This window comes from Heptranchias perlo, chromosome 1 (assembly GCF_035084215.1).
Source record: "Heptranchias perlo isolate sHepPer1 chromosome 1, sHepPer1.hap1, whole genome shotgun sequence".
Lineage (NCBI taxonomy): Eukaryota > Metazoa > Chordata > Chondrichthyes > Hexanchiformes > Hexanchidae > Heptranchias > Heptranchias perlo.
Window position 1 is genome coordinate 38,472,032 of NC_090325.1, and position 288,358 is coordinate 38,760,389.

The 288,358-nt window shown below is 43.3% G+C and overlaps 2 protein-coding genes across 4 annotated transcripts; both read right to left on the reverse strand.

Annotated features, from left to right (window-relative positions):
* Window positions 1–429: 429 nt before the first annotated feature.
* On the reverse strand, window positions 430–54,489 carry nars1 (asparaginyl-tRNA synthetase 1). Its single transcript, XM_067983865.1, has 15 exons — window positions 54,349–54,489; window positions 42,723–42,805; window positions 42,557–42,622; window positions 39,850–39,942; window positions 26,827–26,916; window positions 25,905–25,983; window positions 23,674–23,744; window positions 23,270–23,356; window positions 16,265–16,486; window positions 15,164–15,363; window positions 13,554–13,689; window positions 13,182–13,295; window positions 8,961–9,092; window positions 6,892–7,023; window positions 430–852 (listed from the first exon to the last, which is right to left on the reverse strand). The coding sequence occupies exons 1-15, from the start codon at window positions 54,392–54,394 to the stop codon at window positions 721–723; spliced, it is 1,683 nt and encodes a 560-aa protein (XP_067839966.1). The 5' UTR covers window positions 54,395–54,489; the 3' UTR covers window positions 430–720.
* A 15,189-nt stretch (window positions 54,490–69,678) lies between these two features.
* Window positions 69,679–232,215, reverse strand: atp8b1 (ATPase phospholipid transporting 8B1). 3 transcript variants are annotated; one of them, XM_067983878.1, is made up of 28 exons: window positions 232,098–232,215; window positions 136,525–136,716; window positions 132,620–132,711; window positions 132,293–132,406; window positions 131,145–131,243; window positions 127,567–127,628; window positions 126,630–126,702; window positions 126,480–126,550; window positions 123,878–123,960; window positions 123,183–123,341; window positions 120,327–120,415; window positions 120,028–120,224; window positions 119,376–119,584; window positions 114,378–114,421; window positions 109,722–109,878; window positions 106,263–106,451; window positions 104,050–104,162; window positions 102,324–102,488; window positions 100,372–100,483; window positions 97,030–97,105; window positions 87,112–87,235; window positions 85,933–86,215; window positions 83,534–83,757; window positions 81,985–82,068; window positions 81,435–81,680; window positions 78,819–78,957; window positions 73,786–73,916; window positions 69,679–70,658 (listed from the first exon to the last, which is right to left on the reverse strand). In XM_067983878.1, the coding sequence occupies exons 2-28, from the start codon at window positions 136,700–136,702 to the stop codon at window positions 70,431–70,433; spliced, it is 3,741 nt and encodes a 1,246-aa protein (XP_067839979.1). In that variant the 5' UTR covers window positions 136,703–136,716; window positions 232,098–232,215; the 3' UTR covers window positions 69,679–70,430. The 3 variants fall into 3 exon arrangements, with proteins under 3 accessions (XP_067839979.1, XP_067839973.1, XP_067839985.1); XM_067983872.1 differs by lacking the exon at window positions 232,098–232,215 and adding an exon at window positions 170,010–170,270; XM_067983884.1 differs by lacking the exon at window positions 232,098–232,215 and adding an exon at window positions 160,517–160,588.
* Window positions 232,216–288,358: the final 56,143 nt, after the last annotated feature.

The window sequence follows — 288,358 nt, forward strand, 5'->3', positions numbered from 1 at the left end:
CAGGGGTCACTGGATAGCAATCAGGAAGGGGGATGCTGGCTGAATTTTCTCCCAACTCAGAAATCAGATTAGCTTAACTTGAACTGACCAGGAAGTGAACTTCGGTCCTTTTGGTCTGTATGGTTTAGTGTTACGCGAAGTGCACAAAGGCAGTGCCTTTACTTACTAGTTAATTTATCGGGGAAGCTGCACCAGATTTTTCCTGATTGACTCAGAAGAAACAGAAATATATATATATATAAAAAAAAAATGTTCTGAAGAGGGAGACAATTTTCATAGTGCTGTAAACAAATCAGTTTTAGGATGCTGAAGCATAAGCAGCCTGAAATGCATCCTTTATCTGTTAGAAAACATGTCAGTTAACAGTGTATGCTTTGCAGAGAAAACAGTAGAAGAGAATTCACAGAAAAATAAAACCCAGGGTCAGAATATTGTTCAGGATCATTTATTGTTGGTGTAAAATATGAATACAGGCATTCTGAAAATTACAATTACAAGGAGGCTCATTGGTGACTATGGTATGTTGCTTTCCAGTTTTTAAGCAATCTTTAAAGTACAGATAAGCAAAAGCAAAGGTGCAGGTGACAGAGTTTCTACCTGAAATCATAGCCTGTCTTTTCAGATGCTGATGGACCTGCTGTGCATTTTCAGCAGTTTTGTTTATTTATGGAAGAAGTACATTCAATTTATTTTATTTTGCAGTATTATACCAAGCAGACATTATGGTTTGCAACGTTGAATGAAGCGTGGGTACAAACATACATCCCGAATATGGTGTCTGTTGAGAAGCCATGTTAAGAAACGTTCCAGACCTAAGCCATAACCACCATGAGGACAACTGCCATATTTACGCTAGGAGGAATAAGAATACCAATAATATGTACCAGAAAGTACAAAGATCAAAGTCAGCCAAACAGGTATCTATTCAACAAGATATTAATTCTTCGTGTAGCCACAAGCTTCTACTGGGAAGAATTTTGAAGTACATGCATCGAAGAGCAGTGCTCTAACCCTTTCTAGTCCAGATTTAATTAATATAAATCAGTAAATTACTTTCATGATCATAGTTCGCCAAATTTCTTAAAAAGCTTTAGCTTGGATCTTCCCAAGTCAGAAGGTGGTGGGTTCAAACCCCACTAGAAGGTTCAAACACGTAACCTAGGCCGACACTATAGTACAGTGGTGCATTGTCAGAGGTACCATCTTTCAGATGAGACATTACAGCAAGGCACAGTCAGCCTATTCAATGGGATGCAAAAGATCCCATGGTACTGTTCAAGGAAAAGCAGGGAGCTTTCCCAGACTCCTGGACAATATTTATACCTTATTTACCACCACCAAAAATTTAGAAAGAGATTAACTGGGTCCTTTATTTCATCGAAGTTTGTGGCTACAAACAACAATAACCTGCATTTATATAGTGCCTTATGGCTGCAATGCTTGCTGCAAATACAGTTCCAGAGTAATACATTTGCTGTGAAATGTTTTGGGATGGTGCAAGAATGTGAAAGATGCAAAACAAGTGCAAGTTTGTATAAGAGACAACAAGAGAGGAATCACTACTGGATCTAGTAATGGGAAATGAACCAGAGCAGATAAGAGAAGTAAGTGTAGGGGAATATCTAGGCAATAGCGATCACAACATGGTAAGATTTAAAATAATGATTGAAAAAGACGCAAGACACAGACCAATGTAACAGATTGGAATAAAGCTAATTTTGAGGAGATGAGAATGGAACTAGGGAAGATAAACTGGAAAAGAATGACAAAGAGATAGAACAGCAGTGGGAAATATTTAAAATGGTGATCAAGAGTTCAGGAGAAATATATTCCTCTTAAAAAAATCAAGAACAAACTAGCCAAAAATGCAACACCATGGATGAATAAAGAGATAAGGGTAAAAATGAAACTAAAGAAAAAAAGCATACTCTAAGTTCACAGACAATAAAGGAAAGCTTGACAAAAGGGAATACGAAGAGGTTAGGAAAGAAGTCAAAAAAACAATTATGAGAACAAAGAGAATCTACGAAATTTAATTATCGCGGAATATAAAAAGGAATAGTAAAGTATTCTACAGACACATAAATATCAAAAGGAAAATCAGGATACAGATAGGGCCACTAAGGGAAACACAAGATAAACTCACAGGTAATGACAACGAATTGGCAGAAATATTGAATAGTTACTTTGCCTCAGTATTTACTAGGGAGACTAACATTGTAGGTATGGCATTAGAAGAAAAGATAGAAAGGGGGGAGATAATTGATAAACTAATCAAACTTAGAGAGTCTGGATGGAATACTTCCACACACATTAAAAGTTAGAGCAGAGATAGCAGAGGCACTATTACACATGAAAATTCATTAGAATAGGGAATAGTGCCAGAGGACAGGCAGACAGCTAACGTGACTCCTATATTTAAAAAGGGAGATAGAACAAGTCCAGCGAACTATAGACCAGTTAGCTTAACTTCAGTAGTAGGAAAGATAATGGTATCTTTACTCAAAGATGTAATAGAAAACCATCTAGAAAACAAAAATATAATAAAGACTAGTCAGCAGAGATTTCAAAAGGGGAAGTCATGCTTGACCAACCTTATTAAACTCTTTGAAGAAGTAACAGAAACAATGGACAAGGGTAATGAAATAGATGTAATATATTTGGATTTTCAAAAAGGTCTTCGATAAGATACCACATAGTAGAGTCATGACTAATGTCAGAGCATATGGAGTCAGGGGACAGATAGCAGAATGGATAGCAAGCTGGTTACAAAACAGAAAACAGAGAGTAGGGGTTAAGGGTAGCTATGCAGACTGGTGAAATTGGGAAGTGATATTCCACAGGGATCGGTGTTGGGACCACTGTTGTTCCCAATTTACATTAATGATTTGGACTAGGGAATTGGAAGTACAATTTCAAAATTTGTGGAAGACACCAAATTGGGAGGTGTAGTTAATACAAAGGAAGAAAGCGACAAAATACAGGAAGACATTAATGAACTTGCAGAATGGGTGTGTGAACGGCAAATGAATTTCAATATAGATAAGTGTGAGGTGGTGCATTTTGGTAGGAAGAATAAGGAGGCCACATACTGCTTGGATAATCAGAGCCTAAATGGAGTAGAGGAGCAAATGGATCTCAGGGTACAGATACACAAATCACTAAAAGTAATGACACAGGTTAATAAGGCCATAAAAAAAGCAAACCAAGCACTGGGGTTCATTTCTGGAGGGATAGAATTGAAAAGTACAGAAGTTATGTTACCTTGTATAGAACCTTGGTTAGACCACACTTGAGTACTGTGCACAGTCCTGGTCGTCATATTATAAAAACGATATTGAGGCATTGGAGGCAGTGCAAAAATGATTCACAAGGATGATACCAGAACTGAGAGGATGTACTTATCAGGAAAGGCTGAACAGGCTGGGGCTCTTTCCTCTAGAAAATAGAAGGCTGAGGGGTGACCTGATAGATCTTTAAGATAATGAAAGGATTTGATAGGGTAGACATACAGAAAATGTTTCCACTTGTCGGGATGTCCAAAACTAGAGGTCATAAATAGTCACTAATAAATCCAATAGGGAATTTCAAGACAAACTTCTTTACCAAAGACTGTAAGAATGTGGAACGAGCTACCACAGGGAACAGTTAAGGCAAATAGCACAGATGCATTTAATGGGATGCTACATAAGCACATGAGGGAGAAAGAAATAGAAGGATATGTTGATAGGGTTAGATGAAGAGGGGTAAAAGGATGCTCGTGTGGAGCATAAACGGCAGCATAGACAATTGGCCTGTTTCTGTGCTGTAGACTTTATGTTCATTTCATTTTTTTAAAAATTCACTAAGACTGAGAAGGTCACAGATTCAATCCCCACTCTTTGCTGAGTTAGAAAGGGTGTCGGAGGTGTGCTACATTTGACTTTTACCCTCAGTGCTCTTTGATTACGGGAGGGGGAAGAATGTCCAGGGTTCCTGCTTTTGTTTGTTGTCCAGTGACCGGTTCTGGAAGTGCACAGGTATGAGCGTCAATTGATGACAGGATAGTGTCTCCTCAACCAGCAACATCACTGTGCAAAAAAGGGCTTAACTTGTGTAGCACATTATCACATCTCAAAGTGCTTCACAACAATGAATTACTTTGAAGGGATTGTTGGATCTATTAGTGTACAAATTGGTTGCCAGATTTTCCTTTATAACAATAAACAGCAATGAGACAAATAATCAATTTATTTTTGGTGGTGGAGTGTTGTCCAGGACATTGAGTGAGCTCCTTGCTTTTTTAAAAAAAATTGAAGACAGCACCACGGGCGCTAAATTGGGCCATGTAGCGCCCATTGTTTTGGCGCTACGCAACCTCTTCGACATCCAAGATGGTGTCTTGGATGCGCACGCACGTTTCCAGCGTGATGTGCACCAGACGCCATCTTGGTATAGGAGTTAGCGCAGGCGCAGATAACGAACGCTGGAATCATGTAAAGTAGGGAGAAAATGGCTTCAGTGTGCAACACTGATTTAAAGTGACAGATACCATTTTGGGACTTAACGCTCAACTCAACGCACAGTCTTAACCCCGACTATGTCTTAGAGTGCCCGGAAGTCCCCCCACCAGCGCTATTTAAAGAGACCATGCAGGATTTACAGGTTAGTGGCTGGATTATTGCTTCTGGCTGCCGAGACATTTGTAACTGTCTGTGGACGACTCTAGACTTCAATACTAGGACGCGGGAACATAGCCTAACATTTAGAGCCAGGACGTGCAGGAGTGAAGTTAGGAAATGCTTCTACATGCAAAGGGTGGGAGACGTTTGGAACACTCTTCTGCAGACGGCAATTGATGCTACCTCACTCATGAAAGTTAAATCTGAGACTGATAGATTTCTGTGAACCAAGAGTATTAAGGGATATGGAGTTAGGTCACAGGTCCACCATGATCTCATTAAATGGTGGAACAGGCTCGAGGGACTAAATGCCACTGCCACTTGCTGCCTCCGGATAAGTGCCGCCTTCTCCTGCTAGAAAGTGGGACGTGTGTCTGGGTGATGTGCCTGTCATGGTTGAATAGCTAGTGTGTGTGGCCTGTGAGTTGTGGGTGGGTGGCTTGAAACAGTGGTAATGTGTAAGGGTGAGAGGAAGCATCTGGTTGGAAGAGTTGAGTACTGATGGAAAGAGTTTATTGGTATGTGGGGGATGGGGGGGTGTAGTGCGTGGTGCAGTTGGTCTGAGACGCCACTTGACAGTTGATTTCACTCACCTTGCCCACTCATGTCAAAGCATTGAACCTCTTCCTGCACCACATCCATGTTCATGATGCTGTGCGCCTGGCAATGACTTCGTCCCCCGCTGCCTTTTGGATATATGTCTGGAGGGCCTCTTGGCCCGCCCGCCCGTACTCCCCCGCCCCCCACTGCGGATATAGGATGTCCCTCCTTCTGTCCACCTCTTGCACCAAGGTCTCTAGTGCATCAGCAGAGAACCTTGGTGCACGCGCTCTCGCAGGCCTGGTAACAACTCAGATCGGCAGATTGGTGAGGTCTGGCGTGCAGATTGGAGGATGTGCGCGCAGTGCGCAACCTTTATTCAATGTTTTAACATAACTCATCAGTGTGTAAACATAGGGATGGGACCTGCACCCGTGTTTTACGGGTGCGATGTCAGATCTCCGTTCAGATTCTGTGTCGACAGTAGACTGTTATCTTCAGCAAATAACAGGTACCAGCTACCTCTAAGAGATTTCTAAGAAACATCCTCCATTTAAGAGATTGAGCTCCCCTGGTGGTGGAAAGTGCAAATTGCATTGTTCCATATGCAAAGCCTGGAATGGAATGCTGATTGCAGGTGAGTCCTCGGACAGGCCGAAACTTGTGTCCTGCCTGCGCAGGGGGTCATTGGACGCAGGGTAATAGCACATCACGCTACCAGCACCCAAAAACGGCCCCATTCAATTTTTTCCCCCCACGTACCTGGATTACTAGAACATGCAGATGGGACTCATCTAACAGTGCAGCACTACCTCAGTACTACAGTGAAGGTTTTAGACTGAATTACATGCTCAAGTCCTGGAGTCGAGCTTGAACTTGCAACCTCCTGAGTTAGAGACAAGAGTGTGGTGAACTGAACCAAATTAACATTGTGTGTACCTCACACATGAAGAATGGCCACTTTAGTAAAGTAACAAAAAATGACCATTGCTCCTGAAACTGTGTCCTAGTAAGGAATCCACATCTTCAGGAGAGAGTAAGGGAAAATTGTCGAGAGAGGAAAGGAAAACTGGCAAGAGAAAGAATTCTGGGAAAAAAACAAACCCACATAAAATTAGGGAGATCAAATTAATAGTACACTTTTAGGGTGAAAATTTAATGTTACAAAAATTTCAGAAAAATCGAGAAACTGAAAATTAGAATCTAAATAATCCATGTGTATGAAATCAGGACTAGAACATTATGATTACACACATTTATCTAAATTAGTAGCAAACAATTACACAGTTTACCTATTTAAACCGTTCAATCTCAAATCAGTAAGAGAAGTCATGTAGCAAGTTACTTGAATATATTTTATTCAATTTGGGAGTGAAAAACGCACCTTTGTTTCTCCTATGATGGCTGAGGTTGGTAAATGCACCTTATGGTACAATAATAACCCAAGCAGGCTAAGGAGTTCCCAGGTTCGCTTATTGGCTCTATACCAAGCAACATAGACATTGGGAAGTCACACAAGAACCACTCGCACATATATCCAGAAAATGGATGCCTTTAGGCACTCACAAAAGGGTAAAGTATGCAACAAAAACAAGAAATGTAAAGGACAGGCCCCTAGACCTCCCTGTGAAGAGGAAAGCCTGTGGACTTCATTCAATAAGCAAGTCTGATAAATATTGTTCCAACTTACCTGGTCAGTGTACCAGTAGTATGGAGTAGGGTCAATGCCTTCACGTTTGTAACCATCCAACAGTTCCTTGCTGTCCCAGATACGCATCGACCCTCCCACAATCTCACCAACATTTGGCATCAGCACGTCAACCTCGCAAGTTAAAGAAAAAGTATTTGATATTAGTATAACATTCTCAAACTGAAAAATTCCAGTATTTACATTTTACCTTACAAGCAGAAGAATTTACTGCAATGCCACTAGCATCTTTTAACAAGATGCAATTGTTTTCAAACAGAGCTTTTTACCCCTCCCCTGAAGGCTGGGGAACTGTTTCGCAGACACCATCAACGATCCAGTACATCATTTAACTGGTCATTCTTCATACATGAACCTCAAAAGCATGTCAATAAGCTATTCTGGGTGGGAAGAACTCACAATGGAGGCCAATTCTGTCCTCATTCAGCATCTACATATGAACGCTTTCCAGCTGGGGTCACTCAGCAGTGTTCATCAATGTGAAGCCTGATATATTTCCTCTCTTGGGATGTCAAGACGAATGGTAGCACCCTTACTGCCAATCTGATTGCGGCCAACTAGCAAAATAGACTGGGAATCAAACCTGGCTCCTTTGTAGTCTGTATGATTCAGTGTCACACCAGATGTATATTTATCCTTGAAGCCACGACAATTTACTTCAAAATTCACTGACTGCAGTTGAAGCAAGTCAGAGGTCTGTGGTGAGTAATTACAAAGAAAAAAAAAGACCTTGCTCTCCTGGGCAAAACAGTTTTGTCAGAAAATGCACAAACAAGTTTCCCCGTTGGTTCAGGGGTAAATGCACTGCACAGTGCATTACTGAGCCATACAGAGCAGAAAGGTCACAAGTTCGAACTCGGTTACATACCAGGTCAGGTGAATTCAACCAGAGGGGCAGCTAGAGCATTACAACTGGCCTCTGCTAGGGAAGGAACATAAAAATTAGTCAGAGTTCCTGCTTCTGTTGGTATATAGTGACACTTGCTGGAAAGTGCTCATGTATGGATAGTGAGTGGGGACAGGATCAGCCTCAGCTGTCATGTCCTAACTGCCTAGTTTCAAACATGAAGAATTGCCACTTAACAGAGCGGAGCTGACACCATGTAGACAAATGCCTTCACAAGAGAGGAGAAAATGGAAACAAAAAGAAAATGTGAAAATGAAAACCATTCCAAAAAAATTAAGCTGAATACCTTATAAAAATGTTGCCATTGCATTCAAACGACAGATTCCATATCCTCTCTCTCTCTGAGACTGCCGACTTCTACCTTTGTAACGTCATCCATATTTACCCCTATCAGAGTCCATCTGCCACTGAAACCCCCATTCATGCCTTTGTCACTTCTAGACTCAACTATTCCAGTGCTCTCCCAGCCGGACTCCCATCCTCCACCCTCCATAAACCAGCTCATTCAAGACTCTGCTGCCCATATCCTATTCCACACCTAGTCACGCTCACCCATCATGCCCATACTTGCTGACCTATATAGGTTCCTAGTCCCTCATTGCCTTAAGTTTAAGATTTTCATCCTTGTGCTCAAATCCCACTATGACCTTCCTTCTCCCCATCTCTGTAACCTCCTCCAGCCCTACAACCCTTCCCAAACTCTCCATCTTCTTACTCTGGCCTATCTGTTCATTCTACTCTCCCTTTGTCCCACCATTTGGTGACTGTGCTTTCACCTACCTAGGTCTACAGTCTGGAACTCCCACCCCAAATTCCTCAGCCTCTCTGCGTCCCTGTCCTCCTTCAAGACCGTCCTTAAAACCCCCTCTTTGATCAACTCCCCCTCTCCTAATTTCTTCTTCTTTGGTTTGGCTTTTGGCTCTTCATACACTTTTGTGAAGCACTTTGAGCTATTTTTCCATGTTGAAGGCACTATATAAATATGTTATTGTTGGTTGACACACGATGGCAATGAAGTCAAACATCTCAGATATAATTTCTCCTTTACGTACACATTTGACCACAGTAATTTTAGGCTTGGCTTCAAATACTCATCCATAGTCACTTCATAACCCATCTCAAGTAAAATCTAAATCACCCTCACAGATTCAGTAAGTCGGCGATCCTCTGGGCAGCGCTGCATGTAGAAGGATTTGATCTCCGCAGGAAAACGACACAGGAGTATTGGCTCATTGATTGCATCAGTCATCAGTCTCTCTGGAGCCTCTGGGATATCCTATAACAGAAAGCCACAAGTGTTCAGTTTGTGCAAAGTATCACATATGAAATAAAAGAGGCCATTCAGTTTAATCGAACCCCATCTGTTTACAGTCCATGAACTTTTATTATTTGTTCTCAAGATGTGTATAGGAACATAGGAACAGGAGTAGGCCATTTAGCCCCTCGTGCCTGCTCTGCCATTTGATAAGATCATGGCTGATATGTGATCTAATTCCATATACCTGCCTTTGGCCCATATCCCTTGATACCTTTGGTTGCCAAAAAGCTATCTATCTCACATTTAAATTTAGCAATTGAGCTAGTATCAATTGCCGTTTGCGGAAGAGAGTTCCAAACTTCTACCACCCTTTGTGTGTAGAAACGTTTTCTAATCTCGCTCCTGAAAGGTCTGGCTCTAATTTTTAGACTGTACCCCCTACTCCTAGAATTCCCAACCAGCGGAAATAGTTTCTTTCTATCCACCCTATCTATTCCCCTTAATATCTTATAAACTTCGATCAGATCACCCCTTAACCTTCGAAACTCCAGAGAATACAACCCCAATTTGTGTAATCTCTCCTCGTAACTTAACCCTTGAAGTCCAGGTATCATTCTAGTAAACCTACGCTGCACTCCCTCCAAGGTCAGTATGTCCTTCCGAAGATGTGGTGCCCAGAACTGCTCACAGTGCTCCAGGTGCGGTCTAACCAGGGTTTTGTATAGCTGCAGCATATCTTCTGCCCCCTTGTACTCCAGTCCTCTAGATATAAAGGCTAGCATTCCATTAGCCTTATTGATTATTTTCTGCACTTGTTCATGACACTTCAATGATCCCTGAGTCACTTTGGACATCCACTGTTTTTAACTTTTTACCATTTAGAAAGTACCCTGTTCTATCCTTTTTTGATCCAAAGTGGATGACCTCACATTTGTCCACATTGAATTCCATTTGCCACAGTTTTGCCCATTCACCTAATCTATTAATATCACTTTGTAATTTTATGTTTTCATCTACACTGCTTACAATGCCACCAATCTTTGTAAACAATTTTACAACACCAAGTTATAGTCCAGCAATTTTATTTTAAATTCACAAGCTTTCGGAGATTTTCTCCTTCCTCAGGCAAATGTTTTCTGCTTCCTCAGGCAAATGATTTTCTCCTTCCTCAGGCAAAACATTTGCCTGAGGAAGGAGAAAATCTCCGAAAGCTTGTGAATTTAAAATAAAATTGCTGGACTATAACTTGGTGTTGTAAAATTGTTTACAATTGTCAACCCCAGTCCATCACCGGCATCTCCACATCACCAATCTTTGTGTCATCGGCAAACTTAGATATGAGACTTTCTATGCCTTCATCTAAGTCATTAATAAATATTGTGAATAATTGAGGCCCCGAGACACATCCCGCCAATGTGAGTACCTTCCCATTATCCCTACTCTCTGTCGCCTTTCGCTCAGCCAACTTCCTAACCAAGTCCGTACTTTTCCCTCAATTCCATGGGCTTCTATCTTAGCTAACAGTCTCTTACATGGGACCTTATGAAATGCCTTCTGGAAGTCCATATAAATAAATTCCATTGACAGTCCCCTGTCCACTATTTTAGTCACCTCTTCAAAAAATTCAATCAGGTTTGTCAGGCACAACCTACTTTTCACAAATCGATGCTGGCTCTCTCTGATTAACTGAAAATTCGAGGTGTTCAGTCACCCTATCCTTAATTATAGACTCCAGCATTTTCCCCACAACAGATGTTAGGCTAACTGGTCTATAATTCCCTGGTTTCCCTCTCTCTCTCCTTTCTTAAAAAGCAGAGTGACATGTGCAATTTTCCAATCCAGAGGGACAGTTCCTGAATCTAGAGAACTTTGAAAGATTATAGTTAGGGCATCCGCAATGTGTTCACCTACTTCCTTTATAACCCTGGGATGGAAACCATCTGGTGCTGGGGATTTGTCACTCTTTAGTGCTATTATTTTCTTCATTACTGTTGCTTTACTTATGTTAATTTTATCGAGTCCCTGACCCCGATTCAATATTAGTTTTCTTGGGATTACCGGTATGCTATCCACTTTTTCTACTGTAAATACTGACGCAAAGTAATTGTTCAACATGTCCGCCATTTCCCCATTGTCAATGACAATATCCCCACTTTCAGTTTTTAAGGGGCCAACACTGATCCTGACCACCCTCTTTTTCCTAATATAACTATAAAAGTTCTTTGTATTGGTTTTGATATCCCTTGCAACTTTCTTTTCATACTCTCTTTTTGTAGCTCTTACTATCTGTTTTGTGACCCTTTGTTGATCTTTGTATCTTTCCCATTCGCCAGGATCTGTGCCATTTTTTGCCTTTTTGTATGCCCTTTCCTTATGTCTTATACTGTCCCTTACCTCTTTAGTTGTCCATGGCTGTTTTTTTTGGCAAATAGAGTTCTTGCCCCTCAGGGGTATAAACCGATTCTGTATCATGTTAAATGTTTCTTTAAACATTTCCCACTGATCATCAGTCGTTTTACCCATTAACAGATTTGCCCAGTTTACTGTGGACAGTCTCTGTCTCATCCCATTGAAGTCGGCCTTACCCAAGTCTAGAATCTTAGCAGCTGATTCACTTTTTTCCCTTTCAAACACTACATTGAACTCGATCATGTTATGATCGCTATTGGATAGATGTTCCCGCACAGTTAAGCTGTTAACTAAATCTGGTTCATTACTCATTACTAAATCTAGTATGGCTTGCCCCCTTGTTGCCTCTAGGACATACTGCTGCAGAAAACTATCCCAGACACACTCAAGAAATTCACTACCTTTCTGACAGTTGCTAGTCTGCTTTTCCCAATCTATGTGAAGATTAAAGTCCCCCATTAAGACCAGCACCAGGGAGGTAACATACCATCCTGGAGTCACGTTTGCGGCCGCAGAAACACCTATCTGTTCCCCTTACAATTGAATCCCCTATCACTATAGCCCTGCCACTCTTCTTCCTCCCCCTCTGTGCAGCAGAGCCACCTGTGGTGCCACGAACTTGGCACTGACAAGGCAGTATTTATTGCTTATTTGCCCGGTGGTCTTTAAGAGCCAACCACGTACTCTGGGACTGGAGGCCAGAGTGAGGTGGCAGGTTTCCTCACACACATCCAATTGGGTTTTAACAATAATCTGGTGGCTTTTATGGTCATTTGCTGGTGCTAGCCCACAGACTACTAAATTTATTGAATTCAATTTCACAATTTACTATGGTGGGTTTTGAACTCTCAGCCTCTGGGTAGCTGGTCCACCACCGGAACCATTCAGCTACTGTATTCCTCTAGAGAGGAGTGGGGGGGTGGAAATCAGCCAGGGTTTCACTCCAATACCATCCAATAACCCTTACAGGAAAATGCACATACGAGGATAAATTTGAGCTCAGCTGTGATCTCCTCAAAAGTCTACTGACACTCTGTATAAGCGCATTACATAAAGAATGGTGACTTGGGCAAGGGGCTGGAGGCTGCCAGTACCCTTTGAACTGTACCTCAGCAAGAGATATCACTTTCAGGATGGAATGAAATTGTAACAAAAAAAAATACTTCAAGGGTCTGAAGGTTAATGGGCTCAAAAGGCTCCAATATTCTGCTCTTGAATTCCTGTTTGTTCCTTTTGTGGTTGATTACAATCTGATAAGTCACATTTGGAAAGACTGAAATGCTTGTATAGGAACCTGAACATTAAATTAGCAAAAGGATTGTGTTTACAGCAATAATGTAGAGGAATGTATTGAATTCAACGCCTGGATGAGAAAATTCAACCTGCAGGTAACCATGTTTGTGAGCCATTCAGCAAAGCTACAAAACTAAAGTTTTAAACACAAATTTTCTACATTAATGTCTCCTTAGGAAAAATAGTGAGAAAACAAAAAACTGCAATTTCAAGCAGAAGCCACCAAATTCACTCTACAGTGGGAAAGTCCCTGAAAGGGAACCACAGTTTCAGCAATGGTTCTAGAACAAGGACCCAACATGTACAGCAGTGCTTTAATCAGTTATTATGTAAACACCTCCAACCAGTGCAATCATCCCCGTCCCTACAATAGCAAAATGGTCAAACTCCAGAAAAAAAAATTACTTCTCCAAATTCGTAGAAAGTTCCATCATCTTTCTTAACATCATGCTCTTTGAGCCACGTGATGGCCTCTGTGTAGTTCATTCTTTTGAAAGGACGTCGGGGAAGCTGGAAATCCTAATTTTTAAAAATTAGCAACATTAATAAAGGAATTAATCGAACAGAATCTTCAAAAATGAGGGGTGCAAAATTTCAGTTAGTCTAAATCTGTTTTTGCAACACATTAAACTTTAATGCAAATCAGTCAATTTTGAAAAATTGAGAGTTAATATGGACCTTTTTTTTCACATCTTATTTTATCCAGTTGTCACTATAAAACTCCCTATAATATACAGGTATGTGTAACACTGAATATAACATACATGGTCGACTTACCGGGTGCAATTCACGCACAAGGACCCCATAGGGTGACTTCAGGATGCGGTCAACCACATCACAAACAAGGTCCTCCAAACGGTTGAGAAGCTCCTCGAAAGTAATGAATGGACATTCTGCCTCAACGTGAGAGTATCTGGAAATTTTGACAACATGAGACTTTAAACCCATTTTGATTTAATTCTCCTAGATTTATAGTTCTACCAACAGCTTAAATTGTTTATCCAGTGAGCCACAAACAGTATGAAAGTCCCATTTTTATCCCCAGACTACACTCAGTTAGCTGGGCAATATTAGGGGCATTTTGAGCTGACCTGGGGGCAGGCGCAGCCTGGGTTCCTGCTCTTGATAGCTAGCTAGCAGCTCCTCGTACTTTTGTGAAAATGGCTTTTTTTCCAAATGTAAACCCAGCCTCAGGCGGCTCTTTGACTGAGATACCACAGCTCAAAGATAGTTGGGCCTAGGACACTGGCCCTAAGGAACTCCTGCAGCGATGTCCTGGTGCTGAGTTGATTGGCCTCCAACAACCACAAACATCTTCCTTTGTGCCAAGTATGACTCCAGCCACTGCAGAGTGCCCCCCCACCTCCCCCACCCCAACAAGTTTTACTAGGGCTCCTTGGTGCCACACTCGGTCAAATGCTGCCTTGAGGTCAAGGGCAGTCACTCTGACCTCACCTCTGGAATTCAGCTCTTGTGTCCATGTTTGGACTAAGGCTGTAATGACAGATCAGAAAATAGTGCTCACTCTTGGCTTTAGAAGAACTAAACAAGCAAGTGAGATTTTGGCATGTTTTCAGACTGAATGCACTGCCCCAAAAGACTCAGACATTAATCAGGCTCAGCATTTGACAGATCTCCAATGTTAATGTTACTTCTTCAAAACACTAGGTAATTGTATTTGGTGAAATAGTCTAGAATAGAATAAATGGATGGCCTCTTTTTTGACATTGTACTACATCAAACAATTCTAATAACATTTCAATTCAGTTATATATATATATATTATTGTTGGATATGATCCATTTTATTCTCAGACATAAAAAAGACATTCTTTTTTGTCCCTGAATGTTAGAATACATTAACTTAAGTATATGGTTCAAAAGCTATATCGGCAAACAATTCAAAGTGGTCCACTTATTACAGCAGGCACCTCAGATGCTGCAAGAGATACAAACTGCCTCCATTTGGTGCAGCACTCCACTGGACTGTTAGCGCATTGTATTTAATTCAACAAATAGACTTTAAAAACTAATCACACTGATAGCAACTTTCTATGGTCTGATTAAAGGATTCAAAGTCAATCTCTTACAGAACTAGCAGTTTGCTACATAGAAAATGTTGTTTTGTGGCAACAAAATTTTCACTTTGGGATAAGACAATATTGGTAAGAGTGCACAACAGTGGTAGAAAGATTTATATATTTATTTTGCCATTTACCTATGTAACACCAGCCAGAAATTCCTTAAGTTTTAGTTTCTAGCTCCAACTTAACATAAATTGTACTCATATAACTCTCTACTAGGTTTTACATCCCACAATCTCTAGTTTAGAATCAATGCTCGTTCTGATTAGTTTGCTAACGTACAAAGAGAAGAAACAGTACTGACTCTGCAAGGTGTCTGCGTGTCCGAGACTGTTCGGCGCGGTAGGACTGAGCGATGCAGAAAACATCTCCTAGGGAAGGGATGCAGGTCTCCAAGTACAGTTGAGAAGATTGTGTCAGGAAGGCCTCTTCACCAAAATAGTTCAGTTTGAATAGTGTAGAACCTCCCTCAACCTGTGTCTGGACCAGTGTAGGTGGAGTGATCTGCAATAGAGAAACGTGTGGTTCACCAATATCTTCAGTATGTAGGGGGAAGAAAAAAAAGTCTCGATCTCTCACATTTTATTTCACCGCCACTGCTTACATTGGTCATAGGTGACAAACTCGGATCATAAAACAGAGAAGTGCACGTTACAAAACGGCTTGAAATGTGCGTTGAAACATTCTGTTCTTTTAAATTTATTCAATTCTGCCTGATATGCAATGTCACCTAAAGCCAGAGATTGCTTGTAGCCCTGTAATATTTTCAGATGAACAGAGCACCACTGGTTCAAGGACATACTGATCCGGAGTGATGGGATGCAGATCTTTCACACACAATTACCCATGGAGTAGATCCACAATCAGTTATCCATACAAAAGCTTAACAGCTGTGAAGCATTTCCCACAAATGTAGCTGGTTTAAGACCAGTATCTATCTGCCTCAATCATAGTGGAAAGAGGAGAAAACAAAATGAGACAAAAAAAACCAATACCTAAGTTTTCAAGTCAATCTATTTTCTCAAATTAACATCCGAGACACTTTCTATTCTTTGGATTGTCAGTTAAATAATGTGATCACATTATAATAATTCCGAGCTTTTTGTCTGTATTAAAGCAACAAAAAAAATAAGCTTCCAAACTATTGTATTTTTAGAGTACATGCCACTCATTACCATGCCCTGCTTTCAGTAGTCATTTTTCATGGAGTTCTTCACAGTAAAATTTCAGCTATTTAGGGTAAAATATAGTTTTCCAACCCCATAAAATAGTAACACCACAGAGGAGTGATAAGATATTTCAGTGTCTTGATACAATATGATTAATTTCAATTTTAGACCCTTGCAACTGGTTTATGGGATCACCCTCTACGACAAATAAAGCATTGAAGAAGTAAAGAACGTACTTCAAAATAGCCATTGTCAAAGAAGTGGTTCCTAAAGCACTGCACCAGAGCGGAGCGCACTTTGAAGATCTTGGACATATTCTCTCCACGGAGCATCATGTGACGGTTGTTGAGCTGCACATCTACATCAGATTCTTCATTGAGCAAGTTATCTGCACCTCCAGCTGGAGCCAAACCAATCAGTTCCCAGTAATCACAGATCAATTCATGCCCTCCCGGAGCCTGGAAAAGACAAATGAAGTCAAGCACATCAAATGGGGTAAAAGTACAGAAGTAATAAATACCAACCTTCTAAAATGATCCATTTCTCAGCCAAGCTACTAGCTTCAATTTGCACTGAGGTTAAGGAGATAGGAAGGATGGAGCATTTATACATCAGGCCATCCCAAAGCACTTTGCAACCACTGGATTACTTTTGAAGTGTAGTCAGTCAAGTCAGCAAAAGTAATTTAATATCCAAAATGTTCTGTTCAGAACTGGATGCAATCCATGGTTACAGGCAAAAGCTAAATACTTTTTAAAAAGATATTAAATAGCAACCTTTCTTTCTCCGCCCTTCTCGTGGCACGGGCTGAAGCTGGGTACATTTCCACAAGTTCGACCCACCCTTTGGTACCTCATCCAAATGGTCAATCTTTATGTGCAAGCACAGATGGTGAGCATTGGCAAGATATTCAATCTAGGGGGTAGGTCATCATTGACTGGAACAATCCTTTCTTAACTTGAAGTCCACCAGGAGTCACTAGACAGTGATCCGATATGGGAATTCTGGTTCACCCATCGCCACACTGCTTGCTGACCTACATTGGCTCCCGATCCAGCAACGCCTCAACTTCAAAATTCTCATCCTGGTTTTCAAATCCCTCCATGGCCTCGCCCCATCCTTATCTCTGTAACCCCCTTCAAAGAAGAAGGAGGCATATGACATGCATAGGCAGCTGGGATCAAGTGGATCCCTTGAAGAGTATTGAGATTGCCGGAGTAGAGTTAAGAGAGAAATCAGGAGGGCAAAAAGGGGACATGAGATTGCTTTGGCAGATAAGGCAAAGGAGAATCCAAAGAGCTTCTACAAATACATAAAGGGCAAAAGAGTAACTAGGGAGAGAGTCGGGCCTCTTAAGGATCAACAAGGTCATCTATGTGCGGAACCACAAGAGATGGGTGAGATCCTGAATGAATATTTCACATCGGTATTTACGGTTGAGAAAGGCATAGATGTTAGGGAACTTGGGGAAATAAATAGTGATGTCTTGAGGAGTGTACATATTACAGAGAGGGAGGTGCTGGAAGTCTTAACGCGCATCAAGGTAGATAAATCTCCGGGACCTGATGAAATGTATCCCAGGACGTTATGGGAGGTTAGGGAGGAAATTGCGGGTCCCCTAGCAGAGATATATGAATCATCCACCGCTACAGGTGAGGTGCCTGAAGATTGGAGGGTAGCAAATGTTGTGCCTTTGTTTAAGAAGGGCGGCAGGGAAAAGCCTGGGAACTACAGACCGGTGAGCCTGACATCTGTAGTGGGTAAGTTGTTAGAGGGTATTCTGAGAGACAGGATCTACGGGCATTTGGAGAGGCAGGGACTGATTAGGAACAGTCAGCATGGTTTTGTGAGAGGAAAATCATGTCTCACGAATTTGATTGAGTTTTTTGAAGGGGTAACCAAGAAGATAGATGAGGGCTGTGCAGTAGACGTGGTCTACATGGACTTCAGCAAAGCCTTTGACAAGGTACCGCATGGTAGGTTGTTACATAAGGTTAAATCTCATGGGATCCAAGGTGAGGTAGCCAATTGGATACAAAATTGGCTTGACGACAGAAGACAGAGGGTGGTTGTGGAGGGTTGTTTTTCAAACTGGATGCCTGTGTCCAGCGGTGTGCCTCAGGGATCGGTGCTGGGTCCGCTGTTATTTGTTATTTATATTAATGATTTGGATGAGAATTTAGGAGGCGTGGTTAGTAAGTTTGCAGATGACACCAAGATTGGTGGCATTGTGGACAGTGAAGAAGGTTATCTAGGATTGCAACGGGATCTTGATAAATTGGGCCAGTGGGCCGATGAATGGCAGATGGAGTTTAATTTAGATAAATGTGAGGTGATGCATTTTGGTAGATCGAATCGGGCCAGGACCTACTCCGTTAATGGTAGGGCGTTGGGGAGAGTTTTAGAACAAAGGGATCTAGGAGTACAGGTTCATAGCTCCTTGAAAGTGGAGTCACAGGTGGATAGGGTGGTGAAGAAGGCATTCAGCATGCTTGGTTTCATTGGTCAGAACATTGAATACAGGAGTTGGGATGTCTTGTTGAAGTTGTACAAGACATTAGTGAGGCCACACTTGGAGTACTGTGTACAGTTCTGGTCACCCTATTATAGAAAGGATATTATTAAACTAGAAAGAGTGCAGAAAAGATTTACTAGGATGCTACCGGGACTTGATGGTTTGACTTATAGGGAGAGGTTAGACAGACTGGGACTTTTTTCCCTGGAGAGTAGGAGGTTAAGGGGTGATCTTATAGAAGTCTATAAAATAATGAGGGGCATAGATAAGGTCGATAGTCAAAATCTTTTCCCAAAGGTAGGGGAGTCTATAACGAGGGGGCATAGATTTAAGGTGAGAGGGGAGAGATACAAAAGGGTCCAGAGGGGCAATTTTTTCACTCAAAGGGTGGTGAGTGTCTGGAACGAGCTGCCAGAGGCAGTAGTAGAGGCGGGTACAATTTTGTCTTTTAAAAAGCATTTGGACAGTTACATGGGTAAGATGGGTATAGAGGGATATGGGCCAAGTGCAGGAAATTGGGACTAGCTTAGTGGTATAAACTGGGCGACATGGACATGTTGGGCCGAAGGGCCTGTTTCCATGTTGTAACTTCTATGATTCTATAACCCGACAACCCTCTGGAATCTCTGTGCTCCTCCAATTCTGGCCTCTTGCACATCCCCGAATTATCACTCCCCCATTGGCGGCCGTGCTTTCAGCTGCCAAGGCCCCAAGCTCTGGAATTCCCTCCCTAAACTTCTCCCCTTCTCTCTCCTCCTTTAAGATGCTCCTTAAAACCTACCTCTTTGACCAAGCTTTTGGTCCCCTGTCCTAGTATCTCCTTATGTGGCTTGATGTCAAATTTTGTTTGATAAATCGCTCCATTGAAGTGCTTTGGGGTGTTTTACTACGTTAAAAGCGCTATATAAATGCAAGTTGTTGTTGATATAGACAGATAGAATTCTGACAGCACAAAAGGAGGCCATTTGGCCCATTGCACTTGTGCCACTTTCTGAAAGAACAATCCACTTAGTTCTATTCTCCAACCCAGATCTAATATACTTCAAAATTTTTGATTTTTAAAAATATTTATCCACTTCCCTTTTTAAAACCTATTTTGAATTCTGCTTCCACTGTTTCTGGTTGGGCATTCCAGGTCCAAACAAACCTCTGCATGAAAAAAAATCTCCTAACCTCTCCTTTTGTTTTCTTTGTGACAGTCTTAAACTTATGCTCTTCAGTCATTGGCTCACCAATCAGGAGAAATACCTTTTTCCTAATTTACCTTATCAAAACTCTTCATAATTTTGAACACCTGCATCAAATCTCCACTTAACTTTCTTTGCTCTACTGAGAAAAGAACCTTAGTTTTTCTAGCCTTTATTCATTACTAAAGCTTCCAACTTTTGTATCATCTCAGGTGAATCTCTTCTGCACCAGCTCCATGGCCTTGAAATACTTAAAACCTAGGATCCCATATGCACTTTATTTTTTTTTAAAAAAAGCTTTTTCAATTTGTCTTCCCACTTTTCAGGATTTATGTATCTGAACCCCAAAGTCTCCCTGCACCTCTAAACTTAAGTTTTACCATTAAATCTGCACTGGCTGCCCTTAATTAACCCACGTCTTTCGAAGTGAGTATTTTATCCGATATTATGGCCTCAATAATCTTACCCATGGACTACAGTTACCTGATTTATCCCTTTTTGAAAAGAACTGTTACAATGGCAACCTTCCATATCAAAAAGATGTTTGAAAGACTGTGGTCAGAGCCTCCGCTGTTTCCTCTCAGACTTCCCAGGATGCACGCCATTAGGGCCTGGTACCTTTTCCACTCTTGAGTTCCACCAATTTTTGTGGTAACATTTCCTCTATAGTTATCCTATCCTATCTTCTGTACTCCAATTGATTTTCTTTTCAATCATTGGTTTCTTATGTGCCTCTTTTTAAAGTGGCATTTTAATTTGAATGTCTCTACTGTTCGAAAGATCTCCAGCTTTTACAACACGCCTTTTACTTCTGTAGAAATGTTTGTACCCCCAGCATCTCCAATTTGAACATTTCCCATTATTTGTCTACTGTCTTTGCTAGCAATTTTTCTTTCCAGTTATCTGGGCTAGTTCCCTTATTACCACAATGAAACTGTCCTTTTTCTAGTACAGTATCTTTACCGTTGAATCTTCCTCCTTTTTAATTTTGAATCTAATTATTTTATGGTCTTTGCTTTCTAGATGTTTCCTTAGCCTTATATTATCTATTTTCTCCACTTTATTTCTAGAACTGGGTTCATCTGATATTTTGCCCTTTTTAGCCCAGGAGTGTTGAGGCCAATTCAACAAGCTCATCATCCCTATTTCCCCAGCTAAGACTACTAATTCAGCACAGACCAGGGATCAAAATCTGGGATCTTCTTGGCATGTCTGGTTTACAACTAAACTAGACAGGTATTTTTTTTTGTAAACTCTTATTTTTTTCCGTTTCTTATTTATGCTGGCCTTGCCAGCGACACCCACAACCCATGAATAAATAAGAAAAAAATTTAGTTGCCCCAAAGGTTTGCGATATCCCTCATCATAGGCAACCCCATACCTGTCAAATAATTTTTCTATTACACAGATATGAAAAATAAAGATGACTTGCATTAATATAGTGACTTATCACAGTTCTCTAAAACATCTCTAAGTACTTCACATACAATGAATTACTCTGAAGTGCAGTAATTGCTGTTATTAAGCAAATATGTCAGCCAATTTTCACATAAGATCCTACATATAGCAATGACCGTTTCATATGTTTATGTGATGGCCGAGTCGTTGTTCTTCTCATATTATCATGGAATCTTTAACATTCACTGGAATCACCAGGACAGGCAGATAAGCCTTTGGTTTAACTCGCTCAGTACCGTGCTGAGTATCAATGCAGATTAAATGTTTAAGGTCTTGAGTACTCAATCCATAACCTTCTGACTCAAAAGCATTACCAATTGAGCTAAGCAAAACACTTGGTTCCCAGGCTAGGGAGGGAAAGTGTCAGCCAGAGTGCCAAATCATTATCCAATGACTTTTGCTGGAATATGCCCATGTCTGGTCATTGGGTGAGGACAGGATCAGTGTCCTTGTAACGCAACCTGTACTTAAATATCCTAACACAAAAGCTACCCATTAAAAATATATATTTTTCCATTATAGTTATGTAAATAGAATCATGGAATGAAACAGCACAGAAGGAGGCCATTTGGCCCATCGTACCTATGTTGGCTCTTTGAAAGAGCCATCCAATTAGTCCCACTCTCCTGTCTTTTCCCCACAGCCCTGTAAATTTTTCCTTTTCAAGTATTTATCCAATTCCCTTTTGAAAGTTACTATTGAATCTGCTTCCACCACCTTTTCAGGCAGCACATTCCAGATGATAACAACTGTAAAAAAAATTCTCCTCATCTTCCCTCTGGTTCTTTTGCCAATTATCTTAAATCTGTGTCCTCTGGTTACCAACATTCCTGCCAGTGGAAAGTTTCTCCCTATGTACTCCATCAAAACCCCTCAATATTTTGAACACCTCTATTAAATCTCCCCTTAACTTTCTCTGCTCTAAGGAGAACAATCACAGCTTCTCTAGTTTCTCCACATAACTGAAGTCCCTTATCCCTTTCTTGTAAATGATTCCATTCCAGATATCATTCTTGTATATCTCCTCTGCACCCTCTCCAAGGCCTAGTATCCTTCCTGAAGTGTGGTGCACAGTTGGACACAATACTCCAGCTGCGGCCTAACCAGTGACTATTAATAACGATTTAGCATAACTTCCTTGCTTTTGTATTCTATGCCCCTATTTATAAAGCCAAAGATCCAGAGTGTTTTTTTTTTAAAAACAGCCTTATCCGCTTGTCCTGCCACCTTCAAAGATTTGTGTAAGTAAATCCTCCGGTCTCTCTGTTCCTGCACCCCCTTTAAAATTGTACCATTTAGTTTATATTACCTCACCTCATTTTTCCTTCCAAAATGCATCACTTATTACTTCTCTGCATTAAATATCATCTGCCATGTGTCTGCCCATTTCGCCAGTCTGTCTATGTCCTCCTGAAGTCTGCTACTATTCTCCTCAATGTTTACTACATTTCCGAGTTTTGTGCCATCTGCAAACTTTGAAATTATGCCCTCTATATTCAAGTCCAGGTCATTAATATATATCAAAAATATTCAAAAGCTTTTGTCATTTCAGGAAGGTACTATGTGACTGTTGCTCTTTATCTGGTTCATTTCATTTACAGAAATGATACAATTGCAAACAGCAAATTTGTAGCTTCATTTACATAAACTGCACATTCCTTAATAGAATCATTATGAATTTTTTTTAAAAGTTGGGCACCAGGAAAATTATTTTTGGGGTAAATGTGAAACACTGTATAAAGTCCACACTGGTAAAACATATTGAGTGCAATATTTCTCCAGACTGCAGATAAGACAATGCACCCATAAATGTTTCCAGGTCCATTATTTCTCTAATGCACTTTGTTCATGCTACTTTTTATTGGAATTTTCCTTTGCCGTAATTTATTCTAGCAATTTTAGATGGATACTAAATTCAGGTGAGGTTAATCCTATGAACCACATAAATGAAGCATGTCATTGTACACAGGGAACCTGAAACAAAAATACTTCGGAGGTAAGCTCTGGTCGAGCAAGATAGAGTAAATAGTCTTCTTATGTTCCCACATTTTTTTGTTCCTATTTATTGAAAAGGTATTTACCATCTTGCCTTCTGGCACAGTCTGCAAGGTTCCATAAACTGCAATGGAGCTCTCTGTAGATAGGACTAGTCCACTGTAGCACTGACACTAAAGGGAAAAAGAAAATATTACATTAGAGTATATATTACATTAAATCACAAGAATTTAAGATTGCTCACATTGAAGTTCTTGGAGCAGAGAAAGCTAGATGGGAATTGCTTCACATTTGTAGCGAATCTTTAAGTTAATTCAACCTTCACACAACATAATTTTGCATTATGCAAACAATGCTATCAGTGCTAATCATTCAAATTAGAAGTAGTAATAATCTGGACTAGCAGTGGGATTCCCACACTTTAAAAAAACAATGGTTGACCATTTAATGAATTGCACTTGAAAGTTTTTGAAAATAAAATATTTATTACCAGCTCATCACTGAAGATACATTGCAGAAATCCTGTGCCATCACGCAGAACAACAAACATCAAGTTCTTTCCTGTCAAGAAAAGATAAATATTTATTCACATTTTCAATGAAGAGCCTTTGTTGATGAACGTTGTCAACGGTTATTTTGTTCTGCCCAGTTTAAAAGGAAACTACATTGAAATAAAATTGAGCTTCTCTGACATTGGCAAAAGAAAATAGATTATTTTACACACAGGAAGCACCAGTGCCAATGGTATAAAAAAAATTTCTATATTACAGGCCCATTAGGCTAAAATGTAAGACTACAGAAAAACTCTGAGAAAACATGGCATAAAGTGTGCAAGAGTAAAAATACTGCTGATTTCATTTTCAAAATGTAACTTTTCTTCATAGTTAATTGTAGATTTGTATAAAATGACAGAATTTTTTAAAAAAACAGAAATGGGAAAAATCTGTGTTCTCTTTACCATTAAACACTGGTTAGACCTCAGTTGGCGTATTGTGTTCAATTCTGGACACCACACTTTAGAAAGGATGTCAAGGGTGCAGAAGAGATTTTCTAGAATGGTACCAGGGATGAGGAACTTCAGTTATGTGGAGAGATTGGAGAAGCTGGGGTTGTTCTCCTTAGAACAGAGGTTAAGAAAATTTGATAGAGGTGTTCAAAATCATGAAGGGATTTGATAAAGTAAATAAGGAGAAACTGTTCCCATTGGCGGAAGGGTCGGTAACCAGAGGACACTGATTTAAGATGATTGGCAAAAGAGCCAGAGACAACATGAGGTAACATTTTTTTTTACGCAGAGAGTTGTTATGATCTGGAATGCACTACCCAAAAGGGTGGTGGAAGCAGATTCAACAATAACTTTCAAAAAGGGAATTGGATAAATACTTGAAGGGAAAACGTTTGCTGAGCTATGGGGAAAGAGCAACGGAGTGGGACTAATTGGAGAGCTCTTTCAAAGAGCCAGCACAGGCACAATGGACCGAATGGTCTCCTTCTGTGTTGTAACATGCTATGATAAGTTACAGCATGCTCACAGTAACAAACATCAAACCTCTTGAAAATACATCTTTACTTTTGATGTTGCATTGGCACAGCACATTGGAGTAGTTTCAACATACTGCACCATGGAGTAACTCCCCATGTCTTAAGTTCCCAATCTTAGATATGCTACCACTGGGAGCTGAGCAAAAAGCCAGAAGCTTCTGACAAAAAAGGGGAAAAAATGAGAAACTGTCAGTTATTTTTCCAGACATCTTAGCCACTAATTTCAAAACAAAAATTTGGCAGAAGCTTGGAATCAGGGAACTCTCCTGGCTGCAAGGGATGTGTGGACATGAGAACCAACAGAAAGTGGAAAGGGACAAAATATCTTCAAGCGACTCTTGCCATAAGCTGAAAATATTTTTTTTAATTTTGGGGCCTACTGTAAACTTGGTTCATACAATTCTCTCGTCGGTAAGCTCTGATCTAAGCCATTCTATCAAGGAGATTTTTAAAAAATTTGTTCTTGGGATATGAGTGACATTGGCACAAAACATTTATTCCTTATGCCTAATCACTCCAAGATGACGGTGGACCTTCGCCCTGAACCACTGCAGTCAATGTGGCTCCTGTAATAGTGTTAATAGGAAATTCTAGGAATTGACCCATCACTGCACAAAGGCCAAACCCATACCCACCCGATGGGAGGATAAATCCAAGAGTCATCCGACACTACTCATAGCTTCTTAGAGGGCAGATCAAAACCAGCAATACCAGTTTGTCTAACCACCATATAGTCTACAAATAAATGAGACATAACATGGGGAAGGGAAGTAACATAATTATAGCTTAAATTAAGTTTCAGAAAAGTACTAAAAGTTTGATGCTACTTTTTTGGATCCGAAGGATAGGAGATCCCTATACAATAGACAAGATTTAGCCCTCTTCAATCACTGCATACACAATCAATGGTAGTAAGTTTCAAATCTGCAGTTAAATGAAGAAAGCTTTAAAGCCTTAGTGGAACTGGTTGGAGCCCAGTTACAAGCTTTAAGCTTTCCAGATGGAACCTTCAATGAAATCAGATGCCTTTTAGCCCGAGACATCTAAATCTGTTCGGTGAGTACAGAATCTGTCCCCACTGTACAGTAAGTGCGTTTGTGAAAGCAACAATCGTTATGCTGCTAAACTTCTCTTTCCTAGGACTAATACGTAAATTATTCCAAAAGGCAGAACACACACCTTGTCTACGTAACCTGTGGACCCAGCCAAAGAGCTTCACTCGTTGTCCTCTATGTGCTTCTGTAGTTCGAATTTTTATCTATGAATGCAGCAACAAAAAAAAATTATCAATTCAAAGAAAACATATCCAATATTGACTCAAAATCCATAATCTCAATAAAAAATTACAAATAATATGGACTTACAGTATTACTTACTGCAGGAAAAAAATACAGCCAAGAAAAGCTCAGCCTTGGAAGTGAGGGAAAAAAAACATGCCTTTCAAAAATGGATACTAAAAATTATTGTTCTGATTTCACTGCATGTTATTGTCAGGGTTTTTAGTTTTAGGGCAGAGCACTGTTATTGGCATCCAGGGAAAATGGGCCTGAATTGTTAGCGCTGTTATTTGCTCTGCTCCTGGGAAAGTTGTCAGAATGACTATGCATGGTGAAATGGGGCTTCTCGCCCAAAGATAGCAACTTATACTGGGATATAGTTCCATGATTATTATTCCTTCAGTTGTTGTTCCCAGACGTTCTGTAATATCATGATCATTCCTACTTACTAATGCTAGTCTTCATGCAAAGCTTGAACGTAAATCGCGACAGTTTAGCACTTTAGTTTATTTAAGTACTGTATTAGATCCTAAATTGTTCTGCTGATTAAACCTTTAAGTTTTCTAATTGTAAACATTGTTTTGCTGTTGATCTAAAAAGCATTGGAGTTCACCATTTTTATAAAAAAGTTGAAATCAGGGAATCCCCTCCCCACCCCCAACAAAAATCAGATAGTTTTCCTACAATGCTTCAGCATGCTACGACATGGAATAGCATGACATTGCCCAAAGGATACTGTCTAGTTCAAATATTGTATGCAATGTTAACTTATTGTACATTATAGCTGATGTATTGTCAATTTCTAATTATGCATTGTCAGTTACCTGATGTGGCTCTCCAAGACTAAGGTCCAGTTTAATAACTATCTTTTTGGCGTCTTCCAGATTCTTCTCCCGACGCAATGCATCTTCTAGCTGTTAAAAAGAAAACAGATTGTGAAATATGGTCTTGAACAATTGCACAAACTGTTACAAGAAAAAAGTAAAATGTATATGTAAGAATATGGTTTAAAACAAGAAGAGTCAGATAGGCCAAGGCCTTTCCAGAACCTTATTCTATGTTTTGCTTTAAAAATAGGCTAGCTGATGCTTACCTTTTACTCATACAAAGTATTCCCCTGACTTAATAGATTCAAGAAAATAACATGTTTTTCAATGATGGAACTCTTTACCTGAAAGCAGATTCCAGAGCAAGCACAGCTGCTAATTCCACATTATTCTACAAACTGAAACTTTGAAGTGCAACTTGACACACTACAGAAATATGCTTTGTTAAGACTAGACAACTGAACTCTTGGCATTGCACTGCATTTCTGGGACCTGCGCTTTTCCAATTTTTCTTACTCCAATCCCAGAAGTGCAGTATAAATGTTAGATCGAAACTACAGCAAAGAAACAGGCCATTCGGCCAAACTGGTCTGTGCCGGCATTTATGCTCCACACGAGCCTCCTTTCCCCCTACTTCATCTAACCTTATCATGATACCCTTCTATTTCTTTCTCCTTCATGTGCTTATCTAGCTTCCCCTTAAATGCACCTATGCTATTTCCCTCAACTACTCCTTGTGGTAGCACGTTCCACATTTTTACCACTCTTTGGGTAAAGAAGTTTCTCCTGAATTCCCTAATGGATTTATTAGTTACTATTTTATATTTATGACCTCTAGTTTTGGATTCCCCAGCAAGTGGAAACATTTTCTCTACGTCTACCCCATCAAACCCTTTCATTGTCTTAAAGACCTCTAGCAGGTCGCCCCTCAGCCTTCTCTTTTCTAGAGAAAAAAGCCCCAGCCTGTTCAGCCTACCCTGATAAGTATATCTTCTCAGTTTTGGTATCATCCTTGTGAATCTTTTTTTGCACCCTCCCAATGCCTCTATATCCTTTTTATAATATGGAGACCAGAACTGTGCACAGTACTCCAAATGTGATCTAACCAAGGTTGTATACAAGTTTAACATAACTTCTCTGCTTTTCAATTCTATTCCTCTAGAAATTAACCCTAGTGCTTGATTTACCTTTTTTTATGGCCTCATCACTTTTAGTGAATTGTGTATCTGTACCCCTAGATCCCTTTGCTCCTCTATCCCATTTCGATTCTTATTATCCAAGCAGCACATGGCCTCCTTATTCTTCCAACCAAAATGCACCACCTCACACTTATCTATACTGAAATTCATGTCAATTACATGCCCATTTTGTAAGTTTATTAATGTTCTCTTGCATTTTGACGCATTCTTCCTTTGTATTAACAAAACCCCCAATTTGGTGTCGTCTGCAAATTTTGAAATGGTATTTCCAATTCCCGAATCCAAATCATTAAGGTAAATTGTGAACAACAGTAGTCCTATCACCATCCCTGTGGAACACCGCTTCCAACCTTTTCCCAGTCTGAGTAGCTACCCTTACCCCCTACTCTGTTTTGTAGCCAACAAGCTATCCATTCTGCTCCCTGTCCCTTGACTCCCCATGCTCTGACCTTAGCCATGAGTCTACAATGTGGTACCTTAATGAAGGCCCATTAAAATCCAAATATATTACATCTGCTGCATTACCCTTGTCTACTCTTTCTGGTGCTTCTTCAAAGAGTTTAATAATGTTGGTCAAGCATGACTTTCCCTTCTGAAATCCGTGCTGACTATTCTTTATTACATTTTCATTCTCTAGACTTCTTTCTATAACATCTTTCCCACCACCGGCATTAAGCTAACTGGTCTACAGTACCCTGGACTTGTTCTATCTCCCTTTGTAAATACAGAAAAACATTAGCTTGCAGTGAACTGGGGTGGGGGGGGGGGGCACAGAGGGGAGGTGAACGGGGGGGGGGGGGGGGGCTGAGGAAGATGGGCGGTTTGAACCAGGGGGGCCGAAGTGGGGGGGGGGGGGAAGTTTGAACCGGGGGGGCCGAAGGGGAGGGGGGGGGGGCACCAAAGGAAGGGGGGGGGGGGGGCGAAGAACCAGGGGGGTGGGGCAGTTGAACCAGGGGGGGGGGGGGGGGGGGAATAGTGGGGGAGGTGGAACCGGGGGGGGGGGGGGGGGGGGGGGGGAGAAGTGGGGGAGGTTGAACCCGGGGGGGGGGGGGGGGGGGGGGGGAGAAGTGGGGGAGGTTGAACGGGGGGGGGGGGGGAGTGGGGGAGGTTGAACCGGGGGGGGGGGGGGGGGGGGGGAGTGGGGGAGGTTGAACCAGGGGGGGGGGGGAGTGGGGGAGGTTGAACCGGGGGGGGGGGGAGGTTGAACCGGGGGGGGGGGGGGGAGTGGGGGAGGTTGAACCGGGGTGGGGGGGGGGAGTGGGGGAGGTTGAACCGGGGGGGGGAGTGGGGGAGGTTGAACCGGGGGGGGGGGGGGGGGGGGGGAGTGGGGGAGGGTGAACCGGGGGGGGGGGGGGGGGGGGGGAGTGGGGGAGGGTGAATGGGGGGGGGGGGGGGGTTTAACGGGCCTCTTTCACTCACACAGGCAGAAATTTGAAAGAGTGACGTCACAGGACAGCAAGTAGGTGATTGGTTGATGAATATTACTGTTTTCTTTCTCTCTCCAAGTTAGGGCAGTGGGTTAAACAAAGATCTTAAATCAATAACTTGAAGTAGATAAACTAATTAGTTAATAAAACTAAGAATAGCGAGTGAATAAAAACTCTAATAAAGTAAATTAATAAAACAAGGTTAGATAGGGATGTTAGGGCAGGTTATGTAACTGCAGCATGTGGGAGTTTGTGAAGATCAGCGTGAATCCGAGCAACCACATCTGCAGTAAGTGTCTGAAGCTCGAGGATCTTCGGCTCAGAGTTACTGAGCTGGAGTCCGAGCTGCAGACAAATGCGAATGCATCCGGGAGGGGGAGAGTTATCTGGACACTTTGATCCAGGAGGCAGCCACACTAACTTAGTGTCCTGGCGAGTCCAATTACTAGGGCTGTAGATAGGGCTTTAAATTAAAAAAAGGGGGGGGGGGCCAAAAAAAAAGGGGAAATTTAGAAATCTGAAGAGAAAAGTCAAGGCAACAGAGCAGCGTAGTGATTTGAGTAAAGATAAGCAGAGTGCAGCAGGAAGGGACAGCGAGTTCAACGGTAACAGTGCATCAGCGAATAAGGTCAAAGCAGGGAAAAATGCTAAAAAGTTAAAATTAGAAGCGCTTTATCTGAACGCACAAAGCATTCCTAACAAGATAGCTGAATTAGAGGCACAAATAGAGATAAATGGGTTTGACCTAATAGCCATTACAGAAACATGATTGCAAGGTGACCATGGTTAGGAACTAAATATTCCAAGGTACTTGACGTTTTGAAAAGACAGGCAGAATGGAAAAGGAGGTGGCGGGGGGGTGGTAGCCCTGATAATAAAGAATCAGTATGGGTGAAAGTAAGAAATAACAAGGTGCAGAAAACACTGGTGAGAGTAATTTATAGGCCCCCTTACAGTAGCTATACCATTGGACAGAGTATTAATCAAGAAATAATAGGAGCTTGTAACAAAGGTAATGTAATAATTGTGGGGGACTTTAATCTTCATATAGACTGGGCAAAACAAATTGGCAAAGGCAGACTGGAAGACGAGTGCATTCGAGACAGTTTCCAAAAACAATACGTCATGGAACCAACCAGGGAACAGGCTACTTTAGATCTTGTATTGTGTAATGAAACTGGGTTAATTACTAATCTCACAGTAAGAGATCTTATGGGGAAGAGTGATCATAATATGATGGAATTTCACATTGAGTTTGAGAGTGACGTATTTAAGTCCGAAACCGACATGGGTATGAGGGGCGAGTTGGCTAAGGTAGATTAGGAAATTAGATTAAAAGGTATGACGGTAGATAAGCAATGGCAAACATTTAAAGAAATATTTCAATATTCTCAACAAATATATATTCCATTGAGAAATAGAAACTCCACGGGAAAAGTGACTCATCCATGGCTAACTGAAGAAGTTAAGGATCGTATTAGACTAAAAGAGGCTTATAATGTTGCAAAGAAGAGTAGCAAGCCTGAGGATTGGGGGAGTTTTAGAAACCAGCAAAGGATGACCAAAAAATTGATAAAAAGGGAGAAAATAGAATATGAAAGTAAACTACTAAAGAAATTTAGAAACGGATTGTAAGATCTTCTACAAGTATGTAAAAAGGAAGAGTAGCAAAAGTAAACATTGGTCCCTTAGAGGCTGAGACAGGAGAAATTATAATGGGGAATAAGGAAATGGCAGAGATGTTAACAAATATTTTGTATCTGTCTTCACCGTAGAAGACATAAAAACCATACTAGAAATAGTGGGGAACCAAGGGGCTAATGAGAGGGAGGAACATAAAGTAATTAGTATCAGTAGAAAAAAAGTACTGGAGAAACTAATGGGACGAAAAGCTGATAAATCCCCTGGACCTGATGGCCTACAACCTAGGGTTCTAAAAGAGGTGGCCTTATATCTAGAGGACTAGAGTACAAGGGGGCAGAAGTTATGCTGCAGCTATACAAAACCCTGGATAGACCGCACCTGAGTACTGTGAGCAGTTCTGGGCACCGCACCTTCGGAAGGACATACGGGCCTTGGAGGGAGTGCAGCGTAGGTTTACTAGAATGATACCCGGACTTCAAGGGTTAAGTTACGAGGAGAGATTACACAATTGGGGTTGTATTCTCTAAAGTTTCGAAGGTTAAGGGGTGATCTGATCGAGGTTTATAAGATATTAAGGGGAACGGATAGGGTGGATAGAGAGAAACTATTCCGCTGGTTGGGGATTCTAGGAGTAGGGGGCACAGTCTAAAAATTAGAGCCAGACCTTTCAGGAGCGAGATTAGAAAACATTTCTACACACAAAGGGTGGTAGAAGTTTGGAACTCTCTTCCGCAAATGGCATTGATACTAGCTCAATTGCTAAATTTAAATGTGAGATAGATAGCTTTTGGCAACCAAAGGTATTAAGGGATATGGGCCAAAGGCAGATATATGGAGCTAGATCACAGATCAGCCATGATCTTATCAAAGGATGGAGCAGGCACGAGGGGTTGAATGGCCTACTCCTGTTTCTATGTTCCTAGATAGTGGATGCATTGTTACGATCTTCTAAAATTCCTTAGATTCAAGAGCGGTCCCAGCGGAATAGAAGGTAGCAAATGTAACACCGCTATTCAAGGAGGGAGAGAGAAAACAGGGAACCACAGGCCAGTTAGCCTGACATCAACTTCAGGAAAATGCTGGAATCCATTATTAAGGAAGTGGTAACAGGGCACTTAGAAAATCATAAGACAAAGCAGAGTCAATAATACGATTTCCCCTTCATGAAACCATGTTTGACAAATTTTTAAGTTTTTTGAGGATGTATCTACCTTGCTAGTTAAAGAGGATGATGTGGAGATGCCGGTGATGGACTGGGGTGGACAAATGTAAGGAATCTTACAACACCAGGTTATAGTCCAACAATTTTATTTTAAAATCACAAGCTTTCGGAGATTATCCCCTTCGTCAGGTGAATGAGTGAAAGGTTCTCAAATCGCATATCTTATATTAGGCTGGGACAGCATCACACCAATCAAAAAGTGTCGTTGTTGTTCAAACAGGCCAGTCACGGAGAACAGCACGTCCCAGTACACTGGATATACATTGTGTCAATTACACAGACAGAAAGAAAGAGACCCAAATGGCAGAGAGATAGAGAGAGAAAAAATATTAAAACACATAACTTTTTTTTCCCTTTTTGCTGGTGGGGTTACGTGTAGCATGACATGAACCCAAGATCCCGGTTGAGGCCGTCCTCATGGGTGCGGAACTTGGCTATCAACTTCTGCTCAACGATTTTGCGTTGTCGTGTGTCTCGAAGGCTGCCTTGGAGAACGCTGACCCGAAGATCGGTGGCTGAATGTCCTTGACTGCTAAAGTGTTCCCCGACTGGGACAAGATCCCGACAAGTTCCCAGACAAGATCCCGAAAGGACTACAGATCAAGAACCCACTCAAGTCGACATACAACTCAGATTACGCTGAGAGACTCTGCCGTCATACTTCTCGCACACTCTGCAACCACCTCGTACACCAACTCTACAGCAGACGCCGCAACCTCGAAACCAAGATAGAGTCCATACTCTCAACTTCAGGACACAGCAGACCAGCTACGAGACACCGCCAAACAGACGAGGCAACGGAACTACACTGCCTACATGAAAACCAACAGCAGGAAGCTTGAGAAACTCGGCATCACCACCAGCATCAACCAAGCCTCCCCCGGTACCACGGTTACAACCACAGGGAAGTCTATCGTCAATTTGTCCGACCACACCCTTCAACCAGACAAAATCGAGGTTCTCAGCCGAGGGCTCAATTTCTGCCCCACCACCAAAATGGACCCCATCGGTCTCGCGGCAGACACAGAGGAATTCATCAGGAGAATGAGACTCCGGGAATTCTTCCACGAATCCAAAGATTTCAGCAGCGAGCCAAATGAGACAATCAACGATCCGGAACAGCAGACAGAGGGATCCGCGGTACAGCAACCGAAGAAGAAAGAGTCAAACTGGACTCCTCCGGAGGGTCGCTGCCCTAAGCTTGACATGTATGCTCAAGCTGTCAGGAGATGCATCAATGCCAGATTCATCAGCCGCACTCACAAGACAGTCCAGAATGTCACCCGAGCACAACGCAACGCCATCAACTCTCTCAAGACCAACCGCAACATCGTCATCAAATCAGCGGACAAAGGAGGAGCCATTGTCATACAGAACAGAACGGACTATTGCAAAGAAGCATACCGACAACTGGACAACCAGGAACACTACAGACAGTTACCCGCAGATCCGACCAAAGAACACACCCACCAGCTCAACAAACTGATCAAGACCTTCGATCCAGACCTTCAAAGCATCCTACGTGCTCTCATCCCACGTACTCCCCGCATGGGAGACTTCGACTGCCTCCCAAAGATACACAAAGCCAACACACCCGGACATCCTATCGTATCAGGCAACGGAACCCTGTGTGAGAACCTCTCTGGATACATCGAGGGCATCCTGAAACCCATCGTACAGGGAACCCCCAGCTTCTGTCGCGACACTACAGACTTCCTACAAAAACTCAGCACCCACGGACCAGTTGAACCAGGAACACTTCTCACCACGATGGACGTCTCGGTACTCCACACCAGTATCCCCCACGATGACGGCATCGCTGCAACAGCCTCAGTACTCAACACCGACAACAGCCAATCTCCAGACGCCATCCTACAACTCATCCGCTTCATCCTGGATCACAATGTCTTCACCTTCGATAACCAGTTCTTTACCCAAACACACGGAACAGCCATGGGGACCAAATTCGCACCCCAATACGCCAACATTTTCATGCACAAGTTCGAGCACGACTTCTTCACTGCACAGGATCTCCAACCAACGCTATACACGAGATACATCGACGACATTTTCTTCCTATGGACCCACGGCGAAGAATCACTGAAGAGACTACACGATAACATCAACAAGTTCCATCCCACCATCAAACTCACCATGGACGACTCCTCAGAATCGGTTTCTTTCTTGGACACACAAATCTCCATCAAAGACGGGCACCTCAGCACCTCACTCTACCACAAGCCCACGGACAACCTCACGATGCTCCACTTTTCCAGCTTCCACCCCAACCACGTCAAAGAGGCCATCCCCTATGGACAGGCCCTACGAATACACAGGATCTGCTCAGACGAGGAGGAACACGATGGACACCTACAGACGCTGAAAGACGCCCTCGTAAGAACGGGATATGACACTCGACTTGTCGATCGACAGTTCCGACGGGCCACAGCGAAGAATCGCATAGACCTCCTCAGAAGACAAACATGGGACGCAACCAACAGAGTACCCTTCGTCGTCCAGTACTTCCCCGGAGCGGAGAAACTACACCATTTTCTCCGCAACCTTCAACATGTCATCGATGACGACGAACACCTCGCTAAGGCCATCCCCACGCCTCCACTACTCTCCTTCAAACAGCCACCCAACCTCAAACAGACCATCGTTCACAGCAAATTACCCAGCTTTCAGGAGAACAGCGTCCACGACACCACACAACCCCGCCACGGCAACCTCTGCAAGACATGCCAGATCATCGACACGGGTACCACCATCACACGAGAGGACACCACCCACCAGGTACATGGTTCATACTCCTGTGACTCGGCCAACGTTGTCTACCTCATACGTTGCAGGAAAGGATGCCCCGGAGCATGGTACATTGGCGAGACCATGCAGACACTGCGACAACGGATGAACGGACACCGCGCAACAATCGCCAGACAGGAGGGTTCCCCCCCAGTCGGCGAACACTTCAGCAGTCAAGGACATTCAGCCACCGATCTTCGGGTCAGCATTCTCGAAGGCGGCCTTCGAGACACACGACAACGCAAAATCGTCGAGCAGAAGTTGATAGCCAAGTTCCGCACCCATGAGGACGGCCTCAACCGGGATCTTGGGTTCATGTCACGCTACACGTAACCCCACCAGCAAAAAGGGAAAAAAAAGTTATGTGTTTTAATATTCTCTCTCTCTTTCTGCCATTTGGATCTCTTTCTTTCTGTCTGTGTAATTGACACAATGTATATCCAGTGTACTGGGACATGCTGTTCTCTGTGACTGGCCTGTTTGAACAACAACGACACCTTTTGATTGGTGTGATGCTGTCCCAGCCTAATATAAGATATGCGATTTGAGAACCTTTCACTCATTCACCTGACGAAGGGGATAATCTCCGAAAGCTTGTGATTTTAATAAAATTGTTGGACTATAACCTGGTGTTGTAAGATTCCTTACAGTTAAAGAGGAACCAGTGGATGTAGTATATTTGGATTTTCAAAAGGTGCCTATAAAAGGTTGTTGTGCAAGATAAGGGCTCATGGGGTTGGGAGTAATATATTAGCATGGATTGAGGATTGGTTAACAGACAGAAAACAGAAAGTAGGGATAAACAGCTCATTCTCAGGTTGGCAGGCTGTAACTAGTGGGGTGCCGTAAGGATCACTGCTTGAGCCTCAGCTATTTACAATCTTTATTAATGACTTGGATGAAGGGACCGTGTGTAACGTATCCCAGTTTGCTGATGATACAAAGCTAGGCAGGAAAGTAAGCTATAAGGAGGACACAAAGGGCACGATTTTAACAGTGAAAAACGGGTGGGCATTCAAAATCACAACCATTTCAGACCTGTTCCCAACCCGTCCATTTCCAGTTCTCACTGGTGGAACGAAAGGCGAGTGACCAACCCGCTCCCAGGAGGCGGGTTGGTCACTAAAACCTTTCAAGGAGACTGCGGGCATCCATTTTTGCAGATTTTGCAATTTCAACCCCTGGGGGCCGGGATTCCCGGGCTTTCTCCTTCACGCCTCATGAGAGACGGCGAAAAGGCCCAAAATTGCAGTTAAGTGTCTTTCTGGCACAACTTGTGCGCCCGGAGCAGAAGTGCCTCCAAGTGCCCAACAAGCCTACCAGCAACGACCACCCCAACGAGCGCAGACCCATCCCCACAAACGATCTCTCCCCCCACTCCCCAAAATTGATCATGGACCCCTGAAATGGCCCCCAATCCCACCTCCCAACGATCAAGGACCCTCGATTGCCCCCCCCCACCTCAACGACCGCAGACCCCCGATCCCACCCACAACGATCGCAGACCCCCGATACCCCCCCCAACAATCGCAGACCCCCGCGATGACCTCTGATCCCGATCCCCCCCATAATTGACTTCCCCGACCCCCATGCCCGCTGGTGCCCATCAGTGCCCCATGCCCACCCGTATTCCCCCACAAATCCATACAATCAACGACTCACCTGAACACATCCTCTCCCTGGCTGCTCTCCCGTCCGACTGAGACCAGCCTGTCAATCAAGTTGGCCAGTCGGACAGCAAACCGACAAAAAAAATAAAAGACGTCCTTTCGTCAAAATCGTAAGGACGTCCAGGAAACCTGTACTTCCGGGTTTCCCATCCGTAATTTGACCCCCCAGCCCCCTTCCCGGCTCCGGGTCAAAATCATGCCCAAGGAGTCTGCAAATGGATATAGACAGGTTAACTGAGTGGGCAAGAAGGTGGCAGATGGAGTGTAATGTGGGGAAATGTGAGGTTATTCGCTTTGGTTGAATGGAAAAACAGAATATTTTTTAAATGGTGAGAAACTATTAAATGTTGGTGTTCAGAGAGATTTGGGTGTCCTCGTACAAGAAACACAAAAAGTTAACGTTCAGCTACAGCAAGCAATTAGGAAGGCAAATGGCATATTGGTCTTTATTGCAAGGGCGCTGGAATACAAGAGTAAGGAAGTCTTGCTGCAGTTGTGCAGGACTTTAGTGAGACCTCACCTGGAGACCGTGTACAGTTTTGGTCTCCTTATCTAAGGAAGGATATACTTGCCTTAGAGGCGATGCAACAAAGGTTCACTAGACTGATTCCAGGGATGAGAGGGTTGTCCTATGAGGAGAAATTGAGTAGAATGGGCCCATGCTCTCTAGAGTTTAGAAGAATGAGAGGAGATCTCATTGAAACATATAAGATTCTGATGGGGCTTGATAGGGTAGATGCTGAGAGGTTGTTTCCCGATTACCACCCGTGAGGTCCTGCTTTTTAAATTTAATTCCTAACTTGTGATATTCTTTTAGCAGAACCTCCTCCCTTTTCTTCCCTACGTCCTTGGTCACAACACGGACCACGACAACTGGTTCTTCCCCCTCCCTTTCCAAGTCTCTCCAGTTGCTCCGAGATATCCGTTACCCTTGCACCAGGTAGGCAACACACCCTCCTGGATTCTCGGTCACTACTGCAGAGGACCCTAATTGTCAAATCCCCTATGACTACAACCTTTCTATTCTGCTCCTCCCCATCTTGGACTGCCTCCTGCTCCATGGTGCCATGGTTAGCATTCTGGCTGTCCTCCCCACAGCCTACATCCTTATCCTCACAGGTAGAAAGTACATTGTACCTGTAGGTTAGGACCAGTGTCTGCGGGACCTCCATCTCTACCTCCCCTTGGTCCCCCTTACCCAGCCGAGCTATGTGTCGGGGCGACCCTAACAAGCACTCCATCTCTAAGACTCTGAACTGCAGTGTTTCAAGCCAGAGAGAATTAGTGCAAATGTGGCAATCTGGGATCGTCTTACTGTCCATAAACTCCCACATATCACAATACCGATGCACAACCTGCACGGCCATTTCTAGTTTTTATTTCTTTATTTGTTAATATTAATTTAATTCTAAAACTAACAGAAACACTCAAGGTCTTGGTTACATTTAGTAGATGGGTTGAAACTAACTCAAACCCCAACCTTGGAAAGAAAAACTCCAAGAGGTCAAATGATTCATAATAGGTTTTATTATTGTAAACAATTTTACAACACCAAGTTATAGTCCAGCAATTTTATTTTAAATTCACAAGCTTTCGGAGATTTTCTCCTTCCTCAGGCAAATGTTTCAAATCTTGAAACATTTGCCTGAGGAAGGAGAAAATCTCCGAAAGCTTGTGAATTTAAAATAAAATTGCTGGACTATAACTTGGTGTTGTAAAATTGTTTACAATTGTCAACCCCAGTCCATCACCGGCATCTCCACATCAGGTTTTATTATGTGATGGTTGCAGCAAAACCCTTTGACTTATTAAAAAAAAAAATTTCTTTTGCACAGCCATCTCAAGTGTAGAGAAACCCAACTTCAGAAAATCAACATTAATTCAATTTTCCTATATTATCCATCCTTGTGTACTGCTAATTAGTACTTATTTACAAGAGTTTTACAGTATGGACATGTGGCCATTAGGAAATCTCAGATTATCCAAATTAATTTCACTTAAAACCCACACAGCAATTAATGAGAGCAATGACTTTCACCCCATCAGTATGAGTTGGATTCAAACCAACCCATCCACTGATAGAATATTGTTGAATTGAGAACTATTTAGTCTAAATTAAAAGCATTAGCCTTGGCTCAGTGGTAGCACTCTCACCTCAGTCAGGTCTTAGGATAAGGCCCCACTCCAGAGACTTGAGCCCAATATCTAGCCTGACACTTCAGTGCAATACTGAGCAAGATCACATGGCACTACTTGATGAGCAGGGAAGTTCTCCCAGTGTCCTGGCCAATATTTGACCCTCAACTAACATAATTAAAAATGGATTATCTGGGCATGTATCTCATTGCTGTTTGTGGGAAATTGCTGTGTGCAAATTAGTTGCCACTTTTACCTACATTACAACAGAGACCGCACCTCAAAAAATTATTTCATTGGCTGTGAAAGGCTTTGGGATGTCCTGCGGTCGTGTAAGGCACTATACAAATGCAAGTTTTTTTTTAAACTAGGTTAAAGTCTTAACAAGCTATTGTGGCCACAAATTCCATCCTCAACCAATATCAGCAATAAAAAGATTTGGAATATTTTGGGATAAGTTATTTGAGACATGACACATGGTTAAGTATAGCATGCTTGGGAGGAACAGGTGACTTTGGACCTATGATTCCCAAAGCTTTCAACCACTGGGGGTTTTGTTCGCCTCATGCCTGGGTCTGTTGTAAACTAACTGATAAAGATTGATTGCCACGATAAGTCAACAACTCCATTATTGTTACATCATGCGACTACCAGCATGGTAGAAAGTGAACCAGGTGGCCCATGGTCTTTTTTCATCTAGCAATTCTTATGTCCTATGTTATTGCTGAATATTACTGGTACTGAAGAGCTGATATATTGCCTATACAACAATCACTGCACTTCAAAAGCACTTGGAAGTACCTTTACATGGTAAGGCACTATACAAAGGCAAGCACTGAACTGATTCAAGTTCTGGACATCCAGTGTGCGAAAGGTGTAAATGAGAAGAGTACAAAATGAATAAAGTTTTTTTTTACCTCCTTTTTTTCTTTTGCTTCATTCTTCATTTGATCCCGACACCAGAGCTTTTTAATGCTTTTCATCTGTGATTTTGATATAACTTCCCAGCGCTTAAAAAAATTAAAATGTCAAATGCAGTCTTGTGATTATGTACCATTGTGGTAGTACAGTGATATCACCAACAGTAAAAGGATAAATTTCTAGCAGTGCAACTATTGCTTATTCTCACCTCAACTTACAAACTCTAGTGGCTTGATACCAATCCACTTTCATTCTTGGCAATTTTTCCCTCTTCACAACCAAAAACCAATAAACGAACACGTCCAATATCAAGAGAGTCTCAGTCATCTTTGTTTCCTACCTGTTCTCAATTATCTCCCTTCTTCCCTATAAGCCACCACAAAAACCAGGAGCCCTCCAGTGCTTTGCCCATGTATCCATTCTTCATATGTAAGTCTGGGCAGCAAATGCTGGCAGGCTATTTATAACAATAAAAGAAAAGGCCATTCAGCCCATCAAATCCGCTCCTTCCACAAACCCACACCAACACCTGTCGATCCCCTACTTCAAGGAAAACAAAGTTCTTTCCCTTGCATCCTCAGAAAAAGGTCAGGCAGTGCTATTATTAATATTGCTACAACCTTCAATCACTCTTCTCAACAGATATCAATCCATCTCCATTGTAAAGTTGTCAGTTGATCTCAAACAGCTACCTTCTCAGAGTCTATTCCACATATCCATTATCCCGAGGTACAAAAGTTTTTCCAATCTCTAACTTTCATCCAAATTAAAAAGCATGGTTACTTTAACCTTGAAATATTTCATGATTTTGAAGACTTCAATCATGCATCCCTTCAGTCTTTTCTCCAGCAAAAGTAAGTTTAGGCCTTTGAGCCTCTCTTCATAACTTGGTCGCTTAATGGTCAGAATCATCCTGGTCACTGTTCTCTGAATCCTTTCTAATCTATATCCATTTTTGAGTTAGATGATCAAAAGTGCAAGCCATATTCAGAATTGGACTCAACAATAATCTGTACAATGTCAGCATGACTTATTCTGACTGGTAGTTCAATGACCTCCAGATGCACGCCAGTACCCAGTTTGCTATATAACTGCCTCACACAGACTAGTTGATTTCAGGAGTATGATCAATTATCATTCTCACTCATTTTTAGACCTTTCATCTCCAGTGGGAACTACATGGAATTTTTGCTTTGATTTCTGCAGAGTTCATCCTTTTGACATAAATTTTATTTTAGTTGATTTTGTTGTAAAAATCACTTTGGTGGGGTCAACCTCTCCCTGTAAATTTTAATGGCGTCACCTCTTTAAAGGAAGGCAATTGATTGTGTCCAAGTGGGACTAGGCTTGACTGGCCCTACATTTCAAATGAACTATCACAAAATAGGACCCTCTCATTATATCCCCTCCTTAGAAATACTGGATGTATTGTCCCTTAAAGGGGAGGCACTTGTCCGTGCCCTGTGGTGTGTATAAATTCAACTAAATCAAAATGTTTTTTTTAAAAGGTTTTAAGATGTGGGTTAGAAGGCTCAAGAAGTTCATGAATCTAGTTATGTTTAAGAAAGGTTAAGCTATTTTAGATCCAAGTAGTTGAATATAATAAGTACATACCAATAGTTCATTCAAAAGCCCAAGTTTTTAAGCACAGAAAGTACAGTATAACAGCCAACAAAAAACAAAACTATGCAGAAGGTTAGATAAAGCTGGGAAGATGATGACTAAAGAAAGGCAACAAATAGCCACAGACATACCTCTAAGGTGAAACAAGAGCATCACTGAGGAAGGAAGAACTGCCCAAAGCCACATCCAGTTTGCTACCCAAGGAAAGAGGTTGTATAATTTTATACATGCATCGTCCAAGGAATAATCTAAACACTGGAAGCTGACCAGTGATGTGTTGCATATAGACCGCGAACTTAACCATACTGCAATCTTTGACACTGAAAGTTCATTTGTTATATTGTAATTAAGCAAAGCCCATCTATTGCCGAGATATTCTGATACACATAATTAAAGTTTACCATTGTGGTTACGATGATTTAGATTCTATTGACATTAAGTATTAGTTCTTTGTAAATCCAATCACGTTTAGTGAACCTTGTGATGGTCCAAATCGTATTATTGTAATTTTAGTCAAATAAAGTAGTGTTAGTAATGCATCTCTGACTCAGACTTTATTGTCCCTGGCAAGAAAGAATTAAGTTGCACTTCATTCAGCATTGGGAATCATTTGGTCCCGCTACTAATAGATCTTGCTTGGCCAATTGCAATGCTTTTCCAGACTGGGTTTTTTATGATGGCTTGAAACGAACTAATTTAGGAATCATGTGAGAGACCCTAAACAGAAATGGTTAATCTCAATCTAATTTTTGATACATATATAGTGGTGAATGGGGCAGGGGTGCGATGCCCTTCAACTAATTTGTTACATTGGACTTTTTCAGTACACTATTTCCTACATATCGTGAGAATTGTGTAGAATTTATTCACATTTCCTACAGATCAATTGTGGCCTCCAACTCCTGCCACAAACAAGATCACAGGCCAGGAATCAAACCTTGAACTTTAAGGTGTTTGTTTCCAGAACAGAATGCTATCATTTGATCCAGCCTCAAGACCTTGCATATTCCAATAGATTATTTTGAATTTAAATATTAAAGGCAGAAGAAACCACATTTTTAAAAAAAGGCTTGCATTTACCTCATTTTTCTTTTGTGAATCCACATAAATAGTTGGGAATGGTTCCTTTCCTGCCGCTTGCAAGGCCTACAAAAATGTGCAGAAACAGAATCAATTCACAGGCTAATACACTTTCATTAAAACAAGTAAGGTTTCTTTTAACAGCTATCACCGACTGAAAGTTTACCCGAAGGGCAGTTTTGAATGGTTTGTCTTTTGTTCCTGTTCCAGTTGCATCATCTCCTTCACGATCAGAGACATATAATTCACCTGTAAAATATTGAAGTTCAAAATCTTACTTATGCAAATAAAACAGTGCTTTTGTACCAGAGGCCTGTTCCCATTTTGGGAACTTGGACCTGAAAAAAAGACTTGCATTTCTACAGTGCCTTATCACGTCCTCAGAAACACTTCAAAGTGCTTCACCTCCTATGAATCACTTTGAACTGCAATAACTGTTTTTATGTCAGGAAATGTGTCAACCCTAGATCACACAAACAGCAATGAGATGAATGCCCAATTAATCAATTCCTGGTGATGTCGATTGAGAGATAAATGTTGGCCAGGACATTGGAGAACTACCAGGTCGTCTTCTAGTAGTACCATGAGATCCTTACCATCCAATTGAAATACCAAATTGGTTTAAATGTCTTACCTGTAGGAAGCCAAATGAGTGAAACCAATTGATGGTAAGTATTTGTGCTTCCGGGTTTTCCATGCACCAGGCAGCCAGATCGACAGGTTGGCTGCCTGTCGGAAGTGAAAGGGGAGGGTTCAGCCTCGGGGGTTTGGCGTTTGTGGGGGGGGGGGGGGGGGGGGGGAGGGGGGGTGGTTGTTGGGGGCCTGGATGAAGCACTCCTGCTCCTCTGGGAATAAAGGCACTCACCTCATGGATCCAGCCCTTCCCATCTGCTTACACCTGACGTGAATCAGAAGCGATGGGAAACCCGAACAGGCAAGGTTAAATTTGTTTGACATTTCTAATGCACAAAAAATTAAGTGCCTCAACTATCGCAATGAGTTACATTGCCCCTTTAAGTGTCGGCCCGCAGGCTTTAAGTAGAGACAGGAATTCCGGGTTTCTTTTGCGCACGCGGTTAAATCCGGAAGTGGGCGGTGCATTGGAGCCATGATGCGGCCCCACTCCAAAAATCAACTATTTTTACTATTCACCCGTCCCCATCCCACACGTACTTGGGGTTAAAATTACCCCAGGATCTTGTCTTCAATTTTAAGTTGCTGGTGAACGACAATTATCACATCAGTTTGAACTGAAGTGTTAATTATCCAAATTACAGGCTTGGTGGGTTAAAGAGTCTCCTCCTCTCCTCTACCAGAGGCACTTGCAGTCCTTTGGTACTTTGCCCAAATGGCCATTTCTCATCTGTAAACCAAGACAACTACAGTGCTGTACTGCAACCCTTGCTGATACCAACTAATCCAAATAGATTGAGGATTGAATCTGAGAACTTCTGATCTGTATGGCTCAGTTAGTTCAAGGGAACTCTACGTAACACTCCTAAACCCCTGTGAAATTTATTTGAGAGTCTCCCAGATAACAGCTAAATCCACTGTATCAATCTAACATTACATATATTCTACATAAAAAGCAAAGAGTTGCAAGCCTGAGGATTGGGAGGGTTTTAGAAATCAGCAAAGGATAACCAAGAAAATGATAAAGAGGGAGAAAATTGAATAGGAGAGTAAACTAGCAAGAAATATAAAAACAGATTGTAAGAGCTTCTACAAGTACATAAAAAGGAAGCGATTAATGTGGTAAATTTGGGTCCCCTAGAGGCAGAGACAGGAGAAGTTATAATGGGGAATAAGGAAATGGCAGAGACGTTAAACAAATGTTTTATATCTGTATTCACAGTAGAAGACACAAAAAACATACCGGAAATAGTGGGGAACCAAGGGTTTAATGAGAGGGAGGAACTTAAAGTAATTAAGATTAGTAAGGAAAAAGTTTTAGAAAAATTAATGGGACTAAAAGCCGACAAATCCCCTGGACCTGACGGCCTACATCACAGGGTTTTAAAAGAGGTGCTGCAGAGATAGTAGATGCATTGATTTTGATCTTCCAGAATTCCCTAGACTCTAGAACAGTCCCTGTGGATTAGAAGGTAGCAAATGTAAGCTCACTATTCAAGAAAGGAGGGAGGGAGAAAACAGGCCTGACATCAGTAGTAGAGAAAATGCTAGAATCTATTATTAAGGACATGGTAACAGGGCACTTAGAAAATCCTAATATGATTAGGCAGAGGCAACATGGTTTTATGAAAGGGAAATTGTGTTTGACACATCAATTAGAGTTTTTTGAGGGTGTAACTAGCAGGGTAGATAAATGGATGTCATATATTTGGATTTTCAAAATGCATTCTATAAGGTGCCACATAAGAGGGTGTTACACAAGATTAGGGTTCATGGGATTGGGGGCAATATATTAGCATGGATTAAGGATTGGTTAATGGACAGAAAACAGAGTAGGAATATATCACAGAATCATAGAAGTTCACAACATGGAAACAGGCCCTTCGGCCCAACATGTCCATGTCGCCCAGTTTATACCACTAAGATAGTCCCAGTTGCCTGCACTTGGCCCATATCCCTCTATACCCATCTTACCCATGTAACTGTCCAAATGCTCTTTAAAAGACAAAATTGTACCCGCCTCTACTACTGCCTCTGGCAGCTCGTTCCAGACACTCACCACCCTTTGAGTGAAAAAATTGCCCCTCTGGACCCTTTTGTATCTCTCCCCTCTCACCTTAAATCTATGCCCCCTCGTTATAGACTCCCCTACCTTTGGGAAAAGATTTTGACTATCGACCTTATCTATGCCCCTCATTATTTTATAGACTTCTATAAGATCACCCCTAAACCTCCTACTCTCCAGGGAAAAAAGTCTCAGTCTATCCAACCTCTCCCTATAAGTCAAACCATCAAGTCCCGGTAGCATCCTAGTAAATCTTTTCTGCACTCTTTCTAGTTTAATAATATCCTTTCTATAATAGGGTGACCAGAACTGTACACAGTATTCCAAGTGTGGCCTTACTAATGTCTTGTACAACTTCAACAAGACATCCCAACTCCTGTATTCAATGTTCTGACCAATGAAACCAAGCATGCTGAATGGCTTCTTCACCACCCTATCCACCTGTGACTCCACTTTCAAGGACCTATGAACCTGTACTCCTGGATCTCTTTGTTCTATAACTCTCCCCAACGCCCTACCATTAACGGAGTAGGTCCTGGCCCGATTCGATCTACCAAAATGCATCACCTCACATTTATCTAAATTAAACTTTATCTGCCATTCATCGGCCCACTGGCCCAATTTATCAAGATCCCGTTGCAATCCTAGATAACCTTCTTCATTGTCCACAATGCCACCAATCTTGGTGTCATCTGCAAACTTACTAACCATGCCTCCTAAATTCTCATCCAAATCATTAATATAAATAACAAATAACAGCAGACCCAGCACCAATCCCTGAGGCACACCGCTGGTCACACGCCTCCAATTTGAAAAACAACCCTCTACAACCACCCTCTGTCTTCTGTCGTCAATCCAATTTTGTATCCTATGGATCATTTTCGGGTTGGCAGGTTATAACTAGTGGGGTACTGCAAGGATCGGTGCTTGGGCCTCAGCTACTTACAATCTATATTAATTACTTAGATGAAGGGACCAAGTGTAATGTATCCAAGTTTGCTGACGATACAAAGCTAAGTGAGAAAGTAAGCTGTGAGGAGGACGCAAAGTGTCTGCAAAGGGATATGGACACGTTAAGTGAATGGGCAAGAAGGTGGCAGATGGAGTATAATGTGGGGAAATGTGAGGTTATTCACTTTGGTAGGAAGAATAGAAAAACAGAATATTTTTTTAAATGGTAAGAAACTATTAAATGTTGGTGTTCAGAGGGATTTGGGTGTCCTTGTACACGAAACACAGAAAGTTAACATGCAGGTACAGCAAGCAATTAGGAAGGCAAATGTTATGTTGGCCTTTATTGCAAGGGGGTTGGAGTACAAGAGCTAGGAAGTCTTTCTGCAATTGAGGTAGGTCGGCTATGATATTAATGAATGGCAGAGCAGGCTCAAGGGGCCGATGGCCTACTCCTGCTCCTATTTCTTATGTTCTTATATTATTATTCTGCCGACTGGGTGCGCTGTACAGATGAAATTCCCAGTCTTAACAATGGAGGGGACATGTTTCATTCATCTCTTCTATACCTTTCAATTCCATGCTTTATCAGCTAGTTATCCAGCTCTTATTTTTAAAAAAGGGGACAGCTGAAATAGCACTATTTCTGGCAGTAACTCATTCAATATAGCTGCTGCTTTCTCATACAATAAAATTAACTCTTCAGTTCAGTTGAGGTTTGTTAATTTTACACTGGTGTCCTCTACTTCTTTGATAACTTAATAGATAATCCACTTCCATCCACAGTATCCATGCTTCTTCACCCCATTTCAAAGACTAGATTGTGGCCTTGCTGTGTATTTCCCTCTGGGGAATAACATTATAATTTTATCAGCCTCTTTGAAGTTTATAGCCCAGTATCATTCTGATCATGCTTTTCTGAAAGCGCTCTACAACATAAATGTCCTCTGAAGTAAGGGCAAGCAAAACTGCAGCCGTATCAAGTTGTTTTACAGGGCAATAATAACCTGTTTTAATTTATAATCAAATGCCCTTGAGAGGCTTGTCCACATTTCATTGGCTGAGTTGATAACTGAATCACACTAAATAATTTCAGTAGTTATTAGTTTTAAAAAGTGAACACAATTTCTTAAGATTTAGGCAATTTATCCATTTCCAATTTTGGGGCAAAAAGGAACACACTGAAACTAGTCAGTTTAAAAAATACCACTAATAGCCATTGATCGGCTCCAAAAAATGTAGCAATTCAGAAATGAACCAACACCAAGACATAGCAGTTTAAGAAAGATACCTGAAATGAGCTCTTGTAGATCAGGATACGTTTTGAACAAAAAGTAACGAAAAAAATTTGGGAAATACTTTAATTAGTTGGAGCTGAATGAATAAATGCAGAGATTAGACAAGCATGTAGCAAGGGCAGAGTGGTTTTAATGGGAGATTTTAACTTTCATTTTGACTGGGATAAATAGACGAGCTCATGCCAGAAAGGTAGCGAATTTCTTCAGTGCGTTCAGTACAGCTTTCTGCAACATGTCTTTGAACCAACAAGGAGGCAGGCCATATTAGGTTTAATAATGAGTAATGAGCCAGATTTAGTTAACAGCCTAACAGCGTGTGAACATTTATCTAATAGCGATCATAATATGATCGAGTTCAATGTTGTGTTTGAAAGGGAGAAACCCGTATCACATACTAAGATTCTAAATTTATGTAAGGCGAACTTCAACTGGATGGGACAGTGACTGTCCACAGTAAACTGGACAAATCTGTTAATGGGTAAAAATGACACAAGATCGGTGGGAGGCGTTTAAAAAAGAATTCAACGTGATCCAGAACCAGTTTATACCCCTAAGGGGTAAGAGCTCTACTTGCCAAAAAAGCCATGGTGGAAAAAAGAGGTAAGGGACAACATAAAACTAAAAGAAAAAGCATACAAAATTGCAAAAAAATAGCACAGATCATGGCGACAGAGAGATACAAAGAACAGCAACTGATGACAAAACAGATAGTAAAAGCTACAAAAAGGGAGTGTGAAAAAAAATTGATATCAAAATCAACACAAAAATTTTTACAATTATATTATGAAAAAGAGGGTGGTCAAGAGCAATGTGGGCCCCTTAAAAACTGATAATGGTGATGCTGTAAATGAAAATAAGAAAATGGTGGCCATGTTAAATAATTACTTTGCATCAGTATTTACAGCAGAGGAAGAGGATAGTGTGCCGGACACCTCAAGAAAACTAATTTTGAATCAGGGATGGGGACTCACCATAATTGACGTAAGCAAATTAACAGTTATGAAGAAAATAATGGCACTGAAGAGTGACAAATCCCCAGGACCAGATTTCCATTCCAGAGTTTTAAAGGAACTAGGTGAGAAGATTGCAGAAGTCCTAACTATAATCTTCCAAAGTTCTCTCAATTCAGGAACCGTTCCTTTAGATTGGAAAATTGCACGTCACTCCGCTACTTAAGAAAGGTGAGAGAGGGAAATCAGGGAATTATAGACCAGTTGGCCTAACATCTGTTGTCAGAAAATTACTAGAGTCAATAATTAAGGATAGTGACTGAACACCTTGAGAATTTTCAGCTGATCAGAGAGAGCCAGCATAGATTTGTAAAGGGTAGGTCATGCCTGACGGACTTGATTGAATTTTTTGAAGAGGTGACTAAAGTAGCGGACTGGGAAATGTCTATGGATGTTGTTTATATGAACTTCCAGAAGGCATTCGATAAAGTCTGTCATAAGAAACTGTTAGCTGAACTTGAAGCTCATGGATTTGAGGGCAAATTATTGACCTGGTTCGGAAATTGGCTGAGCAGCAGGAGACAGAGAGTAGGGATAATGGGCAGGTACTCAAATTGGCAGGATGTGGCTACTGGTGTACCACAGGGATCTGTGTTGTTGCGTCAACTATTCACTGTATTTATTAATGACTTAGATGACGGGATAGAGAGCCACATATCCAAGTTTACTGATGACACAAACATAGGCAGCACTGTAAGCAGTGTTTTTTTAAATTCATTCATGGGATGTGGGCGTCGATGGCGAGGCCGGCATTTATTGCCCATCCCTAATTGCCCTCAAGAAGGTGGTGGTGAGCCGCCTTCTTGAACCGCTGCAGTCCGTGTGGTGAAGGTTCTCCCACAGTGCTATTAGGAAGGGAGTTCCATGATTTTGACCCAGCGACGATGAAGGAACGGCAATATATTTCCAAGTCGGGATTGTCTGTGACTTGGAGGGGAACGTGCAGGTGGTGTTGTTCCCATGTGCCTGCTGCCTCCTGCTGCTCCAGAAGGCATTTGATAAGGTCCCACATAACAGACTGTTAGCTAAAATAGAAGTCCATGGAATCGAGGGACTTGGTTAGGAAGTTGGCTGAGCGAAAGGCGACAGAGAGTAGGGATAATGGGTAAGTACTCACATTGGCAGGATGTGACTAGTGGAGTCCCACAGGTCTTGGAGCCTCAATTATTCACAATATTTATTAACGACTTAGATGAAGGCATAGAAAGTCTCATAGCTAAATTTGCCGATGACACAATGATTGGTCATGATGTGGAGATGCCGGTGATGGACTGGGGTTGACAATTGTAAACAATTTTACAACACCAAGTTATAGTCCAACAAATTTATTTTTAATTCCACAAGCTTTCGGAGGCTTCCTCCTTCGTCAGATGAACGGTATGGAAATGACATTTTCAAATCCTTCGCATTTTAAAATGCGAAGGATTCGAAAATGTCATTTCCATACCGTTCACCTGACGAAGGAGGAAGCCTCCGAAAGCTTGTGGAATTAAAAATAAATTTGTTGGACTATAACTTGGTGTTGTAAAATTGTTTACAAAGATTGGTGGCATTGTAAGCAGTGTAGATGAAAACATAAAATTACAAAGCGATATTGATAGATTAGGTGAATGGGCAAAACTGTGGCAAATGGAATTCAATGTAGACAAATGTGAGGTCATCCACTTTGGATCAAAAAAGGATAGAACAGTGTACTTTCTAAATGGTAAAAAGTTAAAAACAGTGGATGTCCAAAGGGACTTAGGGGTTCAGGTACATAGATCATTGAAGTGTCATGAACAAGTGCAGAAAATAATCAAGAAGGCAAATGGAATGTTGGCCTTTATATCTAGAGGACTAGAGTACAAGGGGGCAGAAGTTATGCTGCAGCTATACAAAGCCCTGGTTAGACCGCACCTGGGGCAGGTCTGGGCACCGCACCTTCGGAAGGACATAGTGGCCTTGGAGGGAGTGCAGCGTAGGTTTACTAGAATGATACCCGGACTTCATGGGTTAAGTTACGAGGAGAGATTACACAAATTGGGGTTGTATTCTCTGGAGTTTCGAAGGTTAAGGGGTGATCTGATCGAAGTTTATAAGATATTAAGGGGAACAGATAGGGTGGATAGAGAGAAACTATTTCCGCTGGTTGGGGATTTTAGGAGTAGGGGGCAGTCTAAAAATTAGAGCCAAACCTTTCAGGAGCGAGATTAGAAAACATTTCTACACACAAAGGGTTGTAGAAGTTTGGAACTCTCTTCCGCAAACGGCAATTGATACCAGCTCAATTGCTAAATTTAAATGTGAGATAGATAGCTTTTTGGCAACCAAAGGTATTAAGGGATATGGGCCAAAGGCAGGTATATGGAGTTAGATCACAGATCAGCCATGATCTTATCAAATGGCAGAGCAGGTACGAGGGGCTGAATGGCCTACTCCTGTTCCTATGTTCCTATGCTCTTGTCCTTCTAGGTGGTAGAGGTCGCGGGTTTGGAAGGTGCTGTCGAAGAAGCCTTGGCGAGTTGCTGCAGTGCATCCTGTGGATGGTACACACTGCAGCCACTGTGCGTCGGTGATGAAGGGAGTGACTGTTTAGGGTGGTCAATGGGGTGCCAATCAAGCGGGCTGCTTTGTCCTGGATGGTGTCGAGCTTCATGAGTGTTGTTGGAGCTGCACTCATCCAGGCAATTGGAGAGTATTCCATCACACTCCTGACTTGTGCCTTGTAGATGGTGGAAAGGCTTTGGGGAGTCAGGTGGTGAGTCACTCTCTGCAGAATACCCAGCCTCTGACCTGCTCTTGTAGCCACAGTATTTATATGGCTGGTCCAGTTAAGTTTCTGGTCAATGGTGACCCCCAGGATGTTGATGGTGGGGGATTTGGCGATGGTAATGCCATTGAATGTCAAGGGGAGGTAGTTAGACTCTCTCTTGTTGGAAATGGTCATTGCCTGGAGTTTGTCTGGCACAAATGTTACTTGCCACTTAGCAGCCCAAGCCTGGATGTTGTCCAGGTTTTGCTGCACGCAGGCTCGGACTGCTTCGTTATTTGAGGGGTTGCGAATGGAACTGAACAATCATCAACGAACATCCCCATTTCTGACCTTATGATGGAGGGAAGGTCATTGATGAAGCAGCTGAAGATGCCCTGAGGAACTCCTGCAGCAATGTCCTGGGGCTGAGATGATTGACCTCCAACAACCACTACCATCTTCCTTTGTGCTAGGTATGACTCTGGCCACTGGAGAATTTTCCCTCTGATTCCCTTCAAATTGACTTCAATTTTACTAAGGCTCCTTGGTGCCACACTCGGTCAAATGCTGCCTTGATGTCAAGGGCAGTCACTCTCATGTCACCTCTGGAACTCAGCTATTTTGTCCATGTTCGGACCAAGGCTGTAAAGAGGTCTGGAGCAGAGTGGTCCTGGTGGAACCCAAACTGAGCATCGGTGAGCAGGTTATTGGTGAGTAAGTGGTGCTTGATAGCACTGTCGACGACACCTTCCATCACTTTGCTGATGATTGAGAGTAGACTGATGGGACGGTAATTGGCCGGATTGGATTTGTCCTGCTTTTTGTGGACAGGACATAGATGTAGGTGGAAGCATAACATTAGAGAAATAATAAATTAAGTAAATGGGAAAAACTGTGGCAAATGGATTTCAATGTAGGCAAGTGTGAGGTCATCCACTTTGGACCGAAAAAGGACAGATGAGAGTACTTTCTAAAAGGTGAAAAGCTCAAAACAGTGGACCTCCAAAGAGACTTAGGGGTCCATGTACATAGATCATTAAAATGTCATGGACAGGTACAGAAAGGCTAATAGAATGCTGGCCTTTATATCTAGAGGACTAGAATACAAGGGGACAGAAGTTATGCTACAGCTATATAAAGCCCTGGTTAGACCACACCTGCAGTACTGTGTTCTGTTCTGGGCACCACACCTTAGGAAGGATATACTGGTCTTGGATGGAGTGCAGCGTAGATTTACTAGGATTATACCTGGACTTCAAAGGCTAAATTACAAGGAGAGATTACACAAACTGGGGTTATATTCCTTGGAATTTGGAAGATTAAGGGGTGATTTGATCAAAGTCTTCAAGATATTAAGGGGAACTGATAAGGTAGATAGAGAGAAACTATTTCCGCTGGTTGGGGAGTCTAGGACTAGGGGACATAGCCTAAAAATTAGAGCCAGGACTTTCAGGAGTGAAGTTAGGAAACACTTCTACAAGCAAAGGGTGGTAGAAGTTTGAAACTCTCTTCTGCAAACAGCAGTTGATGCTAGCTCAATTGTTAATTTTAAATCTGAGATTGATAGATTTTTGTTAACCAAAGGTATTAAGGGATATGGGGCTAAGACAGGTATATGGAGTTAGGTCACAGCTCAGTCATGAACTCACTGAATGGTGGAACAGGCTCAAGGGGCTAAATGACCTACTCCTGTCACTATATCCTACCCAGCGGTTGAAGAAGAGTCCAGGCAGTTTAGATTGAATCTATCCACATTTATTTTAATCACTGGCTTGCACAGAGTTAGCCAATCTCAATAGGGTGACAGTTGGATTTAGCCCCTCTGGGCTGCAGAGAGGAAAATTAGACATAGCTCCTACTCCTGGGGCAAGATTTAACATGAAAAATGGGTGGGTTGGGGGCATTCAAAATTTCAACCATTTTAGACCCGCCTATTTCCAGTTTTCACCAGGACGGGTGACCAACCTGCTCCCAGGAGGCGGGACGGGCCTTAAAACGTTTCAACGAGGCTTCGGGCTTCCATTTTCCCCACAGTTTCCGATTTCAACCCTGGGGGGCCAGGATTCCAGGACCTCCTCTTTGATGCCTCGTGAAAGGAGGTGGGAAGGCCCGAGACTAACAGGTAGGTGCCTTTCTGGTACAGCTTGTGGGCCAGGAGGAGCAGGAGTGCTTCCCCCAGGCCCAACAAGCCTAACTGCAGTGACCACACCGCCCCCCACCCCCCCATGATTGCAGATCCCCGACCCTGACACTGCCCCCCCGGGACTGATCCCCATGGTTGACAACCCATGTGCCCACCTAAGCCTGTGCCCCTATACACATCCATGCCCCCCCCCCCCCCATAAACAAAGACTTACATCAAAATCGTATGGAAGTCCAGGAAATCCCCTCCTCTCCCCGGGTCAAAATCATGCCCCTGATGGCTGTCTAATAGCTCCTGCTGGAAAGAGCACCTTGGGCATCAGCTGTGATGCGCCCTCACCCCACGAGTCAGACAGGTTACCAACACTCACTGGGCTCACACATTAAGAAATGCCACTTGGTGCCACTGGGCTACCAACGCCGGCTGAACTGTGCCCCAGTCCCCAAACCTGATGAGCACCACTGACTGGAAACCACCATCGTTAGTTTTGGTTTCCAGATACCAATAAACTGTGGGACCCGATGATATGACAAGGCTACAGCCCGAGCCAGCACAAGAGGGCCTAAAGGGGAATGAATGGACACGGGACCTGGACTAAACCGTCCTCGAAGCCCCGTCAGGTAACACGACCGTGGACAGCGCAGGGACCAGGCTTACTCACCACCAACAGGGCCAATAACACGGGGCCGGAGCCTCAGCTCGGAGCGGGGCCGGAGCCTCAGCTCGGAGCGGGGCCGGAGCCTCAGCTCGGAGCGGGGCCGGAGCCTCAGCTCGGAGCGGGGCCGGAGCCTCAGCTCGGAGCGGGGCCGGATCCTTCTGCCACCGAGTGATCAGACACCCCCTCCCCTCCCCTCTCCTCCCCTCTCTCTCTCCTCCCTCCCCCGCCTCTCCGGGTCCAGCTGGAGTCCCCACACCACCACAAGACCCTTTGTGGCCGAGATCAGACCGGGCCGCTCCTTACCCAGCGACAGCTCCGCCGTCTCCTGGCTGACGTCCCCGAAAGACATTTTAAAGCTTCAGGCCCGCTCGAACCTGTGGAGTGATCGAGTCGCGGTCGGTCCGGTGACGGTGACGATCCTCCGCCGGGCTCGGGAACACTTTGAATGAGGGGGCGGGGCAAACGGCTTCGCCACGCCCCCTCTCCCACCTTCCTAGTCTCTGATTGGGCAGCAAAGACCCAAAGGTTGGCGCGGCCATGTCAATCAGACCCCGCGCCTGCGCAGTATTGAGCCGCTGGCCGCCGATTGCATCAGGCCGGGTTTGGCGTATGAGCAACAGCAGCAGCAGCAGCCGGGCGGTGGGCGGTGTTGCATCAGGCATGACAGGCTCTCGTACCAAGGTGCACGTTTAATTGTGGGTCGGGAGAATTACATCGAAATTACAACACGGAAATAGGGTGTTTGGCCCGAATAGACTGTGCTGGTATTTACCCTCCACATGAATAGCAGTGTTCGACCCCCCCCCCCCCCCACCCCCATGTCCCCAGTCTGGATGGCTCTTCACTGCAGTACACTTCTCACTGTGTTTTGAATAACACCAATGTTCTTGCTTGTATAATGATGCCAAATACTTTACACTTTTTGGAGCATCACCATTTTGTGACACAGAGTCACATCCAAGTCACACACCATCCCGACTTGGAAATATTTCGCCGTTCCTTCATCATCGCTGGGTCAAAATCCTGGAACTCCCTAACAGCACTGTGGGAGAACCGTCACCGCACGGACTGCAGCGGTTCAAGAAGGCGGCTCACCACCACCTTCTCAAGGGCAATTAGGGATGGGCAATAAATGCCGGCCTCGCTAGCGACGCCCACATCCCATGAACGAATTTTTAAAAATCTGCAGCTAAATTTTTCAAACACTAGTTGGAGCCACACAAGCTACAGATCCCCATACTTATACTTACATAAGAAATAGGAACAGGAGCCGGCCATATGGCCCCTCGAGCCTGCTGGGTCATTCAATAAGATCATGGCTGATCTTCGACCTCAACTCCACTTTCCCGCCTTATCCCCATATCCTTACTGTCACTGGTGCTGTCAAAAAAAATTTACATTGTCCTGACTCCGTGGACAAAGCCACAGGAACTCCACTGCTGTATTCTCAATGTGCTTTTCACTGATTTCCATTATGTTCTTAGGCTCTACTTTTTTGAAGTAGTTTGATAATCTGCATTTAAACATAGGAACAGGAGTAGGCCATTCAACCTCTGGAGCCTGGTCTGCTGTTATATTTGATCATGGCTGATCTGCATCTTAACTCTAACTACCCGCCTTGGTTCTAGCACCCTCAACACCTTTGCCTAACAAAAATCTATCAATCTTAGTTTTGAAATTTTCAATTGACCTAGCATCAACAGCTTTTTGGGGGAAGAGAGTTTCAGATTTCCAGTACCCTTTGTGTGAAGAAGTACTTTCTGACATCACTTCTAAACGGCCTAGCTCTAATTTTAATATTATGCCCCCTTGCTCTGGACTCTCCCACCTGAGAAAATAGTTTCTCTTTATCTACCCTATCAAATCCTTTAATCATCTTAAACACTTCAATTAGATCACCCCTTAATCTTCTATATTCAAGGGAATGCAAGCCTAGTCTATGTAACCTACATTTGCACTGTAAGTCTATATAAGGTATGAATCTGGTTTCCATATAGTCTGGAGGGGATTTTTAACTGATTACATTGCAAGTACATATTTATTGTGCAGTCCTGTTCAAAAGTTATTTCCACTTTTATTTTGCTTTCAGTTTCATTCAAACAATGCCTCAAGTGTAATTTATTTGTTCAGTTCAAATTGTGATCTCACCTCACAGTAAAGATTCTTTATTGTGTTAACTCAAATAAGTCTGATTACTGGAAATGATGAGGTTCAGTTTCGTTTCCAAAGTGAGAACTAGCTATCAACCTATAGCTAAGTTTCTACTAGGTAGGGAAAGGCTGCTGAAAGCAGTGTGCATAGCTTGTCAATAGTAACTGCAGGTCCAGCAGAATCATCACCACACGTCACTGCAGGATAAGAATATTCTCCCTTTCTGACTTTTATTAACTTTTTCTCTCCTTCTTGCTGCTCTTTCTTATTGGGTTAAAAGGTCATGGGTTTGAGCACATCATCGAGGGTGACACTTCAGTGCAGAAGAGTTGGAGCTTCAGATAGGATGTTACACGAGACCCTGCCTGCCTGTTGAGGTGGATGTAAAAAGGTCCACTATTTCAAGAAGAGCATTGGAGTCCTCCAGGTGTCTTGGCCAATATTCATCACTGAAACAGATTATTTGGTCATTTATCTCATTGCTGATGGTGAGACCTTGCTGTATGCAGATTGCCTGCCATGTTTGCCTACATAACAAAAGTGACACTGCAGCCAAAGGTGGGGCAAAGAGAGGAAGGAATGCACAAGAGCCCGGAGTCAGAGGAACAGAGAATTTGGGAGGATGTTACGAAGATAGCAGAACCACTTAAAGACTAGGACAAGAATGTTACATTTGAGGTATTCCATACCTGGAGCCATTGTAGGTCAGCAGTGAAGGATAATGGACAAGAATGACATGGTGCAGGATAGGATATGAGCAGCTGAGTTTTGTCTAACTGGAATGTATGGAGTTGGTGAATGGGAGGCCAACAAAGAATTCAATGGAATAAATTGAGGTCGGAGGTGACAAGTGAATATTTGAGAGTTTCAGTGGTGGATGAACTGAGGTAGGGGCAAAAGGGGGCAATGTTACAGAGGTGGAATTAGGTGATCTTTGTGATGGAAAGGATATGGATCAGAGCTCAGCTCAGGTTCAATCGGGTGCTGAGGTTGCAAACAGTCTAATTCATCCTGAGATAGTGGCTGGAGAGATGGATGGAGCTAGTGGTGAGGGAGCAGTTTGTGGCAGCAGGTAAAGACGTTGGCTTTGGTCTTTCCATTGTTGAGCTTGGGGAAGTTAGGACTCATCCAAAACCGGATGCCAGACAAATGAAACATTTTCTCAGCAAGCAAAGTCACATATTATAATAGAAAAATCTACATCATTTCATCTTTAATACATCAACTAAAACACCCAAACTAGCTTACGGCTCCCTGTTTTAACTATCAGGTTTTCTAAGCACGGATCTAAACATCCATATTGTCTTACAACTCCAATGTTTCCTTTATGGTTAAAATATATGTTTTGATTTCAAAAAATGCAAATTACAGTTCCTTTCAAAAACAGCTCCTGAATTAAAGATTAAACTAAATTATATCTTCACAAAATATTTCTGACACAGGACTTAACATTACTTTTTTTTTGCTTAAATAAGCATGCTGAAGTGCAGGACATTTATTCAGAACCTCCATCCAAACTTGAATAATAGTATAGTCCTTTCAGAATTTGCCACTCTGCGGTATTTGCTAAATATGCAACTGCTTGAATATAGTCACTTGCATTCACTTGCTGTGAAAGTTATCTTTGATAAAAGTTCTGAAGTCAATTTACAAAACAAAACTTAAATGGTCTTAACTGCTTCTAACAATAGCTTCTCGGGGGCGGGATTAATCTTCAGCAACGTGTTCATTGATGGACAACAAGGGAGGAGGGAGCAGGGATTACAATCAGGAAGTCCTAACGTGTTCTGCGAATGGGAAGTCTTAATGTCAGGCACAATAGGTACAGGTGCATGCTGGGAGTAGGAGTCTGGTGCCTTGCTGAGTCTTCAGCTGAGAAATCGAGAGTGATAGCTCTAAGATGTTTGATGAACTCAAGTTCCAGGCTTCTCTCAGAGACATTGGTCACTGATGGAAAACATTGCTAGAAACATTTTAAACACACAAAATGCTGCTATAAAGGCAAGTTTGTTTTCTTCTATTGAGTTGTAAACATTAGTTACAGTACTAAATTTCTCAGATTACTGAATGTCTACGTTAATGGCTAAATTAATCTTGTCCTGCAACACACATTTATGCAGTGGGGGGTAAAAATAATGTAACACAAGCACTCAGGAAAGGCAAGGGGTACAAGAAACATGGTTGCTTTGCTTTATATGTAAGAGATCTTGAGAGATTAAGGTAATGAGTCAGCCTTACAGAAAAAGCCATGGTTTGAACTTCTCAGGCTAAGTGTGGTCAACTGTAAAAGGGCCAGGAGATATTTGAAGTTTGCTACAGAGTACCAATCCAAAATAAGATATCAGACTTGTCATTTTAGGACAGTGTAAGAAAGGTGAGCAAGCAAACCAACATAAACTGGAAATGCCTAAATAGAAAAGACTGAGTTCATCAGTGTAGCGCATGAATGCTTCGATGTGCAAGGGAGACAACGAGAATCATAGAATGGTTACAGCGCAGAAGCAGGCCATTCAGCCCGTCGAGCCCGTGCCAGCTCTCTGCAAGAGCAATCCTGTTAGTCCCACTCCCCTGCCCTTTCCCTGTAGCCCTGCAGATTTTTTTCCCTTCAAGTACTTATCCAATTCCCTTTTGAAAGCCATGATTGAATCTGTCTCCACCACCCTTTCAGGCAGTGCATTTCAGATCATAATCACTTGCTGTGTAAAAAAGTTTTTCCTCATGTTGCCTTTGGTTCTTTTGCCAATCACCTTAAATCAGTGTCCTTTGGTTCTTTACCCTTCTGCCAATGGGAAGAGTTTCTATCTATCTACTCTGTCTAGACCCCTCAGGATTTTGTACAACTCAATCAAATCTCCTGTCAACCTTCTCTGCTGTAAGGAGAACAAGCCCAGCTTCTCCAGTCTATCCACATAACTGAAGTCCCTCATCCCTGGAACCATTTTCGTAAATCTTTTCTGTACCCTCTCTAAGGCCTTCGCATCCTTCCAAAAGTGCACTGCCCAGAATTGGACACAATACTCCAGTTGTGGCCGAATCAGTGTTTTATAAAGGTTCATCATAACTTCCATGCCTCTATTTACAAAGCCTAGGATCCCATATACTTTTTTAACCACTTTCTCAACCTGCCCTGCCACCTTCAAAGACCTGTGCACATATACCCCCAGGTTTCTCTGTTCCTGCACCCCCTTTAGAATTGTACCATTTTGTTTATATTGCCTCTCCTCGTTCTTCCTACCAAAATGTATCACTTCGCACTTCTCTGCCTTAAATTTCATCTGCCGCGTGACCGCCCATTCCACCAGCCTGTCTATATCCTCTTGAAGTCTATCACTATCCTTCTCACTGTTCACTACACTTCCAAGATTTGTGTCATCTGCAAATTTTGAAATTGTGCCTAGTACACCCTAGTCCAAGTCATTAATATATATCAAGAAAAGCAGTGGTCCTAGTACCGACCCCCGGGGAACACCATTGTATACCTTCCTCCAGTCCGAAAAACAACCGTTCACCACTATTCTCTGTTTCCTGTCACTTAGCCAATTTTGTATCCATGCTGCCACTGCCCCTTTTATTCCATGGGCTTCAACTTTGCTGACAAGCCTATTATGTGGCACTTTATCAAATACCTTTTGGAAGTCCATATACACAACATTAACTGCATTGCCCTCATCAACGCTCTCTGTTTACCTCATTAAAAAACTCAATCAAGATAGTTTAACACCATTTGCCTTTAAGAAATCCATGTTGGCTTTCCTTAATTAATCCACACTTGTCCAAGTGACTGTTAATTTTGTCCCAGATTATCGTTTCTAAAAGTTTCCCCACCACCGAGGTTAAACTAACCGGCCTGTAGTTGCTGGGTTTATCCTAACATCCCTTTTTGAACAAGGGTGTAATATTTGCAATTCTCCAGTCCTCTGGCACCAACCCCGTATCTAAGGATGATTGGAAGATTATGGCCAGTACCTCTGCAATTTCCACACTTACTTCCCTCAGCGACCTAGGATGCATCCCACCCGGACCTGGTGATTTATCTACCTTTAAGTACAGCCAGCCTTTCTAGTACCACCTCTTTATCAATTTGTGGCCCATCCAGTATCTCAACTACCTTGTCTTTTACTGTGACTTTGGAAGCATCTTCTTCCTTGGAAAAGACAGATACAAAGTACTGATTTAGTACCTCGGCCATGCCCTCTGCCTCCTTTTTGGTCCCTAATCGGCCCCACCCCTCCTCTTACTACCAGTTTACTATTTATATGCCTATAGAAGTCTTTTGGATTCCCTTTTATGTTAGTTGCCAGTCTATTCTCATACTCTCTCTTTGACCCTCTTATTTTTTCACTTCCCTTCTGAACTTTCTATATTCAGCCTGGTTCTCACTTGTATTATCTGTCATACACCCCCTGTTTCCTGCTTCATCTTACTTTCTATCTCTTTCATCATCCAGGGAGCTCTGGCTTTGGTTGCCCTACTTTACCCCCTTGTGGGAATGTACCTAGACTGTACCCGAAAGAAGCAGCTCTTTTCTAAACTTGATTCTTATGAGTGACACAGACATAATTCATGAAGTGGAAGGAGATGAACTGATAGCCATTAGTTTTTTTTTATTCGTTCATGGGATGTGGGCGTCACTGGCAAGGCCAGCATTCATTGCCCATCCCTAATAAGATCATAAAACAGTCACTTTCTAATCCAGCTTGAGAAAAAGCACAAATAGAGATAAACGAGGGGATGACCACTGAGTCAATTATAAGCTTTTACAGAAGTAAAAAAAAACTCTGTGTAATGAAATTCCTCTTTCACTTCTGCTGAATTTCTTTGCATGCCTCAACACAAGTTCATTGACTGATGTACAAAATTTTTGTGTTTCACTGTTGTTAAAGTCATGGGTGCACAGCAATGTGGCACAACTAATATGTACTAGCTTTGTGGTGCATACGTCCATTAGGTGAGGATAGGCTGGGAGCTGGTGAGAGATAAACTGTGGGTTGGGATGGAGTTTGAGACCAGGTAGGAGCGTGAGAACTGGGCTTGTTGTTGGAGTGGGGATTGGGAATAAAGAAGGCTGTTGGGAGGTTGGGGCCTGCCAGTAGATGTGGGGGTGGGGGGAGGATGGTGTCTGATGTTTTGGGGAGGAGATGGAGAGCACTCTGTGGGTGCTGGGAGAGGGGGCTGGGAGAGAGACCTGGTGTTACTTGGGGGAGATCACTGTAAAATCACTTGGCTGGGTCTGGGAACACTCAAGAGTAGGATGTATCTGCACTGAGAAGAGGGGCTAAGGTCTGGTAGCATTGGAAAGATGGCTTGGGTATGCTAGCATTTGGAAAAAGACTAAGGGCGCTAAATTGGGCCGTGTAGGGCCCGTTGTTTCGGTGCTACGCAGCCGCTCGAACATCCAAGATGGTGTCTTGGCTGCACACACACCTTTCCAGTGTGACGTGTGCCGGATGCCATCTTGGTATAGGGGTTAGCGCATGCACAAATACCTAACACCGGAAGCATGTAAAGTAAGGAGAAAATGCATGCAATCAGTATGCAATGGTGATTTAAAGTGATAGACACCGTTTTGGTCCTTAACGCTCAACTCTACGCACTGTCTTAACCCCAACCATCTGAACATGTCTTAGAGTGCCTGGAGGACCCCCCACCAATGCTATTTAAAGGTACCATGCAGGATTTACAGGTTAGTTGCTGGATTATTGCTTCTGGCTATAGTGTTTTTTGAAGCTCCCTAAACCTACTGAGAGTTCCTAGAGTACATTTGAGAGTGGGTTTGGCAGGTACTGCCTTACGGTTTAGAAAGTTACAACCGTGGTTGAATAACATTCCTGGAACCATGGGTGGTCTGCTAGGGCTCCCACTGGGCATTGAGCACGACTGGGAGCATGCAGAGAGTCCATGCACAGCAGGTCAAGCTGCGAGGATAAGGAGGCGCAGGCCACTGAGCAGGAGGCCGTAACCAATGAGGGCCTTCCGGGACCAATTCTCTTACCTCAACATTTGTAAACAATTTTACAACACTAAGTTATAGTCCAGCAATTTTATTTTAAATTCACAAGCTTTCGGAGGCTTCCCCCTTCGTGAGGTGAACGATGTGAAACAACATGACTGAGGAGGATTGCATCCGACGCCTGAGGTTCACCGAGATCTTTCAACTGGTGCGGCCACAACTACAGCCTCAGAGCAGGGCAAGGACAGCATTGCCTGTGGCTGTGAAGGTCACCGTGGTGCTGAATTCCTACGGCTCAGGATCATTTCTGGCCTCTACTGGCGATGTGCAACATCTCGCAGTATGCAGTGCACTGCTGCATAAGGGAGGTCACAGACACACTGTACCAGATGAGGGACAGGTTCATCACCTTCCCTCATGACAGAGACAAGCAGAACGAGCGAGCACTTGAGTTCGCTCGCATTGCTGGCTTCCCCATTGTGCAGGGTGCCATTGACTGCATGCACATTGCTCTGTGTGCCCCGCATATCAACTCGGCCATCCTCGTCAACCGAAAGAGCTTCCACTCCCTGCGCGTGCAGCTGGTGTGTGACCACACGCATCAAATCATGGAGGTCGATGTCCGTAACCCTGGGAGCAGTCACGACGCCTTCGTCACGCGGCAGTCCAACGTACCAGCTATCTTTCATCCGGCTCAGCAAGTCAAAGGCTGGCTACTGGGCGACAAGGGCTATCCCCATACGCCATGGCTCATGACTCTGATCAGGAACCCACCCACATATGTACAGCAGGCCTATAATGAGACCTATGCTGCCACATGCAACATAGTGGAGCACACCATAGGCCTCCTCAAACAACACTTCCGCTGTCTGGACTGGTCTGGAGGAGCCCTGCAGTACTCCGCTGAGCTGGTGGGCAGATTTGTGGTGGTATGCTGCATGCTGCACAACCTCGCCATAATGAGAGACCAGCCTTTGCCACCAATGATTGGAGAAGACCCTGAGCCAGAGGTGAAGGAGGAGGAGGCTGAGGAGGAAGAGGCTGAGGAGGAGGAGGGGGAAGAGGCTGAGGAGGAGCCAGAAGAGGAAGTGGAGGAAGACGCAAGGGTGCAACAGGGACCACACGCCTTGTCTGCAAGGGCTCCGAGTGCTCGTCTGATCCGTGCCCGCTATCAATAATATCAACTACATCCCCCAACTCACCAGCAGTCCTACACTCCCCATCTTTCCGCTCCCACAAGACAATCAAATCGCCCTCCATCTGATTACACATTGGTTTCCCCCTCAGCTCATCGTACAAATAAAAACCACCACCAAATGCAAATTCGAAGTCACAGTAATCAATGAATAAATGAAATTATGGAAATAGAACAGAACTATTCACCCTTGTGCATTGCTTTAGTGCCTGTTGTTCATGTGCCTTTACCTATCCTAGTGCTCCAATGAAGTGCATCCCCACTGGCTGGAGCATGGGTGGTGGGAGGCTGCTGGCCTTCAATGGAGGAGCATGCAGATGGCCTTGGAGGATGACCTCAAGCAGCTCTGGTCCTGGAAGGCCCGGCTTCAGACTGCACCATCTCGGCATGGGCTGCAGCAGTCTGCCTGGCTGGCTGAGAGGCAACAACAAGGACACTGGCAGAGTGGCAGGGGTGGGAGCAGGAATGCTGCCGTCCTGAGAGAGGATAGCAGTTAGGACTGCCATGGCGCCACTGCCACTCTCCCGGGGCAACGCCTCAGCAATCCTGGTGATCAGCTGGAGAACGGATTGCTGGAGTGCTGTAAAGCCCTAGAAGCCCCATTCCACATTGGTTCCCGGACCCACAATAGCAGCAGTCTGAGCTTCCATTGCAGCAATCTGAGCAGCAACCGTAGCTTGCAGACCTTTGATGACATCAGTTTGTGCTGCAATGGAAGCCACGACATCGGCCATCAGACGCTGCATCATGGTGGGTGCCACAGGTGTGCTGATGGAGGTGACCACCCGTTCCATGTTGGAAAGGATAGGCTGCAAGCTCTGCGCAAAGCCCTGTGCCAAGTTGGAGCTGGACTCCTCCATGCCCCTTGACATTATGCGCAGGCTTTCTGGCAGGTTTTCCAGTGCACCAAGCATTTGGTGGTGTACGCCCATCAGCCGTCTTCTGTAGCCTGGCCCATCGAAGTCCTCATCTGACTCCTCTGCAGCAGAACTAGTGAGTGACCTTGCCATCCAGTAAGCTGGCACCTGTAGTATCCGTTTCCCCTGCCCCGGCTCCTGCGCGCTTGTGCCCGGTGTCCCTGTCCACCCTCAAGTCTCTCCTGCTGCTAGCTGTTAAGCGCTACCTTCTCCTGTAAAGACAGAGGACAGTGTGTCAGTGAGTATCCTGCAAGGTGTGTGGGTGACGTGCCTGTCATGGTCGAATAGCTGCCAATGTGTGTGACCTTTGAGTTGTGTGGCACTATGTGTGGGTGAGGTGCAGCATGCCGAGTGTAACATTGCATATGGATGGGCAGTGTTTGTTAGTGGGTGGGTGATGGGGGGTGTGATGTGTGGAGCAGCGGTGCAGTTGGTTGGACTTGACACTTGCATTCACTCACCTTGACTCCCCCCCTCCCCCTCCCCACCTCCCACCTAACGCTGCTAAGTGAATGGGGGTGATTTTGGGAGCAGTTGGGAGAGGTTGCAGTCTGGCAGCACTGGGTTAGGTGCCAATCTAGGACCATCAAATGTGAGTTTCAAAACTTTTATTCATGCAGATGTGGTTTCGTTGAAGTCATGTAATTTTTCTGCTCTGAGTTTTTATGTAAAAACAAGCATACTGTACCAGGGTTACAGTGGATATTTTTCTAGTGGGGATCAAAAACTCAAAATTAACTTGTATCCTTTTTTCTTTACCAAACAACTGCAACAGTACTTATGGTTTAACAAGGAGCTCCTGCTTATATAACTTGTCTAAATTGGGGTCTTTTATCCAGAACTGTCCTTGCTTGAATAATGGTACATTCCTTCCAGGATTTTTCTCCTCAGTTGTTCCTTTTCTCCCCTGCTGTTGTTCTTGTTGGTGTTTTGCTTTCTCTGGTAAACACATTTAAAAAGAATATTGTATTCATTCTCAGGTTATGGGTGGCGTTGGCAAGGCTGGCATTTATTGCCCATCCCTAATTGCCCTAAAAAGGTAGTAGTGGGATTGATATAACTGGATGGCTTGCTAGGCCACTTCAGAGGGCTGTTAAGAGTCAACCATGATGGTGTGGCACTGGAGTCACATATAGGCCATTGGATTTTTATGACGATCTGCAGTTTCATGGTCACTTTTACTGATACCAGCTTTTTATTTCCATTCTTTGTTATAAACTGAATTCAAATTTTCAAAATGCCATGGTGGGATTTGAATTTTCTCCCTGCAGAGCCCAAGCTTCTGGATTATTAGTCCAGTAACATAACCACAACAGTACTGATATGGTAGGATACTGTTAGATAAATGGCCTCTTCATGAAAACTGAGGCTAACTGAGGAAATGACAACAAGAGACGAGGTCAAGAGGTATATAACAACTGTTAATATAAAAAGAAAGGAGGTACTAAACAAACTGGCAAGGAGAAATTCATGGATTGTGCTTGCAGATACTCAAAGAAACTAGGGAGGAGATAGCCAGGGCACTAGTATCCATATATAAAAATTCAATAGATAAAGGAATAGTGCCAGAGGACTGGCAAACAGCAAATGTAATCCCTTCAAAAAGGGAGATGGAACTAATCCAAGGAATTATAGACCAGTTGATTCAATGTCAGTGCTAAGAAAGACATTAGAATCTTTGCTAAAATATCATAACAAATTAGCTAGAGACTGAGGATATAATTTTTAAAAAATTGTCAGCATGGACTTCTAAAAGGAAGGTCATGTTTAAGCAATCTATTGAATTCTTTGAAGAAGTAACTGAGAGCCAATGAGGGCAATGCAGTGGATGTGGTACACATGGACTTCCAGAAGGCCTTCAATAAATTGCCACATAAAAGATTCATGACAAAGGTCAGGGTGTGTGGAGTCAGGTCGCAGAATGGATTGAAAGATGGCTGCAAAGCAGAAAACACAGGTAGGAGTTAAAGGAAGTTTCTCAGACTGGTCAAAAGTGGAGTCCCACAGCAATCCACACAGGTATATGGAGTTAGATCCATAAGCTTGACGTCAGTTATAGGAAAGTTGTGAGAAGGATTAATTAGGGAGTCTCTGTATGACCACATTGACAGGGAATGGGTTATTAGAGACTTGCAACATCTTCTCAAAAAGATGGTTGAATTCTTCAATAAGCTACTAGGTATCATATTGGCCATCCCCTCCACCTTGCCAGCTCATGTGGCCACTCTACTCCCATTGTCCAGATCACAGACAAGGCAATCTCTCATCACTTCCTTCTTTCACACACCACTCACATCCCCCCCAACTTCCTTCAACTACTGGTGATGCAGTTCAGATTGCAGCATTCCCTCAGTTTATAATTCAGAGTATAAGACACCAAGAGTCAGCAGCATTCACTTAATGTAAAAGTTTCTAAAGAAAGAAAGGTCCAGGGAGATTCATGAATCGGGCAGAACTAATTTTCTTCAGTTGGGTTTTCAGGCCCTTGTGGCACGTTTAGACCATGGACTCACTTAGAATTAGTTCTTCAAGTGCTAAGGAAACTGCCAAGTTTATACTGCAGTGTGGATCCACTGTAGTTGGAACAAAAATAACTGCATTTGCTCATGCTTGTACATTAATATTTATTTCCAAGTCATGGTTTCTGTCCACCAAAAGCCAGAGAAACCCTGCACAGGATGGTGAGCAAAAAAGCATCGTGCCGACCTGTATGGATGGTCTGTTCTGCTAAGCTTATTGGCAGACAGAAAATGTCAGTTTGGCTCAGTTGCTAGCTCTTTCACTTCTGGATCATAAAGTTGAGAGTTCAAACCAGACATCGGAGGAGTGACACGAACCCCTCCCGTGACCTCTACTGCTGCCATAACGTTACTGGAACCGCAGTGGAAACCCCATTTACAGAGTAAACGGAGTTGTCGCCACACATCTGAAGAAGGTACGGTGGTGGAATGAGAAGCAGCACCGAGGAAACTCATGGCTTTTGAAAAAACTGGAGATTGAATTCTCAAAGGCTTTATTTCAGGCAAGTAATCAATTTATTAATATATTACAGTAGTGCTCTTCTATTATGAGCTCCTCTGAAAAAGAGGCAGTATGCGTGAGAAACAGCTGCTATCATGAGAGGCAGCATGATAAAACAATGCATTATCCGACTTACCTCGAGTTACTGAACATCTGCTAGTGGGAACAAAAGATTCCCATAACCTCTTTCTGACTCCCAGAGACTTACAAAATATTTTTAAAAATGAGGAGGCCTGGGTTTGTGAAATTGTAGCATTAAACACTACAGAAGCAAGGAAGTTATGCTAAACTTTTATAAAACACAGGTTATGCCTCAGCTGGAGTAGTGTGTTCAGTTCTGGGCACCACACTTTAGGAAGGATGTCAAGGCCTTTGAGAGGGTGCAGAAGAGATTCACTAGAATGGTGCCAGGGATGAGGGACTTCAGTTATGTGGATAGACTGGTGAAGCTGGGGTTGTTACATAGAAACAGAAAATAGGAGCAGGAGTAGGCCATTCGGCCCTTTGAGCCTGCTCCGCCATTCAATATGATCATGGCTGATCCTCTATCTCAATACCATATTCCTGCTCTCTCCCCATACCCCTTGATGTCGCTGTGTCTAGAAATCTACCTATCTCCTTCTTAAATATATTTAGTGAATTGGCCTCCACAGGCATCTGTGGTAGAGAATTCCACAGGTTCACCACCCACTGAGTGAAGAAATTTCTCCTCATCTCAGTCCTGCTCCTTATCCTGAGACTGTGACCCCTTGTTCTGGACCCCCAGCCAGGGGAAACATCCTCCCTGCATCCAGTCTGTCTAGCCCTGTCAGAATTTTATATGTTTCAATAAGATCCACTCTCATTCTTTTAAATTCGAGTGAATACAGGCCGAGTCGACCCAATCTCTCCTCATACGACAGTCCTGCCATCCCAGGAATCAGTCTGATGAACCTTCGCTGCACTCCCTCTATGGCAGGTATATCCTTTCTTAGGTAAGGAGACCAAAACTGCACACAATATTTCAGGTGTGGTCTCACCAAGGCCCTGTATAACCACAGTAAGATATCCTCGCTCCTGCATTCAAATCCTCTTGCAATGAAGGCCAACATACCATTTGCCTTCCTAACTGCTTGCTGCACCTGCATGTTTGCTTTCAGTGACTGGTGTACAAGGACACCCAGGTCCCTTTGTACATCAACATTTCCCAATCTGTCACCATTTAAATAATACTCTGTCTTTCTGTTTTTCCTTCCAAAGTGGATAACTTCACATTTATCCACGTTATACTGCATCTGCCATGTATTTGCCCACTCACTCAACTTGTCTAAATCACCTTGAAGCCTCTTTGCATCCTCCTCACAACTCATGATCCCATCTGGTTTTGTTTCATAAGCAAACTTGGAAATACTATATTTGGTTCCCTCATCCAAATCATTGATGTATATTGTGAATAGCTGGGGCCCGAGCACTGATCCCTGCGGTACCCCACTCGTCACTGCCTGCCACCCCGAAAAAGACCCATTTATTCCTACTCTCTGTTTCCATTCTGTTAACCAATTTTCAATCCATGCCAGTATATTACCACCAATCCCATGTGCTTTAATTTTGCACACTAACCTCTTATGTGGGACTTCATCAAAAGCCTTCTGAAAATCCAAATAAACCACATCCACTGGTTCTCCCTTATCCATTCTACCAGTTACTTCCTCAAAAAACTCCAGTAGGTTTGTCAAACACGATTTCCCTTTCATAAATCCATGTTGACTTTGTCTAATCCCGTTGATATTTTCTAAGTGTCATGTTATCACATCCTCCTTAGAACAGAGAAGGTTAAGAGGAGATTTGATAGGGTTGTTCAAAATCATGAATGGTTTTGACAGAGTAAATAGAGAAACTGTTTCCAGTGGCAGAAGGGTCGATAACCAAAGGACACAGATTTAATGTGATCGGCAAAAGAGCCAGTAGCGACTTGAGGAAACATTTTTTTACGTAGCGAGTTGTAATGATCTGGAGTGCACTGCCTGAAAGGGTGGTGGAAGCAGATTCAAGAGTAATTTTCAAAAAGGGAATTGGACAAATACTTGAAGGGAAAAAAATACAGGGCTATGGGGCAAGAGCATGGGAAGGGGACTAATTGGATAGCTCTTTCAAAAGTTGAATGGCCTCCTCCCATGCTGTACCTACTATGATACTTTCTACTTGATCTGACAATCTTGCAATTTCTCTGGAGATGAAGATCTATAATAACAGTATGCTCAAGCCCTATGGCATTCATTTGGATTTTCCAGTAGGCTTTCGTGACCTGATATTACCTGATATTATGCTGCTGGAATAATTAAACAGAAATCAATAAATTTTAAATGTTTAATCATTCTCATTTAGTACAGAAAAAATTCCTAAAAATATATATACACACATTCTTGAACTTGTATGACAAGGCAGAAATAATAAATTGGTTTAAAAGTTCATCAACAAGGAAAATTTAGACTGAATTTCTAATTGCTTTTGAATAAATTTATATTTCGGAACTTCAGATTAGAACATAAAAATGGCTGTGCAGATAAAATTTATTGACTTTGCTTTTTAGAATGTGGATGAGAGTGTCTTGATAGAACAGTGAAAAAATAGATTTGTTTTTTTTAAAAAATGCTTTCACATTTTGTAGAGCACCAAATAAAGGGCAAAAACTTTAATATTCACTAGTGGTAGTAATAGTTGGGTAACTTATGTAAATCTGTATATATGTAAACATTAAAAACACATCTCATCTGCCCTGGTATTTGCTGCAATTCAATAAAACAAAATTCTGATTTTTTTTTTTATTATTGCTGTTTTGTGAAAAAAAATCTCTTAAATGAAGATCCATAAAATGGTGCCCATATTGCAGTGCAGCAACAGAAGAGCAATGCTGGAAAAGTGGGACACCTCGCCTTCAGATTTAAATATAGTGGTTGGCCCCTGCAGATCAGTTGGTCCTCGTCTTAGTTGTGTGCAAATTGGAAGGATCCCAGATCTCGCAACGTACAGATGTGAAAGTCCTACATTAAATGCATTGCAGTCTTCCTCCAGTAGATCCTGAGAAATATATATTTTTTAAACAATGTTTTCAATTCGGCGAAGTTGTTTTGAATACAAAAGGTCTTTAGCAGTCAACAGCACAGTGAAGATTTCAGCTTGCGTTTGCACCTTCTGTTTCATGCGTCCGACTGCTGATACCTGGTTCAGAACGCGGGCCTTTTTTTCGAATGCTGCGACCTGAAGAAATTAGGTCAGCATATCCTCGTTGATGTGAAAATGCATAAGCCGATCGACGAGCAGACGCATTCCGTTGAAAAGAACTTGGCCTACTTGTTTTGGGCAAAAGTTCAATCTCATATTTTTTGCGGTTCATTTGAATCTATTAAAAACAAAACATAAATCATTCATACATAACCTCTTTGTTTAAGGGTTGCTCCCCATTAATTGAAGAACTTGCAAGGAGTTTCAGGTCTGGCAAAGTCAAGACAACCTGCTTCAAATATTTGCTGTAAAGTCACAATATTGACCACTGCAAAAGCTCACTGCAGCAACTGCTACATAAGCAGCAGAGACAACCGTAGCAGTAAGGTCTGTCACATTATTGGTTAGTTTTCTAACAGATGACTGGGACTTTTTTCCCTGGAGAGTAGGAGGTTTAGGGGTGATCTTATAGAAGTCTATAAAATAATGAGGGGCATAGATAAGGTAGATAGTCAAAATCTTTTCCCAAAGGTAGGGGAGTCTATAACGAGGGGGCATAGATTTAAGGTGAGAGGGGAGAGATACAAAAGGGTCCAGAGGGGCAATTTTTTCACTCAAAGGGTGGTGAGTGTCTGGAACGAGCTGCCAGAGGCAGTAGTAGAGGCGGGTACAATTTTGTCTTTTAAAAAGCATTTGGACAGTTACATGGGTAAGATGGGTATAGAGGGATATGGGCCAAGTGCAGGAAATTGGGACTAGCTTAGTTGTATAAACTGGGCGACATGGACATGTTGGGCCGAAGGGCCTGTTTCCATGTTGTAACTTCTATGATTCTATGATATGAATGGCTGTTTCAAAATTACATTGAAAGCTAGAGACACATTTTTTCCTATTCACGTGCAGAGACAATCAGTAAAGCAGTTGACTTCCAACCGATTGATGTAACATTGTGATTATAAAATCTAAATGACCACAGTTATAAGAAACAAGGATTCACCGAGAGGTAAATATTTAAAATCTACTTGTTCATCCATCACTTCCCTTTGCCCCAGCCACACAACCATCAAAAAAGACACTGCATCTTCTTCACCTCAATATTTTGGTCACCATCACTCCCCTTGCTTCGCAGAAATTCTGGCAATATCCTTTATTTTTCAAACACTCTTACTCCATTTTCAGTCATTTTTTATCCTTCCCTTCCTCTCCTCTACCCCTTGCTCAATCAGTCCCTCCTAACTTTGCTTTTTACTAACATTCCATCCTTCTTTCCACATCCTAATATCCTGGTCACTGACCATCATTTGATTTTATTATTCCCACTTTAGCAAATACCATCTACGTTAAAAGAGGTAGCATTGTGCCTACGGAGTTTAAGCACAATTGTTTTTGACAGAATTCAGGTTAAATGGAGTATTTTTTTGATTTTGTGTTACTGCTGATGGGCCTGCCTGAAAGTACCACATATTGATACTAGCTCAATTGCTAAATTTAAATGTGAGATAGATAGCTTTTTGGCAACCAAAGGTATTAAGGGATATGGGCCAAAGGCAGGTATATGGAGTTAGATCGCAGATCAGCCATGATCTTATCAAATGGCGGAGCAGGCACGAGGGGCTGAATGGCCTACTCCTGTTCCTATGTTCCTATATTGAATATGGTTAGAAATAGTGGACAGCACACATTTCCAATGTGCTCTGCCAGCAGGCAAGATTCCCTGTCAGGAACACAGACTCATCAAATTACCTTTCTAGTCTTTTTATCTAAACCAACCGAGTTACATGCCTGGATTTTCCTCCATTATCAGGAAGTGGAAGCAGAAGACATGGGGCAGGGAAAAGGACAGCTGAACTCCTGTCCCTTAAAATGGCACAGGAAATTGCTCCTCCCCCCCCACTACCTCCTTACCAACAATCTCAGCCATCCACCCCTTAGCAACATAGGAAGAGGAGCAAGCCATTCAGCCCCTCAAGCCTGTTCCGCCATTCAATTAGATTATGGGTGATCTGTACCAACTCCATCTGCCCACCTTGGTTCTATAACCCTTAATACCCTTGCCTAACAAAACATATCAATCTCAGTTTTGAAATTTTCAATTGACCTAGCCTCAACAACTTTATTTTTGGGGGGGGGGGGGGGGGTGGCGGAAGCGAGATTTCCAGATTTGCACTACCTTTTACATGAAGCAATGCTTCCTGACATCACCCCTGAAGGCCCAGCATTAATATTAAGGGTATGCTCCCTTGTTCTCCCACCAGAAGAAATTGTTTCTCTCTATCTAGCCTATCAACTCCTTTAGTCATCTTAAACACCTCAATTAGATCACCCCTTAATCGTCTATACTCAAGGGAATATAAGCCTAGTCTATGCAATCTGTCCTTATAATTTAATCCTTTTAGCCCGGTTATATTCTGGTGAATCTGCACTGCACCCCTTCCAAGGCCAATCTACCCTTCCTAAAATGCGATGCCCAGAACTGAATGCAGTACTCTAAATGGGGTCTAACCAGAGCTTTATATAATTAACATAACTTCTACCCTTTTGTATTCCAGCCCCATTGAGATAAAGGCCAACATTGAGTTCCCTACTGCATTTAAATGATTGCATGGGGCAGGGCGCAGCAATCGGGTCAATTTGCATGCCTTTCAGTCACTGTACCACTGACCCAAGATAAGAACAGAGGGGTGGCAATACCAATTGTGGCATAAGTGTGAAGATGATGAAGAGTGAAGGAGGGAGAGGTCCCTCCCTCTCCTCGGCATTACTCATGCAGTAGGGTCTAGTTGGGCTCTTCCCAAATCATTTAAGGCAAAGACTTATTTTCGGAGGGTTTGAAGCCCCCTTTATATTCAGTCCCTCCCTTTTCTGATGTTGCAGAAAATGTCCCGCTTTACTCATTGGCAGTGGCGGACTCACATTGTTGAGCAGAGGTACTTCAACAACTCCCCCTTGTATGTTTAATGAAGTCCAACCCCGAGGAAAATGTGCCAGGGTTCTGGGTGGAAGTCCTGCCCAAACCCACCTCCAGCGATAAAACCACCCTGAAGGAAAATCCAGGCCATAAAGTCTACTTTGCTGCTACAAAGAAAGGAACATTAAATGTTTAAGCAAATGTCAACTTAAGGCATTTTCATCATCAACCTCACAAGTAGTTGCAACAACCTTCCTTTTTAAAAAAAAATGACATTAGAAAGAAATTGAATATCCAAAAGTTTACTTTTTGAAAATGGATTGAAACAATTGTTTTTTTCCTAAACTGAATGAAGAAAAATCATCACAACTGCTCTGACAACCATCTGGTTACTTACTTTATCAGTTTCTGATGGGTTGACTACCTGCATCAGGAAACGAACAGCAACAACAGGGAGGAGACAGAGTGCCACCGTTAAAATGATAGTCAGCCATAGGTACGGTTGTCGAAGAGCATTAGGAGCAGCACCTAAGTGAAGAATACGGTCTAAATTACTGTATTGTTAAAGACCAAAAGTAAGGTTCAATTTAAAACTGCTTTTTAGTTCTGCTAATTACATCCAACTTCAACAAGTCCTTTTGCTCCCCAGGTTACATCATCTCAAAAGATACCTACTCAATTTAAAATGTCAAAACATTTGTATCCCATCAGTTAATGCAAGGAATAAGAGGCCATGCAGCCCAACAAGCCCAGTTCTTTCCCTACATAAAATCTATCATGGACTATCATTGACTATCCTCCACTCTTAAATTCTGCTCAAATACTCTGCGATTTCAATTTAACATTTCATCTGAGGTCCCGTCGACCCTCTCAGGTGGAGATTAAAGATCCCACCTTACTATTTGAAAAGCAGGGACGTTTTCTTGGTGCCCTGGCCAATATTTATCCCTCAACCAACATCAGTAACACAGATTATCTGGTCATTAATCTCATTGCTGTTTGTGGGACCTTGCTGTGTGCAAATTGACTGCCACATTTGCCTACATTACAACAGTGACTATACTTCAAAAGTACTTAATTGGCTGTAAAGCAGTTTGGGACATTCTCTGATTATTAAAGATGCAATATAAATGCAAATTTTCTTTTCAGTAAAATTCTAAAATATTGACAGCACCAGAGGACCATTGTTCAAGCAATTATTATGGGTTATCAGGAATATTACTGCAAACGCAACTGTAGTTTCCTCAGTAAAAATCCAAAATGTCTCCCATTATATATACATGCTCCAATTTACATTAGCTGTAGTTCACGCCTTCCAGTTCTTTGCAACAACACATTTGTATACATGCATACGCAGACAAACCTTTTTTTTGCACTAAAATAAAATTTCCACTTTCCTGATCGTTCAGTAAATAGCTGAACCACAAGATCCTAAATCTGCGCTGAGTTAGCTGATTTTAAACGAGACAGTTACTGGGGTATTATAATTAGTCTCAGCACAACTGGGCTAAAGATTTGGGGTGGGGGTGGGGGGGAAATCATTCAGGGATCCTATTACTGATTACTACAGTGACTTCTACTGCAAATCTGCTCATGTGGACAGGATAGATTTTGGCTGTTATGCCCTCCAGGAGTCAAGAAGCTTGATTACACTCAGTGTCAAGGCACACATCAATAATTGTCATTTGGGCAAAGCAATTAGTGCCTATAAAATCCTATGGAGCGAGATGTAACACTTTCAGCAGAGGAAGGAGAAATTGGTGATAAAAATAAAAGTGTTTTTATCTACATGAAGGGACAGTGGGAGCATGGATACAAAATTGGCTAGGGGACAGAAAGCGGAGAGTAATGGTGAACGGTTGTTTTTCAGACTGCAGGGAAGTATACAGTGGTGTTCCCCAAGGGTCAGTATTAGAACCACTGCTCTTTTTAATATATATTAATGACCTGGACTCGGGTATAGAGGGCATAATTTCAAAGTTTCCAGATGACACGAAACTCAGAAATGTAGTAAACAACGTGAAGGATAGTAACAGACGTTAGGAGGACATAGACAGACTGGTGAAATGGGCAGACACATGGCAGATGAAATTTACAACAGAGAAATGTGAAGTGATGTATTTTGGTAGGAAAAATGAGGAGAGGCAATATAAACTAAATGGTACTATAAGAAATAGGAGAAGTAGGCCACATGGCCTCTTGAACCTGCTCCGCCATTCAATCAGATCATGACTGATCTTCGACCTCAACTCCACTTTCCTGCTCGATCCCCATATCCCTTGATTCCCCTAGAGTCCAGAAATCTGTCTATCTCAGCCTTCAATATATTCAACGACTCAGCATCCACAGCCCTCTGGGGTAGAGCATTCCAAAGATTCACAACCTTCTATGTGAAGAACTTCCTCCTCGTCTCAGTCTTAAATCGCCGACCCCTTATCTTGCGACTATGCCCCCTAGTTCTAGACTGTCCAGCCATGGGAAACAACCTCTCAGCATCTACCCTGACAAGCCCCCTCAGAACTTTATATGTTTCAATGAGATCACCTCTCAGTCTTCTAAACTCCAGAGTATAGGCCCATTCTACTCAATCTCTCTTCATAGGACAACCCCCTCATCCTAGGAATTAATTTAATGAACCTTCGCTGCACCGCCTCCAAGGCGAGTATATCCTTCCTTAGATGAGGAGACCAAAACTGTACGCTGTACTCCAGGTGAGGTCTTACCAAAGTCCGATACAACTGTAGTAAAACTTCCTTACTTTTGTACTCCAACCCTCTTGCAATAAAGGCGAACACTCCATTTGCCTTCCTAATTGCTTGCTGTACCTGCATGCTAACTTTTGTGTATCTTGTATGAGGACACCCAAGTCTCTCTGAACACCAACATTTAATAGTTTCTCTCATATTAAAAAATATTCTGTTTTTCTATTCTTCCTATCAAAAAGTGAATAACCTCACATTTCCTCACATTATACTCCATCTGCCACCTTCTTGCCCACTCACTTAACCTGTCCATATCCCTTTACAGACTCTTCGTGTCCTCCTCATAGCTTACTTTCCCACCTAGCTTTGTATCATCAGCAAACTTGGATACATTACACTCGGTCCCTTAATCTAAGTCATTAATAGAGATTGTAAATAACTGAGGCCCAAGCACCGATCCTTGTGGCACCCCAGTAGTTACAGCCTGCCAACCTTGAAAATGACCTGTTTATCCCTACTCTGTTTCCTTTCCATTAACCAATCCTCTATCCATGCTAATATCTTATCCCCAACCCCATGAGCGCTCATCTGGTGTAATGACCTTTAATGTGGCACCTTATTGAATGCCTTTTGAAAATCCAAATATACGACATCCACTGGTTCCCCTTTATCTAACCTGCCAGTTACATCCTCAAAAAACTCCAGTAGATTTGTCAAACAGGATTTCCCATTCATAAACCATGTAATCATATTATTAAATAAGCCTAATCATATTATGATTTTCTAAGTGCCCTGTTACCACTTCCAGCATTTTCTTGATGACTGATGTCAGGCTAACTGGCCTGTAGGTCCCTGTTTTCTCTCTCTCTCCTTTCTTGAATAGCAGGGTCACATTTGCTACCTTCCAATCTGCTAGGACCATTCTAGAATCTAGGGAATTTTGGAAGATCACAACCAATGCATCCACTATCTCTGCAACCATCTCTTTCAGAACCCTCGGATGTAGGCTATCAAGTCCAGGGGATTTATCAGCTTTTAGTCCCATTAGTTTCTCATGTACTTTTTCTCTACTGATATTAATTACTTTAAGTTCCTCACTCTCATTAGACCTTGGTTCCCAACTATTTCTGGTATGTTTTTTGTGTCTTCTACTGTGAAGACAGATACAAAATATTTATTTAATGCATCTGCCATTTCCTGATTTCCTATTATAATTTCTCCTGTCTCAGCCTCTAAAGGGACCAACGTTTACTTTTGCTACTCTCTTCCTTTTTACATACTTGTAGAAGCTCTTACAATCTGTTTTAAAGGGGTAGCAGGAACAGAGAGACCAAGAGGTTCACATACACAAAGCTTTGAAGATGGCAAGACAAATTGAGAAGGCTGTTAAAAAAAAAGCATATGGTATCCTGGGCTTTATAAATAGAGGCAGAGAGTACAAAAGCAAGGATGTTCTGTTCACCTTTATAAAACACTGGTTCGGTCACAGCTGGAGTTTTGTTTTCAATTCTGGGCACCACACTTTAGGAAGGATGTGAAAGCCTTAGAGGGGGTGTGGAAGAGATTTACTAGAATGGTACCAATGTAGTGAATTTACGGTCTTTCCCAGAGATGCGTGGGGATGAGGTACTTCAGTTATGTGGAGTGACTGGAGAAGCTGGGGTTGTTCTCCTTAGAACAGAGAAGGTTATGGAGAGATTTGACAGAGGTGTTCAAAATCTTGAACGGTTTTGATAGAGTAAATAAGGAGAAACTGTTTCCAGTGGCAGATGGATCGGTAACCAGAGGACTCAGATTTAAGGCGATCGGCAAAAGAGCCAAAGGTGACATGAGGAAACTTTTTTTCCCCCGCAGTGAGTTGTAATGATCTGGAATGCACTGCCTGAAAAGGGTAATAAAAAGCAGATTCAATAGTGACTTTCAAAAGGGAATGAGATAAATGCTTGAGGGGAAAAAATTTACAGGGCTTTAGGGAAAGAGCTGGGGAAATGGGACTAATTGGATATCTCTTTCAAATAGCTGGCATAGGCACTATGGGCCAAATGGCCTCCTCCTGTGCTGTACCTACTGTGATACATAGGAAAGATATTTTGGTCTTCTTTGTAGACAGATGTACAAGGGCAGTGTAACCATGAGTTCTTTTAATTCCATTAAAAACATGCTACGTTTTATTAGGAAACTTTGTACAGTTTAATTATTGTGCCTCAAATATCAATTTAAATTTTGGTAGGTTTAGTGTGCATCAATGCAATGGATGTCAGTGCTGCAAAATGGAGCACTTTTCCACATCCACCAATTGTCAGCATCAAGGCTCAGACCAACTGCAGAGCAAAGCCCATTTCAATCTGTCCAACTATGCATCTTATCTACATCCTCAAAAAGCATCCACTTCTACATCCAATATGACACTGCCACTTCCCATGCCAAACACCCACATCACCTGCCTTGGCACAAATTGGTAAAAACTGACAGAAGTGCACAGTATCATGCTGAGGCTCAAGAAGCATTTAGAACTGAAGTGAGACTGTCCAAAATCATTTCTTCCCACTGACTTTAATGTTGCTTTATGAAGAGACTTTCTGGATGAGATTGAAATTCAGCCCCAGAAGTGAAATAGCAGTGTCTTAACTTATTGCACCTCATTAGCCCCTGTAGATATTGGATTTTAAACATTTCTGTTCAACCAATACATTTATATTAATAAATTGCTTCTTTAAACATTACTTACCAGTAAAGGTAAAAAACGATGGGAATAGGATATGGATTCCTGCACTGTGAAGGTCAAACATGATTGCAAAATATAAAACAATACTTCCAAAGACTGAGAACGCATTGACAAATGTCCAGTAAGAGGTGTCCAGAGCAATCTGCAAGAAAGAAATCAAAATGTTTTGTTCAAACATTACATATAAATAGGAAAAGGGTTACATTTATATAAAATTAGAGCAAAATGTAAAATGTAGTGAATAAACAGCTTTGATGTGATCATGTCATTTCGACCAACATTTTATTTTGTGGATATTACAATTAAAAACAAAGCATCACTGTGGGGAAGACCATTTGATGGTGGCATCACCCAAATCACACTGCAATTTATGCATCAATTTAGTTTCTCTTTAAGTGTACTGTTGGCCAGGGGCTGCAGAAAACTACTGAGTTTAATTCGAATTGCTAACAAAGACCTGGTGTTCAGACACTGGTCTGAGCTGGCTGAAACCGGTTAGAGTTCGTTCCGCTTCTAAGAGACAAAAGGAACTTTGATGAGACACCAGTCCTTATTTAGAAAAGGAGTAATGAGGTGATGCTACCTAGGCCCTTGGAACAGAGCCAATCAGGGGATGACACTGACCACTCGAGGAACTTTAAGTCAACCGGAGAAGACAGCATCATTCAAAAAGACAGGCTTGAAGTTAAAACTGAAGAATTGCAGGCTTGGTGCCAGTTTGTGTGCGGAAACTCCGGAGACTAACCATCCCGGAAGTAGGGACCCTACGTCAGGGACGTAGAGACGACGTCAAGAGAGAGCGAACGAATCGCCTGGCCAGCGTCAGCTCTCCTTTCCGGGTAATATAATATCCTTTCTATTCTGTGACCACTCAGGGAGTGTTAGTCAGAGAAACCTAGTGGGTGTGCGTTTAAATCCTAGTTTGAGTATAAAACTGTATAACCTGCTGTAAACTGCATACCTATATCTAACCGGACGTATAAGCGGTATGTACATGATCTAATGACGTTAATAAAGCGAATTGAGAATTAACTCTTCTGCTCTGTGTACTAAGCCAATAATTGTAACCGGTGACTTCCGGTCAACAGTACATTGAATCAATGTAATATTGCTTACCTTGCAGAAAACATAATGGGCCATAATTTGCTGTAGCAGGGCATATAACGTCGCCTGCCATTAGTTAGACTTGACGTTTAGGTTTTTAAATTTTTGTGTGGCAAGTTGCTGAAAGTGCGAGCTGATAGTGGCGCAGCAAAGGAAACAGGGCATCTGGGACCTGAGTGAACAGGGCAAGCAACAGGGTATCTCCTTAATCAATCAGATTGAAGGATTGTGAAATTAACAGTGCAAGGACTGAGAAGGAATGTAAATTAGAGTGGGTGAATTCAATGTCAAATCAGGTACAGAAAGAGAAATAAAGAGAAAGAAAGATTGGATTGAGAGAGAAAAAAGAGACAGAAAGGAAAAGTAAAAAAAAATGTAATTCAAAATTTTACGTTTTTAAAATCTCCAACAATTAATACCTGAAGGAGTAAGACTCTACATTTGTAATTTAATTTTCAGTGCCAGAGAGGTTGATTGGAATTAATTAACACTTATCACATCATTGAAAGGGTACTTAGACTGAAATGGACAAGCCCTAACAGTCTGTGGCAAGTTTAGTTCGTATCTATCATGCAAATGCAGCAACTTCAAGCATTCAACGTATTTCAATGGCGAGCCAGACAGCGAGATGCCGTTTTTGTGAAGCTAATGGTGGAGTGGCGCATCTCAGATAGCAACTTTTGGATATCCACGTTTAAGCGCACATCTGCCCCTTGTCTGAAGTTGCTGTAGCATTTGCACATAAATAACAGCAAGCGCCATTAGCTTCACTGTTATTTTGACAGCAAATTCTGGCCCACTGTGAATCCACAGGATAAGATCTGCTTGTACCATTGACCAAGACTTGTAACTGTTCTTTAGAAGTTCTCCTCTTAATTTATTCATGAGATTCCCACATTTCTTCATTGTGCATGCTCTGGACCTCACTGCTGAATATTGCTTTTTTTTTTAAGTTCATACCATTTCTCCATCACAATGACTTGTAAAATGTATATGTATATGAGGCAATTATGAATACTGATAGGTCACCAGAAATCAGCAACCTCAAAGATGGAAAAAAGATGATACTTTGCATTGAAAGTACTTCACTGGAGAGCTCCATTGATGGTGTAGTGGGTAGCACAACATATGATGTTACACAGACCAGAAAGGTCCCAAATTTCATGCCTGCTTGTGCTGACTTTGCTGATAATAACCAGAGCCACGAGAGAGGTGCAGTTGACTTCAGTGTCCTTGGGCTCGGAAAGAAAGGTTTCTTTAAAAAAAACAGCAAGGATTCCTGCTCCTGATTACATTCCAAGGGCGCCCACTGGAAAATATGCAAAACTGTGAATGTCAGTGAGAAAAGGATTGGGCTTGGGTGTGATGTCCCCACACTCTAATAGACTGCTGACAAAGAATGGCCAACTGGCTGAGATACTAGAGGGCAGTTGCACTTGTGGAATCATAACAAGCAAGTGTCCCCATCTTTGGGGGAGGAGAAAAATAGGGGGAAAAAAACCCACATCTACTTACCTGGAAATTGACAGCTATGATGAGAGAGGAGGCTGTGGTGACTGCAAATGACTGGTAATCCGTCGGTGCCTCACCATCCTGACCCATTGTTTGAAGGAAGGCTCCATAAGGTACAAAGAAAATGACCATGGACATTACAATACCATGAAGCAAGCTGACAAAGAACGTCTTGAAATTGAAGAATGAATCTTTCTGTCCAGGTATATAAAGCTTTGGAAACCGAAGACTCAACTTGTCACTGACATCCTAAGGGGAAAGGAAAGGGGGTGGGAGAGAGAAAATTGAGTGAAACTGTGTAAAAATAGAACAAAAATACAAACCGAACTATACTTTGGAAGAACACCAGGAGAACATGAGGGATGAGGTTCATATCAATCTCACACATTTTAATTATACATGCCTGTAACATTGAGACTTTTGTCTATTTGGCCTGAAAAAGTGTTTTGATTTATATTATGTCTTGCTCCGCAGAATTTTCTACGTTAGGACCAGTGCAATTAATAAATACACACAAATTATATTGACATTGAATATTATGAATGGAATATACCTGATCAAGCACCCCAACAACCAACACTGGAAGACTGCTGTACAGAACGTTGTATAGTGTGATAAACCAATCCTCGTATGCAGTCTGTGCACAAGGAGAAACAGAAAGCATTAGATTTCTATAACTCTCCAAATCATGATCTGGTCCTGAAATATATAGCAACAATATATGTAGGTGATAGAGTGATAAATCAAATGCATATTTATGCAGGAAAAAAAATCTCACTTGTTCAAACCACAAAAATAAACACTGCTCACATCAGTGCATAAAGTTATGGTAATCTTTGCAAAATTTGAAGTGTGATAAGAAAATACAAAAAGGTAGACAAGGATAGTAATCCTATCCTTAGCTAGACAGATGCCCTATTCACCTCACTGCTTCTAACTAAACAAATGACCTCAATGTTTGAATATGCATTGCTGCCAGTGCAGACATAGCCATGTCAAGAAACCTAATGATCAATGTACCCTTCCCGCAAGTACTGTACAAAAATGTACAATGGCTTCATACAATATGTGCATGTAAAAACCTGAACATGCTATTTAATAAAAAAACAAGAAATATAAAATGCAATTGCACAAATATCTTAGACATATGAAATCAAGGACTCATTGAGTCTCCTGAAAAAAATGTACATATTTCTTTTGGGATGGTCTTTCTTACAAATATTTCGACATCATGGAATTATCAGTCATAACTTTAATTGGGATTCCCCTCACTTACTAATACAGACATGAAAATAGTTGGTCGATCAAAGTAGTAATTCAAGATAATTATAGTAATTCAAGATAAGTAGTAACTACAGATAAAGACCCAAGTAGCTTGCTGTTCCATCCATTGGCAGCCATTCTGGAATTCCTTCACTGCTTTCAAAAGCTTTATAAAAATGCTTCTCATCTACCATGCTTTTACCACCCAATATAATCGCTATTCCTCCTGTTCAAATGAACCATTTTTGTTCTCCACACTGTAAAGCACCCCGAGATGTATTTCTGTATGTTAAGAGTGCTGGATGTACTTACATCGAAACTACAGCATAGATACAGGCCATTTGGCCCAGCTGGTCTATGCCTGCATTTATGCTCCACACTAGCCTCCTCCCACCCTTCTTTATCTAATCCTATCAGCATACCCTCCTATTCCTTTCTCCCTCCTTTGCTTATCTAGCTTCCCCTTAAATGCATCGATGCTATTTGCCTCAACTACTCCTCGTGCTAGCGCATTCCACATTCTTATCACTCTTTGGGTAAAGATGTTTCTCCTGAATTCCCCATTGGATTTATTAGCGACTATTTTATATTTATGACCTCTAGCTTTGGACTCCCCCACAAGTGGAAACATTTTCTCCTTGTCTACCCTTTCAAATCCTATTATCTTAAATACTCTGGCAGGTCACCCCTCAGTCTTCTCTTTTCTAGAGAAAAGAGCCCCAGTCTGGTTCAGCCTTTCCTGATAAGTATAATTTTACAGTAATTTTAAAAATCATATTTCATAATTTGAGACCTATAACTACACAGTCTCTTGTATCATATTAAATAATTGCTTTTACCTGTGCAGAAAATCCATTGAAAAAGGAGTACCAAAAGTGAACTAGAGTAAATGCAAAGTTTTTGTAGAAGAAGTATCTTAAAAACTTGCACATCCGGATGTATGACCACCTCCCGTGTACCAGGAGCAGTCGCTGCAGAAAACGAAATTGCCCAAAAGCATAGTCACTCGACATGACAGCCTGCATGCCTTCCTGGCCGCTGATCCCTACACCAATATGAGCAGCTATAGCATGGGACAAACAAAAATATTGATCATTTCCATTTTCAAAAAAGCTAAACACAGCAATTTTCCAAACCAGATCAAGATACCCAACCACTATCATCTGATACAGTAATAATGGTGCATTGATAGCAGTAAAACCTAGTCCTGTTACATATTAAACAGAGATGAAAGGCCAAGGTCTACAGACACCAAAGTTGAAAAAGAAAACAGGATAAATTAGGTGATGCCTACAAAGTGGTTGTTGATTTTGTGTTAATGTGATCTCAGCTGATTTAAGGGTGTTCTGAAATTGACAAATACTACAATTCGCATACCAATCTGTAAGCAATTTAAAAGTAAACATTAAGATCACCATTTTCAATACAAGAAAGCATGGAAGAAGAAACGGCCATTTACCTCATCCATTGACTTCAATGGAAAGGAAAATTGGGAGAGGAGTTTAACCAATATCACCCGTTCTACACCATTGTCAAAAGTTACATTTACTCCCAACATTCTCTCCCTCCCTCCTGTGGAGTATTTCAATGTGCCAGAATTTGCTGTCAAAATAACAGTGAGGCTAATGGCGCTCACCGTTATTTATGTGCAAATGGTACAACAACTTCAGGCGAGGGGCAGTTGTGTGATTAAACGTGGATATCCAAAACTTGCTGTCCATGTTGTGCCGCTCCGCTGTTAGCTTTGCAAAAACGGCATTTCGCTTTCTGCTTCACTAGTGAAATGCATTGAATGGCATGAAGTTGCTGCATTTGCACAGTAGTTATGAACTAAACTTGCCACAGAAAGTTAAGTCTTGTTATTTCAAGTCTAAGTACCATTTTAACAATGTAGTAAGTGTTAATTACTGCCAAACAACCTCTCTGGCACTGAACAGTAACTATTACAAGTGTGGAGTCTCCTTCCTTCAGATATTAATTGTTGTTGGAGATTTTAAAAATGTAAAATTTGAAATGTTTAATTTTTATTTTTACTTTTCCATTCTGTCTCTTTTTTTTCTCTCTCTTAATCCAATCTTTCTTTCCCTCTCTTTAATTCTCTTTCTGTACTTTATTTGACATTGAATTCATCCACTCGAAGTTACACTTCCTTCTCAGTCCTTGCGCTGTTTATTTCTCAGTTCTTCAATCTAATTGGTTAAGGAGATACCTTGGTGCTTGCCCTGTTTCCCTTGCTGCGACGTTATCAGTTTGCACTTTCAGCAACTTGCCACGCAAAAAATTTAAAAACCTAAATGTGCAAGGGCACGCCTAACTAATGGTAGAACAAAAACAATCACAAAGACAATTGTTTCACATAAAGCAACCATTAGTTAAAAAAAGAAACATCCTACTCATTTTAGAAAGAAATAAAACTGCAGATTTTTAAAATTCAGTTCACAAAGTAAGATGATCCATGAGCACTCAATACAGTCAAATAGCAGGACTTCAATCCACCCAGTCACAGAGGGTGAAATTGGTCTTTGACAGTAGTGCAAATCGGGCAGTAACGAATCGGGCATGATGTGAAATGGACTGCCGATACGTTATCGGCCATTTTGGGCTGCTGCCAAAGACCAAAGACCAATTTCAGTCCCATTTTGTTTGGGAGAAAAAGCCTTGGATCTTCCCAAGTTGTCTGGGACAGTACTGCTGCCATCTGTCAGAGACTGAGAGATCGTGTTATGTCTTCAGGCCTTTTTAAAAAAAAGAATCTATTTCCTCCCCAAACTAGTCTTTCCTCTGAAGCTTTTCATCTTTAATGGTGTTCTGCACTACAGCGCTTGACCAAGGTTTCTCAGTTTCAAAAAAAACCAAGAATTTATTTTCTCATTAGGTAATTTAACAAATCATATTAAAAAGCAGTACCAATGATCATCATCATGCATGAGGAAATGTGAAAAGCAACTGGATATCACATTTTTAGAAGCCATACTCAAGCTATTAAGTTATAAAGGAAAACGTTAAATAGTCTGTTCCAGATTGCACTGAATTTTGTGCAAAGCCTATTAATGTACTAGTTTAAAATTGAATCAATGACATAAAAACTCCATTTTCTTTCTCCCCTTGTTAAAATTCCATTTAACATGAGAGATGGCCCATGTTTTCCTTGGTTAGGAACATTATTAGTTTCAAGTAGAAACGAAAGGTAAACAGCCTTGTAAGAGATCATTATGCTACCAGCCCTCATTGCACTTACTTTTAATCATGTTAACATCATTAGCTCCATCTCCAATTGCCAGGGTGATGGCTTTCTTGTATTTTTTCACCAGGTTCACCACCATGGCTTTCTGTTTGGGGGTGACACGACAGCAGACGACGGCAGTGCACTGGCAGGCTAAATCCACAAAGTCTTTCTGTCGCTTTTCTTTAGCGGCTTCATCTTTTTGATCCTTTTCCATTTGCATCCTCTTCTCATCCTCTGTTTTTGGCCGCCTGAACCATTTCTTTCTCCTCTTTTTCTTTTCTCTGAGGATTTCATTCTGGAAAAAAAAAGTGCACCGAAGCGAATGCAGTGATTACAGACTATGAGAAAAGATAAGGACGTTCGGGGCAATTTTTGGAAGAAGCGACTGCCTTGGTCAAAGTCATTAATAATATTCGCTGACAGCAGCTCACTGTCCTTCCTTATCCATCTTTAGCTCGCCATGGCCTTTGCCACAATTTACGATTACAGCAAGCAGAGCTTGGAGGAATAGAAATTGGATAGTAAGGGAAGGAGCCACCTATGTATTCCCAGCAGGTGAATGGCATCCTCAAATATACAAATCTAGAGAAACTGGCATTTTATAATGTGGAGAAGGTGGGATTCTTCCCCTGAATCTGTATGGAATGAGTAAGACCCTCGCAATACTGGACTAATGTGTGGAGATCCTCTGCTGAGAGTGAAAGAGACTATCTTGTCCATATCAGGGGCAAACCCACCCCCCCACCCCGGATCAAGTCATCTAGGGGAATTAGGCTTGGTAAACTATCAAAGCTGGTACTAAGCACTACCGCATCCCACCCTCTTGTTTTTTTGTTCCAATTTAGCTGGCCTCAGGGAAGAATGTGGTGTTACAGGGGAAAAGTTGATATTGTATTGGAAAATTTGATACATGTTTGGTGGTGAAACATCATGGGTAATTTTAACTTCACCGGGTGGGAAACCCACGGGATCGAGTGGAATGCTGGTTTCTCAACCCACCCATTATTACTAAAATCAGGGGTGTAAAACCCAATTTAGTCAGTTTTCCAACAGGTGGGTTAGGTTAAAATTGCCCCCATTGTGTCTGTATGGGCTGGATATCAGCCCAGGTTTACACTGCCCACTGTTTACTTTTGTAGGCTTTGTCTCTGTCTGAAAATATATGAAATATTAACAAAATTTATTACATACCAGCCAGGAACCAGTGATTACCAATGCAGGTTTTTCTTCATTATGGAAGAGATTGTTTGCGTGAGGGTTGACCTCTCCTGCTGCCATATTTGTCCTATTTCTTTGCATGGTGTTTAGGATGTCACTGAAAGAGCAATTTAACAAATCTTAAGAATCCCACTGAATCTTACAATTCTGATACTATGTAGCAAGTTTTCAACGTTTTGCATTGCAAGGTGCAACAGTCTCAATGCAAATAATGTATAGTAGCTTTGCCATTTTCACACAAGACGTTAGGCCCTATGCTGAGTTAGCCGATCAGGGACAGTACAATTGACTTATGCAGGGATTGGATGGGTGGAAATCAGTCACAGTTCTAAGTCCTAATTACTATCTGGTAACTCCCATTAGAAAATGCAAATGTAGAGATGACAGGTGAGAACAAGATAAGGCACATACATGATGCTGCCGATAGTTGAACAGCCTGCCAACACTTGGCCTTTGCTTATACAAAAGAATGATCATATGGGTGAGGTACCAGAGGATTGCTAACACAGGATGGAATCATACTAGTAACCAGGTGCAAAAAACAATTAAAAAGGCTAATGGAATGTTGGCCTTAATCTCAAGGGGCCTAGAATACAAAAGGGTAGAAGTTATGTTACAGTTATATAAAGCTCTGGTTAGACCCCGGTTAGAGTACTGCGTTCAATTCTGGTCACCAGAATATTACTGGGGCTGAAAGGGTTAAATTATGAGGGCAGGTTGTATAGATTAGGCTGGTAGTCCCTTGAGTATAGAAGATTAAAGGGTGATCTAATTGAGGTGTTTAAGATGATTAAATGAGTTGATCAGGTAGATAGAGAGAAACTATTTCCTCTGGTGGAGGAGTCCAGAACAAGGGGGCATAACCTTAAAATTAGAGTTAGGTCATTCAGGGGTGGTGTCAGAAAACACTTCTTCATACAAAGGTTAATGGAAATCTGGAACACTCTCCCTCAAAAAGTTGTTGAGGCGACTTCAGTTGAAAATTTCAAAACTGAGATTGATAGATTTTTGTTAGACAAGGGCATTAAAGACTACGGAACCAAGGCAGGTAGATGGAGTTAAGATACTGATCAGCCATAATCTAATTGAATGTGTAACAGACTCGAGGGGCTGAATGGCCTACTCCTGTTCCTATACCCCAAGTAAGAGTCTCTGCCTGTAGGAGAGATGGGGGAAGAGTCGGAAGACAGACTGTATACTGCATTGCATAAAGAGATGTCCCAGAGTCACCTATAAACAATTCTCCCCTATTGAAAAGAGATAAAGCTAGGGAACTGGGTGGAATATTTGGGTTAGCATAATGCCTACTCATTGCTCTTCTCGAAATGCAAGAATCCAGCGCAAAATTAGTTAGTCCAGAGTCAATCCAATTCCTACTTGGCGTAAGTCCGAAGCATAAAACTGCCTATAATTTGGCACCAAGGGGAACATTTGTTCAGAGTGGCTGGCGTATGAAAGTGATAAAAAAAAATATCACATTGATCCATTAAAGGATGCAGTTCTGTGCAGAGTGTTAAAGCACATTTTAAATGGCGTTTCATTCCACCTCTGATTCGGGTAGCAAAATGTGTTCTTCAGTACCACCATCCCTTGCCTTGATGAGCAAGAAGTTTAGCAAAAAGAATAAAGCACAAAATAAAATCCTGAAGACATCCATAGGCTTTTTAATTTTAAATGTCACTATCTTTTTGAAAAAGCCTTTTGGTCTATTTTTCTATTTGGGAAGGGAAAAAAGGCATATTTCATTTTTGTCACAATAGTGTCACATATAAATGACGTGATAATATATTTTTATTACCATATCATTGTGTTGCATTTAGAAACAAAAATAGTTTACCAAACACTTCATCTAAATGGTGACCTTTTAAACTGAAGAAACTAAAATATTCATGTCTTTTCTCCCCCACCAAAAAACCTATTTCATTGGCAGCCCTACAGGCCAAGCCCCAGACATGGAGAGATCCAAAGTCAGGCCGCCTTCTTGCCTGGAGAGAAAAAAAGCAGGGGAAGATATGTTCTGGGTCAATTGATAAGTTCTGCAGAGAGAGGCAGATAAGGAACTGGGCCAGTCTACCTTAAGAAATTAGCTTAGCAGACCCACAGCAAGTATTAGTCTGAGTCAGTGATCGGACTGGCTAAACAAAAAAGTATTACTGAGATCATCAACAAGGATAGTGGAGCAGAGCTTTTCTCTTGTGCATTCACTTACTGACTTTAACGTAAAGCAAGTTAATAATTCGTATCTTGGAAGAATGGAGTTGTGCACGATGGCACATGCAAGTTTATGGTAGCCACTTGATGTAACAAAGGGAGTTCCATTGTTACGACCTCCAGTCTCACTATTGTATAACTAGATATTGGCAGTACGGGTGAACCCCCGACAGTAAGGGTCACAGGGTCCACTTGCATGCGAGACCAATGATGCTAAACCCAAGAAAATATCTAAGCGCAGACCTGAAATGTGCAACAACTATGCATGTATATATCACAATATGTTTCAATATGAACAAATAGGAAATAGTATACTCACAATAGAAGCTCCATCTACAAAGTTATAATGTAAACAGAAGAGTGCTAGTTCAAAATGAATTTACAAACTATTTCCAGAACAAACATGCCAAGTGTCTTCTTTTTAAAAAGCAACAGAAATATCTAGAACTGAATAAAATACTTCATTGTTTTGTATCCCAATGGCCTTACATTCAGCCTAATAATTATTAATTTGATCCAAACTGATCTGATTCGAGTCGACTCCTGCTGGGCAGCAAAGGGCCTGATTCAGATCTACTCCAGTCAGGCAAAGATTGAGTCAATCCCTTTTCACTTTCAGGATACACCTGCTGAGCTTGCTGCTTCTTTGCTGATTTTAAGGCTCTCAGCTATAATGTGAACAAACTTAGAAATGACCTAAAGCATCTGCAGCCAATAAGCCATACCTTTAACTGTTTCTTAAAATAAATATGATGTGGAGATGCCGGTGATGGACCGGGGTTGACAATTGTAAGGAATCTTACAACACCAGGTTATAGTCCAACTGTTTTATTTGAAAATCACAAGCTTTCAGAGGCTTTCTCCTTCGTCAGGTGAGCAAGTGTGGGATTCCATGGAAGGTTACCGCATTTATAGTCAGAGAACAATACCTGGTGATTACAGATAATCTTTCCAACTGCCCGTTGTCAAGGCAATCAAAGTGTTCAGACAGAGTGATGTTACCTACAGGACCACCGAATATACAAACGGCCAGAACAAAAGACACAGAGAGAGAGAGAGAGAGAGAGAGAAACATCCGAAAGGAAGAAAAAGACAGAGAATGACCCGTTGTATTAAAAACAGATAACTTCTATACACTGGTGGGGTTACGTGTAGCGTGACATGAACCCAAGATCCCGGTTGAGGCCGTCCTCATGGGTGTGGAACTTGGCTATCAATTTCTGTTCGACGATTTTGCGTTGTCGTGTGTCTCGAAGGCCGCCTTGGAGAACGCTTACCCGAAGATCGGTGGCTGAATGTCCTTGACTGCTGAAGTGTTCCCCGACCAACCGCAACATCGTCATCAAACCAGCGGACAAAGGAGGAGCCATCGTCATACAGAACAGAACGGACTATTGCAAAGAAGCATACCGACAACTGGACAACCAGGAACACTACAGACGGTTACCCGCAGATCCGACCAAGGAACACACCCACCAGCTCAACAAACTGATCAAGACCTTCAATCCAGACCTTCAAAGCATCCTACGCGCTCTCATCCCACGTACTCCCCGCGTGGGAGACTTCGACTGCCTCCCAAAGATACACAAAGCCAACACACCCGGACGTCCTATCGTATCAGGCAACGGAACCCTGTGAGAGATCCTCTCTGGATACGTCGAGGGCATCCTGAAACCCATCGGACAGGGAACCCCCAGCTTCTGTCGCGACACTACAGACTTCCTACAAAAACTCAGCACCCACGGACCAGTTGAACCAGGAACACTTCTCACCACGATGGACGTCTCGGCACTCGACACCAGTATCCTCCACGATGACAGCATCGCTGCAACAGCATCAATACTCAGCACCAACAACAGCCAATCTCCAGACACCATCCTACAACTCATCCGCTTCATCCTGGATCACAATGTCTTTACCTTCGACAACCAGTTCTTTACCCAAACACACGGAACAGCCATGGGGACCAAATTCGCACCCCAATACGCCAACATTTTCATGCACAAGTTCGAGCAGGACTTCTTCACTGCACAGGACCTCCAACCAACGCTATACACCAGATACATCGACGACATTTTCTTCCTATGGACCCATGGTGAAAAATCACTGAAGAGACGACACGATAACATCAACAAGTTCCATCCCACCATCAAGCTCACCATGGACTACTCCTCAGAATCAGTTTCTTTCTTGGACACACGAATCTCCATCAAAGACGGGCACCTCAGCACCTCACTCGACCGCAAGCCCACGGACAACCTCACGATGCTCCACTTTTCCAGCTTCCACCCTAACCACGTCAAAGAGGCCATCCCCTATGGACAGGCCCTGCGAATACACAGGATCTGCTCAGACGAGGAGGAACGTGATGGACACCTACAGACGCTGAAAGACACCCTTGTAAGAATGGAATATGACGCTCGACTCGTCGATCGACAGTTCCGACGGGCCACAGCGAAAAATCACAGACCTCCTCAGAAGACGAACACGGGATGCAACCAACAGAGTACCCTTCGTCGTCCAGTACTTCCCCAGAGCGGAGAAACTACGCCATGTTCTCCGCAGCCTTCAACATGTCATCGATGACGACGAACACCTCGCTAAGGCCATCCCCACACCTCCACCACTTGCCTTCAAACAGCCACCCAACCTCAAACAGACCATCATTCGCAGCAAATTACCCAGATTTCAGGAGAACAGCGTCCACGACACCACACAACCCTGCCACGGCAACCTCTGCAAGATATGCCAGATCATCGACACAGACGCCACCATCACACGAGAGGACACCACACACCAGGTACGTGGTTCATACTCCTGTGACTCGACCAACGTTGTCTACCTCATACGTTGCAGGAAAGGATGCCCCGGAGCATGGTACATTGGCGAGACCATGCGACAATGGATGAACGGTCACCGCGCAACAATCACCAGACAGGAGGGTTCCCTCCCAGGCGGGGAACACTTCAGCAGTCAAAGACATTCAGCCACCGATCTTCGGGTAAGCGTTCTCCAAGGCGGCCTTCGAGACACACGACAACGCAAAATCGTCGAGCAGAAATTGATAGCCAAGTTCCGCACCCATGAGGACGGCCTCAACCGGGATCTTGGGTTCATGTCACGCTACACGTAACCCCACCAGCGAACAAATGTTATCTGTTTTTAATATAACGGGTCATTCTCTGTCTTTTTCTTCCCTTTCGGATATTTCTCTCTCTCTCTCTCTTTGTATATTCGGTGGTCCTGTCGGTAACATCCCTTTGTCTGAACACTTTGATTGCCTTGACAACGGGCAGTTGGAAAGATTATCTGTAATCACCAGGTATTGTTCTCTGACTATAAATGCGGTAACCTTCCATGGAATCCCACATTCGCTCACCTGACGAAGGAGAAAGCCTCCAAAAGCTTGTGATTTTCAAATAAAACAGTTGGACTATAACCTGGTGTTGTAAGATTCCTTACATTTAAAATAAATAGATTACCCTCACCTGGTTTTTCAACCTAGCTCAGTTCCATAGGAAAACTGTAGATCGGGAAATAGTTTGCAAAGCTGCAGTACTGAATATCTGCCACCAGACTGATTTAAATCTCCATCCAAAGGATGAAATTACATACTTTTTAAAAATTCGTTCACGGGATGTGGGCGTCGCTGGCAAGGCCGGCATTTATTGCCCATCCCTAATTGCCCTCGAGACGGTGGTGGTGAGCCGCCTTCTTGAACCGCTGCAGTCCGTGTGGTGACGGTTCTCCCACAGTGCTGTTAGGAAGGGAGTTCCAGGATTTTGACCCAGCGACAATGAAGGAACGGCGATATATTTCCAAGTCGGGATGGTGTGTGACTTGGAGGGGAACGTGCAGGTGGTGTTGTTCCCATGCGCCTGCTGCCCTTGTCCTTCTAGGTGGTAGAGGTCGCGGGTTTGGGAGGTGCTGTCGAAGAAGCCTTGGCGAGTTGCTGCAGTGCATCCTGTGGATGGTGCACACTGCAGCCACAGTGCGCCGGTGGTGAAGGGAGTGAATGTTTAGGGTGGTGGATGGGGTGCCAATCAAGCGGGCTGCTTTATCTTGGATGGTGTCGAGCTTCTTGAGTGTTGTTGGAGCTGCACTCATCCAGGCAAGTGGAGAGTATTCCATCACACTCCTGACTTGTGCCTTGTAGATAGTGGAAAGGCTTTGGGGAGTCAGGAGGTGAGTCACTCGCCGCAGAATACCCAGCCTCTGACCTGCTTTTGTAGCCACAGTATTTATATGGCTGGTCCAGTTAAGTTTCTGGTCAATGGTGACCCCCAGGATGTTGATGGTGGGGGATTCGGCGATGGTAATGCCATTGAATGTCAAGGGGAGGTGGTTAGACTCTCTCTTGTTGGAGATGGTCATTGCCTGGCACTTATCTGGCGCGAATGTTACTTGCCACTTATGAGCCCAAGCCTGGATGTTGTCCAGGTCTTGCTGCATGCAGGCTCGGACTGCTTCATTATCTGAGGGGTTGCGAATGGAACTGAACACTGTGCAGTCATCAGCGAACATCCCCATTTCTGACCTTATGATGGAGGGAAGGTCATGGATGAAGCAGCTGAAGATGGTTGGGCCGAGGACACTGCCCTGAGGAACTCCTGCAGCAATGCCCTGGGGCTGAGATGATTGGCCTCCAACAACCACCACCATCTTCCTTTGTGCTAGGTATGACTCCAGCCACTGGAGAGTTTTCCCCCTGATTCCCATTGACTTCAATTTTACTAGGGCTCCTTGGTGCCACACTCGGTCAAATGCTGCCTTGATGTCAAGGGCAGTCACTCTCACCTCACCTCTGGAATTCAGCTCTTTTGTCCATGTTTGGACCAAGGCTGTAATGAGGTCTGGAGCCGAGTGGTCCTGGCGGAACCCAAACTGAGCATCGGTGAGCAGGTTATTGGTGAGTAAGTGCCGCTTGATAGCACTGTCGACGACACCTTCCATCACTTTGCTGATGATTGAGAGTAGACTGATGGGGCGGTAATTGGCCGGATTGGATTTGTCCTGCTTTTTGTGGACAGGACATACCTGGGCAATTTTCCACATTGTTGGGTGGATGCCAGTGTTGTAGCTGTACTGGAACAGCTTGGCTAGAGGCGCAGTTAGTTCTGGAGCACAAGTCTTCAGCACTACAGCTGGGATGTTGTCGGGGCCCATAGCCTTTGCTGTATCCAGTGCACTCAGCCGTTTCTTGATATCACGTGGAGTGAATCGAATTGGCCGAAGACTGGCTTCCGTGATGGTGGGGATATCGGGAGGAGGCTGAGATGGATTATCCACTCGGCACTTCTGGCTGAAGATGGTTGCAAACGCTTCAGCCTTGTCTTTTGCACTCACGTGCTGGACTCCGCCATCATTGAGAATGGGGATGTTTGCAGAGCCTCCTCCTCCCGTTAGTTGTTTAATTGTCTGCCACCATTCACGACTGGATGTGGCAGGACTGCAGAGCTTTGATCTGATCCGTTGGTTGTGGAATCGCTTAGCTCTGTCTATAGCATGTTGCTTCCGCTGTTTAGCATGCATGTAGTCCTGAGTTGTAGCTTCACCAGGTTGGCACCTTATTTTTAGGTACGCCTGGTGCTGCTCCTGGCATGCTCTTCTACACTCTCATTGAACCAGGGTTGATCCCCTGGCTTGTTGGTAATGGTAGAGTGAGGAATATGCCGGGCCATGAGGTTACAGATTGTGCTGGAATACAATTCTGCTGCTGCTGATGGCCCACAGCACCTCATGGATGCCCAGTTTTGAGCTGCTAGATCTGTTCTGAATCTATCCCATTTTGCACGGTGGTAGTGCCACACAACACATTGGATGGTGTCCTCAGTGCGAAGACGGGATTTCATCTCCACGAGGACTGTGCGGTGGTCACTCCTACCAATACTGTCATGGACAGATGCATTTGCGACAGGTAGATTGGTGAGGACGAGTTCAAGTAAGTTTTTCCCTCGTGTTGGTTCGCTCACCACCTGCCGCAGGCCCAGTCTGGCAGTTATGTCCTTCAGGACTCGGCCAGCTCGGTCAGTAGTGGTGCTACCGAGCCACTCTTGGTGATGGACATTGAAGTCCCCCACCCAGAGTACATTTTGTGCCCTTGCTACCCTCAGTGCTTCCTCCAAGTGGTGTTCAACATGGAGGAGGACTGATTCATCAGCTGAGGGAGGACGGTAGGTGGTAATCAGCAGGAGGTTTCCTTGCCCATGTTTGACCTGATGCCATGAGATTTCATGGGGTCCAGAGTCAATGTTGAGGACTCCCAGGGCCACTCCCTCCTGACTGTATATCACTGTACCGCCACCTCTGGTGGGTCTGTCCTGCCGGTGGGACAGGACATACCCAGGGATGGTGATGGAAGAGTCTGGGACGTTGGCTGAAAGATATGATTTTGTGAGTATGGCTATGTCAGGCTGTTGCTTGACTAGTCTGTGGGACAGCTCTCCCAATTTTGGCACAAGTCCCCAGATGTTAGTAAGGAGGACCTTGCAGGGTCGACTGGGCTTGGTGTTTTGCCGTTGTCGTGTCCGGTGCCTAGTGGTCCGATTCCGGGTGGTCCGTCCGGTTTTATTCTTATGATGACTTTTCGTAGCGAGATTTTACAACTGAGTGGCTTGCTAGGCCATTTCAGAGGGCAATTAAGAATCAACCACATTGCTGTGGGTCTGGAGTCACATATAGGCCAGACCGGGTAAGGACGGCAGGTTTCCTTCCCTAAAGGACATTAGTGAACCAGATGGGTTTTTACGACAATCCGGTAGTTTCATGGCCATCATTACTGATACTAGTATTTTAATTCCAGATTTTTATTTAATTAATTGAATTTAATTTAAACTCGCCAGCTGCCGTGGCGGGATTTGAACTCATGACTCTGGATTTTAGTCCAGGCCTCTGGATTACTAGCCCAGTAACATAACCACTATGCTACCGTGCAGTGGGCTCAGCCACAAATGCTGGGCTGCTTATCGATCATTTAAAAAAAAAATTCAATCACAACATCCAAAGTAAAGCTGCATATTCTTGAGAAACTTGATTTGTAATGTACTCTGCATCGTAACTCTGGGTGGAATAGAGCTGCTTTTAACAGTTACATATAAAGGGGCATTATTTAACCAGTTGAGACTCGCGAAAGATTTGTTCGTATCCAATTATTTGGAGGTGGATTCAGATTCTATTGGTTTAAATGTAACAAAGTAGAAAAATTGTTTTCCATATCGTCATTACATATAAATTAATGTGCTGGACCTTTGGCCTCTGAATCAGAAGATCATGGCTTCAAGCCCCACTCCAGACACTTGAGCAAATAATCTAGGCTGACACTTCAGCGCAGTACTAAAGGAGTACTGCACTGTTGGAGGTGCCACCTTTTAGATGAGACATTAAACCAAGGTCCCATCTGCTTTCTCAAGTGCACGTAAAAGATCCCACAGCACGATTTGAAGAATATCATGACTAACACTGATCCCTCAATCAACACTTTTTCAGATCATATGGTCATTTATCTCATTGCTGTTAGTGGGACCTTGTTGTGCACAAATTGGGTGCTGCTTTTCCTACATTACAAGTGTGACCACTTCAAAAGTACTTCATTGGCTGTGAAGCACTTTGGGATCCTGAGGTAGTGAATGGCACTACATAAATGCAAGTTCTTTCTTCTATTAAGATTAAAAATATACTCACCTAATTTTCTCTCCATCATAAATGGTCATATCATCAGTTAGTAATTGACAGGAAAAACCAATGTTCTCAGCAGTTTCTAATTGAAGAAAAAAAACCCCAGCTTTTATTAGATCACAAATAAGAACATTAGAATAAGTTTTAATTTTTATGTTTATCAAGGTGAAGAATGCAACTGTTGCAAAATGGAACACTTCCTGGTTTTGTTACCTGTCGTCACTTTCAAGCAATCCACATTCAAGAATAATGCAGGTTAGGGGCAGAGTAACCATTCCTCATTTCTGCTCTCAACGGACACATTTTTTAACAAAAACCCCAACCTTAGATGAGAACTCCAGCCCCATGTTATACCACTGCAAAGGTTATCACATCAGCTATCCTTCGACCCCTTCCGAGCAAGATTCCGAACTGCATGCAAAATAAGGGACAATATTGTACTGTGTACCAGGCTAAAACTGTCCAAACACTTTTCATCAAGAGCCCAATAGAAGCAGAGAACAAAAGGAAACTTTGATCCTTCCGATCACGGCTGAATTCAAACCTAAGCTCCAGAGGTGAAAGGAACGTTCATCCCACGGCACAATTGCCAGAAATAGGCAAGATGTTCGTGGCTTGATGGACCAGTTATTGCAATTCATAACCCTTTACAAAAGTTATTGCACAGCTGGAAAGCTAGTCTCTTACTTTAGTTCATCCACCCATAACAATCCTAAAAGTCTGCCCATGACAGTTTCTAATAATTGCAACTTCTAATTTGTTCTTAAATGATTTCATGATTTTGCCTCCACTACTCTATCTGGGAGTTCATTTCCATGTGCTGATCACTTTGTGAAGAACTTCGCAAATTTTCCTTTAACTAGTTTGAGATAATGGCCCCTTTGTCCTCCTCTCAATTTAGTTTGAAGTAATTTTCTCATTTTATTTTTCCAAACTGTTTACAATGTTACATGCCTCTCTATAAGGTCACTTCTCAGATTTCTGCTTTCAAGGCTGAAAAGCCTAAGTTTCTCCAGTCTTTCCTCGTAACTCAGACCTCAGAAATCAGGAATCACCCTTGTGGCTCATCTCAGCACCGCCTCCAATGCTCTAATGTCCTTCCCTTGTGTCTCAATATTTAAGGTATGGTCCAACCAGGGCACGATACAGTTTGATCATAAACTTCCATGGCTTGAATTTCACTGTTTTCATTATATAGTTCACCATTTCATTTGTTGATTGCTATCCTGCATTGTGTGCACATGTTGAGCACTGAGTCTACTCGGACTCCTGGGTCCTTTTCAATTTCGTCCTTTGCTAATAATACTGTACAATACTTTTCCTGGTTTAATCATTTGGTACTCAAGGGACAACCAACAATCTACCACAATACGTACACCATTCATGGAGTTGGTGTATTTTCAGTTAAATCTAGTCGTTTTTCTCTTTCCTCTTGGGCCTTCATGTAAAAATGTTAAAGATGGAAAAAAAGCTGTTTGACTGACTGTTACCTGATTGGATGATTTGTGACTGAGAGTCTGTTCGCTTTCCAATTGGCATGGGAAGGTGGTGCACTGTGAGGACGGACATGTCGGCAACCATTGGTGGTAGTGTGGGGTAAGGCAATTGGAGGTGGCAGATCATGTTATAGATAGCTTTTTGGCAACCAAAGGTATTAAGGGATATGGTCCAAAGGCAGGTATATGGAGTTAGATCACAGATCAGCCATGATCTTATCAAATGGCGGAGCAGGCACGAGGGGCTGAATGGCCTACTCCTGTTCCTATGTTCCTATGTGGTGAAACCTCCAGGAATACATCCAAACAGAGTTTGCAACCCGACTGGAGGGAGAGGTTGTCTCCCAGCCCTGCTGAGTTTGGCATAGAAGCTGCCGTCAGGGGGGGTGGGAAACCAGCAGAAACATGGCGGTAAGTACCTGCAGGCAATTTTAACAGTGCACCAGTTCCTGTTGAATGGGGCGAATTAAAATAAGTCCTTGTGTGTCATTTGGGAATCACTGATGAACACAAAATTGTGCTTACCTGATGTTCAAAAATAGGCGTTTCCAGCAAGGTCATTGGATAGCGATCAAGAGTGCGAAACCGGGATGGTTTTCCCCACCTGCCCCCAGATGCAAAGACCAATTGCAGCATCCCTACCAGTACCCAGTGCAGCTTAGCAAATGTAAAAGAACATGGGACTTTCCGAGATGGTTCAGTATCACACTACCATACCCAAAATTTAGTGTCCTAAAGTGTGCCAGTTTGAGAAGGGAAAATAGCCAGAATAGCTGGAAGTTACTTACACTACGCACATCATGCACTGATATTACTGTAAAATAATAGAAGATTTTCAATGTGAGGGGCTGAATGGCCTATTTTTGAACATGGCACAATTATGTTCCCATAATTACATCACAGCAATATATTTTGGCCATAATAGGTTAAATCTGAAGCTTCTTCTGTTAGGCCATTTTTACACCAAAGTGAAAAATCTCATCTGACAAGCGTTCAGGATCTATACCATTGACTAAGGTCATGGCTGTATCCCGGTAATCATATCGCACTGGCAGCTGCTTCTAGCATCATGGGGCTGGCAGATCCACTGATATTGCTGGCTCTGTGCCAGTCTCGCCACAGAAAACTCTTTTGCATGCCTGCTTGTACCCATGGACAGATCTTCACTCCAAATGCCAAAGGGTCATTGTCTTACCTGGGAACTTTTTTAATTTCACTGCACCAGCTATAATGAAGATTACATCTCATTCTCAAACACTTCCTTAAATAAAATTCAGGGAATTCAGATGAATTTGAACTGGCCTGTAGAAAGCCCTTGATTTCTTTTTGGAAAAATATATTTTTGGTAATCGTCTGCACATTAAGGTGAGGGATGCTAATACTGGGGAACTGAGCACTTTTTATTTCAACTACCTAGTGTTAGCATCAAGAACTTTCATGCCAGGTATAGTTACCTACAGACTAAAACTTTCGTCACTCAACTATGACAAAATGCCTCAGAAGAGCACCAATCCACCATAATGATATGGTTCCATTACCAGCAATCCCATGGCCTCTCTGAATGAGATTGCCAGTCTAGTGCTAATTATTGCCAAGTTGAGGTGGTACTGGGATGAGTCTGCCCAAAGAAACATTGCACATCAAGGCCTTTAAACCAGCAGAGGGCGAATATTTTTATCCACTCAATCTGGGCACAATTTGAACCCTGGTCCTAGAAATATTAGCATCTAAATCATTGCATCATTCAGATCCCACAAAACTTCAATTTTAAGTATTAATGTTGGGCATTCCTCCGAATGGTAGATGGAATTGAAATTATCACCATAAAAATGCAATTGCGATGAATGGTTACCTTTTTTGTCCCCCGTTAGTACCCAGATTTTAATATCTCCTCTTTTAAGGGTTTCAATGGTCTCAGGAACACCATCCTGCAGTTTATCCTCTATAGCAGTTGCTCCAAGAAGCTAGAATAGGTTGAGAGTATGAATGTCATGTTGGAACAGTGGTAAACAAAAAGACAAAGACCCTGAAATTACACCACAGCATACTAGCATACAAATGCTTACGACATAGAATGACATAGAAACAGGCCATTCAGCCCAACTGGTCGATGCCAGTATTTATGCTCCACAAGAGCCTCCTCCCACCCTACTTCATCTAATCCACTCAGCATACCCTTCTATCCCTTTCTCCCTCATGTACTTACCTAGCTTCCCCTTAAATACATCTGTGCTATTTGCCTCAACTACTCCATGTTGTAGCAAGTTTCACATTCTAACCACTTTCTGGGTAAAGAAGTTTCTCCTGAATTCCTTATTGGATTTATTAGTGAATATCTTATATTCAATGAAGGCACAAAATTCTTTCCTCTTCCATTTCAATTCATGTATTCACCCACAAGAAACAAAAAGGACAACAAGTGGCTTGAAAGCAAGTAAAAACAGAATGAAAGAAGGAAATTGAGTTTCAAAGGGTGGCAACTAGAAAAGTTTTTTCCCCTTCCCCCATTTACTCTTTCAACCCTCAGTCCCTGAACGTAGAGCCTCACAAAGAGATAACAGTTTTACAAGTGCTGACAGCACGCCATTACTACAGAGGTTCTGCCTACTGACATCATGGGGCAAATTTTAACATTGAGTCGGGAAGAGAACGGGGGTTGGGGGTAGGGATGTCCAGAGTAAAACCCAGAAGTATGGGTTTCCCAGATGTTCTTACGATTTTGATATAAGGACGTCTTTCAATTCTTTTCTGTAGGTTTCCCACCCGACAGCCAGCCAGATTGATAGCCTGGCTGTCAGTCGGCCGGGAGAGCAGCCGGGGAACAGATGCCAGCAGGTAAATCTGAGATCATGAGTGGGTGGGGTGGGGGGGGGGGGCGGGGCGGTCGGAGATCATGAGTGGGTAGGGGTCGGCTGATCTCGGCAGGTGAGCTTGTTGGGCCTGGAGGAAACACTTCTGCTCCTCCTGGTCCACAAGCAGTGCAATAAAGGCAGTCATCTGTTGATCTGGCCTTCTTATCTGCTCTTACGAGGCGTGAATCAGAAGGCCCGGGAATCCTGGCCCTCGAGTTAAAAATAAAAATTCTATTAAAATGGAGGCACGCAGCCTCCTTAAAAGATTTTACTGACCCACCCGCCTCCTGAGTGTGGATTGGTCGCCCGCCCTCCGATCTGCCTCCGTTAAAACCAGAAATGGGTGGGGGTTTTTTAAAAACATTTTCACAATTTTACACCTTCCCACCCACCCCCAAACCAACTGTTCTTGAGGTTAAAATTTACCCCCATTAATGACGAATCAGCCCACAATCTATTGAGTTCATTTTTGACATCAAATGAGGGCATGTTCTACACAAAAACCTACATTTTTGATCCTGTGCAACAGAACTCCATTCAATTCCCCAATCAGGACTACCTGATTTATACCATTAATGGGAGCAATATGATCAGAAAATCCAGTCTGCTGTTGTAACAGCTTTAAACAAGCATTTCTAAAGCTTGAAACCAAACAAAAAGTGATCAAGAGGGGCAAATATTTCTCTATTACACTTAGAATTACAGGGTTATTCAGTAAAACGATCTTCCTCTGTAACCTATTTTAACTTCAAGGATTTTGGTTACTGAATACTTCAAGGTAAGCATGAGAACAAAGTTTGAAAACAAAGTGTTTGAGGCAGTAAAACTGAACTCCTATGATATGAAACATAGCAGGCATAGACAGAACAGTCAGTTTGAATAACAGACCAGGACAAACCAAAGGCTGTCTAATGGACAAAAGAACGATCTTAAAAAAATAACCTATACATACCAACAAATTCTTTTCAATTTCTTCATAGACTCTATCAAGTGTTTCATCACGGTTGTTTGTGGAAATGCTGGCAGCTTTAAATTTTTTATTCCACTCTGCAAACTCTGCTTCACTAATATCCTTGTAGCACAGACACAAAGTTCTGAGCGTCTCATTTGCAAATTCCTGTGAAATATAGATACGTCTTCATTTTCTGTCAGTATTGTTTTATCTAAAGCTCCAATGCTCTTTTCTTCAAGAGGAAGAGAAGGGCAGTAAAATTCATGAACTTCCACATCTAATGTATCTATTAGCTGACAGGAGTCAGGTTGTCCCTTTCCAAGGGCCAATACTCTGGTGGTATATCTAATTGGCAGCTTTAGCCCAGCACTAGCTCACCCCACCCCAACAGCAGAGGCACATACAAGGAAGCTTGCTCGAGACAGCAGTTCACCTGTCTCAATTTCCTTCTGTCCTGAAGGCAGTGGTTCATGTGTGAACTATTCAACAGAGGGTTGGGAGAAATTGGAAAAGTCATCGCAGCCAAGCCAGATATTGTTCTCATCTGGCATCCTGGGATCAGTGAAGTGCTTCACCTAAAGGCCTGACTGAGAACTGTTACAATTTCAGGTCTGCTTTAGATGTCTTCTTGGGTTATTGTCACTGGTTTCCACTGTAAACAGACCCTCATGATCAGGAGATTACTTTCAATACCTCATATCTAAACGTACGATAGCGTCTGAAAGGAGATACTGAATCCTCTATTGTCCCATCTTCTTATAGTTAATACTTCCAATGACTGCTCATTACCTCTCGGGTGAGATCATTAATGTACTAATCCCCTTTTTGTCCCAGCGGCTCCAGCATGTGATTACAAGATGGATCTTAAATCATTGTGAACTCACAAACTAAAACACTGCAAAATATGTTGGGGTAGAGTTTCCGCTTTGCACCCGAAAATTGCACCAGTTGGGTTACAGTTCGAGTTTCTGCTAAAATGTATTTGCATAATCACAAACGTAAAATCTTCCATGAACCAGTACAATCCGGCACTTAATAGAGCATAATCATTTTTTAAAAATCTTTGCATTAAAAAATATTCATTGATGTATTTGAGTGGTAACCTGATGCAGTTTTATGAATACAGCTGAAAATGAATTTATCGTGAAGAATAAGCATTTTTAATAAGAGGGTCCAGTCCTCCACCTGTGAGTAACCCGACTTTAAAATCGCTGAAAATGACAAAAAAAAAAATCACACTCAACCATTTACTACTTTCATTGGTGTACTCTAGTCAGTTTATCAGTAAATTAAACATTTAACATGTAAAAACATTGAAAACCTGCCTACTAGTGTCTGTGCCCTTAAAAAAAAATCCAGCTTAATTTGAAGACCCCCCTCGAACAGCTGCAAATCGGGACACTTGCCATTTCGATCGGGGGAGGGGGGGTCGGGCCTGGCTTTGGTGCAATTATTTTTGAACCAACACAAAAGATTGCGGAAAGTCGAATTAGGCTGAACGTAATTTACGCTCACGTAAACAGAAATTCCGTGATTTTTGCAGTGGTTCAGCCGGATTGCGATGATATATCCATGGAAAAATAAATCAAAAATAGTGAACCAGAATAAAAAACAACCACTGCCTTTTCTAAAAATATTAGGCCGCCTTGCAACTTCAACCTATCAACAATTGATCAGGAAAAATCAGGATCAAATAATTCCTTCATTCATGGAAATACATACATACCTTTAAAGCTTCTTCCGTAGACTCGCTATTTGGGTTGTTGGGATGTAGCCTCTCATATATGACTGTATCAGCACCTTTACAGTAGAGTTTGATATTACCCTCTGGCATTCTCACTGCAAATACACAAAAATAATGACAACAGTTTGTAACTCCCTTTCAAGCAAGTCAAGCAAAACAAAAACTTCACAACAATGCATATAAGTCATAATGCTGTTATTCAATTGATTAAACTTAATTGGCCGACTTTTCAATGTGAACAGGTTACTGGTGTACTACGGCTTACTTATGCTTCCCATCTGAAGGTGTTAGATATCCTGTTTTTGGATTTCTCTCTGTCTTTAAATATTTAAAGTCTCGCGTTTAGTACTCAAATTCTTGGAAATGTCACACTTCTTATTATACTTTCCCATCACACTTTGTTGATAATATCTCTAGTTATAAAAATGCACATCCTCCAAATCACAATGAGCAACACTACGGCAGATCTGCTGGTAGGATATTAAAATTCTTGCAAGTAGTATGAATTTCGTGCAGTATCACATTTACTTTCTGTCACACTTCAACATATCCTGACACATTGGGAAAAGTACTACTGGAGATCCACTAGTATAATTTTAAAAGTCTCGAGAATAGAGAGTGCATCGCTCTTTAAATCTGTCTGTAGCACAAAAATAAAATCACTTTTCTAATTGGTGGAAGATTTCCTCCGTGCACTAAATGCAACAAAAACTTAGTGTTCTTCACAAATAGGTTTACAATTTTGTTAAACAGTGCAGAGAAAATATTTCCCATTAAATTGGTCATGCTAATTTGCTGAAAAGCAGAAAGATAGGAAAAGCAACTTAGCAACACACAGAACCAAATCACAACCACAAACAATTTTTAAAAATTCCTTTCAGCTGACATGGTTCTTTCCTCAGCCAGCCAATGACTCTGCAGCTGGTTGCGCATGCTCCTTCTGATGCATTTTTGTCAATGTGCCTTTTTTCAGACTCTTATTTACCAGCCTAACCTGGCCCCTTCTACTGCTGCTTTTCCCGTCACAACCTGACTCAACCCCTCAAGCGCTTCAGCTGCAACCTTCCGAGTTCTCTGCCTAAATGCTCTATCCCTCCTCCTCTCCAGCTACCACTCCTCAGTCCAGATTCTTACTCTCCCAACCCATGCAAACTTACTTCCTGTATTCTGGTGTCAATCTTAGCCAGCATGTACAAACAATGCCATAGGAGATCAATTAAACATTTTTTAAAAATAAATGCACAACAGAATCAACGCTCATGTGGCACAGTCATGTCTACAGTATGAAAGGTAGTTTTATTAAGTCCATTTTTATGTTACCACACAAAGCTTGCATTTACAGAGAAAGTAGAAAGAAAAGAACTTGTATTTATATAACAACTTTCACAACCTCGGGTACAAGTTCTTGATGTGGTGACAAAATGGAGATTTTTTTAAAATTGGATATTCACTGCCAATGAAACACTTTTTGAAGTGTAGCACTTTTAATGTAGAAAAATATCCCAAGCATTTCACCGAGAAAAGGTGTGGATAACGAACCTTTGTAAGAGAGTTAGGACATAACAGCGAAAGCTTGGTTGGAGACATTTGTTTTGAGAAGGCTTTTAAAAGGCTGGGAGGGAGGTAGAGGATGGATGGATTTGAGAAGTGACTGAGAGTAGGGCCGAGGTGGCTGAAGCAGCTCCAACTTAAGTGGCAGAAGAGATAGGGGAATGCACAGGCGGCCAGAATCAGAGGTCTGGAGGGGAATTATGACTGGAAAACATGCACTGCTGTGGTAAAGTGAGGTCATGGAGGGATTTGTAGATATCACAAGGGTTTTCAATTCAATCTATTGGGGGATGGGAAGCTAGTTTAGATCAGTGAAGATAACGTAATGGATGAACAGGGTTTAGTATGGGACAGGATGCTGGCAGTGGAGTCTTGGACAATTTTAGTTTATGGATTGTAGATGCTGGCAAAAAGAGTGTTGAAGTCAAGTTTAGAGCTGACAAAGGCATGGGTAAGAATTTCAGCAGTAATGGTGTAAGGTAGAGGCAGAGGTGGGTAATGTTGCAGAGATGGAAGTCATGTTTTGGTGATAGATAGGATATAGTGTTTGAAGCTCAGTTCTTTGCTGAATACACAACATTTTCAAATAAAGCACATCGATGAATGGACTATATAGCTTGAAAGTCACAAATGCTTTTACTTACAAATGACTGACATTCGTTTCCTGTCGCTGTTGAAATCTAAAATGGCCAGCACGTCGTACGTCCTTTTTATATCAAGTTCACTTATTGTAATGGTATTTTGCGTACGTGAAAGATAGGCAAACCCAAAATTCCTGGCTGCAGTAACGAGGGCCCCTTCATCTGGAGAGGCTGCTTGATATGCAATTTGTCCTGTTTACAGATGCAATGGAAAATGTGATCCAACTGCAGTACAAAGTGTGCAACACAAAGTTTAAAATCAATTTCCCTCCCAGTTCAAAGATGAGGATTAATGTGAGCCAAGGTTTGTCAAAGTTGTCACCACTGCTCTAACAGCTGACAGGAGACCCGATGAAAAGCACAATAGATCTGAGAGCTGATTTTCTTTACCCTGTGATGGAGAACTCAGCTACCATGAGGTACTTCTGTCTATCAACTTGGCTGAGAACCTTTTTTTTTTGTTTATATTGAGAAACCCAAGTGAAGGCCTAAGGTCCAGAGTACAGGATATTACCAAGTTAGAAGAAATAAAGAACGTGTCAGGAAGCAGCATTTGGGCAACAGCAGGCTTGGGTTTTAAGATCATGTAGGTTTTAGTAGGAAGGAACTGAAGGAGGTAAGGAATTCAACAATTTTGTGATCCTGGAAAAGAATGAGTCAAGAGTCGGAGATGATGTGGTGTGTTTTTGATTTTAACACAGTGAGGAGGAAGAATACGTATGATGGCAGGTTTGCAATTTAGGAGGAAGAGAGAAGAACTCTCACTTCAGTTGTGAGTAGCTGAGAACCAGCAATAGCAACATTATTTACTAATTTTTTTTGTCAAAAGCCACAATTAGAAGCATGAATGTTTGAACATTGCACGAAAAAGAGTGATGAGGTACACCATTGTGTCCACAGTTTTCCACACAGTGAGCTCCCTTGCCCTCATCTACAAATCCCTCCACTGCCTCACCCCACCTTTACTCTGCATTGTTTGAGTTTTGCCTCTCCTCCCATCATGTTGTAGCGGGGAGTTGCTGAGTGGCTCAATTTTGCCAAAAGCTTGTGGGTTCAAGACAATACAAAGAATTTGACTCTCTGGTGCATTACTGAGGGGGTGCTGCACTGTTGAAGGTGCCCTCATCATCCATGCCAACCTCCAGAGTTCCTGCAATGTTTTGCACGTGTGGAGTTGTTATCACGGAGATGTAAGCATTGTGCACATATGCAAAGATACAGCAATTGTGTAAAAGTGTGAAGGTTGTGGGATCATGTGGATCCCATGCCTGCTCTGCCCAACATTTAGTGGCAGACAGGATAAAAGCTCTCTTTTGAATTCACCAAGTTTATTTTGTTCTGAACTTTAATGCAATTAACAGTTTTGCTCTTGATAAGATTTAGTGCACTGTGTGGGAGTAGTGATTCCAAGCAGAATCAATTACCTTGATTTTCTTTTTTTTGCAGAGTGCAGAATTGGGCAGTCGTTAATTGAATGTCTTTGAACATTTTAGGACTGGTTACAAAATATTCTGTAACCAGTCCACTTCTAATGCTTTATCATATCTGAAAGCCATCATAAGTGATACTTTTTTTTTTAAGATTAGGCTGAAAATAGATAAAGAATTGAAAGCAAAACAGATAAAGGGAAGGGAGGAAGAGAGGGCTAAAATACAACGGTGAAGAACATACAAAACTGTCAGTGTTTCACATGGATATTCAGTGTTTCCCCAGTCCCGTCCACTGCGACAGAACCCAGCACATTTACCAGTTCTGGCACTTCTCACGAGGTCACTCCAGAATGACCTGAAATTTGCTTGAGTGCTTATGTGCAGTTTAAACTGGTATTAGTGGCTCCTCATGTGGAATTGCTGGTTGCCATGGCACGTGTATCAGATGCTTTGGAGGCCCAGGATGCATTTTGCTCTTGTGATGAATGTGTAGGTTATGGTTTTATACAAGTTCACAGAACATCAGAAGGTATCTTGGGAACCCCATTTCGAGTAGTTTTAAATTGATTTTCATAAGGCTGTCAACCTTACCAGAGGCTATACGCACCCCTTATTGAGAAGCTGGAAGCTATAGAAGTATAAGGCCAAATCTTGAATTATATCTAGAGATGTGTTATCCAGCTCCAAGATTTGTATACGGGTAGATGAGAGACTCACTGAACCCAATGAAATGTGTTCCTTTTCAAAGACGATATTGTGTTGTTGGCAGGCTCACCAGGGGATCTAGTATGCACGGCTCACCATCATTTTGGCACCAAAAGTAAACTCAAAGTTGCAGCAGAATGAATAAAATGTTTAATGAGCAGAATGTTTAAAAAAAATCAGAAATTTCTGGGGGCTGTGACCATATCAGGAAATACATTTGGTACAATCAGGGCTCGCAACCACTTCAGAAGTTACTAAAATCTGCAGTGCAAAAACGCACTTGTGTACTTCAGGTTTTATTCCCCCCGTGTAGCTGAACTCAGGGCAAGCACATGTCCCACTCCACTCCCATTAAACCTACTTCTTTTCAGATGTCAGGTGAAGCCACAGGGTTTCAGTTTTCACAGATAACTAACTGAATTGCTGAATGTGATCCCAAAACACTAATACAAAACCTGAAATTTCAATTCCTTTTTATTAAATTTACTTATTCAGTACCCTTAAAGCAATGGCTTCAGTTACAGGCTTTATTCAAGGATGTTTTCCAGTTGTACAAATTGTTCACTTCTTTGAAATTGTTAGTCAGCTTTTGAAAGTTTTGTAATTGGCATGTATGTATCCATTAAATGATCCATTAAACCAAGGCTCCCTTGCCTGTTCTGGTGGTTGAAGTGGACATTTGTGATCCTGTGGCACTACTTAAAGAGCAAGGAGCTCTTTCCCCTTGTTCTGGCCAACATTTCTTCCTCAAACAACACCATCTTAACAGATCATGGCTATTTGTATGATCTTCCTTGGTGCAAAATGACTGTTGCATTTGCTCACACAGCAGCTACTGCACTTCAAAGTCATTTATTTTACGTGATGCACTTTGAAACATCAGAAAGAAAATATGAGACACTATAGGGGTCACTGTGAACTGCCCTCTCTCCCCCACCCCCACAGCAAGGTGTCGCGTTCAAAAGGTACCATGGGTCAGAAATCAGGCCTACAATGTTCTAACTCCATCACTGACCCACCCTCTCTGCATGCTAGCTTTTTCTGCTGGCAATGTGGGATTGTAGCTTCCCCAATGGCAATGTAGATCGTGGAATCCCTAGTTATATCTTTCTTTCTGCAGCATTAACGCGGCACTAAAGCAGTGAAACAGGTGGGCAGTAGGAACTTATTAAGCCTAGAAAAAAGGATCCGGTGATGAATCCAAACAATCAGAAGACATTATCAGTGTTTGCACCCTGCTCAGCACCCGATGTATTTTCAAGTGCCCATACCAAACTAAACTTTTCAACCCTGTTCAACATGGAGCACATCCCTGTTCTCCACTTACCGTTATTATCTTCCACCATCACAGTATGACAGAGTGCAAGTAGTTTAAAGAATTCCCCTGCTGTTGGATCTTTTCCTGAACGGATAAGTTGAGGCAAGTAATGGTCATAAAATTTGAGGTTCCCATCAGCATAACTGTTCCAGCTGAAGTCCACAAGCTGCAGAATAAAAGATGTTTGATATGAATTGAGTTTTAAAGATTATTAAATAATTAATAATAAGCCGAAGACAATGGCTTTGGTCACCGTGATGTTTAATTGGAGTAAATTTCAGCTCATCAAGGACTGGATGTCGAACAAGCCACTTAACCGAGCGAGGTAGTGGAGGGATCGAGAGGTATTGGAGAAGTAGAACTTGGTGACATCAGCGTACATGCGGCGCTTGATATAAACACGCTATATAAATGCAAGTTGTTGTTGCTGTTGATGCCCTGTCTTTCATTAACGTTGCCAAAGGACAGCATGTAAATGAGCAAGCAAAAGGAACCAAGGTTAGAGGCGAGCAAGATCCGATATTATTTGACTTGGTCCAACCGGATTTGGCGATGAATGACTTGAGAGAGCAACGATGGGGGCCATACTAGGGGAAATGACCAGCTTGAGTGTATGGGCTTCACCGAGGATAAGGGCAAAGGTACAGGTGAGGGTGTGGTGGAGCAGATTGACAGCTACACAAGTTTCGTGGTGAATGGAAAGCCAAAGGCTAGACATCTTGGTATTTTGAAAGTGCTGTTGTGACCTGGGGAAAGAACTTATTCCATGGGCAGATGCAGAAGTTGGTGGCCAGAGATGACCTTGTCTGTGATCGTGATGAAAACATAACTAATTCCCCCACACCCTCCCCATCCCTTATAGCCTTCTCCTCATGTTATAACCATGGATAAGCGAAAGGACCTTTACAAATCAAGGGATGACAAACCATCAGCCTTCTCCACCAGAAGAAGGAAACCTGTCTCCAAAAAAGAATTCTCAAATGGAAAATGCGACTGTGATTTTAAGAGACAAACGAAATATGTGTAAAATCTGAACCAGATCGGTGTAAAGCATGGAAATAATATTTATTTACAGATTCACATTCAGGAAACTACAAAATACAAGTACGTCTCATTATTGGAATCCATACTAAAACTTTTACCATGTTCTTAACCAAAAACAAACCACATTAGCTCCTGGACCACCAACGCTTCAATTTAAAATAGTCATCCTCATGTTCAAATCTCTTCCTGGCCTTGCCCCTTCCTATCTCTAACATCCTCCAGCCTTAGAACCCTCTGAGAACTCTGCGTTCCTGCAACTCGAACCAACACGAGGGAAAAACCGACTTGACCTCGTCCTCACCAATCTACCTGTCGCAGATGCATCTGTCCATGACAGTATTGGTAGGAGCGACCACCGCACAGTCCTTGTGGAGACGAAGTCCCGTCTTCACACTGAGGACACCATCCAATATGTTGTGTGGCACTACTGCCGTGCTAAATGGGATAGATTCAGAACAGGTCCAGCAGCTCAAAACTGGGAATCCACGAGGTGCTGTGGGCCATCAGCAGCAGCAGAATTGTATTCCAGCACAATCTGTAACCTCATGGCCCGGCATATTCCTCACTCTACCATTACCAACAAGCCAGGGGATCAACCCTGGTTCAATGAGGAGTGTAGAAGAGCATGCCAGGAGCAGCACCAGGCGTACCTAAAAATGAGGTGCCAACCTGGTGAAGCTACAACACAGGACTACGTGCATGCTAAACAGCGGAAGCAACATGCTACAGACAGAGCTAAGTGATTCCACAACCAACGGATCAGATTAAAGCTCCACAGTCCTGCCACATCCAGTCGTGAATGGTGGTGGACAATTAAACAACTAACAGGAGGAGAAGGCTCCGTAAACATCCCCATCCTCAATGATGGCGGAGTCCAGCATGTGAGTGCAAAAGACAAGGCTGAAGCGTTTGCAACCATCTTCAGCCAGAAGCGCCGAGTAGATAATCCATCTCGGCCTCCTCCCGATATCCCCACCATCACAGAAGCCAGTCTTCAGCCAATTCGATTCACTCCATGTGATATCAAGAAACATCTGAGTGCACTGGATCCAGCAAAGGCAATGGGCCCCGACAACATCCCAGCTATAGTGCTGAAGTCTTGTGCTCCAGAACTAGCCACACCGCTAGCCAAACTGTTCCAGTACAGCTGCAACACTGGCATCTACCCAACAATGTGGAAAATTGCCCGGGTATGTCCTGTACATAAAAAGCAGGACAAATCCAATCCGGCCAATTACCGCCCCATCAGTCTACTCTCAATCATCAGCAAAGTGATGGAAGGTGTCATCGACAGTGCTATCAAGCGGCACTTACTCACCAATAACCTGCTCACCGATGCTCAGTTTGGGTTCCGCCAGGACCACTCGGCTCCAGACCTCATTACAGCCTTGGTCCAAACATGGACAAAAGAGCCGAATTCCAGAGGTGAGGCCCAACTATCTTCAGCTGCTTCATCAATGACCTTCCCTCCATCATAAGGTCAGAAATGGGGATGTTCGCTGATGATTGCACAGTGTTCAGTTCCATTCGCAACCCCTCAGATAATGAAGCAGTCCGTGCCCGCATGCAACAAGACCTGGACAACATCCAGGCTTGGGCTAATGAGTGGCAAGTAACATTCGCACCAGACAAGTCCCAAGCAACGACCATCTCCAACAAAAGAGAGTCTAACCACCTCCCCATGACATTCAACGGCATTACAAATCGCCAAATCCCCCACCAACAACGTCCTGGGGGTCACCATTGACCAGAAACTTAACTGGACCAGCCACATAAATACTGTGGCTGCAAGAGCAGGTCAGAGGCTGGGTATTCTGCGGTGAGTGACTCACCTCCTGACCCCCCAAAGTCTTTCCACCATCTACAAGGCACAAGTCAGGAGTGTGATGGAATACTCTCCACTTGCCTGGATGAGTGCAGCTACAACAACACAAGAAGCTCGACACCATCCAGGACAAAACAGCCCGCTTGATTGGCACCCCATCCACCACTCGAAACACTCTCTCCCTTCACCACCGGCGCACAGTGGCTGCAGTGTGTACCATCTACAGGATGCACTGCAGCAATTCGCCAAGGCTTCTTCGACAGCACCTCCCAAACTCGCGACCTCTACCACCTAGAAGGACAAGGGCAGCAGGTACATGGGAACACCACCACCTGCACGTTCCCCTCCAAGTCACACACTATCCCGACTTGGAAATATATCGCCGTTCCTTCATTGTCGCTGGGTCAAAATTCTGGAACTCCCTACCTGACAGCAATGTGGGAGAACCTTCACCAGACGGACTGCAGTGGTTCAAGAAGGCGGCTCACCACCACCTTCTCGAGGGCAATTAGGGATGGGCAATAAATGCCGGCCTCGCCAGCAACGCCCACATCCCATGAACGAATAAAAAAACACTCTGGGCTCTTCTGCATCCCCCACTTCCTTCACCCCACCATTTGCAGCCATGCCTTCAGCCGTCTCGGCCCTAAGCTCTGGAATTCCTTCTCCAAACCTCTTTGCCTCCCTCTCCTTCTGTAGAAAGGAGAGACAGTGTTATGCTCCCAGACAGCATGACGAGCAACTGTTGGTCCATGTCTCATATTTAAAATCAGTTTACACAAAATTCAATATTTAGCCATTTAAACCCATGAAGGGGGTGTGTTTGGATAAGGTTAACTTGTTTTGTTGCAATTTAAAAAAAAATCCCCTTTCCTTTGATGAGCAAAATCAATCTGAAATGAAGTGCCAAATATTGCCCCCCCATAACTCATCCCTCCAGTTTTTCATCCCCCTTCTTACAGGTCACTGTAACCTCCATTTGACACACCTCAGACTGGGAACAGAGCAGAAGACGACTTGACTCTTCATCCATCCTCTCTCTGGCAAGAGTGCCAAGGCTAATGTCTAGTGCCACCATATTCCTCCACCCCCTCCCTTACACACACTTTTCACCTCAACCTGCTTATCTATACATCCATCACTGCTGTATCTATATAGCAACTTTAAAGTAGAAAACAGCACTTCATGGGGGAATCATCTATTTTTTTCTTATGATTCGGAGACAAAGAAATTCAATGAATATTCTTTTTATCCTAGTTCTACAGCGCAGCCCCTTGTATTAATGCATCCTAAAACATCATGTATAAATTACACTTATTAGCAGATGTAAGGAATCTTACAACACCAGGTTATAGTCCAACAATTTTATTTTAAAATCACAAGCTTTCGGAGATTATCTCCTTCGTCAGGTGAGTGAGTGAAAGGGTCTCAAATCGCATATCTTATATTAGGCTGGGACAGCATCACACCAATCAGAGGTGTCGTTGGTGTTCAGACAGGTCTGAATGAAGTCATCAACCTTTTTAAAACAGCTTTAGCTTTATGATTTTAAAAAATGACAAACAGAAAAATTTCACCTGACCACATTAACTAATTATTAAAAATATCAGAGAGGAATTTCTGGCCCAAGACTTCTTGCTGATCTTTAAAATCTTGTACAATTGCATACCATCCCAAAAGTTGGGAATCAGCTTCATCGAGGAATAGAGCTCTGTATGCTTCAAATATTTATAGCATGATTTCAGTAGCTTCTCCTTGATGCAAGAGACTTTCTAAAATTAACCAGTTAATTTTACCTCTACTTTGTCAGTCTTGTCTCCAACAGCGTTGCACAATTCACCTGTAGAAGCAGCAGAAAATTGTACTTAAAACTTAGCCACTTGGAACCATCAGTAGCACACGGCTTTACTATTCCAATCTAGTCATCACCCACTAAGGTCACATGCTACTGCCCTACAGAACCCGTCACTGCTGATTGCAGGAGTACCCAGATGGTTACCAGCCATTTGCTTTCTGAGCGATCAGTGACTCCAGCCTCACTTCACCTAGTGGCTCAAGGAACAGCTGATTTGGAGATAGCAAAAGCACTGGTATCCATTCAATAGAAAAAGGAAATAGTGACTGACGACCGGTGAACAGCAAATGTAATCCCCATCTTCAAAAAAGGAAATAAAACTAACCAGGGAGCTGTAGACCAGTTAGTTTAACGTCAATGGTAGGAAAGATACTAGAATAATCACTAAAAAGATCAGATAACAAACATCTAAAGACAGAAATTACAATAAAAAAAGTCAGCATGGATTTCTAACAGGAAGGTCATGTTTAATCAACTGTACCAAATTCTTTGTAGAAGTACTAACTGAAAGAGTAGACAAAGGCAAAGCATTGGATGCAGGTATACATGAACTTTCAGAAGGCCTTTGATAAAGGTGGCACATAAGAGACTCATGACAAAGATGAGTTTTGTAGAGTCAGCAGCTAGGTAGCAGAATGGATTAAAAGATGGTAGAAGCTAAGGGAAGTTTCTCAGATTGGTAAAAAGTGGGAAGTGGTGTCCTGCAGTGATCTATGCTGGGATCACTGCTGTTCACCTTATACATCAATGATTGGACTCAGAAATTGGAGGTACGGTGTTGAAATTTGCTGTTGATACCAAACTGGGGGGGGGGGGGGGGGGGAAGTAAAGCTAATAATGTGGAGGACTGCACCAAAATACAGGAAGACAAATTGCCTTGCAGACTCGGTGAATAAAGGGCAAATGAAAATCAATATAGTTAAGTGTGAGGTGGTTCATTTTGGTAGGAGGCACAAGGAGGGCACTTATTCCTTGGAAGGTAAGAAACTAAATGGGGTAGAGGAGCAAAGGCATCTGGGAATACAGATACCTAAACCACAAAGTATCAACACAAGTTGATAAGGCCATGAAGTGTGCTAACAAAGCACTAGAGGCTCATTTATAGTGGAATAAAATACAAAAGCAGGGAGGTAATGTTAAATTTATACAGAACCTTGGTTAGACCACAACTGTGTGCAGTTATGGTCTCCATGCTACATAAAGGATACTGAAGTACTGGAGAAAGTGCAGAAAAGATTTACAAGGATGCTACCAGAATTGGAAGGATGCAACATTCAGGAAAGATTGAGCATGCTGTGGCTCGTTTCTCTGGAAGAGAACACTTAGAGGAGATCAGATAGATGTCTAAAATTATGAGGGGGCTCGACAGGGTGGATGTGGAGAAACTGTTTCCACTTGTCGGTGAGTCCAGAACAAGGCCATAAATATGATAGTCACTAACAGATCAAATAAAGATTTAGGAGTGTGGTGAGAATGTGGAACTCACTGACGCATGGAGGAGTTGAAGCATTTAAGGGGAAACTTGATGACTACATGAGGAAGAAGGTAATAGAGGGATACAAGGGCTGGGTGGGAATGGGTAATTATAGTGGGAGGAGGCTTGTCTGGAGTATAAATAACAACACAGATCAGTTGAGCCAAATGGCTTATTTCTGTGCTGTAGATTCTATGTATATAATTCTATGTATGTAACTTCAGTCATTCCATTTTGTGTTTCATCCCTCTATCCTCTCATTTACCATCAATGTGGCAGATGGGCAGGGCTGCTGTAACAAGGAGACACAGTTCCAGTGTCCCACATGCATCAAGCTTGGTATCTACGGCTCCTTTTACTCACAGGTAACGACCTCTGCTGCAGGTAGGAGTCGAGGAACGGGACTGGGCTCGGCTAGGGATAGTTTGAGCAAGTCAGTGGGGATAATATTCACCTTCACCACATGGGTGGCAAACCGGTACAGCAAATCACCTGCATGATTTACATTTCCATTGAAATTAAATTTGGGAGTTTAAGGTGAAAAGTACCACTAGTGAGCGCAGCTACTGGGCACTGCTAAGCTTCAGGTTTTTCTATTCAGTGTGGTCATAAACTGGAGTTACTGCTGGGGAGAGAGCCCACCCCATGTACTGCATGTTTGTTTGATCATCTTTTAAAAAGTTAAGCAGTCATGTTGGAATTTTATTTAAAAATTCTTGCTTAGACTTTCCCTATATCTGTTCACATCCCCATTGTTGAGTGTTCCTTAACACAATTTCTACTTTTATGGAATCATAGAAGTTTACAACATGGAAACAGGCCCTTCGGCCCAACACGTCCATGTCGCCCAGTTCATACCACTAAGCTAGTCCCAATTGCCTGCACTTGGCCCATATCCCTCTATACCCATCTTACCCATGTAACTGTCCAAATGCTTTTCAAAAGACAAAATTGTACCTGCCTCTACTACTGCCTCTGGCAGCTCGTTCCAGACACTCACCACCCTTTGAGTGAAAAAATTGCCCCTCTGGACCCTTTTGTATCTCTCCCCTCTCACCTTAAATCTATGCCCCCTCGTTATAGACTCCCCTACCTTTGGGAAAAGATTTTGACTATCTACCTTATCTATGCCCCTCATTATTTTACAGACTTCTATAAGATCACCCCTAAACCTCCTACTCTCCAGGGAAAAAAGTCCCAGTCTATCCAACCTCTCCCTATAAGTCAAACCATCAAGTCCCGGTAGCATCCTAGTAAATCTTTTCTGCACTCTTTCTAGTTTAATAATATCCTTTCTATAATAGGGTGACCAGAACTGTACACAGTATTCCAAGTGTGGCCTTACTAATGTCTTGTACAACTTCAACAAGACATCCCAACTCCTGTATTCAATGTTCTGACCAATGAAACCAAGCAAGCTGAATGCCTTCTTCACCACCCTATCCACCTGTGACTCCACTTTCAAGGAGCTATGAACCTGTACTCCTAGATCTCTTTGTTCTATAACTCTCCCCAACGCCCTACCATTAACGAAGTAGGTCCTGGCCCGATTCGATCGACCAAAATGCATCACCTCACATTTATCTCAATTAAACTCCACCTGCCATTCATCGGCCCACTGGCCCAATTTATCAAGATCCCGTTGCAATCCTAGATAACCTTCTTCACTGTCCACAATGCCACCAATCTTGGTGTCATCTGCAAACTTACTAACTATGCCTCCTAAATTCTCATCCAAATCATTAATATAAATAACAAATAACAGCGGACCCAGCACCGATCCCTGAGGCACACCGCTGGTCACAGGCCTCCAGTTTGAAAAACAACCCTCTACAACCACCCTCTGTCTTCTGTCGTCAAGCCAATTTTGTATCCAATTGGCTACCTCACCTTGGATCCCGTGAGATTTAACCTTTTGTAACAACCTACCATGCAGTACCTTGTCAAGGGCTTTGCTAAAGTCCATGTAGACCACGTCTACTGCACAGCCCTCATCTATCTTCTTGGTTACCCTTTCAAAAAACTCAAATTCGTGAGACATGATTTTCCTCTCACAAAACCATGCTGACTGTTCCTAATCAGTCCCTGCCTCTCCAAATGCCTGTAGATCCTGTCTCTCAGAATACCCTCTAACAACTTACCCACTACAGATGTCAGGCTCACCGGCCTGTAGTTCCCAGGCTTTTCCCTGCCGCCCTTCTTAAACAAAGGCACAACATTTGCTACCCTCCAATCTTCAGGCACCTCACCTGTAGCTGTCGATGATTCAAATATCTCTGCTAGGGGACCCGCAATTTCCTCCCTAACCTCCCATAACGTCCTGGGATACATTTCATCAGGTCCCGGAGATTTATCTACCTTGATGCGCGTTAAGACTTCCAGCACCTCCCTCTCTGTAATATGTACACTCAAGACATCACTATTTATTTCCCCAAGTTCCCTAACATCCATGCCTTTCCCAACCGTAAATACCGATGTGAAATATTCATTTAGGATCTCACCCATCTCTTGTGGTTCCGCACATAGATGACCTTGTTGATCCTTCAGAGGCCCAACTCTCTCCCTAGTTACTCTTTTGCCCTTTATGTATTTGTAGAAGCTCTTTGGATTCTCCTTTGCCTTATCTGCCAAAGCAATCTCATGTCCCCTTTTTGCCCTCCTGATTTCTCTCTTAACTCTACTCCGGCAATCTCTATACTCTTCAAGGGATCCACTTGATCCCAGCTGCCTATGCATGTCATATGCCTCCTTCTTCTTTTTGACTAGGGCCTCAATCTCCCGAGTCATCCAAGGTTCCCTACTTCTACCAGCCTTGCCCTTCACTTTATAAGGAATGTGCTTACCCTGAACCTTGGTTAACACACTTTTGAAAGCCTCCCACTTACCAGACGTCATTTGAGGTCCTACTTTTTAGTTTAACTCCTAACTCCCTAAATTCAGCTTGTCGGACCTCATCCCGTTTTTTACCTATATCGTTGGTACCTATATGCACCACGACAACTGGCTGTTCACCCTCCCCCTCCAGAATGTCCTGCAGCCGCTCCGAGACATCCCTTTTAAGATACTCTTTCCTACATAAGCACTCTAGAACAAGACTGATAGCATTATGCATCAAGTAATCTAATGCATTTGGTAGAACATAGATTGAAACTTTACATGTGATCCTTGAGGTTCCACGAAATGCACCTATGCAGCCCACAAGACAAATATTTGGGTACTGTAGTCTGCAAGGGTCTCAAAATGCACTGGTCAGATTTCACTTGGAATACTGTGTTCAGTTTAGGAACATAGCGAGAAACCAACTTTAGAGGTACAAGAGGCACCTCATTTATATCATAGTGTTAAATCCATATTGTGACTACCTCCTGCATAAAAGTGCAATTATTAGTCCAAGAGATATGCAAGAGATCTCAATATCCAAGGGGATTAGAGATGAACAGGTTATGAGCTACGAATGAAACATACCATAAGTAATGCCACCGATACTACACTTCTTAAATGCCATGATGTTCTGCGTAAGAGTTCCTGTCTTATCAGAGAAGATGTACTCTATCTGTCCAAGCTGCTCAGTCAGCGTGGTTGTGCGTGCCTTGGCTGGAGTATCCTTTTCAGCATAGTACATCTGGAGATCCCAGTTTATGAAGTAGCTTTGACCCATGCGGATCACTTCCACACTAAGGGAGAGATTGCAAAGAATGTTATGATAAATGTCAATTTACAAAATCAGAAAGAGAGCCCAAGCAGCAGATGAGGCCACTTGCCTGTTATTGCTTCAAATGCAATCCACTCATTTTTTTTCATAAATTAAAATTTATTTTACGTTGGATCATTTCTTTTCCCTTGAATACACTGACTTACTACAAGAAATTGTTAGCAGAAAGGGAGTGGACTTTTCAAACATAGCTCTCCATAGAATCAGAAATGACAGCAAAGAAGGAACCATAAAGCCCATTGCACCTGTGCTGGTGCTAGTTCATTGGGTAGAGCTATCTACAATCTTTCGGTTCTTCCCCAGCATGGACGAATAGGAGTTCACGCACTTAATCTTGTGCATTACAGGGTTGGTTTCCTAATATGAGGTGTGCAAATGCAACAGAACAGAAGGAGGCACATTTACCTTACATAAAGTGAAATGGGTACCATGGTGTTCATAACAATGATATAACCCCAGAAGGTAATGAAACCTCTGTATGAAGGTGGATCATTTTCCCCATCGTCAAGATACCAGGACCGGCTGAAATTCCCAATTTCGTTTTGCCAGAATGTGTGTCCGATAGCAAGGCCGGTCGACAGAAGAATGAGGAACAGAAAGATCTAGAATAAAGTAAAACTGCAGTTGTAGATCTCTCATTACATGAAAAAGAAAATAAAAAGACATTATGTAATTCCACAACAACAGAAGGTAATCATTTTTACCGAGTAAACCATGTAATTCATCAGCTGGTCAATTTTGGTCCTTTTGAAACTTGTTTTTCCGCCATTCCTCATGATTTTGGTGTCGGCTCCTGCAAGACAGAATTTGATGTGCAGCCAGGTTGTAATTATTTTGGTAAAGACTTTTCTTTCAAATGGTGCTTTCTATCTGAACGACAACACCATCTTTACTTTACCATCCTGAACGCTAAAAAGGTAGTAAACAGAATTAGAGCCTCTGATATCATGGTCAGTGCTTTCCTTGCACATCAGGGCACATGGAAGGGATGGGGCTACAGCGGTTATTATATTAAGCAAACACCTGTATTTTAAGTCAAAAATCCTCTGTTGTTGCTTGTGCAGTGCAAGTCAAATATAAAGATAGGTAATAGAGAAAAATAAAATTGAATAATGTTATGATGGACTCTCAAAAAGCTCACACTCCAAAGGGTCGGTCGGGGAACATTTAGGGAACAGTGATCATAGCATCATAAGGTTTAGATTAGCTATACAAAAGGACAAGGAGCAATCTAGAGTAAAAATACTTAATTGGAGGATGGCCAATTTCAGTGGGTTGAGAACGGATCTGACCCAAGTAAATTGGGATCAAAGACTGGCAGGCAAAACTGTAATCTGACAATGGGCAGCCTTTAAAGAGGAGATGGCTCGGGTACAGTCTTGGTCCATTCACACGAGGGGGAAAGGTAGGGCAACCAAAGCCAGAGCTCCCTGGATGAGGAAAGAGATAGACAGTAAGATGAAGCAGAAAAAGTGGGTATATGACAGATGTCAGGTTGATAATACAAGTAAGAAACAATCTGAATATAGAAAGTACAAAGAAGTGCAAAAGGAAATAAGAGGAACAAAGAGAGAGTATGAGAATAGACTTGCAACTAACATAAAAGGGAATCCAAAAGTCTTCTATAGGCATATAAATAGTAAATGGGTATTAAGGGGGTGTGGGGCCGATTAGGGACAAAAAGGAGACCTACGCATGGAGGCAGAGGGCATGGCCGAGGTACTAAATGATTACTTTACATCTGTCTTTACCAAGGAAGATGCTGCCAAAGTCACAGTAAGGAGGTAGTTGAATTACTGGATGGGCTAAAAATTGATAAAGAGGAGGTACAAGAAAGGCTGGCTGTACTTAAAGTAGCTAAGTCACCCGGTCCGGATGGGATGCATCCTAGATTGTTGAGGGAAGTAAGGGTGGAAATTGCAGAGATACTGGCCATAATCTTCCAATCATCCTTAGATACGGGGTTGGTGCCAGAGGACTGGAGAATTGCAAATGTTACACCCTTGTTCAAAAAAGGGTGTTAGGATAAACCAAGCAACTATAGGCCAGTCAGTTTAACCTCGGTGGTGGGGAAGCTTTTAGAAACGATAATCCAGGACAAAATTAACAGTCACTTGGACAAGCATGGATTAATCAAGGAAAGCCAGTACGGATTTGTTAAAAGCAAATGTTGTTTAACTAACATGATTGAGTTTTTTGGATGAGGTAACAAAGAAGGTTGACGAGGGCAATGCAGTTGATGTGGTGCATATGGACTACCAAATGGCATTTGGTAAAGTGTCACATAATAGGCTTGTCAGCAAAGTTGATGCCCATGGAATAAAAGGGGCAGCAGCAGCATGGTTACAAAATTGGCTAAGTGATCGGAAACAGAGTAGTGGTGAATGGTTGTTTATCGGACTGGAGGAAGGTGTACAGTGGTGTTCCCCGGGGGTCGGTACTAGGACCACTGCTTTTTTTGATATATATTAATGACTTGGACTAGGGTGTACAGGGCACAATTTCAATATTTGCAGATGACACAAAACTTGGAAGTGTAATAAACACTGAGAAGGATAGTAACAGACTTCAAGAGGTCATAAACAGGCTGGTGAAATGGGTGAACATGTAGCAAATGAAATTTAACGCAGAGAAGTGCGAAGTGATACATTTTGGTAGGAAGAACGAGGAGAGGCAATATAAACTGAAGATTCTAAAGGGGGTGCAGGAACAGAGATCTGGGATATATGTTCACAAATCTTTGAAGGTGGCAGGGCAGGTTAAGAAAGCGGTTAAAAAAAGCATATGGGATCCTAGGCTTTATAAATAGAGGTATAGAGCAAAAAAGCAAGACAGTTATGATGAACCTTTATAAAACACTGGTTCTGCCACAATTGGAGTATTGTGTCCAGTTCTGGGCACTGCACTTTAGGAAGGATGTGAAGGCCTTAGAGAGTGCAGAAAAGATTTATAAAAATGGTTCCGGGGATGAGGGACTTCAGTTACGTGGATAGACTGGAGAAGCTGGGGTTGTTCTCCTTAGAGCAGAGAAGGTTGAGAGGAGATTTGATAGAGGTATTCAAAATCATGAGGGGTCTAGACAGGGTAGATAGAGAGAAGCTGTTCCCAGTAGCAGTAGGGTTGAGAACCAGAGGACCCAGATTTAAGGTAATTAGCAAAAAAAAAGGCAACATGAGGAAAAACCTTTTTTTAACGTAGCGGGTGATTATCATCTGGAATGAACTGCCTGAAAGGGCGGTAGAGGCAGATTCAATCGTGGCTTTCAAAAGAGAATTGGACAAGTACTTGAAGGACAAAAAATTGCAGGGCTACGGGGATAGGGTGGGGGAGTGGGACTAGCTGGACTGCTCTTGCAGAGAGCTGGCATGGGCTGGACGGGTCGAATGACCTCCTTCTGCGCTCTAACCATTCTATGATTCTCATCCATAGAATATTTGAGACACATTTTTAAAAATCCAGACATACTGCAAGCACATGGCAAAATGTGATACTTGATCAGGGGCACCTTCTCAAATCAGCAATAGCATTACTCCAGGATGTGATGATATAAACATGAATACCTGCAAATATTACAAGTCCATGAGTTGTGTTTGTGTTGCGGACTGTGCATCCACGCAGTAGGATTGCATTTATATCCAGAGGATAACTCTGATTCCTCCAATATAGGGTTCCTATAAATTTGTCCAGTCGATTGTTTGGCTCTTCGCATTCTACTAAACCTAGAGGGAACACATTTGCTTGTTTTTAGGCTAACTGGGTAAAAAATGTCCTCCAAGTAGACACAGCCACTAAATATAACCTTACTTTATACAATGTGCAGCACTATTTAAACAACTATGCATGTGTAAAACCACAGCTGCTCAGATGCCACGTTTGCAACTTCTTGTTGGAGCAAAGATAGTCCCCAATAATGGGGGAAGGTAAATACAGGCCAGCAATGTGGAAACACCATTGCTGACCTGGATATGTGGTTTGAGAGCTCAGCCTTCTTGCTGGCAATGCAAAAGACCAACGCTGATGTCGTGTGGCATTTGCGGCACCCGTTTATGTTTACTTCCAAAGTTTGCTGCCAGAGGCCTCTCGGAAACCCACCTTGTGAGGTGAGTCTAGGCAACTCCTTTATATCACAGTGCTACCCCTGAAGGCAGGGTTTCATATATAATGAATACGAATGGATTTCTTGACAGTTCAAATTTCAAAAGCAGTGTTACTGTGTCTTCAACCGGCCTGACTAAATTGGTGTAAACATACTCACCATCAAAAGATTTCAGATCATTCTCTTTCTTAAGCAGTTTGTCTGTAATTTCCAATGACATTTTGAACTTCAGGTTGGTTTCACTGAAAGTATAATGAATTGAGATCCATTAACAAAGCACAGCAGTAGTAAATAACTCAATTGTGTGTCAATTTTCTATTTTGCAACAATAGTTAATATTCCACAGCAGAGAGCCATGGGTAGCACACGGGGTTAACACCCAGGTTCCGATGTGAACCTTTCAGCCAACAGAGACAAAGAGACTTTCAATCCATTTCCTAGTGGTAACAGCATGTGTTGTAATAATTTAGCACAAAGTAACACCAAATTGGTAATCCTGCTCACTAAGGATGCCTACATTTGCCTTCCCAGGTGGATGTAAAAGATCCCATGGCACTATACAAAGAGGAGTGGGTGATTTCTCCCAGTGTCTTGACTAACATTTATTTCTAAAAAAATAACAGATTAACTGCTGCATTTGCCTACACATCCAAAGTAATTCATTGGCTGTAAAGTGCTTTGGGACATCCTGAGGTTGTGAAAGGCGCCGACGCTGTATCAATGCAAACTCTTCCTTGGATTGTGAGGACCTCCAAAACATCCAACATTCATGCTGCAACAACCCCAAGAACCACCTTAAGAGAGATCAGCAAGATTTCAGTTATCTTTCAGGCTCACTAGGATTTCTCATCTTATGGATAGAAACTACAGCTGTAGTCTGGAACAAATGTCTCACATGATCTCAGAAAAGGCACCTCCAAAATGAGTACATGGTCTCCACTGCGGGGACAGATAAAATTTGGTTGCAATCTTAATCTATAAAAAGTTAAGCTGAAAGCTACTAACTTCAGAATATATTTAGATTGCAACCAAATTTGATTTGGCCTCTCGCTAGGGACAGTAGTCACACATGTATTTTCTCGATTGTATTAACAAAACAGTTAAAAATAATGCTGAATAGTACAAACATTTTTAATTTCCTCATCAGTCTGCTGCTGGCTCCAGGCAAGCAAAGGCCGGCGTGGGGCCCTCACGTACACAAATGTGGACACTGCACATGAGCAGAAATTTTCAGCTTCGCCATATGTGCACAAGAGCTCCAATTCTACACGTGCAGACAAAAAAATTGAGGGGCAATCTTGCATTATCTAGGGAGAGATGCTGTAGGAAGCACCAATTTCCATCAGCAACTACTGCCAGAAGTTGGGGAAACACCAGCTAATAGTATGTCTGAAACAAAGGCCCTGTCTACTTGTTCTGGTGGTTCAAATGGAATAGTAAAGATCACATGGCACTATTGCAAGAGAAGATGGGAACTCTTCTGGATTCCTGACTAATAGTCCTTGCTCAACCGACATCACCACAAACAGATTACACAGGAACATAGGAACAGGGGTAGGTCGTTCAGTCCCTCGAACCTGTTGCGCCATTGAATTAGATCATGGCTGAGCTTTATCTTAGCTCCATCTACCCAACTTGGTTCTGTAACCCTTAAAATCAATCTCAGTTTTGAACTTTTCAATTGACCTAGCCACAGCTTTTTGAGGAGTTCCAGATTTCCACTAACTTTTGTGTGATGAAGTGCTTTCTGACATCACCCCTGAACAGTCTAACTCTAATTTTAAAGTTATGCCTTCTTGTTCTGGACTCCCCCCACCAGAGGAAATAGTTTCTCCTTATCTACCCCATCAATTCCTTTAACCATCTTAAACACATCAATTACATCACCCCTTAATCTTTTATATTCAAAATAGAGTACAAGCCTAGTGTACGCATCCTCAGAATTTATCCCTTTTAGCCCCAGTGAATCTGGTGAATCTGTGTTGCACCCCTTCCGAGACCGATATATTCTTCCTGAGGTGCAGTGCCCAGAACTGAATGCAGTACTCCAGAGGGGGTCTAACCTAAGCACTGTACAGCTGTAACATAATTTCCACCCCTTTGCGTTCCAGCCTGCTTGAGATAAAGGCCAACATTCCATTAGCCTTTTAAATTATCTTTTGCCACTGTCCACTAGCTTTTAGTGATTCTGTACTTGTCCCCTAAATCTCTCTGTTCATCCACAATTCCTAGCTTCTCGCCATTTAGAAAATACTCTGATCTATCTTTCTTAGGTCCAAAGTGGATGACCTCGTCTATCTGATTACCTGATCATTCATCTTATTGCTGTTTGTGGGATCTTCATGTGTACAAAATGGCTGCCATATTTTCCTACATAGCAATCACTGTTGTATTTATTGTATGCAGGGGACTTGGAGACATTCCCCAGAGAAGTGATGAGGCACTATATAAATGTACCTTTTATAAAAAAGGTAACTACAGTAGAATCTCATCACAGCAATGGAGATGTGATCTGTAAAGCAAATATGATTTTAAAAAATTGTCCCTTGGCAGAAAAATAAAAAGTCCAAGTTGGCATCAAAAAAAGTCAAAACTAGCAGATGGTAGATACCCATGAAACAATATGTTCAACAGACTAGTCATTAATTGCATCATGAACTAATTGTACTGCACCATGTACAGTGAAACAAGGTGCCTAGACTTTTCCATACAGTATTGTCTACCTCTGAATTAAAGGCTTTTTGCAAATGAAAGTTCTTACCCATCTAGTTCAGCTGTTTCTACGTAACAAAGACTGTTGGGGTCTGAACTGGACAGTAGTAGTATATCAGCCTAAATAATTAGAAAAATAACAATTATATAATGTAACACAATGGAAGAGTGTCTCATTTTTTCAAAATGTGAAACTTACTGGAATAAAATCATCTCTCCGTAGGCGTACAATATCTCCAACTTTTATGTTTCTCCATTTTGATGATTTAAACCTAAAAAAGGTAGAAATTTCTCTCATTTTTGTGGCCCAGTAACAGATACAAATGACTCTTAGAAAACATCTAACTAAAATAAGTTCCAACTTACAATTGCTGTTTTACAGAAAATACACATACACTATTCCAATGTTAAGGCATTTTATCAGGAACAGAAAATATGAACTTCATTGGGCTGAATACAATCCAGACACGCATTCTGTCCTAGAAAAAGTGACTCAAGCATTCCTCAATTGAACTTCAAGGCAGCCATCAGCCTTATTGTTTTATGCAGTGTTTCTTGGGTTACAAAATATGTGTGTGTGGGATGGAATTTCGCTGATAGGCATTTCCAGTTTAGTGTCCAACCTACATGCATGTATTAAGATTTGTTGTGTGAAAAAGATATGCAGGGATATTTCACAAAGCCACATTAAAGGCTAAGAGCAGGTTTATTTTAAAAAATCTATTAGAAATAAAGCAACAAATAAAAAGTTAATGTTAACAGCAGCTTTGATTCCCTTGTAAGAGCCACATGATAACACACTTGGGCTGTTGGCAGCTCTCACTGCGGCACCAGAGGGCAGCAAACAACACAAAACAAACCATTTTAGTCATTTTGAGATTTGGTAAAAATTCAAGTGGACATATTTAGACAATGGGACTACGGTCGCCTCAATGTCTGTGATGATTGCAAATAAGAGAATCACTGTCCTTGGTAGAATTCAACAGTCTGGTCTCTTGGAATGCTTCAATCTCGTTATGTAAAAAGCTAGAAAATATTTTCAGAATATTTTGTCACGTACACTTAAGAGATGCTATGAGCAGTATATGTACATGTAAGACACACTATGAATAATAGGTTAAAAAAAGGCATAATACCTGCCATCCTGCAGGACTTCACATTCCCGGGTATTGATCATTTTGTCCATCCTATGTCTTACCTATGATGTACAAGACAAATAAGCAAAATTATTCAGTATAGACTGTAGCACCTTTTTCAATCATGAATTTCCCATGCAATAGAAGTACTTAACAGTAGCTTGATGGCTCAGTCAGTAAGGAACTGCCTGGTGTGAAATTAAGCCATAGCAACCAGAAAAATCCCAGGCTTGACGACTGCTTTGTCCTAAATTAGATGATCTTAGCCAGGGCACAAGAAGGGCACTGCAACTGGCCTTGTCACCCTTGGCCAATGCACTGATGGCTATCTCCTGACTGGTAAATTCATAGGTGGGTGCCAGATGAAAACAGAATCGGCTTGACTGCAATATCCCTCTTGTCAAATAACTTGCCAATATTCACTGTTTTGATGCACACAAAACTTGATGAACCATACCACAGCACGAGTCAGCAACTACCAGAGTGGAGGAAAGAAAATTAAGGAGAGTGTGGAAAAAATAATTGACAAACTCCATCTCCAAGTAAGAAATGTAATTGATTATAAGCCAGGTCACCATTTTTTGATGACTGAATAAAATCCCATAATTCCATGCAATAAACTGCATGGGATTAGGAGATTTTGCAGGTGTTGCATTCTGCCTGAATATAATTAGGACAACTGCACATGGTGACTGAATAAGTCAAATTCCATTTCTATTACATGGGATTTTCCAAGACGATTCTTGGTGTTTTAGGATCATCTTGGATAATTTTGCCCCCTTTTCCCCAGAAGACCACGTATCAGTGGCTTTAATCATAGGACTATTTCATTACCAGCAATCTCAAAAAGATCTTCGGCCACGATCCCATCCCCCTTGCTGATTTCCCACTCAAACTCAACCCAACTATGTATAACCTCATGGTTCTGCTTAACCTGAGCCTAGCCTCAAACCTGGGGTTACTAACACTGGTTGAATGTATCCCTGGAGGTTTCATCACAAGAACTTCTACCTCCAACTGCCCTACCCAATTCCCAATATTTTTACAACTAATGGACAAAAAAAGTGTCCAAAGAAAATGAAAAAAAGCACACAATTTTTTTCAATGTCCCAATGATTTTTCTCCTGGGTTTCTTACAGCAGTGTCCAGGAGATTAATCGTTAATTCATAGAATTATAGAAAATTTATGGCACAGGAGGCTGCCTTTCGGCCCATTGTGTCCGCGCCGGCCAAAAATGTGCCACCTAACCTAATCCCACTTTCCAGCACTTGGTCCGTAGCCATGTAGGTTACGGCACTTCAGGTGCACATCCAGGTACTTTTTAAATGAGTTGAGGGTTTCTGCCTCTACCACCCTTTCAGGCAGTGACTTCCAAACCCCCACCATCCTCTGGGTGAAAATGTTTTTCCTCAGCTCCCCTCTAGTCCTTCTACCAATCACATTAAATCTATGCCCCCTGGTTATTGACCTGTCTGCTAAGGGAAATAGGTCCTTCCTATCCACTATCTAGGCCCCTCATAATTTTATACACCTCAATTAAATCACCCCTCAGCCTCCTCTGTTCCAAAGAGAACAACCCCAGCTGATCCAATCTTTCCTCGTAGCTAAAATTCTCCATTCCTGGCAACATCCTCGTAAATCTCCTCTGTACCCTCTCTGGTACAATTACATCCTTCCTGTAATGAGGTGACCAGAACTGTACACAATGCTTACACTGTGGCCCAACTAGTGTTTTATACAGTTCCAGCACAACCTCTTCTCTCTTATATTCTATGCCTCAGCTAACAAAGGAAAGTATTCCATATGCCTTCTTAACCACCTTATCGACCTGACTTACTAGCTTCAGGGATCTATGGACATGCACTCCAAGGTCCCTCACTTGTGTGTTCCATTGTCTTGTTTGCCCTCCCCAAATGCATTACCTCAGATTTCTCTGGATTGAATTCCATTTGCCACTTTTCCACCTGACCAGTCCATTGATATCTTCGTGCGGTCTACAGCTTTCCTCCTCACTATCAACCACACGGCCAATATTTGTATCATCTGCAAACTTCTTAAATGTAGGAGGCATGATTAAGTCCAAATCATTAATATATATCACAAAAAGCAAGGAACCTAGTACTGAGCCCTGAGGAACCTCACTGGAAACATCCTTCCAGTCACAAAAACACCTGTCGACCATTACCCTTTGCTTCCTGCCACTGAGCCAATTTTGGATCCAACTTGCCACTTTCCCTTGGATCCCATGGGCTTGTACTTTTTTGACCAGTCTGCCAGGTGGGACCTTGTCAATTCTTGGAGATTCCAGGAGAATCCTGGAAGGTTGACAACCCTGCTCTAACCCCACATCCAGTCCATCAGCAAGACCAACTTATCCCTATCTCTACATTATCCTCACTCCCAGTGAAAGAGTCATTCATGCCTTTGTTAACTCGGGCTCCATTTCTCCCCAACGCCCTCCTCACTGATTTCCCAAGCTTCATCCTCAAATTCCAACTCATCAAAACTCTGCCACTTGTATTCTATCCTGCCCAAAGTTCTGTCCACTCATCACCTCTTTCCTTGCCAACTCCATTGACTCCTGCCTCTCCCTTCCTCACCCAGGTCATCAAGTTCAAAATCCTCATCCTCCTCTTCAAACCTCTCCATAGTTTCTATTTTGAAGATGGGAATCACATTTGCTATTTTCTGTTCCTTTGGGATTTGGCCCGAGTCCAGTGAACTCTGAAAAATATCCACAAGAGGACTCACAATCGTTTGAGCCAATTCCTTCAGAACCCTGGGATGAAAATTATCAGAGGCAGGACACTTAACAAACTAGAGCTTCAAAACTTGCCCAATATTTACATTTTTTTCAGTCTACATTCACCTTTTAAAATGTACCCCCAATTCTGCCATTTCTCGCCACCCTCATTTCTGCTAGAGCCAAAAATCCCACATCCCCTGGTTTTCATAAAAATTACAACCAATGCATTGCAAAGACCAGAAAATATATTTAGATGAACTGACCTTGTCATTGGGCAAGATCAGCTCATTTGTATGCAGGTACGCAAACCACCAAGGGTCAGCATTTCCAGGCATGCTGTGCAGTGACCATACTAATAGGTCCCATGATGTTTGTCTAGAATTAAGAGCCATTGATTGATACCAGCATTTGATGCGACATGCAAGTAGTGCTGTTGAAAACCATCGGATTATCATGTGGAACTAATTATTTTTTGAATTTTTTTTACTCAATAATGCAAAGTCACTTCGATTTTGCTACAGTTACTAAAATTACTACACACATGCATTATATATTATGAAGGTAGATGATAGAAACCCATGACTAATGATGCCTGCAAAGGCACTGCTGCTACGGGGCCAGTAATAACGAATTTTGACAGGCAGATGGCACCAGTTCTCTGTCGTGGTTTCATCTGAAATCTTTCACTCCTCCCAAGTCGAATAGCCTCTCCAGCTTTCAAAACATGCTCAGGTGGTTTTGCTGGAATCGGATACATTAAACAGAAGGTTCATGGAATTAGCTGATGTTTTAGAATGTGTGGATAAACAAAGAAATAAAATAAATGCTTACAACATCATCAGCAAGGTCCTTTACTGCCGTTATTCCCAGCACCACCAGCAAAGGCACAAACGTAGTGTACCATGCCAAGGTTGAGATCTGTGGAATGGCCTAGAGAGAAAAGCAAAATAAAATGCCATTTCTAATAAAAGCTGAACACAATATCAGATTAGAAACTCATTTTTGAAGTTCAGGAAATCCTTTGAATCCTGCAATTATTATTTGAGACAGACACGCACACACACAACTAGCTCTGGGAAGGTGAAGGAAGGTGGCAAGAGGCAGAAGACACGTTTTCTTCCATCTGCTGGAATTGTGCACCACACAATTAATTGTTTCAGCAAAAAAAAAACAGGCTGCTAATTTTTCACTGGTGCATAATTGCAGCTAATATGCCTTTAAACAAACCAATTCAGATTTCCCCTTCCCCAGTTCAAAAGTTCAATTCCTGAGGAAATAAAAATCAAATGATTGATGTGCAATTTTCAGAAAACTCAAAGAAGAAGAAAATCTGCAAGTGCTGGGAAACTGAATTTAAAAGCCAAATTCCTGGAAATACACAGCACATCAAATCAGTATCTGTGAAGTGAAGAGACATGTTATTGTTTCAGGTGACGCCTCTGATCTGAACCCACCCAAAACATACTTAGCTTTCCCTTTCAGATGCTGGTGGACATGCTGTCTATTTCCAATGTTCTGTTTTTATTTCAGAATAATTCAATTTATTGACCATGACAATCTGTAAAACAGCTGAGAATATTACAGGTTTTTTAAAGCAAATCTTATTGGCTCACATTTACAATAAATATTTGCTTTTCACATAGCAAAATGTTGCGTGGAATGAATTAAGTCTAAGTACTTTCAGAATTAGCCAATAAACTGAAAATTAACCTTTAAACGAAGCAGCGATATTTTACATGAATTACGGACCAAGTGCTAGAAAGTGGGATTAAGGTGGGTGGCTCATTTTCGGCCAGCGCGGACACGATGGGCCGAATGGCCTTTCTGTGCCGTAAATTTTCTATGAACGCAAGTGCATCTTAAATATCATTTTAAAAAATAGCACTGAGGGGCAGAGAGGCTTTTAATATCCACACATTTGTTTTCATGTAGCAAATTTAGGTTTAGAACATACAATTTTTTTTTGAAAAAGCACCTACTTGAAGAATGAGAAGGACCAGAAAGTAAGCATTGGCTGCCCTTTTAAATTGTTCCATCAGGTTACGTGGTAAAAAGGTAAGTACGTTGTATTTGTATGTCTGGATTGCGTTCCCCTGAAAATAAAAAAGACAACTGTTACAGATCAGAAGATACAAAACAAAGATGTATCAACCTAATGAGACCATAAATACCTGTGCCCAGACATCTGACAACATACATAATAAGAAAATTAAGATTTTTGAATGGTTTGGGGCTTCAAGGTGCACAAAAATTGTTAAACAGACCACGATTAACTAACAAAAACTGCCCACAATGAGGATACTCACTGCGTATTTGCTTCTCTTAATGCAGCCGTATTTCTTGACAGTGAACTGATTGTAAAAGTTTCTGTCATTTGCTTTGACTTTCCACGTGTATTCTGAAATAGAAGGTAAAGTAATTTCAAAAAATATTGATGCTAAATGTCTTGTTTTCACTCTAAGGATGGTGTTAAATCTTTCTACCCAACACAGAGGTTATTTAGCGATACCTCGCTACCCCACCCCCAACCCTCTCCAACCCATACTCGAATTGAAGAAATGGTCTGTGGTTCTGTTTGCTCCTTTCCGAATAATTCTTTTTTTATGCAGATACAAGATCTTTGAGATAATAATCCTCTGAGAACTCTGTATTCCCCCAACTGTGGCCTCTTGTGCATACGTCACTTCCTTCACCCCACCATTGGCGGTCATGCCTTCAGCCATCTCGGCCCCAAGCTCTGAAAATTCCTCCCAAAGCCCCTTCACCTGTCCACTCCTCTCTCCTCCTTTAAGACGCTACTTAAAATCTACCTGTTTGACCAAGCTTTTGGTCACCTGTCCCAATGTCTCCTCCTTTGGCTCGGTGTCAATTTTTGTCTGATTGTGCATCTGTGACGGCTTACTACGTTAAAGGCACTGTATAAATGCAAGTAGTTGTTGTTGATATGAAACATAGTTTGAAAGAACCTGAAGATCTTAATTCGATTGTTGCTCAGCACATTGTCCACTCAAAAGAATATAAAGTGGCTGTGTCATTTCACCTGCTACAGGTATGAGGTGGTAGTTGCAGGAATAACAGCCAACAGTTCTGAGTTATTCCCATGATATTTATTACTTGGGTATCCTGCGTGCATTCCACAATGATGCCATTCATTTATATGGGATTAACAGCTAATAACCAGCCTACTGGCCACTCTGGAATCAGCTGAGACCCTAAATGTGTGTCCAGGGAACGGAGAAACACACTATGAAAACCAAGATCGCCTACCTGGCAGGAAAATACTTACATTTATATAGTGCCTTTAATGTAGTAAAAAGTCCTAAGGCGCTTCACATGAGTGTTATCAGACAAATTTTGACACCGAGCCACATAAAGCGATATTAGCACAGGTGACCAAAAACTTGGTCAAAGAGGTAGGTTTTAAGGAACGACTTAAAGGAGGAGAGAGAGAGGTGGAAGGGTTCAGGGAGGGGACTTCCAGAGCTTAGCTTGAAGTTCTTCTAAAATAATAAATAGATATGGGCAAACACATGATACTGGAAGTGACGCTGTAATTTTCAGGCATTCCAACTAAGTATAATCCTGGTTCAGAGGAATGATTGTGTTTCTTCTTCCCCACTGCAGACAGAAAGGAATTACACAAATGGTGGTTGTCTTTCAAAAATTGTGGTGGATAGTGACTTTCAAGAAGAAGCATTGCAAATAAATGGCTCCAAAGGCTGACATTATTAGAAAAAAAACTTAGACTTTAGCCAAAATATCACAAAGTAGAGATAAGGGAAGTCATTAAGCTTCTCTTTGCACAGTAGTTCTATCATCACAATCCAACTGCCTCTTGAATAATTCTATAGTTTTTTTTTTTAAAACCACTACCCTACCATTCCAGATATTAAAATCACTGTGTGACTAAGCACTTCCTGATATCAGACCTGAATTTGTCCTTTTACTAGTCTGTACTTGGGTCCTTTCATCCTATATTTGTACTTTTAAACTTAAAATAGTGCTTTGGGTTAACCTTTTTTATTTAACTCATTATCTTGTACGTGTCTCCCCATTCGTTCCAGGCTGAAGATTCAGAGTTTCTCCAAGCTTTCCTTATAACTCATTCCTAAGACACGAGGAGCTTTGTGTCCCTTCTCTGCATGGTTTCCAGAGCTTGGATGTGTCGCCTGATTTGGTGATTAGAACTGAACACCATAGTCAATGTGTTTCTAACCTAAGTATTATACAGCTTCAGAATAATGACCTCAAGACTTATACTGTATTGATGTGGCAATTTAACTAACCATTCTGTTTGCTTCATTAATTGATTTATTAATTGCAATATCTGAACATGATCAGTTTTGAGTCCATCACTCCCAGATCTCTTTCAGCCTATTCCCTAGCCAATTTGACACCATTTACGTATGGCCCCCATACCCACTTACAATCTTGTACTTGGTATCTGTACTCAATTTTAAGTACCAGAATTCTGCCTGTAGTATATTCATCCAAAACACAAGGAGAACGGAGAGTTTCCCACTGGAAAATTATGCTGTGATTCTACAACTTGCAACAATCAAGGATTTTTCCGAGCCTGGAATCACTCCTTCCACTGGTACCTGCTGCTTCCTCTCTCTCTCTGCCAATTTTTTAATCTGAGGAAGGGTCTTAAGACCCAAAACACAGATGTGGCCTGACCTGCTCAGTATTTCCAGCTTTTTCTGTTCTATTTACAGATTTCCAGCATCTGCAGTTTTTCATCCCCCCCCCCGCCTTATCCACCTTTGTTTTATCGCGAATACCCACTGTCTTGAGCTTCTGTCGCAGGTTACCTGCAGAAATTTATTGAAGCCCTTCTGGAAGTTCAGGTACATTACATTATAGAGTTTTTGATGTCAACTTATGATGTTACTTACTCAAAAAGTCAAAGAAGTTAGTAGGGCAGGATCCCCATCCAAAAATCATACTGGCTGCCATTTAAGAACATTTGTAAACAATTTTACAACACCAAGTTATAGTCCAACGATTTTTATTTGAAATCTACAAGCTTTCGGAGGTTTCCTCCTTCCTCAGGTAAATGTTCAGGAGCTCCTTGAAGCCTCAAATAAAAATCGTTGGACTATAACTTGGTGTTGTAAAATTGTTTACAATTGTCAACCCCAGTCCATCACCGGCATCTCCACATCATGGCTATCATTTAAGAACATAAGTAATAGGAGCAGGAGTAGGCCATACGGCCCCTCGAGCCTGCTCCGCCATTCAATGAGATCATGGGTGATCTTGACCTCAACTCCACTTTCCCGCCCGATCCCCATATCCCTTGATTCTCCTAAAGTCCAAAAATCTACCTATCTCAGCCTTGAACATATTCAGTGACTGAGCATCCACAACCCTCTGGGGTAGAGAATTCCAAAGATTCACAACACCAAGTGAAGAAATTTCTCCTCATCTCAGTCCTAAATTGTCCACCCTTTATCCTGAGACTATGCCCACTAGTTCTAGACTCTCCAGCCAGGGGAAACAACCTCTAAGCATTTACCCTGTCAGGCCCTCTCAGAATCTTGTATGTTCCAATGAGTGTTCTATGTGTTGGCTTGTTTCCGATCAGGTGGGGATCTCCCTGTATTTACTGACTTCCTCATAATGATCTTCAACACTTCATGGGTTTCATTCCTTTTCTCACCGAGCAACCCCAGTTATATGTTGCCTGTCCCCAGAGATTTATTGCTTGTGAGTCCTTTCAGCCCAATAAATCCATGCACTATATACTTCCAGCCAGTCTAGTTCATTGGAAAGCTTATCCCTGCACCAATGAGTCTACATTTACCTACCTAGTGATTTATATAGCTATTCCAGCTCTTTTACTGTCATCTTTCATTTTCCTAAAGATTTCTATTTGATACTCATCTCTATCATTAGGGGTTAACCATGTTTCTCAGATACATATTTCATTATAATTTCTAAGCACCAAAACAACCTCAAGTTGCCATCTGGCTTTGAATGCTTCCAGCATTCATACTTATGCATCTTAATAGATAAAACCCATACTTCAAGACTGCCCTTTCTTAATTTGATCTTTAACTTAGATACAAATAATTTTATTTCTTGTTGGTCTGCTTTGATTATCGGTCTTTGTTATGGTTTACTGAGATGGCAGTAATTTACCACAAAACATGTCAATTTAATTCATCTTCACAGTCTGAAATAACTGATTGTAATTGAACATTACCATTTTTTGGTTTCCATCCCTCCTCAGTCTGTTGGTTGATGCGATTTTGCTCTGTATCGTCCAATCTTTCAGTAGAACTATCCAATTCATTGTCCGTCTCATCATCACTGTATGGCACCACATCGTCAAGTCCTTTGCCACCTTCATCACCGATGCTAGAGACTTGGTCAGTACTCATTACCTTAGAGATCCCTGAAAGAGGAAGAGACTGAAGTCAGAATCAAAGGAACCAAGAACAGAACATTTTTAACAGGAGATGACAAAAGAAGAAAACTTCCAATAAAAAATTCACAAAGTCATTGAGGTATCAGTGACCTCCTATAAAGCATTGGCAATGTTTACAATTTTTTAAGTTAATATAAAGTTTAGTCAGCTCCCTTTGTCCTTTCTTCTCTAAATTCACTGACCTCCTGTCTGCCCTGAACCTCTCCCACCCATATTCACAGCTACCCTCCCCCGCACCCCTCCCCTCCCCGATGCCATCTTATGGCCTCTCTACTCCCATGTTCTCCATCGCCAACAAGGCCATCTCCAACCACTTCCTTGTATCCATCACCGCTTACATCCTTCGAACGCCTTCCAAACCCTTTTCCTTCTGTATCCATCCTTGAAAAAACCTCTCCCCAGGTCACTAAGAACTGCACTTTATAAATCCCAACTGCTTAACCTTTGGCCCACCATTCACCACAATGCTTCTGCAGCTGTCCATCTGCTTAACTATTGTTCACATTGATTGCTTTGATGCCACTGTCCTCAGCAAATCCTTTATTCTCTCCCATCCTGGTCGATCCACTTAGTATGGTCATCTTCGCTCCAGTTCAAGGATCACAGACTTGAGCATACACAACAGATTTAGCTATCCATCACCAGATCACCAGATCTGCCTGCTCCACACAAGTGCTATCGGGTCTCACCCTCTGCCAAAACCATTCACTACTTCAGAATCATGCTGGAGCGCAAAAATAACCCCTAGCTTTGTTGCTCCACTACCAACCGTCTCCTTAAAGCCCTCTTCCCTGCCCCCTCCACCAAGTTTGAGGAGCTCACAGACTTCTTTGTCACTATGATTGAGACCATGATTGAGCTGGAGTCCGAGCTGCAGACATTGTGATGCATCAGGGAGGTTAACGATTTATCTGGACGCTTTGATCCAGGAGGCAGTCACACCCCTTAGGTTAGGTAGTAGTTTAGATATGTTCAGTAGTCAGGGACAGGAGGATGTGACTGCGAGTCAGGCAGGTATGGAGGCCCAGGATGCAGTGATGGAGCAGCCTCAGCCATTGACCTTGTCCAACAAGTAAGAGATACTTGCTACCTGTAGGCATGAGAGCAAAGACTGCAGGGAGGATGGCCAAATTGACCACGTCACCATGGTACAGGAGGCTATTCAAGTTGGGGGAGTAAAAAAAGAATGTGGTCATGGTAGGGGATAGTATAGTCATAGGGATAGATACTGTTTTCTGCAGTCGCGACCGGGAGTCCCGAAGGCAGTGTTGCCTGCCTGGTGCCAGGGTTAAGGACATCTCCTTGCAGCTGGAAAAGAGCTTGGAGCATGAGGGGGAGGATCCAGTTGTTGTGGCCCAAGCAGGAACCAATGACATAGGTAGAAGCAGGAATGAGGTTCTGCTGAGGGTGTTTGAGGAGCTAGGGACCAAAATAAAAAGCAGAACCGCAAAAAAGTAATAATCTCTGGATTACTACCTGAGCCACGTACAAATTGGCATAGGGTCAAAAAGATTAGATGGTTAAATGCATGGCTAAAAGAGTGGTGTGGGAAGCAGGAGTTTCAATTCATGAGGCACTGGCACCAGTACTGGGGAATGAGGGAGCTGTTCCATTGCGACGGGCTGCACTTAAACCAGGCTGGGACCAATGTCCTGGTGAATCGAATAACTAGGGTGGTAGATAGGGCTTTAAATTAAAAGGGGGGCGGTGGAGGGGAGGGAAGGGAGGGTTCAGGTACGGGTAATTTTAATTTTAATCAGTCCAAAAAGAAAAGTCAAGGATGTAGAGCAGAGTAGTGATTTGGGTAAAAACAAGCAGAGTGTGTCAGGAAGGTACAGAGAGTTTAACAAAGGTAATAGGGGATTAGTGACAATGGGTACATCAGGGAAAAAAAAGATAAGAAGTTAAAATTGAAGGCGCTGTATCAGAATGCAGGAAGCAGTCGTAACAAGATGGATGAATTAGTGTCACAGAGATAAATCGATTTGATCTAGTAGCCATTACTGAGACGTGGTTGCAGGGTCATAAATGTTGGGAACTAAATATTCCAGGGTACTTGACTTTTAGAAAAGATGGACAAAATGGGAAAGGAAGATGGGGGTGGGTAGCCCTGATGACAAAGGATGAGATAAAGACAGTAGTGTGAAAGGATCTTAGCTCAGAAAATCAGGATGTAGAATTAGTATGGGTGGAGCTAAGAAATAATGAGGGGCAGAAAATACTGGTGGGAGTAGTTTATAGGCCCCTGAACATTAGTTATAGTGTTGGACAGAGTATAAGTAAGGAAATTAGAGCAGCATGTAACAAGGGCAAAGCAATAATCACTGGGGATTTTAATCTTCATATGGACTGGGCAAACAAAATTGCAAAAGTAGTTTGGAGGATAAGTTCATGGGATGCATCAGAGACAGTTTTCCTGAACAATACATCAACAAACCAACGAGAGAACAGGTTATTTTAGTTCTAGTATTGTGTAATGAGACAGGACTAATTAGTAATCTTATAATGAAAGATCCTCTGGGGAAGAGTGATCATAAGATGATGACTTTCATATTGAGTTTGAGAGAGTGATGTAGTTAAGTCCGAAACTAGAGTCTTAAATTTAAACAAGGCCAATTATGTAGGTGTGAGGGGCGAGTAGATTCGGAAATTAGATTAAAAGATATGATGGCAGATAAGCAATGGCGAATATTTTAAAAAATAATTCATAAGTCCCAACGAATATGCATAGCCTTGAGGAATAAAAACTCCACAGGAAAAGTGATCCAATCATGGCTAACTAGAGAAGTTAAGGATAGCATTAGATTAAAAGAAGTGGCCTACAATGCTGCCAAAAAGGACATATTTGCCTTAGAGGCAGTGCAACGAAAGTTCGCTAGATTGATTCCTGGGATGAGAGGGTTGTCCTATGAGGAAAGATTGAGTAGAATGGGCCTATACTCTCTGGAGTTTAGAAGAATGAGAGGTGATCTCATTGAAACATATAAGTTTCCAAGAGGGCTTGACAGGGTAGATCCTGAGAGGATGTTTCCCCTGGCTGGAGAGTCTAGGACCAGTGGGCATGGTCACAAGATAAGGGGTCAGATATTTAGGACTGAGAGGATAAGGAATTTCTTCACTCAGAGGTGCATGAATATTTGGAATTCTCTATCCCAGAGGGTTGTGGATGCTCAGTGGTCGAGTATATTTAAGACTGAGAGAGATACATTTTTGGACTCCAGGGGAAATCGGGCGGGAAAGTAAAGTTGAGGTCGAAGATCAGCCATGATCTTATTGAATGGCGGAGCAGGCTCGAGGGGCCGTATGGCCCACTCCTGCTCCTATTTTTATGTTCTTATCCATACAGCTGTTTCTGTTGCTTCCTCCTTTCCCATCAAGCCAAACATCTCTTCCTCACCTAGCACTAAATCCACATCATTATCCAATTTCTCTCCCAGCTATCATGAAGCCCTCTCCCATATGATCTCATCACAGATCCACCTCCTGCTCCCTTGACCCCATTCCCAGTAAACTGACAACCACCAATTTCTCTTACTGGCCTCCATGCTAGCTAACGTTGCAATTCATTCCTTCGTCTCAGGGACAATCGCTCTAACTTCAAAATCCAGGGTCATCAGCCCCCCTACTAAAAAAAAACACCCTCCCAAACCGATGCCCATCTTTCCTGCAACTCCATGTTTGAATCTCTCCAATCAGATCGCTGTCTCTGCCATGAAACTGAAATGGCCCTAACCAAAGTCACAAATGACATCCTATGTGAATGTGACCATGGTGCATCATCCCTCCTTGACCTCTCTGCAGCTTTTGACAAGTCGACAGCACCATTTTCCTCCAAAGCCCATTCTGCGGTGTCCATTACATTGGGATTGCCCGCTTGGTTCCGCTCTTATTTATCCAATTGCAGCCAGAGCATCTCCAGCAATGGCATCTCTTCCTCTTCCTCCCCTCCCCTCCCCTCCCCCCAACACCGATCTATCCCTGTTCCTCATTTACATGTTGCCCCTTTGCAACATCAGCTAAAGACATGGGGTCAGGTTCCACATGTACGCTAATGACGCCCAGCTCTACCTATCCATCATCTCTCTCGACTCCTCCCTTGCCTCTATGTTGTCAGACTGCTAAGACTAATATCCAGTCCTGTGATGAGCAGCGTCTCCTCCAATTAAACACTGGGAAGACTTAAGTCATACCTGTCAGCTTTCTTACTGAAAGCACAGAAAGGCTGGGAGAAATTACTGGAGTTTGAGTGAAATCATTAATTCCTTGAAACTTGCAAAATTAGTTATACATGCACAGGTGGAAGTAATTGAGTAGTACCAGTTGGTCCTGTACAATAATGGTCAGATAAACCTTGTTGGCTCAGTGAAACTAAGCTGTGCTTCTAGAGGACTTGAACCAGGTAACCAACGTATAGAATTGCATTAAGTGAGTTAGGGCAGCCAAAAGCAGTGATCACAGTACCTGACAGTACTGCACAGACACCTGAGTATCAGAATAGCAAGATGATTGTGCCAGGGAGTCACACTTCGATGTTTGTTTGGCAGGGTAAGGAAATGATACTGTGTAACTCTGCAAGAACACAGGATGCAATGTAAAGTATCGGGTCACTACTGATTTATAGGGCCCGGGCAGTAACAGTAAATACAAATAGTCACCATCAAGGAATTGATACCACTTGATTTTGTTATCTAAATCATAAAATAGGGGAGTGACTGGAACAAGATTTTCAGCTCTCTAAAATGGAATACTGGGCAATGTCAATGCCTGGTGCAACACTGATCCATACAGACAGAAAAACCCAGGTATATACTCAGTTAGCTGATCTCAGAGGCAGTGGTTTGGTGTTGAGCAGTGGGTGGGGGGGGGGGGGGGGGAGAACGCAGGGGAGAGGTGAGAGGAGAGAGAATATTACTGTTCCTAGACCAGGGAAAAAAGTAGCCAGGATACCCATTCCTGATTGCTATTCAATGGCTTGTACTGGAAAGTATATCTGCCATAACTAGATTGGGCACAGCCACAATGCCACACACAGTTGAATATCCTGCCAAACTCACTATCTAGAATGACTTAAGAACTATCACTTAGCCAAAGGGATACCAGTGCCCATTGAAACATATCCCAGTAAGCATCAATGCCAGAAGTGAAGACAAACAACTGGGCAAAAAAAAATCGCGACACATTGAAAACTGCACCACGATGAAAAAAAATAGTAAAGCATTAATGTTTTTAAGTTATGCTTGGTTTAAGTTAAATCAGTTAAGTGATTATCCTTCTAAAAATATGGTTTGAAAATTTTGTATTTTTACTAAATTAACAAGTGTACAGCATCTGAACTGTTGTGTCAATTGATCTTTACAGCTACAACAGGAGTTGATGGCTAACTATTTACTTAGTTGGCATTCAACTTGATTATGCTTATTAAGTATAATTGCTTTAAGTGTATTGCTTTAATAATAGTCAGTTTTTAAGTGACTAATTTGACGTGAACCTCAAGTACGACAGTTGTTGTTTGCTTTGTGTTCTGGAATGGATTCTGAGACTATAAATAGAAAATGACATCAATTATTTACACTAATGTTCAGCACTGTATATTAAAACACAACCAAGACATGTTTCCATTTGGAATGTGTTTATGACAATAAGCTACTATGACAGTGTAATTTTCCAATTATTGAATTATTTGGGGGGGAAAATGGTGAAGGGTTTTTATAGAAACATGGAAAATAGGAGCAGGAGTAGGCCATTCGGCCCTTCGAGCCTGCTCCGCCATTCAATATGGTCAAGGCTGATCCTCTAACTCAATACCATATTCCTGTTCTCTCTCCATACCCCTTGATGCCTTTTGTGTCTAAAAATCTATCTATCTCCTTCTTAAATATATTCAGTGACTTGGCCTCCACAGCATTCTGTGGTAGAGAATTCCACAGGTTCACTACCCTCAGAGTGAAGACATTTCTCCTCATCTCAGTCCTAAATGTCCTACCCCGTATCCCGAGACTGTGACCCCTTGTTTTACACCCCCCACAGCCAGGGGAAACATCCTCCCTGCATCCAGTCTGTCTAGCCCCGTCAGAATATTATACGTTTCAATGAAATCACCTCTCATTCTTCGAAGAGGAGCCGAGCCGAGCGGAGGGAGGGTCCGATAAAAGGCGGGATTTCAGAGCGCTGAGAACAGCTGAGAGGAGCCGAGCCGAGCGGAGGGAGCGTCCGATAAAAGGCGGGATTTCAGAGCGCTGAGAACAGCTGAGAGGAGCCGAGCCGAGCGGAGGGAGCGTCCGATAAAAGGCTGGATTTCAGAGCGCTGAGAACAGCTGAGAGGAGCCGAGCCGAGCGGAGGGAGCGTCCGATAAAAGGCGGGATTTCAGAGCGCTGAGAACAGCTGAGAGGAGCCGAGCCGAGCGGAGGGAGCGTCCGATAAAAGGCTGGATTTCAGAGCGCTGAGAACAGCTGAGAGGAGCCGAGCGGAGCGGAGGGAGCGTCCGATAAAAGGCGGGATTTCAGAGCGCTGAGAGGAGCCGAGCCGAGCGGAGCTGCGACCGAGTTTGAAGTGACGTCAGGAATCAGATCGGGACGCGACACAGAGGAGGCACCTGATTGGGGAGTAGGTTCAGGTGAGTATTTCTACTGATCGACAGGAACTGAAGGAAAAGGAAAGGGAAGGTCTGCAGGTCTTATAGAAAGTAGCGTTTATTTTTTAGTGAATCAAGGTCCCTAGTGCAGTGAACATTCTCTAAATTGAGAACAATTTAAAGGAGTAAACTCCTTAAAGGGAGTGGTAAGTAGTTTTTCTTTCCTTTTTTTTCTCTTGACATTGCAGTTGTTGTTAAGCTAACTTAAGGGTTAAGTCATGGCAGGAGATCCCAGAGCCGTGTCATGTTCCTCTTGTGAGATGTGGGAATTCAGGGCTCCTTCCTGTATCCCTGATTCCTTCACCTGCGGGAAGTGTGTCCAGCTGCAGCTATTGTTTGACCGCTTGACGGCTCTGGAGCTGCGGATGGACTCACTTTGGAGCATCCGCGATGCTGAGAAAGTCGTGGATAGCACGTTCAGTGAGTTGGTCACACCGCAGATAAAAATTACTGAGGGAGATAGTGAATGGGTGACCAACAGACAGAGGAAGAGTAGGAAGGCAGTGCAGGGGTCCCCTGCGGTCATCTCCCTCCAAAACAGGTATACCGTTTTGGATACTGTTGGGGGAGATGGCTCACCAGGGGAAGGTGGCAGTGGCCAGGTTCATGGCACCGTGGCTGGCTCTGCTGCACAGGAGGGCAGGAAAAAGAGTGGCAGAGCTATAGTGATAGGGGACTCGATTGTAAGGGGAATAGACAGGCGTTTCTGCGGACGCGACCGAGACTCCAGGATGGTATGTTGCCTCCCTGGTGCAAGGGTCAAGGATGTCTCGGAGCGGCTGCAGGACATTCTGGAGGGGGAGGGTGAACAGCCAGTTGTCGTGGTGCATATAGGCACCAACGATATAGGTAAAAAACAGGATGAGGTCCTACAAGCTGAATTTAGGGAGTTAGGAGTTAAACTAAAGAGTAGGACCTCAAAGGTAGTAATCTCAGGATTGCTACCAGTGCCACGGGCAAGTCAGAGTAGGAATGACAGGATAGCTAAGATGAATACGTGGCTTGAGAGATGGTGTAAGAGGGAGGGATTCAAATTCCTGGGCCATTGGAACCGGTTCTGGGGGAGGTGGGACCAGTACAAATTGGACGGTCTGCATCTGGGCAGGACTGGAACCAATGTCCTAGGGGGAGTGTTTGCCAGTGCTGTTGGGGTGGGTTTAAACTAATGTGGCAGGGGGATGGGAACCGATGCAGGAAGTCAGTGGGAAATAAAGTGGTGACAGAAACAAAAGGCAGTAAGGGAGAGTGTACAGAACATGACCGGACAGATGGTCTGAGAAAGCAGGGCAAAGACCAAGGGAAGTCTAGATTAAACTGCATGTATTTCAATGCAAGAAGTCTGATGGGCAAGGCAGATGAACTCAGGGCATGGATGGGTACATGGGACTGGGATGTTATAGCTATTACTGAAACATGGATAAGGGAGGGGCAGGACTGGCAGCTCAATGTTCCAGGGTACAGATGCTATAGGAAAGATAGAGCAGGAGGTAAGAGAGGAGGGGGAGTTGCGTTCTTGATTAGGGAGAACATCACGGCAGTAGTGAGAGGGGATATATCCGAGGGTTCGCCCACTGAGTCTATATGGGTAGAACTGAAAAATAAGAAGGGAGAGATCACTTTGATAGGATTGTACTACAGACCCCCAAATAGTCAACGGGAAATTGAGGAGCAAATATGTAAGGAGATTACAGACAGCTGCAAGAAAAATAGGGTGGTAATAGTAGGGGACTTTAACTTTCCCAACATTGACTGGGACAGCCATAGCATTAGGGGCTTGGATGGAGAGAAATTTGTTGAGTGTATTCAGGAGGAATTTCTCATTCAGTATGTGGATGGCCCGACTCGAGAGGGGGCAAAACTTGACCTCCTCTTGGGAAATAAGGAAGGGCAGGTGACAGTAGTGTTAGTGAGGGATCACTTTGGGACAAGTGATCATAATTCCATTAGTTTTAAGATAGCTATGGAGAATGATAGGTCTGGCCCAAAAGTTAAAATTCTAAATTGGGGAAAGGCCAATTTTGATGGTATTAGACAGGAACTTTCAGAAGTTGATTGGGAGAGTCTGTTGGCAGGCAAAGGGACGTCTGGTAAGTGGGAGGCTTTCAAAAGTGTGTTAACCAGGGTTCAGGGTAAGCACATTCCTTATAAAGTGAAGGGCAAGGCTGGTAGAAGTAGGGAACCTTGGATGACTCGGGAGATTGAGGCCCTAGTCAAAAAGAAGAAGGAGGCATATGACATGCATAGGCAGCTGGGATCAAGTGGATCCCTTGAAGAGTAGAGAGATTGCCGGAGTAGAGTTAAGAGAGAAATCAGGAGGGCAAAAAGGGGATATGAGATTGCTTTGGCAGATCAGGCAAAGGTGAATCCAAAGAGCTTCTACAAATACATAAAGGGCAAAAGAGTAACTGGGGAGAGAGTAGGGCCTCTTAAGGATCAACAAGGTCATCTATGTGCGGAACCACAAGAAATGGGTGAGATCCTAAATGAATATTTCACATCGGTATTTACGGTTGGGAAAGGCATGGATGTTAGGGAACTTGGGGAAATAAATAGTGATGTCTTGAGTGTACATATTACAGAGAGGGAGGTGCTGGAAGTCTTAACGCGCATCAAGGTAGATAAATCTCCGGGACCTGATGAAATGTATCCCAGGACGTTATGGGAGGTTAGGGAGGAAATTGCGGGTCCCCTAGCAAAGATATTTGAATCATCCACCGCTACAGGTGAGGTGCCTGAAGATTGGAGGGTAGCAAATGTTGTGCCTTTGTTTAAGAAGGGCGGCAGGGAAAAGCCTGGGAACTACAGACCGGTGAGCCTGACATCTGTAGTGGGTAAGTTGTTAGAGGGTATTCTGAGGGACAGGATCTACAGGCATTTGGAGAGGCAGGGACTAATTAGGAACAGTCAGCATGGTTTTGTGAGAGGAAAATCATGTCTCACGAATTTGATTGAGTTTTTTGAAAGGGTAACCAAGAAGATAGATGAGGGCTGTGCAGTAGACGTGGTCTACATGGACTTCAGCAAAGCATTTGACAAGGTACCGCATGGTAGGTTGTTACATAAGGTTAAATCTCATGGGATCCAAGGTGAGGTAGCCAATTGGATACAAAATTGGCTTGACGACAGAAGACAGAGGGTGGTTGTAGAGGGTTGTTTTTCAAACTGGATGCCTGTGTCCAGCGGTGTGCCTCAGGGATCGGTGCTGGGTCCGCTGTTATTTGTTATTTATATTAATGATTTGGATGAGAATTTAGGAGGCATGGTTAGTAAGTTTGCAGATGACACCAAGATTGGTGGCATTGTGGACAGTGAAGAAGGTTATCTGGGATTGCAACGGGATCTTGATCAATTGGGCCAGTGGGCCGATGAATGGCAGATGGAGTTTAATTTAGATAAATGTGAGGTGATGCATTTTGGGAGATCGAATCGGGCCAGGACCTACTCCATTAATGGTAGGGCGTTGGGGAGAGTTATAGAACAAAGGGATCTAGGAGTACAGATTCATAGCTCCTTGAAAGTGGAGTCACAGGTGGATAGGGTGGTGAAGAAGGCATTCGGCATGCTTGGTTTCATTGGTCAGAACATTGAATGCAGGAGTTGGGATGTCTTGTTGAAGTTGTACAGGGCATTGGTGAGGCCACACTTGGAATACTGTGTACAGTTCTGGTCACCCTATTATAGAAAGGATATTATTAAACTAGAAAGAGTGCAGAAAAGATTTACTAGGATGCTACCGGGACTTGATGGTTTGACTTACAGGGAGAGGTTAGACAGACTGGGACTTTTTTCCCTGGAGAGTAGGAGGTTAAGGGGTGATCTTATAGAAGTCTATAAAATAATGAGGGGCATAGATAAGGTCGATAGTCAAAATCTTTTCCCAAAGGTAGGGGAGTCTATAACGAGGGGGCATAGATTTAAGGTGAGAGGGGAGAGATACAAAAGGGTCCAGAGGGGCAATTTTTTCACTCAAAGGGTGGTGAGTGTCTGGAACGAGCTGCCAGAGGCAGTAGTAGAGGCGGGTACAATTTTGTCTTTTAAAAAGCATTTGGACAGTTACATGGGTAAGATGGGTATCGAGGGATATGGGCCAAGTGCAGGCAATTGGGACTAGCTTAGTGGTATAAACTGGGCGACATGGACATGTTGGGCCGAAGGGCCTGTTTCCATGTTGTAACTTCTATGATTCTATGATAAACGAGAGTGAATACAGGCTGAGTCGACCCAATCTCTCCTCATAGGACAACCCTCTCATCCCAGGAATCAGTCTGGTGAACCTTCGCTGCACTCACTCAATGGCAAGTATATCCTTTTTTAGGTAAGGAGACCAAAACTGCACACAATACTCCAGGTGCAGTCTCACCAAAGCCCTGTATAACTGCAGTGAGACATCCTTGCTTCTGTATTCAAATCCTCTTGCAATGAAGGCCAACATACCATTTGCCTTCCTAACTGCTTGCTGCACCTGCATGTTTGCTTTCAGTGACTGGTGTGCAAGGACACCCAGGTCCCTTTGCACATCAACATTTCCCAATCTATCACCATTTAAATAATACTCTGCCTTGCTGTTTTTCCTTCCGAAGTGGATAACTTCACATTTATCCACATTATGCTGCATCTGCCATGTATTTGCCCACTCTTTCAACTTGTCTAAATTGCCTTGAAGACTCTTTGCATCCTCCTCATAACTCACGATCCCACCTAGTTTTGCATCGTCAGCAAACTTGGAAATATTACATTTGGTTCCCTTATCCAAATCATTGATATATTTTGTGAATAGCTGGGTCCCAAGCACTGATCCCTGCGGTACCCCACAAGTCACTGCCTGCCACCCGAAAAAGACCCATTTATTCCTACTCTCTGTTTCCTGTCTGTTAACCAATTTTCAATCCATGCCAGTATATTACCACCAATCCCATGTGCTTTAATTTTGCACACTAACCTCCTATGTGGGACTTTATCAATGGCCTTCTGAAAATCCAAATAAACCACATCCACTGGTTCTCCCTTATCTATTCTACCAGTAAATGTCACTATGCTTCCGTGAGCAAATGTACTGTCCTGAGCACTGGTGAACTAGATCAGGAAGGTTCATGGTTTGATTCTGTAGCTATCTTAAGGACAGCAGGAGTAGGGGTCGGAGTCGGGAGAGCCAGACGTTCAATTCCTGAAAGTAATCCGTGGCCCCTTCCAGAAAGTTTGTATATTATCGATGTAGTGGACAGGGCCTACGACCATAACCGTCCTATTTCCCACACTTCTGCCTCACCCCTTCCCCTCCCTCCCAGGACCACGACAGGGTCCCCCTTGTCCTCACCTTCCAACCCACCAGCCTCCATATTCAACATTCATCCTCTGCCGTCTCCAGCACCAAACACATCTTCCCCCTTCCCATACCTTTCAGCATTCCGAAGGAACCATTCCCTCTGCGACACCCTGGTCCACTCTCATCACCCCCAACAACCGCTTTCCTTCCCATGGCACCTTCCCGTACAAGCGCAGGAGATGCAACACCTGCCCCTTCACCTCCACCCTTCCCAGCGGCCAGGGCCCCAAACACTCCCTCCAGGTGAAACAGCAGGGGTGCAACAAAGGTTCACTAGATTGATTCCTGGGATGAGAGGGTTGTCCTATGAGGAGAGATCGAGTAGAATGGGCCTGTATTCTCTGGAGTTTAGAAGAATGAGAGGTGATCTCATTGAAATGTATACAATTCTTAGAGGGCTTGACAGGGTAGATGCTGAGAGGCTGTTACCCCTGGCTGGAGAATCCAGAACTAGGGGTCATAGTCTCAAGATAAGGGGTCAGCCATTTAGGACCGAGATGAGGAAAAATTTCTTCACTCAGGAGGGTTGTGAATATTTGGAATTCTCTACCCCAGAGGGCTGTGGATACTCAGTTGTTGAGTATATTCAAGACTGAGATCGATGGATATTTGGACACTAAGGGAATCAAGGGACATGGGAATAGGGCAGGAAAGTGGAGTTGAGATAGAAGATCAGCCATGGTCTTGCTGAATGGCGGACTAGGCTCGAGGGGCCGTATGGCCTACTCCTGCTCCTATTTCTTATGCTCTTACTCGTACTTCTTTCAATTTAATAATGTATTCACTGCTCACGATGTGATCTCCTCTACATCGGGGAGACCAAGTGCAGATTTGCTGAACAATTCCATTCAGTCCTCAAGCGTGACCCTAAGCTTCCAGATGCTTGCCATTTTAATTCTCCGTCCCACTCTCACTCGGACCTCTCTGTCCTCAGCCTCCAACACTGTTCCAATGAAGCTCAATGGAAGCTCGAGGAAAAGAACCTCATCTTTCGATGAGGCACTTTACAACCTTCCGGACTCAACATAGATTTCAATAACTTCAGATCGTAACCACTGCTCTCATTTTTTCAGAGAGCAGGTGCTGGTGAAGGTTCTGCTGTTGCTATTTACAGCTCCTCTGGACCCTTCTTTTGTTTCTTTATTTGTCTCATTACCACCCCCTTTGCCTTCCACCATCATCCCTTTGGTCGTTTAATCACTCAAGCCTTATCACAGACCTTACCTTCTGTTCTTGCCTCCCCCACCTCCTTTCCCTGGCTCTGTACTTGTTTAAAGACTGTTAAATTATCTTCCAGTTCTGACTAAAGGTCATTGACCTGAAATGTGAACTCTCCCTCTTTCTCACAGATGCTGCCTGACCTGCTGGGTATTTCCAGCATTTTCTGTTTTTAGTTCAGACTTCCAGCACCTGCAGTATTTTGCTTTTATTGTACACGTATGGATGTTGAGTAAATTTACTCAGAAGAGGTCCCAATGGCCATCAATGTCTGTCAAACCATATCCCAGGGTAAGAGGGAAGAAAATGAAAAGATGGTGAGGGAGGAGCAACCCAAGGTAAATGCTTCTAATTAAAAACTGTTGTGCCACTTCATATTGAAATTGTACGGTTGATATAAAAATACCTTTATCATATTGAAACATAGCATTTCACACAAAGAATTACTTTTGAGGGGCAATGACTGTTACACAGGCAAATGTGTCATCAATGCATTTAAGTAATGCACAGGGAGATATAAATTATTTTTTCCCCACCCATTTTGTTCATTTTCCCCTCTCCTTAACTATCGAAGCTATGCACCATTTCCTCAGAGAACAGGCAAGAAACCCAATTGCCACAAAGTGCATGGTTGTAAACTCTCATCAGTGAAACAGTCACCTGCTTGGCTTGATTACCATACGCAGTCTATGCCGAGGTAAGCAAGTTGTTAAGATAGCTGGAAAAACCAGAGCAAGGGCGGAAATCTTCAGGAAAATTCAGCCCTTCTCATCATTGGCAATTTTAGTGTTATACGAAGCCGAAGTCTAACCAGATGAAGGAAAACCGTGCATTTCTCTGACAGGCTGCAAATATAACCCATCTCGTGCTCACTGGACTCCATATGGTCCAAAGCCAAAAACAATAGTAGACTTAGTAAGGAAAGTCTACTCCATGCCAAGTTGTGAATGAAATAGCAAAATTGCGAATAGTGCAGACTCCAAGTCAATGCCAGGAATACAAGAGCACCACAACAATTTAGTAAATCTTTGTTTATGTTTTTGTCTGTATTTTCTCCACTATTTGTTTCAGAGTACTTGGCCCAACATTTCAGGCTTGCAAAATATTAATATATGCAAGGTTGCCACGAAGATGAGACACATGATGAACACTTAAGCATTACAAATAGTTTAGTCGTATCAAGGGCTAGACGATTCAAAACCGATCCAATGTCAAAACTTTGAGGAGTACGAGAAATATTGTGAGCTGTTATAGTTACAAGTGTATCTACATTTAGCCAAACAAGAGCAAAATAAACCCAATGAAAACCTGGGTTCATTCAAAACTTGCAACATTTTTAGTTGTTAGCTGGCTGATTCAGCTTCTGTTTGAACTTAAGAACATAAGAAATAGGAGCAGAAGTAGGCCATACGGTCCCTCGAGCCAGCTCTGCGATTCAATAAGATCATAGCTGATCTTGGACCTCAACTCCACTTTCCCGCCTGAGCTGTTTGAGACAGCTGTCCCAGTTTTTGCAAGGTTGTGAATGTTGAACAATAGTTTGGGTTCCCAGCCCACTCTCTGGTACACAAACATACAAGGTCCAAAAGGTGTGGGAGGTGGGGGGGTGGAAAAAGTGAAATGGATCCATTCTAACCTCAAAAGGGCAACATGCTGTTCAGCTCTGTTCTCCCCCAAAATCGTTATACAGCAGAAAAGTAACTGAAAGCCAACAGGTGGAGATGGAAGAATAGTCAGCATGCACATAAAAACTCAAAGCAACGAGAAATTCATAAGATGGCATAGTAATTATTCGGGTCAAGACATGTCCAATGAGTCAGGAAATGTCCACGCTGGTTTGTTTTGTTTTCATGGAATCATAGAAAGTTATGGCATAGAAGGAGGCCATTTGGCCCATCGTGTCTGTGCCGGCCGAAAAAGAGCCGTCCAGCTTAATCCCACTTTCCAGCGCTTGGTCCGTAGTCCTGTAGGTTACGGCACTTCAAGTGCACATCCAAGTACTTTTTAAGTGAGTTGAGGGTTTTGTTTTACTTCATTCTGACCTACCCACTTGCTCACCATATCCCTCAATCCATTGACTCTCCAGAAACACATCGAGTTGTCTCCAGCCCATTATACTGTCAATAGGAATTTACTGTCCCTACTGTCAGTATCACTGCATGGAAACTTACTCTGCTATCCTTCATATGATAAAGTTCTGACCAACTTCTTGATGCTAACTTTATAATGTTTAAGCTTGTGTTCTTGCTATTTGAAACCTTTACCAGAGTGAATAATTGACTATCAACTTTTCAATTTCCTCCATTTTGTTGTAAATTTCAGTTCGTAAGCTTTCCAGCTGATCCCTTTCTCAGACTCCATCAGGCCTCTCGTCCCTTTCTCTTCACCCCAGGAAAGTGGTAGTGCCTTGAAAAGCACACTCCCCAGTGATTTTACATTACAGTGAAATGGTTTCCGGCTGCCCTAAAAGCATAATTTCCCCTTCAGTTTTCTTTTTGGTATTCTTCTGTTAACACATTCATGAGATTGGAAGAACAGAAGTATCCGTCTACCAAAATGCTTGCACATGGCGTGCACTTCCTGCACGACCAACAATTCTTTTCACAGTTCAGGTTTCAGGCCCTATTTCATCTGTCTAACTCGCTTTTAGGGGGCTTTAAAAAGAAGAGAGGCAGAGAAGTAGAGGTGTTTAGGGAGGGAATTCCAGAGCTTCAGGCCTACATGGCTGAAAGTACAGCTGCCAACGGTGGGGCGAAGGGTTGTAGGGCTGAAGGAGGAGACGGAGATAGGGAGGACTGAAGAATTCTAAGAAACAAGATTTTCATTGGTTCATCAAGTTGCAAGGTTCAGCCATTGCATTGTCAAAAGGCTGGAGGTTATGAACACAAGGCTTGCAGTTGGAAGAAAATTGATGAATGTTGAGTGGAATCATCAGCAAATACGCCAGTAGCACTGGATGATGAAGGGTGCAGTTCATTGAAGAAAGAATGGGAGAGAGGACAGTGCCCAAGGAACCCTGAATTAATGGAGAAAGAAGGAGGATGAGCTAACAACTATGAACAATTTGCAAGAAAACTAAATCAGGCATCAAAACTGCTCTAGTGGGTGCCATATGATGGAATGGTATTTGGAAGTGCACTGTTCACTGATATCAAAATAAGTAACAGAAAAATCAAAGAAGTAGGAGTAGCTCAATAGGCTGCAGAGTATATTCAAGTATTCACATAGGTGATTCAAGGCTTCAGGTCAAAATTGAAGTTTAAAATCTTCACAATGATTGCAAAGGAAGAAATTTTAAAAATCCTGTCCCCTCTCTCAACTTCCTGAAGGCATTAACTCCTAATTGGGGTGCAGTTCCAAGGATGCATCCCCTCTGGTAGCTCACACAAGAGGCTCTCATTCATGTGTGAGCCTCAACAGGAAATATAAAGAAACTATTTGACCATTGGAGGTGTCACAACCTAATCTGACCAGCCCTCAATGTTATCCAGGCATGCGGAGTGCAGCAGGTGCTGTTACAGAAAAATCAAGAGTGGGAATCAGAGATGATTTTCTCTTCCCTAATGCAGGGATGTTGAGGCCAAATTTAGTTCACTTACTGTAGCCCTTGCTGGGATTGGCTAACTCATCATACAAGGGATTGATCCCACCACCTTTCTTGTCCATATTCCTCAGCAACTCACTGGATAAACTCCCTGAGCCATTGGGGAAGGAAAGGGGGAACCTGGTGTAAACTTTATTCTAATCCTATTGCCATTGCTGAGTAACTGATATGCAGTCATTGAAGAATATATTGTGGGTCAGCCATGGCTCAGAGGACGCACTCTGAGGGAGTACTGCACTATCGGAGGTGCCGTCTTTCCAATTCGACCTTAAAACAAGGCCACGTCTATCCTCTCAGGTGGATGCAAAAGACCCCATGGCACTATTTCGAAGAGGAGCAGGGGAGTTCTCCCCAATGTCGTGGCCAATATTTATTCCTCAACCAACATCACTAAAAAACAAGTTATCTGGTCATTATCACATAGCTGTTTGTGGGACCTTGCTGTGCGCAAATTGGCTACTATGTTACTTACATTACAACAGAGACTACACTTCAAAAGTACTTCATTGGCTGTAAAGCACCTTGGATCATCCTTAGGTCATGAAAGGTGCTGTATAAATGAAAGTTGATTCTTTCTTTTTATTGTTTGAACAACTAAAATGCACCTCATGATGCAACAAGGATGGCACCAATAGGTCATTGTTAATTTTCATTACTTAGAACGTACAGCACCGCAACAGGCTATTCGGCCTAACAGGTCCATGCCAGTGTTTATGCTCCACACAAGTCTCGTCCCTCCTTACTTCATCTAACCCGATCAGCATCCTTACAATGCATGACCTAAAACCCTGGAATAGCAGCCCATTCCTTCAGTGCTCAATGACTTTTGTCCTAGAGAACCTGGGGACATATAGGTTGAGCCAACCCCAATAAGCAATATTTTTCAATCTGTCCAGGAATAGACCAATCATGCAGTTAAAATAAAAAGGACGTGCATATATTGGAAAACAAGAACAAAATCAATTATTGAACGACAAACTAGCAACATGCTATAGGCAGAGCTAAGTGAATCCACAACCAACGGATCAGATGAAAGCTCTGCAGTCCTGCCACATCCAGTTGTGAATGGTGGTGGACAATTAAACAACCAGCAGGAGGAGAAGGCTCTGTGAACATCCCCATCCTCAATGATGGCAGAGTCCAGCACGCGAGTGCAAAAGACAAGGCTGAAGCGTTTGCAACCATCTTCAGCCAGAAGTGCCGAGTGGATAATCCATCGCAGCCTCCTCCCGATATCCCCACCATCACAGAAGCCAGTCTTCAGCCAATTCGATTCACTCCACGTGATGTCAAGAAACGGCTGAGTGCACTGGGTACAGCAAAGGCTATGGGCCCCGACAACATCCCGCCTGTAGTGCTGAAGTCTTGTACTCCAGAACTAGCTGCGCCTCTAGCTATACTGTTCCAGTAAAGCTACAACACTGGCATCCACCCGACAATGTGGAAAATTGCCCAGTATGTCCTGTCCATAAAAAGCAGGACAAATCCAATCCAGCCAATTACCACCCCATCAGTCGACTCTCAATCATCAGCAAAGTGATGGAAGGTGTCTCGTTGACAGTGCTATCAAGAGGCACTTACTCATCAATAACCTGCTCACCGATGCTCAGTTTGAGTTCTGCCCAGGACTACTTGGCTCCAGACCTCATTACAGCCTTGGTCCAAACAGGGACAAAACTGCTGAATTCCAGAGGTGAGGGGAGAGCGATTGCCCTTGACATCAAGGCAGCATTTGACCGAGTGTGGCATCAAGGTGGGAATCAGGGGGAAAACTCTCCAGTGGCTGGAGTCATACCTAGCACAAAGGAAGATGGTAGTGGTTGTTGGAAGCCAATCATCTCTGCCCCAGGGCATTGCTGCAGTAGTTCCTCAGGGCCATGTCCTTGGCCCAACCATCTTCAGCTGCTTCATCAATGACTTTCCCTCCATCATAAGGTCAGAAATGGGAATGTTCGCTGATGATTGCACAGTGTTCAGTTCTATTCGCAACCCCTCAAATAATGAAGCAGTCTGTGCCTGCATGCAGCAAGACCTGGACAACATCCAGGCTTGGGCTGATAAGTGGCAAGTAACATTCGCACCAGACAAGTGTCAGGCAATGACCATCTTCAATCAGAGAGTGACGAACTGCCTCCCCTTGACATTCAATGGCATTACCATCGCCGAATCCCCCACCATCAACATCCTGGGGGGTTACCATTGACCAGAAACTTAACTGGACCAGCCACATAAATACTGTGGTTACAAGAGCAGGTCAGAGGCTGGGTATTCTGCAGTGAGTGACTCACCTCCTGACTCCCCAAAGCCTTTCCACCATCGACAAGGCACAAGTCAGGAGTGTGATGGAATACTCTCCACTTGCTTGGATGAGTGCAGCTCCAACAACACTCAAGAAGCTCGACACCATCCAGGACAAAACAGCCCGCTTGATTGGCACCCCATCCACCACCCTAAACATTCACTCCCTCCACCACTGGCGCACAGTGGCTGGAGTGTGTACCATCTACAGGATGCACTGCAGAAACTTGCCAAGGCTTCTTCGACAGCACCTCCCAAACCTGTGACCTCGACCACCTAGAAGGACAAGGGCAGCAGGTACACGGGAACAACACCACCTGCACGTTCCCCTCCAAGTCACACACCATCCCGACTTGGAAATATATCGCTGTTCCTTCACAGTCGCTAGGTCAAAATCCTGGAACTCCCTAACAGCACTGTGGGAGAACCTTCACCCCACACGGACTGTAGCAGTTCAAGGCGGTGGCTCACCACCACCTTCTCGAGGGCAATTAGGGATGGGCAATAAATGCCGGCCTCGCCAGCGACGCCCACATCCCATGAGCAAATTTTTAAAAATGTATCGTTCTTTTGACGGTACAGTTCAATGCCTTCCCATCTGCTTTGGCATGGCAGAGTACCAAATGTGAAATCCTTTGAACTCCTGTTCTTAGGGTACTTATGCCTATGAGGCAATTCTTTAACAGTCCATCTATTTCTGCTCAAAAGTTAATCTCAAGATCCAGTCATCTCATCAGATTACAGTGGGTAACTTCACTGAATTGAGTCAACTGAAAAATTGAAGCTAATTGTTGAAAAAGGGTCACCTTACTTGACTGAGCTTTTGATAGTGTTGAGTCTGCTCAGTGGTTATTTGGATGGTGCCTCAATCTTCAGAAACTTTACACAACAAAGCTGTTGTGGCAACTGTACATTACATGTCTGTATAGCTTGCAGGAAGATATGATAGAAACAAAAGTTGGAAAACCATAGACAACAAAAAAAAACTATTCTGTGTGACACATTCAATAGCATCAGGCTACAAATGGTGTTCATACGAGATACAAAGAATGAACTCCAAATTACAGTAGACTTATAGTGTAGGTGTGCTGTACCCATGTGTTTTACAACAATATGGTTGAGCGTATTCTGAGCAGGTAGACAATTTTCTCCATTTTCAGAGCTACAGTTGTATGAAGCTCTGGTTAGACTGCATCTGAGTACTGCATTCAGTTCTGGACAATGCACCTCAGGAAGGATATATTGGCCTTGGAGGGGGTAAAACGCAGATTCACCAGAATGATACTGGAGCTAAAAAGGATAAATTATGATGAGGACAGGTTGCATAGACTTGGCTTGTATTCCCTTGAGTGTAGAAGATTGAAGTCTGATCTAATTGAGGTGTTCAAGATTATTAAAGGATTTGATAGGGTGGATAGATAGGGAGATAAACAATGACAGATGATACTACTGAGGTTCTAAAACTGAAACTTCTTTCTGGTCCCTCAGGCAATTGAGCAAATTTCCATGACATCAATGTAACATTGCAACCTACATTGTTTAACCTTTCACACAGATAAATATTCATCATCCCAGTGGGATTCATGAACAAAAATACACTTAAAGGGGGCCATGTGCTGTAAAACCTGGCTAAAGTAAGGTTTTCAATAAAGTCATTTACTAGAATGTTGACTGTGCGCTTGAAATGAGAAAGCATTCCATTTCCCATCACTGATATCACTCACTTGGAGCATAAAATTTAGCGAAGAATAAAGATGAAAGCAATACCTAACTCTGGATCCGATTTGCAACTCTTACACTAATTCACATTCACTTTCCTAAATTACAACAGTAACTACACTTCAAAAGTACACGTCCTGAAGTCATGAAAAGCACGATATAAATGCAACTCCTTTCTTCTTTTCTTTCCAAGAACTATAGGCATCGGACACAAAGTGGGTGCAACGAGGACAAAATCCTGTACCCCAAGGATGCTTGAAAGACATTCGATCCAATATTGGATACCTGATAGTACCTCCAGGTTCTGTTTCCTCTTATCATTTATTTGGCAAGATCCTGCCAGAGTTGCAGCGGATCAACAAGTGCGAACATGCAGATATGCCAAACTGGAGAAACTGGCAAAAACGGACCACCAGCTTCAAAAAAAAGCTAACGCAGTCCTAAAGATGCTGGGAACTCAACTCTAGCCCTGAATCCAAGTCCTATGACATGTACAAACAAGTTGAATTTTTAGTTAGACTGAAGTGCATTGAGGCAGAAGTTTAATGTAAATTAAACTGCAGTTTTGCTCAACATTCCATCACATGTATTACAGGAAACAAAAAAGAGGGCAGATGTATTTTAGGGGGTGGGGGGAGAAAGAAGAATGAGGTCTCAGGGCATGTCCACACTTTTCCAAGAAAACTATGTTGGACAAATACCAAATGCTGTATAGGAAGGAAAAATGGGCGACACACATACAGGGGTGAACAGTGTCGAAATAGTTAAGGATAGAGTTCGAAGAGACCCAAAAATATGAGTAGACTCCATGCTCAATATGTCCAACCACTGAAGTCAACAAAGCCAATACAATATTTAACCATGTAGCCAAAACAGTAGAATACAAGTCAAAGAAAGTCGTGATCAAACTGTATTGTGTTCTGGTCAGAACATGGCTTGTGTACAGTGTCTTGTTCTCGTCATCAAGACAGGAGAGACATTCAAGCACTGAAGCCACTGCAGAGAAGAGCCAAAGCTGATCCTTAGTGTCAAGTGTCTGAGTTATGAGGAAAGACTGGAGACACATGATCTTTTCAGACTTGAAAGGAGGCAAGAAGCAACCTTATAGTGGTATACAAGATAGTTATCTTCTAAAAGACTGTTCACAATCTGGTCAAACTTATCACAAAATTCTTGGCACAGCATAAACATCCCTGTGGTTTACCAGTTCTATAATTCAGTGTCATTGCTTTTCAGAAGATGAACATTTGATAGTTTGTGAGGATTTCCTTCATTTATATGCTAATTAATGGAGATATCTTTATCATAATCAGGAACAAGATCCAGTCCTGAAACATGAAGCAGGGGATAATCTGAAAATACAACAAAATTCAACACCTATAATATTGAAATGATGTAGTGTTTTGAGTGTCCCTTAGAAGTTTTCTATCTGCCCCTGGATGGAGTTACTTAGCAATCAGAGGTCCTCTAGTTTTAATAAAAATATCTCCCTTCAAATGTGCTGTCTATTTAAGAAAACACACACACTATCTTCCGTAAATAAATGCAGCCAAGTATCTCAAAGCATAAGGAACACAGTTAAACTGTTCTAATCCAGTTGTCAAATTAACGCATTGTAAACATTGCAGAAGTGTTCTAAGAACAAAGCATTATCATCAGCATCATGAGGGATTTATAAAAATATAACCCAGTGTCGAACTCACCCGTACATCCCTAAAAGGCTAATCCCTCTCCGTGCTGATTTCAGTGGGGATAGTGGTAGTCAATAGAAGGAAGAGTGAGGTGGGTGGGGGTGTAGGAGTGCCACAACTGGCCATAAATTTCTCGACCCACACTCATCCAGGACCATATCAATATACAGTGATGCCATCTGGAAAGGTGGTGTGTGGGTGGACATCAGGTGAGGACAGCATCAGCCTTGCTGCCATTGTCCCTCTGCCCACCCCCCACCCCACCCCAATCTATAAATTGAATAACCAGCTAGTATTCACCATCAAGACTCATAACAAATAGCTACTTACTTGGGGTGGGTCAGTGCATAACACATGTGGTGCTGTACTTCAGCGTGAGTCAGCACCTCTAGGAGATAAGGCAAGAAAACAGGAGCAATTTAAAAAAAAAATTGTTCATCATGTTGGTTAATGGTAGATGCAGCTATACCATCAGGCACATGATATCCTGTTACTTCATGCCAGATGTATATTACTAAGAATTTTAAAATAAGCTCTTTTGTTGTCAAAAATTAGTGGATGAAAAGTTCAAGCTCTCACAAATAAAAGGATTTTCTAGAGCGTGAACGAATCCCAGGGATCATTGTACCAGCTTCTATAATGTAGGCTACTTCAGGAACTGAGCCTTCCAGTGAACCCTTTAGTCTGTCGACAGCGCTGTTTAAAAATTCAAGAATCGCAAACCAAGTATTGTGCTTTCTAAGGATCTAAACACATCGAGAAGGACCGAGGCTGTAATTGAATTCAGGAATGCTGGAACGAAACCAAATTGTACAGACAGATATGGCACAATTTTTACATCTGCCTCAAGACAAAATAACTTGAAAAACTCATTTCTTCTCACAATATACATATAGTTATTTTCACAGAAATCCCATGGATGCTTCACAATGTTTAAGAGATTGTTGTCTGTACTATACTACTTTCTTCAAACCATCCATGCCATAATTAAAAAACATGTAAATGTACAAGGCTTTCCACAAAAAAATATTAAAACCACCTTAAGCAGCTCACCATTACAGTCAGGCTTTCAGGCTCACACCTTTAACTTTTGGTCAGCCATTATGCTGTGAACGAGTCTTGTATAAACTGCATCCTGTAAGCTTATATGTACCATTCTTTGATGGGTTGCCACCATATAGTTATTGTTTTTTTTCAAAAGAAAGTTTCTGAATGCTCCACAGTTTTTGTCTGTTAAACATGAAAGCTTAAAATCTACTTATAATCTACCAAAGTCACAAACCTGTCTGGCTATGATGATATTCTCGGAGATCAGTGGAAGATCTATACACATCACGAATGGCAAAAGCGCATTGTTGGGTTGGATGGGCATACAGGTCTGACCCTAAATGATGGACACAACCCATGTTGCTGGCAGCATCCAGGAGACTGGAGGCACCGTGTGAAATCTCCTCTTCCTATTTGCACCTCTGATAGCATTAGTGTTGCTATTACTTCACAGAGTTACCTCTGACTGTGCACCTGCTATTAGAGACAATGCTATCAAGTAAATGGGGTATAAGATGCCCCATAGGGCAGGGGTGCTCAAGCTTTTGTCTTTGTGGTTTGCATAACTGTGTATGAAGGTCCCTTCATGCAACATTTTAACCAAGGCTCCCATTAATTTGCATAGATCTCAAGTTGCTGATATTAACAGATCAAGGTGCTATGATTTGAGATAGATCCACCAATGTGGCAACAGAACTAAAAATAGCCTTTCAAAACCTTCAGGCCCACAAGATTCAAATAGGACAAGCACCAAATGAGAAACATAATACAAATAAAATTGAATTGCCTGGGCTTAAAGGGCCAGGCTCAGGGGCTGCTGGTTGGACATCCCTGCCATAGAGTACATATTTCAAACCTCATGATAGCCAGTGATATGTGCACAATGATGTAATTTGGAGAAAAGACAGTAAACATTTTTAAATTTAATATTAGCAAAAGGGTTATGACCCAACCAAAAAATCTGTCACACAACTGAATATTTTTTCCCCAGGCAGCATAACTTGAGTTTCAATGTCCTGAAAGCTACATTGAGACCTTCAAGATCATTTCTGAACAAGTTAACAGAATTGGTAATGATACCCCTTTTAAGCTACCAGTAGGAGCCCTGATTAGAATATAAACAAGGCAGGTAATGAGTGTAAAAACTACCAACACCGTCCACCATTTTCCTGTCCAAGGCAGGCCGAAAATCAGACCTTCTGCAGTCAGCAAGAAAAGTTTATCAAAAATAAAATTTGGAAACTATGACTTCCAAACAACTGCACATGTGGAAGATTGTCATTGAGCGTCTATCAGTGCTGTGGAATCCCTTGGATTTAAAGCTTCTGCTTGAAGTGGTTCTGTAATATCAAGATAGGAGAAAGGCTAGCTGCCTGCTCAGGTGGACATAAAATTCCCATAGTATCATTTGAAGAAAAGGGAGTTGAGTGTCCTGGCCAACATTCTTCCCTCAACCAATACCACCAAAAGAAAATTAACTAGTCATTCATTTATTTGCTGCTTATGGAACCTTGCTGTGCAAATTGACTGCCATGTTTTCCTACTTAACAGTGACAGAGCTTCCTCAGATTGATTGTAAATACCTTGTGAAGTGCTGAGAACATGATATGGTGATATATAAATAAAACATCTTACTCTCTTTACAAGTAGTTCACAATTGAACATTTAAATTTTTAAACTATACTGGAGTCATGCTTTGGAGCTTTTTGGGGCTTGTAGCTCATGACTAATTTGCTGTATCCTTAGAGTAAATGTCTCTACACTACTAAAAATAACTGGAGATTCTTCAAGATATAATTTTATGATTTGGGGAAACTAAGAAACTCAAATTAAAATCTGCAACATAAGGACAGAATTTCCTAGTTTAACTACAGCATGGCAAAATTTTAAAAAAGATGGAGCTAAACATTAAACTAATATTGGTTTTAAAGTGATATTTAAGATTATTCCAGCGTGTATACAAAACAATAAAAGCTTACTACAAACATTCTGGGATGTGGCTAGTTAAACAAATGAATCCTAGTATGCTGGGAGGGACAAGGGGGTAATTTTAACCCCCAAGAATGGGTGGGGCGTGAGCAGTAAACATAATTGATTTTTGGAGTGGGACTCCATCCTAGCTCCTACATGTCCACTTCCAGGTTTAACCCAGGCATGCGCATCCAAACACACGCAACAGAAACCTGCAAGTCCAATCCCCATTCAAAACCAAGAGGCCAATACTTAAAGGGGCAATGTACCTCACTGCGATAGTTGAGGCACTTCATTTTTTGTGTATTAGAAAAGTCAAACAAATGTAGCCTTGACTGTTCGGGTTTCCCATCGCTTCTGATTCAGGTCAGGTGAAAGCAGACAGGAAGGGCCGGATCCATGAGGTGAGTGCCTTTATTGCACTACTTGTGGGCTAGGAGGAGGAGTGCTTCATCCAGGCCCAACAAGCTCACCTGGCGTGATCGGACAACCGTGATCAGCAGACTTCCACCCCACCCCGATACTGGACTCCCTGGTCTTCTCCAAGGCCCTTCCAATATCCTCCACATCCCCCCACCCCTCCAATTTCTTCCAAAGCCCATAATCTCCCTCTTCCACCACCAACCTCAGATTTGCAATTCCACTCCCTCCTGACAGCAGCCAGCCTGTCAATGGGAAACCTGGAAACACAAATACTTTGCTTCAATTGAGTTGCGATCGCAGATTGCGATGAACTCATTTGGCTTCCGAGTTTCCCCACATGAATATCTACGGACGCACTAGGTTCTCGGCTCTGAACTAAAATCATGCCCGAGGTGTTCACACATTCTGGTACAGCCAGGTGTTCCACGTTAACATACTGGTACAAAGTGCCTGAGCTATTGCACCAACACTGAGGTACAAAAGACCAATTAATTCACTGTGAGCCTTGAGCAATATGGCTTTATGAGCCCTTTTGCAGAGATATCAGAAAGTACATCTTATCATAATTACTGGGAGAGAGAGTCTGGTTTGTGTCAAACTAATTGAAATTGGCCTATTATAGTTTGTGATGTGTGTCTGTTTAGTTGAATGATTCACATCTTTAAAACGTATTAATGTGGTTGAATTGGTCATCTTAACAAATCATGATGAGCCACGTCCAAGTGCGGTTTCCTTTGTGATATTTTAAAGGTATTGATGATCATACTTTGCCCACCCAAATGAGACTATTTTCGAAAAGGTTAAAAGGTTTTGAGAAGTTGTGCACAGAACTTTTAAAGCAGATCTTCAAAAAGCTGAGAGACTGTTTAAGACTGAAAAGTTTATATCAAAAATAGAAAGACTATAAATGGATCACAACATTTATTGTAATACAATAAGTCTCTAAGAAAGTACAATGCGAGAGCCATAAAGAATTACATACTGTAGAAGGTTAGCTATTCCAGGGAATAGTGGTGGTGGTGGTTTCAGGGTGGGGGGGGGAGGGGGGGGGTGTGAGGAAGAAGAGGTATTTTTGACAAAGGACTCTTGAATTGGCTACAGGACTTTTTTTTGCCTCTCTCAGGAGGTTGGTGGTGGAGGTGCAGGGGGTGGGGGGGGGGTGGGGGGGGGGCAGGTGGGAGGGAGAAGAATATACATGGGGATGAGATCCAACATCAACATCATCATTTTCCCTTCCTAATTCCATGTTATGTATCATCCTGGATACATAACATGGAATTAGGAAGGGAAGATGATGAGACGTTCAGACGTTCCCGGAGATAAAGTCAGAGCATCCCATAAGGAGCAAAAAACTGCTTGATGCCACAACAGCCAGTCTACCACAACAGCCAGTCTACCACAACAGCCAGTCTACCACAACAGCCAGTCTACCACAACAAAAAACAGGTTGTATGATAAGATCATATCAAACAGAAGAGCCTTAGCTATAGGAATGTACAAGTCATACCTTGCGTGTAGACTATAACCTTAACCTTGAGAAACCCAGTGTAATCTTGGACATTGAACACAAGTTTCTCATACTGTTACTCAGTAACTAGGGTAAGGTAGTGTAGTGGTTACGTGACTGGACTAGTCCATCAGAGGCCTGGATTTAATAATCCAGAGAACGTGAGTTCAAATCCCACCATGGCAGTTTGAGAATTTTAATTCAGTTTCTAAAAATAGAAATAAAAAGCTGGTATCTGTAAAAGTGACCTGTCAGATTGTCATAAAAACCCAACTGGTTCACTCATGTCCTTTAGGGATGGAACCTTGCCGTCCTTACCCGGTCTGGTCGATACGTGACTCAAGTCAGACACCAATTTGGTTGATTCTTAGCTGCCCTCTGAAGTAGCCTAGCCAGCCACTCAGTTGTTCCAAAACCACTACCAATGGTTCAAGGCAGCATCCCACCACCACCTTCTCAGGGCAACGAGGAATGGGCAATAAATGCAACCTTGCCAGTGATCTCCCTGTCATGATAATGAATTAAAAAAAAGCAAAATCCAGCAACATCTGTGATACCATTATACTTATGAGGAATTAGATTCTGCTAATTGATATTAAGGAACTTTTGCTGAAATCAATACTAACTTTGTGATGGTATTACTCATAAAATAGTGTTAATGCATGTGTGTCCAACTCAGTCTTTGATGCCCCGACAAAGTAAAGTTACACTTCACTTAGTGTTGTATTGGAGTCCTCCTATGTACAGATCTGGCTTGGACAACAATCAACATGTTTCAGACCAGGTTATGTGGGAAAACCCAAGGTGAGCACTCCAATAGAAATCCAAACACAAATGGAAAATTGGTTTGGGATTTAACAATGTATGTGTAAGATGATGGGGTGCAGAGATTCATCTGGTATGCTTCAACTGACATTGGTTGGAACATAATGGAATTTCCAATATAATATTTCTTACATATAGTGTAGGATTTAGCATTTATATACCTTACAAATGTAATGGTGGTTAAGTGTAATGGTGATTAAGTGAATATTATGTCCACTGGAACTGTGAAATATCCTTAATATAAATTTGAAGATTATTTTCTTCCAAATTTCCTAGTGCCTAGAGAGACTATTTTGAGTCATATACAGTAAAGGACTGGTGGTTACAGATTTATCAATGGTGCTGGTTGAATTAAGTATATCACATCATTAAAAAATATCAATGTCAGTGTGATTTTTCCCCATATTGGGTTGATACAAATATACTTAATAAAGGATAATGACAATGCTGTTCCATGTCATTTACAGGATGCGGTTTCCTATAAATATAATGGTAACCCTGTGAAGTGGCATTGTGTCATCTGGCTGCCTATAGTTATATGTTTAAAAGCATCAAAGGAACAGCTGTAGACACTATAACAAAAAACAATTTTCCCCCGTTTGTATTTTCACCATCTAGCATTTGACTGTGCATACGTAATGAAGGAGCATTATAGAATTGTTCAGGGAACTTCAGAATGGTCCACTTGCTCTCCATATTCTGAAACGATCAATATCTGTGTGTTTGGGGAAGAGGAGCCATAATAATGGCACATTGAACAAAATTATGATGCACTCAACGTTTACATTGCAGTGTTTTGTGTTTGACAACTTCTGCCCATTTGCTCAAGTGTTTTCATTTAAGTGCCATGCATTGAAATTTTCCACTTGATTTCCAGCACGAGTCTCATTTATTCACACTGTTTCCCATAAAAGAAAAAGAAAACAAGAACAGAGCTCTGTTGTATATAATAAACAAAACAGCAAGATGAATGGTTTGTTTCCCATAGACATTTACTATGTCATCTGTCAGCAAAACAGGTGTTTGTTGTGGCAAATTTTTAGAAGTCAAATTTAATTTTGGGTGGATGGACCAAAAGACACTGCTGAGGTAAAAAGTTAATTTGATGAAAGTTGAATAGGTTGCCAGTGTTTATAATGGTGAAAACCCACATTGATTTGAAATTCAATAGAAAAGGGTAAGAGTGCGTAATTTGTGAATATTAAACAACTGAGTAATTTTGCCAATAAGGAGCACCTGTCCTTGCGTTGCCAAATCTTCAGCACAGTATAAATGGAACTGCGTCATACTGCAAAACAAATGCAGTCCGGCAGCCACGTGTCTGATTTATACAGATTATTAGCAAGGTACAAGTTTTTCACAATCATTTTATCGCACCACTTAGGAGTGAATTGAAACCCAACTTCCAGAGGTTAAATAATCCAATAAGTTAATAAAGTTGTCCTAGTAGCTTCCAGTCTGAATACTACTTAATCAAGACCCAAGCTTCAGAAATTGATAAGAACTTAGATCCAAAGAACACAACTTCTCAACTCATTCTTTTGATGTTAAGTCTTGGTGCCAAGTCAGGAGTGGAAAAGAAACACATCATTTTATGTTCAAATATTGGTGTATATACATCCCCCATTTCTTTTCAAATCTTGCCTCGAAGTTATTAAAACATACAGCAGAGGCAAAGCAACCAAGACCATATGGATAAACAAACTCTATCCTGGCTGTCGAGATAAAAAGAGAAAGAAATTGCCAATGCTGGAAACCTGACATAAAAATAATAAAATGCTGGAAATGTGCAGCAGATCAATCAGCATTGAGATATTTCTGAGGAAGGGTCTGATGTCTCATTTTCAGTTGCTGATAGGCCAGTTGTGTATTTCCAGCATTTTCCATTGTATTTCTCTATCCAGCCTGGCTGTTGCTCCCAGTTCAACCCACACACTAATTGTCCTGCAAAAAATTCAACCCAGTCATTCATCACCATTGTCAGTGCTAAGGACTCCATTACCTATAATAATGAATACAATTTGAATTGATGGTGATATGCGAGAAGATGATTAAGCAGCATTGTCTATTAGCACAATGAATCTGGTGAGCAGTGCCCCATATCCAGACACTCAGTCGATGTCAACCTTTCTGCATCAGAATAAAACATAAATAGCCAGAACTCTTGAGGCTTCCAAGTGAATATCCAGAATGCTTGGTCATCACAATCTCTGCTGTGGATCACTAATAAAAAGACTTGCATTTATATGGCACATTTCACGACCTCAGGAAGATGCAAAACGCTTTACAGTCAATGAAGTATTTTTGAAGTGTAGTCACTGTTGTAATGTAGGAAACGTGGCAGCCAATTTGCACACAATACAAAAACTTTAATTTATATAAAATTCAATTAAATACAACAGGCAAACAGAAATGACAGTAAGAAAAGACACCCACCATTCTGAAGTATTCCAGATTCAGCAAAATTAGCTCCTGCTCCTAGCAGAATTCCCATGTGTTAGGAAGCCCACATTAATGGAAGGAGGAAAATAAATATCCAGAGCTCAGTCAGAAGGTTGTGGGTTCAACCCCCACTCCACAGCCACGAACACACAATCTAGGCTGCAACAACAACTTGCATTTATATAGCACGTTTAACGTGGTAACATCCCAAGTTGCTTCACAGCAGTGCGGCATTCAGAGAATGCTACATTATTGGTGGTGCTGCCTTTCCGATAAGGCATGTAAGGTCCTCAATTTAACGTAGACATAAAAGATCCCATGGCTGTATTCAAAAGAAAGCAAGGGAGTTTTCCTAGTGTTGTGGTCAACATTTATCTCTCAACCAATACCAAAACAGATTATCTGGTCATTTAAAGGGAATTGGATAAATACTTAAAAAGGGAAAATAATTACACAACTATGGGGAAAGAACAGGGGAATGGGACTAATTGGATAGTGCTTTCAAAGAGCCGAGCCAGCACAGGCATGATGGGCCGAATTGCCCCCTCCTGCGCTGTACCTACTATGATGATCTCATTGCTATTTGTGGGACTTTTGAGTGACTGCATAACAAAAACCACTTTGCAGTGACATAAAAGTGACAGCATAAGTGTCACCTATGGGAACTAAGGAACTCCAGCTTTGACATCTGGGGTGGAATGAAATGGAACAGGAAATCATTTATTGATTCTCATTTTACATGCAGTCAGACACACACACACACACACATTTTTCTTCCCCTTGGGTTTTTCATAACAAATTCAATTAACCTTTTGAAGTTTAGAGTCATTTTGTGATAGCCTTCTGATAATTCAGTCATTTTGACTTCTAAAAATTAAATTATTTAAAATTCAAAAAGGAAGCAACACAAATAAACATAACAATGTGGGAATTCAGTGCTAACAACAATTCAAATAGAACTAAACAAATTCAAATTATGAGTAGATTCCAGATATATCCAAATGCTAGACATTTCTACCCCACTATTCATTGCTGGAGGACAATGAACCCCTTCTGTATTTGCAATGGGCTGAGATTTCTGATGTCAGAACAAAGAGAATTTGTTGAAGTAACTGTAAGCAACAAAATGGCTGCATTATTCAATTCAGAATTCTGGGGAGCGAAAGTGCTGTTATCTTTAAATAATATTGATTCAGCTGTACTGATCGCAAAACAACAAAAGTAGCTGGCTTACCTTTCTTTAAACCAACAGAGAAATAAAATACAAACAATCAAGACTGCACTCGTTCACTACAAAACCATGTTTCATCCGTACAAATGAGGCATTAACAGACCTATTAGTCAACTTATTTTTGTTAAATAGTTTCACTTCTTTTGGCATCTCTCTTAAAAGCAAACACACCTTTGTACCCTGAAAAGGAATTATGCTCTGCTTCCTTGTATTTGATCATAACTCTCACTCCTAATATTTATCTGATGTTGACAGCAGTTATAACACCTCGAGCTTATCAGCCATCGAGTAGGCACAATTACATTCTGTCCGATAGAAAGGCTACTATGGCAACAATTCCTGGTAGGCATTTTTTTTAATATATAAAGCGGCCATAATGCCAGGTTTCCAGTTACTGGACAAATGGAGATATAAATTGCAGAAAGTCGGCAGTACTATCAAACCAAGCCTGACTCAAACTCTGGCTCATGATAGAGGTCAACCATCAGCAATTTCAACCCAACTTCTTGATGTTTCACAAGAAAAATCTCTTTTCCCCCTGCTGGGATTGGAGGCAATCAATATCAGCCAATCAGATCAATTGTAAAGTGGGACTGTTAGCTGCTACAGCCAGTTAGATTGGAAGGCAGGACTAGAGTCTGACAGAAAACAGAAAATGTTGGAAAAGCTCAGCAAGTCAGGCAGCATCTGTGGAGAAAGAAACAGTTCACATTTCAGGCCGATGACCTTTCGTCAGAACTGTTTTGTCAACTCTTTCTTTCTCCACAGCTTGCTGCCTACCCTGCTGAGTATTTCCAGCATTTTCTGTTTTTATTTCACATTTCCAACATCCGCAGTATTTTGCTTTTGTGTTAGAGTCTGGCAGGACTGGCGTCTGTCGGAATCAATCTGATCAGTTGAAGGATGGGATTAGAGCTTGTCAGAACCAAACATTACTTGATCCTACTGCTGGTGTGCACAAACTTGAGGCAGAAAATATTTTAGAATGAGCTGATGATTTGATAGTCACAGTTATGGTTATGTATGTATAAGTTCTTTGAACAAAAACTGAACAAATAAGATGTTTAAATTGAGCTTTTAGAAGAATCGTTTGGGACATGTCTATTGTCTTATGAAAGTTTATTTTCATCAAAACTTGAAGCAGCTATTCTTTTTTCAGATAAGATATTCCCTGGTATAAATGCATTAACTGGCTTTATTTGATCATTCCTGTCACTGCATGACAAGAATTGCCATTATTTGGAAGTAAAATAAGTCACATTGAAGTGATGAGTTTCACTTAATTAAAAAAAATTACACAACAAATTTCCATATTTAGGGTTTTACTACCGTGTGCTGCTGTGATATTTGATGCAGAACCTTGACCTGTTTGTGGATTCATTGTAGCGCATGGTTATGTTGGGCTGGTTCCAGTTTGCTCATATGCAGAGATCTTTTGTTTACTGTACAGTAACAGGGGAAAGAGAGCCCACATTGTGAAATGTGAAGAATGACATGAGAAATCAATGAGTAAAATAGAGTGGCAAGCCCAGACTGGAGGCAAATTGTCAGGCATTACCGAGAACACAAAATTCATCTTCTGTGGCTCACTTCAGCTTTTAAAAAATATATAAACCTTTCTTGTAAATTCAAAAGAGCAATACAAGGGAGAAATTACAGTTGGCGATAATAGTAGATGAATGCTTAACATATTGAAATAACACTTATCTGTCCGCTAGTTGAACCTCAGCATTAACATGTTTATTTTAAGTGGGTTCATCAGCAGAATGTCCACGGGAACGTTTTAAGAATTTGTCCGCTGTTTTCACCAGTGATTTTTAACCCTGTTTTAAGGTTTAAAAAAATAAATTGAAATCAGTATCTAAATGATGAAAGCAGATGAATATTTCAGCAGGAAACTTCATTAGAACTTGGCACTTTCATTTTTATTTCAATAATGCTGACTCACTCTGACTCCTTTTAAAACATTTTAAAAAGTAAAATCAGTTGTTACAAATTTACAGGATGTGTAGCAGATATTTTCTTGGGTTGAGCATCACCGGCCACTCCTATAATTAACCCTTGCACCTCTATGATCATCTTTGCTGTCCAATATCTAATTAAACGACACCATGACACGGAGATCAGAACAAGGCGCCTTGTTCAGTGTTATAGGCAGGATCATTTTCCGGGGGAGGGGGGGCGGGGGGGCCAGGGAGGTGTTGGTGTTTGGATACAAGCTTGTTAAACCAATGAAGAGCACTTCAAAAAAGATCTATTTTTCAAATAGAAATTTCACAATAAGGTTCAAAGAGAAACATTATTACTTCACATTAATCTAACAAATCAAATAAAGCAAATGAAAAACAACTTTGTCAAACAAAAACTCTAAAGCACAAAATCCAAGCACCACTTGTGTGTTGCCAGTCTATCAATAACGTCGCTACTATTGCCCAACTAATCAGTTTTTGCTGGTCAAATTGCAAAATTGACTTGCTTTGGAAGAACATTAGTTGTTTCTATGGTCTATCAAGTGATCTAAGGCACGTTCTTTCAACCACAAGAGGTGATCCAATACAAAAACAACCTGAACACACTGAACACACTGCCCTTGACTGTGCTGCGATCTCATATGCGCTACCACATACGTTCAATAATTTTATCGGATCACAGACTGAAAAGGACTTAATTGAGACGAGGCCGATTGTGAACCAACATACTGTATCATATTACAGGAAATAAATGAATGAAGAGAAAGCAGTCTTCCAATTAAATACATTTTTTTAAATTGTTCCTTATTTTCTAAGGTACACAGAATAGTACAAGAAAATACATACTCTGTCTCTGTTAATGGGCTAAACTCACTTTACAAATTAACATTCATAATACCATGGATGTTTCCAATTTCATTGCTGTGACTAACTGATGTTGTGTCACCTAATGCAACAGGGGGAAGGATGGCATACAGGATGAACTTAAACTCACCGCCACACACTACAGGGAAAAAAACATGTTCTTAATGCAGGATGACTAAACACCACCTTTTCCACACTGCAAAACAAAAAGATGCCCTTTCCACTCCCTCCTACACATAAGAGGAACGCAACTTGATCTTGGGCCTCTCCCAATGCTGTTGTGCAACTGCCCACTCAGACCGGAGAAGGAACAGGCTGAAGTGACAGAGCTCTGAATTTCTTCTTCCTGCCTTGGAGGTGGGGAGGGAAACAAATGTGGAAGAGCAGTGCTAAGCCTCTTCTTGCTAGTTTCATCCAAAAGACTTACATAGAAAATGTTATAACAAAACAATATACTCACAAAAACTTTTCCAGTTCTATTAACAGGAGAAGTTTTTATAAATATATTAAGAGAAAGGGAATGGTAAAGGAGAATGTGGGGCCATTAAAGACAGATACAAGAGAGACGATAATGCATAATAACAAAGCTGCAGACTTGTTAAATAAATACTTAGTATCTGTTTTCACAGTGGATGAAGATGACAAAATATCAGCAGCACAAGGCAACCTAAAAATAAGTCAAGGGGAGGAACTTTGTGAATTTGATACAAGAAAAAAAATGCAAATGGAGAAAATAATGGGACTTAAGATAGACTAATCTCTAGAACTTGATATTTCTTCTAATACTCTGGGGTGGAAACTGAGAAAATTACAGATGGGAGAGTCATAATTTTCCAAGCGCTCTCTAGATTCAGGAATTGTGCCCTGGGATTGGAAAATTGCAAATGTCACTCCATTATTTAAGAAGGGAGGGAGGGAGAAATTAGGTAACTATAGATCTATCATTTAAACATCAGTTGTGGGGAAGTTACTGAAATACGTCATTAGTGACAGTGAGCACTTGGACAAGCTCAAAGAGCGCATAGATTTGTGAAGGGTAGGTCATATCTGAATAATCTTGTCAATTTTTTGAGGAGGTCACCAGCACAGTGTATAGGGGAGTGTCTATGGATGTTACCTACATGAGCTTCCAAAAGACATTTGATAAGGTTCCATAGATGAGATTACTAGCAAAAATGAAAGCGCACAGAATTGGAGATAACTTTATGCCATAGTTGGGAGATAGGGTCCACTCTCTAATTGGTGGGATATGACAAGTGGCACTCCAACTTTTCACCACATATATTAATGACTTGTATGAAGGAATAGAGAGTTGTATATCCAAGTTTGCAGATGACACTAATAGGTACAGCAAGTTGTGTGGATAAGAGTAGGAAGTTACAAATGGCATAGACAGACTAAGTGAACAGGTGAAATTATGGCAGAAGTTGTTCAATGTGGGGAAGTGTGAAACCATCCACTTTGGAACTAATAACACAAATTGGAATATTTTCTTGATGGTGAGAGGCTAGGAGCTGTGGAGGAGCAAAGGAATTTAGGTGTCCATGAACAAAAATCACTTAATGCTACTGCACAGGTACAAGAAGTAATCAAAAAGGCTAATGCAATATTGGCATTTAACTCAAGGGGGTTGGAATTCCACTGAGGAAGTGATGCTTCCCCTATACAGAGCCTTGATGAGATCAAATGTGGAGTACTGTTTCAGTTTTGGGCACCCCGCCTTAGGAAGGATATATTGGCCTTGGAAGGGTTATAGCACAAATTCACCAGAATATCAGGGCTTAAAAGGGTTAAATTATGAGGACAGGTCGCATAAACTTGGCTTCAATGCCCTTGAGTTTAGAAGGTCAACGGTGATCTAATTCAGGTGTTTATAATGATAATATCTACCCTATTAAATTGCATTCAGAAACTATTTCATATGGTGGGGGAACAAGAGGGCAACTTCTTAAAATTAGAGCTAGGCCATTTAGGAGTGAAATCAAGAAGCAATTTTTCACAACGGGTAGTAGAAATCTGGAACTTGCTCCCCCAAAAAGGTTGTAGAAACTGGATCAACTGAAATTTTCAAGACTGAGATTGATAGGTTTTTGTTGGGTAAGGGCATCAAGAGATATAGAACAAAGGCAGGTAAATGAAGTTGAGGTACAGGTCAGCCATCATGTAATGGAATGCTGGAACAAGCTCTTGGGGCTGAATGGCCGACTCCCATTCCTATGTTTCGAGGCAAACGAGAAATGCCATTGAAGGTCATCTCTGTTGAAGCTTAGCCATCATAGTATGTAACATTGAGATATATGAAGGAACCATGTACTCCTTTCCTCTTCATAGCACAACTAGGTTTTTTGGCTTATTAAATCATTATACAGTCCTTTCAGTTTATAGCGGGCGGGTTGGTGTTAATGCAATTTATCTGCTATAAGCGACGAACGGTAAAACCTACATCCACTGCTGTGCTCCCTGCGTGCTCTACTGGTCACTAAAATATGAATTGGTGTCAGATGCAGCTTCCGCTCAGATCCTGTACTGACCGAGAGAAATGCCAACAGAAAACACCAGTCTGCCAGCTGAGGAAATCATGGACGAAACATGTGGCAGCGCTGAGGTTTCCTGGATTCCTCATCGGGATTAAAAACTTAGCATTGCACGTCGGTAATAAGAGGGGATTAACGAGGTACGATGAACTGGCTGAAATAGCCAGCGCGCCTGATATGTTTTAAGTGGCACCTTTGACTGGTGATACTGGCAAACGGTTAGCGTTATTTGCATAATGCAGGCGGCTGCCGGTATTTAAATCCAACATGTTTAAGTATGGTGTTATTTTGAACTGTAACTTTCTGTTGCACAGAGCACAGTAAAGGCTGTGATCATTTGCTACATGAGGAACTCAACACTCTGTCTCTACAACTATTATGTCACTTGATGAGTATGAAACCTACCAGGTTTGAACAGTGAGCAGACAAGTTCTAACAGCTAGGTTCATTAGAGTACAAGCTGTTGGACCGATTAGATATTCATGATGAATGTATACATTCAGTCATAGAAGTTACCAATTAAATATTCTCCAGATTTTCTCTTGCGCCAATTACCCAGCTTTCCTAACTAAATTAGTCAGACTCTTACTGCAGAAACGAGGAAGATTTATTTTAAAAAATTGATTGCTTGTGGGAGAGCTTAGAACTAGGGGCCACAGTTTAAAAATAAGGGGTCTCCCATTTAAGACGGAGATGAGGAGAAATTTTTTGTCTCAGAGGGTCGTGAGTCTGTGGAACTCCTTTCCCCAGAGAGCGGTCATCAAATATTTTTAAGGCTGAGTTAGATAGATTCCTGATTAACAAGGGAGTCAAAGGTTATAGTAGGTAGATGGGAAAGTAGGGTTGAGGTCACAATCAGATCAGCCATGATCTTATCAAATGGCAGAGCAGGCTCGAGGGGACGAATGGCCTACTCCTGCTCTTAATTCGTATGTTAGCTAATCTCAACCTGAGTCGTAGTTGATGTGTTGCAATTGGTTTCAACACCCCAGGTTATGGAGGAGAGGAAACAGAAGTCAGGATCCTACTTCCGCTTGCTATCCAAATACTTAAGCTGGTTAAGTGTGTACGTATGGAGTTGAGTGGAGACAGGGTTGGGGGCAGTGGTGATACCCACCATGAAAAAGTAGTCTCATAACACTTACTGTTTGGGCTGACACATGAAGAATAGCTATTTCAGTGAGCTACCACATAGATGCCAGTGACCACAGAACTATCCTCAGTCAACATCTTCAGGAGGGAAGAGAAAATTGGGGCAACAAAAAAAGGCAGGCATTCAATTACAAATCGTATGAGGTTTATTTTTCACTGAAGCCAACAGAATTTAATATCATGCTATATGTTTTGAGAGAGGCTGAATTCATCACCTCACATTCCTCTCTCAAAATACCATGCCAGTGATAAACCTGCAACCACCAATAGCTTCAGCCTTTGTATACAAATCAAAATGTTCCCTTCAGATGTAAATTTTTTATAAATCATACTGCTGGCTGTTCTCACAGTTGAAGCACACAACACATGATGCACATTTACCCCATCTTAACACCTGAATTCAGGCATGGGAAAGTTGCCTGCCCCAGAGGAGTAGGGGGGCCAAATTGAAATGACATCAGCATGATACACCTACCATTTCAGCTGCAGGTCCAACGAAGGAGAAACAGCTGGCCTGGCCCCCCATCAATTTTGACTCCAGCCCACCAGCGATAATGTAATTTCCAGTTTCGGGTGGGAGTTAATGTCGGAGCATGCTAATGAGGCCCAGGAGTTGGAGGTCCACTTCAGCCCCTGCACCCCACCTGATTCCTGCCTCAAATTAAAATCATGGCTCAAGTGTCAATCAAGCAACAGAGACTGCATAGGGAGTAAACCGCTGTCCTGGGCGGTAGAACGAGGTACAGAGAGATTATCAGTGAGCATTTGTGTGTTCTTTATTTTTGTGGCAGAAATAGGCACAAATTGCACCGATTCTCTTAAGCAACTCCCATCAATCTCATTGTTCTGGACTTTATACTGACAGTGAAATAAAAGCAGCTGATACCAAATTTTGACTCACCCAGGGTATGCCTAGTTGACCTAAGAGATTGAAGCAGTCCATATGCGTAAGACAGAGATCTGGTCCAGAACACAATGGATACACTTCTAGGTTCCACAATAACACCAGTAGACATTGAGTGGTGGGAGTCAACTTCATTAAGAAGCAGGCAATCAGACCCCTTAAGGGAGTGGCTGACATCAATGCACCCAAGTAGATATCTGTAGCAGACCTGAATTCTTAATGTCCACCTATGTGCCTCTCACCATATCCTCAATCCTGTCTCGCATCATAAATGCGCAACAAACTTCCCATTTATAGTTTCACTTCAGTGACTTTCCCTGGTTACTCATTCCAGAATTTTAAAGTTCCATCCGATTTTTAAACTCGTGTCCCCTGGTAAACACATGCTGCACATTACGTACCGACAATTATGGTAGTTTTCTTTTTCCAAGAATGGTGTACAGATTGCTTTAAAAAAAAATTGGTTTCTGGGGTTGAATCACATTGTCTCTTGTCCAAGGAAGATCGCCTGTTTCTCCGACAAGTAACAATTCCAGTTACCCTCAAATAATACCTTGGCACTATTTGTCTTTTCACGACAACTGGTTCCCTCACTATTTTCAAATGTAAAGTGTCCTTTCTATGCTTCTGTTGTCTGACCAACATTCTGCACTGGTATCATTAACCAATGCTGCTTTTTGTAGTTTCAGGGATGTAAGTATGAGAAAGTTTTACTCTGGCCCACAGCCAAATGATACCAATGAGTAGTTTCAAGCATCTTCTTTTTTATTCGTTCACGGGATGTGGGCGTCGCTGGCGAGGCCAGCATTTATTGCCCATCCCTAATTGCCCTCGAGAAGGTGGTGGTGAGCCGCCTTCTTGAACCGCTGTAGTCCGTGTGGTGACGGTTCTCCCACAGTGCTGTTAGGAAGGGAGTTCCAGGATTTTGACCCAGCGACAATGAAGGAACGGCAATATATTTCCAAGTCGGGATGGTGTGTGACTTGGAGGGGAACGTGCAGGTGGTGTTGTTCCCATGTGCCTGCTGCTCTTGTCCTTCTAGGTGGTAGAGGTCGCGGGTTTGGGAGGTGCTGTCGAAGAAGCCTTGGCGAGTTGCTGCAGTGCATCCTGTGGATGGTACACACTGCGCCGGTGGTGAAGGGAGTGAATGTTTAGGGTTGTGGATGGGGTGCCAATCAAGCGGGCTGCTTTATCTTGGATGGTGTCGAGCTTCTTGAGTGTTGTTGGAGCTGCACTCATCCAGACAAGTGGAGAGTATTGCATCACACTCCTGACTTGTGCCTTGTAGATGGTGGAAAGGCTTTGGGGAGTCAGGAGGTGAGTCACTCTCTGCAGAATACCCAGCCTCTGACCTGCTCTCGTAGCCACAGTATTTATATGGCTGGTCCAGTTAAGTTTCTGGTCAATGGTGACCCCCAGGGTGTTGATGGTGGGGGATTCGGCGATGGTAATGCCGTTGAATGTCAAGGGGAGGTGGTTAGACTCTCTCTTGTTGGAGATGGTCATTGCCTGGCACTTATCTGGCGCGAATGTTACTTGCCACTTATGAGCCCAAACCTGGATGTTGTCCAGGTCTTGCTGCATGCGGGCTCGGACTGCTTCATTATCTGAGGGGTTGCGAATGGAACTGAACACTGTGCAGTCATCAGCGAACATCCCCATTTCTGACCTTATGATGGAGGGAAGGTCATTGATTAAGCAGCTGAAGATGGTTGAGCCTCGGACACTGCCCTGAGGAACTCCTGCAGCAATGTCCTGGGGCTGAGATGATTGGCCTCCAACAACCACTACCATCTTCCTTTGTGCTAGGTATGACTCCAGCCACTGGAGAGTTTTCCCCCTGATTCCCATTGACTTCAATTTTACTAGGGCTCCTTGGTGCCACACTCGGTCAAATGCTGCCTTGATGCCAAGGGCAGTCACTCTCACCTCACCTCTGGAATTCAGCTCTTTTGTCCATGTTTGGACCAAGGCTGTAATGAGGTCTGGAGCCGAGTGGTCCTGGCGGAACCCAAACTGAGCATCGGTGAGCAGGTTATTGGTGAGTAAGTGCCGCTTGAGAGCACTGTCGACGACACCTTCCATCACTGTGCTGATGATTGAGAGTAGACTGATGGGACGGTAATTGGCCGGATTGGATTTGTCCTGCTTTTTGTGGACAGGACATACCTGGGCAACTTTCCACATTGGCGGGTAGATGCCAGTGTTGTAGCTGTACTGGAACAGTTTGGCTCGAGGCGCAGCTAGTTCTGGAGCACAATTCTTCAGCACTACAGCTGGGATGCTGTCAGGGCCCATAGCCTTTGCTGTATCCAGTGCACTCAGCCGTTTCTTGATATCACGTGGAGTGAATCGAATTGGCCGAAGACTGGCTTCCGTGATGGTGGGGATATCGGGAGGAGGCGGAGATGGATCATCCACTCGGCACTTCTGGCTGAAGATGGTTGCAAACGCTTCAGCCTTGTCTTTTGCACTCACGTGCTGGACTCCGCCATCATTGAGAATGGGGATGTTTACAGAGCCTCCTCCTCCCGTTAGTTGTTTAATTGTCCACCACCATTCACGACTGGATGTGGCAGGACTGCAGAGCTTTGATCTGATCCGTTGGTTGTGGAATCGCTTAGCTCTGTCTATAGCATGTTGCTTCCGCTGTTTAGCATGCATGTAGTCCTGAGTTGTCGCTTCACCAGGTTGGCACCTCATTTTTTTTTTAGGTACGCCTGGTGCTGCTCCTGGCATGCTCTTCTGCACTCCTCATTGAACCACGGTTGATCCCCTGGCTTGTTGGTAATGGTAGAGTGAGGAATATGCTGGGCCATGAGGTTACAGATTGTGCTGGAATACAATTCTGCTGCTGCTGATGGCCCACAGCGCCTCATGGATGCCCAGTTTTGAGCTGCTAGATCCGTTCTGAATCTATCCCATTTAGCACAGTGGTAGTGCCACACAACACGTTGGATGGTGTCCTCAGTGCGAAGACAGGACTTCATCTCCACGAGGACTGCGGTGGTCACTCCTACCAATACTGTCATGGACAGATGCATTTGCGACAGGTAGATTGGTGAGGACGAGGTCAAGTAAGTTTTTCCCTAGTGTTGGTTCGCTCACCACCTGCCACAGACCCAGTCTGGCAGCTATGTCCTTCAGGACTCGGCCAGCTCGGTCAGTAGTGGTGCTACCGAGCCACTCTTGGTGATGGACATTGAAGTCCCCCACCCAGAGTACATTTTGTGCCCTTGCTACCCTCAGTGCTTCCTCCAAGTGGTGTTCAACATGGAGGAGGACTGATTCATCAGCTGAGGGAGGACGGTAGGTGGTAATCAGCAGGAGGTTTCCTTGCCCATGTTTGACCTGATGCCATGAGATTTCATGGGGTCCAGAGTCAATGTTGAGGACTTCCAGGGCTGCTCCCTCCTGACTGTATATCACTGTACCGCCACCTCTGGTGGGACAGGACATACCCAGGGATAGTGAAGGAGGAGTCTGGTACGTTGGCTGAAAGGTATGATTCTGTGAGTATGGCTATGTCAGGCTGTTGCTTGACTGGTCTCTGGGACAGCTCTCCCAATTTTGGCACAAGTCCCCAGATGTTAGTAAGGAGGACCTTGCAGTTTCGACTGGGCTTGGTGTTTTGCCGTTGTCGTGTCCGGTGCCCAGTGGTCCGATGCCGGGTGGGCCGTCCGGTTTTATTCTTATTATGACTTTTCGCAGCGAGATTTTACAACTGAGTGGCTTGCTAGGCCATTTCAGAGGGCAATTAAGAATCAACCACATTGCTGTGGGTCTGGAGTCACATATAGGCCAGACCGGGAAAGGACGGCAGGTTTCCTTCCCTAAAGGACATTAGTGAACCAGATGGGTTTTTACGACAATCCGGTAGTTTCATGGCCATCATTACTGATACTAGTATTTTAATTCCAGATTTTTATTTAATTAATTGAATTTAATTAATTAATTGAATTTAAATTCGCCAGCTGCCGTGGCTGGATTTGAACTCATGACTCTGGATTTTAGTCCAGGCCTCTGGATTACTAGCCCAGTAACATAACCACTATGCTCCCGTACCCGTTTAAAGAATCTTAAGATTCTTTAACTAACTAACTTCTAAGTGGTCAATCTTTTTTGAATCGCTCATCTTATAAATCGACTTCTGTATAACAAGAATATGCAAACAATAAGAACTTCATCCACCCTTCACCTGTCTCGGCCCTATGCTCTGGAATTCCCTTCTTAAACCTCTCTGCCTCGCCACCTCCTTTCCTCCTTCACGACCTGCCTTAAAACCTCTGACCAAGCTTTTAGTCACACCTCCTAATATCTCCGTTCTCCAATTTTGTCTGTGATGTGCCGTGGGATATTTTTCATTCAAGGTGCTATATAAATGCATGATGTTATTGTTGAACTTTTGCTCTCAACACGGTGTTGCTTCTGATCAGCACTTGTAAACAGTCTCATCAACTTCAGTTTCCTGTTCCGTCTTGAACTTCCCTTATATCTTTCACACATCTTGTGGTTTAGTGACGATGCTGCATACAGCTCCTTTCCAAACAGGAACCAGGCATTCAGTTGCCATCCCGTAGTCTGGATGGAATTTTTCCTTTTCATTTCTAACAGATTACAATCCAGGTCCTCATCTGCTTCTCATTCAAGTCTATATTTGTGGAATGTCAGAACAAAATCCTCTTATCTCTGCTTATTATTTTGTTGGCCCCCTCTGCAGAGGGTTGTGACATTCATGTAATTAGAATTTTTGTAAGATTATGACTCCTATTCCACCTGATAATAACATTGACAGGCTTTTTGACAAGAAAATATTTGAGTACATGTATATGAATCACCATTCTTTTCAGGGCTTTAGCAGTTTTGTTCTGTTTTTCACTTATATATCATCTGTCTTAATAGTTGTGTCATTTGGACATTTGACATAAAATGTAGCAAAGTATATAATTATTCCAACAAATCTGAGCTTTTTCTTCTTTGATTCTGGTTTTGACAACTGTTGTTTGGCTCCAACTCTGTTTCTAACCATCTTTGGTGGTTATCCTGGGCATCTAATTTCAAAACCCGCATTGCACTTTTCCTCTTCTAGTTTAGGTTTCTTCCACTGCATTCATCTTTCCAATTCTACTACAGTTTTCATCTATTATTAACTCTGCTTCATCAACATTTTCAAATATCTGAGAAATCACTTCCTGAATAAAAACACGTTTGGTGCTGTCTTTATTCCAAATGCTAGCCATTTGTATTGGAAGCTGCCCGTTGCTGTATCAATAGATACAAAACACAGAATCTCCTTCATCCATTTTCCCCAAAGTCCTGACCTACCTTTTAAAACTAAAAGCTATGTAACCTGCTGATCTGATTAATGTGTCTTCTATTATCAGGAAGTTTTCTCTTATATTTAGGATCCATACAAACATTCATATTTTGCTATCACGATCACCATTATTAAATTTGCCCATTGACGAAGCTCATCCACTTTCTCAATAACTCTTTCTCTTGCCTTTCCAATTTTTTTTCTGATTGCACTCTCTCCAGTTCAGACATGTTGCCTTTGTGCCATTAGGTGCCTTCAGCTCACTGACATTTTTAATAAATCTCATTTCTAGCACTAATCACATTAGATTCTCAACTGGCGGGGCACTATGCACAAAATTATGGTATGCTGCTTGTCGTACAACTTGTACAGTAGAATCTCACCATCGTATCTTTCTGCAGGACTACTTAACATATGATGATTACAAGCACCCTAATGGCCCAGTAATTACGTGAGCTATGCAGATTTGGAGGCCCCCCGCTTTCATTTGGAGTCTGTGCCGGGTTAGCTCTCAGCTGGACTGGTGAGAGGGATGGTAAAATTGTCAGTACATCAGGGTATGGAAAAGTAATTTGACCATTTCTCCCACTGGCCATTCCTGTCCACTAATTCCTGCTGGAAAAGTTGATCGTCTGGAAACAGGCTCAAGCTTGTTTGAGATATGCCTGACCGAGTCAGAAAGTTGCGAGTTCAAGCATGTACCAAGCAAGGGATCAATATCTTCAGTAGAGAAAAGGAGCTTGTAAAAAAAAAGGAAGTAATTATGACAAACATTTCTATCCAAGGGAAGTGTGTCAGACATACTTGCCTGCTGTTGTGTTGCATCAGCACGAAACACAACCATCACACACACCTCTTATGGAGATGCACCAGTTTTGGTAAAAAAATAAGCATCTCAATGTTATTATTGATAATATATAATTCACTTTCTCCTTTCATACAACTTGACTTTGCACAATGCCATTAGGTACGATGTTGTAGAATTTAAAAGAACTGCCCTCAATTGTATTTTAGGATCAGAGATCATCAATGTGTGCAATACTTGATTTAAAAAAGGTTACTTTTCAATTTTAAATCCCCTGCAATAAAAAGGATACATTCTCTGAAATAATTCATACAAGTTTAAACTACACCATTAGAAAGCCTGAGGGCAATGCATGTACAAGTCATGTGATATAGATCATTAAGGTAATAATTTACTGCAGTTCATGAGCTCAAGATCAATACTATACTCTGAATAAACAGTTTCCAACGCGAATAAAAGAGCAAAAGAGCGCTTGAACTTGGATTAATGATCAACAGGTAAGCACAGCATAGAAAGTTACAAGTAGTTGCATTTATATAACACTTCTCATGAGGACGACATTCCAGAGTGCTTTAAAATAATGAAAAAAGCAACACAATGGAGACTGAGCATGGGGAAAGAAAGGGAGATATAAAGATTTGAAACAGAAAGCACAGTTGAAGAGGAGGGTTTTAAGGATATTTTTTGAAAGCAGGAAGCGATGTGACAAAGTAGAGGGAACTAAGTAAAGAATTCCAGAGTGCAGGAGCATAGTAGCTGAACAATCTTCTGTTAATGGTGGGGCAGAGGCAGCAAGACTGAGAAGTCTAATGATAGAGGGATGGAGGGTGCATATTGAGATGCAAGGCAGGAGGCAGTCACTAAGGTAAGGTGGGTTTGAGGCCAATAGTGTGATTTGAAAGCAAGAACAAGAATTTTTACAAGCAATATGCTGTGGCAAGGAGTTCAATAGAGGAGTAGTAAAGTGTGGAGGATGTGGGGTGGCTTGTTGTAAAAAGTTGGGGATATGTAGAAAGTGAAGGCAGCAAAAAGAGGATGGAAGAGAAAGGGACAATGAGTAGGATGGGTGGCCACAGAAAAAATTGCAGGGGAGCAGAGCTCATCAGGGAGCTGCCAGCCCATGTGTCATCTTGGGGAAAAAAACTTCCTCTAGCAGTGGTGCAGTGCACTGGGCTGTAGAGTGCTGAGGAGCAGGTCAGTGCTGGCTTGGGGAATAATGCACAACATAGCAAGTGTTGGCGAAATAAGATTTGAATGGAGCACTGGAAAAAGCAGAAAATAAAATCACTGTCATCACATTGACTCCCAACAAGTAACTCTCGTTTACCCAGTTTCCATCTCAACCATGATCAAATGGATTGTGGATGGAGCAGGCATGATGTGCTCAATATCGTTTTGTTGCCCCAGACTCCATGTCATTATGAAACAGCACCTGTCGGTAGATGTTAAATTAAGCTCCCAGGGAGGATTTAATTAGACATAATTGTAAATTAGGAATAATCTCCCTGTTCCTGCAGCTGACTCAAGTTATTTCACATGGCCCAGGGGGACAGAGAGGCAAAAGCATGAGCCATCGTCCCAAAAAGCACTTCAATAGCTCCTTCTCAAATGCTTTACCTTACCTGGATAAAAGAGATTTGTGGTCCAAGTGGTACCTTGGCTCAGATGTCGCACTCTTGCCTTTGAGTCAAAAGGTCATGGGTTCAAGCTCCACTCTGGGACTTCAACACATAATCTAGGCTGACTTGCAGTGCAGTACAAAGGAAGCAGTGAGGCCCAATCTATCTGTTCAGGTGGACATGAAAGATCCATGGCACGTCTTCAAACAAGAGGTGGGGATTCTCCTGGTCAACAATCATCCCCTCAAGCAGAACCACCAAAAAAATATGATCTGGTCATTAATCTCATTGCTGTTTGTAGGATCTTGTGCTCATATTGGCTGCACTGTTTGCCTACATAGGCTACACTTTAAAAATAATCTTTTGGCTGTGAAGTGCTGAGAGACATTCCAATAATATAAGAGGTACTACATAAATGCAGGTTCTTGCTTTCCTGATGTTTTAGATAAAGGGGTATTGAATTCTTTCAAGGGTATTTTTGAGCAGTTCCAATAATAACCAGTTACAATCTGATCCTAAAACTGTGCCACCATATTGTTTGCTGATAGACAAAAAATATTCTTTGTGGTGTGGAGTTTGGCAGGAACCCTCTTAACTTGCTCCTTTAATTTTCTACTTTAAACGATCTCTTCTGAAGATGGTGGCTTCTGCTTGGTACAGCTCAATGGACATCAGCAACCCTTCAGCAGCTTACAGAAGTGGAAATTCATCGAAGGGCCATTCAACAGTAGGTCAAGGTGAAAGAAGGTGAAGTAGGTCAAGGTGAAAAAGGTTCATCATCAAACCTGAGCCCAATCTGGCCACCAACCACACACTTTCCAGCAGGTCTCACTGGATAACAACCAGCAACAGGAACTCCAATTGCTGTTTCTTATCTTTGGCCAGAGATTTTCAGGCCAGTTTGGCAGTGTGGGGGGTGGTTGTGAAAGATAAATGATAAAGCAGCAAGACAGTTTTTACATGTTTACTTCTTTAGTACTACACTATTACCATATTAAAATGATTTATGCATTGGCAGGTGCAGAAAATTCTAGGCTTCCTGCACTAGCTTTAAAGAAAAATTTTGAAAAATAAACCTATAGTTGAAGTTGAAGATCACTGCTATTGGACAGTGGGAGGGAACATCTGAAAATTCTCCCAAACAAAAGAACAAGTCTGAACTTCTGACCATTAAGTATCAGAATTGCTTAACTTGTTCTCCTTGCACCCTCTCCCCAAGGAATGTTGCAACAAGTTGTCCCAAGGAGTGAGGGACAATTCTGCACATACCACTGAGGGCTGCTATTAAGTAGATACTACACACTTTCCCCAAAAGGGAAAGAAAGCAAAAATCTTGCAGGACCAATGGTTTATTTCAATAGAGCCATTTTATTTGCTCTCTGGATGCTGAGACAACCATCTGTGTTGATGGCATTCCCTTCTATGCTTTTGCTAGAGATGAAGAAAAGGAACATTCAATCCCAAAATCACTCAGCATCCTACAGCCAGGCAAGTCAGGAATGGGTGCCCAGAGACTCATGAAGCAGCAACTGTGCTGAGAACCAGGGAAGAAAGGAGGTGGGCCATATTATGGATATTACTGTAGTAATACAAGTTGTTAGCGATAGGGTGTACACAGCTGGTGTCTTGTTCATTAAGACCATTTCAATATGCAAATCCTTCCTTCAAATATTTCCCTGCAATGTAAACTTTGTACTCATTATTGGAATAAATGTCAGCCAAATAAACTTATGATAGAGCTCACAATCATTATAAAACACTGAAGCCGCACAAAACCTTCAACAATCAAGATCTGCCTCTTCTGGCAGGTTTCTAAAGGTCAGCTTCAATGAGATTTGATTTCCCCACCCCACCATCTGCGTCACCTCCTCCTCCAGCCCTGAAGTTGAGGCTGCCACTCCCCTGCTTTTTCTTTGACAAAATTCAGGCCAGAACCATCTATCTTTTGCCAGATTTTTCTAAAACTTTTGCAGGGTTTATTGTAAAATATCAAATACAGACAGATTCAAATTATTGCTGTAACAATAAAACTATAAAAAGTTTTATATAAAACAAGGTGTCAAAATGACATTCAACATCAGCAATAAGGAGATCAGCAGAGTGCCCTGGGAAGTAATGATGCTTCATCTTGTACTTGCTCATTGGTGGCCACATCATGCTATGGAAGCACCACATCCATTGGAAGAGCAATACAGGGCAGGAAACCTTGCTGATTTCACACCAATCTCCCCCCCCACCACCCCCCAACAAGGGACACTGAGACGAAACGTGCTCTTAAATGCTGCCCCAACTGAGACCAGCTAACTCAGCAGAGACCAGAAATTAAAATTAGGACCCTCCTAATCAGAACCACAATGACAGGTGTGGCATTTACCAAATGAGCCACTTGGATAGCCCAAATGATGGATTTTAAACTCCAGCTGGAAAGCAGCATTCAAGTAATGGTTCATTACATTAAAAAAAATGGTACTCCACTCTACTGGTGGAGCAAAATAATTCAAACCTTGCCAGAGATATGCCACATTTCAGTGTTCAATAGCTCCAATGATTCAATGGCAAAAAAAAACTGGTAAAAACAAACAAACATTCACCATCAGGGTAAACTTCAAGAGTTTTATATAAAGGGAGGCAAACCCTTCCAAGGTTTAATTTCAGTTCCAATAAAACCAGCCTCATGATCAATAATCAACAAATGTTGCTGGAAGATCACCAACTAATATGAGATATAATTGTTTACATGCACTGACATGTTTAAAATAATCAGTATACCGACACTGAAAATTCAGAAAGGCTTAAAGAGCTGGGTCTATTTATTTTAGAGCTATATGGACTTAGAGGCAGCCTAATAGAGGTATATAAAATAACGAAAGGACTGGAATGTGTGCCTATTGATAGATTATTTTAGTTTGAGAGATTGGGGAGGCCGAGGGGTCATGCGTTTAAACTACGTAAAAGCAGGATCAGGCTTGATGTTCGGCGGTTCTTCTTTTCCCAGAGTAGTGAGCCTCCGGAATGCATTGCTGGCTTTTGAGGTACGTGCTGACTCTCTGCACGCCATCAAGAGCAAGCCGGACTGACTCTTGGCTGCGACAGAGATCACACCATATAAAAGGTTGGTGGATTAACAGCTGACAAAGGGGCAAGACAATAGAAGGAGAGATCGAAAAAGATATTAGAACATTTAAGATAGAAAGGGGGAGATAATTGATAAACTAATCAAACTTAGGGAGGATAAAACCCCTGGTCCAGATGGATTACATCTTTGAATATTAAAAGAAGTTAGCAAGGAGATATCAGAGGCACTATTACATATATATAAAAATTCACTAGAAAAGGGAATAATGCGAGAGGACAGGCGGACAGCTAATATTATTCCTATATTTAAAAAAAGGAGATAGAGCAACTATGGACCAGTTAACTTAACACCGGAGGTAGGAAAGATAATGGAATCTTTACTCAAAGATGGAATAGAAAAACATCTGGAGAATGACAATACAGTTTAAAAAAAAGTCAGCACGGATTTCGGAAGGGAAAGTCAAGCTTGACCAACCTGATTCTGTTACTTTTCGAAGAATTCAGAGTATACAAGTGTACTGTAGATGTAATATATTTGGATTTTCAAAAGGCCTTCGATAAGGTACCGCATTGTGGACTCCTGGCTAATGTCAGAACATGTGGAGTTAGGGGACAGGTAGCAGAATGGATCGCAAGTTGGCTACAAAACAGAAAAGAGAGTGGAGGTTAAGGGTAGCTACTCAGACTGGCAAAGGTGGGAAGTGGTGCTCTTCAGGGATCAGTGCTGGGACACTGTTGTTCATAATTTACATTGACAATTTGGATTCGGGAATCAGAAGTATAATTTCAAAATTTGCAGACAATACCAAATTGGAGGGTATAGTTGACACAAAAAGGAAGAATGCGTCAAAATGCAAGAGGACATTAATAAACTTACAGAATGGGCATATAATTGGCAGATGAATTTCAATATAGATAAGTGCGGGATGGTGCATTTTGGTAGGATGAGAAGGCCACAAACTGCTTGGAAAATAAGGATCTATATGGGATAGAAGAGCAAAGGGATCTCGGGGTACAGATACACAAATCACAAAGTAGCAACGCAGGTTAATAAGGCCATAAAAAAGCCAAATCAAGCACTGGCATTCATTTCTGGAGGGATAGAATTGAAAAGCAAAGAAGTTATGTTAAACTTGTATAGAACCTTGGTTAGACCACACTTGGGGTATTGTGCCGAGTTCTGGTCTCTATATTATAGAAACAATATAGAGGCATTAGAGAGGGTGCAAACAAGATTCACAAGGATGATACCATAACTGAGAGGATATCCTTATCAGGAAAGGTTGAACAGGCTGGGACTCTTTTCTCTGGTAAAGAGAAGGCTAAGGGGTGACGTGATAGAGGTCTTTAAGATAATGAAAGGATAGACGTAGAGAAAATATGTTTCCACTTGTGGGTTAGTCCAAACTAGAGGTCATAAATATAAAATAGTCACTAATAAATTCAATAGGGAATTCAGGAGAAACTTTACCCAAATAGTGGTAAGAATGTGGAATGCACTACCACAAGGAGTGGTTAAATGCATCGATGCTAGTTGCTTCAAGGGGAAGCTAGGTAAGCATATGAGGGAGAAAGGAACAGAAGGGTATCCTGATAGGGTTAGATGAACTGGGGAGGGAGGAGGTTCATGTGGAGCATAAAAACCGGCATAGACCAGTTGGGCTGAGTGGTCCGTTTCTGTGCTGTAGTTTCGATGTAACTTTATGTAACATACATATGGCCAATATGATCTCAGCTGTGCTGCTAATATCAGGTGGCAAGCAGATGCTTTCGCCAAGTTACCATTTTCTTTTGGGAGGGGGAGGGGAAGTTAAGCGATTGTTTGAGAACAGCTCCAGCAATGTAAATGTAGTAGGACTGCATTCCATGCAAAACTATTTAGGGAACTAAGAGTACATTTAGGTTCAGCACAGATGCAATAGGAACCTGCTACTTTTATCATAGAATCATAGAAAGATACGACACAGGAGGTCAATCGGCCCATTGTGTCCGTGCTGTCTAGCTTAAGCCCACTTTCCAGCACTTGGTCCGTAGCCCTGTAGGTTACGGCACTTCAAGTACACATCCAAGTACTTTTTAAATGAGTTGAGGGTTTCTGTCTCTACCATCCTTTCAGGCAGTGAGCTCCAGGCCCCCACCACCCTCTGGGTGAAAAAATATCTCCTCAGCTCCCCTCTAATCCTTCTACCAATTAGTTTAAATCTATACCCCTAAGTCACTGATCCCTCTTCTAACGGAAATAGGTCCTCCCTATCCACTATCTCATCCAGTGATAATTTTATACACTTCAATTAAATCTCTCCTCAGCCTCCTTTGTTCCAAAGGAAACAATCTCAGCCTATCCAATCTTTTCTCATAGTTAATCTTCTCCAGCCCTGGCAACATCCTCATAAATCTCCTCTGTACCCTCTCCAGTGCAATCACATCTTTCCTGTAACGTGATGACCAGAATGGTATGCAGTACTCAAGCAATGGCCTAACCAGAAAAAAGTTCAATGATTTGACATGAGTGGTCAAGGTGAGTGAATTCAACTGTCAAATGGCATAATCCTACCATCTGCACCACTAGCCTCATCCACTGCCCCCGCACCACACCTCAGTCACCCACCTACCAACAAACTCTTTCAATTAGTACTCAACTCTTCAAATTAAATGCTTCATCTCACCCTCTCACACCACTGTTACAAGCCACACACCCACAACTCACAGGTCATACACGCTAGCAGCTATACAACCACGACAGCCACATTACCCAAACATCTTGCAGGACGCTCACTGACACACTTCCCTCTTCTTTTGCAGGAGAAGGTGGCGCATAACAGTAGGCAGCAAAAAAGAACTGGCGGAGGCCAGTCATTGCTACACGTCCTAACTCCCACGGAGGAGACAGTGTTGAGCCCTTGCCAACTGGTGGTGCTGGAGGGATCGCTGATGAGGGACTCTGCATATCGAATCCTCCTCCTCGCTTCCCACTTCTCCCTCATCCCACAATCTTTTGTGATTCACGTGCTCCAGACGGTGTGACTACGCACGTCTTACTTTCTCGTCTCCATGGAACACAACTCAACCCGTGTCCCTTTGTCATTTCAGACACTGAAGAACTGGAACCTGCCCAGTCAGAAGAGGAAAACAGCAGTGGTGATGAAGACACAGTGTCACTCGAGCTTACACTCGCAGCCACCAGTTCAGATTATGACACTGCACACAGTTTAGAGGCTAGGATAGGAGGAGAGATTTGCATGTGGTGAGACACCAGGCACAAGTGCGCAGGAGCCAGGGTGGTGGTGGGGGGGGGGGGGGGGCGGGGCAGCAGGGAATGGATACCGCAGATGCCAGCTCGCTGGAAGTCAAGGTCACGTACTAGGCCTGCTGCCGAGGAGTCAGGTGAGGACTTCAATGGACCAGGCTACAGAAGAAGGCTGATGGTCGTACACAATCAAATGCTTGGTGCACTGGAAAGCCTGCACACAATGTTAAGGAGTCCAGCTCCAACTTGGCATAGGGCTTTGCATGGAGCTTGGAGCTCGGTGGATGCAAAAGATCCCACTGCACTATTTCGAAGAGCAGGGGAGTTATGCCCGGTGTCCTGGCCAATATTTATCCCTCATCCAACAGCATTAAAACAGATTATCTGGCCATTACCAAATTGCTGTTTGTGGGAGCTTGCTGTGTGCAAATTAGCTGCTGCATTTCCTACATTACAACAGTGACTACACTTCAAAAATTACTTAATTGGCTGTAAAGTGCTTCCTGAGGTCATGAAAAGCACTATATAAATGCACATCTTTTTTCTTTCATCCTTTCCAATATGGAACGGGTGGTCACCTCCATCAGCACATCTGTGGAACCCACCATGATACAGCGCCCAATGACTGATGTCACAGCTTCCACTGCAGCACAAACATCTGCCATCAAGGGTCTGACTGCTGCATTTGGAGCTCAGACTGCTGCTATCGTGGCTCTCGATGTCACTGTCGAAAGGGGCTTCCAGGGCATTGCTGCAGTCTAGCACTCTGTTCTCCAGCAGATCACCAGGATTGCTGAGGCACCGCCCTGGGAGAATGGCAGTGGTGCCATGAAAGACGAACCTGCTGTCGTCTCTCAGAATGACAGCGTTCCTGCTCCCACCTCTGCCACTCCGCCAGTGCCCTTGCTGTTGCCTGTCAGCCAGCCTGGCCAGACTGCTGCAGCCTGAAGCCGGGCCTTCTCGGCCCAGAGTTCAAGATCATCCACTGTCTCCTCAATTGAAAGTCAGCAGCCTTCCACCACCCATGCTCCAGCCACTGGGGACGCACCTCGTAGGAGCACTAGGAAAGGTAAAGGCACACGAACGACAGGTACTAAGGGAATGCACAAGGGTGAATAGTCTCATGTGTCAGTTTACAAATGTGGATTTGAATTTGCATTTGTGGATGGTTTTTATTTCTGTGATGAGCTGGGGGAGGAAGCAATGTGTAATCATGAGGTGTACAAAAGCAATCGATAATGGAAAGCTCTTAAATGATTTACCTTCCGAGAACAAAGCAAAAATTAGATTGTCTATGCTATCTTGGTAGGTCAAAAAAATTGTTCCTCAAGTAAATTGTGATTTGGGGCGGGGGGGGGGGGGGGGCGGGGCGGAGAGGGGAAAGAGAGGCGCGTGCACACGCACCTACCAGTTTAAATAAAGCACAAAAAACATTTGAGCATGAATCTCATAGGGAGTCTAGAATAACCCATTGCATTGTAGCACAAGGCACATATTATTTGGTAAACAGTACTGGCATAAACCAGTTTTTGACCTAAAGGTTTGGCTGAATGTGTGAAGCTGTTCAACCCCAATGACATCCTCAGACGATGTGCACAGATCTGGTTTCTTGTGGATCTTGTTGGGTCATACTTCACTCGTACATTCTTTGGTATCACACCTTCATTTAAGAAATCAATATCCCTTAAAGCTTAGGCAAGTGTAAAGCAGAGTCAATATGCCTCCTAAATAAAGCAGTACGAAAAGTTGCCAACTTTCAGATTGTCTCTTTGCAGAATGTGTTTTGGTCCTTGGTATTAGTGCACTCTATAATTGGGAATAGGGTGTTTATCTTTGTGTGAAGGTTTTATACATGCAAACAAACATTTTAATAGGTTTATAAAAATTACAAGCTGATAAAATAAATATTGTACTGAATTTCTCTCAGAGCATAAATTTACTGATCAACAGGGGACTATTTTCCATTCTTCACATCATACAATTAAAAGAAAACAATGAACCTAACCATGTACAATGGGAGATTTACCACAAGACACCAGAAACATGCACACACCTCACCATTATTGCCATAAATTTGCTGCCTTTGCACACAATGGCATCATTTTATATCATATTTAAAACAAAATCAATTAACAAACTTAAGAAAAGGAAGTTGATGGCAACAAATAAAATTCTGCCACTTCTAATTTTAACCTCTCCTGAAGATTGACTCATGCTTGGATACAGTTATCGATATCAGAAGCCCTCTGGTACCTCATTCAAATTGTCTTTCTTCATTGCAAAACCTAGACAATGAAATGTTGGCAGGCTATGTGAATACGATGATTCCAAATTTGAACTGGAGGCTGTCCTTACCCAACTTCCACACACAACCCACCCCAGAAGTTACTGGATACTGATAATCATCAATAGGAATCTTGAGTAATGTTTTCCCCTTCCCCCTTAGCCCAGGCACAGCGAGAAAAACAATAGCGTTAGTATACTATCTAAGATAGGACTATGTACAGAATATAAAAGTCAAACTTTGCACCTTCCTCACCTGTCTGTACGAACACAATTATCAATTCAACCATCGAGAAATAGTCAAAGGCCAAACTAGTCATAACTTGCAGTTATATGGTACCTATAACATAGCAAAATGTCCCAGGGCACTTCACAAAGCCGTAATAAAAAAAAACACTAAAGCAGAACTAGTTCAGTTACTGAAGATCCTTGTTGTATAAAGTGTTCAGAGACCAATCATTTTGGTGTACTGTATTACAAACTCCCATTTACTTCTCTTTCTGTCACCATGCCTAATGAAGCCCAGCAAGAACATAATTCCCATTGCTAAAAGGGAATCCTGTTCCAATCTTTTAACTGCAGGGCAAATCATAACATGCAAGATCCACGGACCTTCAACGCAGTCAGACCTCCAGAAATTGAGTCATTTATATTGATGAGATCGGTTAACTGTAGGAATACCACAGATCTACTGTCAAAAGGTTAATGTTAATACACCTTGAAAGAATGGCCATAGCCAAATTTAATTTCCCACAGTCTGAAATGCTTTCAAGTCCCACTCAAGAGACTTGAGCACATAATCTAGGCTGACACTTCTGTGCAGTACTGCTGCACTGTCGGAGGTGCCATCTTTCCAATGAGATGTTAAACCAAGGCCTCATCTGCCCTCTCAGGTGGACATTAAAGATCCAATGAGACTATTCATAGAAGAGCAGGAGTGTTCTCCCAGTGTCCTGGCCAATATTTATCCCTCAATGAAGTACCTAAAAGAGTTGATCTGGTCATTTATTTCATTGCTGTTTGTGGATCCCTCCAGTGCACAAGGTTGTAAATAATTTTGGGATGTCCTGGGTTCACGAAAGGCGCTATATAAATGCAAGTCTCTCATTTGCTGTGGTGTTGCACGGAGCAAATGCTCCAGGTGCCTCAATGCTGCAGAGGGGGGAAAAATAAGCTGTCCCTAAACTGCTGAAAGTAACGGTGAGGGGGTCTGGAAGAAATGTATCTATTCCCAACCATATGGGGTGTACAGTTGGCAGAAAATGCAGAGGGATTCATACCCTCAGGTTGTGATCTCATCTAGTTGGCTAAAAAGCCACAGATAGTTTTCAGAATCTCTGCAGAAATGTAAATTTCACTTTTGACTCTGGTCAAGAACTTTCCATACCAGCATTCTCAACTGTTCCTTCCACATCACTGAGAAAGCAACTCCCATAAGAATACCAAGAAGGTTAGAAGAAAAACCATTTGGCCCTTCCAGTCTTCCATCATAGTATACAACACTGAAAAGTGTGGACTAATGAAAAGAAAAAAAGATTTGTATTTATGGAGCACCTTTCATGACCTCGGGACGTACCAAAGAACTTTACAGTCAATTACGTCCTTTTGAAGCAAGGCAGTGTAGGTAGTTCTCCTAACTAACATCTGGGGACTTATGCCAAAATTGGGAGAGCTGTACCACAGACTAGTCAAGCAACAGCCTGACATAGCATACTCACAGAATCATACCTTTCAGCCAACGTCCCAGACTTGTCCATCACCATCCCTGGGTATGTCCTGTCCCACCGGCAAGACAGACCAGTCAGAGGTGGCGGTACAGTGATATACAGTCAGGAGGGAGTGGCCCTGGGAGTCCTCAACATTGACTTCAGACCCCATGAAATCTCATGGCATCAGGTCAAACATGGGCAAGGAAACCTCCTGCTGATTACCACCTACTGCCCTCCTTCAGCTGATGAATCAGTCCTCCTCCATTTTGAACTCCAATTGGAGGAAGCACCAAGGGTAGCAAGGACACAGAATGTACTCTGGGTGGGGGACTTCAATGTCCATCACCAAGAGTGGCTCGATACCACCAATACTGGCCGAGTCCTGAAGGATATAGCTGCCAGACTGGGCCTGCGGCAGATGGTGAGCGAACCAAGACGAGGGACAAACTTACTTGACCTCATCTTCATCAATCTACCTGGTCGCAGATGCATTTGTCCATGACAGTATTGGTAGGAATGACCACCACACAATCCTTGTGGAGACGAAGCCACGTCTTCACAATGTGGACACCATCCAACGTGTTCTGTAGCACTCCCACCGTGCTAAATGGGATAGATTCAGAACAAATCTAGCAGCTCAAAACTGGGCATCCATAAGGCACTGTGGGCCATCATCAGCAGCAGAATTGTATTCCAGCACAATCTGTAACCTCATGGCCCGGCATATTCCTCACTCTACCATTACCAACAAGCCAGGGGATCAACCCTGGTTCAATGAGGAGTGTAGAAGAGCATACCAGGTGCAGCACCAGGCTTACCGAAAAATGAGGTGCCAACCTGCTGAAGCTACAACGCAGGACTACATGCATGCTAAACAGTGGAAGCAACATGCTATGGACATTCCACAATTGCACAACCAACGGATCGGAACAAAGCTCTGCAGTCCTGCCACATCCAGTCGTGAATGGTGGTGGACAATTAAACAACTAATGGGAGGAGGAGGCTCTATGAACATCCCCATCCTCAATGATAGCAGAGTCCAGCACATGAGTACAAAAGACAAGGCTGAAGTGTTTGCAACCATCTTCAGCCAGAAGTGCCGAGTGGATGATCCATCTCGGCCTCCTCCCAATATCCCCACCAACACAGAAGCCAGTCTTCAGCCAATTCGATTCACTCCACTGATAGAGAAATGGCCGAGTGCACTGGATACAACAAAAGGTTATGGGTCCCGACAACATCCCGGCTGAAGTGCTGAAGACTTGTGCTCCAGAACTAGCCACGCCTCTAGCCAAATTGTTCCAGTACAGCTACAACACTGGCATCTACCTGACAAAGTTGAAAATTGCCCAGGTATGTCCTATCCACAAAAAGCAGGACAAATCCAATCCGGCCAATTACCACTCCATCAGTCTACTCTCAATCATCAGCAAAGTGATAGAAGATGTCGTCGACAGTGCTACCAAGCGGCACCTACTCACCAATGCTCAGTTTGGGTTCCGCCAGGACCACTTGGCTCCAGACCTCATTACAGCCTTGGTCCAAACGGTCAGAAGAGCTGAATTCCAGAGGTGAGGGTGACTGCCCTTGACATCAAGGCAGCATTTGACAGAGTGTGGCATCAAGGAGCCCTAGTAAAATTGAAGTCAATGGGAATCAGGGGGAAAATTCTTCAGTGGCTGGAGTCATACCTAGCACAAAGGAAAATGGTAATGGTTGTTGGAGGCCAATCTCAGTCCCAGGACATTGCTGCAGGAGTTCCTCAGGGCAGTGTCCTAGGCCCAACCATCTTCAGCTGCTTCATCAATGACCACCTCTCCATTATAAAGTCAGAAATGGGGATGTTCACTGACGATTGCACACTATTCAGTTCCATTCGCAACCCCTCAAATAATGAAGCAGTCCGAGCCCGCATGCAGCAAGGCCTGGACAACATCCAGGCTTGGGCTGATAAGTGGCAAGTAACATTCGCGCCAAACAAGTCCCAAGCAATGACCATCTCCAACAAGAGAGAATCTAACCACCTCCCCTTCACATTCAACGGCATTACCATCGCCGAATCCCCCCACCATCAACATCCTGGGGGTCACCATTGACCAGAAACTTAACTGGACCAGCCATATAAATACTGTGGCTACAAGAGCAGGTCAGAGGCTGGGTATTCTGCGACGAGTGACTCACCTCCTGATTCCCCAAAGCCTTTCCACCATCTACAAGGCACAAGTCAGGAGTGTGATGGAATACTCGCCACTTGCCTGGATGAGTGCAGCTACAACAACACTCAAGAAGCTCGACACCATCCAAGATGAAGCAGCCCATTTGAAAGACACCCCATCCACCACCCTAAAAATTCACTCCCTTCACCACCGGTGCACAGTGGCTGCAGTGTGTACCATCCACAGGATGCACTGCAGCAACTCGCCAAGGCTTCTTCGACAGCACCTCCCAAACCCGTGACCTCTACCACCTAGAAGGACAAGGGCAGCAGGCACATGGGAACAATACCACCTGCACGTTCCCCTCCAAGTCACACACAATCCCGACTTGGAAATATGTCGCCGTTCCTTCATCATCACTGGATCAAAATCCTGGAAATCCCTACCTAACAGCACCGTTGGAGAACCTTCACCACATAGACTGCAGCAGTTCAAGGCGGCAGCTCACCACCACCACCTCAACGGCAATTTGGGATGGTCAATAAATGCTGGCCTTGCCAGCGACGCCCACATCCCATGAGCAAATTTTAAAAAACGTGGCAGCCAAACGTGGCAAGCTCCCGCAAACAGCAATTAAATAAATGACCAGATCATCTGTTTTAGGTGTTTGTTGTGGGATAAGTATTGGCCAGAACACAGAGGAGAACTCCCCAGCTCATCTTAGAATAGTTCCATGGGATCTTTTACCTCCTCCCAACAGGGTAGACGGGCTCGATTTAACATCTCATCCAAAAGACGACGCCTCCAACAGTGCAACACTCCCTCATTGAGAGGGTCAACCTAGATTATGTGCTTAAGTCTCTGGAGTGGGACTTGAACTCATGGACCTTCTGACTCAGAGGCAAGAGTGTTACCAACTGAACCACAGCTGATACAATTGGGGCTTGGTGTTTATTTGAACTGCAGCTTTCCTTTACACAGAAAAGGTTGTGGTGACTTCCAACGTTGGAAAGTCCAACGATCTGTCTCTAAATCCACTTGGTCACCTGGTAAGGATTAGATCATGGGCATGTTGTTAAAACCTTAATGCTTCGGTTCATTAGAAAACAAGCTGCTAGTCTGACTGGATATTCATGATTAGCAGATAAACTATATGGCAAAACAAGGTATTCACTTACTGGGAACGGATGATAACCTCAAATCCAATCAGCAGCTGAATGTAGCTCAGAGGTAGTAGCAGGGACTGATTGCACCGATGTAGTTTGGTAAACTCAGTAATCCTGCTTCGCTGATCACAGGTGAACTTACACTGGTTCCATTTGATAGGTGGTTAAAAGAAACATTCTCATTCGTGTAATTTATTTGACAGATATACTGCTGTACTATTTTTGTTGCATGACATCAGGTAAGCACAATACCACTTTCAATAGGCATGAACCACACCTTACTCTGATGCCCAAAGGTTAACTGCTACATGTGGTTAATCATTAAGAGAAGGAAAACTGTTAATGTTCAAGTCAGAGCAAGGCAGAAAAGGAATCTTTTGCAATATTTCCAAAGATATGATACTGCTATTTTGACCCAAGACAATCCTGATAACCTGCCTCAGAATTTAGCAGGTCTGTTTCAGAGAGATTCCAGTTATTCAACAGAGTGCTTTGCCCAGATTTTAAACTTAGCTGCCCAGTACGAACTGTATCACAATAGGCAGAGAGTGACTTTATCGAAGTTTTATAATTGAGTTAACTGCTGTAAGCTCCCAATGCACAGGTGTTGCACAGCCATGACCCAAAGCAAAATTGCCACGTTCACTAATGCCAACTGCCAGGAAGACCACTTTTTTGAAAAAAAAAGTCTCCTGTAGTATAAAAGCAACTTATAATACAGCTGTCAGTTCCATCATATATGGGCCTAGAAATTTGAACTTTTCGATGAACGGGAAGTGCAAGGTATGATCCCTGCGCCTGAATGGTGAGGGCCTGTCATTGGGCCACGGGTCTAATTTCAATGAAGCAGGTGAGCTGCAGAGAGCAAGAGGCAGCTTGCCCGATGAAGCATAGTTGTCGATTGGGCCGCTGCAATGCTAGCGGAGCCCTCAGGTAAGTGAGGAAGGTGGGGGGGGGGGGGGGGGGGGAGCGATGGAAAGAAGGGGAAAAAACATCCCGCAATCTTTTAACGTGGGGTCAGGAGGAGCACTTCTACTCCTCCCAGCTCCACATTCAGGTAAGTATATTCTAAAAACTTATCTTGCTGGTTGCAGCCTAACAAGAGACATTTTCTGGAACTGTATGTTTTAGAACCAAAGATAAGGCCATACTAAATCTGTTGCTGAGTAACGAACCAGAATTAGTTAGCAATCTGACTGCAAGGGAACATCTTGCAAATAGTGACCATAGTATGATTAATTTGATATTAGGTTTGAGGGAAAGTCACAACGAATCCATCAAAGGCCAAAGCTGAGAGAACTATATACAATTCTGGGTGTAGTACTACAGTAAGAATATTCAGGTATTGGAGACAGTACAGAAAAGGATAATTAATCCAATATCTATCTTAAGGCACCTGAGCTATGATGAAAAGTTGAGCACTCTGGGAATGTTTAAGTGGGAGAAAACAAGGCTCATAGGAGATATTAAAAATCTATAATATTTGAATAAGTAGATAAATTGAACCCCAACAAAGTGTGAGATTGCCACAAAATCTCGAACTAGGGAGACATGGAGTCAAGTTTGGAATTAAGGTTTATATTGAACAATTTTACATTGAGGGTGGAGAATATGTAGAACACATTGTCCAGGGAGGCAGTGGAGACAGGTAGTGTTGAAAAATTTAAGGGAAAATTAGATAAATATTTCAGGAAAAGGACAATTTGGGAGGTATGAGGTTTTTTTGGGGGGGGCGTGGGGGATGAGCCAAATGGACTGCAGAATCTTTTCTGGTCCTCTAACGTCCTACCAGTCAGTCAACCTGTTTTAGTGCTTTAACCAACAGCACTAAAAACAGATTTACTGGTTATTCATCTCATTGCTGTTTGAGAGAAGTTTCTGGCACAGGATGGCTGCATACAAACGTAGTACATTTCAAAAGTAATTCATTACACAAAGTACTTGAAGATGTTTCAATGCCATTTTAAAGACACTATATAAAAGTACAAGTTATTTCTTTATCACCTTCTTTTGACACTTACACCACACTGAGGTTTTTCTGTGTTGGCATTGAACATAGAGTATCAATACAAACAAGATTATGCAAAGGGACTGTCTCATCCTAAGGCACTTTCACCCTGAAAGTGCCATGCCTCCACTGCTAATGTCTTGTGAACAGTAGGGTAAAAAAAAATGTATAAAGTGCTTTTAAAGTACTAATCATCTTAAGTCACTTCACAGAGGCGAGAATGGATACCAAGCAGCAGTAGGTGAAGATGGGGGGAGGTGACTGAAGGTGTGGTGGAAGAGCTAAGTTTTGAGAAGAGTGATGATCAGAGTTAGTAGAACAGAAGGATTTAGGGAGAGCTCTAGAGCATAGGACCAAGATGTCCAAAAAAGTGAAAATGAAACATCTGAGTTTTCTTAACCTATGCAATCATTACATTTAGACATGTAGTGTGTGTGTGTGTGTGTGTGTGTGTGTGGGGTAATGCAGCACCAATGGCTGTCCGAGTGAATGCCCCAATTATATGTAACACTACAATAGGGACAGTTTTACAGGGCTGCAATTATCAAGCAGTTAAAAATCATTCAACAGAGAGTCTGTAGACACAGATAGTCATTCAACAATTTAACAAAGCAGTCATCAAGTTTAATTTTTAAACCATTTACTTGGCAGGCATCAGATTTCGCCATACACTTTACATTACCTTCGTCTTAGTCAAAAGGTCTTACATTATCCTTCATTAAAGTTGTAGAATGATCTCAATGGACTGTAACGGGAGAGCATAGGCCAACACTGCCAATTAAATTGATCTAGATTTGCCTGTGCCTTAACTAGTTGGTCAAGCACAAACACCCTGTTCTTTTTATGCCAAGGCTTTTAGTTTCTCTCTCTCTATTTATTATAAGATCCCCGAATCTTAATTGCAACACAAGAGTTGTCCTGACGCCCACATTGGTAAATGCATCAACCAGTGAGATGCTGACCCATACAGACCAGGAAAATCAAAGCTTTGATCCTTGGTCAGAGCTGAGTTAGCCAGAGTATTAGGCAACTATAATCTACATCCTGGGTTAGGAAGAGTTAAAAAAAAATTAGCTAGTTTTCCCAAACTCAACTATTGCCATCCACTAAATGTTCCCCTGCTAGAAAATGCATGTGTGGACATTGGGTGAGTGCAAATCAGATTTTGCTGGTACGCTTTCCACAGTCAAATAGCATTCTGATATTCACCAACTAGGTATTAAGAATGGCCACTTGGGTGAAGTACTGGAGGATGGCCAACTACGGTGCTGTACCCAGGATGAATCAGTGACTTCAGAGAGGGTAGAAAGAAAAAAAAGAAACTACCAAGATTACTTTGAACTTAGCTTTCTTCCCAGTGCAGCTTTTTCTGCCTAATAGCTAATGATGGCAAGACCCACGTAACTGAGAAATTCTGATTCAAAATACTTAAGTGAATCTTATGCTCATTAGAGGAGTGCAGTCGGGTGGGATCAGCTCCATGTGTTATTTGCTTCTGACAACAGGGGTGCTTAACCTTACAGCAAATTTGTACGCCCACATTTTTGTGGGTGTAAAATGAGATCAGCTCTCTGCTGGTTGGGTATTTGTTTACAAGTGCCCTGACAGAAGGAGAACTGGAGAAGTGTGTGTCTGCTGCCAGCTGCTGAAATATAATTTATTGCCATGAGCAGTCTCCTTTCTTTATGGAAGACGAACTAATTATTTTCTAAGATGAGGCAGAGGTATTGAGCTTAAACTGGTTCATTCAGATAAAGTAGATGAAAAAGCAAATATCCATTACACGTAATGGTTTATGGAAACAATAACAACTTGCACTTATATAGCGCCTTTAACATAGTAAAACGCCCCAAGGTGCTTCACAGGGCCAATTATAAAACAAAATTTGACACCGAGCCACTTAAGGAGATATTAGGACAGGTGACCAAAAGCTTGGTCAAGAGGTAGGTTTTATGGAGGGTCTCAAAAGGAGGAGATAGAGGTAGAGAGGGGGAAAAGTTTAGGGGAGGGTATTCCAGAGCTGAGGGCCTAGGCAGCTGAAGGTAAGGCCACCAATAGTGGAGCAATTAAAATAGGGGATGCGCAAGAGGCAAGAATTGAAGGAGGGCAGAGATCACCAAAGGTTGTAGGGCTGGAGGAGGTTACAGAGGTAGGGAGGGGCGAGGCCATGGAGGGATTTGAAAATAAGGATGAGAATTTTTTTAAGAAGGCATTCCCAGACCGGGAGCCAATGTAGGTCAGTGAACACAACTTGTTGAGACAGGAAACTACAGTCAGCCTTGGAATCAAAGCTGTCACAGGCTTTTAAAATGCAGGCCGCTGTAGGGTTGCCAACTCTCCAGGATTGCCCTGGAATCTCTAGGACACTGCTGCGAGCAACCCAGGAGGAAAATCATAGAGGCATTAGTTTTTAAAAATTTTCTTTGAATACTTTTGTTTACTCGTTATAAAAATAACTGACATGGAGAAAAAAGGCTGTCGACTGACAATGAAGAATCATCCAATCGGGTAATGAAGAGTCTATTCACTTTCTGATCGGCATAGGAAGGTGGCGCACCTTGAGGATGGACATGTCGGGTGACCAGTGGTGGGAGTGTGTTGAGTCTCTCGTGTTAGGTCTGTGGCTTCACAGCTGCCTTAGAGTTGTCTACTCTGGTTGGACATATTCCTGGATGTTTCATCAAATGGCCTCCAACCTCCAATCACCCCACTCCTGGAGAGGTTACACCTATGACGGCTTTGATTCCAAGGCTGACGGTAGTCTCCTGTCTTAACAAGTTGTGCTCACTGACCCACATTGGCCCCCGGTCCGGGAACGTCTTTTTCAAAAAATTCTCATCCTTATTTTCAAAGCCCTCCACGGCCTCGCCCCTCCCTACCTGTGTAACCTCTCCAGGTGCGGGGTGATTGGAGGTCATTTGATGAAACATCCAGGAATATGGCCAACCAGAGTAGGCAACCCTAGGGCAGCTGTGAAGCCACAGACATAACACGAGAGACAGACAGAGAGGCAAACTTTTCTAACAAATCTACTTTGTCAACACAGAATGGCAAACTGCTGGCTAACTCACAGCTCAAGCAAAAATCCCCTTCACCCACACCTTCTGACTCAGAGGCGAGAGTGCTACCAACTGAGCCACAGCTGACATTTTACCTGATGCACACACTTTCCTGCTGGAGTCTCTGGACAGCTACCTTTTCCCCTTTCCAGTCGTGGGCCATTGTGGTATCTCAACTGCTGCCCTTGATGAAACCAGAACGGACCAGGATTTAAACCAGGACCTCTTTCAAACCAGGATCTCTTTCAGTCAGAACCAACCAGTACATTTACCTGCAAAAGCATCAGGAAAGCACACTGTACAATGTACTGTGAAACACCATCTACTGTGAACAGGCTAAATCTTGGATTAAATAGAGAACCTATTTTCTTAATAAATTTTAATCAAACAAGAATCAGCACATCTAGCAGTCTAACCATATGGATGATAGAGAGGGACAGTATAAATATAGTTTTTTTTATTCGTTCATGGGATGTGGGCGTCGCTGGCGAGGCCAGCATTTATTGCCCATCCCTAATTGTCCTCGAAAAGGTGGTGGTGAGCCGCCTTCTTGAACCGCTGCAGTCCGTGTGGTGACAGTTCTCCCACAGTGCTGTTCGGAAGGGAGTTCCAGGATTTTGACCCAGCGACGATGAAGGAACAGCGATATATTTCCAAGTCGGGATGGTGTGTGACTTGGAGGGGAACGTGCAGGTGGTGTTGTTCCCATGCGCCTGCTGCTCTTGTCCTTCGAGGTGGTAGAGGTCGCGGGTTTGGGAGGTGCTGTCGAAGAAGCCTTGGCGATTCTTGCTCTTTTCTCCCTACTCAATGTTTTGATTCCTTGCTGACGTGTCGTCCCACGGGTGCTCATCACCCTCTGGTACCAAATGGCCACCAGACACAAGCCTCCACGAGTGTCAGCATTATTTGGCCATGGCTACGATGGGGTGGGGCAGAAATCATAGCCTAGCCCAATCCTGTCACCACCCAATATCCGCACATCACTGACTGGAGTGTGTTCATGAGCAGGACCCTTGATCGATATTTTCCTCTGTTTAACCCAGGGGTGTGAACCTCAATTATAACACTACTGCCATGGCTGAAATCAGCAATCGATCTGGGGCCTTCCTAGTAATTATAATTCCATTACTCTCAGCCATCAGAAGAGCTGGATAGAGCTATGATTTTGCTTGCAGGGAAAAAACCAATATTAAAATGGTGACACTGCAAATACACACATTTTAAAAAATTTCGATGCTGCTTAGTAGGCTTGTGCACCTACTTTTCAATAATTCTTTCAAGTTTTACAGGGGGGGAAAAAAAAGCTTAATTTTGCATTAATTGGAAGATTTCATAAAATCATAGAAAGGTTATAGCACCAAAGGAGGCCATTCGGCCCATCGAGTCCACGCTGGCTTTATACAAGAGCAATCTAGCTCGTCCCATTCCCCCACCCTATCACCGTATTTGTTGAAATTGGGTGACTAATTACAGTCAGAAAGACAGACAAGATCTTGTTCAAGTAATTAAACATGTGTTACAGTGCATGAGGAGAGCTCCAGCACAATGCTTCATGCTAGCAATGCAATTATTAACTCTCAGCAGCAATTCAAACTGAATTTGCAATCTTGTTCTAGGCACAACATTGAGGTGCTGAACCAAGAACAATTGCAATTTGGAACTCATCATCCTGGTCTTTCTGCAGCTCTCTCCTCTGAACAACAACTTCAGACGTTGCTGTCTCCTTCATTTTCCTGCTGGTCTCTCATCCACATTCCACTTTGCTCCCTTTCTGGTTTGGAGCTGGTTTCTCACCTTTTGTCCAGTGTTTTTTTCACAGCTTGACCGAGACATCCTTTATATATCAACCACTTGTCACCTGTTGTTCTGATGAAGGGGCTAACTTGAAATGTTAACTAGTCTCTTTTTGCAGATACCAACAGGCCTCTAGCATATTTCCAGCATTGTCTGTTTTTACTTCAGTTTGGCAGTAACGATGGTCAGGCTCAGTCTTCCTTCATTTACATTCCGAAAAGCTTGGCCCTTATTCTCACTGAATACAACATAAACCACAGGCCCAAAGAGGGGAGGGGAAAGAGAGAAAGAGAGCAAGCCTTGGTACTTGGTCAATATCAGCTCAGCAAAATCCTCCCAGAATTCTATTCCCATCCTTCCCAAGCCTAGAATTTCATTCTGCCAGACTACTCAGTTTCTACTTTTGAAGTTAAAAGTCCCAGGTAAGCTGGCCATAATGTGCACTTTTGGGCATGTTTTAAAAAGCTGTACAGTTAATATAATTAATGTTCTGCCTGCGTAATGTAATGTGTTTTTGTTTTGATTGAATCAACATTGAAACAATACTGGGAATAAAACAAAATGTGCCTGTGATATATATATAGAGTACTGGCACAGGGCTAGGCCAAGTATCTGATTTGGTGACTCAGCACTATCACACGTTATTCAGTAACTGATGACAGGCAAATAATGTCTTAAATTTCATCAGCTAGTAGTTTTACTGTGGCGTGGTCTGACACAAACAGGCAGCTCTGACATTTAATTTTTCTGTATCAAAAACTACAATGAGGTGGGAAAAGTCATGCGGCATTCAAATGATGTCAATATTTTTATATTATATAGCTGAGAACGATGAGCTTCCCCCACGTATTAGAAAGTTTATCAACTGAGTAGCCATGTTATACGCATCATGAAGGTCCCAGGTTCCATTCCTCGTTTCTGCTGTGTGAGCTGATCTCAACCAAGGTGATAGTAGGGACGTTACAATTTGTCTCGATACCCAAGTTGAAGCCGAAGATCGGGGGATAGGGGGGGAGGTGATGAAATAAGCCAGGGTTTCTGCTCACAATAATACAGAGAACAAGGACAGAAGTGATGCCCCCTTCTCAACAGTCAAGCAGGTTGCAGACACTCATTGTCCAAGTGTGACAAGTGAAACCTGGCATTACTTGTTTATTTTGTAATATGGTGAGAGTTGAGGGCAGTTAAATCTCTTATTTGTGTGCATGTGTATATATGGGGAAAACATAAGAGCAGCAGTGAAAAGGTTAACTTAAAAAGGAATCAAACGCTGGTAAGATTGTACCACCATTTGAGTAAAAAGAAGAGGCCTGTATAGAACTGTCTTAATTTAGACACGAGAAAACTTTTGATTTGGTGTATTTAGCAGAAAGCCTTACCTGCTAAACATATACTGCAAGTTCAAGTTTCTGCATATTTAAAGGGAACGGTCACAAAATAATTTGCAACATATGACAGAATTTCTAGTATGCGTGACTGGTGAGAGAGGGTCCCTGCTGAGAGCACAAAATTGGACAATGATTCCTGCGGTGTGTCAGCAGGAGTCATCGTTGTTATTGAAGTTTTTGCTGCAGTAGCCATAAGATTTTTAACTTCAAAAAAAATTTTGAAAGGATAAACATAGACAACAAAAATTTATTGCGTAATATCAATCACCTCCTTGTATGTACAAACAACTATTCAACTGTAAGGTAGAAAGTTAAGAAAAGGAGAGGAAGAAAGACTTGTATTTATATAGCACCTTATGTCTCAATACATCCCGAAGTGCTTTACATACAATTGATTACTTTGAAGTGTAATGGCCATTATTTGGGTAAATGCAGCAGCAACTTTTGCACACAGCATGAACCCACAAACTGCAATTAGATGAATGACCACTCAGTTACTGCCAAAATGTTAAACTCATCTGTCCTCTTCACTGACCTGCTGTTTGTTTTGTTTTTAAATGGTATTGGTTGAGAAAGGAATTTTCACCAGAAAACCATCTGCTCTTTTTTTTAAAAAAAATGCTACAAGATCTACCCGAGTCACTAAAACTAACAGACAAGGCAGCATTTCATCTGAAAGATGGCATCTCCAACAATGCAGCATTCCCTTAGAACTGCACTGAAGTCTCTGGATGGATCATGTGGCCTGGAAGTCCTGGAACGGGGCTTGAACCCACAAACTTCTGACTCAGACAAGAGTGCTGCCAACAGAGTCAAGCTGACACCAAGTTTACTTTTTACTGAGGGTGTACCACATGTTACTGTTAAAACAAGTGGCTTAAGTGCATGGCAAAACAGTCACAAAAGAAGTTGGGGATGGAGAAAGATGATATAGCCCAACAACAAAAAAAAGGAAAAACATGTCCCTCATTCTCCCCACATTAGTATTTGCACCTTATATAAGTGGGGTTACCTGCTGCTGAAAAATGTTACTCTTATCAAAGATGGCAAGAGTCCATACATGCAATTCTGTATATAATTTGGTAAAAATGTTATTCTCTTCCCAACCCCATCAGTCAGTCAGTCTGAAGAAAAGTTCCCAGGGCCTCTCCATTAATTGGCATGGATAGATTTGTTTGGCCATATTTGTGGTGGTGGGGGGCATCTTAACTGAGCCTGACCCAGTCCTTGTTTTTCAATGTGGCTCACTGGAACATAATCAGGAGAGAAAAGCACGTCCTCTCCCGTCCCCTTCCCAGGGGAACTAAGGCCAGCTTAGAGCCCCCTCTGCCACCCTATTGGGATTGACCTTGGGGCAGAAATGCACAGTGCTGATAATAATGCAGTTTTCAAATCCAGACAAAAGCGGTGAAGCAACTAAATAGAATGTCAAGACAAATAGCTGCAGCACCAGAATGCAAGTCTGAAAGTTTTGCGAAGGCCTCCCAATGCACTGGTCAAACCATGCTTGGAGTATGCCCATCGAGGGGCTGTTACCTCAAATATTAACCCATCGTTTCTTTCTTTTTAGATGCCATCAGATCTACGGTGTATTTTTAAAATTTTCTGGTTTTATTTCAGATTTCCATTGCTTTTTATCCACACTTGAGTACAGTGCTGAATTTTGCTCAATTAAGGATACAGTGGAAAAAACAGCAAGTCACATAAAAATAAGTGAGAAGCTTTGAAGATAAAAGAAGTTAACTTTTTTTTTTAAAAAAACAGAAATTAGTGTAAAATAAAAAACAGAAAAACCTTGTTTACTCTGTAATAAAGGTTTCGAACGACCAAACATGAAAGTTAAAATATTGGAGCGATTCACGATACAATTATATTCCAATAGCAGAGTTGATGTGCCCGTAAAACATTTCTTTTTAAAACCAGTGACAATGCCAGAATCTAATTTTCAATGGTTCACAGTTAACTTCACTCACCATCAACACATCGTGCTATGTCATTGACGATTAATCACACAGGGAATCAGAGAAAAAGCTTGCGAGGGTTATCAAAAACACTAAAGGTTTTTACGAATATATAAGGAGAAAGAGGGTGGCTAAGAGTAATGTGGGCCCCTTAATGACACATGCAGCTGATACTGTAATTGAAAATCAGGAAATGGCAGACTTACTAAACAGTTACTTTGTATTGGTCTTCACAGTGGAGGATGAGGATAAACTACCAGAGATAAAGGGAAAACTAAAAATAAATCAAGGGGAGGAACTGACCAGATTCAATGCAAGGAAAAAAAATGGTGATGGAGAAACTAATGAGATTAAAGATAGACAAATCCCCAGGATTTGATGGTTTCCACCCAGGGTATTAAAAGAAATAGGTGAGGAAATTGTTGATGGGTTAGTCATGATCTTCCAAAACATACTCGATTCAGGAATTGTCCCCTTGGATTAGAAAATTGCCAATGTCGCTCCACTATTTAAGGGAAGAGAGATAAACCAGGAAATTATAGGCCTATTAGTCTAACGTCAGTTGTATGGAAGTTACTAGAATCTGTTATTAGGGACAGTGTGACTGAGCGTTTGGCAAATATAAGCTGATCAGAGAGAGCGAGCATGGATTAGTAAAGAGTAAGTCATGAATTTTTTGAGGAGATAACTAACGTAGTAGATAAGGGAATGTCTATGGATGTTATTTATATGGGCTTCCAGAAGGCATTCAACAAGGTTCCACATAAGAACATAAGAAATAGGAGCAGGAGTTGGTCAGGTGGCCCCTTGAGACTGCTCAGCCATTCAATCTGATCATGGCTGATCTTTGACCTCAACTCCACTTTCCTGCCCAATCCCCATATCTTTGATTCCCCTCGAGTCCAAAAATCTATCCATCTCAGCATTCAATATATTCAGTGACACATCGTCCACAGCCTGCAGGGGTAGAGAATTCCAAAGCTTCACAATCTTCTCCATGAAGCAATTCCTCCTCATCTCAGTCTTGAATGGCCACCCCCTTGTCCTGTGACTATGTCCCCTAGTTCTAGACTCTCCAGCTAGGGGAAACAATCTCTCAGCACCTACCCTGTCAAGCCCCCTCAGAATCTATTTCAAGAATCGGCTCGGCTCCTCTCAGCTGTTCTCAGCTGAGAGGAGCCGAGCCGAGCCGAGGGAGCGTCCGATAAAAGGCGGGATTTCAGAGCGCTGAGAACAGCTGAGAGGAGCCGAGTGGAAGGAGCGTCCGATAAAAGGCGGGATTTCAGAGCGCTGAGAACAGCTGAGAGGAGCCGAGCGGAGGGAGCGTCCGATAAAAGGCGGGATTTCAGAGCGCTGAGAACAGCTGAGAGGAGAGGAGCCGAGCGGAGGGAGCGTCCGATAAAAGGCGGGATTTCAGAGCGCTGAGAACAGCTGAGAGGAGCCGAGTGGAAGGAGCGTCCGATAAAAGGCGGGATTTCAGAGCGCTGAGAACAGCTGAGAGGAGCCGAGCGGAGGGAGCGTCCGATAAAAGGCGGGATTTCAGAGCGCTGAGAACAGCTGAGAGGAGAGGAGCCGAGCGGAGGGAGCGTCCGATAAAAAGCGGGATTTCAGAGCGCTGAGAACAACTGAGAGGAGCCGAGCCGAGCCGAGGGAGCGTCCGATAAAAGGCGGGATTTCAGAGGGAGCTGCGACCGAGTTCGAAGTGACGTCAGGAATCAGACCGGGACACGACACAGGGGAGGCACCTGATTGGTGAGTAGGTTCAGGTGAGTATTTCTACTTATCTACAGTAACTAAAGTAAAAAGAAAGGGAAGGTCTGCAGGTCTTATAGGAAGTAGCATTTATTTTTTAGTGAATCAAGGTCCCTAGTGCAGTTAACATTCTCTAAATTAAGAACAATTCAAAGGAGTAAACTCCTTAAAGGGAGTGGTGAGTAGTTTTTCTTTCCTTTTTTTTCTCTTGACATTGTAGTTATTGTTAAGCTAACTTAAGGGTTGAGTCATGGCAGGAGATCCCACAGCCGTGTCATGTTCCTCTTGTGGGATGTGGGAATTCAGGGATCCTTCCTGTATCCCTGATTCCTTCACCTGCGGGAAGTGTGTCCAGCTGCAGCTACTGATTGACCGCTTGACGGCTCTGGAGCTGCGGATGGACTCACTTTGGAGCATCCGCGATGCTGAGAAAGTCGTGGATAGCACGTTCAGTGAGTTGGTCACACCGCAGATAAAAATTACTGAGGGAGATAGTGAATGGGTGACCAACAGACAGAGGAAGAGTAGGAAGGCAGTGCAGGGGTCCCCTGCGGTCATCTCCCTCCAAAACAGGTATACTGTTTTGGATACTGTTGGGGGAGATGGCTCACCAGGGGAAGGTGGCAGTGGCCAGGTTCATGGCACCGTGGCTGGCTCTGCTGCACAGGAGGGCAGGAAAAAGAGTGGCAGAGCTATAGTGATAGGGGACTCGATTGTAAGGGGAATAGACAGGCGTTTCTGCGGACGCAACCGAGACTCCAGGATGGTATGTTGCCTCCCTGGTGCAAGGGTCAAGGATGTCGCGGAGCGGCTGCAGGACATTCTGGAGGGGGAGGGTGAACAGCCAGTTGTCGTGGTGCATATAGGCACCAACGATATAGGTAAAAAACAGGATGAGGTCCTACAAGCTGAATTTAGGGAGTTAGGAGTTAAACTAAAGAGTAGGGCCTCAAGGGTAGTAATCTCAGGATTGCTACCAGTGCCACGGGCTAGTCAGAGTAGGAATGACAGGATAGCTTGGATGAATACGTGGCTTGAGAGATGGTGCAAGAGGGAGGGATTCAAATTCCTGGGCCATTGGAACCGGTTCTGGGGGAGGTGGGACCAGTACAAATTGGACGGTTTGCATCTGGGCAGGACTGGAACCAATGTCCTAGGGGGAGTGTTTGCCAGTGCTGTTGGGGAGGGTTTAAACTAATGTGGCAGGGGGATGGGAACCGATGCAGGAAGTCAGTGTGAAATAAAGTGGTGACAGAAACAAAAGGCAGTAATGGAGAGTGTACAGAACATGACCGGACAGATGGTCTGAGAAAGCAGGGCAAAGACCAAGGGAAGTCCAGATTAAACTGCATTTATTTCAATGCAAGAAGTCTGATGGGCAAGGCAGATGAACTCAGTGCATGGATGGGTACATGGGACTGGGATGTTATAGCTATTACTGAAACATGGCTAAGGGAGGGGCAGGACTGGCAGCTCAATGTTCCAGGGTACAGATGCGATAGGAAAGATAGAGCAGGAGGTAAGAGAGGAGGGGGAGTTGCGTTCTTGATTAGGGAGAACATCACGGCAGTAGTGAGAGGGGATATATCCGAGGGTTCGCCCACTGAGTCTATATGGGTAGAACTGAAAAATAAGAAGGGAGAGATCACTTTGATAGGATTGTACTACAGACCCCCAAATAGTCAACGGGAAATTGAGGAGCAAATATGTATGGAGATTACAGACAGCTGCAAGAAAAATAGGGTGGTAATAGTAGGGGACTTTAACTTTCCCAACATTGACTGGGACAGCCATAGCATTAGGGGCTTGGATGGAGAGAAATTTGTTGAGTGTATTCAGGAGGAATTTCTCATTCAGTATGTGGATGGCCCGACTAGAGAGGGGGCAAAACTTGACCTCCTCTTGGGAAATAAGGAAGGGCAGGTGACAGAAGTGTTAGTGAGGGATCACTTTGGGACCAGTGATCATAATTCCATTAGTTTTAAGATAGCTATGGAGAATGATAGGTCTGGCCCAAAAGTTAAAATTCTAAATTGGGGAAAAGCCAATTTTGATGGTATTAGACAGGAACTTTCGGAAGTTGATTGGGAGAGTCTGTTGGCAGGCAAAGGGACGTCTGGTAAGTGGGAGGCTTTCAAAAGTGTGTTAACCAGGGTTCAGGGTAAGCACATTCCTTATAAAGTGAAGGGCAAGGCTGGTAGAAGTAGGGAACCTTGGATGACTCGGGAGATTGAGGCCCTAGTCAAAAAGAAGAAGGAGGCATATGACATGCATAGGCAGCTGGGATCAAGTGGATCCCTTGAAGAGTATAGAGATTGCCGGAGTAGAGTTAAGAGAGAAATCAGGAGGGCAAAAAGGGGACATGAGATTGCTTTGGCAGATAAGGCAAAGGAGAATCCAAAGAGCTTCTACAAATACATAAAGGGCAAAAGAGTAACTAGGGAGAGAGTTGGGCCTCTGAAGGATCAACAAGGTCATCTATGTGCGGAACCACAAGAGATGGGTGAGATCCTGAATGAATATTTCACATTGGTATTTACGGTTGAGAAAGGCATGGATGTTAGGGAACCTGGGGAAATAAATAGTGATGTCTTGAGGAGTGTACATATTACAGAGAGGGAGGTGCTGGAAGTCTTAACGCGCATCAAGGTAGATAAATCTCCGGGACCTGATGAAATGTATCCCAGGACGTTATGGGAGGTTAGGGAGGAAATTGCGGGTCCCCTAGCAGAGATATTTGAATCATCCACCGCTACAGGTGAGGTGCCTGAAGATTGGAGGGTAGCAAATGTTGTGCCTTTGTTTAAGAAGGGCGGCAGGGAAAAGCCTGGGAACTACAGACCGGTGAGCCTGACATCTGTAGTGGGTAAGTTGTTAGAGGGTATTCTGAGGGACAGGATCTACAGGCATTTGGAGAGGCAGGGACTAATTAGGAACAGTCAGCATGGTTTTGAGAGAGGAAAATCATGTCTCACGAATTTGATTGAGTTTTTTGAAGGGGTAACCAAGAAGATAGATGAGGGCTGTGCAGTGGACGTGGTCTACATGGACTTCAGCAAAGCCTTTGACAAGGTACCGCATGGTAGGTTGTTGCATAAGGTTAAATCTCATGGGATCCAAGGTGAGGTAGCCAATTGGATACAAAATTGGCTTGACGACAGAAGACAGAGGGTGGTTGTAGAGGGTTGTTTTTCAAACTGGATGCCTGTGTCCAGCGGTGTGCCTCAGGGATCGGTGCTGGGTCCGCTGTTATTTGTTATTTATATTAATGATTTGGATGAGAATTTAGGAGGCATGGTTAGTAAGTTTGCAGATGACACCAAGATTGGTGGCATTGTGGACAGTGAAGAAGGTTATCTAGGATTGCAACGGGATCTTGATAAATTGGGTCAGTGGGCCGATGAATGGCAGATGGAGTTTAATTTAGATAAATGTGAGGTGAAGCATTTTGGTAGATCGAATCGGGCCAGGACCTACTCCGTTAATGGTAGGGCGTTGGGGAGAGTTATAGAACAAAGAGATCTAGGAGTACAGGTTCATAGCTCCTTGAAAGTGGAGTCACAGGTGGATAGGGTGGTGAAGAAGGCATTCGGCATGCTTGGTTTCATTGGTCAGAACATTGAATGCAGGAGTTGGGATGTCTTGTTGAAGTTGTACAGGGCATTGGTGAGGCCACACTTGGAATACTGTGTATAGTTCTGGTCACCCTATTATAGAAAGGATATTATTAAACTAGAAAGAGTGCAGAAAAGATTTACTAGGATGCTACCGGGACTTGATGGTTTGACTTATAGGGAGAGGTTAGACAGACTGGGACTTTTTTCCCTGGAGAGTAGGAGGTTAAGGGGTGATCTTATAGAAGTCTATAAAATAATGAGGGGCATAGATAAGGTCGATAGTCAAAATCTTTTCCCAAAGGTAGGGGAGTCTATAACGAGGGGGCATAGATTTAAGGTGAGAGGGGAGAGATACAAAAGGGTCCAGAGGGGCAATTTTTTCACTCAAAGGGTGGTGAGTGTCTGGAACGAGCTGCCAGAGGCAGTGGTAGAGGCGGGTACAATTTTGTCTTTTAAAAAGCATTTGGACAGTTACATGGGTAAGATGGGTATACAGGGATATGGGCCAAGTGCAGGAAATTGGGACTAGCTTAGTGGTATAAACTGGGCGACATGGACATGTTGGGCCAAAGGGCCTGTTTCCATGTTGTAACTTCTATGATTCTATGATTCTATAATGAGATCACCTCTCATTCTTCCAAACTCCAGAGAGATTAGGCCCATTCTACTCAATCTTTCCTCATAGGACAACCCTCTCATCCCAGGAATTAATCTAGTGAACCTTTGTTGCACCGCCTCTAAAAGCAAGTATATCCTTCCTTAGATAAAGAGACCAAAACTTTACGCAGTACTCCAGGTGAGGTCTCACGAAGCCCTGTAAAACTGTGGTCAGATTTCGCTACTCCAACTCCCTTGCAATAAAGGCCAACATGCCATTTGCTTTCCTAATTGCTTGCTGTACCTCTGTACTAACTTGTGTTTCTTGTACGAGGACACCAAAGTCTTTCTGAACACCAACATTTAATAGTTTCTCACCATTGAAAAAATATTCTGTTTTTCTATTCTTCCTACCAAAAAGTGAATAACCTCACATTTCCCCACATTATATTGCATCTGCCACCTTCTTGCCCATTATATTGCATCTGCCACCTTCTTGCCCATTCACTTACCCTGTCTATATTCCTTTGCAGAGACTGTGTCCCCCTCACACCTTACTTTCCCACCTGGATTTGAATCGTCAGCAAACTTGGATACATGACACTCTGTCCCTTCATCTAAGTCATTAATATAGATTGTAAATAGCTGAGGCCCAAGCACTGATCCCTGCGACACCCCACTAGTCACAGCCTGCCAACCTGAGAATGATACATTTATCCCTACTCTCTGTTTTCAGTCCTTTAACCAATCCTCTATTCATGCTAATATATTACCCCAACCCCATGAGCCCTTACCTTGTGTATCAACCTTTTATGTGGCACCTTATCAAATGCCTTTTGAAAAACCAAATATACTACATCCACCCGTTTCCCTTCACCTACCTTGCCAGTAACATCCTCAAAAAACTCCAATAGATTTGTCAAACACGATTTCCCTTCCATAAAACCATGTTGACTCTGCCTAATCATTATGATTTTCTAAGGGCCCTGTTACCATTTCCTTAATAAGAGACTTAAAAATGAGAGCACATGGAATTGGAGGCAATCTTTTGGCTTGGATAGGGAATTGGTTAGGAGGTAGAAGACAGAGAATAGAGATGATGGGTATGTACTCAAATTGACAGGCTGTGACTAGTGGTGTCCCCCAGGGATTTGTACTGGGGCCACAGCTGTTCACTACTTATAAATGACTTGGATGAAGGAAGAGAGCTGTATATCTAAGTTTGCTGATGACACTAAGTTAGGTGGTACAGTAAATAGTGTCGATTGGAGCAGAAAGTTGCAAAGGGACAATGATAGATTAAGTGAATGGGTAAAATGTGGCAGATGAAATTCAATGTAGGAAAGTGAGAGGTCATCCACTTTGGACCGAAAAGATAGATCAGAGTATTTTCTAAATGCTGAGAAGCTAGGAACTGTGGATGAGCAGAGAGATTTCGGGGATAAACTACAGAAATCACTGAATAGTGGACAGGTACAAAAAGTAATTAAAAAGCGAATGGAACGTTGGTCTTTATCTCATGAGGGCTGGAATACAAAGGGGTGAAAGTTATGTTACAGCTGTACAGAGCTCTGGTTGGACCCCATCTGGGGACTGCACTCAGTTCTGGGCACCACACCACAGGAAGGATATAGGAACAGGAGTAGGCCATTCAGCCCCTCGTGCCTGCTCCGCCATTTGATAAGATCATGGCTGATCTGTGATCTAACTCCATATACCTGCCTTTGGCCCATATCCCTTAACACCTTTGGTTGCCAAAAAGCTATCTATCTCACATTTAAATTTAGCAATGGAGCTAGTATCAATTGCCGTTTGCGGAAGAGAGTTCCAAACTTTGACAACCCTGTGTGTGTAGACAACCCTTTGTGTGTAGGGTGTGATATATTGGCCTTGGAGGGGTGCAGCGCTGATTCATTAGAATCATACCAAAGAATCACAAAGAATGTCCACCAGAGAAATGGGTCATTCGGCCCAAAAGGCCATTCAGCCCGTGCTGGTGATTATGCCCCACGCGAGCCTCCACCCACCTTTTTTCATCTAACCCAACCAACATACCCTTCTATTCCCTTCTCCCTCATGTGTTTATCTAGCTTCCCCCTAAATGCATCTATGCTAGTTGCCTCAACCACTCCTTGTGGTAGCACATTCCACATTCTAATCACTCTCTGGGACAAGTAGTTTCTCCTGAATTCCTTACTGGATCTGTTGGCAACTATGTTATATTTATGACCCTTTGTTCTGGTCTCCCCCACAAGTGGAAACATCTTCTCTATGTCCACCTATCAAACCCTTTTGTTATCTTAAAGACCTCGATCAGGTCACCCCTCAGTATTCTCTTTTCCAGAGAAAAGCACCCCAGGCTATTCAATCTTTCCTGATAAGTATAACTTCTCATTTCTGGTATCATCCTAGTAGATGCTTTTAGCACCTTCTCCCGTGCCTCTATATCATTTTTATAATATGGAGACCAAAACTGTTCACAATAGTCCAAGTGTGGTCTAACCAAGGTTCAGTACAAGTTTAATCTAACTTCTCTGCTTTTCAATTCTATCCATCCAGAAATGAACCCCAATGCTTGGTTTGCTTTTTTTAAAAATGGTCTTACTAACCTGCGTCACTTCTTTTAGGGATTTGTGCATCTGTACCCTTAAATCCCTCTGCTCCTGTACCCTGTTTAGACTCTTATTTTCCAAAGGAGTATGTGGCCTCCTTATTATTCCTACCAAAATGTACCACCTCACACTAATCTATTTTGAAATTCATTTGCCAATTACACACCCATTCTGCAAGTTTATTAAAGTCTCCCTGTACTTTGTTACAGTCCTCCTCGGTATTGTCTGCAAATTTTGAAATTGTACTTCCGATTCCAAATTGTTTACGTATACGGTGAACAACAGTGGTCCCAGCACTGACCCTTGTGGAACACCACTTCCCACCTTTTGCCAGTTTGTGTAACCATCTTTAACCCCTACTCTCTGTTTCCTGTTTTGTAGCCAGCTTGCTATCCATTCTGCTACTTGCCCCCTGACTGGTAGTATCTTATCAAAGGCCTTCTAAAAATCCAAATATATTACATCTACTACATTGAATAAGTAACAAAAAGTGTAAACAAGGGCAAAGAATTTTTTTTTTAAATTCGATCATGGGATGTCGGCTTCGCTGGCGAGGCCGGCATTTATTGCCCATCCCTAATTTCCCTGGAGAAGGTGGTGGTGAGCCGCCGCCTTGAACCGCTCCAGTCTGCGTGGAATTCAAGCCAAACCTTCCATTTTGAAATCCGTGCTGACTATTTTTTATTATATTTTCGGTTTCTAGATTTTTTCCCATTAAATCTTTGAGTATGGATCGCATTATCTTTCCTACCACCACCGTTATGCTAATTAGCCTATAGTTCCCTGGACTTGTTCTATCTCCCTTTTTAAAACATAGGATTCACACGAGCTGTCCGCCAGCCATATGGATGGATGGATCGATGTGTGTATGCATATACACACACATATATAATGTAATAGTGCCTCTGCTATTTCTTCACTAACTTCTTTTCATATGTTGTTCTTATTGCATCTGCGCAAACAGGAGAAGGGTAGGTCACACAGTCCCTTGAGCATGCTCCGCCATTCAATCAGATCATGGCTGATCTTCAACCTCAACTCCACTTTCCTGCCTGATCCCCATATCCCTTGATTTCCCCCAGAGTCCAAAAATCTTTCTATCTCAGCCATGAATATACTCAATGACTCAGCATCCACAAGCTTCTGGGGTAGAGAATTCCAAAGATTCACAACCGAGTGAAGAAATTCCTCCTCAACTCAGTCTTAAAGGGCCGACCCTTTATCCTGCGACTATGCCCTCTAGTTCTAGACTCTCCAACCAGGGGAAACAACCTCAGCATCCAGAAACAACCTCTCAGCATCTAAATCCATCTGGACCTGGAGTCTTAGCCTCTCTATGTTTTATTAGTTTATTATCTCCCCCCTTTCTATCTTAAATGTCTTTTCATGCCCACCTTGTTAGTCTCCCTGGTAAATACTGAAACAAAGTCATTATTTAATATTTCTGCCATTTTGAATAGAAAGGGCCTATTCTCTGGAGTTTAGAAGAATGAGAGGTGATCTCATTGAAATAGATTATGAGGGGGCTTGACAGGGTAGATGCTGAGAGATTGTTTCCCCTGGCTCGAGTGTCTCGAACTAGGGGGCATAGTCTTGAATGGCCGACCCCTTATCCTGCGACTGAGATGAGGAGAAATTTCTTCATGCAGAGGGTTGTGAATCTTTGGAATTCTCTACCCCAGAGGGCTGTGGATGCCGAGTCATTGAATATATTCAAGGCTGAGATAGATAGATTTTGGGAATCAAGGGATATGGGGATCGGGCAGCAAATTGGAGATGAGGTCGAAGATCAGCCATGATCCGATGGAATGGCGGAGCAGGCTCGAGGGGTCATATGGCCGACTCCTGCTCCTATTTCTTATGTTCTTATGTTGCTGTCATTACCTGTGAGTTTATTGTGTGTATTCCTTAGTGGCCCTATCCCTATCTTTCTTTTGTTATTTGTGTCTGTTGAATACCGTACTTTTTTTTGATATTCCTTGATAGTTTAATTTTCTCTTTGCTTTCTTAATTGTTTTTTATTTACTTCTTGCCTAACTTTTTCGTATTCCCTTTTGTCATCCTCTCCTTTGTTGTTTACGTACTGAGTATGTGCTTTTTTCTTAAGTTTCAATGTTGCCCTTATTTCTTTATTCATCCATGGTGTGTGTCATTACTGGCTAGTTCTTGCTTTTTAGTGGGATATATTTCTCCTGGACTCTCGATCACCAGGGCTAAAAGGGTTAAATTAGAAGCAGAGGTCGCATGGACTAGGCTTGTATTCCATTGAATATAGAAGATTATGGGGTGATCCAATTATGGTGTTTAAGATGATTATCTACCCTATCAAATCCTTCAGAGAGACATTATTTCCTCTGGTGGAAGAGTTTGGAACAAGGGGGCATAACCTTAAAATTAGAGCTAGCCCACTCAGGGGTGATATCAGGAAGCACTTCTTCACACAAAGGGTAGTGGAAATCTGGAATTCTGGAATTCTCTCCCCCAAAAAGCTATTGACACTAGGTCAATTGAAAACTTCAAAACCGAGATTGATAGCTTTTTGTTAGGCAAGGGTATTAAGGGTTACGGAACGAAGGCGGTTGATGGAGTTCAGATACGGATCAGTCACGATCTAATTGAACGGCAGAACGGCCTACTCCTGTTCCTACGTATCTATGATTAAGCACTCGAATCCTGAGCACAGGGCTGTGGATTCAAGTCCTAAGCTAGTCAGACTCATGTCTGAGTTTGATGATTTTGATCAACATTCACCCAGGCTGCTTGAAGGTCTCAACATTATTAAAATCAAGGACAACTCAAACATGTTCATAAACTTGTTAAAAGATATCCAACACCACTACTGATCGAGCTGGCCAAGGCCTGAAGGACATAGCTGCCAGACTGGGCCTGCGGCAGGTGGTGAGCGAACCAACACGAGGGAAAAACCTACTTGACCTCGTCCTCACCAATCTACCTGTTGCAGATGCATCTGTCCATGACAGTATCGGTAGGAGTGACCACCGCACAGTCCTCGTGGAGATGAAGTCCCGTCTTTGCACTGAGGACACCATCCACCGTGCGAAATGGGATAGATTCAGAACAGATCAAGCAGCTCAAAACTGGGCATCCATGAGGCACTGTGGGCCATCTGCAGCAAGGAATTGTATTCCAGCACAATCTGTAACCTCATGGCCTGGCATATTCCTCACTCTACCATTACCAAGCCAGGGGAATCAACCCTGGCTCAATCAGGAGTGCAGAAGAGCATGCTAGGAGCAGCACCAGGCACACCTAAAAATGAGGTGCCAATCTGGTGAAGCTACAACTCAGGACTACATGCATGCTAAACAGCGGAAGCAACATGCTATAGACAGACCTAAGCGATTCCACAACCAATGGATCAGATCAAAGCTCTGCAGTCCTGCCACATCCAGTCGTGAATGGTAGTGGACAATTAAACAACTAACAGGAGGAGGAGGCTCTGTAAACATCCCCATCTTCAATAATGGTGGAGTCCAGCAAACGAGTGCAAAAGACAGGGCTGAAGCATTTGCAACCATCTTCAGCCAGGAGTGCCGAGTGGATGATCTATCTCGGCCTCCTCCCGATATCCCCACCATCACAGAAGCCAGTCTTCAGCCAATTCGATCCACTCCACGTGACAGCAAGAAACGGCTGATTGCACTGGATACAGCAAAGGCTATGGGCCCCAACAACATCCAGGCTGTAGCGCTGAAGACTTGTGCTCCAGAACGAGCCGTGCCTCTAGCCAAACTGTTCCAGTACAGCTACAACAGTGGCATCTACCTGACAATGTGGAAAATTGCCCAGGTATGTACTGTCCACAAAAAGCAGAACAAATCCAATCCAGCCAAATACCGCCCCATCCGTCTACTCTCAATCAGCAAAGTGATTGAAGGTGTCATCGACACCTTCCATCAAGCAGCACTTACTCACCAATAACCTGCTCACCGATGCTCAGTTTGGGTTCTGCCAGGACCACTCAGCTCCAGACCTCATTACAGACTTGGTCCAAACATGGACAAAAGAGCTGAATTCCAGAGATGAGGTGAGAGGGACTGCCCTTGACATCAAGGCAGCATTTGACCGAGTGTGGCACCAAGGAGCCCTAGTAAAATTGAAGTCAGTGGGAATCAGGGGGGAAAGCTCTCCAGTGGTTGGAGTCATACCTAGCACAAAGGAAGATGGTAGTGGTTGTTGGAGGCCAATCATCTCAGCCCCAGGACATTGCTGCAGCAGTTCCTCAGGGCAGTGTCCTAGGCCCAACCATCTTCAGCTGCTTCATCAATGACCTTCCCTCCATCAGGTCAGAAATGGGGATGTTCGCTGATGATTGCACAGTGTTCAGTTCCATTCGCAACCCCTCAGGTAATGAAGCGGTCCATGCCCACATGCAGCAAGACCTGGACAACATCCAGGCTTGAGCTGATAAGTGGCAAGTAACATTCATGCCAGACAAGTGCCAGGCAATGACCATCTCCAACAAGAGAGAGTCTAACTACCTCCCCTTGACATTCAACGGTATTAACATTGCCGAATCCCCCACCATCGACCAGAAACTTAACTGGACCTGCCATATAAACACTGTGGCTACAAGAGCAGGTCAGAGGCTGGGTATTCTGTGGCAAGTGACTCACCTCCTGATTCCCCAAAGCCTTTCCACCATCTACAAGGCACAAGTCAGGAGTGTGATGGAATACTTTCCACTTGCCTGGATGAGTGCAGCTCCAACAACACTCAAGAAGCTCGACACCATCCAGGACAAAGCAGCCCACTTGATTGGCAGCCCTTCCACCACCCTAAACATTCACTCCCTTCACCATCGGCGCATTGTGGCTGTGGTGCATACCATCCACAGGATGCACTGCAGCAACTCGCCAAGGCTTCTTCGACAGCACCTCCCAAACCCGTGACCTCTACCACCTAGAAGGACAAGGGCAGCAGGAACGTGGGAACAACAACACCTGCACGTTCCCCTCCAAGTCACACACCATCCCGACTTGGAAATATATCACCGTTCCTTCATCGTCCTGGGTCAAAATCCTGGAACTCCCTTCCTAACAGCACTGTGGGAGAACCTTCACCACACGGACTGCAGCGGTTCAAGAAGGCGGCTCACCACCACCTTCTCAAGGACAATTAGAGATGGGCAATAAATGCTGGCATCGCCAGCGACGCCCACATCCCATGAACGATTAAAAAAAAAACAGTAAAAGACATTGTGTAGATACAGAAAACTTCCTGGGTTATGCAAGGAGGGAAAACCTACTGATATTTTAGTACCGGTTATATCATCCTATAAATCTACAGCTTCTATGTTAGGATTCTCTATTACCCTTACATTTTGACTGTTACTATCCCTACTACATAATAGTTAAAAAATGTCCAAACAGAAAATTAAATGGGATAATCAAAATTAGTCAGAGGCATCATCTTGTGGTTCACTAATTATTAAAACACACAGAGCTCCAGATCAGGTTGAAAAAGGGGAAGAACTTAGTGTTTTTCCATAAAGAAAGGAGGGTTATTTCACATACACTGGGAGTAGGTCAGGTTCACACACTCCAAGAACGGTCCATCCAAATACGAGAGAAAAAAGTGTTCAACGGGGAAAAAACTCAGCTCAGGCTGTAATAGTGAGGTTAATTGCACACTTGTACACAATTATGTGCCGCGAAGAGGATGTTTTTATCTTCTGTACAATTTAAGAATCAACAGATGTCAGCTTTCAAACAGATACAGCACAGAACAATATGTGACACACGGTCATTTCCGCATGATTGATGATCACAAATTCATTCCATATTCATGAGATTGGCGTGCCAGTCAGGCAATTTATTATTCAGACAGTATTTTTTTCCTCCCACTTCTGTGATCTTATCTAGATGCATCAGTTAGAAGATCATAAATGGTTTCAATGAATTTTCATCAGCAGCAAACATCAGAACTCAAGCCATATGGTTTTGTATCTGGCAAATAGCAGCTATCAGTTTAAAAATAAAACAGCTCATACATGCCAATTTACAAAAACGCGCACAAGCTGACCTTATAAGCTGAGACAGGCGCAAAAAAAGTCCTGAATACAAGGCTTGCAACAAGAAGTTACACTGCAAGTGCAGTGGAAGGCAGACTTATCACAAATTGAGGTGCACACATACCTAAAACTCCATCACATCATTGCAGGAGAAAAAAAATTACATAAAAACCAGAGTTTGCAGCCGGGGTGGATTTAGAAGTAGGACAGGAGTTTTTGAAAAGTATTTTCCAGAGGGATACAGGGCATATATCGTTCCCTATCTGCACCCTCAGCTTTGACATCCTTCCAAAAGTGTGGTGCCCAGAATTGTGCACAATACTCCAGCTGAGGCCTAACCAGTGATTTGTATTCAACGCCCCTATTTACAATGCAAAGTATCCCATACGCTGTCTTAACCACCTTATCAACTTATCCTGCCACCTTCAAAGATTTGCAAATATGCACCCCCAGGTACCTCTGCTCTTGCAACCTCCTCAAAAGTAGTACCATTTAGATTATACTGCCTCTCCACGTTGTGCATCCCAAAGTGCATCATTTCATACCTATCCACGATAAATTGCGTCGGCCATGTGTCTGCCCATTTCACCAGTCTGTCCATGCCCTCCTGAAGTCTGCTCCTATCCTCTTCCATATTTACATGTTGCCAAATGTCATCATTGAAGCCAATCAGCATGGGTAAGAAGGACTAATGATTTGACAAATTGTCAGCCCCGTCCATTCACCAACTCCTCCCACAAACAGAAATCCAGAACCCGTTGAATGCACTGATCCACAATTTCCTGGTTTTAGCTCGGGAGGAAAAATATCAGTAGTTCAATTGCCAACACAATGCAATCTTAATAAAAATAAAAAATAGCGATGCTGTAACTTCAGGTACGTGACAGTAAGAAGTTTCAGATATATATGAAACAATCAGGAAATGGAAGGTATCTTCAATTTTTTTTTTAAAAAATGGTCCAATATGTTTAAAATTTCAAATGGTACTTCATCCCAAAATAAACACTTTTATAATGGTGTTAAATCCCAATAGAGAAGCTCTCATCTCCTGCCCTACCCTAAGCCACATCACTGTTAATGCCAGAATATCATTCAACATCATAACCACATAGCAATATGTGCCTCTAGCTCACCAATATTCTGAATACTTTGTGCATTTACATACAAATCTCTCTATCAGAACAAAACCTTTAAACGGAGTTCTGATGAAACATTAAACTGTCTTTTCCTCTTCTACACTGGAGGCTGGGATTGTTCCAATGGTCTGGAGGGAGGCTTTTGTTGCCCTCTTTGAATATTGGTACAAGTCAGAACCAGGAAATTATAGGTCTATAAGCTTGATGTCAGTTATAGGAAAGTTATCAGAAGGGCTTGACAGAGAATGGGTTATTAGAGACTTGCAACATCTTCTCAAAAAGATGCTCATGTCTTACTGGTTGAATTCTTCAATAAGCTACAAAGTATCATATTGGCCATCCCCTCCACCTTGCCAGCTCATGTGGCCACTCTACTCCCATTGTCCAGATCACAGACAAGGCAATCTCTCATCATTTCCTTCTTTCACACACCACTCACATCCCCCCCAACTTCCTTCAACTACTGGTGATGCAGTTCAGATTGCAGCATTCCCTCAGTTTATAATTCAGAGTATAAGACATCTATAGTCAGCAGCATTCACTTAATGTAAAAGTTTCTAAAGAAAGAAAGGTCCGGGGAGATTCATGAATCGGGCAGAACTAATTTTCTTCAGTTGTGTTTTCAGGCCCTTGTGGCACATTTAGACTATGGACTCACTTAGAATTAGTTCTTCAAGTGCTATGGAAACTGTCCAGTTTATACTGCAGTGTGGATCCACTGTAGCTGGAAAAATAACTGCATTTGCTCAAGCTTGTACATTAATATTTATTTCCAAGACATGGTTTCTGTCCACCAAAGGCCAGAGAAACTCTGCACAGGATGGTGAGCAAAAAAGCATCTTGCCGACCTGTATGGATGGCCTGTTCTGCTCAACTTGTTGGCAGACAGAAAATGTCAGTTTGGCTCAGTTGCTAGCTCTTTCACTGCTGGACCATAAAGTTCAGGGTTCAAACCAGACACCATGGGATTGACACTAACTTACAGCTATACAAAGCCCTGGTTAGCCCACACCTGGAGTACTGTGTTCAGTTCTGAGCACCGCACCTTAGGAACGATATATTGGCCCTGGAGGGAATGCAACGTAGATTTACTAGAATGATACCTGGACTCCACGGGTTGAAGTACAAGGAGAGATTGCACAAACTCGGGCTCTCTACTGCCTAGATTTATAGAAACCCCACTTACAAGTCACCCTCCAGGTTACACGCAATTAGGAAGATAGGAAGAGGAGTCGGCCATTTAGCCCCTCGAGCCTGTTCCACCATTCAATGAGATCACGGCTGATCTGTGACCTAACTCCATATTCCTGCCTAAGCCCCATATACCTAAATACCTTTGGTTAACAAAAATCTATCAATCTCAGGTTTCAAGTTAACAATTGAGCTCGCATCAACTGCCATTTGCAGAAGAGAGTTCCAAACTTCTACCACCCTTTGCATGTAGAAGTGTTTCCTAACTTCACTCCTGAAAGTCCTGGCTCTAATTTTTAGGCTATGTCCCCTAGTCCTAGACTCCCCAGTCAACAGAAATAGTTTCTCTCTATCTACCCCATCAGTTCCCCTTAATATCTTGAAAACTTTGATCAAATCACCCTTTAATCTTCTAAATTCCAGGGAATACAACCCTAGTTTGTGTAATCTCTCCTTGTACTTCAACCCGTGGAGTCCAGGTATCATTCTAGTAAATCTACGCTGCATTCCCTCCAGGGCCAATATATCGTTTATAAGGTGCGGTGCCCAGAACTGAACACAGTACTCCAGGTGTGGGCTAACCAGTATAGCTGTAGCATAACTTCTACCCTCTAGTTCTCTAGATATCAAGGTCAGAATTACATTAGCCTTTTTGATTATTTTCTGTATCTGTCCATGACATTTTAATGATGTACGTACATGGACCCCGAAGTCTCTTTGGACCGCCACTGTTTCGAGCCTTTCACTGTTTAGAAAGAACTCTCATCTATCCTTTGTAGGTCCAAAGTGGATGACCTCACATTTGCCTACATTGAAATCTATTTGCCACGGTTTTGCCCATTCACTTGATTTATTAGCATCTCTCTGTAATTTTATGCTTCTATCTACACTGCTTACAAGGCTGCCTATCTTTGTGTCAGTGTCACATCCTGCCAATTTGAGTACTTGCCCATTATCCCTATTCTCTGTCTCCTGCCGCTCAGCCAATTTCCTAATCAGGTCAATGATTTGCCCTCAACTCCATGAGCTTCAGCTTTAGCTAACAGTCTCTTATGAGGGACTTGATTCTATGGACTTCCAGAAGACATTCAAACAACATCCATCAACATTCCCCGAACCACTACTTTAGTCACCTCTTCAAAAAAATTCAACCAGGTAACGGTCTGGAATGCACTGCCTGAAAAGGCTGGTAGAAGCAGATTCAATAGTAACTCAAAAAGGAATACTTGAAGAGGAAAAAGTTATAGGGCTATGGGGAAAGAGCTGAGGAATGGAACTAATTGGATAGCTCTTTCAAAGAGCCGGCACAGGCATAATGGGCCAAATGGCCTCCTCCTGTGCTGTACCTACTGTGACACTTCGCTCATCAGGCATGACCTACCCTTGATAAATCCATGCTGGTGCTCTCTGCTCAGCTGAAAATTTTCAAGGTGTTCAGTCACTCTATCCTTAACTATCGACTCCAGTAATTTCCCAACAACAGATGTTAGGCTAACTGATCTATAATTCCCCGGTTTCCCTCTCTCACCTTTCTTAAACAGCAGAGTGACATGCGCAATTTTCCAATCTGAAGGATTGAACTTTGAAAGATTACAGTTAGAGCTTCCTCAATTATCTCATCTACTTCCTTTAAAATCCTGGGATGGAAACCATCTGGTCCTAGGGATTTGTCACTCTTTAGTGCCATCATTTTCTTCATCACTGCTAATTTGCTTAAGTTAATTATGGTGAGTGAGTCCCTGTCCCTGATTCAAAATTAATTAGTTCCCTTGGGATGTCCGGCATGCTATCCTCTTCCTCTACTGTAAATACTGATGCAAAGTACTTAACACGTCCGCTTTCCTTATTTTCATTTACAATATCACCATTATCAGTTTTTAAGGGGCCCACATTGCTCTTGACCATCCTTTTCTTCCTAATGTAAAATTGTAAAAAAAATTGATGATTTTGATATCCCTTGCAAGTTTTCTTTCATACTCCCTTTTTGTAGCTCTTACTACCTGTTTTGTCACACTTTGCTGTTCTTTGTATTTCTCCCAGTCGCCAGGATCTGTGCTATTTTTTGCATTTTTGTATGCTTTTTCTTTTAGTTTTGTGTTGTCCCTTACCTCTTTTGTCATCCATAGCTGTTTTTTTTGGCAAGTAGAGCTCTTGTCCTTTAGGTGCATAAACTGATTCCGTATCACGTTAAATTCTTTCTTGAACACCTCCCACTGATCCTCTGACGTTTTACCTATTAACAGATTTGCCCAGTTTACTGTGAACAGTCTGTCTCATCCCATTGAAGTTTGCCTTATCTAAATTTAGGATCTAAGCAGCTGTTACGGGTTTCTCCCTTTCAAACACAACGTTGAACTCGATCATATTATGATTGCTGTTAGATAAATGTTCATGCACCATTAAGCTGTTAACTTAATCTGGCAACTTAATCTGGCTCATTACTCATTAAATCTAATATGGCCTGCCCCCTTATTAGTCCGAGGACATATTGTTGCAGAAAGCTGTCCTGAACACAATTAAGAAATTTGCTACCTTTTTGACATGAGCTCTTCTGCTTATCCCAATCTATATGAAAGTTAAAATCCCCTATTAAGACTCTCCACCTTTGTTACATGCTTGTCTCATTTCTGCATTTATACATTCTTCCACTTCACGGCTTCACAACTTTTAGTTTTGACTTAAAACATATATTATCATTTATTGGTCCATCCCTGGGTCAATATTCTGCCATTCCCTAACACCATTGTGGGTGCACCATCAGCATGACGAGTGCAAAGAGAAGGCCCACCACCTTGTGAAACTGGGGATGGGCAATAAATACAGCTTTGCCAGTCTCACCCACATCCTAAGAATAAATATGATTTTAAAAATCCAGCTGACACAGCAGTGCAGAACTGAGAGGTATCATTGTGATTTAACATCCGATCCAGCACTTGCAAGGTCCTGCCTGTCTATTCAGATAGATACTGGATATCGCATGACATTATTCAAAGATGAGCTGGAATGTCTCCCAGTTCCCTGGTTAACATTTCTTCCTCAAGCAATAGTGCCACACTAGATTGATAAATCATCTCATGGCTGTTTGTGGTGTGGTGTGGTGCGGTGCAGTGCGTTGCTGGCACAGAATGGCTGCCTAGGTAACAATCTCTGCACATCAAAAAAATAATTAATTTTGCAAAATTCTTGAAGATAGTGACATGAAAGGCTTTGCATAATGCACATTCTTTTTCTCATTGTCATTTCCCTGCCTATGATCTTTTTTGCAATTGGGGCAATTTCTTTTCTGGACACAAAAAAACTGGTACTGACCTGTTGCTCAGCATGTCGACAAACTAGAAAACATGACTGCCTCCAATGGTGACTGGTTTCAGTTTCCCTAAGGGACAGTGCAGCTCCAGAATTACCCGCAAAAAACATCTGTTTGGTGGTGGGCAGCACCTTATTAACCATGCCAGATTGCTGTTGGAAGCAGCACAGTCAAGTACATAAACTATTAAATTAAGGCTCCCATAAAGTGTGAAATTGAAAGCTTCTGGAAGAGATGGATTTTGAGAAGGTTTTTTTTTGAAAAAAGGTGGAGAGGTGCAGAGGTTAGACAGGGAAAAGGATGAGGCATTTGAAATCTCTGCCACTAAATTTGCTGGGATAAAGGGCATCAAAGACAGGTAAGTTAAACGAGATAGAGGTATTGTGACATGTGGTAGGTCAAACACAAGCGAGGTTGTACAGAAAGCAGGGGGAAGAGTAGATAGTGGCAATATTGGGATTGAATGTGGATGATAAGGGAGATGAGCAAGTGATCAGATATAGCCTTGTCATCCTAATCTTCCTTGGATACAGAGAGGCCATGGCATGGGAAGGATATGGGTAGAACATTTATATGAATGGAGAGATTGAGAGAGACAATAGGAGATGGGGCTAGGGAAGTTGAATTTTAGATTGGGGATGATGAGTCACTTGCTGCAGGGTTCGGGGAAGAGAGAAAGTCAGCATAGGAGGGGAAATGGCACACGACAAGGATTTTTAAATGAGAGGCATGAGGAACAGAAGAGGGTAATATACTCAAAGCAGCTGGTGCAAGCAGAGTGGTAGAGAAGGCCAGGCCTGACTTGATGATGAGGTTCATGTCACAGACATGTTGTGGCCCTCATAACCAAAACACACCTAGTCTTCCTTGACCCCTCCACGGCATTTGGTAGGGTCAACCAAGCCATCCTCCTCCAATACCTCTTCTCCATTGGACTACCATTGCATGTCCTACCTATCCCAATGCAATGAGTGCATCTCTAACAATAGTTTCTCCTCCGAGCTTCACACTTCACCTCCAGAGTTTCCCAATGATTCATTTTGGCCACATCCTCTTCCTCAGCTACACACAGAGCCAGCTTCCAAAGGGTTGCTGAGAACTCCCAATTGTTTCGTTCCACCACTTCCCTAAACTCAGATTACCTGTCTAACAGTAAATCAAGAATGAACCAGAATTTCTTCCAAGTGAATATTGGGAAAACCAAAGCCAGAGTATTTGGCTTTGCAAACAATTCTGCTCACCTGCCACCAACTCCAGCCCCCTTCCTGGCTGTTATCTTAAAAAGAGCCAGGCTGTGTTAATCTCAACATCCTGTTTGAATCAGACTGGAGTTTCAAACCCCATATTCTAACACTCATCAAAACCCCTTGCAACATCATCCACCTCCAACAAAACCCTCAAGCTATGCTTTTGTCACTGTAAAACTCAATTTCTTCAACAACTTACTTGGCAACTTTCAGATCACCACAAAATCCAACTTGCTAAAATCCACAGCTCAAATCGCGTTCTAATTAACTGCTGCTTGCCCACCATCACCCCCTTCTCCAACAGCTCCCTTTACCCTTACGTATCAAATTTAAAATCACCCACATCTACAAATCTCTCCATAACCTGTACTTCACTAACTCAGCAACCTCCCTCCTATGCCAATATGACTCTGGCCTTCTATACAATCCCCTTACCACCCCATCTCCAACCACCCTTTCCTCTCCACAGTCCTTAAACGTGTTGTCGCCTCCCAAATCTGTGACCATCTTTCCCGCAACTCAATGTTTGAATCCCTCAAATCAAGTTTCTGCCCCTGCCAGAGTACTGAAACAGACCTTATCTAAGACACAAATAACATCCTATGTGACTGTGACCATGGTAAACTCTCTCTCCTCATCCTTCTCTATCTGTCTGCACCTTTGACACGGTTGACCACATCATTCTCCCCCAACGCCTCTCCTCCGTCGTCCAGCTAGGTGGGACCGTGCTTGCCTGGTTCCATTATCTATCCAGTTCTAGCCAGTGAATCACCTGCAATGGCTTCTCTTCCTGCTCCCGCACAGTTATCTCTGGGGTCCCCCAAGAATCTATCCTTGGCCCTCTCCTATTTCCCATCTACAAGCTGCCCCTTGGCGACATCATCCGAAAACACGACGTTAGGTTTCACACGTATGCTGATGACACCCAGCTCTACCTCTCTACCCCTCCACTGCCTCTGATTTGTCACACTGCTTGTCCGATATCCAATATTGGATGAGCAAAAAGTTTCCTCCAATTATATATTCGGAAGACCAAAGACATTGTCTTCAGTCCCTGCCAAAAACGCCATTCCCCCAGCCACTATCTGAGGCTGAACCAGGCTGTTTACAACCTGAGTGTCCTTATTGACCGGAGATGAGCTTCCAACCACATATCCGCTCCATCACCAAGACCGCCTACTTCCAGCTCTGTAACATCGCCCGTTTCCGCCCCTGCCTCAGCTCATCTGCTGCTGAAACCCTCATCCATGCCTTAATTACCCCTCGATCCAACTATTCCAATGCTCTTCTGGCCAACCTCCCAACTTACACCCTCCATAAACTTGAGCTCATCCAAAACTCTGCTGCCCGTATCTTAACTCGCACTAAGTCCCGTTCATCCATCACCTCTGTGCTCACTGACCTACACTGGTGCCCTGCCCAGGACGCCTCGATTATATTTTAAAATTCTCATCATTGTTTTCAAATCCCTCCATGGCCTCTCCTCCCTATCTCTGTAACCTCCTCCAGCCCTACAACCCCCTGATGCCTGTACTCTTCCAATTCTTGCCTCTTGCTAATCCCCGATTTTAATCGCTCCACCATTAGCGACCATGCCTTCAGCTGCCTAGGCCTGAAGCTCTGGAATTCCCTCCCTAAACCTCTCCGCCTCTCTCTCTGCTCCTTTAAGATGCTCCTTAAAACCTACCTCTTTGACCAAGCTTTCGGTCACCTGTCCTAATGTTTCCTTTTGTAGCTTGGTGTCAAGTAACGTTCTTGTGAAGCGCCACAGAATGTTTTACTACGTTAAAAAGGTGCTATATAAAGACAAGTAGTTATTATTGTTTTGTTCTTGGGAGAGCCTTCACCCATCTCAACCTCACACTCGAACTAAAATCCTCCACCTCAGTTTAATCTTTAAAAGCCTTAAGAAAATTGAATTTTTGATGAGCTCTCCACTCCATAAAAGACTTAGTGTCCATTCTGACTTCCTCTGTAAAGCACCTTGATATGTTGTGTGTTAACAATGCTATACAAATGCCTGTAGTTGTTCAGTAAATGCAAGAAACCAGCCCCTTGAACATTTGTTTTCTGTGGGTCCAAGTTCTTGAAGTAAAAATGTAATTTATGGAGTTGTACTTAACTGATGATAAAGAAACCCATCAATGAGGCTCCAAGAAAGAAAAAAACCCATTAAACACTGTCAAGTTGTACTTCACCCTGGCTGTGGCCTTGTAAAAAAAGCAGTGCAATGCCGACACAGACCAGCTTTGGACTCGTAAAAACAGGGCAACAACACACAGATAAGCGGAGTTGCATAAATGTAAGTTAAATATAAAGTCAAATTAGTAAATTTGCAAGTAAAGCTCAACTAAGAGTCAAGCAGTCAAACAAACCACCCCATGAAAGACAAAGCATACTCGGTGTTCTTTAACACACATTACACAAGATTCAAACTCATACAGACTCACAGGCAATCACCAGGCAGATAGCCTTTTAAATTGTTAATCTCTTGAACAGCAAGGGTTTTCAAAATCACTGTGAAAGCATGATTCAGTAATACATACAAACACATTTATTAAAAAACATAAAACCCACAGGTCACACATGTATTAAAAATTACTTGTCTCGTCACTTGTATTAAACACAACAGCTACTTCACAACATGCTTATTTAACACTTCTAAAGCATAATGTTATATAGGTACAGTTGATAATTAGTTTCTAAAACTTGTGGTTAATCAGATAAAAGCAACATTGAAGACACCTTACAGTCTGGCACATAAACAACAGACTTTGCTTCAAATCTTAAAGTCACAACCAAACAAGTTTACTCTCTTTCACTCAGTAGCTCACCTTACAACACAAAACGTTAAATCAAACCCCTGCCAATCAAAGTAATCTTGTATATAATCAGTTAATTTAAGTGTCTTACCAGAGTCCCCCACAAGTTAAATATCTCCTCTCTCAGTTTTGGGGACTGAACTTGTGAGTTTGTGAGCACCACCTGAAGGATTTACTTTCTGTATAATGGCCTCTTTTATTGCAAGTAACTGGACAAACGAGTTCTTCAACTTTTTTTTTCTCTCTCACTCACACACACACACAGCAAAAGCAAACATTTATGACATCTTGCTGACCAAGGAAACAGCAGTAAGAGCGCTTCCTATTCCGTTAAAGCTGGGATGGGACTGAAGTCACATGACTCCAGGTGCAGACAGCAACATCACCACTTTGTTCTTTCTGTACTCCATTACTGAAGCTTCATTTGAATGTTCTAGGGTTACCCTGTGAATTAATTAGGATACTTTGTTACACTGTAGAAGTGGTCGAGCTTTAAAAAATATAAATCTTTGAAAGTAAAGTTAAACTTCTTGATTGAAAGGCAGGAAGTTAGAAATCTTGTTTTGATCTTCTTATTTTTTTAAAGGTGTGGAATAATAGCCACGCCCTCTGAATACCTGAAGGGAGGGAGCCCGTAGCTATGATCCTCAATTAAGTAGAAAAGATATCATAAACTCAGAATAAGAAAGAGTTCTGGGATTTGGTAGTGAATATAAAATTAGTTTTTCTTTTATGATGTTGCCTTGCCCCAGTTTTGCCTGAGAGCTTGGGAAAAAAAAGGTGGTGTCAGGTGTTGTTACTAGGTAACAAATGGCCCCTGTTTGCAAATTTAAAGACAGCTGGTTTCAGCTGGTTTGTATGAAGAAAGAAAGGAAACGAGCATTGTTGACTGAGGGTTGGAACCTGAGAAGATGGTAATTACAAGGAAAACTACAAGTGAAAGGGTTCTCCATTTAAATCAGGAAAATGGTAAAATGACTAACCCTTTTCCAACAAATTAAAACAAAACCTCACATTTTTCTCTTTTCTCACCTCTTGTAAAGACATTGATTTCTGGCTAAAGATGCAGTTCCTTGGGCACCAATTCCCTGCAAGTACCTCACCAAAGTGGCCTTCCATGCATGAGAATTGACAGTGTGTGTCAAAGCTATTTGACTGCATTGGGCACCACAGCCCAGATTGATCCTGCCCTCAAACAAAAAAGAAAATACTTCAAATGCTGCAAATCTGAAAATAAATATTGAAAAAGTTGGAAACACTCAGCAGGTCAGGCAGCTTGTGTGGAAAAACGACATTCGACATTTTTGAAGGCCTGAATGGTCAACTTCTGTTTTTCCACAAACGTTGCATGACCTGCTGAATATTTCCAGCTTTTTCTATTGATCTGTGAAGTCTCCCAAGGATCTAACCTTGGCCCCTCCTATTTCTCATTTATGCGCTGCCGCTTGGCGACATCATCTGAAAACACGGCGTCAGATTCCACATGTACACTGACGACACCCAGCTCGAGCTCACCACCACCTCTCTCGACCCCTTCCACTGCCTCTCATTTGTTACATTGCTTGTCCGACATTCAGTATTGGAAGAGCAGAAATTTCCTCCAATTAAATATTGGGAAGACCGAAGCCATTGTCTTCGGTCCCTGCCACAAAAATCCATTCCTGAGGCACCTACTCCATCCCTCTCCGTGGCCACTGTCTGAGGCTGAACGAGACTGTTCTCATCCTCGGCATCACATTTGGCCGTGAGCTGAGCTTCAGACCCCATATCCTATCCGTCACCTAGACCGCCTACTTCCATCTCCATAACATGGCCCGTCTCCACCCCTGCCTTAGCCCATCTGATGCTGCAACCCTTATCCATGCCTTTGTTACCTTCAGACTCGATTATTCCAATCAAAAGCAAAATACTGCAGATGCTGGAAATCTGAAATAAAAACTGAAAATGCTGGAAAAGCTCAGCAAGTGAGGCAGCATCTGTGGAGAAAGAAACAGAGTTTTTTTTTCAAAAAATATACTTTATTCATAAAATTTGTAGCAAAAACATACAATACATTTGTCATATCACATTCCAATCATACACAATACAGATTATAACGTTTCGGGTCGAAGACCTTTCGTCAGAACTGGAAGAGGTTGAAGATTAAACAGTTTTTAAGCAAATACAGAGGCGGGGAAAGTGTGGGGGGGTGGGAGGAAGGGGAGGGGAGGGGAGGAAAGAACAAAAGGGAAGGTCTCTGATAGGGTGGAGGGCAGGAGTGATTAAATGACAAAAGGGATGATGGTGCAAGGCAAGGAGGGTGGTAATGGTACAAGTAAAGAAACAGAAGATGATTCTGACGAAGGTTTTCGACCTGAAGCATTAACTCTGTTTCTTTCTCCACAGATGCTGCCTGACTTGCTGAGCTTTTCTAGCATTTTCTGTTTTTATTAAACAAAAGATGGGACGAGAGGAGGTTTAAATGGCAACATCAGAGCCATTACCAGCACCTGCTGTCCAAAAAAAATGGGAGCAATGGTTATGATCTGAAGTTATTGAAATCAATATTGAGTCCAGAAGGTTATAAAGTGCCTCATCGAAAGACGAGGTGCTGTTCCTCGAGCTTCCGTTGCGCTTCATTAGAACGGTGTAAGAGGCTGAGGACAGAGAGGTCACAGTGGCAGTGGGACAGGGAATTAAAATGGCAAGTGACCAGCAGGCCAGGGTCATGCTTGCGGACTGAGTGGAGATGTTCAGCAAAGCAATCACCCAATTTTGTTGGTCTCCCCAATGTAGAGGAGACCGCATTGTAAGCAGAGAATACAGTATAGTAAATTGAAAGAAGTACAAGGGCAGTGTCCTAGGCCCAACCATCTTCAGCTGCTTCATCAATGACCTTCCCTCCATCAGGTCAGAAATGGGGATGTTCGCTGATGATTGCACAGTGTTCAGTTCCATTCGCAACCCCTCAGGTAATGAAGCGGTCCATGCCCACATGCAGCAAGACCTGGACAACATCCAGGCTTGGGCTCATAAGTGGCAAGTAACATTCGCGCCAGATAAGTGCCAGGCAATGACCATCTCCAACAAGAGAGAGTCTAACCACCTCCCCTTGACATTCAACGGCATTACCATCGCCGAATCCCCCACCATCAACATCCTGGGGGTCACCATTGACCAGAAACTTAACTGGACCAGCCATATAAATACTGTGGCTACAAGAGCAGGTCAGAGGCTGGGTATTCTGCAGCGAGTGACTCACCTCCTGACTCCCCAAAGCCTTTCCACCATCTACAAGGCACAAGTCAGGAGTGTGATGGAATCATCGCCACTTGCCTGGATGAGTGCAGCTCCAACAACACTCAAGAAGCTCGACACCATCCAAGATAAAGCAGCCCGCTTGATTGGCACCCCATCCACCACCCTAAACATTCACTCCCTTCACCACCGGTGCTCTGTGGCTGCAGTGTGCACCATCCACAGAATGCACTGCAGCAACTCGCCAAGGCTTCTTCGACAGCACCTCCCAAACCCGCAACCTCTACCACCTAGAAGGACAAGAGCAGCAGGCGCATGGGAACAACACCACCTGCACGTTCCCCTCCAAGTCACACACCATCCCGACTTGGAAATATATCGCCGTTCCTTCATTGTCGCTGGGTCAAAATCCTGGAACTCCCTTCCTAACAGCACTGTGGGAGAACCGTCACCACACGGACTGCAGCGGTTCAAGAAGGCGGCTCACCACCACCTTCTCGAGGGTAATTAGGGATGGGCAATAAATGCTGGCCTCGCCAGCGACGCCCACATCCCGTGAACGAATAATAAAAAAAAATATATTGGCATGGATAGAGGATTGGTTAATGGACAGAAAACAGAGAGTAGGGATAAACGGGCCATTTTCAGGTTGGCAGGCTGTAACTAGTGGGGTGCCGCAAGGATCGGTGATTGGGCCTCGGCTATTTACAATCTATATTAATGACTTAGATGAAGGGACCGAGTGTAATGTATCCAAGTTTGCTGATGATACAAACATAGGTGGGAAAGTAAGCTATGAGGAGGACGCAAAAAGTCTGCAAAGGGATATAGACAGGTTCAGTGAGTGGGCAGGAAGGTGGCAGATGGAGTATAATGTGGGGAAATGGTAGGAAGAATAGAAAAGCAGAATATTTTTTAAATAGTGAGAAACTATTAAATGTTGGATCTGGGCATCCTCATACAAGAAACACAGTAAGTTAGCATGCCGGTACAGCAAGCAATTAAGAAAGCAAATGGAATGTTGGTCTTTATTGAAATGGGGTTGGTGTATAAGAGTAAGGAAGCCTGGCTACAATTGTACAGGGCTTTGGTGAGACTACACCTGGAGTACTGTGTACAGTTTTGGTCTCTCTATCTAAGGAAGGAAAAAATTGCCTAAGACGCAATCTGACGAAGGTTCATTAGATTGATTCCTGGGATGAGAGTGTTGTCCTATGAGGAGAGATTGAGTAGAATGGGCTTATATTCTCTGGAGTTTAGAAGGCGGAATCTCTTCACTCAGAGGGTTGTGAATCTTTGGAATTCTCTACCCCAAAGGGCTGTGGATGCTCAGTCATTGAGTATATTCAAGGCTGAGATACATAGATTTTTGGGGTCTAGAGGAATCAAGGGATATGGGGATCGGGCGGGAAAGTGGAGTTGAGGTAGAAGATCAGCCACGATCTTATTGAGTGTCAGAGCGGGCTCGAGGGGCCTTACGGCCTACTCCTGCTCCTAATTCTTATGTTCTTATGTTCTTAAGAAGAGCTCAGCATCATGTCAAGCTCGAAATTCATTGAGGTGAGGACGTAAGTGGATGAAGCTAAGGCCTTTGCTGAGGACTGATCATTCGGGGTCAGAGAGGGGAAGGTCAGAGAAGATAGTGAAAACACAACAAAGGGTGAGATTGGAGGGAGGGATGGAGTCAGAGGAAAGTGAAGGGAAAGAAGGATCAGGAAGAGCATTGCTATCTAAGAGTTGTTGAAGCTTGCGGTCCTTGACACCTGAAAGGAAAGGAGTATTCCGATGCTCTCCTGGCCGGGTTCCCATCTTCCAAACTCCATAAACTTGAGCTCATACAAAACTCTGCTGCCCATTTCCTAACTTGCACCAAGTCCCGTTCACCCATCTCCCTTGTGCTTGCTGACCCATAGTGGCTCCTGGTCTAGCAATGCCTCGATCTTGTCTTTGTGGTCAAACCCTCCATGGCCTCGCCCCTCCCTATCTCTGTAACCTCCTCCAGTCCTACAACCCTCCAAGATCTTTACACTCCTCCAATTCTTGCCTCTTGCACATCCTCGATTTTCATCACTCCACCGTTGGCAGCCGTGCCTTCAGCTGCCTAGGCCCTAAGCTCTGGAATTCCCTCCCTATTCCTCTCTGTCTCTCTACCTCTCTCTCCTCCTTTACGATGCTCCCTAAAACCTACCTCTGTGACCACCAGTCCTGATATCTCCTTATGTGCTCGGTGTCAAATTTTATTTGATAACTGTGAAGCACTTTGGGACATTTTACTACGTTAAAGGTGCTATATAAATGCAAGTTGTTGTTGCTGTTGTTGGTAACTTGACGCCGACTCATGTATTTCCAGCAGGAGTTGCTGAATTGTGGTCAGGAACAAAAGCCCTTGGCATGTTTTCCCTCACTAATCCAGGGGTGCTGAGCCCAGCCGCAGCAACCCTAACTTTGCCCACCTGACATCACTGAGCTCAGCACAAACTAAAACTTGAAGCTGAGTCTGTCTGGTCTGTTTGGTTCAGTTACTGACTGACTAAACTCGCAAAACAATCAGGGCAGCTTTGCATGCTTTTGAAATTGGTTATCAAATGTCTTTTGTGTAGATTGACAATACCATACAGGCCAGGTGTTTTTAAATGTGAAAAATCCAATCAGTACATACCTATTGTTTAAATAAAAACAAATATTTTGAAATACACAGCAGGTCAGTTTGCACATACAAAGAGAAAAGACAGGATTCGGGCTTTGAATGTGGACCCTTTGCTAGAACCACTAATTAATTATTACACAAGCTTTTCATAAAAAAAGGTCAATGACTCTATTTAAGAAATGTATTTATTCAAAAAACTTGGAGTAATACTGAAGTATAAAAGCAACTTTGTTCTTTTCCCCCCATTTCTCCAAAATAGTGCATTAAATACTCTTGATGGTCAAGACATTTCAACCGTAAGTGATAGGTGGCTCCCTACATAATATTAAAAAGGCAAAATCTGACCTGCATAGCAGGGGTGGGTGGCAGGATTGATTAAGGAGAATATTGCAGTGCTGGAGAGAGAGGATGTCCTTGAGGGGTTAAAGACAGAATCTATTTGGTTAGAATTAAGAAACAATAAAGGTGCCATTACAATACTGGGTCTACTGGCCACCAACTGGTGGCAAGGATATTGAGGAGCAAATTTATAGAATCATAGAATCATCGAAGTTACAACATGGAAACAGGCCCTTCGGCCCAACATGTCCATGTCGCCCAGTTTATACCACTAAGCTAGTCCCAATTTCCTGCACTTGGCCCATATCCCTCTATACCCATCTTACCCATGTAACTGTCCAAATGCTTTTTAAAAGACAAAATTGTACCCGCCTCTACTACTGCCTCTGGCAGCTCGTTCCAGACACTCACCACCCTTTGAGTGAAAAAATTGCCCCTCTGGACCCTTTTGTACCTCTCCCCTCTCACCTTAAATCTATGCCCCCTCGTTATAGACTCCCCTACCTTTGGGAAAAGATTTTGACTATCGACCTTATCTATGCCCCTCATTATTTTATAGACTTCTATAAGATCACCCCTTAACCTCCTACTCTCCAGGGAAAAAAGTCCCAGTCTGTCTAACCTCTCCCTATAAGTCAAACCATCAAGTCCCGGTAGCATCCTAGTACATCTTTTCTGCACTCTTTCTAGTTTAATAATATCCTTTCTATAATAGGGTGACCAGAACTGTACACAGTATTCCAAGTGTGGCCTCACCAATGCCCTGTACAACTTCTTGTAAACAATTTTACAACACCAAGTTATAGTCCAGCAATTTTATTTTAAACTCACAAGCTTTCAGAGGCTACCTCCTTCCTCTCCCCAACGCCCTACCATTAACGGAGTAGGTCCTGGCCCGATTCGATCTACCAAAATGCATCACCTCACATTTATCTAAATTAAACTCCATCTGCCATTTCTCGGCCCACTGGCCCAATTTATCAAGATCCCGTTGCAATCCTAGATAACCTTTTTCACTGTCCACAATGCCACCAATCTTGGTGTCATCTGCAAACTTACTAACCATGCCTCCTAAATTCTCATCCAAATCATTAATATAAATAACAAATAACAGCGGACCCAGCACCGATCCCTGAGGCACACCGCTGGACACAGGCATCCAGTTTGAAAAACAACCCTCTACAACCACCCTCTGTCTTCTGTCGTCAAGCCAATTTTGTATCCAATTGGCTACCTCACCTTGGATCCCATGAGATTTAACCTTATGTAACAACCTACCATGCGGTACCTTGTCAAAGGCTTTGCTGAAGTCCATGTAGACCACGTCTACTGCACAGCCCTCATCTATCTTCTTGGTTACCCCGTCAAAAAACTCAATCAAATTCGTGAGACATGATTTTCCTCTCACAAAATCATGCTGACTGTTCCTAATTAGTCCCTGCCTCTCCAAATGCCTGTAGATCCTGTCCCTCAGAATACCCTCTAACAACTTACCCACTACAGATGTCAGGCTCACCGGTCTGTAGTTCCCAGGCTTTTCCCTGCCGCCCTTCTTAAACAAAGGCACAACATTTGCTACCCTCCAATCTTCAGGCACCTCACCTGTAGCGGAGGATGACCGCAATTTCCTCCCTAACCTCCCATAACGTCCTGGGATACATTTCATCAGGTCCCGGAGATTTATCTACCTTGATGCGCGTTAAGACTTCCAGCACCTCCCTCTCTGTAATATGTACACTCCTCAAGACATCACTATTTATTTCCCCAAGTTCCCTAACATCCATGCCTTTCTCCACCGTAAATACCGATGTGAAATATTCATTCAGGATCTCACCCATCTCTTGTGGTTCCGCACATAGATGACCTTGTTGATCCTAAAGAGGCCCTACTCTCTCCCTTTGCAGGAAAATTACAGATTGGTGCTAAAACTATAGGTTAGTGGTAATGGGGGACTTCAACTATCCAAATGTAGATTGGGATAGTAATAGTGTAAAGGGCAAAGAGGGGGAAGAATTTCTCGAGTGTGTTCAGGAGAGCTTTCTTGATAAGTGTGTTTCCGGCCCAACGAGGAAGGAGGCATTGCTGGATCTGGCTTTAGGGAATGAGGTGGGTCAAGTGGAGCAAGTGTCAGTGGGGGAACATTTAGGGAACAGTGATCATAGCATCATAAGGTTTAGATTTGTCATGGAAAAGGACAAGGTGCATTCTAGAGTAAAAATACTTAATTGGAGGAGGGCCAATTTCTCTGGGTTGAGAACAGATCTGGCCCAGGTAAATTGGGATCAAAGATTGGCAGGCAAAACTGTAATCGAACAATGGAAGGCCTTTAAAGATGTGATGGTTCGGGTACAGTCTAGGTACATTCCCACGAGGGGGAAAGGTAGGACAACCAAATCCAGAGCTCCCTGGATGACGAAAGAGATAGAGAGTAAGATGAAGCAGAAAAAGAGGGCGTATGACAGATGTCAGGTTGATAATACAAGTGAGAACCAGGCTGAATATAGAAAGTACAGAGGAGAAGTGAAAAAGGAAATAAGTGGGGCCAAGAGAGAGTATAGGAATAGACTGGCGGCTAACATAAAAGGGAATCCAAAAGTCTTCCCTAGGCATATAAATAGTAAACGGGTAGTAAGTGATGCAAATGATGGTAGAAGTTTGGAACTCTCTTCTGCAAATGGCAGTTGATGCTAGCTCAATTGTTAATTTTAAATCTGAGATTGATAGATTTTTGTTAACCAAAGATGATAAGGGATATGGGGCTAAGGAGGGTATATGGAGTTAGGTCACAGATCAGCCGTGATCTCATTGAATGGTGGAACAGGCTCGAGGGGTTAATGGCCTACTCCTGTTCCTATGTTCCTAGGAGACAATGTAAGTCATCGAGGACAAGATTGATAAATTTCCCGTGGTCCTGCCACTGGCCTCATTCGGCACGCTTCAATTTCTAGCCCATCAGGATTTTCTTTTTGGTTTTTAACTGGTATTTATGAAATTTCAGTACAAAACAAACTAATACATATCTATACTACATAGTAAGAGACATATATATATATATATATATATATAAATATACACATCAAAGAAGAACAGTTCAAGTATCAAGCATAGTTTTTAACAGAGACATTGAGTTCAATCCTCTGCACTTGTAACTTTTATTTCTGAGAGCTTAGGAGATAGAAGACATGCTCTTCTTAGAGCTCAGCATGTTCCAGTCCTGTTGCCGTAGGGCTCCTCATCATATGAAGATACTGTGTTCTTCTTCTCGGGAAATTTGGAAGAACTACCAAAGCATTCTCCAATCCCCTTCTGCCACTTTGGGGTAGGGTTTAGACTCATTTGTTTTCTTTATTCCCAGAAGATGTTCAGAGGGATTTGGGTGTCCTTGTACGAGAAACACAAAAAGTTAGCATGCAGGTACAGCAAGCAATTAGGAAGGCAAATGGCATGTTGGCCCTTTATTGCAAAGGGGTTGGAATACAAGAGCAAGGAAGTCTTATTACAATTGTACAGGGCTTTGTGAGACCACACCTGGAGTACTGTGTACAGTTTTGGTCTCCTTATCTAAGGAAGGATATACTTGCCTTAGAGGCGATGCAACGAAGGTTCACTGGATTAATTCCTGGGATGAGAGGGTTGTCCTATGAGGAGAGATTGAGTAGAATGGGCCTATACTCTCTGGAGTTGAGAAGAATGAGTGGTGATCTCATTGAAACATACAAGATTCTGAGGGGGCTTGACAGGGTAGATGCTGAGAGGTTGTTTCCCCTGGCTGGAGAATCTAGATCTTGGGGGCGTAGTCTCAGGATAACGGGTTGCCATTTAAGACTGAGATGAGGAGGAATTTCTTCACGGAGAGGGTTGTGAATCTTTGGAATTCTCTACCCAGAGGGATGTGGATGCTCATTCATTGAGTATGTTCAAGGCTGAGATAGATTTCTGGACTCTGGAGTAATCAAGGAATATGGGGATCGGGTGGGAAAGTGGAGTTGAGGTTGAAGATCAGCCATGATCTTATTGAATGGCGGAGCAGGCTCGAGAGATCATATGGCCTACTCCTGCTCCTATTTCTTATGTTCTTATGGTAAGGAGTTGTTAGCTATAGTTGCTTTCTTTGATCCCTTTGCAGCAACAGTCTTATGATAAGAGCCTGTGTAGCTGAGGGCCCTGTCGGCCATGTTGTCACTGCACTGGGTCTCTGCTGCTCTCTCTGGGTGATCTCATAACAGGCCTCTGGAAGGAAAAACAGTGACAAATTTGTGTGGGTAACATTTTAAAGGAAACTGCTTTTCAGTTTAATATCGTTCTTAATCTTCTGCCTGCCTCACCCAATTTAAACTTGCCCCGAAAATCTTCAGAATGAGCCCACCAGAAAATGCTGGAAATACTCAACTGGTCCATCAGCATCTGAAAATTCAGGTTAACATTTTGGGCCCCTTGTGAGAACTAATGCGTTATCAGCCGTAATCATGCTGAAAATGCATAATTGCCTTACAACATAGCAGAGCATTTCTGTTATCCACATGCAAACAATATCCACTTCCCACAGAGGCAGTTTCACCAACAGCCAGGATCCAAGAAAATAACTTCACACCCTTTAAACTTTATCTGCATGAAAGCTGTTAATTTGCAACAATTGCAAATCTTAACAAGGCATCACTTTATGACTTCCTGACATAACAGGTATTGTTTTTGGCTCCCTCAGTAATAGTTTCATTTACATTGTGAGTTTGGCCCCAACAGCAGTCGACAAAAAATAACAAACCCTTGGTTACTGGTAGTCATTGAGTGTATATTTTATCATTTAATTTGAGTTTTTTTCTTATTGGTTATGCCCCTTTTAAAAACAAAACAAAGGGGGGTCCATGTAGCTCAGTGTCATCCTTCTAAATTTGTCAACAAAGGCAGAGATGTTGAGCACCGCGAACGTTAATCCCCAGCCATCCCTCCAGCTCTTCCCCTGCTCCTGTCCCTGCTGCTGCCCCTGCCCATTCCTCTGCCCATGTCCATGCCCCTGCCCATGCCCCTGTCCCTGCCCTTGCTCCTGCCGACACTTCAAACAGATGGGGCTCTGACACCAGGAACAAAGATGGATAACCACCGCTGCTGCGAACCTGAACAGTTGAAATATTCCCATTCCTCTGCTTGCAGGGGCTGAAGCGATTTCAACTTCGGTCACCATCCAGTGTTTTTCCAGCTATTCGAAAAGTTACAGGAGAAAAGGTAAAGGTCATATACAAATATGCTTGGAGCGTGACATCCTGCTATTAGGCACTGTGCTCTCACTTCCTTTCTCCCACAGTTGGCTGCGCAAAATAAGGGAGCTGTCGGAGAAAATGATCTCTTTTTCTGATTTTGTGCACTCCTTGCCAAAAGACAGTGGTCCAATCTTTCAGGTGCTGCTCGTACTACTAAGGCCCCAATATAGTGGGCAGGAAGCACACACACATTTCTGGGATGGAAGTGCGCCACCCGCCAAATTGGGTAAGGATAAAAAATATGTGTGATTTACCCGTGCCTGAAACAGGCGTTCAGCCCCCTTTATTTGCATGCATATGTTTGAGGCCCCTCTCCAAGATTTGTTTGTCTGGGTACGGTAGCATAGTGGTTATGTTACTGGGCTAATAATCCAAGAGGCCTGGACTAAAATCCAGAGTCATGAGTTCAAATCCTGCCACGGCAGCTGGTGAATTTAAATTCAATTAATTAATTAAATTCAATTAATTAAATAAAAAATCTGGAATTAAAATACTCGTATCAGTAATGATGGCCATGAAACTACCGGATTGTCGTAAAAACCCATCTGGTTCACTAATGTCCTTTAGGGAAGGAAACCTGCCGTCCTTTCCCGGTCTGGCCGATATGTGACTCCAGACCCACAGCAATGTGGTTGATTCTTAATTGCCCTCTTGAAATGGCCTAGCAAGCCACTCAGTTGTAAAATCTCGCTGCGAAAAGTCATAATAAGAATAAAACCGGACGGACCACCCGGCATCAGACCACGAGACACCGGACACGACAACGGCAAAAAAACACCAAGCCCAGTCGACCCTGCAAGGTCCTCCTTACTAACATCTGGGGACTTGTGCCAAAATTGGGAGAGCTGTCCCACAGACTAGTCAAGCAACAGCCTGACATAGCCATACTCACAGAATCATATCTTTCAGCCAACGTCCCAGACTCTTCCATCACCATCCCTGGGTGTGTCCTGTCCCACCTAGAGGTGGCGGTACAGTGATATACAGTCAGGAGGGAGTCGCCCTGGGAGTCCTCAACATTGACTCTGGACCCCATGAAATCTCATGGCATCAGGTCAAACATGGGCAAGGAAACCTCCTGCTGATTACCGTCCTCCCTCAGCTGATGAATCAGTCCTCCTCCATGTTGAGCACCACTTGGAGGAAGCACTGAGGGCAGCAAGGGCACAAAATGGCCTCTGGGTGGGGGACTTCAATGTCCATCACCAAGAGTGGCTCGGTAGCACCACGACTGGCCGAGTCCTGAAGGACATGTCTGCCAGACTGGGCCTGCGGCAGAGTGGTGAGCGAACCAACACGAGGGAAAAACTTACTTGACCCCGTCCTCACCAATCGACCTGTCGCAAATGCATCTGTCCATGACCACCGCACAGTCCTCGTGGAGATGAAGTCCCGTCTTCGCACTGAGGACACCATCCAACGTGTTGTGTGGCACTACCACCGTGCGAAATGGGATAGATTCAGAACAAATCCAGCAGCTCAAAACTGGGCATCCATGAGGCGCTGTGGGCCATCAGCAGCAGCAGAATTGTATTCCAGCACAATCTGTAACCTCATGGCCCGGCACATTCCTCACTCTACCATTACCAACAAACCAGGGGATCAACCCTGGTTCAATGAGGAGTGTAGAAGAGCATGCCAGGAGCAGCACCAGGCGTACCTAAAAATGAGGTGCCAACCTGGTGAAGCTACAACACAGGACTACGTGCATGCTAAACAGCGGAAGCAACATGCTATAGACAGAGCTAAGCGATTCCACAACCAACGGATCAGATCAAAGCTCTGCAGTCCTGCCACATCCAGTCGTGAATGGTGGTGGACAATTAAACAACTAACGGGAGGAGGAGGCTCTGCAAACATCCCCATTCTCAATGATGGCGGAGTCCAGCACGTGAGTGCAAAAGACAAGGCTGAAGCATTTGCAACCATCTTCAGCCAGAAGTGCCGAGTGGATGATCCATCTCAGCCTCCTCCCGATATCCCCACCATCGCGGAAGCCAGTCTTCGGCCAATTCGATTCACTCCACGTGATATCAAGAAACGGCTGAGTGCACTGGATACAGCAAAGGCTATGGGCCCCGACAACATCCCAGCTGTAGTGCTGAAGAATTGTGCTCCAGAACTAGCTGCGCCTCTAGCCAAGCTGTTCCAGTACAGCTACAACACTGGCATCCACCCGACAATGTGGAAAATTGCCCAGGTATGTCCTGTCCACAAAAAGCAGGACAAATCCAATCCGGCCAATTACCGCCCCATCAGTCTACTCTCAATCATCAGCAAAGTGATGGAAGGTGTCGTCGACAGTGCTATCAAGCGGCACTTACTCACCAATAACCTGCTCACCGATGCTCAGTTTGGGTTCCGCCAGGATCACTCGGCTCCAGACCTCATGTCCAAACATGGACAAAAGAGCTGAATTCCAGAGGTGAGGTGAGAGTGACTGCCCTTGGCATCAAGGCAGCATTTGACCGAGTGTGGCATCAAGGAGCCCGAGTAAAATTGAAGTCAATGGGAATTAGGGGGAAAACTCTCCAGTGGCTGGAGTCATACCTGGCACAAAGGAAGATGGTAGTGGTTGTTGGAGGCCAATCATCTCAGCCCCAGGGCATTGCTGCAGGAGTTCCTCAGGGCAGTGTCCTTGGCCCAACCATCTTCAGCTGCTTCATCAATGACCTTCCCTCCATCATAAGGTCAGAAATGGGGATGTTCGCTGATGATTGCACAGTGTTCAGTTCCATTCGCAACCCCTCAGATAATGAAGCAGTCCGAGCCCGCATGCAGCAAGACCTGGACAACATCCAGGCTTGGGCTCATAAGTGGCAAGTAACATTCGTGCCAGATAAGTGCCAGGCAATGACCATCTCCAACAAGAGAAAGTCTAACCACCTCCCCTTGACATTCAACGGTATTACCATCGCCGAATCCCCCAACCTCAACATCCTGGGGGTCACCATTGACCAGAAACTTAACTGGACCAGCCATATAAATACTGTGACTACAAGAGCAGGTCAGAGGCTGGGTATTCTGCGGCGAGTGACTCACCTCCTGACTCCCCAAAGCCTTTCCACCATCTACAAGGCACAAGTCAGGAGTGTGATGGAATACTCTCCACTTGCCTGGATGAGTGCAGCTCCAACAACATTCAAGATGCTCGACACCATCCAGGACAAAGCAGCCCGCTTGATTGGCACCCCATCCACCACCCTAAACATTCACTCCCTTCACCGCCGGCGCACTGTGGCTGCAGTGTGCACCATCCACAGGATGCACTGCAGCAACTCGCCAAGGCTTCTTTGACAGCACCTCCCAAACCCGCGACCTCTACCACCTAGAAGGACAAGGGCAGCAGGCGCATGGGAACAACACCACCTGCACGTTCCCCTCCAAGTCACACACCATCCCGACTTGGAAATATATCGCCGTTCCTTCATTGTCGCTGGGTCAAAATCCTGGAACTCCCTTCCTAACAACACTGTGGGAGAACCGTCACCATACGGACTGCAGCGGTTCAAGAAGGCGGCTCACCACCACCTTCTCGAGGGCAATTAGGGATGGGCAATAAATGCTGGCCTCACCAGCAACGCCCACATCCCGTGAACGAATTTAAAAAAAGGTAACTGGAGCACTCTGGGAAACTAAGACCAGGGATCACCTGCTTGGCCCGACCAAGAAGGTAATTAATTTACCTGAATGTGGAGCTCGGAGGAATTGGAGTGCTCCTCCCGATCCCACACTTAAGGACCCTATCACTACCACTCCCCCCGAGAATGCTGCCTCTTCCTCCCATGACCGCTGCTCCCTGCCCCAACCTCCAATCTCCCTCGCTCCCCAACCCAACCCCCAATCTGCCCTGCTCCCGGCCCCAACCCCCAATCTCCCTCGCTCCCCACCCCAACCCCCAATCTCCCTCATTCCCCACCCCAACCCCCAATCTCCCTCGCTCCCCAACCCAACCCCCAATCTGCCCTGCTCCCCACCCCAACCCCCAATCTGCCTCGTTCCCAGCCCAACCCCCAATCTCCCTCGCTCCCAGCCCAACCCCCAATCTCCCTCTCTCCCAGCCCAACCCCCAATCTCCCTCGCTTCCAGCCCAATCCCCAATCTCCCTCGCTTCCAACACCAAACTCCAACCTCCCTCGCTCCCAGCCATAACCCCTGATCTCTCCCGCTCCCCGCCCCGATCCCCAATCTCCCCCGCTCCTGATCCTAACTCCCAATCTCCCTCACTCCCGGCCCCAAACCCCAATCTCCCTCAATCCCGGCCCTTACCCCTGATCTTTCCCACTCCCAGCCCCGACCCCCAATCTCCCTCGCTCCTGACCCTAACTCCCGATCTCCCCCACTCCCGATGCTGACCCCCAATCAACCCTGCTCCCGACCCTGACCCCCGATCTCCCCCACTCCCGACCCTGACCCCCGATCTCCCCCACTCCCGACCCTGACCCCCGATCTCCCCCGCTCCCGACCCCGACCCCCGATCTCCCCCGCTCCCGACCCCGACCCCCGATCTCCCCCGCTCCCGACCCCGACCCCTGATCTCCCCCGCTCTCGACCCCGACCCCCGATCTCCCCCGCTCCCGACCCCCGATCTCCCCCGCTCCCGACCCTGACCCCCGATTTCCCCCGCTCCCGACACTGAACCCCGATCTCCCCCACTCCCGACCCTGACCCCCGATCTCCCCCGCTCCCGGTCTCTCCCGCTCCTGACCCTAACCCCCAATCACCCCTGCTCCTGGCCCTGACCCCCAATTTTTCCTGCTCCTGACTTTAATCCCAATCTCCCCTGCTCCCAGCTCTGACCCCCGATCTCCCAGCTCCCAACCCTGACCCTTGATCTTTCCCGCTTCCGGCCCTGACCCCCGATATTTCCGGTTCCCAGCCCTGAACCCCGATCTCCCCCACTCCCAACCCCGGACCTCTGATCCCCGGCCCTGAGATTATCAGTCCCCGCGATCCTTGACCTGACCGGACCCCAGACCCGACCCCTGGCCCAGCTCAAAAACGGACCTCTGGCCCCGATCCTGTACCCGAAATATGGACCCATTTACCTGAGGGCCACTGCGACGCTAGTAGCAGCCTGATCTTGCACTGCTCTTGGCCGACGGGCTCTGATGCCGTGCCAGGCTCCATTATAATGAGGCCCAAAATTTGGGTAGCCTAAGACCTCACCATTCAGGCATAGGGAACATACCATGTGCCCGCTGTCCCCTCCCACGTGCCCAAAAATGGCACGCCGGAATTTCTGGGCCAATGGCTCATCTTGGTATCCGTTGGTGCCAGCCGGCCTCAAGTACCATAGCCCAGTTTGACCATTCTTCAATTGAGGGCCCAAACAGTGAATTATGGCAGATTATTGTATGATTCAAACATACGAACATGACGGATAGGAAAAGAACCATTGGCCCATCTGGTCTGTCCCATATAGCTGTGATGCCAACCCGCTGATGACACTCCCCACCTGCCCAGAGTCATGTATTCTCCTGGGAGAGGCGAAAAAACAGATAAAAACCCAAGCCAATTAAGGGGGAAAAAATTTGGAAAATTCCTCTACGACCCCTTTAGTCGGTCGAAACTAGTCCAGGAAATCACATAGACTCTGATTTATATTATAGGATACCTACCCTCTGGTACGAGGTGATCTCCACCCCAGCCAGAAACAGGCCCAGTTTCTATTCGCCTCATTCTGTTGGTTTTGATTGAATAGAATTGCTGAGTAAGTAATTAAATAAATGATGTTAAAAAGTTTTGGAAATTAGTTTTTTTTCACTTCACAGAATTGACTCTGCTCACCAGCTTTCAGATCGTCAGGTTTGGATTTCTTCTTGAAATAAAATTAGAAAATGCCAGAATTACAAAGTAGATTGGTCAATGGAACTGTTCATTAGAGCTGATATCATCAGGGGAGAGAGGAAAGGCTTATTTTCGGACTGATCAAAACCAAGAGAACAACAGGTAGAGGTTAAGAGTCAGATATGCCAAGTACATTCAACAAGAGGAACTAATGGGTTTCACTTTTTAAAGTTCATTGTCTCACTTCTTATGATGTTCTCAAATGCTTATTGTATTAAGATCAGATCGCCTTTATGTCGTCTTCAGGTCGTATTCAATTTCTTCTAATTATTATGTCTAAAATTACCTTCCTTGGCAGACCCACTGGAAATTATTTGTCAGAACGTTGCTGAGCCAATATATTCAGTGATAAGTATACCAGGACCATATCTCCATCATTAGGAAAATGATTTAAGATATTAACAAGCTGTTTATTCTCTTGCCAGTTACATGTATGATTGCGGTTAGCGGATCATGGTGGTGATTTTAACCCCCAAAAGTGGGTGAATTGGGGGTGGGTGGAAGGTTAAAATATCAAATTTTTGAGTGTGACTGCATCCCGGCTCCAACTCGTCCACTTCCAGGTTTAACCCAGGCAGGTTTGTATGCGTGTGCACAATGGACACCTGGAAGTCCTGCCCCACTTAAAGCCGGCGGGCCGATACTTAAAGGGGCAATGTACCTCATTGAGATACATGAGGTGTATATTGGAAAGCTTACATGAATTTAAACTTACCGATTTGGCTTTCCCATCGCTTCTGATTTACGTCAGATGAAAGCAGGCAGGAAGGACCAAATCCATGAGGTGAGTGCCTTTATTGCACTGCTTGTGGGCCCGGATGAGCAGGAGTACTTCTTCCAGGCCCAACAAGCTCACCTGGCTGACAGGACCCCCGCGATCGGCCGCCCTTCCCCTACCACCAATGGTAGACCCCCCCCCCACACCATGGTGGGCCCCCTTGATGGTGGCCCCCCCCACCTACCTCTGACTCTACACACAGCCTCCAGTGACCTCCGATCTCCAAGTCCCGGCATCAGACCCCCCAATCTCCACCTCCCGGCCCTCCGATCTCCACCTCCCGGCCCTCCGATCTCCACCTCCCGGCCCTCCGATCTCCACCTCCCGGCCCTCCGATCTCCACCTCCCGGCCCTCCGATCTCCACCTCCCGGCCCTCCGATCTCCACCTCCCGGCCCTCCGATCTCCACCTCCCGGCCCTCCGATCTCCACCTCCCGGCCCTCCGATCTCCACCTCCCGGCCCTCCGATCTCCACCTCCCGGCCCTCCGATCTCCACCTCCCGGCCCTCCGATCTCCACCTCCCGGCCCTCCGATCTCCACCTCCCGGCCCTCCGATCTCCACCTCCCGGCCCTCCGATCTCCACCTCCCGGCCCTCCGATCTCCACCTCCCGGCCCTCCGATCTCCACCTCCCGGCCCTCCGATCTCAACCTCGCAGCCCATGATCTTCTCCCCGGCCCCCTGATCTTCTCCCCACCCACCCCCCTCTGCCGATCTTCTCCCCGGCCCTCTGATGTCCTTCCTGACCCCCCGATCTTCTCCCTGCCCCTCCCGATCTTCTCCCCGCACCCCTGGTCTTCTCTCCGTCCCCCCCCCCCGCAGTCTTCTCCCCGCCATCCCGATCTTCTCCCCAGCCCTCCAATCTTCTCCCCAGCCCATCCGATGTCCTCCCTGGCCCATGACCCCTCCCTCCCACCGATCCCTGGCTGCGGCCTGCAGGTCTTCCTGCCCGACAGCCAGCTAGCCTGTCAATCAGGCTGGCTGCCAGGCGTGAAGCCCGGAAGTAAAATTTGTTGACCTCATTAATGCCAACTTACCTTCCAGATGTTGCATCCGAAAATCTTCCCCCTGCCCCGCTTCCCGGCTCAAGGTCAAAATTCTGAGTCAGAGTATGGTTATTTATTGACACTGAGACAATATGATCTGCAGGTGTGGTATAAGAACTTTAAACCTGAGATCCAGTAATTATAATTTAGTAGCCACTAACCAAACACAATTTGTCCAGGATGATTTTTATGATGGTGATAACATTACTTAGGTGACTGTACACCCAGCGAAACACCTCAAAATCCTGGATTCAATAGAATATCCCAATGAGGATAATGGGACCTTCCTGGGTGTATGCTTGAGCCTGCATTCGAAGTCTTCATTCCACACAAATGGTAGAGCTTCTGTACTCATAAAAGGAAATCAGTTGTATGTGATCCCAGGTGGGATCCTGTCTCACCTGGAACACTCCTGGAAGCAGCCCTATGTAAACCCCCATATTAATTATGTACGTAACCCTTTTGCGAATGACATTTGTAATGCTCTGTTAGGATTTTTCAATGTTAATGTGATACTCTGTGAGGCTGAAACACAAAACCAACTGCATTGAATCGACATGTAGTTGCAAATTCAGGCCACCGGATAGCAGACTAGATTATTTTTTTAAAATAATTTCTGCCGGTCTTTGCAATCATTGGATAATTATGGAAGAAGAAGGTCATTTGGCTCATCTTAATTCATCCATCAAGAGAAATCCTAACATTTCCCCATTGTAGCGTCCAATTGTTTCACAAATGATTCCAGCATTTTTCTCTCCTTTACATTATCTGGAAATCCATTCCATACGTTGATCACTCTTGGGGGAACTGGGAGTAATGTATACATAATGCAAAGAGAGTTGATGTAGACAAGAAAGAGGTACAAAGTCAATATGGTTGGAGCTCAAAGATTTAAAAAGGGCTTGTTACATTAGTAGGGGTATATTATTGGACGAAATCTATAGTCAGATTAGAGAGATGAAGAGGAACAACAAGTCTTTATTCTGGGAGATTTTTGCATTTATTGAGTGGGACAAAAGAGGGAGTAAATGGAGGAAAGGAAATTTAATTTCTAAAATGTATATAGAACTCTTTCCTCAGGCAGTCTGTTAATAGACCTACAAAGGTGGAAGCAGTGCTGGATCTAGTTATTAGTAAAGAAGAAAGAAAGAACGTGCATTTATATAACGCCTTTCATGACCTCAAGACGTCCCAAAGCACTTTACAGCCAATTAAGAACTTTTGAAAGGTAGCCACTGTTGTAATGTAGGAAACACGGCAGCCAATTTGCACACAGCAAGGTCCCACAAACAGCAAGGTGATAATGACCAGATAATCTGTTTTAGTGGTGTTGGTTGAGGGATAAATATTGGCCAGGACACCGGGGAGAACTTCCTGACTCCTCTTCAAAAGAGTGCTGTGGGATCTTTTACGTCAACCTGAGAGGGCAGACGAGGCCTTGGTTTAACATCTGATCTGAAAGATGGCACCTCTGACAGTGCAGCCTCTCTACCCTCAGTAGTGCACTGGAGTGACAGCCTAGATTTTGTGCTCAAATATCTGGATTGAGACTTGAACCCACAATCTTCTGACTCAGTAATGAAATAGATCAGGCGGATGAGCTGGTGGAGTCTTGCTCAGATTTGCTTTTACAGGTGCCAGTCGTCTTTCGCTACTTTGGCCATTCATTAAATGTGAACCTTGACAGTGAGTGTAGACAGATTATTCAACCATTGGACATTGTAACTCAGTTCAGCCCTGTCCTCACTTGATGTGAACTCAAGTGCATTTTCCAGCAGGAACTGGATACCAATCAGGAGTAGGATACTTGGCTAATGTTTCTCCTTTTTCTAGCCCAAGGGCACTGAGGTCAAATACAGCACCACTACCACCTTACTGGCTGACATCAGTTATCTCAGCACCCAAGCAGAGATCAAACATGAGGCCTTGCTGGTATGTATGGTTCAGTTGCACACCAGGTGGTGAATTTACTCAATGAGGTACTCCTCTCATGTACAATGAAACCTGAATAAATGGATGCTCCCATAAAATGGACACTTGAAAAAAAACGGAAATTTATTGAGAGACCCAAATAACTTACATGGTAAAATATACAAGAGGTACTCTGAAACCATGGACACTCGCAAATTACAAAGTACGGACAGCCTTAAATGCACCAAGCCCTTTTTCAACTTCAACATGAGGCAGCAGTGGGTTTTGTGAAAGAAACAGCTTTTGTGGAATGGGGATCTCTTTACCCCAATCCATAGCGGCAGTGAAATTGCTCTATCTCTGAGATTGAATAGCTCCACTGTGGATTTTCCAGCCTTCGGCCCGGTGACATCACTCCCACTGCCGCAGAGAGCCAAGAACACCAGGTGTATCGGGAACAATCGAGGGTCGGGAGTCAGGGGGGCTTCAGGAGTCGGAAATTGTGGGTCCTCATGAGTTGGCAATCGGAGAGGGAGAGAGACTGGGAAATGGGAGCTAGGAGAGAGAGATGAAGACTGGGTGATGGGGGTTCGGGGAGAGATGGAGACTGGGGGATGGGGGTTCGGCGAGGGATGGAGACTGGGGGATGGGGGTTCGGGGAGGGATGGATTCTGGTGGATGGGGGCTCGGGGAGAGATGGAGACTGGGGGATGGGGGTTCGGGGAGAGATGGAGACTGGGGGATGGGGGTTCGGGGAGAGATGGAGACTGGGGGATGGGGGTTCGGGGAGAGATGAAGACTGGGTGATGGGGGTTCGGGGAGAGATGGAGACTGGGGGATGGGGGTTCGGGGAGAGATGGAGACTGGGGGATGGGGGTTCAGGGAGGGATGGATTCTGGGGGATGGGGGCTCGGGGAGAGATGGAGACTGGGGGATGGGGGTTCGGGGAGGGATGGATTCTGGGGGATGGGGGCTCGGGGAGAGAAATGGAGACTGAGGAATGAAGGTTGGGGGAGAGAGTGCGACTGCGGGGGCTCGGGATCAGGTGTCACGTGATGAGGCATCACACGGTCAGACGTCATGTGGTCAAACCTCCAGCAATACCTCCAACCAGAGTTGACAACCCTACTCACCAGCCTCCTCAATCAAGGAAATCGTGTGTGAACAATGAGAGGGGCTGTCCTTTCCTGCCCCAGCACTGCATCCATAGACTCTTTCAGCTGGCAGCTCCACCCCCCGAACCAGCCATCATCTCCTTTCCCTCGGCTTCTGATGGTGGATCCAATTCGTTGAGGAGCTTTGACTTTGGGGAGTGAAGATGGATGGCTGTCCCGGGTCTCTCTGTCTCTCTGCTGCTCTATAGAGTGATGGATAGGCCTGTGAGTCTCAGCTATCAGTCATGCATCCTGCAGACTCACTGCTCAACCAGAAAACTGCTGTTTCACTCCTACACATAATGTTACCTGTTGTCCTACCAAATGTTTTCAATCCGTTCTAAGACTTGTCTTTGGAAGCTTCAATACACCGGCACAACCTGTCATCACATTTCCCTTTTTTTTGTCCTGTGACTGCCCTAATGCTGATAAGTAGAACTGAAGTTACACTTTGCTCCAAGTGAAGGTAGTTTGAAATGAAATGGGAATTTAGACTTCAAAACTGTTGTGAACAGTTGAATGTTGGGGCATGGGAGAGGGATTCTTAGCATTATTACAGCTGATGAGGTGCCAATCATAATCTCAGCTGGTTCTTCAAGATTGTTGGGAAAATTTTTACAGTACATACAATGACCAATTTGAAAATAAGGACACCTGCAAAAATAGGACAGCTGATGCCAGTCCCGAAGGTGTCCATAATTTACAGGTTTCACCGCACGTACATGACAAGTCCTACATCTCGTCTGTAATTAGGAGGAGGTAGAGAGTCGATCAGGGAGGGAGGAAATCCATTGGACGCTAAATTGGGCCGTGCAGCGGCCGTTGTTTCAGCGCGACACAGCCTCTCCGACATCCAAGTTGGCGTCTTGGATGTGCATGCACTTTTCCAGTGTGATGTGTGCCAGATGGCAACTTGGTGTCGGAGTTAGCGCAGGCGCAGATAACAAACGCTGGAATCATGTAAAGTAGGGAGAAAATGGCTTCAATCAGTGTGCAACACTGATTTAAAGTGATCGACACTATTTTGGGACTTAACGCTCAACTCAACACACAGTCTTAACCCCGACCATCTGAACGTGTCTTAGAGTGCCTGGAGGGCCCCCACCAGTGCTATTTAAAGGGGCCATGCAGGATTTATAGGTTAGTGGCTGGATTATTGCTTCTGGCTGCCGAGACATTTGTAACTGTTTTTGGAGGTCTCCCAGACTTGAATACTAGGACGTGGGAACATAGCCTAACATTTAGAGCCAGGACATGCAGGAGTGAAGTTAGGAAATGCTTCTACACACAAAGGGTGGGAGACGTTTGGAATTCTCTTCTGCAGACGGCAGTTGACGCTAGATCACTTGTGAATGTTAAACCTGAGATTGACAGATTTCTGTGAACCAAGGGTATTAAGGGATATGGGGCTAAGACGGGTATATGGAGTTGGGTCACAGGTCCACCATGATCGCACTGAATGGTGGAACAGGCTCAAGGTACTCTATGCCACTACCACTTGCTGCCTCCTGATATGCGCCACCTTCTCCTGCAAGAAAGCGGGACGTGTGTCTGGGTGATGTGCCTGTCATGGTTGAATAGCTGCTAGTGTGTGTGGCCTGTGAGTTGTGGGTGGGCGGCTTGCAACAGTGGTAAAGTGTAAGGGTGAGAGGAAGCATCTGGTTGGAAGAGTTAAGTACTGTTGGAAAGAGTATATTGGTATGTGGGTGATGTGGGGTGTAGTGCGTGGTGCAGTTTTATGAAACACCACTTGACAGTTGACCTCAGTCACCTTGACCACTCATGTCAAAGCATTGAACTTCTCCCTGCACTGCATCCATGTTCATGATGCTGTGTGCCTGACATTGACTTTGTCCCCCACTGCCTTTTGGATATATGTCTGGCGGGCCTCTTGTTCCCCTCACCCCGTGGAGATAGGATGTCCCTCCTTCTGTCCACTTCTTGTACCAAGGTCTCCAGTGCATCAGCAGAGAACCTTGGTGCACGCACTCTCACAGGCCTGGTACCAATTCAGATCGACAGATTGGTGAGGTCTGGTGTGAGATTGGAGGATGCGGGATTTAGTAGTGTGCAACCTTTATTCAATGTTTTAACATAACTCATCAGTGTTTAAACATAGGGATAGGACCTGCATCTGTGTTTTACGTGTGCGATGTCTGACCTCCTTTCAGACTTCGTGCAGACAGTAGACTCATTTTCAGCAAATAACAGGTACCAGCTACCTTTAAGAGATTTCTAAGAAACATCCTCTCTTTAAGAGATTGAGCTCCCCGGTGGTGGAAAGTGTGAATTGCATTGATTCCATTTGCAAGGCCCGGAATGGAACGCTGGTTGCAGGTGAGTCGTCGTGTGGACCGAAACTTGCGTCCTGCCTACGCAGGGGTCATTGGGTGCAGGGTAATAGCACATCGCCCTACCTATGCCCAAAAATGGCCCCTATCCAATATTTTTCCCCCACTGTTTCTTAAAGGCAATGACCTCAGAGATTAACATTAAAACTGGGTGGGAAACCAGGAAATAATATGAAACCAATATTTTTTGTCAGTTTCAGTACTACTCTTAAAAGCATAACTGAACATGACTCAGAATATTTCTTGCAACATTCAACTTTCAGGTTGTTAAGACCAATTTATTAATTGTCTGGCAGTAGAAACCTGTGCTGTTTTCCAACTGAGCTCACTGGTATGACTTGTAATCCTTGATTTCCATAGTGATCCTGGGATTTTGGAACTCAATCTATTAAGTCCTGGATAGGTGTATGGATTCCTTTTTCTTCATACTATAGGATAAAGCTCCTCGATTTCTATTCAGGAATTCCAGATAGGTTCTCTGTCTCCATTGCAGGTAATACAGGAACTTTAATTATTTCTACTGATCAATCAGAGGACACTGGTGCTGCAAACTGTTTCAGGTATAACTCCAGGACAATCATTTCTTGCTACAACAACAATGATTTGCATTTATATAATACCTTTAACACAGAAAAATGTTCCAAGACATACCGTCATTATGCACTGATAGTTGCCTCACATATCGTATAATTAAGACGTCATCCACATATTATAGCGCGTTGGCAGGACCTTCAGTCTCAGCATGACCTATGCTCAGTATTGCTTCATGATCAATCAGGGTGAGGCTGCTGTTTTCCTCTTTCTAAATTTACCACACCCAGTGCCATACCTGCATTTACTAAGATTGTCAGCCTCCTCCGTGAAGCACAGAATAAATAGTGCTTGTTTTGCCTGGCACGTATAGGAGCCTAAAGATTTCAGCAGCACTATTGTGCCACCGGTCGTGAGGCAGGGTGGGGCCTCCACCTTTCAATGTCCCTGTCCCAAATCCTGTGGTTCCCACACCATTAATGGCACCACTGAGTGCCCGACCTGTGGATTGAGTGGACTTGCAGGGCAGCACCTTCGGACCCCATTTTGTGGTGGTGGTGGGGGGGTGGTTGCGGGCCAGACTGGGCCAAGTATTTTCAGGACCCCATCTTCTTTGTTTACTGCTCCCTTAATGGTTTGCAGATATCCAAATGGCAATTGATCCTTCTTGTATTGATTGCCATTGGAATATGGCATTGTCAGGCCCACATACAACCCTTTTAGGGTTTACAGATCAAAGTTTGCAGATGACACGAAACTCGGAAATGTAGTAAACAATGTGAAGGATAGTAACAGACTTCAGGAGGACATAGACAGACTGGTGAAATGGATAGACACATGGCAGATGAAATTTAATGCAGAGAAGTGTAGGAAGAATGAAGAGAGACAATATAAACTAAATGGTACAATTTTAAAGGGGGTTCAGGAACAGAGAGACCTGGGAGTGCACATACACAAATCTTTGAAGATGGCAGGACAAGTTGAGAAGGCTGCTAAAAAAGCATATGGGATCCTGGGCTTTATAAATAGATGCATAGAGTACAAAAGCAAGGACGTTTTTTTAAACCTTTACAAAACACTGGTTAGGGCTCAGCTGGAGTATTGTGTTCAATTCTGGGCAACACACTTTAGGAAGGATATCAGGGCCTTAGAGAGGGTGCAGAAGAGACTTACTAGATTGGTGCTAGAGATGAGGGACTTCTGTTATGAGAAGAAACTGGAGAAGCTGGGGTTATTCTCCTTAGAACAGAGAAGGTCAAGGAGATATTTGATAGAGGTATTCAAAATCATGTTGGGCTGAACGGCCTATTTCTGTGCTGTAAATTCTATGTAATTGGATAGCTCTTTTCAAAGAGGCGGCACGGGCACAATGGGCTAAATGGCCTCATCCTATGCTGCACCTACTATGATACTATGTGACTATGAATTACATAGAATTGACAGTACAGAAATAGGCCATTCGGCCCAACAGGTCCATGTCAGAGTTTATGCTCCACACGAGCCTCCTCCCACCTTACATCATTTCCCCCTATTAACATGATGACGCCTGCTTCATGCAAGTGTAACTGGTGGGGTTTTTGGGGGAGCTTGGGATCCTTCCAGTCTTGACCCCAAAAGTGATGTCAGGATGGAGGATATTGAAGGGAATCTTCTTATTTATTTATATTCTTCTCAATGGATACCACGCGATTCATTGTCCTCTGTTTGAATGTGGCTTTTACATATATTGCTCATATTTTGAAATCTGCCATTGTTAAGGTTGCCTTCAACATTATTGCTGGCATAATGTCCATGTATGGATATCAGCATTGCCATTAAGAAAAATGAGGTTGCATTTCAACTGACACACCGAATCCCAGTCCTGTGCGCATAGCAGCAGAATGCTTAGAGTGAAAGGTGTGGAACATCTGTGTGTTTCCTGTCCTTGTAAAGTTTATTGTTGCTTTCTTTAATGTCATGAAACTTCTTCCTCACCTTTTTTCATATGCGTGAGGGAGTGGAAATTGCATTGGCCCTCTCTGCTATCTGCTGCCAATGGCCCATGATGGTAATGACATGATGGCAAAGCTGAAAAGCTGCTCCCTCATTCCCAGGTGGCTCAGCCATGGCTCATTGGTAGCACTCTCGCCTCTGAGTTACAAGGTTGTCATTTCAAGACCCACTCCAGAGACTTTGAGCACATAATCTAGGCTGACATTCCAGTGCAATTCTGAGGGAGTGCTGCACTGTCAGTGGTGCTAGCCTTCAGATGAGATGTTAAACTGAAGCCCTTTCTGCTCTCTCAGATGGACGAAAAAGATCCCATGATACTATTTCGAAGAAGAGCAGGGGAGTTCCCATTGGTGCCCTGGCCAATATTTATGCCTCAACCAACATCACTGAAACAGATTATCTGGTCCTTATCACATTGCTGTTTGTGGGACCTTGCTGTGCGCAAATTGGCTGCTGCGTTTCCTACATTACAACAGTGACTACACTTAAAAATACTTCATTGGCTGTAAAGCACTTTGGGGCATCCTGAGGTCAAGAAAGGTGTTATATAAATGCAACTAAAGTAACTAAAGGATTGATTAAGAAAGGGAAGTTAGATTATGAAAAGAAATTAGCAAAAAATATAAAAACAGATAGCAAGAGTTTCTATAGTTATATAAAAAGAAAAAGGGTGGCTAAGGCAAACATAGGTCCCTTAGAGGATGAGACCGGGAAATTAATGGTGGGAAACATGGAGATGGCAAAAATGCTGAACAAATATTTTGTTTCAGTCTTTACAGTAGAGGACACTAAGAATATCCCAACACTGGACAAACAGGGGACTCTACGGGGGAGGAGCTAAATACGATTAAAATCACTCAGGAGATGGTACTCAGTAAAATAATGGGACTCAAAGCGGATAAATCCCCTGGACCTGATGGCTTCCATCCTAGGGTCTTGAGGGAAGTGGCAGTAGGGATTGTGGATGCTTTGGTGATAGTTTTCCAAAATACCTGGACTCAGGAGAGGTCCCGGCAGATTGGAAAACTGCGAATGTAACACCGTTATTTAAAAAGGGTAGTAGGCAGAAGGCTGGAAATTATAGGCCAGTTAGCTTAACATCTGTGGTGGGTAAAATTTTGGAGTCTATTATTAAGGAGACAGTAACGGAACATTTAGATAAGCATAATTTAATAGGACAAAGTCAGCATGGCTTTATGAAGGGGAAGTCATGTCTGACAAATTTGCTTGAGTTCTTTGAGGATATAACGTACAGGGTGGATAAAGGGGAACCAGTGGACATAGTGTATTTAGACTTCCAGAAGGCATTCGACAAGGTGCCACATAAAAGATTATTACTTAAGATAAAAAATCACGGGATTGGGGGTAATATTCTGGTATGGGTGGAGGATTGGTTATCGAACAGGAAGCAGAGAGTTGGGATAAATGGTTCATTTTCGGACTGGCAACCAGTAACCAGTGGTGTTCCACAGGGGTCGGTGCTAGGTCCCCAACTCTTTACAATCTATATTAACGATTTGGAGGAGGGGACCGAGTGCAACATATCAAAATTTGCAGATGATACAAAGATGGGAGGGAAAGTAGAGTGAGGAGGACATAAAAAACCTGCAAGGGGATATAGACAGGCTGGGTGAGTGGGCGGAGATTTGGCAGATGCAATATAATATTGGAAAATGTGAGGTTATGCACTTTGGCAGGAAAAATCAGAGAGCAAGTTATTTTCTTAATGGCGAGAGACTGGAAAGTACTGCAGTACAAAGGGATCTGGGGGTCCTAGTGCAAGAAAATCAAAAAGTTGGTATGCAGGTGCAGCAGGTGATCAAGAAAGCCAACGGAATGTTGGCTTTTATTGCTAGGGGGATAGAATATAAAAACAAGGAGGTATTGCTGCAGTTATATAGGGTATTGGTGAGACCGCACCTGGAATACTGCATACAGTTTTGGTCTCCATACTTAAGAAAAGACATACTTGCTCTCGAGGCAGTACAAAGAAGGTTCACTCGGTTAATCCCGGGGATGAGGGGGCGGACATATGAGGAGAGGTTGAGTAGATTGGGACTCTACTCATTGGAGTTCAGAAGAATGAGAGGCGATCTTATTGAAACATATAAGATTGTGAAGGGGCTTGATCGGGTGGATGCAGTAAGGATGTTCCCAAAGATGGGTGAAACTGGAGCTAGGGGACATAATCTTAGAATAAGGGGCTGCTCTTTCAAAACTGAGATGAGGAGAAACTTCTTCACTCAGAGGGTGGTAGGTCTGTGGAATTTGCTGCCCCAGGAAGCTGTGGAAGCTACATCATTAGATAAATTTAAAACAGAAATAGACAGTTTTCTAGAAGGAAAGGGAATTAGGGGTTATGGGGAGCGGGCAGGAAATTGGACATGAAGCTGAGTTCGGATCGGTCAATGCCCTGTGGGTGGCGCAGAGGGCCCAGGGGCTGTGTGGCCGGGTCCTGCTCCTACTTCTTGTGTTCTTTGGATTTGTGGTTGGGATCAGATCAGCCATGATCTCATTGAATGGCGGAGCAGGCTCGAGGGGCCGATTGGCCTACTCCTGCTCCAATTTCTTATGTTCTTATGTTCTTAAGACTTTCTTTCTATCACATCCACCGGGTGCTCCATGGTCCTATCGGTAAAATGGGCTTTACAAACACTCTGCTCTGTGATCTTGACTGCTGCAAGTTTCTGCAGCATACAGCTGCCTCTATGGCCTGTGCTAGTACAGTATTTAAACTTACCACTTACACCAGGGCATTGTTGCTGTTGCCTGCCAGCTCAGGTGGGTACAAATCGTACTCCCTCTCTCTGCTGGGGAATGGAGTGTGGTGCAAGGAGACCAAAAATATTGGGAAGAAAATAAATTAAGAATGGCAGAAGGACAGAAAATGCATACAATCCTGAACTGGATCTCAGCCAACTCTCCATGCTGGTCATGAGTGAAACATACTATACGTAGAACACACTTCCTGACTGTGTCACCAGATAACATCCACATACTTTCCAGAAAATCTGTGCTATGTTAATGACAACACAGAAGGATCATTTCGGCCCATGGGTGTCATCTTCATGCCTATCAGCCTATTAAGCCTACGTGTTAGTTCACTATCCCTCTTGTATTGCCTTGTGTCCTCCCCACCACATTCCTGCCTCGCCTATTTTTTCCACAGCTCTATTACAACATTACAGATTTTAATATCATCCAGCGAGACTATAATGCAGGACATGTAATGGTTACTGTTCAGTGAGTATGTTTATATCGAGGTTTAATGCTGTTTGGCCGACTCTTTATATCCCATATGTTACTAGAACATGAGCCCAGGATGTTTATTCGGTTATATATACAACTTCAACAGTCAATAAGCAGCACTGTCATTTATCTATATATAGTTTTTGATTTCTGTTTGTCTAGAGAAGCTTTTGGAGTAATTATTTCAAAAAGCATTTTTTTGTAAGTCCAATATCAGTTTATAGTAGGTCTGAGTTAATATCTAATGTGTTTCTTTGCCTGTTGTGAAAGTTTCTTAATCACTAATGGGTGACACACCTAAAGAAATCAGTAATTGCAGAAAGAAGATTTTAATTACGGAACAAAGTGAGGGTGATGGGGAAATAGATATCGGAGAGTATGAATTGATACGAGAAACAAACTTGTTTTGCATTTTACAAGTAATTTACACCTTTGCCAAAAATATAACTTACAGATTATTTTTCAGATTAATTCTAATGATAGACCACACTTTAATCTTTCAAGAACTGTGGGGCTTGGGATCACTGGTTTAGAAGTTAAATCAGGGTGGCTACCAGCACCTTGTGAGATGTCTGTGGGTCTTCAATGGTTGAAGTGAAGCTCTTACACCCCATTCCGATCTCACAGGGAACAAATTCAATACCATCGAATCGTTCTCTTGGAGTCATGAGCCATTAGCTGGCTTCATGGCAGCTGATGGAGGTGATCCCGCCCTGCAGGCATGGCATTCCATCGTCTTCAGGTGAGCGTAATTGGTTGCCATGGAGGTACGATGCAATGTGGAAGTCTTCATTTATTTATTCAATAAGCAGAAAGGCAAATGTCTGTGGCTGACACAAAGCTCAGCGAATTAACAAATGAACTTTCCCACAGTGCATCATGCCACCACGGTAACCAATCCTACTCTCCTGCCTGTTCAATGAACAGGCAACCAAACTTTCCCACACTGCACGCTGTGTCCCACCTCCATTCGCTATTACCAGGCCTGTATCAGATACCATTTGCAGAATACTGAAAGGAAAGGGACCCTTTTCCTCTTCGCTGAAACTGTTTGCCTCTTTTGTAACAGAATGACGAGGCAAAATTTAAAATTTCAGAATCTTACTTTGGTCTTGAATCTCATCTCATTGGTGTGGATAGATTCATAACAGGGCTAAAATTTACCTGGAGGGGTCCGTGCTTAAATGTTTACATGTTTGATTAGGTGAGGTGGATTCTCAGCCTTTTTTTGGTCAGTAGCATGTCTAGTACATTGGCCCCAATATTTACGGGGAGGCGGGGAGGGAGCGGCGGGGGGTTGGGGTGTAGCAGCCGGGAGACTCAGAAATGTGGGTTTCCTGGAGGTCCTGGCAAATATAATGGCAGGACCTCATTTAAATTTTTCAACTCCATTTCCCGGCTGGCAGCCAGCCAGATTGAGAGGCTGGCTGGCTGTCAGGCGGGAAGGCCTGTGGCACCAGGCCTCAGCCAGGGAGTGGAGAGGAGGGAGGGAGGGTGGGAGAGATCGTGGGTCAGGGAGGACATTGGGAGGGGGCCGGGTAGAAGTTCATGGGCCGTGGATAGACCTGGCGGGGGCCGGGGAAAAGATCCCAGGCTGTGGAGGACATCGGTGGGGGGGCATCAGACCATGGGGAGGGGGGTCCGATCACAGTGGGGGGTTGGTGGGTCATTGGGAGGGAAGCAGGTTTGCTTGGTGGGCCGGAGGGAAGCACTCCTGCTCCTCCTGGCCCACAAGCAGTGCTGGAAAGGCACTTACCTGCTGGATCCGGCTGTTCATAGAATCATAGAAATTTACAGCACAGAAGGAGGCCATTCAGCCTATCGTGTCTGTGCCGGTCGAAAAAGAGCCATCCTGCCGAATCCCACTTTCCAGCTCTTGGTCCGTAGTCTTGTAGGTTGCGGCACTTTCAGTGCATATCCAGGTATTTTTTAAACATGATGAGGGTTTCTGCCTTTACAACCCTCTCAGGCAGTGAGTTCCAGACCCCCACCACCCTCTGGGTGAAAAAATTTCTCAACTTCCCTCTAATCTTTCTACCAATTAATTTAAATCTATGCCCCCTAGTTATTGGCCTCGCTGCTAAGGGAAATAGGTCCTTCTTGTCCACTCTATCTAGACCCCTCACAATTTTATACACCTCAATTAAATCACCCCTCAGCCTCCTCTGGTCGAAAGAAAACAATCCCAGCCTATCCAATCTTTCCTCACAGCTAAAATTCTCCAGTCCTGGCAACAACCTCGTAAATCTCCTCTGTACCCTCCCTAGTGCAATCACATCTTTCCTATAATGTGATGACCAGAACTGTACGCCGTACTCTAGCTGTGACCTAACTAGTGTTCTATACAGTTCCAGCATAACCTCCCTGCCCTTATATCATATGCCTCAGCTAATAAAAGAAAGTATCCCGTATGCCTTTTTAACCATCTTATCTACCTGTCCTGCCACCTTCAGGGATCTGTGGACATGCACTCCAAGGTCCTTCTGTTCCTCTTCACTTCTTAGTATCCTCCCATTTATTGTGTATTCCCTTGCCTTATTTGCCCTCCCTGAATGCATTACCTCACACTTCTCTGGTTTGAATTCGATTTGCCACTTGTCTGCCCACCTGACCAGTCCATTGATATCTTCCTGCAGTCTACAGTTTTCCTCCTCACTATCAACCACACGGCCAATTTTTGTATCATCTGCAAACTTCTTAATCATGCCCCCTACATTTAAGTCAGATCATTGATACATACTACAAAAAGCAATGGACCTAGTACTGAGCCCTGTGGAACCTCACTAGAAACAGCCTTCCAGTCACAAGAACACCCATCAACCATTACCCTTTGATTCCTACTACTGAGCCAATTCTGGATCCAACTTACCACTTTCCCTTGGAACCCATGGGCTTTTACTTTTCTGACCAGTCTGCCTTGTGGGACCTTGTCAAAAGCCTTGCTAAAATCCATGTACACTACATCAAACGCCTGACCCTCATTGACCCTCCTTGTTACCTCCTCAAAAAATTCAATCAGGTTAGTTAGACACGACCTTCCCTTAACAAATCCATGCTGACTGTCCTTGATTAATCCGTGCCTTTCTAAATGACGATTAATACTGTCCCTCAGAATTTTTTCCAATAATTTGCCCACCACCAAGGTTAGGCTGACTGGCCTGCAATTACTCGGTCCGTCCTTTTCTCCCTTTTTAAACAAGGGTACAACGTTAGCAGTCCTCCAATCCTCCGGCACCACACCTGTAGCCAGAGAGGTTTGGAAAATGATGGTCAGAGCATCCGTTATTTCCTCCCTTGCTTCTCTTAGCAGCCTGGGATACATTTCATCCACGCCTGGTGATTTATCTACTTTCAAAGATGCTAAGCCCCTTAATACTTCCTCTCTCACTATTTTTATCCCGTCTAATATTTCACATTCCTCCTCCTTAACTACAATGCCTGCATCGTCCCCCTCTTTTGTGAAGACAGACGCAAGGTAATCATGAAGAACCATACCCACATCTTCCGCCTCCACACACAGGTTACCTCTTCGGTCTCTAATTGGCCCTACTCTTTCCTTAGTTATCCTCTTGCGCTTTATGTATTTATAAAACATCTTTGGGTTTTCTTATATTTTACTTGCCAATATTTTTTCATGCCCTCTCTTTGCTTTCCTAATTTCTATTTTAATTTCACCCCTGCACTTTCTATACACTTCTAGGCTTTCTGTTGTATTGAGCTCTCGGTATCTGACATAAGCTTTCCTTTTTTGCCTTATCCTACCCTGAGTGCTGCTTGATATCCAGAGGGCTCTAGATTTGGGAGACCCACCCTTTTTCTTTGTGGGAACATGTTTACTCTGAACCCTCACTATCTCCTCCTTGAATGCCTCCCACTGCTCTGACACTGATTTACCTTCAAGTAGCTGTTTCCAGTCCACTTTTGCTGAATCACTTCTTAGTTTAGTAAAATTGGCCTTCCCCCAATTGAGAACTTTTACACCTGGTCTATCTTACTGAAATAATCTCACTGTTCTCGCCTCCCTCCAGCTGCCGGTTTTCCCAAGCACCAAGTAACCCAGCCCACAGCCATTAAATTTAAAACTGTCCTAAGATTGGAGGCACGCAGCCTCATTAAAATATTTAAATGATGGACTGGCCTCCGGAGAGCAGGTTAGTCGCCCGCCTCACAACCCACCTCCATTAAAACCGGAGGCGGGTTGGTGTCTGGTTTTCCGTTTTTGAATTTTTAACCTCCCCTCCTGCCCCTCTCCCGCCCGTCCTGGGGAGTTAAAACCCCCCCCATAGTTGTCAACCGTCATTATTTTCAGAGTGTTGTCTTTGAATCAGAATTTGTAGATGGAAATCTGTGTTCTCTAGCACTCAGGGCTACGACTTGTTCCAGGATGACCCAAAAGTTGTTCATGCACGTGTGCAGGCAGAGGTTTTCTAATAAATTGGGAGTGCAAAGAGTTAATTCTATGAGACACATTGTTTTGTGAGTTAACGTGAGCAACACAGACAGCTTTACATAGCCAATTTTATATTCCAACAGGAGACTGGTCCCACTGAAGTTGTGGGTGTGATGAATCGGTTGAAGTGCTCAGCTGGATATATAATGACGAGGTGTCCCATGTTGTCTCTAAGATGGCTTAGTAGAGGTGTGAGATGCACAATTTTACTATAAGTTAATTAGGATCACAAAGGTATTAATAATTTTTGCATTTGGCTTTTGCTCCAGAGTTCTGAGGTGTGTGTGAGTGATTTTCAACAATAGGCACTCCTCTGATTGCACGGTGAACTGCAAGTTCATTCCACTGTGATCAATCTCTCTGTTGGTCGTGAGATCCTAATTTAAGCCGCGTTGACTGGAAGAGCCATTGAGCCAAGACAAAGAACTTGCTTGAAAGAAAGAAAGGGATGAGTTGACCCAGGTTCATTCACCGGACTATTATTAATTGGTTTGAAAGTGCCATTGATGGAGGTTTGGGAACATGTCACCTGTCAACTCTGTTGGCCAGAGAATGGGTGGATGCTGCAGGGAAATACTACAGAAAGGGAGAAAATAACATCCAGTAGGGGCAGTGTGGGATCTCGAAACAAAATTTGAAAGAAATGATTTTGGTTCAAATAACAGGAGCACAAATTAAAAATTAAGAAGTTAATAGTAAGAAATAGAGTCAGATGAAATGTTTTTACACAGAGGGGAATAGACCTGTGACACAAGTTGCAAGAAAAGACCATTGAACGGGAACAGTATATATATATAGTCTACAGTATACATACAGTGTACATAGTTACCAACCGTCCACTTTTCACCTGACACCAGCTTTTTCAGCTCCCATTCATGTTGGTGGCCCGAAATGAGCTGATATCAAGAAGAAGGAGGAAATACAAAGACAACTTTGGAATTGTGTTGAAGCCACAGAAGCCAGTTGGGTAACTAACTTGTGCAGACAGAGGGAGTGAGTACATTGTGACGGTTAAAGTGGACAGAAAGAAGTCCGGGGTGGGTTATCCATTTATCGCTCAGCATGGTACAGAAAGCAAACCCTACTGATGTATGGATTACACCTCTGGGGACCACTGACTGCAATTTTGCAAATGAGCCAGACTGCATCAAACTCATGCAATTGATCAAGAGTATTGCTAATGACAAGGCCTGTAAATACAGTCATGAAAACACCGATGGTATTAATTCTGCTCATCATCAGGCCAGCAAGTTTACCTCTGAGAATTATGTCTTGCTGGAGTATGACAGTCTGACCAATGATAGTGACAACAAAATCAAGAAACAAGTTCTCAAAGGAGTGTGTCTGGACAATAAGATTCAGTTTAGCTTCTCGCTTGAACTTATCATAGAGGTTCTGTCTGCCTGAACAGCAAGGCAGCATTTGTTCCAGATTGTTTGGCAAGAAACCTGGTCCATGTAATAAGAGAACATGTTCTCCTATGTTGTTAGCTCTGGTGAGGTATGGTGCCTTTGGCAATGTTGCTTGGTTTTATAGTGCTAACAACTTAAATTGCTGATCTATGGGGCCACAGAGCTTTTTAACTACAACCTATCTACACTGTCAAAATTGCAGGAAATGTTTTTTGTTGTATACGGAGTGATTCTGAGCTCTCAGTGGCTCTTCCACGGAGTGCACATTGGGAAACACGAATTTCCATCCATTAGTTGACAGAAAATCACAGCCGACATGCCCTTGATTTCTTGAGATCTGTGCGAAGTCACCTTGACAAATAGAGAAAAAGACAAGACAACAGATTTCTGTTCTTCTGTCATCAGGTGACCTCACAGACCCCAGGGATCTGAGCACCCTAGTTTTTGCCTTAAGCCACTGATGGAAATTCACATTTTTAAAAATAAGCTTTCTGGCAGCAGTGCAAAATACCTATTAGGGTAAAGTTAACTATTTATCATCTCAGAGAAGAAATCATTACTATCTACTCACACAGACATCCAAGCCTGCAAAATTGAATTTACTCTTTGGAAGTAGTGTTAAAGTACTGGTACTCTCAGACTGTATCACTGTCTGCATATGCTTATTCATTGCTTTACACCAGATTTAGCAGAAAAAGAACCTGAAAAATCTTGGGGTCGGGGGGGGGGGGAATTTTAACCCCCACTCCTGCCGCCACAATGGGCAGGAGAGGTTCAGGGGGGCGGTTAAATTGTTAAAAATGTGAAACCCGACCCCAACCCACTGTGAACGCGCCTAATTCTGGTTTTACTGCGGCGGCTTTGGGATCGGCCGAGTAACCTGCTCTGAAGAGGTGATCCACCGACCCCCCCCGCGACCCACAGATCCCGCTGCGATGCACCGACCCCCCCGCAACCCACCGACCCCCCCCGTGACCACAGATCCCGCTGCGATGCACCGACCCCCCCGCAACCCACCGACCCCCCCCCCCCCCCGTGACCACCGATCCCGCCGCGATCCACTGACTCCCCTGCGATCCACTGACCCCCCTGTGACCACAATCCCGGTGCGATCCACTGACCCACCAACCCCCCCACGACCCACCAATCCCACTGTGATCCACCAACCCCCACCGCGATCCACCAACCCCCACCGCGATCCACCGACCCCCCGCAATCCACCAACCCCCACCGTGATCCACCAACCCCCACCGCGATCCACCGACCCCCCGCAATCCACCAACCCCCACGTGATCCACCAACCGCCCACCGCGATCCACCGACCCCCCGCAATCCACCAACCCCCACCGTGATCCACCAACCGCCCACCGCGATCCACCAACCCCCACCGCGATCCACCGACCCCCCGCAATCCACCAACCCCCACCGTGATCCACCAACCGCCCACCGCGATCTACCGACCCCCCGCAATCCACCAACCCCCACCGTGATCCACCAACCCCCACCGCGATCCACCGACCCCCCGCAATCCACCAACCCCCACCGTGATCCACCAACCGCCCACCGCGATCTACCGACCCCCCGCAATCCACCAACCCCCACCGTGATCCACCAACCGCCCACCGCGATCCACCGACCCCCCGCAATCCACCAACCCCCACCGTGATCCACCAACCGCCCACCGCGATCCACCGACCCTCCGCAATCCACCAACCCCCACCGTGATCCACCAACCGCCCCGCAATCCACCAACTCCCACCGTGATCCACCAACCCCCACCGCGACCACCGACAACCCCCCGCGATCTGCCGACACCCGGGATCTCTATCTCCACCCCCATGATCTCTATCTCCACTCCCGTGATCTCCCCCCTCCCCCCCCTCCCCTCCTCCCCCCGCAATCTCTCCCCACCCTGTCTATAGCAGGCTTTTCTGCCCAGTGACCAGCCAGTCTCTCAATCTGACCAGCTGCCGGGCAGGTAACGGAGTAAAAAAATTCTAATGCTGTTAAACTCGGCAGGACCTCCGCCTTCCCGGTATTTCCAGGTTTCCCAACCGCTGACAGGTGTTCCCGATTCCTCCCTGCCTCCCTATAAATATTGGGGCCTTGGAGTCTGTTAGAAACTAACAGTTCATTGTATCAGACTGTGGATTCCTGCAGCACATTTTTTGTTGCTGCAAAGCAGATTCTTTAAGAACTACAGTTGAACTAGTTTGATGCTTTTGTCAGACCTGGTGCAGGTAATCTCACACCACCTAAGATTCACACCAGTGATAGTTATACTGCAATCAATCCAAAGTCAACTTCTTAATTTTAAAAATTAAACTTATAAAAGTTTCCCGGGGTGACTTTTTTTTTATTCGTTCACGGGATGTGGGCGTCGCTGGCAAGGCCGGCATTTATTGCCCATCCCTAATTGCCCTCGAGAAGGTGGTGGTGAGCCGCCTTCTTGAACCGCTGCAGTCCGTGTGGTGACGGTTCTCCCACAGTGCTGTTAGGAAGGGAGTTCCAGGATTTTGACCCAGCGACAATGAAGGAACGGCGATATATTTCCAAGTCGGGATGGTGTGTGACTTGGAGGGGAACGTGCAGGTGGTGTTGTTCCCATGTGCTCTTGTCCTTCTAGGCATTAGAGGTCGCGGGTCTGCGAGGTGCTGTCGAAGAAGCCTTGGCGAGTTGCTGCAGTGCATCCTGTAGTTGGTACACACTGCAGCCATGGTGCACCGGTGGTGAAGGGAGTGAATGTTTCGGGTGGTGGATGGGGTGCCAATCAAGCGGGCTGCTTTGTCCTGGAGCTTCTTGAGTGTTGTTGGAGCTGCACTCATCCAGGCAAGTGGAGAGTATTCCATCACACTCCTGACTTGTGCCTTGTAGATGGCGGAAAGGCTTTGGGGAGTCAGGAGGTGAGTCACTCGCCGCAGAATACCCAGCCTCTGACCTGCTCTTGCAGCCACAGTATTTATGTGGCTGGTCCAGTTAAGTTTCTGATCAATGGTGACCCCCCGGATGTTGATGGTTGGGGATTCAGTGATGGTAATGCCGTTGAATGTCAAGGGGAGGTGTGTGTGAAAATAAACTGTGAGCAGGACAGGGTGCACAATCCAGGCTTGTACATAAATAACTGGCACTTGTGTGAAGCATTGGGAAAGTAAAAGAGAAAATTGGTGGAGAAAATGTTCAAAAAAAGTGCAAAGAACCCAATTGTTCTATTGGACTGCATTTAAGTTTCTAACATTAGGAAAAACAACAACCGTCAGACGGACTTTTTAAAATCGTAACTTTTTTTCTCCACCAGATTTTTTTCCCCCTCTTCACCTAAAGGCAGTACTGGGATACGATCACAGAAGTATTGGTCACCCTCCAGTACCTCACCCACATGGCCATTATTTATGTGCGTGGTACAGGATGTCAGTATGCTATTCAGCTGCAGGGGATTTCATGGATGAACCTGCTCCTAATGTCCACACTCACACACACATCTGGCAGTGGTTTCTGGTTAGCAATCAGGAGCCAAATATAGAGCTTGTGCTGTCACCAATGCTGAGACGAACCAACTCATCCCCGGCTGGAGATTACTCCTGGACTCTTCCTGGTTCCTCTGGCTCGGCTATTCACTGCATGAACTTGCTGAGTCATTTTGGGCGAGTCTTTTACAACATCCTAAATTCACAGGCAGTCAAAGGTCATCAAGCAGAGCTCTGCGTTGGCATTAAAGTACACGTGTGCAGAGCTCTGCTTTTCCCTGACTGACACAGTAGCGTGAGCAGTGCTGCCAGCTCGTACTATTATAAGATCACGTACTGGTGTCAAATGAGGCCTGCAGTATTACTTCTGCCACCTTGTGGAATATTAAGGCAACAGCCCCACCCAGCTTGTAAAAGTTAATTTACTTGAAATTGTCTTTTTCCATGTTTTTTTTAAAACCCTCCTCTTCACTCGCCTCCTGTCTTGAAGGCACTAACTGGGGTGGGGTGGGGGGGGGTCTGGTTTCATGGGCAGTATCAGAGGATTGAGTTAAGAAGAAAGACAGGAGAAACTTGGCCTCTTCAGTCTTGAAAAGAGGTGACTGAGAAGGGGTGTTATCGAGGTACATAAGATAGGAAACGGAGTTTAAACCTGGAACCCTACTTCACGTAAACCTTGAAAATAGAACAAGGGGCACAACTTCAAAGTGGTAAAAGATAAATTCAGGATTAACATTGGGAAGTTCTTCCACACATGAATTAGACCCATGATAAGGTAGGGTAAGCAAATATTCATTTTAGGGGCAGTTGGATACTACAATGAAATGGCCACATGGGTGGCTTAAGCTGAGCCAAATGATCTTCCACATCCGTATTTGTCTTGTGAGGTAAAAATCCTCCATAGTTCCTGCATATTTACTATCCAATGAGCGCTACTGAAAGTCCAGGTATGTGGGTATTGAGGGTGCTGAGGCTAATTGAAGCACCCCTAATGCCTCCTTAGCTGATTGATTGAACCTGGCAACTTCCTGGTCTCTATGACTCAGCTTCTCATTCCTTTAACCAGCTGATCCATCAGGACAGCCAAATAGTGAGGAAGTCTTCGTTTCCTTCATTTAGGAAAAAACTGCAAATCTACTCACCAAGTGCCAACAATCAGGCGTTGCAATGTTAATTGTATTTCCATACCACAAATAATTATACACTAGGTAGAAAATACTGGAACAAAATACAGTATATGTGTTGCTGCTATATCTGCAATGTCTACTTGAAAAACATGTGCAACAGTAAAAAAAAATCAACATAGCATAATTTATGTGTATTTAAATGTTGTAACTTTATTCCATTAACAGATTTGTAAATACTGACTGCTGAGAATGCAACAAATGGAAAGAGCCTCCAATGGTGGATCAGGGCCATCTCATTTACAACATAAGAATTTTTAGGAACAAGAAAAGCCTTTAAGTTCAACTTTTTTGATTAATTCGCATTCCACCTTCCCATCATATCCCTCTTTTTTTTCTCTCCAGAAGCACATCTGTTTATATCTTGACCCCACTTCAACAATTAATCTCAGTCACAGAAGAACTGGGTGCTGGCCCTTGAACCCTTGTAAAAATGACCTTCAGAAATTCAACAGTTTTAAGTGGTAAAGCATCTGGAAGAGGATGATATGATTTTGGTAACTGATGTTGATGGTGGCGAGGTGGAGGACTTTAGGGAGGTAATTCCAGAGTGTAAAGCCTAGGCAGCTGAAGGTTCAGCTGCAATTGGTTGGATGAAAACAGTGCGGGGATACACAAGAGGCCAGAGTCAGAGGAACAGCCAGTTCGGGGTGGTTGTAGGGCTGGAGGAGGCTACAAAAATAGGGAGGGGCGAGGCCGTGGACAGATTTGAACACAAGGATGAAAATTTTAAATTTGAGGCATTGTGGGACCGGGAGTCAATGTAGCTCCACGAGGACAGGCGTGATGGGTGAACGGGAGTTGATGCGGGTTAAGATACGGGCAGCAGAATTTTTGATGAACTAAAGTTCACAGAGGGTGCAGAATGGGTGGCTGGCCAAAACATCATTGGAATAGTTGAGTCTGGAGGTGTCAAAGGCACTCATGGGTAAGAAAGGAGAAGGAGTGGCAAATTTGATGAAGCAGGGAATACACACTGTAGAGAGGACTGATGTACACAAAGAGGTCCAGATGAGGCAATATGGTTAGAGATCAGTTAAAAAAGGGTTGTTATATTAGTTGAGTTGTACTATGGACCCCCTAATGGTTGGAGGGAAATGGAAGAGCAAATCTTTACCAGGGCAATGAGTAGAAATAACAAAATTATTGTTCTTGGAGATTTTAATAACCATTTATTGATTGAGACAGGAAAGCAATAGATGTAGAAAAAGCAAATGGAATTCCAAAAATTCCTTCGTCAAGCAGTTTGTTCACATACCTACAAGGGGAGAGACATTGCTATATCTAATTATAATGAGTGATGAAAAAAACAGGTAGATGAGTTAAATTTGGGTGAGCACCTTGAGCATTGTGATCATAATATAACAAGGTTTAAGGTCCAAACAGAAAGGGTAAAGGTAAGTACAAAAACATGGACACCAGATTGGAATAGGGCAAATTTTAGAAGGATGAGGAGCGAGCTAGCTAAGGTGAGGTGGAAAGAGAAGTTGACACACAGGACTGTAAAAGTTGATTGCAAACTTGCTGAATAAATATATACCACTTGACTACTTCAAGTTTCAGAATGCCATGGATAAGTAAAGGTGTTAGAAACAAAATAAAACTGAAGAAGCAGGAATATGGAGCCTATAGCTATGAAAAAAATGGTAAAGACATAATATGAAAAAATAAGAAAAGAGGTTCAGAGAGAGATAAGGAAAGCAAGGAGGGAGTATGAGGAGAGATTCTAAAAAATATATTAAAAAAAGTAAAATATTCTACAAATATATCAGTGAAAAGAGGATTGTTAAATGTGTGGTGGGACCCCTGAGAGGAGAAGTTCGTGAGTTAATAGAGGATAAGCAGAAATTGGGGGACAGATACTGAATAAGTGCTTTATTGTTTACAAAAGAGCATATTGGGGACGAAATAAATCCTGTACTGATTAGAGGTGAGACGAGAGATATCGTAATAAATAAAAGGAAAATATTGAAGAAGTTTAACCTCGGTGGTGGGGAGCTTTTAGAGACGATAATCTGGGACAAAATTAATAGTCACTTGGACAAGTGTGGATTAATAAAGGAAAGCCAGCATGCATTTGTTAAAGGCAATTTGTGATAAATTAACTTGAGTTTTTTGATGATGGTTGATGAGAGCAATGCGGTTGATGTTGTGTATATGTACTTTCAAAGGGCACTTGATAAAGTGCCACATAATAGGCCTGTCAGCAAAATAAAAGTGGCAGTGGTAGCATGGATATGAAATTGTGTAAGTGACAGGGAATAGAGGGTAGTGGTGAACGGTTATTTATCAGACTGGAGGAAGGTATATAATGGTGTTCCCCAGGGGTCGGTACGAGGACCACTGTTTTTTTTATATATATTAATGACTTGGACTGGAGTGTACATGGCACAATTTCAAAATTTGCAGATGACACAAAACTTGGTAATGTAGTAAACAGTAGAAGGATAGTAATAGACTTCAAGAGGACACAGACAGCCTGGTGGAATGGCCGGGCACATGGCAGATAAAATTTAATGCAGAGAAGTGTGAAATGATACATTTTGGTAGGAAGAATGAGGAGAGGCAATATAAACTAAATGGTACAATTCTAAAGGGAGTGCAGGAACAGAGAGACCTGGGGGTATATGTGCACAAATCGTTGAAGATAGCAGGACAGGTTGAGAAAGTGGTTAGAAAAGCATACGGGATCCTGGGCTTTATAAATAGAGGCATAAAGTACAAAAGCAAGGAAGTTATGTTGAACCTTGATAAAACACTGGTTCGGCCACAACTGGAGCATTGTGTCCAATTCTGGGCACCGCACTTTAGGAAGGATGTGAAGGCCTTAGAGAGGGTGTGGAAAAGATTTACTAGAATGGTTCCAGGGATGAGGGACTTCAGTTACATGGATAGACTGGAAAAGCTGGGATTGTTCTCCTCAGAGCAGAGAAGGTTGGGAGGAGATTTGATAGAAGTGTTCAAAATCATGAATGGTTTAGATAAAGTAAATAAAGTGAAATTGTTCCCATTGGCGGAAGACTCGAGAACCAGAGGGCATAGATTTAAGGTGATTGGCAAAAGAACTAAAGGCGACATGAGGAAAAGCATTTTTATGCAGTGAGTGGTTATGACCTGGAATGCGCTGCCTGAAAGAGTGGTGGAAGCAGATTTAATCATGGCTTTCAAAAAGGAATTGGATAAATACTTGAAGGGGAAAAAGTGCAGGTTACGGGGAAAGAGCGGTAGAATGGGACTAACTGGATTGGTCTCACAAAGAGCGAGCACGGGCTCGATGGGCCATATGGCCTCCTTTGCGCGATAACCATTCTATAATTCTATAATACTAAGTTAATTAAGCTAAAGGAGTACAAAGTGCTGGAAACTGATGATGTACATCTACTGATCCTGAGGAAAATGTGGGAAGAAAAATTGGAGGCCCTAGAAATGGTAGACTGGAATTTGCTGGAAATTTGTACCATGCTAATGATGTTTTAACGGTGTGCGCCATTATTGATACATAAAAGTCCCAGGAAATAATGGAGTAAGTGAGTTATTCCATTCGTTGAATTGCGCTATAATTTACTGGGTCATCGTGCGGCTCCGCCAATACCCTCGTCTAAACCAGGAAAAGTTTGTTCTCGTAGCTCTGCCCATCAGTGCAATCTATGGCGATCATAAATTTCCTGGATTAACGCCTGTTTTCAAGCCGCAGACACTTAGACTAATGACTTGATTTATGATGCTCACATGACTCTCAACCTAGAGGCTAACAAAGGAACCATTAGCAACAACAACAACTTGCATTTATATAGTGCCTTTAATGTAGTAAAATGTTCAAAGGCGCTTCACAGGTTAAAGCTGAGGAGCCTCACCCCTGAAGTCCGGAAATTGTTTTCAGATTTTTTTTCTAATTCTCTCCATTTTGACAGTGTTTCTTGCCAGTTTTGCCAGCTTTTTTGATGGTATATACTTATTCATCCAGAGTCCTGTTAGTGGCTGTAAGCAGTTACATTCCGAATCCCCCCCCCCCACCTCCACCCATCCCTTTCGACATGTTAAGAAGGTAAAAGAATTGCAGGGGCATTTCCACTGGGGATTCTCCTGTTCTTGATTATCATGGACTGAGTGGTTGGAAGTGGACTCTGGTTTGGACTCAGGTTCTGGGTGAAGGTGACAACTCTGAACTGGGAGCCTCAGTCAAAGCCAATCGTCACTTGGACCTCACGCTTCAAAACCGGCCGGCACAGACCGATCTGAACCAAACTGAGAGATCACACAAAGGGAAGTGGGCTCAGTGTTTGGGGAACTTCCCACAGGGCCTAATCTCAGCTCAGCACCAACATTTCTAAACCACTCCCTGAACTCAGACTCAATAAAAGAGGGTGTTCATAGAATTATAGACATTACAGCATGGAAGGAGGCACTCATTCATTGTCTGACCAGCACTCATTGTCTGACCGGCATCAGCTGGTTGACACCAAAACAACACTTTTCATCCTCCTGCAAAAGACGGACTAAGTAAGATACTGACAGAGAGAGCTTTTTCTGAGAGAAGGGAATAAATTTGGCCTGAACAGGAGTTGGTGTTAACTGTTCCGAGTCTGCTGGTGTAACTGACATCATGCAAAGATTGCGCAGACTGAGCTGTTTTATTTGAACTGCAAAATGATTTAAATTAACTGGATTATGCTGACTCATTGTGCAATTTGAGTGAATGCCTGAAAAGGTCATTATGTGATTCACCAGGTGAATTCCTGTTGGTATGTAACAAGGTCATGCTAATTAGAGACTTCTTGAGCTGTAAGAGGGCAACTGAGTGAACCACTGACAAGGTGTACTTGATATTGGGGTAGAAATCGCTCGGAGCAGCGAACCAACAATCCTCGCCGCTCCAAAGATTTATACCAACCCACAAACTTACCGCGATCTTTTCTCTGGCATTTCCTCAAATAGGAAGCGGAGATGAGCCCAGCATCAGTTCAGGCGAAGCTAGGACTCTGGGAGAAGTGAAAGGATCGATCTCTCCCCTCGAACAATCAGATTGCAGCATTTTTGACAAGCTGCGTTCACTGTCTCTGCAGGCTTAGAGCGTTGAACCAGGAAGTAAAAGATACAACATTTTAAATCAATGTAAAAACAGTTATAGACAGCGATAAAAAGAGAGAGTAAGAAATAATTGAATTAAATAGAGACAGATGGAAAAGTAAAAAAAAATTAATTTTTTAATTTAATTTTTTTTTAATGATCAAAATCTATTAAAATAAGGAGTAATGAGACTCCACATTTTTAAAAGTTAATTTTTAGTTGTTTGACAGTCATTAAGGCTAACTGCACTGTTAAAACTTAGTTTAGACCTCTATTTTTAAGCGTACCTGTTTTGTGGCATAATTAGTTACTTTCCAGCTGGACAAATAAGTAAGTTTGCACTTTTTGAATGATTTCTCTGATTGCGGCGTGCGATGGCCCTTTAATTCAAAGCTGTCATATCGCCGGCGAACCATTAGGAGCAAGTTCTGGATTTCCCTGTTTCACTGTGCATGTGCGAACGTGGGAACTTGCTCCTCCATTCCGCCACTAACAACGGAAGACGCTGTTGAGCTCACCGTTACTTCGCGAGCGATTTCTGCCCCAATATGTAGACAGGTACCCAATGCGTTACCCACTCCCCAAAAAAATCAGGTATGGAGGCCTCAGGTCTACCAAAAGTGTACTACCCAACGAGCATAAAGGGGGCTGGGAGCCTGGATGCAAGTTCTGCATTTGGTCCATTGGATCTTTTAAAATGAAGTGGCGATTCCAGCAGCACAATGGCTACTGGGAATAGGTGCTGAAGGGGAGGCCATCATAAAAATGTAAAAAATAATTTGGGCGCTCCTTCCCTTTACCCCCAACATCTCTGCTCCCCTCATAGCGCCTCCTTATGCTTTGCCCCTTCTCCACACTGGGAATGTGACCGCTGCATAACGGACAGTTCCCTGGCCTTTCACTGGCTGCCGGCGTCTGACAGTGTGACCTGTCACTCACAGCACATCATGAGAGATACGCTCAGGGTGTCAGTAAATTATGCAAATGAGCTGCCCTTACTTTATCCAGTAAGGTCAGCCCATCTTTACATAGGTGCACACAGCACTGACATTATTGGCATGGCATTTGGTCCATATTATCTGCCTCAGTGAGTTTTTGATGAGAAAATGTAAGGAAAGAAGTGCGGCTGAACAATAATTGATTTTGATGGTTCCGGATCAGTTGAGGTTATGTGAGGACTGTGCTGATTGAGCTGATTTTAAAATTATGGGCCCTAAAAATCCACAACTGATGTCTGCCTTGGTTCAGTGGTAGCACTCTCACCTCTGAGTATAAGGTTGCGGGTTGAAGCCCCACTCCAGAGCCTTGAACACAAAATCTTGACTGACACTCCAGTGCAGTAATGAGGGAGTGCTGCACTTTCGGAGGTGCCGTCTTTTGGATAAGACATTAAACCAAGGCCCCATCTGCCTCTCAGATGGATGTAAAAGATCCTGTGGCACTATTCAAAGATGAGCAGGGTGGTTCTCCCATTGTCTTGACCAACATTCATCTCTCAACCAACACCACTAAAATAGATTATCTGGCTATTTTTGCTGTTTGTGGGATCTTGCAGTGTGCAAATTGGCTGAGGTCTTGAAAGGTGCTATAAAATGCAAGTTCTTTCTTCTGTACTCGGGCATAATGCCTGAAAACTAAGCTGGGACCTGGCTACAGCAGAATTGAAGTGAACTCTCCATGATGTCCTGTTGGGAATGGAGCTTCTGTCCGGTTCAAATATGGCCATCAATGTAAGGCCGGAGCAGCAACTATAAACAAGAACACGCCTTGGTCCTTCAGTGGGACCCAACGTATGGTTGGCAGAGATATGACTTGTCAGACTGGGCACACCATCCTGACCACTGGCATTTGGGTCGAAGCAGACTAGATGCATGGAGGATGTTCCCGATGGCTGGGGAGTCCAGAAACAGGGGTCACAGTCTCAGGATATGGGGTATGCCATTTATAACCAAGATGAGGAGAAATTTCTTCACTCAGAGGGTGGTGAACCTGTGGATTTCTCTACCACAGAAGGCAGTGGAGGCCAAGTCATTAGATGTATTCAAGAAGGAGATAGATATATTTCTTAATGCTAAAGGGATCAAGGGATATGGGGAAAAAGCGGGAACAGGTTACTGAATTAGACGATCAGCCACGATCATATTGAATGGCGGAGCAGGCCCGAAGGGCCGAATGGCCTACTCTTGCTCCTATTTTCTATGTTTCTATGTTTCACATGGTGGTCCAGTCTGAGTTTGAGGCCTGGACCCCCAAAGAGGAGGAGAAATTATTTCTTCAAGAAAATGTTTTCAGTATGGTCCCTCCTTACAAAAGGGACTGAGGACACCATCAAGTTGTTTCCAGTGGGAGGGACCCAACAAACCTCTCAAAGCATCGAAACATAGAAAAATAGAAAATAGGAGCAGGAGTAGGCCATTCGGCCCTTCGAGCCTGCTCCGCCATTCAATATGATCATGGCTGATCCTTTATCTCAATACCATATTCCCGCTCTCTCCCCATACCACTTAATGCCTTTTGTGTCTAGAAATCTATCTCGCTCCTTCTTAAATATATTCAGTGACTTGGCCTCCACAGACTTCTGTCGTAGAGAATTCCACAGGTTCACCACATTCTGAGTGAAGAAATTTCTCCTCATCTCAGTCCTAAGTGTCCTACCCCGTATCCTGAGACTGTGACCCCTCGTTCTGGACCCCCCAGCCAGGGTCACCTCTGCCAAATTTTCCCATCTCTTTACATAGGCAAGTGCCATAAATGTAATCAAGAGCAACACCACAACACTGTGGATTTAAGAATTACCCTTGAGAATCAGAGAGTGGTAGTTGTAGGGCATTTCTATAATTAGGGGGATGGCAGCTTGTTCTGCAGCCCCAACCAGTAGTTCCAAATAGTGTATTGGTGCAGGTGGAAGCATGTCTCAAAAGGGAGGGAAACAAGCCAGAAGTATGATTCCCTTAGGAACCAATGACATATCAAAAAGTAGGATGGAGGTTTGTGCAGATAGAATTTGAGGAGTTCATTTGGAGGCCATCATGCAAGAGGGTGGCAATCTCAAGCTAACGCTCAGTCCCACAAGCAGGATAAATTAGAGAGAAGCAGATTAGACATGTCAATGTGTGGCTAGGAAGGTGGTATAGAAGAAGGAGTTTCAGATTCCTGGGACACTAGGCAAGCTCAGGGGCAGAGGGAAGCTCTGCAGATGAGAACAGTTTCACCTGAATCAAACCCGCACCAATGTCCTTGCAAAGAGAATAAGTAAGTTGGTGAAGTGGATTTAAATTAATAATGATGTGGAGATGCCGGTGATGGACTGGGGTTGACAATTGTAAACAATTTTACAACACCAAGTTATAGTCCAGCAATTTTATTTTAAATTCACAAGCTTTCGGAGGCTTCCTCCTTCCTCAGGTAAATGTTCAGGAGCTCCTCGAAACCTACGCATTTATACATATAGAACAATACATGGTGTTTACAGAATGCCCCTGCAACTGCCCGTTGCCAAGGCAATCAGTGTGTTCAGACAGAGAGGTGTCACCTGCAGAACCCCCGAATACACATTCAACAAAAAAACAAACAGGAAAAAAAAACAGAGAGAGGCAGAAACATCCGGAAGGCAGAGAAAGCCAGCAAATGACCCATTATATTAAAAACAGATAACATTTGTTCGCTGGTGGGGTAACGTGTAGCGTGACATGAACCCAAGATCCCGGTTGAGGCCGTCCTCATGGGTGCGGAACTTGGCTATCAATTTCTGCTCGACGATTTTGCGTTGTCGTGTGTCTCGAAGGCCGCCTTGGAGTACGCTTACCCGAAGGTCGGTGGATGAATGTCCATGACTGCTGAAGTGTTCCCCGACTGGGTAAGCGTACTCCAAGACACACGAGATACTTCGAGACACACGACAACGCAAAATCGTCGAGCAGAAATTGATAGCCAAGTTCCGCACCCATGAGGACGGCCTCAACCGGGATCTTGGGTTCATGTCACGCTACACGTTACCCCACCAGCGAACAAATGTTATCTGTTTTTAATATAATGGGTCATTTGCTGGCTTTCTCTGCCTTCCGGATGTTTCTGCCTCTCTCTGTTTTTTTTTCCTGTTTGTTTTTTTGTTGAATGTGTATTCGGGGGTTCTGCAGGTGACACCTCTCTGTCTGAACACACTGATTGCCTTGGCAACGGGCAGTTGCAGGGGCATTCTGTAAACACCATGTATTGTTCTATATGTATAAATGCGTAGGTTTCGAGGAGCTCCTGAACATTTACCTGAGGAAGGAGGAAGCCTCCGAAAGCTTGTGAATTTAAAATAAAATTGCTGGACTATAACTTGGTGTTGTAAAATTGTTTACAATTAAATTAATAAGGCAGAGGGAGGGGCAAACAGAAAAAGGGAAAATAAAGAGTGATGCAGGTAGGAAAGATATTGAAGCTAAATGTCATGGTACAGAACAAGAGTGGCAGATCGCAATTCAAGTGCCGGCGATGATGCAGGAGGTAAGGATATGACCACCCAGAGAAATAACAACAAAATAAATAATCAGTCCAGGGAGTGGGGGAAATGGATGCTTCAAAGTTCGACACATGAATGCTTGGAGTTTTAGGAATAAAATTAAAAACTTGGAGGTCCTTGCAGGAGCAAGAAGCAAGAAGGCCAAGTGGAGCAAGTGTCAGTGGGAGAGCATTTAGGGAGCAGCGATCATAGTATCATAAGGTTTAGAATAGCTATGGAAAAGGCCACGGACCACTCTAAAGCAAAAATACTCAATTGGAGGAGGGCCAATTTCAATGGGATCATAACAGATCTGGCCCGGGTGAATTGGAATCAAAGATTGGCAGGCAAAACTGTAATTGAACAATGGGCGGCCTTTAAGGAGGAGATGGTTCGGGTACAGTCTAGGCACATTCTCACGAGGCAGAAAGGTAGGGCAATTAAAGCCAGAGCTCCCTGGATGACAAAAGAGATAATGAGTAAGATGAAATGGAAAAAGGGGTTTAAAATAGATATCAGGTTGATAACACAAGTGAGAACCAGCCTGAATATAGAAAGTTCAGAGGGGAAGTGAAAAAAGAAATAAGAGGGGCAAAGAGAGAGTATGAGAATAGACTGGTGGCAAACATAAAAGGGAATTCAAAAGTCTTCTATAGGCATGTAAACAATAAACGGGTAGTAAGAGGAGGGGTGGGGCCGATTAGGGATGAAAAAGGAGATCTACTCATGGAGGCAGAGGGGATGGCCGAGGTACTAAATGAATACTTTGCATCTGTCTTTACCAAGTCTCAGTAAAGGAAGATATAGTTGAGATATTGGATGAGCTAAAAATTAATAAAGAAGTGATACTTGAAAGGCTGGCTGTACTTAAAGTAGATAAGTCACCCAGTCTGGATGGGATGCATCCTAGGTTGTTGAGGGAAGTAAGGGTGGAAATTGCGGAGGTACTGGCCATAATCTTCCAAACATCTGTAGATACGGGGGTGGTGCCAGAGGATTGGAGAATTGCAAATGTTACGCCCCTGTTCAAAAAAGGGTGTAAGGATAAACCCAGCAACTATAGGCCAGTCAGCTTAACCTCAGTGGTGGGGAAACTTTTAGAAATGCTAATCCAGGACAGAATTAACAGTCACTTGGAGGAGGGTGGATTGATTAGGGAAAGCCAGCACGGATTTGTTAAAGGCAAATCGTGTTTAACTAACCTGATAGAGTTTTTTGATGAGGTAACAGAGAGGGTAGATGAGGGCAATGCAGTTGATGTGGCGTATATGGATTTTCAAAAGGCGTTTGGTAAAGTGCCGCACAGTAGGCTTATCATCAAGATTGCAGCCCATGGAATAAAGGGGGCAGTAGCAACATGGATACTGAATTGGCTAAGGGGCAGGAAACAGAGAGTAGTGGTGAACGATTGTTTTTCGGACCAGGGGTCAGTGCTGGGACCACTGCTTTTCTTGATATATATTAATGACTTAGGCTTGAGTGTACAGGGCACAATTTCAAAATTTGCAGATGACACAAAGCTTGGAAGGGTTGTAAACAGTGAGGAGGATAATGATAGACTTCAAGAGGATATAGACAGGGTGGTGCCATGGCTGGACACGTGGCAGATGAAATTTAACGCAGAAAAATGCGAAGTGATACATTTCGGTAGGAAGAACAAGGAGAGGCAATATAAACTAGAAGGCACAACTTTAAAAGGGGTACAGGAACAGAGAGATCTGGGGGTATATGTGCACAAATCGTTGAAGGTGGCAGGGCAGGTTGAGAAAGTGGAGAAGCTGGGGTTGTTCTCCTTGGAACAGAGACAGTTGTGAGGAAATTTGATAGAGGTATTCAAAATCATGAAGGGCGTAGACAGAGTAGATAGAGAGAAATTGTTCCCATTGGCGGAAGGGTCAAGGACCAGAGGACATAGATTTAAGATGATTGGCAAAAGAACCAAAGGTGACACGAGAAAAAACCTTTTTACACAGTGAGTGGTTAGGGTCTGGAATGCACTGCCCGAGGGGGTGGTGGAGGCAGATTCAATCGTGGCCTTCAATAGGGAACTGGACAAGTACTTGAACGGAAAAAATTTGCAGGGCTGCAGGGAAAGGGCGGGGGAGTGGGACCAGCTGGATTGCTCTTGCATAGAGCCGGCACGGACTTGATGGGCCGAATGGCCTCCTTCCATGCTGTAACCTTTCTATGATTCTATGATTCTATGATTCAAGAGGCTTTGATATCATAGGCATCACAGAGACCTGGTTCAACAGTGACAAGGGGCAGGTAAACCCACGAGAGATGCAGATTATTTTAATGAAATAAAAAAGACAAAAGTGGTAGGGCTTGTAGCCTTTCATATGAAAAATAATTGGATTATAACAGAGGTGGATCTACCTGCCCCAAGTACATATAAGTTGGAAGGAAGCAAACTATGGGTGTTTGATATCGATCACCAGGCCAGTAGGGATATTGAACCAAACACTTTGTAGTCAAATCAGGGAAGTGAGATCCGATTTAAGCAAGAAAGAAGTTGCATTTATATAGTGCCTGTAATATCCTCAGGATGTCCCAAAGTGCTTCATGACCAATGAAGTATTTTCTCAAAATGTAATCACTGTTGTAATGTCAGGAAACCCAGCAGCCAATTTGTGCATTGCAAGATCCCACAAACAGCAATGAGATAAACGTCCAGATAATCTGTTTTAATGATGTTGGTTGTTGGAAATATGCTATTATTAATAATAACTTAATAATAACTTCCACAATGATTTGGGCCCGGGTGTGAGCGAACATGCAAGCTTTATCATGGACATAAGAACAACGTTTTAATGCGTTATACCAAACAACAAGTATTTATATAACAACGTTCTAAAACAGTTATATCAAATAAACAAGGATGGTACATGCTGTCCCTAGGAAGTTTCAAGCTGATCAGGCCTGGTATCGTAGGGTGTGTGGGCCTCCGTCGTCCCAGAAGCTGCTTCTAACTGCAGTGAGATAGTGCCTCAGTTTATATATCTTTCTGAAGCATATTGGCTTTGGGTAGCTTCTGGTAGCTTAACGACATTAGTCCCATGATGTCATCTGACCCAGAGATCTCCCCCCAGGATGCCCATTGTTCCAGACATCTTTATCTATTCTATGGTGTTAACTGTTGTCGATTCTATGTATCTCATGCCCTTATCTTTCTGTGTATTTTGATTGTTCGGATGCAGACATTTAAGATGTCTCATCCTGTATATGCCAACCACAAAGGTTATCTAATTAACTGAACAAAGCTCCTGCAATTAACATAAAAGGATTAGTCTGTGTCGAGGTCCTGAGTCTTTGATTATGCCTTGGGACGTTTTGTTATCTGTTTCTGACAATTGGCCTTCAATGTGTCTGTTCGCAGTTTTATTGCCTTTGCAATATTCTCAATCACTTTGCCTGATGTCAGGCACATCAATTCCTGTGGGATGCTGGCACCCTTTATATTCTCACAGACACAAGGTCTGCCCACAGCCTCGCTTTTTAGCCAAGCGCCTGAAGCTTTGCAGGATGGGATACATGACCATGATTTGGTCTAGAAATCGTATTTCTTACATTGGTTGAGAGGTAAATATTGACCAGTACACCAGGAGAACTCGCCTGCTCTTTTTTGAATAGCGCCAAGGGATCTTTTACGCCCACCGAAGAGAACAGACGGGACTTTGTTTAACGTTTCACCCAAAAGATGTCCAATAGCACAGCACTTCCTCGGTACTTAATTGAAGTGTCAATCTAAAATATGTAGTCAAGTCTCTGGAGTGGAGTTCAAAGCCACACTGTCTGACTCAGAGATAAGTGCTACCACTGAACCAAGACTGAAATCAAAGCTTATATTAACAATGTTCATTATCCTTTCCCATGCTCATCATTTTTCAATTGTTCACATCAATTTGTGTTTGACCTGCCTATTCACAATTCTTTGCAGGTCCATCCCAATTTGGTATCATTTTTAAAAGTTCGTTCATGGGATGTGGGCGTTGCTAGCGAGGCCGACATTTATTGCCCATCCCTAATTGCCCTTGAGAAGGTGATGGTGAGCCGCCTTCTTGAACCGCTGCAGTCCATGTGGTGAAGGTTCTCCCACAGTGCTGTTAGGAAGGGAGTTCCAGGATTTTGACCCAGCGACGATGAAGGAACGGCAATATATTTCCAAGTCGGGATGGTGTGTGACTTGGAGGGGAACGTGCAGGTGGTGTTGTTCCCATGTGCCTGCTGCCCTTGTCCTTCTAGGTGGTAGAGGTCACGGGTTTGGGAGGTGCTCTCAAAGAAGCCTTGGCGAGTTGCTGCAGTACATCCTGTGGAAGGTACACACTGCAGCCACGGTGCGCCGGTGGTGAAGGGAGTGAATGTTTAGGGTGGTGGATGGGGTGCCAATCAAGCGGGCTGCTTTGTCCTGGATGGTGTCGAGCTTCTTGAGTGTTGTTGGAGCTGCACTCATCCAGGCAAGTGGAGAGTATTCCATCACACTCCTGACTTGTGCCTTGTAGATGGTGGAAAGGCTTTGGGGAGTCAAGAGGTGAGTCACTCACCGCAGAATACCCAGCCTCTGACCTGCTCTTGAAGCCACAGTATTTATATGGCTGGTCCAGTTAGGTTTCTGGTCAATGGTGACCCCCAGGATGTTGATGGTGGGGGATTCGGCGATGGTAATGCCGTTGAATGTCATGGAGAAGTGGTTAGACTTTCTCTTGTTGGTGATGGTCATTGCCTGGCATTTATCTGGAGTAAATGTTACTTGCCACTTATCAGCCCAAGCGTGGATGTTGTCCAGGTCTTGCTGCATGCGGGCACGGACAACTCCACTATCTGAGGGGTTGCGAATGGAACTGAACACTGTTCAATCATCAGCGAACATCCCCATTTCTGACCTTATGATGGAGGGAAGGTCATTGATGAAGCAGCTGAAGATGGTTGGGCCGAGGACACTGCCCTGAGGAACTCCTGCAGCAATGTCCTGGGGCTGAGATGATTGGCCTCCAACAACCACTACCATCTTCCTTTGTGCTAGGTATGACTCCAGCCACTCGAGAGTTTTCCCCCTAATTCCCATTGACTTCAGTTTTACTAGGGCTCCTTGGTGCCACACTCGGTCAAATGCTGCCTTGATGTCAAGGGCAGTCACTCTCACCTTACCTGCACTCTTAGCTCATCTGTAAATATGGAGGGGGAAAAATTGGATAAGGGTCCGTTTCGGCGGGGGCAGCGCGATGCGTTAGTACCCCGCACCCAATGAACCCTACGCTGGTAAAATGCAAGTTTCGACCCACCTGAGGACTTACCTGCAATCAGCCTTTTCTTTCCTGGCCTTGCACGTGGAATCAATGCAATTTGCACTTTCCACCAGAGGGAGCTCAATCTCTTAAAGGGAGGCTGTTTCTTAGAAATCTCTTGAAGTCTACTGTCTGCGGAATCTGAGCGGAGATCAGACATCGCACTCTTAAAACACAATTGTAAACAATTTTACAACACCAAGTTATAGTCCAGCAATTTTATTTTAAATTCACAAGCTTTCGGAGGCTACCTCCTTCCTCAGGTGAACGATGTGGAAAAACACAGATGCAGGTCCCATCCCTATGTTTACACACTGACGAGTTATGTTAAAACATTGAATAAAGGTTGCGCACTACTAAATCCCACATCCTCCAATCTGCACACCAGACCTCACCAATCTGTCGATCTGAGTTGGTGCCAGGCTTGCGAGAGTGCACGCACCAAGGTTCTCTGCCGATGCACTAGAAACCTTGGGTGCAAGAGGTGGACAGAAGGAGGGACTGCCTATATCTGCAGGGGGGGGCAAGAGGCCCTCCAGACATATACTCAAAAGGCAGTGGAAGGCAGCGGGGGACAAAGTCAATGCCAGGCGCACAGCATTATGAACATGGATGCAGTGCAGGAAGAAGTTCAATGCTTTGATATGAGTGGTCAAGGTGAGTG

Coding starts and splice junctions, on each gene's coding strand:
- nars1 (XM_067983865.1), bottom strand. CDS start 54,394: ATGTCTTTCGGGGACGTCAGCCAGGAGACGGCGGAGCTGTCGCTGG. Junction 26,917..39,849: donor AAGCAAAAGAAAAAAAGGAG/GTAAAAAAAAAC, acceptor TCTTTTTAACAG/CTAGAAGATGCATTGCGTCG. Junction 25,984..26,826: donor GTCTTGGAGAGCCACATCAG/GTAACTGACAAT, acceptor CTGCATTCATAG/ATAAAAATTCGAACTACAGA.
- atp8b1 (XM_067983872.1), bottom strand. CDS start 170,061: ATGAATCCACAAACAGGTCAAGGTTCTGCATCAAATATCACAGCAGCA. Junction 87,236..97,029: donor TATGATGGAGAGAAAATTAG/GTGAGTATATTT, acceptor TTGCTCTTTCAG/TGACATCCTAAACACCATGC. Junction 82,069..83,533: donor TCAATGGATTTTCTGCACAG/GTAAAAGCAATT, acceptor CCTTGTGCACAG/ACTGCATACGAGGATTGGTT.